This window comes from Gorilla gorilla, chromosome 23 (assembly GCF_029281585.2).
Source record: "Gorilla gorilla gorilla isolate KB3781 chromosome 23, NHGRI_mGorGor1-v2.1_pri, whole genome shotgun sequence".
Taxonomy (NCBI): Eukaryota; Metazoa; Chordata; class Mammalia; order Primates; family Hominidae; genus Gorilla; species Gorilla gorilla.
In genome coordinates this window covers 40,769,001-41,029,290 of record NC_086018.1, presented here as the reverse complement: position 1 = coordinate 41,029,290, position 260,290 = coordinate 40,769,001, and the positions used below count along the sequence as shown (strand labels likewise).

The 260,290-nt window shown below is 48.7% G+C and overlaps 2 protein-coding genes, 3 long non-coding RNA genes and 1 pseudogene across 12 annotated transcripts; 3 read left to right on the top strand and 3 right to left on the bottom strand.

Moving 5' to 3' along the window:
• Positions 1–20,705: 20,705 nt before the first annotated feature.
• PACSIN2 (protein kinase C and casein kinase substrate in neurons 2) lies at positions 20,706–163,381 on the top strand. Of its 8 annotated transcripts, none has more exons than XM_004063594.5 (11): positions 20,719–20,873; positions 121,152–121,288; positions 139,568–139,724; positions 141,981–142,216; positions 144,364–144,519; positions 148,610–148,785; positions 150,880–151,000; positions 154,013–154,134; positions 156,115–156,237; positions 156,798–156,994; positions 161,685–163,381. In XM_004063594.5, the coding sequence occupies exons 2-11, from the start codon at positions 121,229–121,231 to the stop codon at positions 161,795–161,797; spliced, it is 1,461 nt and encodes a 486-aa protein (XP_004063642.1). In that variant the 5' UTR covers positions 20,719–20,873; positions 121,152–121,228; the 3' UTR covers positions 161,798–163,381. The 8 variants fall into 8 exon arrangements, with proteins under 8 accessions (XP_018874049.1, XP_004063642.1, XP_063560918.1 ...); XM_055374798.2 differs by lacking the exon at positions 20,719–20,873 and adding an exon at positions 72,959–73,132; XM_055374796.1 differs by lacking the exon at positions 20,719–20,873 and adding an exon at positions 73,388–73,495.
• Positions 129,195–133,584, bottom strand: LOC129529538 (uncharacterized). Its single transcript, XR_008675084.2, has 3 exons — positions 133,539–133,584; positions 132,684–132,792; positions 129,195–129,451 (listed from the first exon to the last, which is right to left on the bottom strand). It is a non-coding gene; the product is annotated as an uncharacterized lncRNA (long non-coding RNA).
• On the bottom strand, positions 159,809–178,576 carry LOC129529535 (uncharacterized). The gene is made up of 4 exons (XR_008675082.2): positions 178,357–178,576; positions 168,035–168,127; positions 161,650–166,444; positions 159,809–160,658 (listed from the first exon to the last, which is right to left on the bottom strand). It is a non-coding gene; the product is annotated as an uncharacterized lncRNA (long non-coding RNA).
• On the top strand, positions 178,265–238,999 carry ARFGAP3 (ARF GTPase activating protein 3). The gene is made up of 16 exons (XM_004063591.5): positions 178,265–178,465; positions 187,969–188,087; positions 194,597–194,669; positions 200,093–200,224; positions 201,262–201,345; positions 203,951–204,038; positions 208,461–208,520; positions 211,764–211,810; positions 213,032–213,171; positions 217,595–217,723; positions 218,183–218,305; positions 224,488–224,619; positions 226,554–226,677; positions 228,305–228,395; positions 236,304–236,425; positions 237,929–238,999. The coding sequence occupies exons 1-16, from the start codon at positions 178,397–178,399 to the stop codon at positions 237,944–237,946; spliced, it is 1,551 nt and encodes a 516-aa protein (XP_004063639.1). The 5' UTR covers positions 178,265–178,396; the 3' UTR covers positions 237,947–238,999.
• LOC129529534 (cytochrome c oxidase assembly factor 1 homolog) lies at positions 181,256–184,991 on the top strand (annotated as a pseudogene).
• A 6,804-nt stretch (positions 239,000–245,803) lies between the features above and the next one.
• LOC129529533 (uncharacterized) lies at positions 245,804–250,044 on the bottom strand. Its single transcript, XR_010133188.1, has 3 exons — positions 249,951–250,044; positions 249,089–249,699; positions 245,804–248,441 (listed from the first exon to the last, which is right to left on the bottom strand). It is a non-coding gene; the product is annotated as an uncharacterized lncRNA (long non-coding RNA).
• Between the last annotated feature and the right edge of the window lie 10,246 nt (positions 250,045–260,290).

Below are 260,290 nucleotides of genomic sequence, written 5' to 3'. Positions count from 1 at the left end.
CAGAGTGCTGGGAATACAGGTGTGAGCCACTGCGCCCAGCCGTGGGGTTTAGTTTTAATGTGTTTGCTGTTGATGGCGGGTGTGGGATGGAGATCCCCGAGTCAGACTTGGCCTTGTGGCCTGGCTCTGCTGTTTATTAGCTGTTTCCCCAGCCTGTCCCTGGGGTCGTTGCACCTTTGTTTCCCACTGTATAAAATGGGGAGTTCTGTGGCCGGGCGCGGTGGCTCATGCCTGTAATCCCAGCACTTTGGGAGGCCGAGGAGGGTGGATCATCTGAGGTCAGGAGTTCGAGACCAGCTTGGCCAACATGGTGAACCCTCATCTCTACTAAAAATACAAAAATTAGCCTGGAGGCTGAGGCAGGAGAATCGCTTGAACCCAGGAGGCAGAGGTTGCGGAGAGCCGAGATGGCGCCATTACACTCAAGCCTGGGCAATAAGAGCGAAACTCCGTCTCAAAAAAAAAAAGTGGGGGAGTTCTGTTTGCCTCAGAAACAGCCAGTACCACCGCACAGGGACCCTGCCCGCCCGCCTCGCTGGCTCTGGCGAGCCCTCTTACCTCCCAGGAGGGGGCGTCCTCTGCACAGCTGGCGGCTGCACCTCGGCTCCTACACACAGAAGTGAAAGACACCCCGTTAACTGTTCCCAGCTCTTCCACCGGTTTTTACAACCCGGTTCTCAGTTACATTGTGTTGTTTTTGCCTCCCTCTGGGAGAAGGGTGGAGTCCCTGGTTGGGAACGTTGGCCTCTGAGGCTCCGGGGCCACGTAGTCCTAATGGAGGAGTCACACCAAGTGGTTAGTTTGCTGGTGACCCAGTTGCTAGGTGAGGGTGAGGCTCTGCTAAGTGGATTTATGTCATATAGTGACTGTCTCATTAATGATTTAGTGATGTCATGTTCTGGGCAGATGTTTCCTCTGAGCACTTCCAGGACACGGGTGGGAAGGGTGCGGTGTTGGCAGCTGGCCTCGGGAGGCTGTCGGGCCAGGAACAGCCCCATTCAGCGCTAGGCTGGGCCTAAGCAGTGAGCCCTGCTGGGAGCTGTCCGGGAGCCATTGCTGTTTTCTTGTCAGCTCCCAAACACTTGATGGGGTGGGTCCCAGGCCAGAGGGTTGCATCCTGTGGTCGTTTTCACCAAGTTTGATAGGCTTGGTTTTTCCCAATATAAACCCATCCTCGACTGGGCACAGTAGCTCACGCCTGTAGTCCCAGCACTTTGGGAGGCTGAGGTGGGTGGATCACCTGAGGTCAGGAGTTTGAGACCAGCCTGGCCAACATGGTGAAACCCCGTCTCTACTAAAAATACAAACATTAGCTGGGCTTGGTGGTTCATGCCTGTAATCCCACCTACTTGGGAGGCTGAGGCAGAAGAATCACTTAAACCCAGGAGGCGGAGGTTGCAGTGAGCCGAGATCGCACCATTGCACTCCAGCCTGGACAATGGAGCAAGACTCCATCTCAAACAAAACAAAAGAAAACCACCATCCTTCACCTCCTTTGCACAGGGGCTGCTCCCCGGGTATTAGTGAGGGCCTGGTGACAACCTTCTCACTGTCTCCCTTCTCCTCCTCCACCTCCCACCTGGGCTGCCATGGAGACCCCATCAGTCTGGACCCGCATCTGGTTGCGCTCCACCAGCTGCTAGGACTTTCCTCACAGGGGGCCATTTCCCCTCCACACAGTGGTTCTTCAGGGCACTCCATAAAGCCTCCTATGCTTGCCGCCCATTGGCCTGTTGGCTCACACTGCCACACACCATGTCCACCAGTGCCAAACACACGCAGCTCCTCTCAGTGCCCCCAGGGGCCAGCGCACTCTCCACCCTCCCCTCTGGAGCCATTCCCAGCTGTGCTGCGGCTGCCTGGCCCTCTCCCTGCAGCAGCCCTGCAGCCCCTGTGGTCTGGGGAGGCCAAGGTCTCCTGCAGGGCCCTGCCTGCTGGTAACGGCACAGCGACTGGCGCTGCTCAGCGACTGCGCACCCTCAGGCTGTTTGTGTGTCCCCTAATGTGAACTGTGCCCCAGTGGAGGGCCCTGGGGCACGTGAGGACCCTTTGTGAGCAGGTGGGAGCACATCCACCTTTGATTCCAGTCTCTCATTGTGGAAAACGAGGGATTTTGATCTTCACTGATTTGCCCCAGCCTGAACCATATTAGATCTCACATCCTGTGAACAATGGCGGCCTCCTGCTTTTGTCCTGAGAAGCATTCGGAGCGCTCCTCCAGTGACAGATGCAAACCCACCTTGCTCATGCTCCTGCCCGGCCGCTGGCGCTCTGTCAGCAGGAACAAGTCTAGGGGCCCATGGCGTTCCCTCAGGCCCAGGCCCACCCTGCCTGCCACTTGGCCAACATTCCCCCACAATTCCAGTTTAACTCACCTAATCTCCCCTCCCCTTCCCACCCCTCCCCTCCCCCCTCCTTTCTTTCTTTCTTTTTTTTTTTTTTTTTTTTTTTTTTTGAGACAGAGTCTCACTCTGTTGCCCAGGCTAGTGGCACAATCTCGGCTCACAGCAACCTTTGCCTCCTGGGTTCAAGTCATTCTCGTGCCTCAACCTCCCAAGTAGCTGGGATTACAGGCATGCGCCACTATGCCCGGCTAGTTTTGTTTTGTTTTGTTTTGAGACGGAATCTCGCTCTGACACCCAGGCTGGAGTGCAGTGGCATGAGCTCAGCTCACTGCAAGCTCCGCCTCCCAGGTTCACACCATTCTCCTGCCTCAGCCTCCCGAGTAGCTGGGACTACAGGCGCCCGCCACCACGCCCGGCTAATTTTTTGTATTTTTAGTAGAGACGGGGTTTCTCTACTAAACACATCTACATCCTGACATGTTAGCCAGGATGGTCTTGATCTCCTGACCTCGTGATCCGCCCGCCTCAGCCTCCCAAAGTGCTGGGATTACAGGCATCAGCCACCGCGCCCGGCCTAGTTTTGTATTTTTAGTAGAGATGGGGTTTCACCATGTTGGCCAGGCTGGTCTTGAACTCCAGACCTCAGGTGATCCGCCGGCCTCCATCTCCCAAAGTGCTGGGATTACAGGCATGAGCCACCGTGCCCGGCTGCTAATTTTTAGTTTTTTTGTAGCGACAGGGTCTCACCATGTTACCCAGGCTGGTCTTGAACTCTTGGCCTCAAGCAATTGGCCTGCCTTGGCCTCCCAAAGTGCTGGGATTACAAATGTGAACCACTGCTCCCCTGAAGTAGTATCTCATTATGGTTTTGATTTGCATTTTTTCTGACAGCTAATGATGTTGAGTATCTTTTCATGTGCTTATTGGCCATTCGTATGCCTTCCTGGGAGAAACCGTTTTGATTGATTGATTTATTTTTTTCTTGAGACAGGGTCTTACTCCATCACCTAGGCTGGAGTGCAGTGGCACAATCACAGCTCCCTACAGCCTCAACCTCCCAGGCTCAGGTGATCCTCCCACTTCAGCCTCCTGAGAACTACAGGCATGTGCCACCATGCCCAGCTAATTTTTTTGTATTTTTTGTAGAGATGGGGTTTTGCCATGTTGCCCAGGCTGGTTTCAAACTCCTGGGCTCGGCTGGGCGCAGTGGCTCACGCCTGTAATCCCAGCACTTTGGGAGGCCGAGGCGGATGGATCATGACCATCCTGGCTAACACGGTGAAACCCCGTCTCTACTAAAAATACAAAAAATTAGCCGAGCATGGTGGCAGGCGCCTGTAGTCCCAGCTACTTGGGAGGCTGAGGCAGGAGAATGGTGTGAACCCGGGAGGCAGAGCTTGCAGTGAGCCGAGATCACGCCACTGCACTCCAGCCTGGGTGACAGAGCGAGACTCCATCTCAAAAAAAAAAAGAAAAACTCCTGGGCTCACATGATCCACCCACCTTGGCCCCCCCAAAGGATTACAGGCAGGGGCCACTATGCCCAGCCGCATTTTTAAAGGGGTGATTTTTGTACTGCTCATAGGAAATCATGACTCCTCTCTAATTCTGTGGTAGAAGGCATCATTGCCTCTTCTATAAAGCCTTTCCTGGTGACTCTAGTCTCCAGTGGTCTCTCCTTTCTCTTACATTTTATTATTATTTTAAAAAATATTAGAGATGGGGGTCTTGTTATGTTGCATAGGGTGGTCTGGAACTCCTGGGCTCCAGGGATCCTCCCATCTCAGCCTCCTGAAGTGCTGGGATTACAGGCATGAGTCACCACGCCCAGCCTCTCTTGCATTTTAAAGCATAAATCAGATTCTATCAGAGCCCTAATGCCCTCCAAAAGCCTCCCCTGGAACATAAATAAACTCAAGTTCCTCGCCTCTCTAGCCTCCCCCTCCACCCCCTCCCTTCTGCCCTTGCTGGTTTTGCTGGAGACACAGCAATCTTCAAGCGTCATGCCCCTCCCTGCCTCAGGGCCTTTGCACGGCAGGCCCCTCTACTAGAATTCTCTTCCCCCATCTCTGCAGGCCTGGCTCCTTTCATCACTTGGAGCAGCCTATCCTGTCTGCCACCTTCCCAGAGAGGCTCTCCTTTTTTTTTTTTTTTTTGAGACTGAGTCTCATTCTGTCACCCAGGCTGGAGTTCAGTGACATGATCTTGGCTCACTGCAACCTCTGCCTGCTGGGTTCAAGCAATTCTCCTGTTTCAGCCTCCTGAGTAGCTGGGATTACAGGCACTCACCACCACGCCCGACTAATTTTAGTATTTCTAGTAGAAACGGGGTTTTACCATGTTGGTCAGGCTGGTCTCGAACTCCTGACCTCAGGTGATCCACCTGCCCTCAGCCTCCCAAAGTGCTGGGATTACAGGTGTGAGCCACCATGCCCGGTCCCAGAGAGGCTCTCCTGGTGGTCCCTCTAGCCCCACTTTATTACCACCTTCTTCCGTTTTCTCCAAAGCACTCATATCCCTGAGATGATCTGGGTTAGGCATGTGCCTCTGTGCTTTCTCCCTGGCACAGCCTCCAGCTCCGCGTGCCTCTGCCTGGCCCCAGCCTGACACACGCGTGCAGCACTGATACGTGATGGCTGAACGACTGTGGGAACCAGGCCGTCTACTCATTTGGGATGGTCCTTGTCCTCCTGCTGTGTCGCTCTTATTGCCTGGGTCTTTGCTATCCACCCCCAGGCTGAGATAAGGAGGAACTGGAGGGCAAGGGCTGAGTTCTGTCCTCCACGCCCAGGCAACGCTGGTCATTTGTTGAAGCATTTATGGACAATGTCAGAGCAGCAGAAACGGAGGGAGAGCAGCAGGCGGGCGAGGGATGATTGGGAAATCAAAGACTAAAATTTAGTCTTAAGAAGGGATGATTTAGGTGTAACACAAAGGATTTCAGGGACTGTTGGGTGATGAGGGGCAATTCGTGATGTGCATGTGTTTCTGGGGGCCGAGGTGAGGAGGAGAGCACAGAAGGAATGGGCGAGGGGCGCTGTTTCCACAGAGGGAGGGAGTGCTGGAGACAGGGAAGCCCCTTTGGCCTTTTGGGGTCTTTCCAGCACAGCCGCAGAAATCACACTCAGACAGGTGTAGGTGAAGGGCTCAGTTACACTCACGGGCCCCAGAGAGGAAGGCCAGCCCCCATGTAGGGGGCTGGATGGGAGGAGCCCACAGGGAGCAGGCCCACCTAGCAGGTGCGGGGCCAAGAGAGCTTGAGGACCTGAGGACCCACAGGCAAGTGCCTTTCCTGGGGGTCAGGGTGGAAGGCACTAGCCAGAGACGTGAGCACATCTCACTGGTGTGTTTCAAAGTGACTGGGTGACCCTCAGGGGAAGGCTGGAAGGGAACCTGGAGCAGGGACCAGGCTTATTCCACGGGGCTGCCTGGCTGCCAGGGTGGGATGCTCTCAGCCTGTGTGTGGGCATGTTGAGGTGTCAGGGCAATAGGAAGGATTAAAAATGGGCTAATCTCTTGCCGGGCACGGTGGCTGACTCCTGTAATCCTAGCACTTTGGGAGGCCGAGGTGGGCGGATCACGAGGTCAGAAGATCGAGACCATCCTGCCTAACGTGATGAAACCCCGTATCTACTAAAAATACGAAAAAATTAGCCGGGCGTGGAGGTGTGTGCCTGTAGTTCCAGCTGCTGGGGGTGCTGAGGCAGGAGAATGGCGTGAACCCGGGAGGCGGAGCTTGCAGTAAGCCAAGATCGCGCCACTGCACTCCAGCCTGGGCGACAGAGCAAGACTCCGTCTCAAAAAAAAAAAAAAAAGGCTAATCTCGGCCGGGCGCGGTGGCTCATGCCTATAATCCCAACATTTTGGGGGACCGAGGCAGGTGGATCACCTGAGGTTAGGAGTACAAGAAGAGCCTGACCAAGATGGAGAAACCCCATCTCTACTAAAAATACAAAATTAGTCAGGCGTGGTGCTGCATGCCTGTATCCCAGCTACTCGGGAGGCTGAGGCAGGAGACTCGCTTGAACCCAGGAGGCAGAGGTTGTGGTGAGCCAGGATCACACCATTGAATTCCAGCCTGGGCAACAAGAGCGAAACTCCGTCTCAAAAAAAAAAAAAAAAAAGGGCTAATCTCGAACTCCTGGACTCAAGCGAATCCTCCCACCTCAACCTCCCAACGTGCTGAGATTACAGGCATAAGCCACCATGCTTAGCCGAGTGTTAGGGGCCAGGGGATGTCTCCATTAGCGTTGCCTGGGTATAGAGTGGTTCATCTTGTGAGGTAATGAGTCTCCTGTCAAGGGCAAGTTCAAGCAGAGGGCAGATTCCCCCAGGGGTGCATAGAAGGGACACATGGAAAAGATGTCCTTTCTGCCTCTGAGTGCCCTCAGCTGAAGGCATGTGCTGCACTGACCCAGCTTTCAGGGGAGACCCAGATTTTGCCCTGGGACTTCTGGGATGGGGAAAGAGCCACTTCAGGGGCAGGGAGTAAAGACAGCACCAGCCTGGGAACTGAATGGCACGGAGAAGCCAGGGCGAGGACAGGCCGAGCTCCGTGGCCCTGAGAAGGAATTTCTGCTCACTTGTTGCTTTGTTGAATGTTTCTCCTCCCAGAGCAGGGCTGCCCCATGAGGGCAGGAGCTTGTCATCACAGTCCCCTCAGTAGCCCCAGTGTGCAGGATGGTGCTGGACACCTCCAGCTAAAAAGCCTGGGCTCTGTAATGAGGAGTCCGTGGAGGCGCTCCCTGCCCACCTACTGGCTGTGTGAGCTCAGGTTGGCTCCTTCACCTATCTGAGTCTATTTCCTTACAGATGGTGACATGAGGGTAATGGCTATTCCTACCTCCCAGGTGGCTGAGCTTGTGCACCTGTGCCTGGGTCTGGTTGCTTTCCTGCTATTGTTAGCAGCCATGAAGGCATACCTGCTGTTGGGTGCTGCCCCTCCCCTCCCATGGTTCCCCGGGCAGGCAGTTTTCAGACCCTGCCCACCACCTGCCGGCTTGTGGAGAACAGCCCAGCTGGTAGAGCTGGAACATGGGCCAGTGCCAAGGGAGGGTGAGCTTGGGACTAGCAGAACACTGGGCTGGAAGAAGGCTGAGTCACAGCCATAAGGTCAGGGGTGTGTCGTGGTGACAGGACATCCACTTCCAGCCTGGAGGGTGCCATGTCTCACATTTGGCACATTTGGGCAAGTGAGCCCAAGCAGAAAGGCTTTGGCAAAGAAAGGAGACAGGAGAGCAGCTGGAAAATTTTGACTAACGGCTGTCAAGGAATCCCTTCATCGTGAGAGTCTTTGGAGTATCAGCCCCCAATCTGTACCTGGCCCGGCCCCATCACTCAGCCTGGAGTGGCCTTCCCAGCTACAGGCACTGAACCTTCAGGCATCCCCGTGCTCCTCACCATCTTGCCCCAGGGCCACAGCTCATGCCATACCTGCTCCCGGTATGTGGGTCCCCTCCCCATTCCCTCACCTGCTGAACTCCTGCTCATTCCTGAGACCCAGTTAAAACACATTTCTGACCAGGCGCAGTGGCTCACGCCTGTAATCCCAGCACTTTGGGAGGCCAAGGCGGGTGGATCGCGAGGTCAGGAGATCGAGATCATCCTGGCTAACACGGTGAAACCCCGTGTCTACTAAAAATACAAAAAAATTAGCTGGGCGTGGTGGTGGGCGCCCGTAATCCCAGCTACTTGGGAGGCTGAGGCAGGAGAATGACGTGAACCCGGGAGGCGGAGCCTGCAATGAGCCGAGATTGTGCCACTAGCCTGGGCAACAGAGCGAGACTCCATCTCAAAAAAAAAAAAAAAAAAAAAAACATTTCCCTGAGGCTTTCAGCCATCTTCTGATGTAGCCCCTGCCACTGTCCTCTGCCTGCCCTTGACATTTCAGGCTTTGGATAGCACCCAGGCTGGATAGGCCAGCCTGGCCAACATGGTGAAACTCTGTCTCTACAAAAAATACAAAAATTAGCCCGATGTGGCGGTGCATGCCTGTAGTCCCAGCTACTTGAGGAGCTGGGGAGGGAGGATTGCTTTAGTCCAGGGCTTCCAGGCTGCAGTGAGCCAAGATCGCACCCCTGCACTCCAGCCTGGGTGATAGAGCAAGACCCTGTCTCAAAAAAAGAAAAGAACTATCAAGCTGTGAAAAGACATGGAGGAGGCAGGGTGCTGTGGCTCAAGCCTGTAATCCTGGCACTTTGGGAGGGCAAGGCAAGCCGATCATTTGAGGCCAGGGGTTCGAGACCAGCCTGGCCAACATGGTAAAACACCATCTCTACTAAAAATACAAAAACTAGGCCAGGTGTGGTGGCTCACGCCTGTAATCCCAGCACTTTGGAAGGCTGAGGTGGGCCAATCATTTGAGGTCAGGGGTTTGAGACCAGCCTGGCCAACATGGTAAAACCCCATAGTAAAAATACAAAAATTAGGCCGGGCGCCGTGGTCCACAACTGTAATCCCAGCACTTTGGGAGGCTGAGGTGGGTGAATCACCTGAGGTCAGGAGTTTGAGACCAGCCTGGCCAACATGGCGAAAACCTGTCTCTACAAAAAGTATAAAAATGGGCCGGGCATAGTGGTGGGTGCCTGTAATCCCAGCTACTCAGGAGGCTGAGGCAGGAGAATCGCTTGAACCCAGGAGGCGGAGGTTGCAGTGAGCTGAGATGGTGCCACTGCACTCCAGCCTGGGCGATAGAGCGAGACTCAGTCTCAAAAAGAAAAGAAAAGATATGGAGGAAACTTAAATGCATATCACCAAATGAAAGAAGCAAGCTGAAAAGCTACGAATACTATGATTCCAACTCTGTGACATTTTGGAAAAGGCAAAACTACGGAGACAGTAAAAAGATCGGTGTTTGCCAGGGACTTGGGAGTGAAGAGGGAGAGATGAAATCATGAGGCACAGGGAACTTTTAGGGTAGTTAAACTATGTATGATGTAGTTATGCATGGGTCAAAACTCACAAACTATACAACACAAACAATGAACCCTAATGTAAACTGTGGACTTGAATTCATAATAATGTATCAGTATTGGCGCGTCAATTGTAAAGGTACCACCCTAATACAGTATATAAAGAATAAGAGGTGGCTGGGTGTGGTCACTCACGCCTGTAATCCCGGCACTTCCAGAGGCCGAGGTGGGCGGATCATTTGAGGTCAGGAGTTCGAGACTAGCCTGGCCAACATGGTGAAACATCCCCTCTCCACTAAAAATACAAAAAGTAGCCGGGTGCCATGGTGCATGCCTGTAATCACAGCTACTCGGGAGCTGAGGCAGGGGAATCACTTGAACTTGGAAGGTGGAGGTTGCAGTGAGCCAAGATCGTGCCACTGCACTCCAGCCTGGGCAACAGAGTGAGACTCCATCTCAAAAAAAAAAAAGGTGCTGGGCATGGTGGCTCGCCTTTGTAATCCCAGCACTTTGGGAGGCTGAGGCAGGTGGATCACAAGGTCAGGAGATCGAGACCACGGTGAAACCCCGTCTCTACTAAAAATACAAAAAAAAATTAGCCGGGCCTGGTGGCAGGCACCTGTAGTCCCAGCTACTCAGAGAGGCTGAGGCAGGAGAATGGCGTGAACCCGGGAGGCGGAGGTTGCAGTGAGCTGAGATCGCGCCACTGAACTCCAGCCTGGGCGACAGAGGGAGACTCCGTCTCAAAAAAAAGAAAAGCAAAGCTACCTAACTGCAGTTTGACAAAGAGAGCAGGTCATGGGGTGCCCGTGCTCCTCAGAAAGGGGTGCCGCGTTTAGGGATCTCCAGGAAGGAGCACCGTCTGCCAGAGTGGGCATGCTGGCAGGTGGTGGGAGCTGCAGGAACCGAAACACAGAGACGGAGAGGGCATGGGGGCTCAATGGGCAAGGGCATCACAGAGCAAGCCCTGGAAACACGCTGCTGACATGCAGCCTGGCTCCAAGGCCAGTGCTCAGGGGAGTGAGGAGGGCGTGGCTTTGCAGCCACACAAGACCTACATAACCTTTACCTCTTTGAGTCTCAGTTTCCCTAACTGCAAAGTGGGGAGATTGTGAGGAAACCTGAGGTGCCGTGTATAAAACACTGAGCATGTGGCCGGCCACCGTGGAGGGAATTATTTGGGTGGCAGTCAGTGGGACCCTCCCTGCATGCCCAGCACAGGGTCTGCCCCCATAGGCAATTAACTAACCCACCAGCTGTGCAAATGAGTGGAGGGTGGCTGTGTCATAGGCCTGGTCCTAGCCTGGCTGCCCACTGTCTGGGCACACAGCAGGAATGCCGTGACCTGTAATTAACCTAGGCCAGGCTTGGCAGGCAGGCAGGCTCTCCCCAGTGCCCACATGATACTGCCATCAGCCTTAATGAGTGCACGTGCTGCAATCTGAAACCTGAGCCAGGGGCTGGAACCAGTTGCACAGAGAATAGAATTGTCACAACAGGAAGGGTGTGTTCAGAGCCTGCTGGAGGAGCGGCAGGAGGGGGCCTGGGCCTGCTCTTCCGCACCTCATGCCACCCAGAGGCTGCCAGGACCCCGATGCCTAGAGAATGGCTGCTGGCTGCTGGGAGAGTGCCCAGGGCTGGGTACTTGATTCAGGCCCAAAGTACTGATTTCAGGTACTTTGGGAGGCCGAGGCAGGCAGATCATGAGGTCAGGAGATTGAGACCATCCTGGCTAATATGGTGAAACCTCATCTCTACTAAAAATACAACAACAACAAAAAAGCCGGGCGTGGTGGCGGGTGCCTGTAGTCCCAGCTACTCGGGAGGCTGAGGCAGGAGAATGGCGTGAACCCGGGAGGCGGAGCTTGCAGTGAGCCGAGACTGCGCCACTGCACTCCAGCCTGGGCGACAGAGTAGGACTCTGTCTCAAAAAAAAAAAAAAAAGAGGTTGTTTTCCCACAGCCTTCAGGAGCCTGTGCTCCAGCCCTTTGCTCCCAGTGTCCCCAGCACCTTTCCTTCCACTGTGCCCTGCTTATCTTCAGGACCTGCTCAAACTCCTCCCAGAAGCCTCCCAGGGCCCGCCCTGTGCGGCTCCAGTCCCTCTAGAACACTGCTTATGACCTCTCCTCTGGCCGCCCATCTAGCACGAGTTGCTTCAAGGTGGGCAGTATTTTTCATTCATGCCCAGCATGGTAGCTCACATCATGTGCCCACTGAATTAAATAGAGGGAGAGATGGGGTTGGTAAAGAATACAGGAGCAGAACCGGGCATGGTGGCTCAGCCTGTAATTCCAGCACTTTGGGAGGCTGAAGTGGGCAGATCACTTGAGGTCAGGAGATTGAGACCAGCCTGGCCAACATGGTGAAACCCCATCTCTACCAAAAATATAAAAAATGAGCCGGGCATGGTGGCAGGCACCTGTAATCCCAGCTACCCAGGAGGCTGAAGCAGGAGGGAGGTTGCAGTGAGCTGAGATTGTGCCACTGCACTCCAGCCTGGGTGACAGAGACTCTGTCTCAAAAAAAAAAAAAAAAAGAATACTGGAGCAGGAGCCAGAAGGCCTGAGTTTGATTTGAGAGGGGTCTCTGACTCCTAATGGCTGGCAGACCTCGGGCCACTCGCCTGACTTCCCTGGGCCTCAGCTTCCTTCGCCTTAGAAGAGGCTAGGACTCACCTTTGGGGGTCTTCTGGCTTAGATGTTCTGTGGTCCCAAATGCTCCACAGGCTGCCCCCTGCCCTGTCTCCCACCTGCCCACTCCCTGCCCCATACTGAGCTGTGAGGTGAAGCCACCCCCCAGGCCTGTTCACCTTCTGACTGCCCATGTGGTCGGCTCTCCATCCTTCATGCACCTGCGGGTGAAAGGGAAGATTCCTTCCTCACACAGTTCCAGCATCTGCCTCGTGCTGTGCACAGTTCTGGGCCAGATGACTTACAACCATCAGTCAGTCACCCATGCCAGCTTGGACCTGCCATCTGTGGCCCAGACTCAGAGAGAAGAGAACTTGATGCAGAGTTGGCCTCACCCACCCCCTGCCTCCAGAGGGGCTGCCTGGATTGGAGTATGGGTTCCCATGGGCCTCAGACTTGGTTGGAGGCTCAGCAGAAGAAGCAGGGACAGGGAGACAGGTGGGGGTGGGAATGGAGGCTGGGAGGTGCAGAACGCTGTGGGAGTGGAATGCAGGCAGCAGGTGCCACCCCGCAGGATGGGGAGATGGGGCCTCATTCTTCTGTGAGTGATAACGCCGGTGGACTGGGTGCTAGCTGAAGTGAAAGTCAGCTCCCCAGAGACACGTCCATTCCTGGGAGGCAGCATCCCTTGGCTCCAACTCCCCTTGGGGCAGGGAGTGTGGGTGAGAGGGAGCTGGGGCCTGTCACACACCTCAGCGGCTTGCTCTCCTCTTTCACAGACTAGGAGGCAGCTCTGGGTTAGGGCCATGACAGCCCAGGCCGGGAACCAGCATCGGTGGAGCTGGTAACTTACTGTGTGCTGTGACGGGCGTGCGCACTGAGCGCTTTCCCCATGTGACTGCAGTGAGTTCCAGCAGCACCCCATGAAGCAGGGGTGAGCTATCGCTCCCTGTCCAGATGAGGACATTGAGTCTGAGAAATGAGTGGCTTGCCCAAAGCCGTGTGGCTTATAAAGGGTGTGTGTGTGTGTGTGTGTGTGTGTGTGTGTGTGTGTGTGTGTGTGTGTGGCAGGGGCGTGGGGGTGGTGGGATTCCAATTCCTCTCTGTCTTTGTCCCAGGATGACGGGAGGGGATGTCCTTTAAGCTCTTGGGCACAGGTTTATGGAACAACTTGCTGTTTGTGTGTGGTTTTCTTTCTTTCTTTCTTTTTTTTTTTTTTTTGAGATGCAGTTTTGCTGTTGTCACCCAGGCTGGAGTGCAGTGGCGCGATCTCGGCTCACTGCAACCTCTGCCTCCCGAGTAGCTGGGATTATAGGCATGCACCACCATGCCCAGCTAATTTTTTTGTATTTTTAGTAGAGGTGTGGCTTCACCATGTTGGCAAGGCTGGTCTCGAACTCCTGACCTCGTGATCCACCTGCCTTGGCCTCCAAAAGTGATGGGATTACAGGCATGAGCCACCGCACCCGGCCTTTTTTTGTTTGTTTATTTTTGAGATGGAGTCTCGCTCTGCCCCAAAGCTGAAGTGGAATGGTGCAATCTCGGCTCACTGCATCACTGCAACCTCCGCCTCCCGGGTTCAAGTGATTCTCGTGCCTCAGCCAGGATTACAGGCGTGCGTCACCATGCCCAGCTAATTTTTGTATTTTTAGTAGAGACATGGTTTCACCATGTTGGCCAGGCTGGTCTTTTTTTTTTTTTTTTTTTTTTTTTTGAGACTGAGTCTCATTCTGTCGCCCAGGCTGGAGTGCAGTGGCACGATCTCGACTCACTGCAAGCTCTGCCTCCCGGGTTCACGCCATTCTTCTGCCTCAGCATCCCGAGTAGCTGGGACTACAGGCGCCTGTCACCACGCCCGGCTAATTTTTTGTATTTGTAGTGGAGACAGGGTTTCACCGTGTTAGCCAGGATGGTCTCAATCTCCTGACCTCGTGATCCGCCAGCCTTGGCCTCCTAAAGTGCTGGGATTACAGGCATGAGTCACTGTGCCCGGCCTCAAGGCTGGTCTTGAACTTCTGACCTCAAGTGATCCGCCCTCCTAGGCCTCCCAAAGTGCTGGGATTATAGGCATGAGCCACTGTGCCTGGCAGGTATTTTATTTTTATTGGTATACAATTTATAATGTATGTATTGGTGTACAGGTTATTTTACAAGTTCAAGTTAATAACATTTATTTGTTATAGGGCTGGGCGCCGTGGCTTATGTCTGTAATCTCAGTACCTAGCACTTTTTTTTTTTTTGGCAGAGTCTTGCTCTGTCGCCCAGGCTAGAGTGCAGTGGCATGATCTCAGCTCACTGCAACCTCCACCTCCTGGGTTTAAGTGATTCTCATTCCTCAGCCTCCCAAGTGGCTGGGACTACAGGCGCCCACCACCATACCGGGCTAAAATTTGTATTTTTAGTACAGATGCAGTTTTGCCATATTGTCCAGGCTTGTCTCGAACTACTGGCCTCAAGTGATCTGCCTGCCTCGGCCTCCCAGAGTGCTGAGGTTACAGGCATGAGCCACTGCGTTTGGCCAATCTTAGTACTTTCAAAAGCTGATGTGGGAGGATCACTTAAGACCAGGAGTTCAAGATCAGTCTGGGCAACGTAGTGAGACCCCATCTCTGCAAAAAATATTTAAACCATTAGCCAGGTGTGGTGGGACATGCCTGTAGTCCCAGCTATTTGGGAGGCTGAGGCTGCAGTGAGGTATGATCACACCACTGCACTGCAGTCTGGGTGACAAAGCAAGACCCTGTCTCAAAAGAAAAAGAAAAAAAAAATAAATAGAATGTAAGGCACATATGTAATCTTGTACCCACATTTAAAAAGTATAAAAATTCTCGGCATAGTGGTGCCTGCCTATAGCACCAGCTACTCGGGAGGGCTGAAGTGGGAGGATCACTTGAGCCTAGGAGTTTGAATCCAGCCTGGGCTAACATAGCAAGACCCTGTCTCTCTCCAAAAAGTATAAAGAAACGGTAAAATTATTTTAAAAATTAGGAATGCAAAAGGTTTATGGAAAAAAAATTTAAAAAGAGAAAATATTTGTTATAATCAGGAAGGGCAATGTTACTTTTTTGATGCATTTACATTTTGAGACTGCTGCAATGTTTTAAAAAGTAGCCTCATTCACGCCTGTAATCCCAGCACTTTGGGAGGCTGAGGCAGGTGGATCACGAGGTCAGGAGATCGAGACAATCCTGGCTAACACACGGTGAAACCCCGTCTCTACTAAAAAATATAAAAAATTAGCCAGGCGTGGTGGCAGGTGCCTGTAGTCCCAGCTACTCAGGAGGCTGAGGCAGGAGAATCGCTGGAACCTGAGAGGTGGAGCTTGCAGTGAGCCGAGATCGCGCCACTGCATTCCAGCCTGGGCAACAAAGCGAGACTCTGTCTCAAAAAAAAAAAAAAAAAAGTAGCCTCAGTATCTCATTTTACCTTACACTAAGGCAATCTGGATTCACAGCAGTTGCATCCAATAACTTTAAAAAAATTCAGTTTTACAATTGCAGGATGCCTTTTAATTTATCTAATTAGGAGCTGGCAAAAGGTAAGATGATTGGCTGGATTCAGAATGGAATCTGTTGGCTTCTGGGACCTCCTCATCCTCCTGCATAGCAAGGACTCAAGGAGGGACTATTGCCAGAGTTTATATCTTCATCCCAGAGTAGAAAATACTTTAAAATGTATCACATAAAGCCTGGGCATTGTTAGGTTTTCATTCCAAATTTTAAAACAGTTACTTTGAAATTGTTGACACTGGCCCACTTTGGTACAAATGGTAACACTGTAAACCCGAATCCTCCAAATGAGCTTTTCCACTTAGTAAAATAAGATAGAAGTAGAACTAACTGAAGAACTTGCAAAAAAATTGAGTGATCCCATGGCCGGGCGTGGTGGCTCACGCCTGGAATCCCAGCACTTTGGGAGGCCGAGGCGGGCGGATCACGAGGTCAGGAGATCGAGACCATCCTGGCTAACATGGTGAAACCCCGTGTTTACTAAAAAAATACAAAAAATTAGCTGGGCGCAGTGGCACACGCTTGTAGTCCCAGCTACTCGGGAGGCTGAGGCAGGAGAATGGCGTGAACCCGGGAGGCAGAGCTTGCAGTGAGCCGAGATAGCGCCACTGCACTCCAGCCTCGGCGACTGAGTGAGACTCTGTCTCAAAAAAAAAAAAAGAATGGAGTGATCCCAATTCAGGGCACCTGGGCAGTGCCCAGTGCCCACTTGGGAAGCCCTGTTTGTATGCTGCTCCATTCCTACCTTTGTCTGGGAGCAGGCTCCAGCCGGGCATGGCAGGAGTGGAACATTGTACTTGCTGGTACAATTTGACGTGAGCAGACATGTGCAGCCAGAATGGAACAAAACAAAACAAAGCCAGGGAGATTGGGGTAATTGCCTCCTAATCAATGACACATTTACAAAGAATTCAGATCTTTACACGTACCTGGCAGGTGAGCATGTCATTCAGAGGTATGTCCAGAAATGTGTTCCTCCAGCCGCCATAGTTAGCGCTTTGATATGGCCAAAATATTAACAATTGGTGCACAGCACGTGTTCTTAGGTTTGTTGTCCATTTATTTATTTATTTATTTATTTATTTATTTATTTATTTATTTATTTTTTGAGACAGGGTCCTGCTCTGTTGCCCAGGCTGGAGTGCAGTGGTGCAATCTCGGTTCACTGCAGCCTCAACCTCCTGGGCTCAAGTGATCCTCCCACCTCAGCCTCCTGAGTACCTGGGACTACCGACCTGCACCACCACGTCTGTCTAATTTTTTTTTTTTTTTTTTGAGACCAGGATCTCATGATGTTGCCCAGGCTGGTCTCCAACTCTTGGACTCAAGTGATGCTCCCGCCTTGGCCTCCCAAAGTCCTGGGATTTTAGGCATGAGCCACCACGCCCAGGCTTTTCTTTTAGACACAATTAAAAATAAAAAAAGTGAATATACCCTGAAGCACTTTTACAAAATCAGGGGCCCTTGAACACACTGAACAACGACTTGTGCCAGGCCCCATGCTGAATATTGCAGAGCGAACTCACAAATCCTCACAGATTCTCTAAGCTAACAATCACTAGGTTTTGTGATTATCCCCGTTTTACAGTAGGGAAAACCAAGGGCTGGAGTAGTGAAGTCACTTGCCAGGGCCGCAGAGCTCCTTGCCGCTCGGCTGCCTTACTGCCTTGTTTTGGCTTCTCTTTGTGCCTGCAGTGCAGCCAAGTGGAACCCTCCTCTCTTCCTGGACAGGAGGAGTTCTTGCCTCCTGATCTTTGCTCTCTGTAATCTTCCACTCATCTTGGCTCAGGTAAACGGCACTGTTTTCAATACCACTGCACCCTCTTCTGTTCTAAACTCTATGTCCTTGCCGGATCTTTCCAGGAACATCAGCAGGACCCAGGTCCACCCCGAGCCACCTTCCCTGCCTGGCACGTTCTAAATATTGGAATTATTGAGTGAGTGTCTGTAACTGATTTTGATTTTTTTTTCTTGAAAGACATGTATCACTGTACAATCCATAAATCACTGTACTTATCACACTGAAAATACACGTATCACTGTATTTTCAGCAATACAACTATATCTGGATGTTTTAAATTTTTTGAGAATATGATATTCTCTGTGCAAGTATGTTTTAGCCCAGACTGTCTGTTTATCCAGGCTGCTTAGTGGGAAATGGTTAATAAAGGACTAAACTAAAGCCGGTCAGTCTCAGTCCCAGGCACTCTGTGGCAATGGTCACATTTTGGGGGAAGGAAGGAGCAGCTGACAAGGCATGACCACATGTCCACCGTTCAGACACAGCATTCACAGCCGTGTGCCTGGAACAGCTCTCCATGCTTTGACTCCTTACCACAGCCCTGTTGCTCTTCCTAATCCCCATATCACAGAGGGGACACAGAGGTGCAGAGAGCTGCAGTGACTGGCCCAAGGCCCCTTGGCTGAAAAGGGGTGGAGGCAGGATTGGGCTCCAGGCCTGTTCAAATATGACTGAAGGAGGAGGCTGGATGGAATGTTGTGAAATGTTTGTGGGGAACAAAGTTGGGGTGCTCACATGTGGCAACGGGGAGCTATCTTTGGAAGAATACCCTGATAAGCTGCCAGGACAGAAGGTGTAAGGCCCAAAGAGTTCAGGCAATGATGTCAAGCTGCTAGGTGCAAGACAAGGAAAGGAATTTTGTGTTTGTCTTGAGAAGGAGGAGGAGAGAAAAGAAGAGGGGGAGAGTGCAGAAAACCAAAGGCATGTGAAGTGGCCAGAGTGTGGCATGGGTCACGTGACCAGGTGGTGACTCCTGGGGCCAGGCAGCCAAAAAGGCTCACGAGGCATCCTGTCTTGTTGCTGGGCAGTGCCAGGCTTGATGCCTCTCTCCAGCTTCCAGTCTTCAGGAACCCCTGCTAGACTCAGCAGTGCTTGGAGTGCAGGGGGATTCGTGCAACTGGATAAGGGGATGATGGTGAGACCAGTGAGCATGCGGTGTGTGGAAGAGCAGGAGGCCTGATGACAGACACTTGTTCAGAAACCTTGGGAGAGGCTGCGTACAGTGGCTCGTGCCTGTAATCCCAGCACTTTGGGAGGATGAGGCAGGAGGATTGCTTGAGCCCAGGAGTTCAAGACCAGCCTGGGCAACATGGCGAGATTCTATCTCTACAAAGATTTTTAAAAATAATTAACTGGGCATGGTGGTGTGCACCAGTGGTCGCAGCTACTTGGGAGGCTGAGGCAGGAGGATGGCTTGAGCCTAGGAGGTCAAGGCTGCAGTGAGCCATGATTGTGCCACTGCATTCCAGCCTGGGCATCAGAGTGAGACCCTGTCTCAAACAAACCAAAACAAAAACCCCAAAAAACTTGGGAGAGGCTCTGTATTTTTTTTTTTTGAGGCAGAGTCTCACTCTGTTGCCCGGGCTGGAGTGCAGTGGCGCGATATCAGCTCACTGCAAGCTCCGCCTCCCGGGTTCACGCCATTGTCCTGCCTCAGCCTCCCGAGTAGCTGGGACTACAGGCGCCCGCCACCACGCCTGGCTAATTTTTTGTATTTTTAGTAGAGACAGGGTTTCACCGTGTTAGCCAGGATGGTCTTGATCTCCTGACCTCGTGATCCGCCCGTCTCGGCCTCCCAAAGTGCTAGGATTACAGGCGTGAGCCACAGCGCCCGACAAGGCTCTGTATTTTTATAGGGCATGGAATTGCGATTTAAGCGGAACTTACCCAGATATGAAGGTGCCGAGAGCTGATGGCTGAGTTCTATCTATACAAATGGTCCAGAGGTATTGTGGGTGGCAAAGAGGTCCCTGTTGGCTCAGTCCTGGAGAACGAGGAGAGACTTCTTGGCAGTGGCTTGTCCTGGCACTGTGTGTTGGTTCTTTTTTTTTGAGATGGAGTCTCGCACTGTCGCCAGGGCTGGAGTACAGTGGTGTGATCTTGGCTCACTGCAACCTCCGCCTCCCAGGTTCAAGTGATTGTCCTGCCTCAGACTCCCAAGTAGCTGGGATTACAGGCGCATGCCACCACACCCAGCTAATTTTTTATATTTTTAGCAGAGACAGGCTTTCACTATGTTGGCCAGGCTGGTCTCAAACTCCTGACCTTGTGATCTGCCCGCCTCGGCCTCCCAGAGTGCTGGGATTCCAGGCGTGAGCCACCGTGCCTGGCTGATTCTTTTGTTTCTTTCTCAATTATTGTCATAAGGACAATGCCACAGAGCAGTCTAGAAAGTAAACAACCACTAGATTTCTTTGTGGACTCTTTTCTCATCCCTATCTATATGTAGCAGCAATTCTACAGTTTCTACCATTTTGTATCTAGCTTTTTCTTTTATTATTATTTTCTTTTATTTTACTTTTTAGAGAACTGGGTCTTGCTATGTGGCCCAGGTTGGCCTCAAACTCCTGGGCTGAAGCGATTCTCCTGCCTCAGCGTCCCAAGAAGCTGGGATTCCAGGTGCATGTCACCATGCCTGGCTCTATCTGGCTTTTTCTTTTAACGTTTTAGTTTAAGCATTTTCCCATAGTGCTGCACAGTCATCATTATTATTCTCAAGGGTTGGGCTGACCTGGGTTTCTAATCCTGGTCTGCCATTTACTCTCTTTACTCCACATCACCCCCAGCAAGTTACCTGGCTCACCCCTCACCTAGGGGTCCTCTCGCCATCCTCTCCACCTGGATGACATGAAGCAGCGCTTGGACAGTGCCTAGGACAGTGCTCAGGAAGTGCTCTCCATTTTCCTTCAAGAGTATTTCCCTCTGCAGAACGGGGCTAATACCCTATCATGCAAGGTGATTGTGAGAATTGGAAAGAATGCGTGTGCATTGCCTGGTGCCTTGCCATCCAAATATATTTTATTAGAGAGAGCAGCAACATACGCCCCCCCAACCCCCCGTTTAAACTAAGCGGGTCCACGTGGAATGACGCTTTTGGCGCAAGTCGGAGGAGCTCCTAACGACATTAGCTTCTTTGAGTCCCTTGGGAGAGGAAACTTTCTGAAAGACTGTAGGATTACCTTCCCTGAACTTCCGGTCAGGTGCGGTGCTGCCCTGCCGCGCCCTCTTACCCCTGGATGCCGACGAAACCGCAAAACTCCAGCCCCGGGAAGCGCGTCTCAACGACCACCACCCACGAGCGGCTTTGGGAGAGTAATCTGCGCCACCTTCGCAGCCCATTAAATAGGCACTCCCCCTTTGATTGACAGGAGAAGTCACCAGTGCGCGTCCTGGGGCATTCCCTCGTCCTCACGCGGGGTGAGCCGCCGCTCTACTCATCTGGCCCAATCGGGGGCGCCGGGGAGGCTGTGGGGCGGGGCTCGGTGTCCGGTAGCCAATGGACAGAGCCCAGCGGGAGCGGCGAGGGCGGTGCGGTCGCGGCTGGCGGCAGAAGCAGCCGCAGGGGTCTGGGCAGGGCTGGGCATTGCTGCCGGAGCAAAAGCGGGAGCGGGAGCCTGGCCGGAGCTGGGTCTGGAGACGCCGTGGCAGCCTGAACGGAGTGTGCGACGGATTGGGAGGTGAGTGGCCGCCGAGGTCAGGGGTCGCGGCGACGGTTGGGGCGCCGCGGGCGGGACGCGGGGGCGCTGGTCCGCGGCCGGGCCCGCGCCCCGTCAGGGCCGCCGCGCCGAGCTCCGCGCCCTGAGGGAAGCGGGTCGGGCCGCGCGGAACTTCCTGTCTCTGTGGGAGGGGGCGAGTGCTCGGGGCCCGGGGGGCGCCTGGAGAAGACATCCTGGGGAGGACGAGGGCGAGTGAGGTCGGCTCGGGGAAGGGGCGGGGGCCCATGGGGGCGGCGCTGTGGGAGCGGGGCAGTTTTCCGGGGTCCGGGGCCTGCCGGAGAGGGAAGTGCAGGAGCAGGGCCGTCGGGGGTTAAGAGCTGCTAATGGAATGGGGGAGGTGTAGACAGCTGCAGAAGGGGGAGCTGGGGCGACTTTTGGAGGGACGCGATTTGGGAGAAAGCTGGGAATCCGAGACGTGCAGAAGTTAGGCGAGGGTGCCGGAGCAACGCTGGAGGGGAGGCGTGGCTGGGACGCGCCGGTGAGAGGGCAGGGCTTAGTCCTGGGGTGGCCTGGGGGGCGACGCAGGATACACGCGGGTGCGCTGATTTGGGGCGCTTTGATGAACGGCCTCCATTTCCTTCCTTCCCACCCTCCGTGTCCCAGCTCTGTGTGTGTGTGTGTGTGTGTCTGTGTCTGAGGAGGGCGGGGGGAGCAAAGCCCTTACCGCAGCACGTCCTAGGGCTGGGGCCAAGCAGGAGAGGCCGGGGGGGTTTGCCCTTGTGACCCTCCTCGGAGTTTCCCCAGACTCACTGAATCAGAAATCCGAACTCCCTTACTCCTCTAGGGCTTTCAAGCCTGGCCAGGCATCCTGAGAGGTCCGCGATTGGAGAGGTAGTGATTACTGCTGCTGTTGAATTTCATTGATTCATTGGGTTTCGGCTCCATCAGAGAAGGTCGATTTTCTTTTCAGAAGGAGTTGGTTGGTCAGGGGAGCAAGTTGTGCTATTGCTTTGGGGCCCACACGGCTGCAGCCTTTGACGTATAACAGGACCTGGGGATGCCACTCTTGGCTTGGGTGCCTGAGGGAAGGTGGCCTTTGGCTGGGTGTGTTCACCGTTCCTGGATCCTGTCTTCTCTTTTTCCCTCCGCCTGTCCGGTGTTTTTGTGGTTAAGGGGTAGGCTGCTCAGAGTCTCCAGGGCTACTTGGTACACTGTTTACCAAATACTGCCTGGCTGTCTTGATGAAAATCAGGAAACCAGCTCAAAGAGTTTGAACCTCAGCTGCAGATGGTGAGCTCACACCTTCTTCCTTCCCTCCTTTTCGGTGCCTTCCTCTGCAGTTATTCCCGTGTGCTGAAGTTCTGTTTTAACCCTCCTGGGATTGCCAGGTTGGAGCCCAGGGCAAGGGAACCGACCAGGCGGGCAGTGTTGAATGCCAGCCCTCCTGTTCTTGCCCAAGATGTTGTCGTTCCACTTGATTCATGAGCCTGCCTGCATGCAGCCTCCTCATGGAGACATTGAAGCTGTGCCAGTGCAACTTGGATCTCTCTTGATTCACCTGGAGAACTTTCACTTGTGTGGACTTAAACTTAATTCTAGAGTTTGGTAGCCTCCTTGGTGAGGTTATGCTGGTTGAGATATGAGGCCACTACATCAAAAACATTGGTGTGTTTTTCTTTTGACAATAGTCTTAAAGCTTTAAAGAAAGTGGCCATTAGGCTGGTGATATTTATTACTTGGGAAAGTAACATAACACAGAGAAGTAGATGGGTGATTAAGTCTGCACTCTTTATCCACTTTTTGGGAGAAGAATAACAACTCATTTGAATGGAAATGGTATCCTTAGCTCGTGCTGCTTTGGGACTTGGAACTTTATCACTTTTAATCTCAAATGTGTATGAAGTTGTGATGTGATATTTAAATAATCTAGGCTGGGCGGGGTGGCTCACGCCTGGGATCCCAGCACTTTGGAAGGCTGAGGCGGGCAGATCACCTGAGGTCAGAACTTAGAGACCAGCCTAGCCAACATGGTGAAACCCCGTCTCTGCTAAAGATACAAAAATCAAGGCCGGGCGTGGTGGCTCACACCTGTAATCCCAGCACTTTGGGAGGCCGAGGCGGGCGGATCACCAGAGGTCGGGAGTTCGAGACCAGCTTGACCAACATGGAGAAACCCCATGTCTACTAAAAATACAAAATTAGCTGGGTGTGGTGGTGCTCATACCTGTAATCCCAGCTACTTGGGAGGCTGAAGAAGGAGAATTGCTTGAACCCAGGAGGCGGAGGTTGCGGTGAGCCAAGATCCGGCCGTTGCACTCCAGCCTAGGCAACAAGAGCAAAACTCCTGTTTCAAAAAAAAAAAAAAAATTAGTCTGGCATAGTGGTGCACACGTGTAATCTCAGTCTCAGCTACTTGGGAGGCTGTGGCATGATAATTGCTTGAACCCGGGAGATGGAAGTTGCAGTGCACTGAGATCACGCCACTGCACTCTAGCCTGGGTGACAGAGTGAGACTCTGTTTAAAAATAAATAAATCTAAAAGTATGCATATATTTAAAAAAAATTCTGGATTTCCACCAACATAGCATTCTGCAGGGAGATAACATCAACTTTTCCCTAATCCTGGATACCCATCCACATCTCTGATGGCCAGGCATTTCTGGAATGGGAGCAGAGGGGCATTTGTCCTTGCTTTTTTTTTTTTTTTTTTGAGAGAGAGAGTCTCTGCCCAGGTTCAAATGATTCCTCTGCCTCAGCCTCCTCAGTAGCTGGGATTACAGGCGCCTGCCACCTTGCCTGGCTAGTTTTTGTATGTATGTATGTATGTATGTATGTATGTATGTATTTATTTTGAGACAGAGTCTCGCTCTGTCACCCGGGCTGGAGGCAGTGGTGCGATCTCAGCTCACTGTAACCCCTGCCTCCCAGGTTCAAGTGATTCCCCTGCCTTAGCCTCCTGAGTAACTGGGACTACAGGCATCCACCACCACGCCTGGCTAGTTTTTGTATTTTTAATAGAGATGGGGTTTTACCATGTTGGCCAGGCTGATCTGGAACTCCTGACCTCAGGTGATCTGCCCACCTCAGCCTCCCAAAGTGCTGGGATTACAGGCGCCTGCCACCTTGCCTGGTTAGTTTTTGTATTTTTAATAGAGATGGGGTTTCACAGTGTTGGCCAGGCTGATCTGGAACTCCTGACCTCCAGTGATCTGCCCGCCTCGGCCTCGCAGATGTCCTTGCCTTTTGTTTCTTCTCTATACCTTGAAAGTCTGTGCTGTGTTAAGGGCGTCATGCTCAGGCTTACTGATTCTGAAGGGGTTATCAGTGGATGATTCCGGATGTTGTGGAATATCAAACAGATCGAAAAGTTTCTTTAATAATAGTGATGGCACCTTGTGTTTAGAGTTCGCAGTGGCATTTACCAGATGCTCTCTGGCCACCTTCATGTGAACCTCCCAGCTGACTCGGGCCTGCTTTATCTGCCATCAGATTGTAATGGCAGCTTTGTGGAGGCCGCCCTGTAGATTATGCGATTAATGACCACATTCATGTGAGCAATAGTGCTGGCTTAGTTTTTTTCCAGTTAGGTTGTTTGGAATGGTAGCTGCATACCTGAGGGCAGTGCAGCAATGCCTTAGTTACGAAGTCAGTTTGCATTCCACAGGTAGAGTCTTTCCTTATGGCCAGGGCACTGATCCCTCACATACCAGAAAGTATCATTCGTCCCTGCCCCAGACAGACTCCAGATGCGTCCCAGTGGTGGTTCTTGGGATAGTTTTGTAGGAATTTCTGCAGAATTTTAGTGTTCAGATGAGTATGCTCTGTCTGTGGACTGGAGACAGGCTTCAAAGAATTCTCAAATTATTCTGCACAATACATCATTTTTTGGTATCTCTGCAGTTCCAAAGGTAACTACTTGAGGGACAGTGGCCACCAAAGAGCACAAGTTTTGACATTTTGATGAAAAGCACACATAAAACAAATAAAAACCACCTTTCCTTAAGTTACCTATTGAATTGTGCTTATTCCCATAAATGCATGTTCATCTGTTTGCTTAATAAAACTTAAAGCACCATAGAGTCTTTCTTGTTTCCTAGAATAAGGTCTTTTTTCTTTTCCTTTCTTGTCTTTTTTTTTTTTCTTTTTTTGTTGAGACGGAGTCTCGCTTTGTTGCCCAGGCTGGAAGTGCACTGTGGCGTGATCTTGGCTCACTGCAGGCTCCGCCTCCCGGGTTCATGCCATTCTTCTCCCTCAGCCTCCCAAGTAGCTGGGACTACAGGCGCCCGCCGCCACACTTGGCTAATGTTTTGTATTTTTAGTAGAGACGGGGTTTCACCATGTTAGCCAGGATGGTCTTGATCTCCTGACCTTCGTGATCTGCCCGCCTCTGCCTCCCAAAGTGCTGGGATTACAGGTGTGAGCCACCGTGCCCGGCCGGTCTTTTTTATTTTCAATTAAAAAAAAAATATATATATATATGTATATATATGTATTTTTAAACAGAGTTGGGATTCCGCCATGTTTGCCAGGCTGGTCTCAAACCCCTGGCCTCAAGTGATCCTCCCATCTCGGGTTCCCAAAGTGCTAGGATTACAGGTGTGAGCTACCGCACCCAGCCTATTTTCAATCCTAAAAAAATCATTTGCATGTTTCTTGATTTTAGGCACTGAACTAGACGGAGATGAGAATATAGAAATAATAAAATGGGGCTGGGCGCTGTGGCTCACGCCTGTAATCCCAGCACTATGGGAAGTAAAGGAGCAGATCACTTCAGGTCAGGAGTTCGAGACCAGCCTGGCCAACATGGTGAAACCCCGTCTCTGCTAAAAATACAAAAATTAGTCGGGTATGGTGGCGTGCGCCTATAATCCCAGCTACTCGGGAGGCTGAGGCAGGAGAATCACTAGAACCCGGGAGGCAGAGGCTGCAGTGAGCCGAGATTGTGCCACTGCACTCCAGCCTTGGGTGACAGAGCAAGACTCTGTCTCAAAAAAAAAAAAAAAATTAGAAAAAATAAAATGATGTCTCAACTATCAAAGACCTCGCAAGAAGCCTTAAAAATGATAAATAAGGCTAGAGATTTTGCTGTACCTTTGGAAAGTGCATGTGTGGTGGTTTATAGTACATATTCTGTGGCCAGATAAAATTTATATGATTATTTTTCCTCCCAAGAATATGAGATGACAGAGGGGGAGGAGCGTGGATGGAGACTAGGAGCCTTGGGCTCTTGTCCAGCCTTTCCCTGACCAACCCTGAGGTCTGGGACAATCAGCACAGAACTCCAGGTCTCAGTTTTCATATTTGTAAAATGAAGGACTTAGAGGACCTTCACCTTTTGCAAATCTGATAGCAACTGTGACCCCTTCCCACGAAGAGGGACAGCTTCATAGGCCTGGACCCAGATTAAGAACTGGATTATTCCATCTCTAAGCTCCCTCTCACCTATGATATTCTGTAATCCTATTTTCCTGGTCATCTTTGAGCTAATAATAATGATTACTTGTATTTATAGAAGATGCACATTCCAAAGCACTTTCATCTCTCATTCTTTTGTCCTCAAAACATTTCTGAGTGGTACAGGTGACAATAGATATTCCTTCCTGTGATGAAGAAAGTGGGCCAGGCTTGGTCAGCATGTTGATGGAGCAAACAGCCGGAGGCCGTCCTGGGACCAGAACTGGGGCTCCTGGTTGCCATCCTGGGGCTTTTCCATTAGGCTTTGCTTCCTTGGTGGTTGTCATTATGAGTTATGTTTGGCAGTTCAAATATCCCAGAATGTGTCACTCATAGAGGAAACTATTTGTTCATCTGCCGGAAAGGACTGTTTTTCTCTCTGAATTTGGATCACTAAACACCTTTCTGTATGTGAAAAGGCTACTTATTTGTTTTCGTTATTTTTTCTTGCCACATTTTTCATAGGGACAGTTTGTAGGGCTTGAGTGTTTTGAGCAGACTTATTTAATGCTTATTGATGAAAGAGTACATTAAAATGACTACTTCTCAGTTGCTTAGCACTTGAGAAAGTTGTGAAATAAATGTTAAGTAAAAATTCCAAATGTCTGACTTGTCCTATCCAAGTATGTCCTCACAGATGAGATGCTTTCTGCAGTCTAGGAGGCCCCTCCCTGGGCCCAGAGCCGCTGGGTGGGTTTGAAAGTTGGGTGTGGATTGTGCCAGTGGCCAGGACTGTCCAACAGTGGCTTCTTGTGGCCTTCTGGCTAGATTCCTAACATTTTATGGACTAATTTTTTTGGTTTATTGAAAGAGTACACATTCTCAGCTATATAAAGAGCTCATATATGTAAAAGAACACTGAACTTAGGCCGGGCGTGGTGGCTCACGCCTGTAATTCCAGCACTTTGGGAAGCCGAGGTGGGCAGATCACAAGGTCAGGAGTTTGAGACCAGCCTGGCCAATATGGTGAAACCCCATCTCTACTAAAAATACAAAAACTAGCTGGTCGTGGTGGTGCGTGCCTGTAATGCCAGCTACTGGGGAGGCTGAGGCAGGCGAATGGCTTGAACCCAGGAGGCGGAGGTTGCAGTGAGCCGAGATTGTGCCACTGCACTCCAGCCTGGGCGACAGTGAGACTCTGTCTCAAAAAAAAAAAGAAGACCACTGAATTTTAGAGCCTCACAGATGTTAGGTGGCTTATTTCTGATGAAAATAATCATAATAAAGATGTTTTTTATTTTTATTTTTTAAAAGAATACTTCTGATGTATTTCTGAAAGCTGTTTTGAATACTCAGACATGGAAGCTGATAGTACTGCACACAGCAGGCATCACTCAATGTGGAGTGTGTGTGGAGAATCCACCTGTCTTCCTGTTATATCATGTGTGATGTGACTATTGATAGAGTTGCAGCCAGCTGGGGCACTTCATTAAGCTGCCCGTGGAAGTACCTGCTTTTTATTTTCATTTCACTCCCTGGACTGAGAGTGTTTGGAGGATATCTCAGTGGCTCTTGTGGAGGGAACATCTGTGGGTGGAAGGCAACAGTCAGGGTAGGTCAGAGGGAGTGGTCCTGGCCACTGCGTGTCTGGTGCCCCTGGCTCTGCCTGCAGCTCTGGAATCCTGAGATAAAGATGATGGCTGCTCTGTAAAGGCAGCTCAGTATAGGCAGCAGGCCTGGAAACTTCTCGTTTCATTGTGGCCGTACCAGATAGTAGTGTGTACAAAGTACTGCACGACAGAGGAGGGTGGGTCTGACTGTCTCAGGACACTGCAGAGAGCTGACCTTCAGGGAAGTGACTTGGGAGGGATTGTGCCAGAGCCACAGGTGCTCTCCAGGTGGGGCTGACGTGAAGGACCATTCTGGGCAGAGCTACAGAGCTCTGAAGAACAAGGAGTGGCTGGGAGAGAGGGCTCACGCCTGTAATCCCAACACTTTGGGAAGCTGAGGTGGGCGGATCACTTGAGGCCAGGAGTTTGAGACCAGCCTGGCCAACATAGCAAAACCCTGTCTCTACTAAAAGTACAAAAATTAGCTGAGCGTGGTGGTTTGTGACTGTGAACCCAGGTACTCGGGAGGCTGAGGCAGGAGAATCGCTTGAACCTGGGGGCAGAGATTGCAGTGAGCCAAGATAGTGCCACTTCATTCCAGCCTGGGTGACAGAGCGAGACTGTCTCAAAAAAAAAAAAAAAAAAAAAAGAAAAGAAAAGAACAAGGGGTGTGTGTGAGGGGGCTGTTGGGGGCAGGGAAGGCTCCAGGTTATGACCTGCCTTATATTCTCCTGGAGGACAGTTCACTGGGGAGCAGTTTCTGGGTATTTAAAATACTGGGATGAAGATCTTCAGAGAAGCAAGATGTCAGTTGAGAAGTCAGGGATGCAGATGGGGGAGGGGTGATTCAGGTGACTCAGTTTCACAAAGGTCACCTCTGTCTCTGGGAGTCTCAAGGATTGCCATCTGTGTTCCTAGGAAGCAGTGGCTCCACTCTAATGAGAAGGGCTTTTCCAGTGGGAATGGCGTCAGCCTTGACTCATTCTCTTAACCTGCATTTACTTGTTTGGTTGAGAATGCAGTAGCTGTGTGGGTTCTGCTTCTCTTTCTTTTTTCTTTTTTGAGACGGAATTTTGCTCTTGTCGGCCAGGCTGGAGTACAATGGTGCGATTTCGGCTCACTGCAACCTCCACCTCCCGGGTTCCAGTGAGTCTCCTGCCTCAGCCTCCCAAGTAGCTGGGATTATAGGCATGCACCATCATGCCGGGCTAATTTTTGTATTTTTGGTAGAGATGGGGTTTTACCATGTTGGCCAGGCTGGTCTCAAACTCCTGACCTCAAATCGCCCGCCTGCCTCTGCCTCCCAAAGTGCTGGGATTTCAGGCATGAGCCACCGTGCCTGGCTGTTTCTCTTTCCATATGGTTTATGCTTACAGATCCTTGAGGTTAATATGTCACTTTCACTGTTAGTTCCTGCAGAAGAAAGGTAATTTTGCAATAAGGTTTTGGAGGTTAGGAACATGGTTTTGGAGTCATACAGCCCTTGGGTGTGGGTTCGAGCTCCATCACTAGGTGACTGTGTGGCTTTTGGTCAAATGCTTCAATGTCTCCAAAACTTGAGTGTCTTAGTCAGTTGGGCCTGCTATAACAAAGATGCAGTGGCTTGTAAACAACAGAAATTTCCTTCTTACAGTTCTGTAGGCTGCAAGTCTGAGATCAGGGTACCAGCATGGTTGGGTTCTGAGGAGGGTCCTTTTTCATGTTGCGGATTGCTGACTTCTTATAGCTTCACATGGCAGAAAGAAGGCGAGAGAGCTCTCAGGTACTTTTTATAAAGGCACGAGTGGCTGAGTGCAGTGGCTTATGCCTGTAATCTCAACACTTTTGGAGGCTGAGGCAGGAGGATCACTTGATGCCAGGAGTTCATGGCCAGCCTGGGTAACATAGTGAGACCCTATCTCAACAAAAACTAAAAAAAAAAAATTGTAAGGACACTAGTCCCATTCATGAGGGCCCTGCCTAATTAGCTTCCAAAGGCCCTACTTCCTAATGCCATCAAACTGAGGGGTAGAATTTCAGCATATGAATTTTGAGGGGATCCATACATGCAGTCCTTTGCACCAGGATACTGAGAGCCCTTCCTCATAGGATTTTGGCGGGGCAGCATGAGGTGATGGACCCCAGGATCCCAGCATGTGTGCCTGGTCACAGTGCTCAGTCACTCTCCTATCACTCTACGTAAGTGAATTTGCCAGCAAACTATACCTTTAAAGTGCCCAAAGTGATTTTATCCAGTTCTATTTAAAAATCCTTCCAGAACTTTTTGGACCTTTCCTTGGTGACTCGGGGTCACGGGTGTAGTCGCGGGTCATTGGTGTGGGTGAGGCCTCCTGCCCTGGCCCTGCATGGACTCCCCTCATATCCTGGCACTTACAGGGCCTGTCTTTCTCCCCACCACCTTTTGTAAGCTGCTGTTGGCACCTGGCCCTTTTGTTGGGTTAGGGGCCTGATGATGGTCATATCCTCCCTGGGTTTTGAGGGCAGCCTTGCCATGCAGAGAGGCCTTGCTCTCTTCTGGGTTGGTAATTCTCTGCCTGAGTTTAATGTGATGGATTCTAGAAAGCCTGACCCTGGGGTGAAGGGATGTTGCTTGACTACACGTAGTGACTCAGGATTGGAAGGGAGTACTGGTAATGATAGCTTATCCCTAGGTGATGGGAAATAGGACTTAGAAAGCAAATGATAAACGTGTGAGCACTGCTCACCTGTGTGAAATTGTATTAAGATAACATGCAGCAGTGATAGTTAAGGCTTTAGAATTATAGGAAGTTTCTCCTTGTTTTCCACACAGTACCATTGCCCTTTTACTTTTAGATTAATGTTTAAGTAATAACTTTGTAATTAAAATAAGTATAAATAAAAAGAGCTTGGTTGTCTAGGCATTTGCATTTTACCAAGAAGCTTTCCATAGCCCTCATTTTGTTTTCAGGACAGCCTTGTTGATTTGTTTCCCTTTTCATCGTTTAGAGGAGAAAGAGAGTCAGAGCTAAAGGGGTCAGTGGTTTTGCCTGAGGCCACCTGCCAGGACCCCATATGGGCCTCTGAGCCCAAGCCCAGAGCTCCCAGGGAGGCCTGTGACGGGGCCTCTGCCTGGACCTGCAGGGTGGTCTTTAGATAGGATCAACTGTGTATTTTGAAGTTTCCTATTGAATGAAATGAAATCTTCTTAATGTAAACTGATACCCAAACCGTAGTTTGTGAACATTTTCATATTTTAAACTGCATTTGTCTTTCATTATATTAAATTATGTTGTCGCCAACCGAGCGTGCCAAGATCATGAATTGTGGTCTTCAGAGGAACCACAGAGCAGGCAGTGCTCCCTGTACAGACCTCCAAGCCCGCTATTAGTGGGTTCTGTAGCTGTCTGATTGGCTGGAGCTGGCTGCCTGCTCGCCACTTAGCTCGCACGTGGTGATGCTTTAATTAAGCAATTGCGACCTTTGCTCCTGCAAATGTGTCATCAGATAAGGAGACTGGGCATGTGCCACCAAGGAGGCTGTGCGTGGAGTGTGCAGAGTCAGTGGTGAGGGGCTGTCTGCACAGGCCCCCGTGTTCTGAAGTTTCTGAGGGACCATTCAAGAAGCTTTACATTCCTGCCCATTTAATTCTTGCAGCCAGATAGTGTTCTCTCCACTTGATGTATCAGTAAACCTAAGCTCAGAGAGATTAAGTGGCCTTCAGAGGGTCACCATCAGAGCTGGTGCTCTGCCTGCCGAAGCCCACACTCATTTCACCTCCTCTGGCTGGCTGGAATAAGTAAGTTGTGAATCACTCTCAGATGTGAACATCTTTAAAAGATAATTAATCTTTCTCCCCCACCTCTGAGAAACATAGATATGAGGGAGATTATGTGTGTCCTTTGCTTAAGACGGGGTCTATGTCTGTAACTAACTTGGTTTCAATAATCTGAAAGTTTACAACCATTTACACAGCAGGGAGATAAGGGCACAAAAGGGAGAGCTGCTGGGGTGCAGTCAAGGCCGTGGGTGACTCGCTGGTACACCCACCCCATGATGCATCCCACGTGGGACAGGAGGAAGATTCCAGAGGCCCTGGCTTAGGAGTGCGTCATCTTTGGCAGATGCATTTTAAAAGGCATCTTATGCTGTTAAAGAGCAGGTAGACAAGGGAGAAGAAATTGTGTTTCTGTAGAGCACTGCACTTTGTAAAATTGCGAAAGGTCTTCACATTTCGTCAACGTTGTGATATCACATAAGAGCATTTGCTCAGGTATATTAGAGCAGATATTTGTGTTGTTTTTTTATTTTGAGACGGAGTCTTGCTCTGTCGCCCAGGCTGGAGTGCAGTGGCGCGATCTCGGCTCACTGCAAGCTCCGCCTCCTGGGTTCACACCATTCTCCTGCCTCAGCCTCCCAAGTAGCTGGGACTACAGGTGCCCGCCACCATGCCCGGCTAATTTTTTGTATTTTTAGTAGAGACGGGGTTTCACCGTGTTAGCCAGGATGGTCTCTATCTCCTGACATGATCCGCCTGCCTTGGCCTCCCGAAGTGCTGGGATTACAGGCGTGAGCCACCGCGCCCAGCCGATATTTGTTTTTATGCTTGGGATAATCATCACTTTTGTGTCAAATGACTTCTTTTTTGCTTTCTTTAAATCTTTTAAAAATTGAAGGTTCAACATAGAAAACAATGTTCTGAGTAAAAAACTCTCTTTGTAGTTTACCTTCCACGCACAAAGCAGTTTTTGTGTATCTTGATCAAGTAACCTATTCCCTGCCAACTTTGTACCAAGCTTCAGAAGAGGCAAGAGAGGTCCGTTGTCTCTGTCCTGCCTCAAGGCAACACTTCGAGGTTGTTAGTTTGAATGTGAGGAAGCTGTAGGTAGTGAGATCAGGTGCCTAGTTCAAGGCCATCCAGTTTGTAGATGGGAGAGATCTGAAGCTTGAACTGACCTCACTGTTTCCTTTTCAATAACCGACATTGTTATAATTGTATTATTCAGATTCACTTAAATATTTTCTCAAGTATTTTCCATGTTTTACCTTCATCTTCAAAAAGATTATTAATGGTTATATTATCCTGTTGACGTAATGAGATTAAAACATTCCCTAGTGCTGGACATTTTAGGTTATTTCCACTTTTTTGCTAATGTAGATGAATTTGCAGTTTATAATTTCATCCTTTTTCATCTGTGTAATTAGTTCCTGGGGATAAATTCCAGAGAATAGAAGTATTGTATTAAAGGGTATGAACACCTTAAGAGTGTTTTGAAAGCCTGTCTTGCTGCTTGTAAGTGTATTTTTCTGATTTTTTGGGTGAAAAAATGGGGATTCTTTCTCTTTAAAGTGCCTGCCTTGGCCTTTAGAACTTCCAAGTATCTGTGAGATAAGAAAGTTCTGTGAGGGTTTCTTAAATGAGTCACATTTCCTTCCTAAGTTTCTGGATATCATTTTACTTGAAGTGGTTGCCTTACTTTGATGAGCAAGGAACGCTGTTTTAGAAAATCCTTACTGCTCGATGATTAATCCTTGGAGCTAACGCTCCACATTCCCAAGGTTGTGAGTGCTTCTGGTCACACTCCTGCATCAGCTCAGCCATCGTGGTAGGCATCTCACAGAGCTTCTCCAGCTTTCTTTTCCTCACTTAGGGGATGCATATTGGAAAGACTCTGCAGGGTTCTTTCTGCCAGGCAGCCTGGGGGTCGTGTGGTCCTTTAGAGTTCATCTCTAGCTTCTAGATGCTGCTCTCATGGGGGTTCCTGGCTCTGTTCATCTCCAGAGACAAGCATCTCAAAGGGAACATGGGAAGTTTATAGCACTGGTGCTTGCTCGCCTTGTTTGCTTGTTTGTTTTTCTGTTCTGGTCTGCTGTGGAACTTGTCACCATGTCCCCTCCCCATGGACTGACTTTCCTACCCTCCACTGTCCCTTAGGTATTCACTCTCAGACTGAGCGGTGTCCTGTTTTCCTGGTGGCTCATTTGCCAGGGTCTGCAAAGGACAAGGTGCTTAGCAGGGACAGAGAGGGGCTCCAGGTGGGGAGCAGTGGTCGGGCCAGCCGACCTTAGTGCTTACCCCTGGGTCCCCTCCCTAGAATTCCTGCGATGCCTCCACCGTGTCTACCCTCTCCCCACAGGGGCTGTTTCCCTTTTAGTTCTCTTGCCTTACTGTGGGCAAAGGCTTACTTTTCTTGGTTCCTCTTATCCCAGCTAAGAAAAGCTGATGTTCACAACAAAATGAAGAGACTTGGCTACACAGGAAGGTAGACATAAGAGGAAACAGTCACAAACAGCACAGGCATACAAGTATCTTGCTTCCCAAGTACAGGCAGGTTTTTGTGCCCACACTTCAGGGCTCGTCTGACTGCACTGGCTCTGCCAGGCGCTGCCCAGCTTCCTGCTTCCCCTCCCAGTCCTGCTTCTTCTGTCAGTAAAACAAAATTTTAGAGTGATGCTTCAGGGGCTGCATTTTTATCACAAGTGTGGAAATTGTATTTTGCCCTGGTTTCTACAGATGCCTAAACATGTCTAGGTTGCTGTTGCCTTGGCAACTGGCTGAGCTGTTGGTTGTGTGTGTGGTGAAGGTTCTGGCAGGGGCTGGATGGAAGCCCCAGGTCATCCTTAGAGCTTTTCAGCTAAGCTGGCGGTTACTTCCAACCCAGAGCCATATGCTCTTAGCTCCCCTTTGTCGTTTGGAGCTTCCCATTTTATTTCCCTGAGAAATCCCTGCTCAGCTGCCCTAGACTTGGGTGGGTGGTATGGCATGGCATGGCATGCACTGATAGGGCTGATTTATTTCGAGACTGGATTTTTGGTAACACAAGACGTGATTCCTTAGCAGCCCTTGGCCTAAGTTTTATTTGAGGTCGGACAGGGCCCAAGGGCTGCTTGTGCTCTCCTTTCAAGTGCCTTCTGCTTTTTAGGCCTGGGGTGCTTGTTGGGGCCCAGAGCTGGGCCTTGCCTGAGAGTCCCGCAAAAGCAGGGCCTTCCAGTACTCCAGAGGGGTACTCCTGACCACCTGTAAGCCATGGGAAGAAAGTCAATGTGATTGGATCACGGCAGTGCCACACAGTATGTCTCCTTTTATGAAGACTGAGTGAAAGGATATAATCAATTCCAGTTTTATCCTTTGTTATTTTCTTTAATGCTTCTTGTATTTCCTTTTGGATTTATTTCTTTTCTTCTTAGTCTTGCAAATGTGAGTCTGAAGTTGCTGATGTGGGGGTTGGGGCTGACTCATCACCTCCCCTTATAGCTCAGACAAGTCACCTTCCTTAAAGTTTTTTGGGTGTACGCTCATTTCCAGAATTGCTATTTTGGACCCATGCTTTTCTCTCTGCTGCCTCTACTAGGAACTTGCAGGTTCACAAAATTTAGAAATAGTTTAACATAACATGAGCTCTTACTAGTAAGTAAAGAGGTGAGTAGAGAGAGAAACCTCCTCCAATCCTCCAAACCCTCCAAAAGCCTCATGTTAGCAGTGTGATTGGTGGAGGTGGAGACAAACTCAGTCCATTGGGAACTCATGGGGTTACCAGGTGGGAGAGGGGAGTTCTCTCCTTGGGGTAGAGTTGGCAAATTACCAGTCCCCACAAAGGCTGCAAAGCCCTGCTCCTCACTCCCTGTGCATCCTGCTGTCCAGGATGGCTGGCTTTTGGGGTCCTGACCTGGAACCTGGGTTGCTTTTCTCCATAGGAGGGCCTCTGTCTGGAGCAGAGGTTCAGGGAGAAGCCTCTGGCATGTTTTGGTCTTGGGCTGGCCCCGTCCATTGGGGCTACAAGTGCCTGCAGTGAGCTGTTATTAGTAAGGAGCTCCGCAACCAGATTGCCTGGGCTTGAATCCCAGCTCTGAGATTGGTTGTGATACCTACCTCACCTTTGAAATGGGTATCATGATAGGATTGTTGTGCAGATGGGATGCGTGAATGTGTGCCCTGCACTTGTGATGGCATTGCCCTTAGAGAACTCCATTGTAGCACAGCCATCGGTGCCTCTGAGCCTGCCAACCATCTTGCCTTGGGACTCTTTGATTCCCACTTTACAGTTGAGGAAATAGGCTCAGAGAAGCTTAATATATCTTCACATCTGGGTCTGTCTCAGGGTTCTCTCTTCAAAGCACTGGTGGTCCCCCACAGTGGCCCTGTCTCCCCAGCAAGTTAGGGAGTGACTGCCAGGGGACTGCTCCATCAGTCCTGTGCCCACCAGGCATAGTCTGTAGACAGCATTTTTTTTTTTTTTTGAGACGTAGTTTCATTCTTGTTGCCCAGGCTGGAGTGCAATGGCATGATCTTGTCTCACGGCAACCTCCGCGTCCCGGGTTCAAGCGATTCTCTTCTACAGCCTCCCGAGTAGCTGGGATTACAGGCATGTACCACCACGCTGGGCTAATTTTGTGTTTTTAGTAGAGACAGGGTTTCTCCATCTTGGTCAGGCTGGTCTTGAATTCCCAACCTCAGGTGATCCACTGGCCTTGGCCTCCCAAAGTGCTGGGATTAGAGGCATGAGCCACCACGCCTGGCCTGTAGACAGATTTTTTAATGCCTCCATACACACACATACACACACACATTAGACATTTATATGTTACTGAAATGGCAGAGTTCCCTGGACCCCTTCGAGGTACTTGGGACAGGGGTGTGGCTGGTTTGCTTAAACCACTTACAGGACGGGGAGCATGCAGGTGAGCAAGTACAGGGGCCGAGGCGAGCACTTTTGGGCTCCGGCCCCACAGCAGTGTCTAGGGTTGTTACAATGCTCTTTTAGCCCTCCTGTCCGAGGACGGCTGAAGTGTTAAATGGCTTAAGAGTCAGTGTGACAGCCTTTTTGGGTTCAGCATCCCGAATTGTCTGGCATCCAGGAAGAATCAGGTCACATGGACTTGAAGGATGGTGAATGCGGGATTTTATTGAGTGATGGAGGTGGCTCTCAGCAGGATGGGGAGCTGGAGATGGGATGGAGTGGGAAGGTGATCTTTTCCTGGAGTTTGGCCATTCTGCAGCCGATCTCCTCTTCAACTGCCCCCAGCTCAACTCCTCTCGACTTCCTCTCTTCTCTCCTCTGCCACTCTTCTGCTCCTGGAGTCTGGGGTTTGGGGTTTTGTATGGGCACAGGATGATAGGGGGACATGGTGGGCTGAAAGGCAACATTTGGGTGCGAAAACAGGAATGCTTGTTCTCATTTAGGGCCTTGGGTCCAGGCTTGAGGGTGGGGCTCTCACCAGGGACCCTGCCCTTCTGCCTCCTGTTTGTATCATTACTATATATAAATGATGCTGTGATTATGATTAACAAAATACCAGTTTACTTTAAAACTTGAATTTACAGTAGCCTTTTGTCATCTGGAGTTTCTGAATCATTGAATGTGAAAAATACTATTATTTAGGGATCTAGCAACCTTATTGATATTTAAAAGGCTTAAGTTCAGAAAAAGTTTATTGTTGCCCTTTTCTTGCTTTGTGTTTTGGTGTCTGCCCTTCTGTCTGTCTGGCATCTGTGCGAGTCATGCGTCAGGGCATGTTGGGGAGATGGAGGCCAGTGTGGCTGGGTTGAGTTATAAACTGGAAGCAAGGTTGGGAGCCCAGAATCCAAACCAGGTTCAGACTGGGAGAATATCTGAAATCCCTGCAGCAGCAAAGAAGGTTCCTATATCCACGGTCCCTGAAGGAATTTTGCTGGGTCCCCAGGTTCTCTGGGAGCATTGATGTGTCTCACTGTCATGGTACCAAAGACTTTCTGTTTTTATTCATCAACTTCCTGTATTTCCTTCTGCTCCCTCCTTAACCTGGGGTTGGCTCTAGCTTCAAAGTTAATTCTCAAATCCAAACCTCAGACTTAAAGTCTGGTAACTGCCCTTGGATATGTTTGGGGCTGGCTCCTGAGAAACCTCTTTTCCAGGAAAGCTCTGGCCTGTTAGATTTTGCTCTGTAATTTTACTGCCTTGCTCACCTAACGGTGGTCATTGGTGTTCTGAGACACATAGGTGGAACTCAGCAATGTTTCTTCACTTGTATTTTTGTTTGTTTGTTTTTTGAGACAGAGTCTTGCCCTGTCGCCCAGGCTGGGGTGCAGTGGTGTGATCTCAGCTCACTGCATCCTCCACCTCACGGGTTCAGATGATTCTCCTGCCTCACTCTGCCTCCCGAGTGAAGTAATAGCTGGGACCACAGGCATGCGCCACCATGCCTGGCTAATTTTTGTTGACCTGTATTTGGATCTTACATTTACATGAGAATTTCATGCAAATAGATTCTTTCCCCCTAGAAATGGACTCAGACATTTTTGCATGCAATTCAATGTATTCATAAATCCCCGTTCATTTTTATTTATTTATTTATTATTTATTGTTTTTTTTTTTGAGACGGAGTCTCGCTGTCGCCCAGGCTGGAGTGCAGTGGTGCCATCTCAGCTCACTGCAACCTCTGCCTCCCGGGTTCAAGCGATTCTCCTGCCTCAGCCTCCCAGGTAGCTGGGACTACAGGCGCCTGCCACCACGCCTGGCTAATTTTTTCTATTTTTAGTAGAGACGGGGTTTTACCATGTTAGCCAGGATGGTCTCAATCTCCTGACCTTGTGATCCGCCCCCCTCTGCCTCCCAAAGTCCTGGGATTACAGGTGTGAGCCACTGTGCCTGGCTAAATCCCCATTTATGTATTCAGCAAATTTTTGAACGCCTGCCATGTGCTAGGCATGGTTTTAGGCACTGGAGTTACAACAGGAACAACGTAGTCCATGATCTTACATTCTGGTCAGAGGAGGCAGAGCGTGATTAAACACCCCCAGCCTGGTGTGGAGGGAAGGCCAGCCTCAGTGGGCGGGAGGGTCCAGGCCTCATCCCCTCCTGCCAGGGCTCTGCTTGTTGCCAACCTCCCAACCCCCTTCTAGCCTTCACTTCCCTGAACTGGTTTCTGACTTCACAATCGTTATCAGAATTATTTAAAAAAAATTTAATGTTTATTGAGGCTCATTTTGTGCCAGGTGTCCTATTTTTCCTTGCGTGATTACACTTATTCTCATGACAACTTTGTTTTGCAAGTGAGAAAGCTGGGCCTAGGCCTCATACCTAGGAAATGTGATGTGTGGTTTTGATCAGCATGCAGCTTGAGGCTGTAGAACTCAGTAAGCCAGGCCTGAGGACACCATCAGAAATACCAACAAAACATTCAGTGTATCCATTTTGGCCTGGACCGTCTCTATTCTCTGCTTTTTTTCCCCCTGATTGAGACAGGGCCTCACTCTGTCACCCAGGCTGGAGTGTAGTGGTGTGATTGTGGCCCACTGCAGCCTCCCAACTCCAGGGCTTAATGATCGTCTCACCTCAGCCTCCCAAACTACAAGTGTGTGCCATCATACCTGGCCAATTTTTTTTTTTTTTTTTTTTTTGAGGCAGAGTCTTGCTCTGTCACCCAGGCTGGAGTGCAGTGGCTCGATCTTGGCTCACTGCAACCTTTGCTGCCTGGGTTCAGGCGATTCTCCTGCCTCAGCCTTCCGAGTAGCTGGGATTACGGGCATGTGCCACCATGCCCAGCTAATTTTTGTATTTTTGGTAGTGATGGGGTTTCAGCATCTTGGCCAGGCTGGTCTTGAATTCCTGACCTTGTGATCCACCCATCTCGGCCTCCCAAAGTGCTAGGATTACAGGCGTGAGCCACCGCGCCCGGTGTCATACCTGGCTAATTTTATTTTATTTTTTTTTGAGATGGAGTCTCGCTCTGTCGCCCAGCCTGGAGTGCAGTGGTGCGATCTCAGCTCATTGCAAGCTCCGCCTCCCAGGTTCAAGCCGTTCTCCTACCTCAGCCTCCCAAGTAGCTGGGACTACAGGCGCCCACCACCACGCCAAGCTAATTTTTTGTATTTTCAGTAAAGACGGGGTTTCACGATGTTAGCCAGGATGGTCTTGATCTCCTGACCTTGTGATCCGCCCACTTCGGCCTCCCAAAGTGCTGGGATTACAGGCGTGAGCCACCGCGCCCAGCCAATACCTGGCTAATTTTTAACTTTTTCTGGAGACTGGGGAAGGGGGCAGGTCTCACTGTGTTGCCCAGGCTGGTCTTGAACTCCTGGCTTCAAGTGATCCTCCTGTCCTGGCTTCCCAGAGCGCTGGGATTACAGGTGTGGGTCACTGTGCCTGGCCACTGTTTCTTTTAACAATCAAATTGCCTTTCTCAAGGAGGAAAACGTGGGTGGAATGTGCTTTAAGGCCTCTGTCTGGTGGACATTATAGGCACTTGAGGTTACCAAATCTGTATATTTACTGTTGGCAAAATTGCATGATCCCATCCTTATTTCCAAATAATTGCCGCGTGAATGACATTGGAAATGCACATTTAGTTCTTGACTGAGTAGTTGTATATGCACTCTGGTTTTTCCACACCAGACACTTGCTCTCTTGCTGTGACTTTTAAGGTCCTGCCCAATGGACAGAGTAACTTCCTGAAAAGTTGCTTTAAAAAACCTTGTCTCCTCAGTGGACGGAGGGTGCAGTGAAACAACATTTGTCATCCTGACTCAGTCCCAACCAAGCAGAACCTTTATTCTGACTGGAGGTTTGCCAGCTGCCGTCCTCCTGGCACCAAAAGCAGCCTGTTCTTTAAATATTTGCATTGAATAACTTTGTAGCTCTGCTTCCTTCTAAGGCTTGCCACACTTCATGTCAGAAGCAGAGCTCCTCCTCTGGAGTTATTGTGAAACATGACTGAATGCCAGGGTGCAGTTTCTCTGCAGTCAGCTCACTTTATAGAGGAAGAACTCGGCTGCTTCAGCTCAATGGGAGTTAAACGTTGCAGTGTCCAGTCTTGCTTCCTGGCAGTTGGGGCCCGGAGCAGCCCCGAGGCTGGGAGGGGGGACATTGTGCCCTTTGACTATGTGATTGTTGGAAGCAGGGTCCTGAGAGGGAGTCCAGGAGGCAGCCTAAATGGAATTTCCAGTCTAAACGGGCAAGGCACAGTTGCGGGAGTCCTGGTGTAAAGTCCAGTGAGACAGAGACTGGGGCTTGGGGTGGGATGGGGATTGCTGACAACAGAGAAGGATCTCTGGGCCAGGGAAGAGGCAGCTGCATTCGCTGGCTGCGAGGCTGTGGCTCTAGGTGTGGATATGCTAGGGTGCTCCCCGCAGCCCCCAGACTTTTCATATGTCAGCATTCCCGTAGGTGGGGCATGTGGGACCCCTGCCCCGGGCCCTTTTTCCAGTGTGACTGTCCCTATAGGGTGAGGAATCTGAGGTATCAAGAAGTGGTATCTCCCTAAAACTTGTGCCTCTCCCTTTAGGCCATGCACAGGGACAGAGACCCTGGAATTCCCTGCCCCAGTAACCCCCAGACCCCTTACATGGCCTGCATGGGCCGCCTCCCTGGCGTGTCCTGCTGAGGGTAGGCTGTGCACTGTGTGCACGTGCCTCCAGCCAAAGGTGGCTGAATGGTGGCCATGGGCAGGGTGTGTGTGGACAGAGCTTGGGTGTGCAGGCTGGGGTGTCCCCATAAGCACGCCTGAGGGTCTTTGTGGCGCAGGACGCGGCTCTGGATTCATGTGTGTGCCTGGTTTCTTGCATAGTAAAGTTCATGCTTATTTTCTGGGTGTGTTTGGGGCTGTCCCTCCCTATCTGACACATGGGGCTTGGGACCATGCCTGGAGCCCCAGTTGTGTGGGGAGGTGGGGTTAAGAGCAGGCCTGTCCCCCTGCTCAGCCCTTCTTACCACCAAACCAGCCGCACTTGAGCAGGAGCGCACTGCACTGTCATTTTACCCAAAGTTTCCCTCTAGGGCTTTGCCGATGACATCTCTTGGCTTTTGTTAGCATTCTGGCGCAATATCAGAAGGATTCCAGTCTACATCGTGGTCTTCTTGAGAGCTCATATTTGATTTCCGCTTTAGCTCACTGGACTTTAGCCTGGAGGAATCCCACTGAAGAGTTTTTAATGTTGACTTATGGAACTTGTCCCAGCAGCAAACCACAGATACTGTGGCTTGGGGGTGAGCAGCTCTTGTGGAAACAAGGCACTTCCCTTCTTCAGCTGCATAGGAGTGCTTCAGGAACCTTTTGGGCCACATTCTTCTTGTGATTTCTTGACTTGTGGGAGGGCAGGGAAGTGATGTCTGGGTCCCACAGCGCACATGGCTGTCCCTGGTGCCGCCCTTCCAGGAGGAACTGCCAGGTCGGATGTGGAGATGAACCCGGAGAGTGTCCTTCGGCTCTAATCGGCCTTCAGGGGCATTCCTGCCAGTCTCAGAAGATGACAGTCTGCAATCGTGTTATCATCAACGTGGAAAAAATAAGGGCAATGCAGTTTTCATGTGTGTAAGGTTAGCAGCTGCCCTTTCTTGGGAAGGGCTCTTTCTGTATAAAATTTTGACCATTGTATCTTTTACATTTTAAAATGTCCTATCTTTCCATGTTGATGAAAAGAGCTGGTAGTTTCTAAAGGATATTCTTACTTGGCAAAATAAGAAGTAAGCAGTCTTATGTTATTCTACCTTCAAATTTGAAACAGTTTTATTGAGTTATAATGAACAGGCGATAAGTTTTGGCATATGAATACACTGTTAAGCCATCATTGCAAAGAAGATAGTGAGAAGTCCACCCTCTGAGGGTTCTTCTTGCTACTTGGGGTCCCTCTGCCCCCACTTCTTCCAGGCCACCACTGCTCTGCTCTTTGCCACTGTAGAATCATTTGCATTTTCTAAAATTTTATGTAAATGGAATCATACGGTATGTATTCTATGTATTCTTCTTCTTCTTCCTTTTTTTTTTTTGAGATGGAGTCTTGTTCTGTTGATAGGCTGGAGTGCAGTGGTGCGATCTCGGCTCACTGCAACCTCCGCCTCCCGGGTTGAAGTGATTCTCCTGCTTCAGCCTCCTGAGTAGCTGGGACTATAAGTGCATGCTGCCATGCCCGGCCAATTTTTTTGTATTTTTAGTAGAGACGGGGCTTCACTGTGTTGCCCAGGCTGGTCTCGAACTCCTGAGCTCGGGCAGTCCGCCCGCCTCAGCCTCCCAGAGTGCTAGGATTACAGGTGTGAGCCACCACTTCCGGCCAGTATATATTCTTTTTACAGTATGTGTTATTTTTAGTCTGGCTTCTTTCACTTAGTAAAATTACTTTGAGATTGTTGTAGCATTTATCAGTTTCATTTTTTAAAAAATCCAATGCATGGGCATGTTACAATTTGTTCATTCACCTATTGACAGACGTTTGGGCTGTTTCCACTTGGTGTAATCACAAATGAAGATGCTATGTTGTGAAAAGATGTTACAGAAAAATAAGGTGCTATCAACATTTGTGTGCCAGTCTCTGTGGGGACATCTGCTTTCTTTTTATCAAAAATTTAATGGAGACAGAGTCTCCCTATGTTGCCAAGACTGATCTTGAACTCCTGGGCTCAAATGATCCTCCTGCCTCAGTCTTCTAAAGTGCTGGGATTACAGGCGTGAACCACTGCACTTGGCCAACATCTGCTTCCACTTCCCTGGGGTAAATACCTAGAGTGGAATGGCTAGGTGCTTTGGTGGGTGTACGTTTAACATGTCCAGACACTGCCAAACTTTTCCAAAGTGCTTTGCATGCATCACCAGCACTGGGTTCTAGTTCCCCCACATCCTTACCAACACTTGGTAAGTGTAGTCTTTTTAATTTTTGCCATTCTGGTAGGTTTAATTTGCATTTCCCTAGTGATTAAGGGTGGTGACTCTCTTTTCCTGAACCTATTTGCTGTCTGTGTATCTCCCTCAGTGAAGTATCTCTTTAAATCACTTGCCTGTTGAAAAAGCTGGGTTGTTTTATTAACTTAGTTTTGAAATTTTTAAAATATATTTTGGATACAATTCCTTGATCAATTATATAATTTGCAAATATTGACTCCCTGTCTGAGGCTGTCTTTTCATTCTTTTAACAGTATCTTTTGAAGAACAGAAGTTTTAAACATTTGCTGAAGTCAATTTGTTCTTTTACAGCTTGTGCTTTTTTGGTTGGTGTCACAGCTAAAATCTTTGCCTAATCCCAGGTCACAAATGTTTTCTCATGTCTCATCTAGAAATTTTATAGTTTTATGTTTTACATTTAGGCCTGTGATCCATTTTGAACTTTTAAAATGTGTTGCGGTATGTGAATTGAAGGTTTTTTTTTTTTTTGTCTGTGGATAGCCAGTTGTTTCAGTACCATTTGTTGAAAAGTCCCCAAAATTTTGGGGGAAAATTTCTAATTGGTGAAACCCAGAGGTCTGGGAATTGTGGTTCTGGGCCCTTGGATCTCTTCATGACTGTTTACTGTTCTCAGCTTAGTATGGCATGGCTTTCTCTTTATCGCACCTGGGAGTTCCCAGCTCCTGACAGCAGGAGCTCTATCATTGGATAGGGCTGGGAAGGGGACTGGGCGATGCCCGCTGCATTCCCGCACAGTCTCTCTCCTTCTTCTCTGGGCCATACAGAGGCTTCTGGTTGGTGGGTTCTGGGCAGTGTCTCATTTCCAGAGGTGACTAGAGGCTTGCCAGGACAGAGAGGTGGAGAGAGAAGAAGCCTTCTGTGCCTGGATGGGTGGGGTGGGGCTCAGGCTGAGAAAGGTGGGAGGGGCTGTTCCCCATTCTGCGAGGGCTGACAGCCTTGAGACCTGCAGCCAGCTGAGACCCAGGGAACTGGGCTATGCTCTGAGCCACTGCTTGTCCTTGACCAGCTTTATGACTGGAGGGGATGGGGGCGGGAGGGGTTAACACAAGTTCATTCTTTTCCCTTCAGTCACAAAGTGGCTCTGAGCAGTCTCCAAGTCTATACCATTGTACAGCAGCTTCCTAGGAGGTGGTAAAGTCTCCATCTGGTTTTTGATCTGGGGGCAGTGGGTTCTGACTCATAAACTGCTGGTACTACTAGTCCTAGCACTAGCAGTTCCACCAGCACCTAACAGTGATAGAGCTTTCTTCTGCTGTAAGCACTTTGTGTATAGAACCCATTGAGTCCCCACAACAGCGTTGTGAGGTGGCTGCTGTCCATTTTACAGATGAGGAAACTGAGGCACAGAGAAGGTGACCATCTGGAAGAAGTCTTTGGGCTGTGCTTTTTGTTATTGAACATTGAAGGACAGATATGGTTTAGCATTTTTCATTAGCTCTTGAGCCAAATAGAGTGGTTTCCATGGCCCTCTTCCACATCTTCATGTTCTTATTGGCAACGGGGAGGGGTCGGACTGTCTGAGATTAAAATTCTTGAGTGGTTCTCTGTTGTTATCACAATAAAATCCAGACTTGTGGTCTGACCCCTGCTTACCGCTTGAGTCTCATCTCTTGCCACACTCCTGAACTTCTTGCATTTCTCCCGTGCAAATCTTGTCTACTGCAAATGCCATTCTTCCTGTCTTTGCCTGCTGAACTCATCCTTCAAAACTTGGCTCTAATTTCACCTTCCCCTCCCTCCAGGTGTTTTGCCCCTGGGCCTGCAGAGTGGATGGTCCACCCCCGTCCCCATACTCCTCATGTATGGTATGACCGACCTGTTTGTCTTCTGTGGGGCTAGGAGCTGGGTAGGCGGAGGGCAGGGGACTGCATTTTGTATTGTAGTGTGCAGTTCTTAGCTCTGAAATGGCACATCATAGGCAAGCAGGCTCTGTGGGATGAACAATGCAGGCATGAGTGACATGAGGATCTGCAGTCCTAAGACTGATTCATTCTTTGGGAGGAGTATCCCTTCTTACCCAAAGCCAGTTGGTTTGTGGCCGTCTGTGATTGCAAGTGCCCAGGGCTGCCCTCATGTGGAAAGTCACGTTGACTGACTGCAGAAATTAGCTGTGTTTAAAAATCATTCATTTTTAAAAATCATTCATTTTTTAAACCTGTTTAAATGCTTGAACTGGCTTACATCTTACATATATACACACATATATACACACATATATATGTGTGTGTGTATATATATATGTGTGTGTGTATATATGTATATATAAATATACCTTCTTTTTTTAAACCTGTTTAAATGCTTGAACTGGCTTACATCTTACCTATATATACACACATATATATACATATATGTGTGTGTGTGTGTATATATATATATATATATTTTTCCCCCTCCAAGAGAATGAGTTTTTTCTTTTTTTTTTTTTCTTTCTTGTTTTGTTTTTTTGAGACAGAGTCTCACTGTATCGCCCAGTTTGGAATGTGGTGGCGCGATCTCAGCTCACTGCTGCAATCTCTGCCTCCCAGGTTCAAATGATTCTCCTACCTCAGCCTCCCAAGTAGTTGGGACTACAGGCACCCACCACCATGCCCAGCTAATTTTTTTTGTATTTTTAGTAGAGACGGGATTTCACTATGTTGGCCAGGCTGGTCTTGAACTCATGACCTCATGATCCACCCGCCTCGGCCTCCCAAGGTGCTGGGATTACAGGTGTGAACCACCGCACCTGGCCTTTTTTTTTTGGGGGGGGGATGGAGTTTCACAGTTGTTGCCCAGGCTGGAGTGCAATCGTGTGATCTCGGCTCACTGCAACCTCCACCTCCCGGGTTCAAGCGATTCTCCTGCCTCAGCCTCCTTAGTAGCTGGGACTACAGGCATCCAGCACCACACACAGCTAATTTTTTGTATTTTTAGTAGAGATGGGGTTTCATCATGTTGGCCAGGCTGGTCTTGACCTCCTGACCTCAGGTGATCCACCCGCCTCGCCTCCCAAAGTGCTGGGTTAATAGGCGCGAGCCACTGTGCCCGGCCGAGAATTGAGTTTTCTATTGTATTAAGAAACGAACTAGACCAGGTGCAGTGGCTCATACGTGTAATTCCAGCACTTTGGGAGGTCAAGGCAGGAGGATTTCGTGAGCCTAGGAGTTTGAGACCAGCCTGGGCAACATAGTGAGACCCTGTGTCTACAGAAAATTTAAAACTAGCCAGGTGTCATGGTATGTGCCTGTGGTCCCAGCTATTCAGGAGGCTGAGGTGGGAGAGTTGCTTGAGCTTAGGAAGTCAAGGCTGCAGTGAGCCATGATTGCGCCACTGCACTCCAGTCTGGATGACAGACTCACTCCCAAAAACAAAAAAAAAATTTCTTTGACCACCTTTCAGATCATGGATTTAAGTTTCTATATTTTTTCCCAAATGCATGTGATGTCATTGTAAATTTTATGGCAAGCTAAAAAAATAATTTGAGTTTTTGAAAATGTTTCTTTGGAATGTGTGGGCTGGGGCCAACATGAATTAGATTGGATCAAGTTTGGTATCCCTTCTTGAAAGAGAAGGAAGTTTGGAGAGCAATGTTAACTGAACTGCATTTGGTACAGAGAGCTATTTAGAAATGTTTTGCTACATTTCACTGAAATCTTCATACCTGTGGCTACATTATTTTCTTCCCGAGCTGCTGTAGTTAGGAGCAGTTATACTTTTGGCCAGTGGACCCTAAGCCTGGACTTTTACAGGTTGCTGAATTTGAACCAGATTTTCAGTTCATTGCATAATGTATTTTTTTCTTTAATTACTAGGACGCAGGATTAACTAATCTTGGGAAGTAGAAGGTTGAGTTGTACCTTGATGAAGATGAGTTCAAGCTCTATTTGGTTGTGGTCCTCTCCTGCTCCGGCCATGACGTGCCCCCCACCCCTCACTCACACACCCCACAGCTGTCCGTGTCCTTGTGGGCTGTGTAACTGTGAGGGTCCTAGCAGTGGCTGTGAATGAAAAGTGTTCAGAGACTATCTTCTCCTTGTCTTTGGTGCCTGGGACAAACCTACATTTTCTAAATGGTTTTGCTTTTGTGTTCTCTGGAACAGGCATTTATGTATTTATTTATTTTGTTTTTGAGCCACAGTCTCGTTATGTTGCCCAGGCTGGAGTGCAGTGGTGCGATCTCGGCTCACAGCAACCTCCACCTCCCGAGTTCAAGTGATTCACCTCAGCCTCCCAAGTAGCTGGGACTACAGGGATGTGCCACCACACCTGGCTAATTTTTGTATCTTTAGTAGAGACGGGGTTTCACCATGTTGGCCAGGCTGGTCTTGAACTCCTGACCTCAAGTGATCTGCCCGCCTCAGCCTCCCAAAGTGCTGGGATTACAGACATAAACCACTACGTCCAGCCTGGAACAGGCATTTTAAAATGTGTTCTGGAGGTTTTATGGCTCATGCCTGTAATCCGAGCACTTTGGGAGGCGGAGGTGGGTAGATCATGAGGTCAGGAGATTGAGACCATCCTGGCTAACACAGTGATTAAACCCTGTCTCTACTAAAAATACAAAAAATTAGCCAGGTGTGGTGGTGCGCACCTGTAGTCCCAGCTACTTGGGACGCTGAGGCAGGAGAATCGCTTGAACCCGGGAGGCGGAGGTTGCAGTGAGCCGAGATTGCACCACTGCACTCCAGCCTGGGCGACAGAGTGAGACTCCCGTCTCAAAAAAAAAAAAAAAGAAAGAATGAATGTACCAGTCTTCTGAACATGGTGCCATGGGTGTGTGTGTGTGTGTGTGTGTGTATGTGTATGTGTGTGTTGCTCCTGGACTCAGGGTGGGGTGTCTCAAACCACATGCTGGGTGGCCAGTGAGGTCCCTCGGGCAGAGCCACCTGCGTGTAGGGATGTCATCTTATCTAGGGGCTGGAGATGAAGTTTTTATCTGTGGGAAGCTAAGCAGCCCATATAATAACAGTGATGATCAGTGTTGGGGCACCCAAGGTTAGTGCTGTTATCACTTTTTTACACATAAATGAAATGGAGGCTCAGAGAGATAGTTAAAATATTTGTTCAGGGACACATGGGTGGTAAGTGACAGAGTCAGGGTTTGAACCCAGGTCAGTCTTGGTGTTTTGTGTATAGATTCAGACACACCCCCCAGCAAGTCATCAAAAATGTCTTCTCATTGACTACACATCAAGGGTGGGTGGAGTGGACTCTACAAGCTGTCTGAGGGGTGTTAGTTAGGGAAGGTGTCAGTGGGAATGGAGTATCTATGTATGTGTGCGTGTAGGTATGTGTGATTTACATCCAATAAACTTTACTCAAGAAGGGGATCTTAGGGGCTTTATTATATAGGCAGTGGCTATCAAAGGCTTTTAAGCAGAAGAGAAAGGTGAGACCACATCTAGGTTTCGGGAAGGTTTTTTTAGAATGGGTGGAAAAGGATAGAGATTAGATGTAGAAAGACAAGTGTTGATGCAGTAGCTGCTGCCCCTTCTTAGGGTCTTTGCACATGGGGTTCCCACTTCCTGGAATGTTCTTTGTCTTCAGGTCATAGCACAAAAGCCCCCCCTCAGTGGTCACTGATGTTGCTCTCTGCCCTGAAGTAGCCCTCTGCTGTGTCTGAAGTCATTGTGTTCCCATGTGGATTTTAGTGTGTATCTTCACCCCCCATTAGAGTGTCACTGTCATGCACATGCACTCAGCAGAGTGCAGGGCCCCAAAAGGCCTCCGTGAACTGTGGAGGAATGAGCCCCTGAAGTGGCAGGTGGTAAGATCGAGCCTGTCTGCTGGTAGCCATGCTGGGAAGGGGTTGTGGAGGGAGAGGGGAACCAAGGTCATTTCTTTTAGGTGTTTGATTTCGTTTGGCCAGATGAATGCTGCCCTTGATTGATACTCACGAGTGTTTTCTTTGGGGGCCGCTGCGCTTTTCCAAACAGCCAGGGTGCTTACCAGACTCGCTGACCACGCTGCAGCCCAGCGTCGTGGCTGACGCAGTGGCACGGTTTTGCTTAGCTTGAATTGCTTTTCCTTTTCTGTTGGTCAAGTTCTCTTTTGTTAGTGATCATTTACCTCTTTTAAATCTCCTAGCATAGTTCCTGGTCTTCCTTTTCTTGTTTTTCCCTTGCCTAATGCTTACTTTTTCTGTGTTAATTCTGGGGAAAGGGAAATCACCTTGAGGGTGCTTGGCTAAAACTACAGAGCAAGGGGATCATTGTTTGGAAAGTCAAGCGTGAGCCTCCTGACCTGGGGCATTGGCCCAATCAAGAAGACCTCGATGTTTCTTTGTGTTGGGGGTGTGGGGTGAAGCCAAGTGGCCGGTGGCTCTATAGTGGCCCTGTAATGGACATCAGACCTGCAGTCAGCAAGGGGTGGACAGGGTGGGCATGGGAGGGTGGAGAATCACTTCAGTTGGAGATGAGACTGTGGAGAACCTGGGTTTTGCTCAGTGATTCCTGGATGGGGAGGGGTTAGGCGTCTGGGAGACTTATCAGATTTCCAGGACATTTTCAGACCTTAGCCCTCCCTCTGAATATAATGTGGTGAAGAGGCAGACAGAAGGTTAAAAACCAGCTGGAGCTGGATGACATGTGAATGTGTGTGTGTGTGTCTGTTGGAGGGGCTGTTCTTTGTCCTGTTATCTTTATGTTTTGCAAATGTTTCAAAACCAGGTGGGTCCTTCTCAGGGGTTGGCCAAGCGAGGGCTGGAGGCAGTGTCTTCAGTTGCACCTAGGTGCTGTAAAGGTGACACTCCTGGACCTGGACCTGGGCCTGCATGTGGAGAGAAGTGAGGCCAGTGGGGGGCCACAACGGAGCCTTGGAGTGTGCCCATCTGCTGCCCTTGTGGGCAGAACGTGGAGCCCATCAGGAATGGCTTGTGGGAGACAGCCAGTGTCTGGGGTGAGCACCCCATCCAGAGAGGTCCACAGCTGATGGAGTCTCGCTCTGTCGCCAAAGCTGGAGTGCTGGAGTGCGGTGATGCGATCTCGGCTCACTGCAACCTCTGCCTCCCGGGTTTAAGCAGTTCTTCTGCCTCAGCCTCCAAGTAGCTGGGATTACAGGCATGTGCCACCACTCCTGGATGAGTTTTGTATTTTTAGCAGAGATGGGGTTTCGCATGTTGGCCAGGCTGGTCTTGAACCCCTGACCTCAAGTGATCCTCTCACCTTGGCCTCCCAAAGTGCTGGGATTACAGGCATGAGCCACCACACCCAGCCCATACACACTTACTGATTTCGTTTTTTATAGAAAGCATCCAGCTTTCCTGACCTTTGGTTGCCAAACAGGACAAGCAAATCCACATATATCCATCTCTAGGGTTTAGTTTAGAATAAGAAAAACTAGGGGTGGGGCCTACTTTTGTTTTCCAGCCTCTCCCCAGCTGCTTTTTTCAGGTAAGTAGTTGCCTCTTTTGGGGTCTCATTGTTACTAAGCTGGGTGTTGATGTGCTGAGAAGGAAGACCTGTGCTCTTAGTCTTGGGGATGTTTTCTGCCCTCCTTGTGTTAAGATAATCTTGTAAGTGTCAAAGGCCACAGCTCTGCAGCCTTTTGGCACAGGTGAGGTAAGAGAAATTTCATTTTCCGTTCCTTCTGGTTTACCCTGCTCCTTATTCCCAGATGCCCTGAAGGACTGATTAAAGGGAGTAGTTTTTGCACCAGGAACCTTTGCAGCAGGTGTTGTCAGCCCGCTGGCCTGGGTCAGGGCAGTGCAGATCACAGTCGTGCTTTTCTCCTGGCCATGTGGGTTTTCACCTCATCTCCAGATCCAGTCTGGGGAGATGCAAGATGGGACCAGTGTTTCACTAGGTTCACATATCAACATTAGGGAAGCTTCAGGGAGGCCGAGGGCCTAGAGCATTTCTTCCTGGTGGGAAATTGAGAATTCTGAATTCTGTACTCATTATTAACTTTTCCTGGTCTTTAAACAAATTATATAGTTGTTTCTTTTCATTGAGGGCAGGAAGAATTTTATTTAAAAAGTGCTAAGTGCTAGGCAGTGCATGGTAGCTCACACCTGTAATCCCAGCACTGTGGGAGGCTGGGACAGGCAGATTACTTGAGTTTGGGAGTTTGAGACCAGCCTGAGCAACATGGCGAAACTCCGTCTCTACAAAAAAACATAAAAATTAGCCAGGTGTGGTGGTGCACACCTATGGTCCCAGCTGCTCAGGAGGCTGAAGTGGGAGGATTGCTTGAGCCCGGGAGGTTGAGGCTGCAGTGAGCCAAGATTTCATCATTGCACTCCAGCCTTGGTGACAGAGCCAGACCCTGTCTCAAAAGAAAAAAAAAAAAAAAGTGCTAAGCGCTGTGCCCATAGCCTGTGCGTAGCTTCTTCAGCCCAGGTTTACACTAGTTTATTTCCTGACTTGACATGACATCTGATCAGTGGTCATTAAGTATCTGTCTCATGAGATGGAGACTGACCACCAGTCAGTTAACTGAAGAACAAAGACAAAGATTCTTAAAAAACAATACATAGTTTAGGGATGTAAAAAAAATGATAGGCATGATGGTGTGCTCCTATAGTCCCAGCTACTCAGGAGGCTGAGGTGGGAGGATGGCTTAAGTCCAGGAGTTCAAGACCAGCCTGGGCAACATAGCAAGACCCTATCTCTTAAAAACAAAAAATTGATATATTCTCATATGTCAATCTTTTATTGTCCTTTTCTTTTACTTTCAGTTTACTAATTAGAACTGCTGGGTTTTTTTTGCATATGCCACACCAATAATTTATTGCCTTCAATATCTGTTTTTTCGAGATGGAGTCTTGCTCTGTTACCCAGGCTGGAGTGAAGTGGCACAATCTCGGCTCACTGCAACCTCCGCCTTCTGGGTTCAAGTGATCCTCCTGCCTCAGCCTCCCAAGTAGCTGGGATTACAAGTGTGTGCCACCACACCCAGCCAGTTTCTTTTTTTTTTTTTGAGATGGAGTCTCGCTCTGTTGCCTGGGCTGGAGTGCAGTGGCACAATCTCGACTCACTGCAGCCTCCACCTCCTGGATTTGAGCAGTTCTCTTGCCTCAGCCTCCTGAGTAGCTGAGACTACAGGTGTGCGCCACCATAGCCAGCTAATTTTTGTATTTTCAGTAGAGACGGGGTTTTACCATGTTGGCCAGGCTGGTCTCGAACTCGTGACTTCAGGTAATCCACCCGCCTCAGCTTCCCAAAGTTCTGGAATTACAATTGTAAGCCACTGTGCCCGGCCTAATTTTTGTATTTTTAGTAGAGATGGGATTTCACCATGTTGGCCAGGCTGGTCTTGAACTCGTGACCTCAAGTGATCTGCCTGCCTAAGTCTCCCAAGTGCTGGGATTACAGGTGTGAGCCACTGTTCCTCGCCTTGTTGTTTGTTTTTTTAAGGCATGGTCTCTCTCTGTTGCCCAGGCTGGAGTGTCGTGGTGTGATCATGCAGCCTTGACCTCCTAATGACCATGACAAGCTAGTGTTTTTGATTTTTAGTAGAGACAAGGTCCTGCCATGTTGTCCAGGCTGTTCTTGAACTCTTGGACTCAAGCAGTCCTCCTGCCTTGGCCTCTCAAAGTGCTGGGATTATAGGCATGAGCTACTGTGTGTGGCCATTAATTAATTTAATTAATTTTCTTAATGACAATTGAGAACTTAGAAGCAACATGAATGTGGAATTATAGATTTTACAAATTTTCACCCAATACTCTATACTTGTTTTGCCATACCTGTAATTTAGTTAGCAGGTTGTTTCTTTCTTTTTTTTTTTTTTAATTAACAACTTGTTTTAATAGAAACTTGTTTTAATAGTTTTAATGGATACAATGATGTGCTTATTTCATAGGTTTATATAGTTAAGTGCATGTATGTGTATTTATACTATATGTGTGTTATATGTATGTACGTATGTGTAATAAATGTGTGTATGTAAATTTACAATGACAAGTACAGTTGGCATAAGCAGGGGTTTGCAGACAAATGTGTTTCAGCACACTGGGCAACGCATGAGTCTGTCGCATGTGGTCAGGATGCCAGGGGGATCCTTTAATCCATTAATAACTTAGGGATTTTGTCCTCAGGAATCTCCCAGCCTAGAGGAGGCAATGTCTGTGTTTAAATAACTATAACCCAAGTTAGAAAGCGGCAGGTGCCTTAAGAGAGAGCATATACTCCCAGGAGGAAGGAGCCAGAGAATTCATAGAGAAGGAGGTCTCTGACCTGGGCCAATTACTTCTTTCTTTGTTTTTTGACTGTTTTTATATTTAGTTAAATATCTGTATATTTCTTTTTTCTTTTCTTTCCTTTTTTTTTTTTTTTTTGAGAGGGAGTCTTGCTTTGTTGCCTAGGCTGGAGTGCAGTGGCATGATCTCGGCTCACTGCAACCTCCACCTCCCGTGTTCAAGTGATTCCCATGCCTCAGCCTTTGGAGTAGCTGGGATTACAGACGCCTGCTACCACGCTTGGCTAATTTTTGTATTTTTAGTAGAGATGGGGTTTCACCATGTTGACTAGGCTGGTCTCAAACTCCCGATCTTAGGTGATCCACCTGCCTCTGCCTCCCAAAGTGCTGAGATTGCAGGCATGAGCCACCGCACCTGGCCAAATATCTCTATATTTCTATAAATCTATAAATAAAAACACAAACAGATGAACCATCATTGGGCCTTGGGCAGTGGTATGGACATTTGAATTGTTTTTGAAGTTTCTATGTCTCAGCCAGTACAGGTGCTGGCTGTTTCTCCTAGGCAGTGGAACTTTGTAGTACCCCTGTTGTCTGTGCTATACTGCAGGGGGATTGGTCAACAGGATGCATTCTTTTCTGTCACAGTTCATTATACTGGTCAGAGTTCTGAGGTCACCAGCTAACCTGAGCATAATCAGTTCCTTGGAAGACATTGGGTGGAGTGACCTCATAGACTCATAGGAAACCTGAAAAGAAGCCAGGGGAGAAACCATTGTTTTGAAGGAGTAGGGAGATTTCCCAAAGCCCAGCTGGAATGCTGTTGCCAGGAGGAGGAACCAGTTAAGGGGCAGGGACCAGCCTTTTTGGAAATGCTTTGTAGAATGCCCTAGGGAAGAGGAAATGCATAAACCAAGGGCCAGGATGCAAACATACTTTTGAATATGTCTCAGATCTGAGTCCACCTGAACGTCTGCAGGCCAAAAAGCATAGCACATCATTCATAGGAACTCCAGAAATGTTGCCCGACTGCCTCCCACAACTTATCGTCAGTGCGGGCATGGAAACCTTCCTGCTTTCTGCTCTGTGTGGGTGGGTGAATGTGAGTGAGGAGAAACACTGTCATCTGGGAGTGAAGAGCCCAGCTTTGCAGTCATTCAGCAGGATGAGGGTGGACTTTTGGCTCTGCCACCAACGCAGTGTGGGCCCTGTGCTCTTCTTGTGTTGCGTGTAAACGAAGACTGATATTTTCTGTTAGATTTCTCAGCGTTATAGGTTATTGGATTTGTTACTGTGTGCTCATGCCAAGAGAAACAGAAGATGTATAAACAGCTAGGTGGTAATCAACTGTTGACTGCTTGTTGTAGCAGAGCCTTCCACAACTTTCTCCTGACCCTCACAAATGCATGTTTTAAAAAAAGGGAGGAACCTATTGTAGGCATTATTCAGCAGCTTGTTATTTTCACTTCTCTTGAGCTTACACACCCCTGAATTTAAGCTCTTTTGATAACAAATAATTGAAAAAAGTGCATGGCAGGTTGTAGGTGCTCATTGTGGAATGAATGAATGAATGAGCCAGTGAGTGAATGTTGTATTCTGGATCTCTCTCCAGGTCAGTAGTTTTTAGTAGTTATGCCACACTGAATTGCTCTAGTCTTTTTGCAGACTTGTACTAGTAATGTATGAGTACCCCTGTATTAGTTCGTTCTCACATTGCTATAAAGAACCACCTGAGACTGGGTGATTTATGAAGAAAAGAGGTTTAACTGACTCAGTTTCACAGGCTTAGCAGGAAGCATGACTAGGAGGCCTCAGGAAACTACAATCATGGTGGAAGGGGAAGCAAGCATGTCTTACCATGGCAGAGCAGGAGAGAGACAGAGAGCGTGAGGGGGGACGTGCCACATGCTTCAGATCTCCGAGAACACACTTACTGTCATGAGAATAGCAAGGGGGAAATTCGCGCCCATGATCTAATCACCTCCCATCAGGTCCCTCCCCTGCCACACAGGGATTACAATTTGCCATGAGATTTGGGTGAGGACACAGAGCCTAACCATATCAACCCCTTTTACTGGGCATTTCCACCAGTGCTAGATGTTGTATTGTTTTTGCTAATCTCATGGCTGAAAATGGTATTATAGTCTTAATTATTTTTAACTAAAAATTGTTTTTCACCATTCTGTTTCTATGGAGCACTTTTATTTTAATTTGTGTTTTCCTGAGTACTGGTGAGGTTGAGCACCATTTCACGTGTTGATTGGTCATTTGTATTTTTTCTTCTGTGAATTCCATACCTATATCCTTTCTCCGTTTTTCCATCTACTGGATTGTTTTGAATTTTTAGGAACTCTTTGTATATTAGGGCTATAAATTATTTGTTGTGTGCATTGCAAATGTGTCCCCAGCTATTGTTTCTATAGTTTGTTTTTACATTGTTTAGGTGTGTTTTGCCATAAAATTTTAAGATTTTTTGCAAATTTCTATTTCTGTTTCTTTGTAAAAATGTTGTTTCTTCTTCCATCCACGGTCTAGATAAAATTACACATCAGTCTCATATGAATGTAATATGTGTCTATTAATGCATATATATGTTTATATATATTTGCAACATTTTAAAGTAGGTTTCTAAATCAAATAATAATTTGAATACAGTAGTGTATTAAAAGATTAATTTTTCATGACCAAACAAGGTTTACTCTAGCAATGCAAGGATAGCATAACATGAGGTATTGTGTCGGTTAGAGAAACTTCTAGCTCAGGGATTAAAGCATGGTTTGCCCCAGTCCTGCCATTTACTAATTCTCTGACGTTAGCCAAATTAGTTAATCTCCCTGAGCTTCAGTCTCCTCCTCTATAAAATTGGCAGGACAATTACAGTACTGCTGTATAGGGTTGATGGAAGGACGAAATGGGGTATCTGTGAAATGATTAGACCTGGGTTTGGTGCATAATAAGTGCTCAGTTAATGTTATACATCACAATTCACTGTATCACATTAAAAAGAAAACCCATGTGGTTATGTTAGCATATTTAAAAGGCATGTAATACAATTCTGCCGCTAATCTTAATGAAAATCTAAAACAGTCATAGAATCTACATAAATACAGAAATAGGTGCCAACACCCAGCAGCAAGCCTATTAAGTGGGCATTCTGTGACGCTCCAGGCATGACAGGGAGGCCTGCATTTAGCACTGTTGCCTCAAATCTGTGAACCCCCAGATGATCCTGTGGACTTGTCAGGCTTTTGGGGAGAGGAGCCAGTCTGTCGCCTGGGCTGGCCAGTGTTGCCTCTGCTCTGTCTGGAGCAAGTGTGCATTAAGGCCTGCGCTTGCCAGTGGCCTTTCACCAGGGTGTAGCTTCTGGCCTTGCTCTGTAGGAACCAGGAATTCCTGGGGTTGGGCTGGGAAGAGGATCGTTTAAGTGATAAGCCTGGAGGCATTTTGAGAACTACCTGTGACATTTAGAGTGAGGAGGGTCAGCAGTGTGTGGGTTAGCCTGGCAGGTGCCAAGGTTCTGTACTCCCTCTAGGTGAAGAATTAGCACAGGCATAGTTTCTAGCCCCCTTTTCCTCTCCTACATGCAAAATAAGATGATGAATGTTCTCCAAATGAGAGGGGAGGGGAAGGCCTCAATGCTGTGAACTCTGTAGGGTTTCAGCTCAGATTGGACCTTCCAGACTGGCCTGGAAAGCCATGGGTGCCAGGGTGTCTCAGCATTGGCCCGCTTTTGGCCTGGTATTTGTTGAACATCTATCAGTGGGTCTTTTTCTTGTGTCTGTCTTACAGCATTTCTCTCATCTACCCCTAGTTTAGAAATGTTTTCTTAGATAACTTAAAATTCATGTAAAATAAGAGGTGATGGATATATAAGTTTTGGAACATACTAATAAATGCCTGGGAGCCAACCTTCTAGCTGGAGAACTAAACCACTGTGCACCACAGGGAAGCTCCTAGTGGGTGCTCCCTGCCAGGGGGTAAAGGCATTCTAGAATAGTTCATCATTCCTGCACCCTTTTTTTTTTTTTTTTAAAAGAATATTGACAAGGCTCTGGTTAGAAAAAGGAAAAAAAAAGAATACTTATACACATGTATCTGTAAATAATATATTTTTGTTTATGCATTTTATAAAAAGAGACTCATAAGTAATCTGCAAATTTCATTTTTACTGCTGGATAATTTTTCATTGTGTCCATGCTATATATATATTATATATATATATATATGTATATATTTTTTATTTTTGTAGAGACAGGGTCTCGCCCGAACTCCTGAGCTCGAGCAATTCTCCTGCCTTAGCCTCCCAAAGTGCTGGGATTATAGGCGTGAGCCACCATGCCCAGCCCCCTTTCTACCTTTTAATAGATATATTTTAGTTTTATTTGTCTTATGAGTAAACCACAAGAATGGGGACTTTCTCTAATGGATTTCTGTATCCTGTAAAAGTACTAAAACTTGTGGTGAATATGGTGGGAGCTTCCTCCATGCTAATAACTGAGTATTGGCATTGGGTTTAAGGGAGTCAGTAGGTTAAACTGATACAGATTGGACCTTAGAGAGGGTGATGTGAGTGTCAGAACAAGACCAAAATGCCACCCTTGTTACAATGAAGTAGAAGTGGTGGACTAGAGCTCATCTGCAGTGCAGGCAGGTGGGCTTGCTGACTCTCCCTGACCCACATTCTAGGCCCTGGCACAGTCTACTCAAAGGTCAGCTGGGTCTGCAGAGGAGATATCCTTGCTCCAGCTGGCTGCCTTGCATCAATCTGGGGTGGAGAGGAAAGGAAAAGAGGACTAATTCCCAAAGCTTATGTTGTTGTTGTTGTTCCTCCTCCTCGTCCTCCTCCTCCTCCTCTTCTTCTTTCTCTTTTCTTCCTCTCCTCCTCCTCCTCCTTCTTCTCTTTTCTTTTCTTTTCTTTTTTTTTTGAGACAAGATCTCACTGTGTTGCCCAGGCTGGAGTGCAGTGGCACAATCTCAACTCACTGCAACCTCCACCTCCCAGGTTTAAGCAGTTATGGTGCCTCAGCCACCCGAGTAGCTGGGATTACAGGCACACACCACCATGCCCAGCTAATTTTTGTATTTTTAATAGAGGCACGGTTTCACCATGTTGGCCATGGCTGGTGCTTATGATCTTTTAATGGATGGTCTCTACCCAGACAAGAAGCCTGTACGTGGTACCTGCCTTCTGCCCCTACTCACCAGGAGGAGCACTCTCCTCTACTGTTCTCCAGTGGGGAGGAGTTAGGCGTGGCTTAGACCAGGAGCATTGAGGGAATGGAAATCATTGGCAAAGGGGAGCTGGCATCCTTCCCTACTGTTTAGAAGTAGATCATATCTAATTAACAGGTGAATGCTCTGGGTATGGCACCTGCTATTTGGTACTCATGGGAAAGGGCCTTGGGTAGACGGTTCAGGCGCCAGCCCCTTGGTGGAACTGGCTTTTGTTTTTCATTGTACCTAATCATGGTACACTGGATGGCGGATAACTGGAAGCAGAGTCGACATAGGGGTACGGAGGGAAGGAGACTTACATAGATTTCAGGACAACAGTGAGCTGCCAGGCACCAGGCCAGGTGCTTTATCTCATGTAATCCACTTGGTAACATGTGAGGTGGGAGATGCTGGTCCTTTTTATACAGTTGAGGAAACAGAGGCTCTGAGGTAAATTGAATTGTGATTCCACAGCTCGTGGGCTGTGAGCTGGCATTTGTATCAGGCTACAAGTTAAGGCTACGCTTCTGTTCTTGGTACTTGGCATCCACACCTGAGCTATGTGTCCCCAAGGATGAGGCTGCCATTTCTCTCATGGGCTTTTCTCTTTTCCTCTTTTAGCATATGCTGTGCCCCTAGACCCTAAGCCATGTGCTAGGTGCCAAGGAAACAAGGGCAATGAGGGATGATGGAGACGGGAGTGGGGGATGGGCCCAGGCCTAAGACTGGAGTGTAGCAGGCCTGTTTCTGTGTCAGTTACAGGGGAGAGCAGCCAACCCAGTCTGGGTTTATGGGGCAGGGGGCCATGCCTGGCACAAGTGTGGGGCTTGCCACACCTGGGCGGAGATAGGCAGGCATGTTGGCTGGAGAGCTTGCTTGCGAGCTTTGCAGCTATCAAATGTGTAAATTCAAAAGTGTATATGTAGAGTTTCTGATTGAATGGAACATTTGAAAAATGAATGGGGAAAGCATCTGGAGTCTTTTTCTCAATGAGAAGTTAAAGGAGGAAGCTTCAGTGGAGCCTTGTTGACAAAAACAGTGTGGTACAGATTCCCAGTTGCATAATTCAGAGCACTGGGGAAGTTTTGACCTGTGTTTTGCAAGATGCTTGTCAATTCCTGAGCAAGTGGAAATAATGAAGTTGCTCAGGAGGGATTGCCTTGTGGGCGAGACCTGTGACAGAGTCTGTCATTTTGAACCTTCTGTTCTGGAAATACTTTTTACAGTGTCTTCTGCCTTTTTTCTTTTTAAAGATTGTTTTAAAAACACCACTTCTCGCTTTCTCTCCTTATCTTTCAGTAATTTGTTGCAGGGCATTTTGGATAGGAATATTTCACAGATATTCTTGTATGAGCTGACGGTCATGTCCCAGATGTGTTTGCTGCAGTATGTGGGCAGATATATGACTGCCCTGTCAAAGGTCTTACTTCCGTATTGACCCCAGCCATAAAAGACATGATAAATCTGGTTCACAATGAACAATCCTCGCATGCTGTTCGTAATTAGAAAATCCAGGTGTGTGCTTTTATTTCTAGAATTTTGTCCTGTCTGAAATATAGGAAGATGCTGTTATAAAAGAAGCACATTCAAAGCCATTTAAAAGCACGGTTGAGCTGGGTGCAGTGGCATGCATCTGTAATCCAGGTACGCAGGAGGCTGAGGCGGGAACATGGCTTCAGCCCAGGAGTTGAAGTCCAGCCTGGGCAACATAAGAAAAAAAAAGTAAAAGCATGGCTGACTTTTCTTAGAGTGAGGCAGTAGACTGTGTGCTTCCTGGCGTGGTGTCCAGGTCGGAAAGCCCAGAGGTGGAATTCTCCTTTGGCCACTTTGGGCCCATCCTGGTGCAGAGCTACAACTTCAGGTTTCCTAGTGCACAGTTCTGATCATATCTTTTTTTTGTAGATGTATAAGGAACTATTTTTCTAAAATGGTGGTGGTTTAAAATATATATATATTTTTAGTATTTATTGATCATTCTTGGGTGTTTCTCGGAGAGGGGGATTTGGCAGGGTCATAGGACAATAGTGGAGAAAGGTCAGCAGATAAACATGTGAGCAAGGGTGTCTGGTTTTCCTAGGCAGAGGACTCTGCGGCCTTCCACAGTGTTTGTGTCCCTGGGTACTTGAGATTAGGGAGTGGTGATGACTCTTAAAGAGCATGCTGCCTTCAAGCATCTGTGTAACAAAGCACATCGTGCACCGCCCTTAATCCATTTAACCCTAAGTGGACACAGCACATGTTTCAGAGAGCACGGGGTTGGGGGCAAGGCCATAGATCAACAGCATCCCAAGGCAGAAGAATCTTTCCTAGCACAGAACAAAATGGAGTCTCCTATGTCTACTTCTTTCCACACAGACACAGTAACAATCCGACTTCTCTTTCTTTTCCCCACATTTCCCCCGCTCCATTGGACAAAACCACCATCGTCATCATGGCCCGTTCTCAATGAGCTGCTGGGTACACCTCCCAGACAGGGTGGCGGCCGGGCAGAGGGGCTCCTCACCTCCCAGACGGGGCGGCCGGGTAGAGGCACCTCCCACCTCCCAGACGGGGCGGCAGCACCCCCCCACCTCCCGGAGGGGGCAGCTGCTGGGCGGGGGCTGCCCCCCACCCCCCCCGACGGGGCGGCTGGCCGGGCGGGGGCTGCCCCCACCTCCCTCCCGGACGGGGCTGCTGGCCGGGCGGGAGCTGCCCCCCACCTCCCTCCCGGACAGGGCTGCTGGCCGGGCGGGGGCTGCCCCCCACCTCCCAGACGGGGCAGCTGTCGGGCAGAGACGCTCCTCACTTGCCAGACGGGGCGGCTGCCGGGCGGAGGGGCTCCTCACTTCTCAGACGGGGCGGCCGGGCAGAGACGCTCCTCACCTCCCAGACGTGGTGGCGGTTGGGCAGAGACACTCCTCAGTTCCCAGACGGGGTCGCGGCTGGGCAGAGGCGCTCCTCACATCCCAGACAGGGCGGCGGGGGAGAGGCGCTCCCCACATCTCAGACGATGGGCGGCCGGGCAGAGACGCTCCTCACTTCCCAGACGGGATGGCGGCCGGAAAGAGGCGCTCCTTACTTCCCAGACTGGGTGGCCGGGCAGAGGGGCTCCTCACATCCCAGACGATGGGCCGCCAGGCAGAGACGCTCCTCACTTCCCAGACGGGGTGGCGGCTGGGCAGAGGCTGCACTCTTGGCACTTTGGGAGGCCAAGGCAGGCGGCTGGGAGGTGGGGGTTGTAGCGAGCCGAGATCACGCCACTGCACTCCAGCCTGGGCAACATTGAGCACTGGGTCAGCGAGACTCTGTCTGCAATCCTGGCACCTCGGGAGGCCGAGGCGGGCAGATCACTCGCGGTCAGGAGCTGGAGACCAGCCCGGCCAACACGGTGAAACCCCGTCTCCACCAAAAAATACAAAAACCAGTCAGGCGTGGCGGCGCGCGCCTGCAATCGCAGGCAGTCGGCAGGCTGAGGCAGGAGAATCAGGCAGGGAGGTTGCAGTGAGCCGAGATGGCGGCAGTACAGTCCAGCCTCGGCTCGGCATCAGAGGGAGACCGTGGAGGGAGAGGGAGAGGGAGAGGGAGAATATTTTTATCATGGTGGTTTGTAATGCCACCTCCTTTCATTGTTTTTAGCTTAGCGTTAGCCTGCAGACCCTCAGAAACTGCTGAGTGGTGAGAGGTGGTGCAGGGGTAGGCTGGAGCAGAGAGGGCTATGGAGAGGCTGGGGGCAGGGCAGGGTGGTGCAGGGAGCCTGGGTCGCTGTCTGACCGCACAGCTGTGGGTGGCGTGGGGAGGCGCTGCAGGCCAGCCTCCCATCTCATGGTCAGCACTGCTTGTTACCACAAGCACTCCATATCTGGTGGTGCACTGCCATGGAGCACCTCGGGTGACGTCAGCTTACACAGGGCCCTGCCTTCCTTTCCAGGTGCTTGCTTACTTCAAGATTTTAACAAATCATTTGATTTCTTTAGGCTTCATCTTCCTTGGCTAAATTTTAAAAAGAAGACCACATTGTCCCTGACTCCTTTTTGCAAAGGACGTAATGAATGTTCGTTAAACTTTTGTATTATTATTTCTATAATAAACTTTTTATTTTACAAGAATTCTATATGTGCAGAAAAGTTGCAAAACTAATAGAGTTCCTGTCTACCTTTTGCCTGACTTTCTCTAATGTTAACATTTTATGTAACCATAGCTTATTTTTTGAAATTAAGAAATTAACATTGATGCAGTATTACTGAATAAACTATGGACTTTCTTTGGATTTCACCAGTTTTCCCACTGATGTTTTCTTGCAGTTCTAGGATCCCATCCAGGTCCTTGATGATTTTTCCTAGTATTAGATTGGCGGATGAATTTGGGGAGAGTCCCACAGAGGTGACGTGCCCTTTTCATTACATCATCTCAGGAGGCACCTGATACTGCCATGACTCACCAACGTGATGTTAACCTTGCGGGTTTACTTTAGTCGTTCTCCTTTTTAAATGTGATTCAGGTGGCACTGGTTCCTCAAAAGATTGCTGATCCCTGCAGGCCAGGGCCCTGCTCTGCTTGCTTTGTGCCTCTTCCCAGCGTGAGGACTTGGGCTGTGGTGCCAGTGTCGAAGGGGGCATGCCAGGTCAGGTGGAGATGCATCTGGGTTCTGTGATTTTGTGAGCATTCTACAGTTTTCACATCACAGGTGAAACAGGATTGGCCATGTGTTGATACTTGTTGAAACGGGGGGGTCATTCTAGTTTCTTTTCTTTTTTTTTCTTTTTCTTTTTTTTTAAGGGCCAGCATCTCACCCTGTCACTCAGGCTAGAGTGCAGTGGTGGGATCATGATTCATTGCAGCCTCACCCTCCTGAGTAGCTGGGACCACAGCTGTGCACTATCAAGCCCAGCTAATTTTTAAAAATTTTTCGTAGAGATGGGTTCTCTCCATATTGCCCAGGCTGGTCTCGAACACGTGGACTCAAGCGATCCTCATGCCTTGGCCTCTCAGAGTGCTGGAATTACAGGCATGAACCACTGTGCCTGACCTAGTTTCTACTTTCTACGTAGAAACTACGTAGGAGAAGGGAAAACTATTTCCAATCTACAGCGATAATCAATCCCATATTGCTTGGATAATGCCGGTGTTACAATGGTCATTGTTGCCAGAGTTATTGAGGTGGGAGGATTACTCATCTTAAATGTATTTGGTTCTTCCCCAAGGCCTCCATAAGAAGAAAAACTTGCATCTAAACCAGTGTTAAGTGGTACTGCTAATAACAGGGTAATAATAATATTCCTTAACATCTTTCAGGGAGAAAAATCACTGGTGTGCCATCAGAAAAGAATTCCAATTGAAATGAGGTTACAGATTAGTTGGAATACATTTATAGAATACAAAGAAAGTTTACCATGTAATGTCACGATCATTTGTTGAAAAGAAATTTGTAAAATGAGATACACTTTTAAGTTTATAGTTGGTATTCTATTTATAATTATCTCCATATTTCAAACTGAGAATGGAAGCTTTTAGAAGTTAGTGACCATGTCTTTTAAGTTGTATTTATGTAACACTTGCCTAGAGGCTTTAGATGTATACTTACTACGTGGCTGTATTAGAGCCAATAGGGTGGATGGATGGATGGATGGATGGATGGATGGATGGAGATAGATAGATAAGAAGCAGTTTATTAGGGGAATTGGCTCACATGGTTGTAGAGTCTGAGAAATTCTATGACAGGCTGCCTGCAAGCTGGAGACTCTGGGATGCCGGTAGTGGGGCTCAGTCCACATTTGAGGGTCCCAGAACCAGAGAAGCCAGTCATGTACCTCTCAGTCCAGTGCTGAAGGCCTAAGAACCCAGGGGCCACTGGTGTAAGTCCAGGAGTCCAAAGGCTGGCAAGCTTGGGGTTCCGTGGCCCAAGGCAGGAGGTGAGTGCATCCCAGCTCCAGGACATTGATAGACACATTTGCCCTTTTCCTGTTTTTGTTCTTTTCAGGCCCCCGGCAGATTGGATGGTGCCTGCCCTTATTGATGGTGGCTCTTCCCCACCTCATCCACTCACACTAATGTGCTAGTCTCTTCTGGAAACAGCCCCATGGACACACCCCAAAATCAGGCTTTACTAGGTTTCTAGGTTTTCCTAGGTATTCCAGTCAAGTTGACACCTAAAACTCTAAAACTAACCATGACACATGCCAAGTATTGAAAATCTCGAATAAGGGTTCAAATGCTACCTATTTCTTTTCCCATCTTACCCATTTTCTTTTTCCCCAGCACTGATCCAAAATATAGAAGGAGAAGGGAGAAGATAATGGTAGCGTCCTGGAATGCTTGGCACCACGATTTCATTTTCTTACATATTTATACCCTTCCTGGTTTCACTAAGGGTTTGAGTTGGTTATTAGGGACTATGAAAAAAAAGGTGGCAGACTTGAACTCTTCCTTTGCCTTCCCCAAAACAACAACAGTGAAACAGATGTTTAGTTCTGGGAGGAGCCGTTGCAATCACCCACAGCTGTCTTGCAGTGTCACGCTGTTTGTGGAGGTCCAGGACACACTCGGCCGTCAGAGGGAGCCAGGGTTGCAGCTTCCCGCGCTACCATTGCTGTGCAACTGTGGGCAAGCCACTTCCCCAAACCTGTAGTTTTCTCATCTGAAAACTGGCGCAGTACTCCCACCTTGCAAGGTTATCATGAGTGTATATCCTGAGTATATCATTGTATATAAAGATCTGAGGAGCGTGTATAAAATGTCATAAAATATGCACTCAGTAAAGTACCTAATTTGATCATCCATTTGCAGGGTTTCTTTTTTATTTTTGAGACGGAGTCGTGCTCTGCGGCCCAGGCTGGAGTGCAGTGGCGTGATCTCGGCTGACTGCAAACTCTGCCTCCCAGGTTCGTGCCATTCTCCTGCCTCAGCCTCCCAAGTAGTTGGGACTACAGGCGCCCACCCCCACGCCCGGCTAATTTTTTGTATTTTTAGTAGAGATGGGGTTTCACCATGTTAGCCAGGATGGTCTTGATCTCCTGACCTCGTGATCCGCCCGCCTCGGCCTCCCAAAGTGCTGGGATTACAGGCGTGAGCCACCGCGCCCGGCCCATTTGCAGGGTTTCTAAACACCAACTCACAATGCCAGTTTCACTATCATGCTAGACAATGAAACACCAACAGTATAATTATTCTGTTACAAAGTTAAAGATCTTTAGTTTAAGGCTTTTCATTGATTCTGGGGTTGTATTACCTGTCTTTTGGTGTTAAAATGTCTGAAATGAAATAATGGGAGTGATAGGTCTTTTTCTTTTTTAAATGTCCTTAGGGGGCAAAATAAAGTTGGCGGCCTTGTGTTGGCTGCCTTTCCTGCCCTCAGGAAAAAGCCCTGATCAGTAACATTGGGATCTTCTATCTGGTCCCTGCTCTCCTTTGAGGGAGGAGGAAGCCCCAGCCAAAGAGGGGAGGCCACAGCCAGAGGTGCAGCAGGACACGGCCCTTGTTTACGTGATTCAGCTCAGAGTCCAGCCTTCCTGGGCATCTTCCCACATCTCTTCCTGGCCTCCTGTCCCAGCCCCACCTTCCACATTCCCTGCCTAGGTCTGTTACGGAGCACCTGTCACCCTGCATGGTCCTCTGGGTACTCATCCGTCTACCCTACCAGACTTGAAGCTGCTTACGGACAAGTTCGTTTAAGTTAGTTATTTAGTTTGTAACTTCCAGAGCCTGGACAGTGCTGAAAAATGTTTGTCAGATGGCTGAATTAAACTATAAATAGATGAGGGGAAAAAAATCACACCGATAAAACATTAACATAACATGCCCCTGACTTTATTCCTGAAAATACCCACAGACTCACCAGGAACCTTGCTCACATTCCTTTTGAATTTCAGATCTTTCTTGGATCATCTTCCATTTTTAATGTGTTGCCCAGAGAAGGCTCGAGCTGTTCCCAGGACCATGAGGCTGTGTGACATCTTAACTGAGATGTGCTAGAAATCTAGATGTTGCTTCTTCTGTGGCATTTGGGGATGCTATAAAATGCATAAGAAAAAAAATTAACATGTTCCCTCTATCACGTTGGTGCTTTCAAGTTTTTCCTCAATTGGGCTGTCTCCATTAATTAGTCTCACTTCACTGTTAAAAAAATCTTTGGACAAGTGCCAGAGAAGCAAAGACGCTTATGTAAAGGGTTTTAACATTTTTTCCTTTGCCAAAGATAGAACTGATACTTAGCTTTGCTTTGTCCTGGGACCTTCTTCTTTGATAGAGAATGTTAGACATTTGGCTTGGTTTATTCCTTTTTATGTACACGTGTTGGATGAGTAAAGACAAGTGGCTTTTTTTTTTTTTTTAGATGCAGTCTCACTCTGTCACCAGGCCGGAGTGCAGGGGCATGATCTCATTGCAACCTCCGCCTCCCAGGTTCAAGCAGTTCTCCTGCCTTAGCCTCCCAAGTAGCTGGGACTACAGGTGCACACCACCACACCCTGCTAATTTTTGTATTTTTCATAGAGATGGGGTTTCACCATTTTGGCCAAGATGGTCTCGATCTCTTGACCTCGTGATCCGCCTGCCTCGGCCTCCCAAAGTGCTGGGATTACAGGCGTGAGCCACCGCGCCCAGCCCAAGATGGCTCTATTTACATCTTGGTTCATGAAACATACGAAAGGCTAACAAGTAGGATTTGCAAATAGCCACTACCCTGTTCTCAGCCAAAAGAAAAATATGAAAAAGATTGACCTATCACATTTTCACATAATTTATTTATGATTATTTATTTATTTATGATTATATATTTATTTATTATAGTAGGTTTCTAGAATTTAAGATTTACTTATTTGAAGAGAGAAACTAATGCCTTAAATTATCATATTAAATTTTACTGGTTTACTGTCTAGCAGCCATTGAAACCTGTTGCTGACACCTGCCACTTCCAGGTCACTGAACTGTCATTGTCATGCCTTTCATCGCGGTGCTAGTGGGAAGAACCCAAGCTAGCCTGGTTAGAAAGTGGACCATTTGGATCCTCTACCAGAGTCATTGGTAGAGGATCAGTTATCCCAAGAATTGAGGCCCAAGAAATACACTTGGGCTAAAATGACACAGAACTTACTTTAATCTTTTGAATCTGAGGCACTTTGTGGTTCGTGGTTAATGTCAGTCACCACTGTATTGCAGATGCAGACGCTGGGTAGGAAGGAAGCTCTGTTACTAGACTTCTGCTGGGGGCTTTTCTTCCTTTTCTCCTGTTTTCTCACCTTCTTTTCCCCTCCTTCTCCCGCCTTCTTCCTCTTTATTGAGGTATTAGTTTACATACAATTGAATGCATCCTTTTAGGAGCTTTGACAAGTGGAAACACCTGTATGACTCAGTCAAGACAGAATATTTCCATTCCTCCAAAATTTCCTTGTGTCCCTTTGAAGTCAGTCCCTCACCCTGCCCCCTGGCCCTGGCAAACATTAATCTGTCACTGTAGATTGGTTTTGCTTGGTTTCGAATTTCATCCACATAGACACACACAGTGGGTGCTATTTTGCGTCTGGCTGCTTTGCTCAGCATGATGTTTTTGTGATTCATCCATGTTACATCTGTCAGTAGCTCATTCCTTTTTATTGCTGAGTGGATTTCAGCTGTGCGCCGATGCCACACACAGTTGGGTTTTGATGTCCTCTATAGAGATGTGTGACAAACCTAGGTGCTACAGGAGTGTGTGCATGCCCTCCCCATCTTTCAGCAGCATGTGAGGAAGGCAGAGGGAACTAGCAAATAAATGAACCAGATTTGGGGGAATCTTCTTTTTATCCAAGCCATGGGTCTTGCTAGTCCTTGACTAGTTTGGCTTCTCAGAACAACACTATTCTAGTTACCCCTGGCTTGGGCCAGCCTGTAGGATCTCGGTGTTTGCCTTTCTGGAGATGGGGAGTTACAAATTCCTAATGGAAAAGGCTTGTGGTCAGAGCAGCTCCTTTTGGTCTTTTGTCTAACTTTGTCGTCCCTGCTGCCGATGGATCACCTGGCTCTGTGTTTGGGGCATGCAAAGTTCAGGGACCCAGGTACATAGGAACTGTAGAGCCTGCCCTACAGTGCCAGGCTGCCAGGTACCCCACCTCCTATGCCAGCCACCTGCCACTCAGGTCTCCTGCCTTGCCCTTGCCCTGTCCTGGCTCAGCTGTTAGTTTTAGCCTGCTAGGGAAAGACTGAGGCGAGCGCAGAACTGCAATCTGTGGTATTCTATTAACAACCCAATTACTGTGTGCCCATGATCACTTTAAGAATCATCTTTTTTTTTTTTTTTTTTTTCAGACGGAGTCTCACTCTGTCGCCCAGGCTGGAGTGTAATGGCACGATCTTGGCTCACTGCAGCCTCCACCTCCTGGGTTCAAGCAATTCTCCTGCCTCAGCCTCTCGAGTAGCTGAGATTACAGGCATGTGCCACCATGCCCAGCTAATTTTTGTACTTTTAGTGGAGACAGGGTTTCACTATGTTGGCCAGGCTGGTCTCCAACTCCTGACCTCAAGTGATCTGCGCACCTTGGCCCCACAAAGTACTGGGATTACAGGCATGGGCCACCGTGCCCAGCCAAGAATCACCTTGTAAAACACAATGACTGCCGTGGGCTGGGGAAAGGGTTGGGAATAGAGGGATGATAGCTAAAGGGTACAGGGTTTCTCTTTGAGGTAATGAAAACGTCCTACCCTTGACAGTGGTGATGGTTGCACACACCTGTGAATATACTAAATAACATTGAATTGTGCCCTTTAAATGGGTGAACTGTGTGACATGTGAATTATATCTCAATAAAGCTGTTTTTTTTTTTAAGGCAGTATAGTATTAGAGCAATGACAGACCAGTAGAGAAGTGGTGAAAAAAAAAATTGTAGAAATTTTATTGTTTCCAAATGACACGACCTTTTGCCAAATATCTTGATTTTCATAGCAGGTCCCGTTCCATGGGAGGCACGGGTGTGGTAGAGAGAGGAGGGACTTTGTATCAAGTGGACCTGACTGACTCCCATTCTGCCCTTATTAGCTGGGTGACCTTGGGCAGATTGCTTATGTTCTGTGGTGGTTTCCTTCCCTGTAAAACAGGGCTAGGAGTACCTATCTTATAGTGTTTCAAATGAGCGTGGTAAACGTGGTACAAGCAGTCATTTTTACCATGCGACAATTATATAACAAAAGGCCTCAGATAGAAGCAGCAGCCTTGCTGGATCCTGTCCCGTCTTTGAGTCCTGCTAGGCTGATGAACTGGCCTGCTGGAGCTGCACTGACCGCTGGGAGAAAGAATCCCCCTGGGAGGTGCTGCCCTGCGTGTTGTTTGCCGCCTCTGCAGGGGGCCTGAGCTGATGGATGGCGCTGCTGGTCTTTAGTTAACTTGGTGGACTCTCTGTTTCTGAATTTTCTTCCGCCTTAATCCACATGGTTTGAGTAGGCTGGTTGCACACTCTTGGAGAACCAGCACGAGACGTCCCTCATTTTATTTATTTGCACTTCTGCTCAGCCTGTACATTGTGGGCCAGGGCAGGGACCTTGGCTGCTTTTACTGTGGGACCCTAAGCACTGTGCCTGGCATTAATGTTTGTTGAATGAATGTCCAGTGGTTTCCAGTCTTTGACGACAGAAGCCAGATCAGAACTGGAATTCCAGCTTAGGCTCTGCATGCCAGAGGCCAGCAGGTGAGCTTCCCTGAGCGGCGTTTCTGTCCCAGCATCACCTAAAGGGTGGTCGGGCAGCTGTATCACTGCCAGGGACAGGAGAGCTGCCTGAGTCAGTCTTGTCTTCTGCCATAGTCCACGTTTCCTGCCTGGAGTCCACTAGTGAGATGTGGCTGACATGGGCAGGGAGAGGGTGTCTTTAGCCACACTGGAGATCTGGTCTGATGACTTCCTAGTCCCATTAGTATTCAGAAGTCAGTTTTCTTTTTCTGCGCGCCCCCCCCCCCCCACCTTGCTCTTGTGACTGGGTACTTGGGGCGGGACTCACAATGCCTCCACCCACCCCAGGCATCCAGGCTGCACTTTGCCTGAGGGATGTGAGGGTGGCCCTGTGACCTGGACTGTGAATGGCTGCTGGGCTGGCCTTCCCTTGCCCTGTGCTGGATGTGGCCCTCACCCCCTACCCCAGACCTCACCTTCCACCCCCAACCCCAGTTCTGCCTTGGGCCTCTTCTCCTTTTCCAAGTTCAGCTTTTTATTAAGCAGAAACTATCCAAGACCCAGTTCTGATCGTTGAGGGAAGTCAAGTTGTAGGGGCAGTGTTGTGTAGCCTGGCTCACAGGCTGGCTCTCCTTGCACCAGCTGTGGGACACTTAGCAAGTTGCATAACCTCTCATCTGGGAAATGAAGATAACAATGCTTACCCCCAAAGAGCTATTTTCATGATTAGCCAGAAATAAAGTAAGTGCTGTGTAAATGTTTATTGAGCAGCCTGTGTTTGTTGGATTTAAAAAAAGAGAGTGAGTCTCTTAAACAAAAAGCCCTCCCATAACCAGCAGCCCTAAGTGGGGCTCTGGGACAAAAAAAAAAAAAAAAAAAGTTTTCTGGTATCCTGGCTTGGGGGAGGGAACAGGTAGACAATTTTTGTATTTTTTAGTACAGACGGGGTTTCACCATGTTGGCCAGGCTGGTCTCAAACTCACTTCCCCAGAACTCAGGTGCTGTTTCTGTCTTAGTGGAGTGAGTGCTTGCTAGCTGTGGCGGGCGTGGCACTCTGGTGTTCATCTTCTGTGATGGTGCCGTGGATTTAACTAAGCCAACCACAGGATATAGTGAAATATGTGTTGACTTCTCTGCTTTTTTGGTGAAGGGCTGTGTGGGGAGGGGTGGTAAATAATTTCTCAAATAGTGTAAATTATTATCATATGTCAAGTAATAGAGTCTCATGTTATGTGGTCTTTGCTTTTATTGGTATTTTTCCATTAAGGAATTTCTTTTTCTCTTTTTTTTGAGACAGGATCTCGCTCTGTCACCCAGGCTAGAGTGCAGTGACGTGATCTCAGCTCACTGCAACCTCTGCTCTCTGGGGTCAAGCGATTCTCGTGCCTCAGCCTCCTGAGTAGCTGGGATTACAGGCATGTGCCACTACACTTGGCCAATTTTTGTATTTTTTAGTAGAGATGAGGTTTCACCATATTGGCTAGGCTGGTCTCAAACTCCTGGCTTCAAGCAATCCATTTGCCTCAACCTACCAAAGTGCTGGGACTACAAGTGTGAGCCACCGGCCCAGCCTAAGGAGTTTCTAAACACAAGATTTTCAAAAGAGATTTTTAACCTACTTCGTTTTGTGTTATAAGGTAAGACTAGATGGCTGTTTTTAACTGAACGTTTTTGAATGAATATGAGTAGCAAGAACACTGGTAAATAGTGTATATCCACTTAGCACAGTTTCCCCTTGCAGTATGTTCTTTTGCCAGTTACGTATTTTCCCATCCCTACATACACCCGCTTGGGCCATGTTGAAAGGAGGAACCGCCCTGAACTGGCCCTGCCCTGGCCATTACCACTTAGATCCTGGCTTGCCAAGGGGAATGGGGGAGTGTGCATGTGTATCTTCTAGGAGGGCACCTAGCGGAAATTGATCCCTTGAAATATTTGTTTCCTGTCTGTTTTTGTAGGTTAGTTTCCATATCTACTCTTTCCTGTAGTGTCTGTATTTTTTGTTACTGTATGAGATTTTAAAAAGTGTTATTGAATAATATGCATACCTAAAGTGCACAGATCTCAAGTGTACATATCAGTGAATTTTCACAAGCGCAGCACACCCATAGCCAGTTTAAGAGCCACAGCACAGCTCCAAAACCCTCCTGGCACCCCTTCCTGCCTGCCTGCCTCCTCTTTCTCTTCCCTGTCCTGGCTTCAAAGGGTGTAGATTAGTTACGCCTTTTCTTGTGCTGGATCCAAAGGGAATCGTACAGCATGTATTCTTGTAGGCACAAGCATTTTAAAATCTTTCTCTCCTCACCTAAAGCTTTATTGTTTTTTTCTTCACTTTAAATTCTTTGTAAAAATTGAAGAAGCGAGGTGTTTTTATTTCCATGTAATCACACTTGCGTATTTGAGTGTCCTAGTTCTTAGGAGACAGTCGTGCTGCTGAGAGACCATGGGGTCCCCTGCCTGTCTCCAGGGGACTCCGTGTCCCCAGTCCTGTCTCCTGCATGAGGCTTCCTGTTCATCTGCTGACAGGCATTGCCTTGTTGTGTGTAGTCACAGAAGGAAGTTGACTTCCACATGTAGGGACAATGTAAGATTATCCTGTGCAAGCAAGTCCCTGTCCCACTGACTGCTGTGACGCCCCTCAGATGCAGAGAGAGCATGCTGTCTTTTTTCTCGTGTAAGCAGGAGGATCCCAAATACAAGAAGATATTAGAAGACTCTCATGTATGGTGTAAGTTAGTCTGTCTATAATTTGATTTTTTGTGTGTGGGGGAGGGGGTAGTATGAATTTTGTTCTCAGACCTCTTCTCCCTGATTTTCCGTGGAAATACTGAAATTTCTCTTTGGCCACTTTCTGAAAAGAGAGCTCTTCTGTGATGGCCACAGCAGGCAGGAGCATGCAGTCTGGGAACCTGGGACTGTACAGCGAATGCAGCATTGTAGGGGAATGACCTTATCTCGGCAGCCAACAGGAAATGATGAAATGTGCTGGGAGAATTCAGCTGAGAGACAGAGGTCAGACATGCCAGCAGGGTTGGAAAGAGGCAGGTACGGAAGCTGAGCTGCAGAGTTAGCCGGCATCTGACAGAAAAATGTGAGTGTGCTGTGGAAGGCTTGCATGTCCTTTAAGGTAGACCTCTTTGTAAGCAGAATTTTCACGGAATTGTTTTCTTTCTCACTGAGTGACTGATTTAACAGAACTCTCACCTTCTATGCAAGCGCACCTAGTTTTAGAGCTCCTTGACGGAAATGTTCAATTAGTTCATTATTAACTGAGCAATGCAGAATGCTTTATCCAGGGTGCTTGGAGAAAATGTCAGAGTAAGTGTTTGATTTTCTTGGAGAATAGATTTCGGCTTAAACAAATGAAGGATTGTGTTTTATAATTTTTGACTCTGGTTTTAGAACATACGTGCGTGTTTCCTTTCAAAATAGATGCAATAACTTTGCACCTTTGCTTTGGCATGTTTTAGAGTAGCTGACATACTTTCGCTGTATTTTTTTTCTTACCGAGTAGCTAGATGAGTTACTTGAGTTAGCTGTTAAAATAGAGGGCTTTTCCCCCTACTTTAAGGCGTTAATGTTTATTACATGCTGCCATTTTCTTTCTTTACAGCCAAATCTAATCTACAAACACATAAGTGGGACTTGAGAGAGAAAACAAATTATCTTTTCTAGGAGACTGTAATTGCTGTTTCATGACTGTTTACTGCAGACTCTCTGATCACCTGCCACCGCTCCAGGACCCCTCCCGACCACCTTCCCATCCTCCCCCTCAGTTCTTCTCATTTCTCATCCCAGCTGGACCCTGTGCCCTCGTCCCCCTCTGAGGGCTGTCACTAGGCACTGTTTATATTTTTGTCGGGTAACAAAATGTAAAAGTCTTATTGTTTTAATAACTGAGCAGCCTTATATACATATTTAATTGTTTCTTAGAAGTCATATTCTGGAATTTTTGAAAAACAGTGGCTCCCCTTTATTGCTGTGGTGCTGTAATTCTAATTAGATTTTAAAAATCCTGATACTTAAGTGATCCATCGCTCAGTGAATTATACTTACTGGATTACTAATTGCCATTAAAAAGGCAGCATCCTCTCTCCGTTCTCCAGAAAATACTGTGCTGGTGCAGCCTGTGCCTCACAGAAAAGCATGCTTTCTTGTTAGGATGTTACCTACTGTGAAGTGTGTGTTTCAGATACTTTTAAGATTGCATAGGAAAGGTTTCTGGAAACCCCCAAGGTATATAGTATGTCTGTTCGACCTTAATCGGGCCCATCAGTTTTGTCTTTGCTCTTGTAGCTCTGGATATCTCTTTCTTCAGATCCCTTCCTTCTTGTCAGTAAAACATCCTACTGAATTCTGGATGAATTTTAAATGCTGTATTTATGAAAACAGCAAAGAGGTTTCATAACTTCAAACCAAAGCATTTTTACAGGTATGAGATTTATGCCAATAAGTAAAAATACGCCTTCCTTTTTTCTTTTTAAACAGTGTTAGTCCTTTGAGACCCGTTTGCCCACCCACACAATTCTGTTATTCATTTGGTGGCATAATGCAGAAGGTGGGAATGCAATATTTAGAGCTGTAATGGCTCTTGGACTTAATATTCCAGTATCCTCACTTTACCAAAGGAATTGAGATCCAGAGGTGACAACTTGTCCAAGGTCACTCGTCTCGTTGGTAGCCGAGTGAGTCTGAAACCCTGGTCTCATGACCAGGGTCATTACTCTTTCCATTACAGTAATCTGCTTTCTTCACATTATTATCTTAAGATGAATATCACTTAGCTAAGAGTGTTTTTTTTTTTCTGCTGATGAGTCCATTTATATTTGTTTCACTTTCAAACACTCAGCTTTTATTCAATAACTTTTTTGCTGTAAGTACCATTTGCATAGATGTATAGTGAATTACCTCAAGTACAAAGAGCATTGACATTTCTTAAAAATCAACAGTTCTCTATATTATAAAGTTTTGCTTGCCTCTCCCCTAGCTCAGGGGAGAGACAGTCAATCGTTACTGATAGAAGCGGGACTCACGATGGGATTACTTGCCAGATGAGAATGCCGAACTTAATACAATCACAACTAATACAAGAAACAGACAAGCACTCAATTCTTCTTTGAAACAGGATTCTTCAGGGTGTGAAAGGGAAACCCCAAACCTTTAGCATTTCTGCCTTTCAGCCCCTATAAGGGAATACTGACAGCTCTGTCTTGAGCTGAACTGAAGAGATATTGGAATATGAAAGACTTTAAAATAATACAACATAATATAAATAAAGGAGAAAATGATTTAATTTATAAAAATGGAATTTACTCACAGTTTTCCAGAATCATTAAAAATGGTCTCAGTTTGAATCCTCTGAAATTCAGGTGTGGGAGTTAGTTATAAACAGGTATGCTGAGAACAGTGGGTGACTGTTCCTAGACCTCGGTGTGGCCATCACTGTCTGTCCAAAGTCACCTTAAAATACCTTGGGGAGGTTCACAGGATAGCGCTTATTTGTATTTTCTAAAGTATTTAGAATATATGCCTTGAAGAATTTCTGAAACAAAAGTACTTCAGGAAAACAGGCACTTTCATAAATATGTTCATTGTATTTGAAGTTGAATTTAATAACTTTACAACTATTTTAATTTATGAAACTGAAGAATGAAGTGGAATACATAAGCAATATTTTTATGCAGTGTGTCAGAACTGTCTTCCCTCCTGGTGTTCTAGTGGGCACTTTCTGTCAGTCTCCTTAAAGAGGTGCTGCTTTCATTTGGTGAGCCGGCGACATTATCCTGGGGCCTGGAGAAGAAGTGGGGCTGCAGGCTCAGGAGCCGCAGTGGCTTAGTTCGCTTCTCCCATAATTTAGTTACCTTTGTTCCCCAATTAGCATTTTATACTTACTATTATATTTTCAGTATATATTAAGTATAGAATATTCCAATCGGCTTCCTTTTCTTAGTGTATAATTGACCTTCTTATCTTCTGCAGTCTATAAGTAACATTTGATATGCTTCCCTCCCTGGCCTCTAGCTTCTGCCCACATTAGTATAAATGTTGCTGTACTTGTGAGATTTAAAGATGAGAAAGGGATACCAGACTGTTGCAGTGCTGGCATTGCTCCAAACTGAGAAGGGGTTAAACGGCAGCCCCCTGGGGCTGCTGTTGGCTTAGAAATCTCAGAGTTTGTGTTGTTGGTGTTTGGGCCTTTTTCATGTCCACCTCTGCCCAGGGCAGCTCTCCAGACCAGATTCTAGAGGTGGCCTCAGAACCTTATCTAAGACTATGAAGAAACGTCCCCCAGTATCCTAGGCCCTTAGAGTTTGGTAAAGAGGAGCATGTATGTGTGTGTCAGTATGGTGAGATAGTAATTAGACAAGGGTTATTGATTTGAATGAATGAATGAATGAATGAATGACATTGTTTGCTCTTCCATAGTGATTACTTTTGAAGGCACTATAGTCACATTTCACTAGGCGGTCTAAATGCATTTGCATGTCACAGTTCTGCCTTGACAGAACCAAGTAACAGGTTGTGTCTACCTGACGTCTCCTCCAGCCCTGGGGCTCTGGCCTAAGTTTTTTCTTATTAGACTCTGTCATATATGAATCATAAGACATAAATCTTTATGTGGGCTCATGGTACATATTTTATTTTGAGAAACTTAAAGAATCTAATAGGAAGTTAGAATTAATTTGAAATGTGTGCCAATGGTCATCACAATAGTATGGGATTTAGATTATCTTTTTGTTAATGTGAAGGATGCTATGAATTTCATACTCAGTCATGTTTCCCATCAGGATTTGTTCTACAGTGGAGTCCTTGAAGGAGAACAAGGAAGAATGATTTTGCTGGAAAATGCTTACTTGACAAAATGTTGATGTAATTAACAGGACAAAATGTTGAACTTCCCAATTTGGAACTCTGTCTTTGACTCTTAAATTCCTAACATAGATTGGTAGTGCTAGTTTAACAAAATAAATGAAGCACATGACAGTTTTGGGGATAATGAAATGACTTCTCTATCTTCTCTGCTATGAACTGACACATGAAGAAAAAATAGCACAGGGCGTAGTAGACTGATCACCAGTATCTATTGATTTGGAAGACAGAAACATTTGTTACTACTTTCCCATCTATAGGGACGGTCACCTCAGGTTCACTTAGTCAGATCCTACCATTACTGTGCAGGAAGAATGTTAGAAAGCAAGACCGTAAAGCCATGAAGGAAAGCGGCAAGACCACTTTTGGTGGATAAATCTTTCATATTTCACATTGAACTCGAAGACATTAAATTGAATCTAAGGTGTACCCAGTGAACTTCTGAGGTTGAAGAGTTTGCATTTGGGATGGTGGAAGTTGTCATGATGATGAAAAGTCATGATGTGAGGCTGTGTAAACTGTACTTGTCCCAGCACCTGACAGCCTTTTTTTTTCCCCCCTGATGCTGTCTCCAGGTATGACAGCTTTTATTGGTAGACATGCAGGCACCTGAGTGAGCTCTGGGCTTATTTCCAGCCATCTGTTAGATCACTGCCTGGAGGGACAGTTCACCTGGATGCTGGCTGGCTGGATCAGTTGATTTGTTTGTTCGTTTGTTCGTTCGTTTGTTTGTTCATTCATTCATTCATTCAGTTTACCTTCTTGGTCTCTTGTCCACGCAGTTCACATCAGGCACTGTGCTAGACTCTAGGGATCCATAGACGGTTAGGATTGAGTTCTGGTCTCTGAGGACCTCATGGTCCAGCAAGGTAAAGAGACTTCTAAGCAGCAGGGTGATGAGTCTTAAAGAGCTATTGGCACCTTATTCTGCCATGAAGAATGGAGGAGATTGGGGGAAACTCCAGTTTGATGATGAGTTTTAGAGGGAGTGGTTTGTCAGGTACCCAAGAGAAGCAGCGGGAGCAATATATGCAAAGGCAAGGAGGTCAGAATCTGCCAGACTTGGGAGCTTGATGTGGCTGGAGTGCCGTTTATATGTGGACATGCTTCAGGAACATCATATTTATCAGATCCAAACCAGTTATTTTTCATCCCAAACCAGTTTGTTCTTAATTCTATTTTTCTCTTTGTGGCATTATCACCTACCATGCCTCCGAAATTTGAAACTTTGAATCCCTGCCCCCATCCCCCATTCCCTGGCATCATCCATCACTATGTCCTGTCTGTTTTTCCTCTTGGATATATTCCTCTTTCCTGGTCTTCTAACCATTTCCCTTTCTCCAGACTTGAACCTCCAGAACTGCGATGTCCAGTGTGGTAGCCACTAACCACATGTGACTGTTTACATTAAAATTGACTAAAATTAAAAAGTCATTGAGACCAGTCTGAGCAACATAGTGAGTCCTCTGTCTCTATAAAAAATAAAAAATTAGCCAGGTGCAGTGGCACATACTTGTAGTCCAAGCTTCAGAAGGCTCAAGTGGGAGGATTGCTTACACCCAGGAGGTTGAGGCTGCAATGAGCTGTGATAGTGCCACTGCACTCAGCCTGAATGACAGAGGGACACCCTGTCTCAAAAAAAAAAGTCAGTTTCTCACTTGGACTAACTACATTTTAGGTGTTAATAGCTGGTGGCTGCCATACTGGACAGCCCAAGACTAGAGGCTCGATGGGCTGTTCTCCACTCTCTGTCCAAGGGAACCTTCCTTTACGCGCTTTTTGCTTTCAAGGTAGGGTCTTGCCCAGTCGCCTAGGCTGGAGGGCAGTGGCATGATCTCGGCTCACTGCAACCTCCACCTCCCAGGTTCAAGTGATTCTCATGCCTCAGCCTCACAAGTAGCTGGGACTATAGGCACATGTCACCATGCCTGGCTAATGTTTTGAGTTTTTTGGTAGAGACAGGGTTTCACTATGTTGGCTAGGCTGGTTTCGAACTCCTGACCTCAAGTGATCTGCCTGCCTCAGCCTCCCAAAGTGCTAGGATTACAGGCATGAGCCACCGCACCCAGCCTCATGCCTTTTAACCTTTGTACGTGCTGTTCTTATTCTCTCCAGAATACCATTCTTGCTCTAAGCATTCCCCTCTTCCCTGGCTTTCCTTAGGTGAATTTCGTCTCTTTTTTCCTCCAGTGTCCTTGTAATCACACAACCACGCTTGCCTCTGAGAGGGCACATATATGTTTATCATGTGTCGAGACATCATAGTATAGTGGTTAAGCCTTGGGGACAGATTGTCTTAATTTCAAAACTAGCCGGTTACTTGCCAGGTGGCTTTGAACAAATTACTTAACCTCTCTGAGTTTTAGTTTCTTCAGCTATAAAATGAAGACAATGGTTTTTTCCTCATGTTGAATGAAACCCTTAGCACTGCATTTAAATATGTAGCTCTCAAATTGTAGCTGAGAGCTCTCATTCTAGATAAATTCCCTTCCTCTGTTCATCAGCCATGCCAAAACCATATAATGGTTTGTTGATGCTAATAATGCTGTTACGTTTCTTCTTTTCTGATTGTTGCACCTTTTAGTTATTTTTCTTATTGCAGTGGCTAGGCCCTTCAATGCAATTTGCATAGACATGTAATTTTTTCTTATTCTTGTAATTTCTATTGGCTATAGTTCTTCTGGTGAGATTTTTATTCTCTCTTTTGTTTTGACTGCATTTCATCATGCCCACTTTCCATTGCATTTTTTTTTCACTCTTAGTTTAGAAATTAAATTCTCAGCCTGCTGCTTTAGTGGTTATCGTAGATATTTTTGTGTACTTAACAAAATCTTAAGTAATATCTTTACCCTTCTCTTCAACAATGGAAGGATAGAAAACATTTTAACTCCATATGCCCTCTCAACTTGTCCAGTTTTTTTTTCTGATTTTTTTAAATCCTGCAAGTTTGCCATTGTCTTTTATACAGTTAATGCTATTTAGATTTATCCAATATATTTATCTGCATATTTGCTTACCATTCCTTCTTGTGCTTCAGGGCTTTCCATCTGAAATAATTTCCTTATTTTAAAAGTATATCCTTTAAAGGCTGGGCATGGTGGTTCACGCCTGTAATCCCAACACTGTGGGAGGCTGAGGCCAGTAGATCACTTGAGGTCAGGAGTTCAAGACCAGCCTGTCCAATATGGAGAAACCCCGTCTCTACTAAAAACACACAAAAATTAGCTGGGCCTGGTGGCACACACCTGTAATCCCAGCTACTCGGGAGGCTGAGGCAGGAGAACTGCTTGAACCTGGGAGGCAGAAATTGTAGTGAGCCGAGATCGCTCCACTGCACTCCAGCTGGGGCGACAGAGCGAGACTCCATCTCAAAAAAAAAAAAAAAAATAGGCCGGGTGTGGTGGCTCAACGTCTGTAATCCCAGCACTTTGGGAGGCCAAGGTGGGCAGATCACGAGGTCTGGAGATTGAGACCATCCTGGCCAATGTGGTGAAAACCCGTCTCTACTAAAAATACAAAACAAATTAGCCAGGCGTGGTGGTGCGCGCCTGAAGTCCCAGCTAATCAGGAGGCTGAGGCAGGAGAATCGCTTGAACCAAGGAGGCAGAGGCTGCTGCAGTGAGCCAAGATCGTGCCACTGCACTCCAGCCTGGGTGACAGAATGAGACTCTGTCTCAGAAAAAAGATAAACATTAAAATAAAAAATAAATAAATAAAATAAAATAATAAATATATAAATAAATTTCTTCAACAGGAGAGTCATTAAGATACCTGGTTTGCTGTGCTGCTGAAAACAGAATTATGCTCTGTCATTCCTTGACTCATTCATTCCAGTTGTGTTTATTATGTGCCTGTTACGTATCAGTGGTAGGAACACGGGCAAACAAGGCAAAATCCTGGTGCATAAGGAACTTACATTCTCGTGAATGGAGAGAGAAAATAGATAATTTGGCAGGTGAGGTTGAGTGTTAAGAAAATAAAACAGAGTTAGGGCTGGAGTATCAGGGCTGGGGAAGGTTTTCCTAAGAAGAGGGTAATGTTTGAGCAAATATTTGGTGCTGGGAGGCAGCAGATCCTACAGATGTGGGAGGCAGGTATTCCCGGCAGAGGGGAGGCAGGTGCAAAGGTGAGCCGAGTCTGGTGCATCTGGAGAACCACATGGAGGTCACTGTAGCCAGAGTCCAGGGTGGGGATTGGAAGGAGCAAGACTGGCGCTGGAAGCAGGGGCTAGAATCACATGGGACCTTGTAATCAGGGTGGGGAGTATCAATAACTGTGACAGTTGACAATAGCTGTTGGCAAGATTTGAGTTTAGTAGATTGAACCGGGGTAACTGAGACAGAGGTGGTGTGAAGCGGCCACATTCTGGCTCTGTTTTGAGGTAGAGGTGATGTTATGTGGACATGAGAGGAGGAGAGGAGTCAGGGATGACACTGGGGCATTTGTCCTGAGCAGCTGTGTCCTGGAGGAGCCCAACCGGGGGATGCAGGAGCAAGAGGTGGGTTTCGGCCAGTGTGTGGGAGAGGCCTGTGAGCCTCCCAGGGGGAGATGCTGAGCCAGCAGCTCGGGCCATGCCGGATCTGGAGCTCAGGGAGAGGCTGAGTGAGGAGGCATCAGCACGTGGATGGAATTTTAGGTCACAGGAGGGAGAGGGTCACCCAGGAAACTAGTGTGCACAGAGAAGAGGAGGCTGAGCCCTGGGCACCACGGGTGTGCACAGGGTGATAAGGGCACCAATTGGGTGCTTTGCAGGACTGTCCAGAATTACTTGTCTTGAGAGAATGCAGTTAATACTGTAGGCCGGTTATCGTGACTAGAAGATAAGGCTCGTGGATTCCTTTACCGGAAAAGCTTGGATTTCATGCTTACCTAAAGGGAAGGTGCCCACGTGCTGCCTTATTTTCCTTTTGAATTTTCAAAAGCAACTCAATCAGTATATTCTTATGGCAGAACAGTTAAGTGATACAGATATGCAAAAGCCCAGACTTTCGTGTTCCACCACCTAGAGATGTTCATTCAAGACTCAGGACAACCTTCCCTGACCACCATCTGTCCAGGTAGACCCTGTCACTCTCTGTCCCCCACTTGGCTTCATGCTTTCCCCCAGCCCTTAATGCTGTCTGCCGCTACATTACCTACTGGTGTGGCTTTGAAATCCCCTGACCCCTACTGGAATATATACGGGGGCCTTGTCACTTCTACCCATCCCGGGACCCCACAGGCCCAGCGAGGTGCCTGGTATACGGTAAGTAAGGCTGCATTACATTTCATTGAATGGAAGAATTCACATTTTTGGCACATAGCCATCTGGACTTTTTTTCTAGGTAATTACCCACTCTTAAACATATATTTTTAGATAAAGCCCAAGTGTTCAGCTTTTTAGACGTAAGAATGCTACTTATGGCTTTGAATGTTACTATAAGCTAACTTTGCACTAGTTGGCTGGGGCTGCTGTTTTCAGTCAGTTTCAGCAATGGTGGCTGCACAGGCCTTCAGAGCCCTTCCTGAGCCTGTGCCTGGACAGCAGCGTCAATCATCAGTCCACCTCATGCTGGCTCCTAGGAGGCTGTGCAGCTGCAGGCCTTCTTTCCTCATCCAAAATGCTGTGCCTGCCCACCTGCCCACTCCTTTCCCTCCCCCACTCCCCTCCCCTCCAGGTCCCCTCTCTCCCTCTCTCCTTCCCTCCCTCCCTCTCAGCCTAATCTGGTATGACTTTGTCTTATCTTTCCTAGTATTTAGACAATTTTTTCCTCTGTATCTTGGAGGATTGTTCCAGGACCCTCCAAAGGATACCAAAATCCATGGATGCTCATCTCTGATATAAAATAGTGTTGTATTTGCATATAACCTATGTATACTCTTCAGTATTCTTTAAATCATCTCTAGATTACTTATAATACCTAATAGAATATGAATACAATGTAAATAGTTATACCATATTATTTAGGGAATAATGACAAGCAAAAAAAGTCTGTACATGTTTAGTACAGATGCAGCTACCCACTTCTTTCCCCCGTATATTTTCGATTCCTGACTGGTTGAATTCACAGATGTGGAACCCTTGGGTATGAAGGGCTGAGTGTGCTGTGAGCTCCTGGACCGCAGGGCCTGCATGGTGTTATTCACTTATTTTCACTTCCATCCCCTAGCTCTTAGCAAGGTTTCTGGTACTCAGAAAGTAAATGTTTTTAGAATATTGGGAGAGATATATGTAAAATAATTTGTAAAATCAATTTCCTTGGCTTGATATTTACTCAGTTTATTAGAATAAATTAAACATTTTATTGAAAATATTTAAGAATTTGGGACACAGGCTATGTCTTGAGACAGCCAAACTGACAAATTTTTATGAAGGACAGGCTCTTTCTGCCTGTGTGTGTGAGAGTGTGTGTGTGTGAGAGTGTGTGTGAGTGTGTGTGAGTGTGTGTGTGTAGTGGGGGTATTGGGTATTGTAATGAAGTCAAGAGAGTAACCAAGACATTTTCTTCAGGGCTTCTCAGATAATATTATTGTATATTGTCATTCGGCATTTTATCATAAATAAGAGTTGTCATTAATTTTTCCCCTTTATAAGTGGTCACTGGAAATGTTTATTAGGCAGGTAGCATCACAAAATGTGTGTGTGTGTGCGCGCGCACGCGTGTGTGTATGAGGCTTAACGTTGAAGATCTTTGTTTTGTGTTTCTAGAGTTCTCAGTGGCACAGCCGAGAATGGGTGTGTAAGTCCTGCTTGCCAAAGCCATATCCTCCCTGTGGGGGGTGGGAGTTGCCAGAGAGGCCAGGAGGAGTCATACTAGGAGCAAGAAGGCTGGGAAGGCTGGAGACTGACATTTTCAGGCACTCACATACAATGTTTCATTTAAATTCCTACTCTGTGTAGGTCAGCCACCTTTATTCCCATTTTGCTGGTAAGAAGATAGCTTAGAAGTTAAAATGTGCACCTATTATTTAAGAAATGTTTTGTCCTTATAGAGACAGGATCCCACCATGTTGCTCAGGCTGGTTTGTAACTCCCGGGCTCAAGCAATCCTTCCACCTCCGCCTCCCAAAGTGCTGGGATTACAGGCGTGAGCCACTATGCCTGGCCCGCTCTCCTTGTTTAAGGGAAACTTTTGCTATTAATTTTATGCTTGATTTAAGCCTATTAGTTTCAGATTGTTGCCTGACAGTTGAGTTCCGTTTGTTTTTCCAAATTACTGGCTAGTTCATTTTATGTGAACTTTTTTTAGAAATAAAAGCACTGTCAAGTTAGAATTCATTTATCAGTTTGTCACACGAAACTGGCTCCATATTCTTCTCTACAGTAGAGTGCTTTGGCTCTAGCTGATACTTTTGAATGAAATAGAATATTTTCTTGAGAAAGCGGCACCATAGTTGAGTGCATAGATACCCAGAAAATATTTGAAAACCAAATCCTCTCGTGGTTTGTACTTAAAATTTTTTTTTTAGAGATGGGATCTCACTGTGTTACCCAGGCTGGAGTACAGTGGCTACTCACAGGCACTATCATAGCTCACTGCAGCCTCAAACTCTTGGGCTCAAGTGATCTTCCTGCCTCAGCTTCCCAAGTATCTGGGACTATAGATAGTCATGTGCCACCACACCCAGCTCGTGTGGCTTTTTAAACTTCAAAGGCACATATTTATAGTACTGGTTGAGAAGGTATTTAGGTAGTACATTTCTAGATAGCGCTTCTGATGGGTGTGACCTCTTCTTGTCCATGCTTACCTAGCATTCTCATGGTGGGCTTTTATCAGGACATTCTACTTTTTATTGCTGGTAGGTAAATGGAGCAGAAGTCACTCTTGTGGTGGAGTAACTAGTGACTTGGGCTGGTGTCTGATCTTCAGCACCCTGCCATTTGTCAGTCCCCTCTCCCCTCCTTCACAGCCACAGCAGCTTCCCAGGGTTTGCCCTCCAGGACCAGCGGGACCCTGCACTGGGCTGGTTTCTAACTCCCCGTTGTCACACAGGTTCCTCTACCTGGGATGCCTTTCCTTGCTGCTCCAGCTGAAGAATTCCCACTGAAACATCAGCCCTGGGCACCCTTTCTGGACCCTCTATGTGTCCCCGTAGCATGTTGTGCAGAACTGTTTCCTAGCTCTTGGCCGCTGTGTTGGAGGACGTTGTTCAAGTGTCCATCGACCCTGTGAGAATGGAGTGCCCCAATGTGGGGGCACCTGGCTTACTGGCTCAGGAGCTGGGCTGCCGTGGAGCCTGGCCCCAGTCACCTTCTCCCTGGCTGATGCTTGTGGAAGGTCCCCATACTCCAGGCACTGTGCCAGGTCCCAGCCGGATGCCATTTGATCCATGCAACCTGTCAGGCAGATTGGATTCTATTTTACCGATGAGCAGCGTCAGGCGCAGAGCTCTTAGGTATTTTGCCTGAGGCAGGCGGATCATTAAGAGGTCCCCCCCCACCCCCAGGGTCTTGTGAAGACTCATAGATGCAGATTTCAGAGACCTTCTAGATTTGTGCATCCAGGCTAGCGTGTTCTTTGGTGTTGTCCCCTCTTGCTGTCTCTCATATTCAGCTTGTTCAGACCAGGGCTTCAGCTCCTCTTGAGGATTCCACTCATCAGACTGTTGGGTAGGGAAGAGCCTCCGAAACTGCCGCCTCCAAGCATGGGAAGAGGCTGCTCCTCTTTTGTGGACAAAGGGCCACAGAGGCCCTTTGTGTGGCAGGAAGTCCTGCTTCTAGAAGGGGCTGCCTGAAAGTGGAGGGGTTGAAAGAAGCTGAAGTGTTGACCTGGGGCCACTCTGACTCATGCATGTTGTGAATAATGCCCTTTGTCTGTCTTGGGAACCTGGCACAGCAGACCTCGAAGGGTGGCCTGGAGCATTCCTCTTCTCCCTCCTTCCTGCTCACTCTGCCCCCTGTGAATGCCCCTATTTTCTGACCTGAACAGAGGGCAGCCTCCTGACCCATTCTATATTTTTTCCCTCTACTTACGCCAGGAGAAAGAATCTTTCTGTCTCATCTGGGCCTGTGTGAGTTTTCTTTTTTAGGGTTTAAGTGCGTCTCTTGAGTTGGAAAACTTACAGCTTAAGGGAGAGCTGTCCCACTGGGCAGGTACCTCTGACTGAGAGGAGGCGTCGTCAGGAAGTATGTGGCCATGGCTGCTCTGGCATGATCCTGAAGACTGGCACGAAGGGGAATGGAGCCGCACAGAGAATTTCAGGCATCAGAGGGGAAGCACAGGCACCCGGACCCACGGCCCAGCTCCCTGCAACATGGTCCACATGTCTCCTGTATTTGTGGCCATCTGTCAGTTGTTAAATACTGTGGTTAGGATGTGAGGACACCAGAAGCGAGGGCAGTGGTGGCAGAGATGAGCTGACGCGTCCTCATGTGCTCTCAAGTCCTGATCCCCAGCTGTATGAGAGAGGATCATGTGTGCACGCATGCCTGTGTGAAGGGATCCTAAGATGATGTTGGAATAACACTGCATCAGTCCTGGGCAGGCAGCTTTGTGTGTTGTGTAACTGGGGCTTCTTGCTGTGGGGACATGGTGGCAAATCAGTGAGCACTTGTTCTTTTTGTTTTTTGAGACAGAGTTTTGCTCTGTCTCCCGGGCTGGAGTGCAGTGGTGCGATCTCACTGCAACCTCCATCACCTGGGTTCAAGTGATTCTCGTGCCTCAGCCTCCCAAGTAGTGGGTGAGCCCGTGGTGCATTGCTGCTCTCGCCAGGCTCAGAGGCCAATGTGTGCCTCCTTCCTGGATGCAATGGCACTCAGTGAGTGCTTCCACTCCTGCCCCCAGGGACAAATCCTTTGGCTTTATTAGCTTTGTCCTTACTTCCCCCTTAGACTGTGGCGGGTTTTGGGTACCCATACTTCTGGAGACCCTACCCTGGATTATATTAGGTATGTTATGCTCACATGCAGTTTAAACACTTCTTTATGTTATAAAAGTAATTGGAAGGATTCTTATTATTTTGCTTTTGAAACTATTTGGCTATGAGAAGTTGATTTCTCCTCCACCTCCTCTAATTCATTTGTGCATTTGTTCAGAGGGAACAGTGTGCGTGAAGGGGTGGAGCTGATAGGAGTGTGGTGCTTGTGTTGGTAGACACAGGTGATTAACGGTGGCCAGAGCGTGTATAGTGTGGCCAGGAGTGTGGTGTGAGTGGTGAGGCTGGAGGAGCAGTAGTTACAGCCTGGAGGCCCTGCTGGCTTCGGGAGGAAGTAGGGGGAGGAGTTTGAGTAGAGGCAAAACCTGATCTTTCCAGAAGACATTCCAACCACCATGGTAGAGTCACAGTAATGTCATGGAGAGTGAAGGGAGTCGGGGACTAAACAAGTGGCTGCAGGTCAGTTAGGACGTTGTTAAGGATTAGGCAGGAGGCAATGGTGGCCTTAGCAAAGGTAGCTGTCATCATGGGGACAGAGCCAAGTGGGAGGATTCAAGAGATATGGAAGAGCTGATGTAGTCTGGTCTTGGAAGCTGATTGAATGTGGTAGTGGTGAGGGGGCTTGGGTGTGGGAAGAAGAGGAGTTTCTGGCTTGAGAAGCTGGGTGAATGAATGGTGGGACCATTTCTGACGTAGAAAACCCAGGAACAGGAGTGGGCTCATAGGGAAGGGGATAGTTTGCAAGTACTGTGTGATGGCCAAGTGGAGGCATCCGGTAGGCAGAGATGCGGGTCTGGGCCAGACAGCAGATCAGGGGCTTGAGGTTAAAGGTGGTTTGGTGTGTGGGAACAGAAGAGGTAAGAGAGAGGGCCTGGGACAGAACCTGGGGAGCGCCAGCAGCCAAGGAACAGGCAGAGGAGGTTGGGAGAAGGCACACTGCAGCCACTACAGAAATGAGCTGGTGAGTGTCAGCTCCCTCCCCAAAGACTCCTCTTGCCCTCGTCCCCCACTGATTTGCTTCTGTCAGCTTGGTAATTGCCGGTGTGTACATCTAGTCACTGTGCAGACATTTGAGCATCTACCTCATGCTAAGCACTGGGGATAAGGAGATGACACAGCCCTTGCCTCTTTTTTTTTTTTTTTTTTTTTTTTTTTTGAGACGAGTCTTGCCCTGTCGTCCAGGCTAGAGTACAGTGGTATGATCTTGGCTCACCGCAACCTCTGCCTCCCAGGTTCAAGTGATTCTCCTGCCTCAGCCTCCTGAGTAGCTGAAACTACAGGGGCGTACCACCACACCTGGCTAATTTTTGTATTTTTAGTAGAGATAGGGTTTCACTGTGTTGGCCCGGCTGGTCTTGAACTCCTGACCTCAGGTGATCCACCCATCTTGGCCTCCCAAAGTGCTGAGATTATAGGCGTGAGCCACCGCGCCCAGCTACAGTCCTCACCTTATAAGTTGATGTGTAGTGGATGCACTGTGCCACTCTGCCTTTTTTGCTTATACCCAATTTCGGATGGAAAATAGCTCACCTGCTAGTTCTCTGTAACGGATGTGTGGTGTCCTTTCTGTCAACTCGTCATTGTTTTCTTAGCTTTGAGCAGCTGACTTGTTTCCAATTTTTGCTGTTATAAATATTGCAGTGATGAACATTTTGTCCAAGCTATTTTTTCTTTGAGTTTATTTGCTTGGGGCATGTTCCCCAGAGTGGGACTTAAGGGTCAGAGGTTGGTAACTGTTACCTGCCTTGTTCTGTATTTTCAGATTTTTCCATGAAGCCTATTAGCAATGTTAGAGTACATTTCTGTTTTCCTGTAGCCCCACCAAAACTGGCATTGTCATATTAATTTTCCTTATTTTACAAGTTATTTCCATATTTTAAAGGAAGTTGTGCTTTTTTTTCCTGCATGGGAATTTGTTGTATTATATTTAGCTAGGTTACATTGCAGTAACAAGCAAACCCCAAGTCTCAGAGACTTAACCTAACACAAATGTCTTTCTCGCTTGATCTGTGTGTCCCTTGTAGGATGGCTGGGGGTGCGGTTCCACAGAGTCCCTCAGGCCAGGCTGATTCAGGAGACAGCACTCTCTGAGAGCTGCCACTCAAGGCCTGCTCAGTGGACAACACAGTAGACAGGAGAGGCTGGGGGCTTTGTGTGGACTTTTCACTACTGATGTGGCCAGGACTACCAACACAGTCTGGCTTAGCAGGTAGAACTTAGTGAGCATTCCTGTCTCTGCCCAGCCATCTGCTCTTCTGTTTGTTCCTCTCCAGCAACTTCTTTGTCCAGTGGAATTGGATCCTCTGTCTTCATATCGGCTCTTAATTTATTTTAGGTAATAAGATTTTTATCAATTGTGTCTTTTTCTTTCTTTGCTTTCCATATTGTATTGTGCAAAAGTTTAACGTAAGTTTTGGACACATTCATGTTTTCCTCTGATACCTTGTTTATTATCACAAATTTATCTTTTCTCAAAGCCAGAGAATAAGCTGTTTTTCTTTGCGTTGCTTAAAATGGATTTTATTTGGCTCCTTATGACACTTGAAATTCATCAAAATATATAATGTCAGGTGGTTTTAATCTAAGTTAATTAGGTCCTTGGTGATGCCTGTTCTGCAACATTAAAACAAAACAAAAGAAACAAAAAACACCCAACCCCAAGCAACACCTCTTCATGACAGAAACACTCAACAAACCAGGAACAGAAGGGAACTTGACTGGATAAAGGGTATTAATCAAAACTTCCGGGGCTGGCAGTGAAAGACTGAAAGCTTTCTTCCTACAATCCAGAAGAATAGGACCTTGATGTCTGTTCTCACTCCTTCTGCTCAATATTGTACTGGAGAGTCTAACCAGGAACTTCGAAGTTAGACAAGAAAACAAAAGGCATACAGATTGGAAAGGAAAAGGTAAAACACTCTCTGTTCAAAGATGACATGATCTTATATAAAGAAAATCACAAGGAATCACCAAAAAAACTCTTAGAATTAATATACAGGTGCAGCAAGGTTGTAGGATACAAGATCAATATACAAAAATAACGATATTTCTATAATCTAGCAAGGAATAATTCAAAAAATGGAATTAGGAAAACAGTTTCATTTATTATAGTATATAAAGAATAAAATAGGAGTAAATTTATCAAGAGAAGTGTAAGACTTATATTCTGAAAATTACAAAACATTGTTGAACTAAATTTAAAAGGACCTGAATAAATGGAAAGAGATCCTACATCCATGGACTGGAAGACTTCACATAGTTCAGATGGCAGTACTCCTCAAATTGAGCTACAGAGTCACAGCAGTCCCTTTCAAAATCCCAAAGCAACAAGCCAATTCTAAAATCCCTGTGGAAATGCAAGGGACCAAGAATAGTCAGAACAGTTTTGAAAAGTCAGAACAAAGTTGGAGGGCTCACACTTCCCAATTTACAAAAATGTATAAATCTACAGTATTCAAGAAACAGTGTGGTGCAGGCATAAGGATAGACATGGAAAAATGAGATAGAGTCAAGAAAACAAAACTAAACCCCTACATTTATGGTCAGTTGACTTTGGACAAGGATGCTAAGCCAGTTCAATGGGGGAAAGAAAAATCTTTTCAACAAGTGACGCTGGGACAACTGGATATCTGCTTGCAGAAGCATGAATTTGGATCTCTGCCTCATGCCACATAGAAAACTTAACTCCGGATGGATCAGAGACCTAAATGTAAGAGCTAAATCTGTAAAGCTTTTTTAATTAAAAAAACTTTTAAAAAAATTAGTCATAATAAGTGATGTAAAACTCTTAAAACATAGCATAAGTCTTTGTCACCTTGGATTAGGCAGTGTTTTCCTAGATATGACACCAAAACAATCAACAAAAGAAAAAAGTGGGTAAATTGAACTTCATAAAAATTAAGAACTTTTGTGCTTCAGAGGATGTTATCAAGAAAGTAAAAAGACAACTCAGAATGGAAGAAAATAGTTTCAAATCATATATCTGATAAAGATACCTTGAATACATAAAGAACTCTTGGCTGGGTGCATTGGCTCACATCTGTAATCCCATTACTTTGGAGGATCACTTGAGGCCAAGAGTTTGAGACCAGCCTGAGCAACATGAGACCCTGTCTCTACCAAAAAAATTGAAAGAATTAAAAAAAAAAAAAAAACTCTTAAAATTCAATAATAAAGGCCGGACACAGTGGCTCACACCTGTAATCCCAGCACTTTGGGAGGCAGAGGTGGGCAGATCCCCTGAGGTCAAGAGTTCGAGACCAGCCTGGCCAACATGGTGAAACCCTGTCTCTACTAAAAATACAAAAATTAGCTGGGCGTGGTGGCCCATGCCTGTAATCCCAGCTACTCAGGAGGCTGAGGCAGGAGAATCGCTTGAACCCAGGAGGCGGAGGTTGCAGTGAGCCGAGACTGCGCCACTGCACTCCAGCCTGGGTGACAGAGTGACAGAGTGAGACTCTGTCTCAAACAAAACAAAACAAAACAAAAACCCCAAACTCAGCAATAAAAAGACACACCAGTTTAAAAAATAAGCAAAGGATGTAAACCGACGTTTCTTCAAAGATAGTATACAAATGGCCAATAAGCACATGAAAAGATACCCAACATCACTAGTCATTAGGGAAACACGAATCAAAATCACAATGAGATATCACTTCTCACCCACTAAGATGGTTACAATAAAAAAGACAACGTGTTGGTGAGGATATGGGAAATTGGAACTGTCACACACTGCTGGTGGGAATGTCAAATGATGCACCTGCTTTGGAAAGCAGTCTGGCTGAATGTTGGAAACTCCTGACTTTGAAAGTTTCTCATTATGACCCAGCAGTTCTACTCCTAGGTATCTACTCAAAAGAAATGAAAACATCTGTCCATACAAAGGCTTGTACACAAATGGTAATAGCAGCACTATTAATAGCGGAAAAGTGGCAAACAACCCAAATGTCCAGTCACTTGGTAATGGGCAAACAAATTGTGGTATATTCATACAGTGGAATATTACTTAGCAACAAAAAGGAGTGAAATACTGACACATGCTGCAACGTGGACGAACCTTGAACCTTGAAGACATTCTGGAAAAAGTGAAGCCACATGTTAACGATCCCATTTATCTGAGATGTCCAGCATAGGCAAATCCATAGAGACAGAAAGTAGATTAGTGATTGCCAGGATTGGGAGTAGAGGAGGTGGGGGATGACTGGGGAAGGGTGTGGGGTTTCTTTTTGGGGTGATGAAAATGTTCTAAAATAATTGTCATGATGTGGCACAACTCTGTGAACACACTAAAAATCATTGTGTACGTTTTAGATGGGTGAACTGTGTGAATTATTATCTTAATAAAACTGTTAGAAAAATAGCAAGAATCTCAAGTACTTCACCCATCATCCCTCCCACAGCCTCTCCTGGCTAAATAATCCCATCCCTTTGGGTATTCTTGACAGACACGTTTGGGTCTTTTCCATTTGTATACCCAGAATTTTATTCTTTTTGAGCCTCCTAAATCGTGACTTCCAGGATTAAACACAAAGTCCCAAGGTAGGGGAGGAGGTGGTGGCGGTGGCAGGGGCTTCACCAGCTTGAAGAGAAGCAGCTGGGTATAGGGAAACCCAGGACCCGGGGTGGCCCCTCTCCAGCATGCTAGTGAGGGCTCTGTGCCCTGTCCCAGGGCAGGGCTCATATTCTGGTGGCACTGCTTCTGGTGTAACTGGCTGACCTTGGAGACTGGGCTTCTTTCCCCCTCCCTTTCCATGAATGTAAAAGGAGGAGTGGATTGAGGAGGAAGTTTGAGAGCTACCTGGTGTAATCCGTATTCCTGTTGACAGGAACAGTGTTACTCATTCAGCAAACACATGCTGACCCCCTGCTTTGCACAGCGTCTGAGATTCAGAGATGAAGACAGTATAAGGTCACGATCTAATGACTCACTCTGCACTACATTTCTTTCCTTCTATTGTATAAAATAGAAAAATCTATTTTTGGTGTAAAATGACATCCTAATTACTGAGTAGTTAAGGAGTTTGAGTTTTTAAGCCCATGCATGCTTTCCACTTGGTTTTACTGTTTGTTCTGTAAGGCGCTGTGTAGGAATAGTACTAGGTAACATCTGTGGAGCTGATAGCAAGCATTGTCTCGCTCCTGCCTACAGCCTTCGGAGGAGCTTCCCTGCAGCAGGCTGCTGGATGCAGGGGGCCGGGGGAATAATTCCATTTTAGAAACCCAGTAATTGTGTCTGGTGCTAGGTAGAGTTTTCCTTCATTCAGTAGTTTATTGAAGGCCGGGTAGACGCCGATTGCCACTAACATGCAGTCTCTAGAAGCCAGGGACTTTATCTTGCACACTGCCATCTCCTGTTCCTGGAACATCGCAGGTGCTCAAGATGTGTTAATTAGCGAAGAAGCAAATGACTAGAGGATGCAGTGATAATGACCTTTCGTTCACCCTGAGAACTAGGCTGGCCAGGGAGTGTCTCTCCCTCTTGTAGGTAAGGAAACAGGCTGGCAGGAAGTGACTGCATAGAGTTAGGCAGACTCTAAAAGCCAGAGCGGGCACAAGAATCCAGGTCTCCTGACTCCATCCTTCCATTGTGTGTTCTAGTCCCACCCAACTTTGAAAGCAAAAGTTGTTATATATTTCTCTTAAAAACGTTGCCCTGTGGGAGTGCTTCCCATTCCCTCTGTGGGGTTGGCTCCACTGGAACGGGGAGGGGAGGAGCTGTGGAGTTGCATCGTTCTGGTTCAGTTAGGCCTGCTCTAACTGCGTCACTTCCAATCATTCTTCTTTCAAATCTTTAGACTCTTGTACATCTTCTTACACTACTGTTTGAATTCTCATGTTAATATCAAATTTGAAAAAGTGTCATTTTTGTCCTTTTTAAAGTAAGTTTTTCTGTTTTAAACCTCTGGAACATCAACTGAGTATTTAGGTTGGGGAAGTGTTCAGCCTCCATCTCCACATTCCCAGGGTGCTTGCCAACCAGAGGCTAAAAAAATATTGCTGTAAAAATCAGTCCAAGGCAAGTCTGGATCTGTCAGCTGATGTGTTCCCATTGCATAAGATAAACGAGTTTTGGGGACACATCTAATTACACGCTGTTAGCTCCAGCTCTTCATTAAGTTGCATAGGTGAGCTAAGAGCTGATGGGCTGGACTGGGACGGGTAACCTTGGGGCCTGTCCTACCTTTGCTGCTGATTCTGATAGCCCAGGTGGTTGTCAGCTGGAGCAAGCGGTCTGAATGCTACCAGGATGGCTGGTCATCAGCTTGTTTCCTTTGACCTATAAAGATGTTGGGGAAAACATGGTTATTTTAAGGGTTACTATATGAATCTGCATATAGGATTTTTAAAAAATACGAATTTGTCACAGAGAGCATTTTTACCTTCTCCACCTCGGGATCCAGCACAAACAGCACCTCCTCTCTTCCCTTCCCTTGTCGTCTTCTCTTGTTTCCTGAGCGCTTGCTTTGGGTTAGATAAAAAGGGTCAAGCCCTTCCCTCGTGGAGCTCCAGGTGGAGTGGGAGAAAGGCTCTTCACCAGCCAGGCACGGGTAGCACACACTGGGATGCCACTGTGCCAGGCTGTCGAGAGGGAGATGGTGCAACCTAAATGGTCCTGCGGAACATGCAGTTGGCTTGTGCAGAGGCATTCTTCATGTTTGGACAGCCTCTGCTTGCTGTGGTCCTTGGCACACAGCACACACCTGGTGAGCTCTTCCCATAGAAAAAGATTCCCTACCTGCTTCTGAGCCACTGCTGCTGTGACTGACCTTCCTTTCCTCTAAGGTCATGGGAAAGGGAGAAGGTCAGGCTTCCTTCTGACGCCTCCTGTGTGTTCCAGAGGGGAGGCTTCCTTATGCAGTTTCTGCATCAGGGGCTTCCCTTTCTTCTTCAGGCCAATTTTAAGAATAAGATTAACTGGCATATCTTTCTGTGGGATCTTCAGAACCGTCTGTGTTTTCATCCTCGGGTTTTAGGAATTCACTGCCTAGCATTCTCTATTCATACCTTCTGCTGCTTTGCGAGCCCAGGAAACAACTTGGAAACTGGATCTCCAGTGGAGAGAGTGATTGATTTCAAAAGACCTTCCCCAAACTTACCTCAAGTGATTGCTTGGTTTGTTTCAAAAAGATTTTGAATGTTGCTCGACTTAAATGGCAGTCGTTGTTAGGGCTGTCATCTAGAATCTAGTATTTAACATGATTATTTTGTTTTACTCTGTACAACTGTGGATAGAGGGCAGGGAGTGAGTTAGCTGGGAAAAATCAACCAGGCAGGCGCAGGTGAGACTTCTACCGCTGTCATTCCAGAGTTCTCCAGTGGGAGATTGAAGCCTTCTGGAGATGGCGGTCCAGACTGCTCGAGCCAGGAGAAGGGTCCCCCTGTGGGGCTCCACGTCTGTGCGGCTGGTCTTCAGATCGTGTGACCCCCCTAGGGATGCTGGACTTTGCTGTTCTCGGAGCTGCATGGGTGCCATGGAAAGGGCTGGGAGCCAGTGTCCCTGCTCCTCACCCACAGTGGGGCCTTGGTCGAGTCTGAGGGAGAGCCGAGTTAGGGGAAGTGCAGGATTTGTGGCCAGGCAAGGGGTGTGGTAAGTGAAAGCACCTCGTATGCTGACTCACATGCCTGACTGCTTGCACAGGGCTCCTTGAGAATGAGGCCGTGTGGAGATTCAGTGTGTGGTAGTCACTGCATACAACCTTGGTGATCGAGCCGGGACATCTAGGCAGGGGCTCAGAGGTGGACTTTGGTGGTGGGGCTAGAAGTTGAACAAAGAGGTTATTTTGTTTTGTCTTCGGTGCCCATTTAAGCTCATGCATCATCATTTCTACTGCCGCCTGCCTGGGCTCACCCACAGCCATCTCACCAGGAACTGCTGCCACACCTGTCTTTCTGTGCCTCAGACATGCCAGGCGGGCCTCTCTTGCCTTTTGCTGGGGCTGCCTGTGCTCTGGGGGCCCATATGGCTTACTTCTTCCCATGTTGTCTCAGGTGTCACCTTCTTTGGGGATCTTCTCTGGTCACTCTGTTTGGAAGCAGTCTCCTTTCTGTCTCCTCCCTATCTCATCCTCGCTTATTTCTCTGCATAGCACCTGCTGGGTCAGTCACCTGTGCCAGAACACAGACCCATGAGGGCAGGAGTTTTGGTCTGTTCTGTCCGCTGTTAGATTCCCAGCATTCAGAACACCGTGTGGCTGCACAGGCACCCAATATACAGGTGTTGAAAGAATGGAAAGTAGGCATTGGTGGGTAGATTACTAATGCATTTGCAATGGGTGTAAATAGGTATATGCTAATTTAATTTACTGCCCCTGCCCCCCCCCCCTTTTTTTGAGGCAGAGTCTTGCTGTGTTGCCCAGGCTGGAGTGCTATGGCACGATCTCGGCTCACTGCAACCTCCGTCTCGTGGGTTCAGGTGATTCTCTTGCCTCAGCATCCTGAGTAGCTGGAATTGCAGATGTGTGCTGCCACACCTGGCTAATTTTTGTATTTTTAGTGGAGATGGGGTTTCACCATGTTGGCCAGGCTGGTCTTGAACCCCTCATCTTAGGTGATCCACCCACTTGGACCTTCCAAAGTGCTGGGATTACAGGCATGAGCCACCATGCCCAGCCATAACCCCATCTTTATTTCTGCTTTGATATATGTAAAAGTCTTTTTTCTTTTTTTGCTTTGATACAAAATGCATACTACATATTTTCACTTAAACCAGTCCATCCTTTGCCTTTGCCTATGCTTCATGTCCCCTTAGAATGTTTGAGTCTTCATAGGACTTAAAGATCACCTGCTCCATGAACAAGGGAACTGAAGGTCAGAGGGGAGGAGTCTTGTGCTAAGTCCGGGGTCATTCTGCTCCATCTCCTTCCACTGATACTGGAGCCAGGGAAGGGAACCAACATGGATTGTTTGCCAGATGAGAGACAGGTATTTCCCCGCATGATCTAAGTGAATCCTCAGAAGTCACAGGGTGTGCATTGTCATCCCTGTTTCATGAGTGGAATTCTGTAGGTTTTTTTTTTTTTTTTTTTTTTTGAGACGGAGTCTCGCTCTGCCACCCAGGCTGGAGTGCAGTGGCGCAATCTTGGCTCACTGCAAGCTCCGCCTCCCAGGTTCACGCCATTCTCCTGCCTCTGCCTCCCGAGTAGCTGGGACTACAGGCACCCGCCACCATGTTCGGCTAATTTTTTGTATTTTTTTTAGTAGAGACGGGGTTTCACTGTGTTAGCCAGTATGGTCTCGATCTCCTGACCTTGTGATTCACCCACCTCGGCCTCCCAGAGTGCTGGGATTACAGGCGTGAGCCACCGTGCCCGGCTGGAATTCTTTAGTTTTCAGCAGGAAGAATGAAGTGATAGAATGTACCTGGGTAACGTGGCCAGTAAGACTTGATGGCTAGGTCATCTCTCAGGGGTGCCATGGAGCCCCTGGGATGCCTGGGACTCTCTGAGCTCTCCAGGTCTCATGCTGTCTGAGGGTGCTGCTTGTGGGGCCACCTGTGTTCCCTCGGGACCAGTGTGTTTCAGTGTCTGGCCTGTGAACCTGTTCTCAAGTTGACCTTGTCTCTGTGGAAACACTTTTTCCTCGAAGCCAGTATTTGGGATTTTGGTAACAAGCCAAATTGAAATCTCAGTGATTATAGGACTTGATGAATAATTTGTGTTGCAAAAGATTGAAAAATCATCCCTCACGAAGTCCATTTTAAGTGTTGCCTAAGTACAGTTCCTTCATTGAAACTGCTCACCAGCTGGTGGCAAAGCTTATGTGGAAACAAGTTTTTCTGGTGCTCTGACTCTAGACAAGACCATGAGTCTGGAGCATGTCCACAGTAGGTCTCCGCACATGTGGAAGAGGGGCAGTCTGTGCAGGAGAGTCTTCTTCCCCCGCCCCCAATGGGAAAAGGAGAGAAATGGTGAGTTAGGGCAGGGGAAAGGGGAACAGGGAGGAGGCAGGTCCTCGATAATCAGGAATATGGCACAGACACTGCTGGACTCTGAGGTTTCCTAAAAAATTCATGCCCTGGGCTGGGCACGGTGGCTCACGCCTATAATCCCAGCACTTTGGGAGGCCGAGACGGGCAGATCATGAGGTCAGGAGATCGAGACCATCCTGGCTAAAACAGTGAAACCCCGACTCTACTGAAAATACAAAAAAAAAAAAAAAAATTAGCCGGGCGCGGTGGCGGGCACCTGTAGTCCCAGCTACTCAGGAGGCTGAGGCAGGAGAATGGCGTGAACCTGGGAGGTGGAGCTTGCAGTGAGCCGAGATTGCGCCACTGCACTCCAGCCTGGGCGATAAAGCGAAACTCTGTCTCAAAAAAAAAAAAGAAAAAGAAAAAGGAAGAAAGAAAGAAAAGAAAAGAAAGAAAAGAAATCCATGCCCTGGCTCCATTTTTTCTTTCAGTGACCCTCACTGAGGAGCTGTGGGTACCGTGATAGGCACTAGGGAAGGCAGGTGACTCGAGTATGGTCTGATCTACCAGGGTTAACAACTTGGTTGGGGAAAGAGGAATGGGGGCCAAATAATGGCACCATAGAGAAACTATAACGGGACAGTGGTGGACAAAGGGTCACTAGAACGGTGGGGGGCTCCTTGGAGGAGATGACACTCAAACTGGGCCTTGCAGGGTAGGTGGGAGTTGACCAGGAAGGCGGCAGTCTCAGGTGGCAGTGTGCTGCACGTGTGGCTATCAGGGCCAGCCCATGAGGGGCAAGGCTGCTGGGTAGGCTGGGAAGCCAGAGTGGGGAGGCCCCAGGAGGTGTTCTGTGTGCAGCTGCCACATTGAAAGGTGTGTAAGTGTAGTTGGAGGATGTGCAGCTGAGGCAGGGCCCAAAGGAGGGGGTGTACACAGAAGCCAAGAAGGGAAAAGAAGGGAAAAGGCGATCTGCACACACACAGTGCCTTGAAGGTCTTGCGTTTCCCGTAGAAATTGTGCTGTAGCTCTTTACCAGATTGACTGGTATTTGGGCACACAGTTGAGCATACTCTGGGCCTCGGTTATATGTTTTGAATTTAGTGTGGTTTTTATTCAAAGCCTCAGTGCTCTCTGCACGTTTCCATACTCCCATCTCAACTCTAAAACATATAAGTTGTTATTCAGATCAACTTGCTGGTAAAATTAGAGAAAATTTCAAAGCTTCTTTTTACTCTCTTTGTCTCACATTTCTCCAATGGGGAAAAAGCCTGGAAGACAAGTGTGTTAAAGAACTGGCTGTTCTTGTAAGTATTTGAGGAGAACAGTGTGAGTCATTGTAGCTTTTCACTGGTATTTGAGTATCCGGTTTATTTTTAAACAGTTCTGTGAACTGGAGTTTCTTCCATGGTTTCTGTTACCATGGCGCCATAATATTTCCTCGTCTGCTTGTTCATACTTTCACACACTTCAGCATCACATTTACAATTCCTTACAATCAGAATATCTTATTCATAATTTCCAAGAATGTTTCTCCAGCTGCAATAGCATTTTTCTCCAAATGGGAAAAGTCCGTTGTTCTGCCACTTGCAGATGCTGGGAAGAAAGAGGGTCTGTTTCTGTGAAGGATGGTGCAGGGTGCGGGGGCTGTGAGGGCGCCTGTCGGGGTTTGAGTGGGTGGACCTATGTCATCTGTGTGGAGCCACTTCCCCTTTAGGCGCCACGGTTGAGAGTATAGGATGGACAGGCTGCTGCTTTTGCTTGGGAGGAGTTGGTGTTATACATTTTGGTCTAGACATCTAACAGACCACCCTTGGTTCTTTGGTCCCCTCAAACATGAACATGGGTGTGTTCTGTTGCTCTTATTTATTTTGTCATTTATTTTTGGACTTGAATTGAGGCTTCCACTTTGGGCAGGTCTCTTGTTTTGAGAATCTGCAGTCCAGAGAAAAACAATGCTGGGCTTGGCAGTCACTGGTGAAGTCGGCTTTGCCCGCCCTCCTGGCGTGCAGGATTATTCAGAGAGGTACCTTTCTACATCTCATTGCTTTGAGAAATATATATTTCTTAAAGAGTTGTTCAGGATTTAAGGAAAGTTGGGGAGGTATATGGAACCATAGAGATAGTTTGTTTCCAATCTCTTAAAGTGGTAGACCTCAACTTTTCAGGGATAACAAGGTTTTCCTCTGACACAGAAAGATAATAATAGACTAGGTTCTGAATATGTGCTTTGGACTTAATTATGGGAACTTGGCTTTGCCAGGTGTTTTCAAATTCTACTGTAAATATAAATGCTGATTCAATGATACAGCAACTCTTGATACTTGAGAATTTAAAGTGCTGCGTAACTGATTGGACATTTCGTCTCCTAACACAGTTGGTTCCTCTGATTCAGAGAGGACCCCTTTTTGAAGATCAAAAGCAAAATAAAAGTGTGGAAAGTGTGGACTTCTAGTGGCATGTGGACAGGGGGGTGTCCTGGGGGCTGCCCAGGAGGCTCCAGGTGGGAAGTGCTTCTGACTTAGTGGCTCTACAAGCTGGCCATTGTGGAAGAATTGGCTTTTTCCTTTTTTTTTTTTTAGAATTGACTTTGTAAGAATCATCAAAAAATTGTTTTGCTCTCAGCTCAATAAACATTTGTAGTTAATAATCCGAGTAACTAATCTTTTTTCTCTCCTGTGTAATCCAAGATATGTCAGTATATGGTCTTCGTGAGTAAAATTGATACCAATAGTACATTATCCTAAAGGTCTTATTTGATATCCTTTTATCAAGTCAACACTTTACTGTCCCACCATTTCACTTGTAAAGATCCCCAAGTGTGTCACTGTCAATTTCAACAAATGTTAGAAAGGACCTGTTGTCATATGTGAGATACGCTTCTGGAATTTATTGTCTGGAGGGGAAAGCAGACTGTACACAGGTAAAAACTGAGGTAGTGGTATGTGCTTTGAGGAAATATAAAAAGAGTTAGAATAGAAGGTAACAGGCTAGAGTTGGTGGTGGTGGGAGGTGTGGCTAGATTCTCTAAGGGATGCCCCAAATGGTGTGAGGGAGCCGGCCATACGCTTGTCTCAGGGAAGAACATTCCTGGCAGAGGGAACAGCATGTGCAAAGGCTCTGAGGCAGGGATGAGCTTATTATGTTGAAGAAACAGAGAGAAGATCCTGTGCTGGGATAGAGAAGGGCCAGCAGGTGAGGGAGAGTAGTGGGGGAATGGGTGGAAGGGCAGGCAGAGGCCGGGTCATGACGGGATTTGCAGTACAGCGGAGGAGTTAGGGTTGAAGTGATGTGATGGTTTAGAGAAGGGAAGTGACATGATTTGAGTATTTACAAATATTGCCCTGAAGAGGCTAGAAACTGGAAGTGAGGATAGATTTTCTGTTCTCTTTAAAGTTGAGTTTCCATGGGAAAACATTAAACGTTTTCATTTTAGCTTTGAAAATTTAGGGTTATTAATACCACCTGTGTTCCTTACAATTGGGAGTTTTGTGACATTTTCTGGGCTGTTTTGGAAGAGAGGGATTGTGTAAGTGAATATACCCTGGTTGTTAACCATAATAATAACAACGTGATCTCTGCATGGCTCTGTTAAATTAAAAAATGTAACTATTAATAGTGTGTGAAATAGTTCTCAGCCTAGCCAGCAGCTGGAAGATTACACATTATGAGAAACTCATCAAGTTTAAACCACATGGGGATTTCTGTGTAGAAATATACCAGTTCCTCCTTCCTTCCTCGCTGTTCCTGTTTCAGGGCAGGCATCGGCTTTGTGGAGCCCTGTGAACCCTGGCTGGTTCCATTGACGCTGACTATGTTCCTCCACTACCTTCCCATCACCTAAGGTCTCTTCTGTCTCGGACACCTCCTGCCTCTCCCACTCTGCACCTGCCCCATTCCCATCCAAGTTTCACCTTGGTGTCGCTGGCTTGGAAGCCATTTCCTCACTTCCCTGGGTGGAAAGCAGCTACTTCAGTCCTCCAACAATCCCAAGGAGTGGTAGGCAGTGTTAGTTTTGTTTTCTAGATGAGGAAACTAAGGTTCAGGAAGGTTAAGTAACGTGCCCCTGGTTACCCAGCTGGTTTGCAGCAAGGCTGGGATTCATTCATTGCTGCTTCTCACATATCATTGCCTCATGTAAGCCAGGTGCTGTGCCCAGCCGTGGGATACAACTGTGAACAAGGCAGGTGTGAGTTAGGTGTCTGCCTCCCTCAACACCTTGAGCTGTTTGAGCAGGCAGGTTTCTGGAATAGGCATGCAGTGAACACTGAGCGAATGAATGAGTGAATGAAAGAATTCCTGTCAACATTCTACTCTTGTTGGACCCGGGTTGGCATGCTGCCTCCCTTAGCATCCAGCCTGTCACTCTTCAGAGTCACGCACACGTGACTCACCTCTGCCTTTCCTTGGTGTCTTTTGCTGCCTGTGTCTCATGCAGGAGGCAGCACAGCCTGGTGGCTCAGGGAGGTTCTGGAGCACCTGGTCTAGGTTTGAATCCAGGCTCTGCCACTTACTAGTTGTGTGACTTGGGCAAGTTATTTAAACACTCTTATGCCTCTGTTTCTTCGTCTATAAATTTACTTTTGAACTTGAACTGTCAAAAACTTTCATTTTTTAATTCTTAAACTTTCCCACTGACCCAAACCAGATTGAGAAATTGGATAACCAAAACCATGGAGGTATTTTTGCTTTTTATGAGCGTGCCTTTTGTTATTTCAAAATGACCTACTTTCATACTTCCAAATGCATTTTAGAAACATTTTGATTTAGAAGACAATCGTTTTCAAAATTAGTTTATTGAATAACGTTTTCCCTTGTTTATGTGGTGTGAACGTGGGTATCCATGTACTTCTTGGGTCAGGATTGAGTGGGTGCCTCATCTGTGCTAGGCTCTGCGTGAGACACGAGGACAGGAGGGTCCAGAGAAGGTCTGAGAGCTGAGACAAAGGTGCTGAGTGTGTCCAGGGCCCAAACCCAGAGGTCCTGGTGCTGCTGCATGTTGTGGCTGTGGAATTGGGGCAGAGAGCACAGGTAGCAGGAAAGTGTATGAGTTAGGCTGCAAGTCACAGAGACCCTCAAAATAATAGTGGCTTAAAGAGAAGTTTATTCCTCTCATCTGCAGAGTCCAGAGATGGCATGGCTGGTGGGCACACCACACTGTCAGAGACCCAGACTTCCTCTGTCTCGTTTTGTGCATGGCTCTGTTCCAAGTCACCTCATGGTTCACGATGAGAAAAGCATGGCATTCATATTTAACACAGCGAACTTTGTGCTAGGATTGGGACACAAAAATAAACTCCATGTGGTTCCTGCCCTCAAGGATCTTAGTTCTCTTGGGAGAGACAGATGCCTGGATGACCGCCCTCCATCTGAGGTTGATTGGAAGGAGCCCTGTGTGAGAGGAACACAGGCAGGCAGGCCAGGCAGCAGAGCTGACATTTGGGAATAAAGGAAGGCTTTATGAAAGAGGTGGCATCTGATCTTGATCTTAAAGAATAATTAGTATCTCGACAGTCATCGGGGAGGCTGTTTGAGGGAGAAGGATACTGTGAAGGAAGGTATGAAGACCTGAAAGGGCAGTGCTCTGTTTGGAGCCCCGGGTGGCGGGTCACTCTCCTGCCTTGTCCGAGTTGAAGTAGACCATCATTCTAGAGCAGACGTCACACAATTGGAAAGATGTCCCCAGCTGTGTGATTAGTATGACATCCATTCTAAAAGGTGAACAAAAGAACCTGGAAAGAAACCAGACAGGATCATTTTGGAGTTCTGAGATACTCATTCTTTTGCCTGTACTTTGGAAGCAGGATTAAGCCATTCGTAGGCACGCCACTCCCACTGAACATTTCACAATCCACTGAGCCCAGTGCTGTCACTGTGTTTCAATTCTCAGAAGCCATTGACAGCATCTTCAATGAGAAGTCCTGGGACCCAGAGTCAGAGCACTTTTTACTGGTTTTGCAAGATACAAATATTAATTGCTGTTGACTTTCCCTTTAAATTTTAGCCTCTGTGTGTGGGCAGGACTTGTAGCATAGATGAGACCTTGTGTTACCAACATTGTAAGTAATTTATGTGATGTGGACGTGCTTGGGAAGCATGGACTTTCTTTATGCTGACTGTGGCTTGTTTCACAGTGAGACCCTGATAATGAGCTCAAGCCCGGACATTGGGGTCCTGGTGAGTATAGTTGCACAGGGCGGCCATGAGGCCTGGATCTGATGAAGTAGGGAGGATCTTTGCAGCCATGCTCACTGCACATACACACTCTTATAATTACTCGGCTTTAATTCATGTTTATTCTTCCATAATCTCCTGCTTATAGGAGGCTGTCTTAAAACATTTTAAACTCAGAGAACTCTAAGAGCTTGTTCAATCCCACTCTCTTCTTTTCATGTGAAAGTAGTTGGATGCTGAGAAGATAAGGGACTTGCCCAATGTCCCATTGCTGTTTAATGGCAAATTTGGGATGAGGCTTCTAAATTTTGGCACTGAGAGCCCTTTGTAAGTGTAAAAAATGACTTCAGAATTATCAAAAATGAAATTATGTTCAGTGTAGCTTTATTGATTTTGTTTGTTTAGAGGTATATGTATTTGTGTGTATTTTTCCTTAAATTTGGTGTTCCAGGTAGGGTATACCCAGTGATTCCCTTCACCAGCCTGATTACCTACAAGTGCCTCCACCACTATTTTGGGGTGTACTTCATTGTCTTCAGACATTAACACCATCTACTGAGTTTAATGAGCATCAGTCCATCAGGCCCAGTGAAACACTCTGACAACTTATATATTAAAGGAGTTTCACATCTAAAATTTCACAAATGAGGCTTATGTATTTGAAGTTTCTTAAAAATAAAAACAAAACCAACCTGATTTCTATACTCTGATGCATGAAATTAGAAGCTATGTGAGGCTCACCTGCCTCCACAACAACTGAAGTCTTGTTTTATGTGAACACCTTCTTTTCTTTCCTTCTTCTGTCCATTTCTGATGCATGTGTAAGATGACAGGTGATATTTCATCGCCTACAGCACTCTCAGATTCAGCACGTGAAGAGACAGTGAATCACTTTAAGGACTTCAGAGGCAGCAACATTTTTTAGCCAAGGTGTTTCTTTGGGCCATTTTCCTCCTATGCCTCTCCGGGTGTGTTCCCGTCGTTTCTCAAGGGTTTATGGTTTGCCCCTTAAGTGTAGATTGAGGACATCAGATTGAAATCTTGCTCTTTAAACTGTATCCAGAGGTTCATCAACTCTCTTTGGAATGTGTGAGCCAGAGAGCCTCAGGGAAACAGTGGGACAGAAGTGGAAGCTGCATGTGCCATGACATCCCCAACCTGAGCTCCGCCTGAGGACTACCTGAAAACCCAAACATCTGGACATGAGGGCTCGGCTCAGTGGAGTGTGGGACCATGACATGATGTTTTACAGCCATTAAAAATGACTGGGGGCGGGCATGGTGGCTCACGCCTGTAATTGTAGCACTTTGGGAGGCTGAGGCAGGCGGATCACCTGAGGTCTGGAATTCTAGACCAGCCTGACCAACATGGCGAAACCCCGTCTCTACTAAAAGTACAAAATTAGCCAGACGTGGTGGTGCATGCTTCTAATCGCAGCTACTCGGGAGGCTGAGGCAGGAGAATCGCTTGAACCTGGGAGGCGGAGGTTGCAGTGAGCCAAGATCACGCCATTGCACTCCAACCTGGGCAAGAAGAGCAAAACTCAGTCTCAAAAATAACTAACTAAATAACTAAATAAATAAAAGACTGGGGCCAGGCGTGGTGGCTCACGCCTGTAATCCCAGCACTTTGGGAGGCCAAGATGGGTGGATCACTTGAGGCCAGAAGTTTGAGACCAGCCTGGCCAACATGGCGAAACCCTGTCTCTACTAAAAATATTTTTAAAACTTAGCTGGGCATGGTGGCGGGCACCTGTAGTCCCAGCTACTCGGGAAGCTGAGACATGAAAGTTGCTTGAACTCGGGGGCAGAGGTTGCAGTTAGCTAAGATCGTGCCACTGTGCTCCAGTCTGGGCAACAGAGCAAGACTCTGTCTCAAAGAAAAAAAAAAAGTAACTGGAAGATACCCAGACAACAGGGAGAAATGCTGCTTATGCAGCTGAGGAAAGCAGACCACAGGATGGCTTGTTGGCTGCAAGGACAGTGAAGTCAGGCCATAGATGACGGGAGAAGCAAGGGCTAAATGAGGAGAGCGGAGGCTGGTGGGACAGAACTGGCCATGAGGAGCCCCTGTTGGCCTTGACAGCTCTGTGCTAGCCAACATTTGGACTTAAAATCATCATGGGCTTGGCAGTGTGGGGAGGGTGGAAAGAGGAGAGCCAGAGGTTCTCCTGAACAGGAATCGTGAGCTTCAGAGCTGCCTAGGAGCCCAGCCAGGTGTGGTAAGCAGAAGAACTGCACTGAGGTTGCCCTGTTGTTTGTTTTTCCTTAACCTCCTCCGAGCATTTTTTTTTTTTAAGAGATAGGGTCTCTCTGTGTTGCCCAGGCAGGAGTGCAGTGGCTATTCACAGGCATTATCATAGCTCACTGCAGCCTCGAACTCCTAGGCTCAAGCAGTCCTCCCACCTCAGCCTCCTGAGGAGCTGGGACCACAGGTGCACTCAGCTCCAGAAGGATTTTTTTTTTCCTGTGGGAAGAAGAGGGCTGGTCTGTCATGTTGAGTAAAACAAGATGTGTTTTCCCCCCTCTCTTTTTCTCTTTTCTTCTTAACAGAGATATTGGAGAGTCTGTGCTGTGTTTCTTCGAAGTGATTCTGTGTCCTTGTGGAGTTCCTAAGATTCCCCTTCCTCCCACTGTTTTTCTTCAGTTTGCAGTGGATAGTTCTGTGCCATGAGGTGGTTTGAAATCCTCTGGTTTTCGGTGATGGTTTCTATAGCAGCAATGAGTTGTGTCTGCCTGGAGATGCTGGCTGTTTTTTTAATATCTGGAAGCACCTTTGAGTGTGTTCTGCCCCACCCTGCCCAGGCCGATGGGTGCTTCTGGAGGGCCTAGGACCTGCTGAGCTCTAGGCCTCAGTGTGATTCCCTTAAGGGAGGGGCCAGCCTTTAAGCCCAAGCATCTTGCAATGCGGGAGCTGTTTTCCATTGTTGAATCAAATGTACTACACCGTGTTCCAGAGAGATATAAGTCACTTTATTTGCTGATCTCTTATCTCTTCCTTTGAGGAATGTTCACTTTTCCAGATGAAATCATTGGAAACAAAATGAGTTGTGCCAGATTGGAGCTCTTAAAAAACATCCCAGCTTTGCTAATGGTGCAAAGCACTACCTTAATGTGGGCCTTACTGCCTGAGCGCCCACTGGCTTATAGGGGGTGACCTGGGTGGTAGAGACAAGCAGGAGACCCCATTCTTCCAGGAGACTGACTGGACATACATGAATAGCCCGAGCTGAGCCAAGGCTGGTGACATAGAGGGCCCAGGGACCCATGGGCCCCAGCTGGGTTGTCAGGCAGCAGGAGGGCCTCTTGTGAGGCCGGTGGTAGACAGGCAGGGTTGAACCACACAGCCCCCAACCGTGGTTGCTAAACCCATGTGTGGTTTAGATTAACATGTGCAGTAGTGTTTACGAAAGAATTCTAACCATTAGAGTTACAGCACCTTCATATATATGCTCTCATTATTTTCCATCTTTGAATCCTCAGTCTCCATAAATCAAAATTACCCAGGCTCTTCAACTCTTCTTGTCCTGAATTCATCCAGCAATTTACAAAGCAACTGCTTTGTGTTTGACACTGGATGCTGGAGCTGTAGCAGTGATCACAACTGACATTTGTCCCTGCCCTCCTAGAGCTGATACTTTTTTTTTTTTTTTTTTTTTAAAGACGGAGTCTTGCTCTGTCGCCCAGGCTGGAGTGCTATGGCGCGATCTCAGCTCACTGCAACCTCTGCCTGCCAGGTTCAAGTGATTCTCCTGCCTCAGCTTCCCAAGTAGCTGGAACTACAGGCATGCGCCACCACACACAGCTAATTTTTGTATTTTTAGTAGAAATGGGGTTTCACCATGTTGGCCAGGCTGGTCTTAAACTCCTGACCTCAAGTGATCCGCCCGCCTCGGCCGCCAAAAGTGCTGGGATTACAGACGTGAGCCACCGCCCCGGCCCTAGAGCTGACTTTCTAGAGGGTCAGACAGACAAGAAATAAAACAGTTAAGTAAATTATGTAGCTCGTTAGGAGGTGGTAAGTGCTTGGGAGAGAAAAATAAAGCAGGGAGAGGGTCTGAGGGGGCTGGGGCAGGGTTAGAAAAGACCTCACTGGGGCCGGGCGCAGTGGCTCACGCCTGTAATCCCAGCACTTTGGGAGGCCAAGGCGGGCCGATCACGAGGTCAGGAGATTGAGATCATCCTGGCTAACACAGGTGAAACCCCGTCTCTACCAAAAATATAAAAAATTAGCTGGGCGTAGTGGCAGGCACCTGTAGTCCCAGCTACTTGGGAGGCTGAGGCAGGAGAATGGCGTGTACCCGGGAGGCAGAGCTTGCAGTGAGCTGAGATCGCGCCACTGCACTCCAGCCTGGGCGACAGAGCTAGACACTGTGTCAAAAAGAAAAAAAAAACTCACTGGGGTGGGGGCTGATACAGGCCTGTGGGGCAGGAGGGAGACCATTTCAGGGAGGAGACGAGCACATTCACTGTGCCTGGCAGTGCCCGGACCAGCAGAGGAGCCAAGTGGAGCTTGGTGTAGGGTGGACAGCAGTGGTGGCGGGTTGGAGAGCAGGGTCTGAGGACGAAGTAGCTCGGTGGAGGTGAGCAGATGCGGGCTGGGAGGACCTGGGCTTTTACTCTGCATGGGGGGCTTAAGAGCAGCAATGTGGTCTGCCTTGCATTTTGAGAGGGTCACACTGTGTTCAGAGTGGACTGAAGTCAGATTGTTAAATATATCATGCATTGAGAAAGCATGCAACAGTGCATACAGCTACAGTTGTATGTACAAGTATGAAATTAATATGTTCTAATTTTTAAAAACAGTAGCACAGATACAAAACACTGAGTTACTGTGGGAAGCTGGGAGCCCTCTTAGGGGGAAGACAACTGCAGCCACACAAAGGAGAGGTGATAGTGGCACTGACAGTGGAGAGATGCAGGGGGTCTGGTCATCTCCTTGGCTTTTTGGAGGCAAGGCTGGTCCAGGAGGTGCTCATGGACCTCCCCCGCTCCCTAAAGCTGGGGCCTGGGGGTCTTGTGGGAACCTCCCTTCCTTCTAGTATGGGGCCATTCATGAAACAAAGTCGGGTATTCTCCAGGGTTTTTTTTTTTTTTTTTTTTTTTAAGAGACCAGGTCTTGCTTTGTCACCCAGATTGAAGTGCAGTGGCACAATCGTAACTCACTGCTACCTCAAATTCCTGGGCTCAAGCAGTCCTCCTGCCTCAGCCCCCTGAGTAGCTGGGAGTACAGGCGTGCACTACCACACCTGGCTAATTTTATTTTTTAATTTATTTTAGAGATGGGATCTCACCATCTTGCCTAGGCTGGTCTTGAATTCCTGGCTTCAAGCGGACCTCCCACCTCAGCTTCTCAAAGTGCTAGGATTACAGGCATGAACCACCATGCCCAGTCAGGATAAATTTTTAGAAGGAATAGTTGAGGCCGGGCGCAGTGGCTCACGCCTGTAATCCCAGCACTTTGGGAGGCCGAGGCGGGCGGATCACGAGGTCAGGAGATCGAGACCATCCTGGCTGACACAGTGAAACTCCGTCTCTACTAAAAATACAAAAAATTAGCCAGGCATGGTGGCGGGCGCCTGTAGTCCCAGCTACTCAGGAGGCTGAGGCAGGAGAATGGCATGAACGCGGGAGGCGGAGCTTGCAGTGAGCCGAGATCACGCCACTGCACTCCAGCCTGGGCGACAGAGTGAAACTCTGTCTCAAAAAAATAAAAAAAAGAAGAAGAAGGAGAAATAGTTGAAGATGAAGTAGCTTAGTGGAGGTGAGCAGATGCGGGCCTGCGGGCCAGGAGGACCTGGGCTTTTACTCTGCACAAGGGGCTTAAGACCAGCAATGTGGTCTGCCTTGCATTTTGAGAGGGTCACCGTGTTGAGAACAGACTGAAGTCGGATTGTTAAATATATCATGCATTGAGAAGACATGCAACAGTGCATACAGCTACAGTTCTGCGGCCAATTATGAAATGAATATGTTCTCATTTTTAAAACCAGTAGCATGGGTACAAAACTCTGAGTTACCATGCAGCTTATCTATGATGCCAGATTAGTCCTTTCTAAAGTGCACCCTGCCCCACAGAAGCATGTGAGCTTCCGCTTTGTTGGGTGCTGGGACAGCCACAACACTCACTCCCTCTGCCTCTGCCGGAAAGACCCCTCCCCTGTCCTTCTCATGCCCACTGCCCATCTTCCTGCAGTCCTCAGAGGTTGCATTCTATCTCAGTAAGCCCGCCCCCACCCCCAGGTCTTTTAGAGTGCCCTACTTCTCTGTGTCCTGGTGCTTTTCACACCATATAGCTGTTTTTACTTTGCTGTGTGCCAATCTGCCATAGTAGGATGTCAGCCCCAGGAGGGCAGGGACCCAGTCTGCCTTGTTCACTGCCCCTCCCCAAGCTTAGAAGAGTGCCTGGCATGTGGTAGATGTTCAAATGGTAAATATGTCCCTTATCAAAGGATCCTCTCACCTTGGGCCCAAACATTGGCTTAGAATAAATCGTTATTTCCCAACCTGAAGAATCTCCCCCCCAGATAATGAAGAGGAAACGAGCTGCAGGTCAGCCTGTGCTCAGTGCAAGGCCTGTGGAGCAGCCAGAACCCAGCCAGCCAGGTGTGCTCGGGCCGTGGCAGCGAGGATGTCCACCTCTGCCTACCTCTGCAGTTAGAGGATTAGAGCGGGGTAGCGGGGGCTTTCTCCCGAGGCCAGATTTCAGGAGAGATGAGCAACATGGTCTTTTTACTCAGAATGTTCTTGCTTTATGAAAATAGCCTTTTGGCCTAAAAAATGACCTGTTCTTTTGTCTGGTTGTGGAATAAATTAAAGGTATTAAGGGGGAGCTGGATGTCCTTGTGTAATACATCATTTGTTTACCTGATATCTGTTATCAAGCCCAGAGGGGAGGAAGGAGGTTATGCCAGCTTCCAGCCTGTGCCACGGTCACCTTAGCAACCTCTGTTAACCTCTGAGACTCTGCACACCATCTAAGGAATGGCTCTGACTCACTGTACTTACATACATTGTTGGCAGAAGTCACTGGAATCTGAGATCTGGAACTGTTTTCAATACCTCAGTCATTCCCGGATTCCCAGATTCCTGAGAAGTGCCCCTTAGAACAAAAGGGTTGGGTGGCTCACACCTGTAATCCCAGCACTTTGGGAGGCTGAGGCAGGTGGATCACCTGAGTTCAGGAGTTCGAGACCAGCCTGGCCAACATGGCGAAACCCCGTCTCTACTAAAAATACAAAAATTAGCCTGGCATGATGGTGAGCGCCTGTAATCCCAGCTACTCGGGAGGCTGAGGCAGGAGAATCGCCTGAACCCGGGAGACGGAGGTTGCAGTGAGCTGAGATCGCGCCACTGCACTCCAGCCTGGGCAATGACAAGCAAGATTCTGTCTTAAAAAAAAAAGCTTCTAAATGAAGTTTCCAAAAGTTAGAAAAGCTATTTTCTGGTTCCTGATTGCTCCCTTTTCATAGCAGCCTGTTTGTGTTTTATGGGTACATAACCCTTGAGTCTCTCCAAGAATTCTCATCAGATTTCGTTAGAATTTCTCTCTTGTTCCCTCAAGTATTTGTTTTCCCCTGATGTCAGTTTGAACTTTATGAAAGGATAGGGCTGATGGCATAGGAAGCTGAGCTGGTTCCTTCTTGGCCCTTCCCCTAAATGGGAGAGTGGTCACATCTCTGTAAGAGTCTGGGCAATGCCCCAGGTGGGTTTCCCTGAAAGTCATCTGTACTTGATGGCTTGGCTCCAAATGCAGCTTTTTTTTTCTCTTTTGAGACGGAGTCTCACACTGTCGCCCAGGGTGGGCGACAGTGACACAATCTCGGCTCACTGCAACCTCCACCTCCTGGGTTCAAATGATTCTCCTGGCTCAGCCGCCTGAGCAGCTAGAACTACAGGCGTGTGCCACCACGCCTGGCTAACTTTTTGTATTTTTAGTAGAGACAGGGTTTGAAGTGTTAGCCAAGATGGTCTCTATCTCCTGACCTCGTGATCTGCCCTTCTCGGCCTCCCAAAGTGCTGGGATTACAGGCGTGAGCCACCGCACCTGGCCCAAATACATTTTTAAAAATGACCCTGGACCAGGCACAGTGGATCACTTGAGCCCAGGAGTTCAAGACCAGCTTGGGCAGTACGACGAAACCCCGTCTCTACTGGAAAATACAAAAATTAGCTGGGCGCATGCCTGTGATTCTAGCTACTGGGGAGGCCGAGGTGGGAGGATCACTTGAGCTGAGGAGGTTGAGGCTGCAGTGAGCTGTGATCACACCACTGCACTTCAGCCTGGGCGGCAGACCAAGACCCTGTCTCAAAAAAAAAAAAAAAAAAAAAAAAGTGTGATAATTCATGATAATTGACCCTCACCCCTGCCACTCACAACTTTGCATTTCTCAACCCTGAGCTTGGCGTTCCTACCCTGCCAAGGCCTGTCTCCAGCACCGGCGTTTTTAGGTGGTTTTCTTCTCCCGGTGCACACCTGGCTGCTCTCTTCCAGCACGTCCTCCACCATGGGCGGTGCGGCCTTGTTTCTGCGTTGTTACAGCTTCCACCTCTTAATTCAGCAGGCCTTTGGGAGGAAGGAGAAGGAGGTATGTTTGCCTCCCTTGAATTTGTTTCTTTCCAAAAAGTGACACTAAAATAGCCATGCTGTAATGTCATTATTTTGGGAAAGAAATAAATTCAGAGGAACTACATGGGAAACATATTTTCTTACATGTTTTTGCCATTGTGATGGGAAAGAATCCAGAATAACTCAGCACACACCACCCCATCCTAAAAGTTTATTTCAAAATCACTTGTTGGAATTCGGATGGCATGCTTCTGATTCATCTTGCATGGCACCCAGGGTAGCCCGTGAGAGTGAGTTCAGGTCTGGAGTGTGTGCAGGAACAGTCTCCCTCATGTGTAGCCTTTGTTCAGAGTTCACAGAACTCATTCAGCATTGAATTCCGGTATTGGAGCTCAGTTTCTTTTTTTCTTTTTTAGATTTTTTCTTATTTTTAATTTTTAAAGTTCTTTTAGAGACCAGGTCTCACTCTGTCACCCAGCCTGGAGTGCAGCAGTATGATCGTAGCTCACTGCAGCCTCCAGCTCCTGGGCTCAAGTGATCCTCCCACCTCAGCTTCTTGAGTAGCTGGGACTACAGGTGTGTACCACCATCCCTGGCTAATTTTTCTTTTTTTTTTTTTTTAGAGATGGTGGTCTCACTGTGTTGCCCAGGCTGGCCTCAAGTGATCCACCTGCTTTGGCCTTTCAAAGTGTTGAGATTTCCAGGCGTAAACCACCGTGCCTGGCTGAGCTCAGTTTCTTTTTCTTTTTCTTTCTTTCTTTCTTTTTTTTTTGAGACAGATTCTTGCTCTGTCGCCCAGGCTGGAGTACAGTGGTGCAATCTCGGCTCACTGCAACCTCCACTTCCCGGGTTCAAGTGATTCTCCTGCCTCAGCCTCCTGAGTAGCTGAGATTACAGGCGCATGCTACCACACCCAGCTAATTTTTGTATTTTTAGTAGAGACACAGTTTCACCATGTTGGCCAGGCTGGTCTTAAACTCCTGACCTCATCATCTGCCTGCCTCAGCCTCCCGAAGTGCTGGAATTACAGGCGTGAGCCACCACGCCCAGCCTGAGTTCAGTTTCTTTAGGAAGAAATAATCAGTCAACCACTGGGTGCCAGACAGTCTGAAATGTACAAAAGAAGTGCCAGATGAGTCCCTGTCCTTGGAAAGACCAGGGATGACTCATTTGTCTGTCACTTTGCACTTTCTCAAAATTCTTTCACAGCTGTCGCCCCGAGCCTCTTAATACCCTGGGAGGTAATGAGAGCCCATGTTGTACAAGGACAGTGGCTTTCAGAGGGGACAAATAGCTGAATTACAGAGGTGGAGCTGAGACTCATTTTCAACTCAATATCACACTCTCTTCCCAGGAACTTTACCTTCCAGATGAGAAGCCCCCAATTAATTATTAAATACACATTTTACATATTTTTTGCATTAATAAATTGATTTCCAAAGGCTCCAGCACTGTTTGGCATTAAAGAGCAGCTTGTCCCATACGTGCGCACAGGTATGGTAAAGGTCGTTGTAGTCGGCTCAACCTGGAAGAATGAATGAAGCAGAGCCAGGAAACATGCCCTACCTGACCTCCTTTTGAAGAAACAATCGCTCTCAGAAGCCTCTCAGTCTCCTCAGCTTATGTGTTTCTTCAGCTGAGAGGGTGCTGCAAGCAGATTCATTTTTATGGTTAAGGACATGTGTGTGTCAAAAAAAAATTATAGTAGTACTTCATGACAGGCCCAGCGCCTTGGGGGATGTGGTAGAGATCAGGGTCAATGTGGAAGCCCTAGGCTCCAGCCTCCCTGGCAGGTGGTGGGACTCTGGAGAATCCTCCTGCCCTTTCTTCTTTTCGCTGCAAGGGATTGCCGGATTCTGGAAATGCCTGGTAGCTGGGCATGTGGTGTCTTGTTGGAGTTGGGCAGCGTGGAGTCTGATGGTCTGGGTTGAGTCCCAGCCTAGCACTTAAGAGCTGTGGGTCTGTGACCAGTGATTTGAATTATCTGTATCTTGGTTGCCTTTTCATCAAATGGAAACAATAATACATCTTTTATAGGATTTTTGAGGTACAAAAATAATATATCTGAAGTTCACCTCACCCATCTGTTGGTGCTGAGAGGTACTGAGTAGCTGGTAGCTGCTTGGATGGTGGTTTATCCCACTTCTAGAAAATTTGTAGCTTGTGCTCCCAGGTGGAGCAGTCTTGCTTGGTTTGATGCAAACATGGCAGACTCCAGGCAATATAGCTGTCTTTGGGGGATGTAATTCAGTCATCAAATAGCTTTTGAACACTGCATGGTGCCATGAGGCAGCTCTTCTAGCTCCTTGGACTCCCTATGAGGTTGAGCATGGCTATTCTAGGGTGTGGCCTGTCTGCAGTGGCGCTGGTGTGCAGCTGGTTCCTACTCAGGAAGGGGTCATGCCCACCATAGCAACTGTTACCTGCAAAGGACATTTTTACTTTACAAAGCATTTTCACATCCTTCTCAGTTGAACCTCACCACGATTCTGCCAGGCAAGTGGGGATAATATTGGTGCAGTAAACATTATATTTAAATATAGTTGCCCTGGGACTGAGTGTTCCCGTGCAACAAATGGCACCATTAAGGCATAAAAAGATAGAGCATAGCCAGGCAGTGGCATGCACCCTGTAGTCCTAGCTACTTGGGAGGCTGAGGCAGGAGGATCCCTTGAGCCCAGGAGTTAAAGGCCAGCCTGGGCAACATAGTGAGATCCCATCTCTAAAAAGAAAAAGAAAAAGAAAAGAGTACCAATCAGTGAGGGAAATGCAGATTAAACCACCATGGCTTACTAACACCTTCTGAAAGGCCAAGACCGACAGACTGTGCCTGGAAATAGGACTATAGCAGTAGTTCATCACGGCACACCGCAGAGCAGTACGTGTTCACTTTTTTTTGTTTGGTTGGTTTTTTTGATATAGGGTCTTGCTCTGTTGCCCAGGCAGGAGTGCAGTGGCACAATAATAGCTCACTGCAGCCTTGACCTACTGGGCTCAAGCAATCCTCTCGCCTCAGCCTCCTGAGTAGCTGGGACCACAGGTGCGTGCCACCATGCTTGGCTAATTTTTTTTATTTTCTACTTTTTGTAGAGATGGGATCTCACTATGTTGCCCAGGCTGGTCTTGAGCTCCTGGGCTTAGGCATTCCTTCTGCCTTGTCCTCTCAAAGTACTGGGATTACAGGTGTGAGCCACCGTGTCTGACCGATATTTAGTTTTTCATGTTATATGTTCTAGAAGATTTGAACTCAGCACTGAGGTGGTTAAGATCAGTGGTTAAGAGCATGACTGCTGTCAGCCTGCCTTTATTAAGGTCTCAACTCCGCTGCTTGGGCAAGCTCCTAACCCTTTGTATGCCCCAGGTTCCTTGCTTTGACAATGCCCATGGCGAAACCGCTACCCCATAGAGTTGTTAGGACTAAATGGAGTGCACGCGTGTGGTGCATGGGGCGCAGTGTCTGGCACATGAGGAGTTGCCATAGGGGTGGGTATGACTGGCTTCTTTGCTGTTGAAGAAGGGAGGGCTGGTGGCAAGGTCACAGTGGCAGGTGGCAGCCTCACCAAAAGTGCTTATCCCAGTAGCAACAATGACAGGAAAACAAAAATCAAACCCAGCCCCAGTCACCAACATTTCCGAGTACCTTTGGGTGGCTTGCTGTGGTGATTCTAAGAACAATGGGTATCACTTTTAGGGTGTCAGATGTATGCCAGGTGACTTCGTCACTGCTGGGCCTTCTCCATGCCTGCGAGGAAATCGCCTTATTGGGTTGAGAGGCTGCCTCTTGAGAGCTGCTGGTGTGTCCCTGCACATGGATGCCGTTTGAAGTCATGAGAGTTCCAGAGATCAGTGCTGGGAGGGATGGGAGGAGCCATAGAGCAGACTGCAAGGTGTGCAAGCAGTTGGGGGAGGAAAGGGAGGCTTATCAGGGTGAGAGCGGGGAGCCAGGAGAGTCCCATACGCTGAGGCTGGTGCGGGGTGCCGTGGGAGGGGTGAGGCGGTTGGACAGGGCCCCTGCTGCTCATGTCCCGGAGCAGGGGCAGGAGAGAGGGGACTTGGGAGTTGTCATTGAGAACTCAGCTCGGTGCCTGCCCTCAAGGCCCCCCTTCCCCACCCCCCACCCCTACCCCCACCCCAGGTTGTTGCTCTGTGAACATCAGAAATGAGTTCCCAGATTGGCCACAGTTGTACAATCAGTTGGGTTTTCTTTGTGGTGCAGATTCTTGTCCCCCAGGTCCTCCCTTTTACCTGCATTCCTTGTGACTGTGGAGCTGAAGGAAGTAGCAAGGACACTTTGAAGCCCAGGGTGCCGGCCAAGAACAATGCTCCCATTGAGGTAGGCCGTGCCACGGCCTGTGACCTGGGGGTACTGAGACCTTCATCTCATTTAACCTTCACTGAAACCTGGTAAAGCACAGCTCAGGAACTGGGGTTCAGAGAAATGACATGGCTTTCTGCGGTCACCCAGCTGGCCAGTGGTAGAGCTCGGATTTCCTGCCTTCCACCGTCCCAGGCCTTCCCCATAGGCACCTCGTCTGCATTACCTCACTGACTCTTTGGGCAGGAAACTTTCATTTCTTCCCCTCACAGTCTCTGTCTCTTTGGGTTTTCTATATCTTGCCTCAGTGTTGCCTTAGGGCTTCGGATATCTTTGCTAGATTCTGACTGCACAGTTCAGTGAGACCTTGTATAAGATGTGCTTAGAGGGTTCAGATGAAAGTATAGTTGATTGTGAATTATTCCAGCTCAAGAACTGAAGTGGTGGTGCAGAGCTTCCTAAAGTAATTTCTGTTGGGTCTGAAATGCCTTCTGCATTTTATAAAAAGAGATTTGTCTTCCTAATTCTGTTTTACTTAAATTAATAAAGATGTATATAATCTTGGAGAATGTCTAAGTTGGAAGGTGACAGATTTGTGGCAGGGAGGAGCTGGCTGAGCATTAAGATGAACTCTTAAGTAATGCACATGGGGATAGTTGAGCTGATGTTATTACAGATTGAGCTGTGGCCACAGGGGATGCCCATGGGGTACGCTTGTCCCTCATTGCACCTGAAGGCATTCTACAGGATGTCACTGTTGCTGAGTGCAGTGCTATGATGAGATCCTGGTCCCAGACAGAAGGAAAGTGAATAAGTATGGGCCTTTCCCAGCTCTACCACCATGTAACCGGAGAATGTCCCTTCCCCTTGCTGGTTGCTCCTTGTTCCTTTTGGTCAGCTAAGAGCATATGTCCTGTCTGATGCCCTTGGCAGACCCAGAATCTTGGTTATATTACCTCTCTCCTCAGTGATTCAAGCTCTTACTCCTAAAGGCTGCCCACAGTGCTGAGCCTCTCCTTGGCTCCTGGCACTTAGTGGGCTCTTAAATCTTAGGCCCGGTGTGGTGGCTCATCCATGTAATCTCAGCAATTTGGGAGGCCAAGGCAGGAGGAACGCTTGAGCCCAGGAGTTTGAGACCAGTCTGGGCAACAGTGAGACCCCAGTTTCCACACATAAAATTTTTTTTTAATTAGCTGGGCCTGGCAGCACGTGCCTGTAGTCCCAGCTACTCAGGAGGCTGAGGCGAGAGGATTGCTTGAGCCCATGAGTTCGAGGCTGCAGTGAGCTGTGTGATCATGCCACTGCACTCCAGCTTGGATGACAGACAAGACGCTTTGTCAATCAGTCAACCACCAGTCAGTCAATCAGTCAGTCTTGTGCAGAACTGTGTCAAGACCACAGCTGCATCCAGACAGAATCTGAATTCCTCTGCCCAAGTGGCTCAGGTGTCAAGCTGCCTCTCAGTCCGGAGCAGGGGCCTGCTCTTCCCTGCAGCTGCTCCCATGGCTGGCCAGGCAGCCCAGCTGGTGGCTTGATTGGGCCACTTTGAGACTCACCTGAGCCCAAAGCCCTGATATTCCCTGAGAAGCCTAGAGCAGAGACCAGCTGCTCTGGGTAGAAAACTTTCTCCTGCTGAAACATGGGGTGAGGCGACTCCAGGAGGGCCCTGGCTAGTAGCATAGGATTCCATAGAAAAAAGGCTCACACCTGTAATCCCAGCACTTCGGGAGGGCAAGGTGGGTGGATCAGTTGAGGTCAGGAGTTTGAGACCAGCCTGGCCAACATGGTGGAAACCCCATCTCTACTAAAAAATACAAAAATTAGCCGAGCGTGGTGGCACATGCCTGTAATCCCAGCTACTGGGGAGGCTGAGGCACTAGAGTTGCTTGAACCTGGGAAGCAGAGGTTTTAGTGAGCTGAGATTGCACTACTGCACTCCAGCCCGGGCAACAGAGCCAGATTCCACCTAAAAAAAAAAAAAAAATTGCTGTGAGAGGTGGCATCAGGGCCCAGGCCAGGTGGCCTGTCCAGCCTCTGTGAATCCTAGTGGTTCAGATGACACGCTGCCCCTGTGATTATGGAGCAGAGCCCTAACCAGTGTGGGAGAACCCCTCACTGGAGTTCTCTCCATGAGAGCCTGGTTAGGAGCGTGCATGCATCTTAGTCCTGCAACTGTCTCTTCACAGCGGCAATGTCTTTGGAGGACTTGGCTTTGAAGTACCGTTATCTGTTGTGGACTTTGTCTCTGTTGCTGCACAGCAGTGTGTTTACCTTTAGGAGCTCTGCAATCCACCAGATTAAGCCCTTTTAATTAGCAATCCAATTTTAGGTTGTAGGAAGCCTGATTTACTTAACTTTGAGATTGTTTTTGGAAAGCATCTTGGTGTAATGGAGAGAATATTACCTTAGCAAGCAGGCAGAGCTGGTGTCAAATACTAGTCTCCACCAGCCATTACTTGGACAACCGTGGGCAAATTACTGAACATCAATTTTCTTGACTTTCAAATAGAGACAGAAGTAATGATAGTAATCATAATTACTATGTAATAATAATAGTGGCAACAATAATTCATTATTTACTATGTTCGTAGCACTTACTAAGGGTGTATAACAGTACTTAGTAAGTTTGTAGCACTTACTAAGGGCCAAGTATTGTTCTAAGCTCTTGTATATATTTGACTTGCAGCAATTCTGTGTTGTAGGTTCCATTAGTGTCTCTCTTTTTTTTTTTTTTTTGGAGACGGAGTTTCACTCTTGTTGCCCAGGCTGGAGTGCAATGCCACGATCTTGGCTCACCGCAACCTCCACCTCCCAGGTTCAAGCGATTCTCCTGCCTCAGCCTCCTGAGTAGCTGGGATTATAGGCACATGCCACCACGCTTGGCTAATTTTGTATTTTTAGTAGAGACGGGGTTTCTCCATCTTGGTCAGGCTGGTCTTGAACTCCTGACCTCAGGTGATCTGCCTGCCTTGGCCTCCCAAAGTGCTGGGATTACAGGCATGAGCCACTGTGCCCGGCCTATTGTCTCTTTTTTCCAGATAAGGCAAGCGAGGCACAGAGAGGGTAGGTAACTTGCCCGCTGTTGCCCAGCTCATAAGTAATGGGTCTGGGATTTAAGCCTAGGTAGTCTGACTCTGGAGTCTGTGTTTCTTGCTCCAATTCCAGGCTGTGTCACAGAGAATCATGAAGATTCATGTGATAACATATGAAACAGGACCTAGAACAAAGTCTTGTGCCTTGTTGGTGCTCAAAACAAGTTGGCCATCCTGTCTCACCCCTTCCTGTTGCTAAGCTAAGGCTTTAGACTGTTGACTGTGGCAGTGAGGAAGGTCTTGGATCTCTGGCTGTGTGATCTGAACACAGGGTAAGGTAAAGAAAGGTGGGGTCACCTTTTTACCAAAAAGTCAGACAGTTTCATCTCGGCTGCGGACAGGTCATCACACTAGCAAGGTGTGGTTTGTGCTTATGGGAGTCCTTCAGTTTCTTCCCTCCAACAGGGGAAATAATTGCCGCCTTTACCCTTGCCTGGATTGTAGATTGCTGAGTCTGTTATTCAGAAGTGATCCATTTAGCTTTCCAGCTCAGCCACACATAGACAGTGTCAGAACAAACTGGTCTGAATTTGGGGCTTCAGTGGCGGAGTCAGTAAAGGTGGAGTTGAGTGGGGACAGTGCTCACACAAGTGGAATGTGGTAGACACTCTGGAGAGGGGAGTAGGGTGTCAAAGGTGGGATTACCTCCACTCATGTTTTATCCCGGGTCCTAGCCCTACCAGTTAGGTAGAGTAGGTCGGGATGGGCAAGCCCAGAGATCCAAGGACTCTGCCTTTTACGCACATGCACCCCTCCCCCCCATCACCCACCATGCACACACACAGACATACACATATGTGCCCAGAGTTGATTAGAGTCTACTGGCTTTCTGCCACCTAAAGGAAATATTATAGACCGCCCTGTACTGAAGGCAGTGATTAGAAACGGGAAGTTGTGAAATAGAGATGACTTGTTTCTTTACCTTGGGAATTTAAAAACCACTATGTTATATGTTTTTCATTTATAGGTTTGTCTACAGATTTTGAGCGTTCGAAGTTGACCCCTGACTAAGTATACTTTGCTGCTCCCTCAGCCTTTGAAGAAATGTCTGTCACATATGATGATTCTGTTGGAGTAGAAGTGTCCAGCGACAGCTTCTGGGAGGTAATGCACCTGCTTTCTTCCAGTGAATGAAGTGGCCAGGCCAATAGTGTCTGGCAGGCCCTTTGGTTTTTTTGGTGGAGGTTGGGAAATGAGGTGAACATACCCCCAAACCAGCCACGCATTTGTAGTCAGACCTAAATAGCAGCAGAAAAGGTGTGGACACTTGTTTTTAGGCAGTTCAGGTATGCCTTAGCCATCATCGAAGGCAGTGAACTTACCTTGCTAGGAAAGGCTGATACTTAAAGAGGTTAGGGGTGTTTATGAAAGGTCTTGGGGATCACCTTCCTTTTTATGTTTGCCATGGTGTGAGTGGGAGAGACAGACACTAATTGCTCAGCTTATCCTACGAGGCACTTTACTGTTGAGTTTTATGTAGAAACAAGGAGGGCTGTGATTTGACATCATGCTGGACAGCACAGGCAAGTGGCCAGAGGGCCAAATGCCTTCAAACTTGCTGGAGCATCTGCCGCCAGTCTGTACCCATGAGTGGCCCTCTTCCTGATTGGATTATTTTTGTTTTTTTTTGTGGGGGCGGAGGGTGTTGTTCCTGAGTCCCACTTACTTTTCCTTCCTGCTAGTTAATGGAAAGTCCATCTTTTTTTTTTTTTTTTTTTTTTAACAGTTGAGGTCTCGAGAGCGCAGGCTGGAGTGCAGTGGCACCATCATGGCTCACTGAAGCCTTGATCTCCTGGGCTCAAGCCATCCTCCCACCTCAGCCTACTGAGTAGCTGAGACTATAGGAAGTCAATTTTTGGTCTAATTTTGTCCCCGTGGCAAAACCCCTGGAGCTTTCCTGGCCTTCATGGAAAGAGGCTTTGCATGGCCGGGCGCAGTGGCTCATGTCTGTAACCCCAGCACTTTGGGAGGCCGAGGCGGGTGGATCATGAGGTCAGGAGTTCAAGACCAGCCTGGCCAACATGGTGAAACCCCATCTCTACTAAAAATACAAAAAATTAGCCGGGCGTGGTGGTGGGCACCTGTAACCCCAGCTATTTGGGAGGCTGAGGCAGGAGAATTGCTTGAACCCGGGAGGCGGAGCTTGCAGTGAGCCGAGACAGCGCCACTGCACTCCAGCCTGGGCGACAGAGCAAGACTCCGTCTCAAAAAAAAAAAAATTATGTGTTAACTGAGTACGTGTAGTGTGCTAGGCAAGGGATGTGACAGACTGAGTTCCTACCCTCCAGGAGCTGGCTTCTGCCACAGCAGAAGTAAATGTGGAAAGGCACAGAGCATGCAGGTCCTCTCTGCTGCCACCCCTCGGCTGGTGGCATCCTTCTGGAGGGGTGAGGGGGGCACCCAGCTCAAATTTCAGCAGCCGGAGAGGCACATCTGCCTAGGAAATATTTCACTTAAGACAACAAGAGTGACAGGAGCAGTGACAGCCAAACAGGTCGCCAGCCACATCTCACAGCATGGCAGGAGGTTGGCCGTGAAACTAGATGAAGCAGGACCAGCAGTTACACGAGGTGGTTTGGAGGTGCCCCTGAAACAGTGCTAGAATTCAGGACTGCCTTTGCCCCCGCTTGCAGGTACAGGTTCACAGTAATCAGGTCCCGCTGGCTGGCCCGCCCAGAGAGGCTGTGGCCTCATTAGTGCAGGAGCGCTCATGGAGCTGGCAGCAGCTGTGAGAGCCTTCCTGTGAGCTCTCCAGCCTTTAGAAGTGCAGACCCTTGTTCTCAACACTGAACCAAAACTATAGATAGAAACCTTTCCAGTTATGGGGAGCCTCTTTTTTGTAACTGTAGTGACATTGCTGGCTGGCACCAATCATTCCCTGCCTTGAGCTTGGTGGTGGTGCAGACAGGACAAGCACACTCAAAAGGCCCTTCCTTGTGAGGGATAGGCCAGGAGAGGCAATGGGGACAGGTGAAGACATTGCTTTGGAGCCAGGAGGTCTGGGTTTGACTGCTGGCCTGATCACTTACTCCTGTGTATGGCTTTGGGCAAGTTACTGATTTTTCTTTGCCTTCATTTCCCAATCTATAAGATGGGGGTAATAACGGTACCCATATCCTAGTATTGTGAGGGTTAAAAGAATGAATAAACGTTAAGTGTTTTAGGGCATCAGGGCAAGGCTGGTGGGGGCCCTTCCCTCTGACACGGGAGCTGAGGGAGTCGGTGTGCACAGTCAATGTCTGTTACTGCGGTGCCCTTGGTGGCATTGTCTTCATTACCCACTTGGTGGCAGAAACTGCTGGGAAAATTATGTAGCTAAATATAGTGCTATTACAGAAGTCTTCAGCTGCTTGTTAAAAAACATTCAGGTGAACGTTGCCAGTGTATATTGTCAGCATATATTAAATCAACTAGCTTTAACAAGTCCGGTAATTAAGCTCTTATGCTCCCCGTTAAATTCTCAACTGCAATAATGTCAGTAGACAAGAACATCTCCTTTTGCCTGAAAATGCTCAGGCGGGCTCTGCTCAGCTTGTGATGCTGTCCCTGAAATTACTCTCCAGCTGGTATCAACTCCGCAGTGCTGTGGTCGTCCGCCTTCTCCATGATGGATGTTCGTTGAGTGGCGGAGTGACTGCTCAGTGATGGCCTGCTGGGATCTGAGAGACTCAGGTGCACACTGCCAACTGCACATCTCCCCAGGCAGGTGGCAAGTTCCTCTTTCCCATGGAAGGACACTTTTCCAAAGAAAGCCTTGTGGTCTTGAGGTGGAAAAGTTTTTTGTGTTTAATTTTACTCCTTCCCACCAAAAGATACTAACTGGAATATGTCATTCCAGAGCCATCTGCTGTGTGGCCCTGTCCTCCAGGAGCCTTTGGCTGTGACATTTGGAGGAATAAGGTAGACACTAGGCAGGTCATCATGCCAGGTGCCGTAGGATTTGCTGGGTTTGCCCAGGGGGAAGGGCAGGAAAGGCAGCATGGGGTAGTGGACGTTGCTGCACTTGGATGCTTGCTGGACGAATGAAGGAACCCATACTGACCTGTGGGAGGAGAGGTTACCCACAGGGACATGATACTGAATAGAGCTATTTAATGCATATTCGGAAGGAGTACCTCCTGCATTCCCCCAACCCTGTAGATATAGGGGAAAAATAAAAAGAGGAAGAGGGGAGAGGGGATCCAGTTCCCACAAAGAAGATGCTTATGGAGTATGAGAGCAGGAGGGACCACCCCCAGCTCTGCCTCTCAGTAACATGGTCTGCTGGGCAGAGTCAGCAGAGGAGGCCTGTGGCTGAGTAGGGTTGGGCCAAGAATTGGGAACAAATAGAAGGGATGGCATTCTAGGTTGGAACCAAGTCTGGAGCCTGAATGAGTGTGGTCTTACAGAGTGCTGAGGACCTTGACCTTTTTGGAGCTAAGGGCCAGTTTTGGAGCAAAATGGGAAGTCGTGTGGGATTACAGTGGCGGGGGCCAGGTGGAGGCAGTTCCCCAGGTGGGTCGCTACCTCAGCAAGTCAGAGCCTGGTCTGGCCCGCCCACAGGCTTCACGGCAGGGCATGGGGCAGCTTGGCTGCTTCTGGCAAGTTTTCCTGATTTGTTGCAGGAGCCCAGAGGCCCTCCTCCTGCCTCTCCACTTCCGGGCACTGCTTCCAGGCCTTCTCTTTGGTTCTGGGAGCTGGTGTACAAAGGGCCTGGGCTGTGAGCCTTGGGGCTTTTCACATGTCACCAGTGCTTCCTGGCCTCCCTTACCTTCAGTAGGCTCTGGGAACAGGATGGCAGGTCTGTCCCTAGCAGGGCCGAGAGCCGCTGCCTGCATCTCTGAGGGCTCCTTGGGGGCCAGGCTAGGAGGGCAGACGCCACTTATTTTAGGAACTGGAGCCTGAGTCTGCCTCAACAAAAGCTCCCCGGAGGCGGGATTTCTGCACAGCTGTCAGCTGTCTGTGCATTTAGAGCTCAGATCTTCTGGATAAGCCCAGGCTGAGTCTGACCTCTGTGCACTATCTTGTGTGTACAAAGAGCCCCTGAGAAGAGTATTTGGGGAGATGAAGAGAACATAAGTATCTTGTGTCAAATATTCTGGGAATGTTAGCCCTGAAGAGTTGGCACGTGACTCTCAACATTTACCGTTCCCTGCCAGGAAGGCGCTCCCTGTAGGTTGTTGCAACTTGCTCTGAGTCGGGCTGGTTTCTCTCAGACTCTAGCACTGCAGGACAGCTCATCACGTGAGAACGCCTTCATATTCGTCATCCATGTGGAGTGATACTTTCCCCATCCTTCCATACCAATTCTATAGGACACATATTTAGAAGCTGCCATGACCCAGGCCCTGGGCTAAGTCCAGGGCACCCCATATGAGAGCCCAGCCTCGGGCCTCCTAGAGCCAGCGTTGTATGGAGAGCAGTTAGGAGGCGGCAGAGCAGTGCCCTGAGCGCAAGCACGAAGCGAGCGAATGTCAATACCACCTCATGCTCAGCAGCAGTGACCGGCTCTGTCTGCTGCCCAGCTGCCTCCACGCACGCTGACCCCAACGGACTTTTCCGTGTGATGGCCTGCCTGTGTCAGCCTTGCAGGAGCAGTGTGCCCACATCCACGGGCTCCTCGGGACAGGGTGTGCATCAGCTTAATTATCACCCCACCATGCTCACACATGGCTCCTAGAAGGTTAGTGGCCCACATTAGTTTCACTAAAGTTTCTAAAAATTACCATTAATTCTTTCTTTTCACCGAACTAGTATCTGCTGAACCATGAGCAAGGATTAAGGCATCAACTCCTCAGTCTCCACCCCACTGCCAGATAGCCCATCTAGAAAAGCAGATTGGATGGCTCCCTGCCCTGCTGAGAAGCTTCAGTTTTCTGCATCACCTTCAAAATAGAAGCATACTCTTTAGCATGGCCAAGACACGAGCATGTGTTGACAGCCAGCTGGACTCCCTGGCTCTTCCTGAGAAGCTCTGCCCTGGGCTCCAGCCAAGCTGAGCCACCCCAGGCTCCCATCCACAAAGATCTGTGACCCTGCCTGGTGTGGCTTGGAGGATTCTTTCCTCCATCCAGACTTCATCTCCTTCCTAGGGAGCTGCTCTGGGAAAGGAAGAGCCTTCCCTGACTGCTCTGGGCAGGCTTGGGCAGTCTTCCTCTGTGCTCTCCAGCATTTCCTAGGCTGTAACATGGCATTGCTCATTTCCTACTTCCAGGATGGTTGTAAGAATTACAGAGAACACCCACAAAGAGGCTAAAATTGTGTGTGGTACTTTTTTTCTCTTTTGGCAAAAACTCTTTTTCCTACCCCGATGTTACACACAAAATGTAGACATGGTGTATATTGCATAATCTTCGTTTAAGGTTCTTATGCTTATTTTGGGGAGAGTTGTGTTTCTGATGGTATTTGGCTGTTCTGGGATTTCTGAACAGGCTGCTGCAGCCCGCTCTTCAGAGCACTGTATACCTACCTTTTTCAGGAATGAGTTATATTCATGTGAATTTCTTCTAAGCCAGTGAGAAAATAGTTTTCCTAAGATCCTGCCCTTCTTTGGTGGGTGACCCTACCCCTGAGCTGTAGTGGACATTTCCATTATGGTTCAGATAGACTTCGTCGTCCTATGGGGCAGATCAGGGCCCTCGACGTGTGGGCTGCCTTTGTCTTGGCCAAGTTTGGCTGACCCTGAATCTCATGACTCTTCAGAATTATGTGTTTTTAAATGGGTGGTTTTCACAGTTTAGAATACACAACCTAAGCAATGCTTGGACGCTTATGAAAACAGACGTCAACATTGGACAGACTTTGACGTTGAGATTAGAGCAGAAAGCAGCCTTTGCTGCCCAATCTCTACCCAGTAATGGAGGTTTTTCTCATGATGTGATGGGTTTTAACCAAGCTGTCCTTTGTCTCCCTTGGTCAGTCAGTCAGGCTCATGCCTGGCCTGAGCTTGGGGCTGGGACACAGAGGTGAGTGTGACAGGGACAGTCCCTTGTCCTCTTGGAGCTCACAGGCCAGCAGCAGCACAAGACAGTTCCACAAGTGACTGCCATTTCCCTTGGACAGTTTTCAGCACTGCTGCCATCCGTGTCCATGGCCACTGTCCCCTAGCTCGGCAGGTGCTGCTTGGCTGGTGTTGCCAGGGCCTGGTGCCATGCACAGCACATGGGAGGGACTTACATACTTGAAGGAGTGGGTGACGGTGGGTGGTCAGGTAGATATGACTGAAGGTCTCACAGGAGCCTCTCCTGCTGGGTTCCAGCAGCTGCAGAATTGGCCTGGTTCCCACAGGCGGCTTCCTGCTTTTAGGGCAAACAGGGCAGGGACCAGCCCTGGCCAGCACCAATCCCTTTTACCCATCCACCCACCAGGAGCACGGTAGGGAGCCAGCCGGGCAGTTTATTTTGGCTGGCTGCTGCAGGCCGTCGAATCTGTCATTTTTGTTTTCAGCTCTTTCATGCCCTTTGGTGTACGACATCTACAACATTGTCTTCGGCCTGCGTGCTCAGCCATTCCCGATACTGGGAAAAATCAAATTCCACTTTTAGTGGAGGAAGAGAAAGCAGAATTTGGGGTGCACCGTCGCAGGTCAGGCTCAGCCAGCAGTGATGGCCTGCTGCTGTTCTGTGATGGGCTGCCCAGGCCAGGGACAGCACTTGCTGGTAGTTGGGCACTGGGCCAGCAGCACCAATGAGCCTGTTGACACCCAGAGTTTATCTTGTCTGAGGTCACAGGACACCTGCATGGCAAGGCCAAGTCTAAATGACTCCCGAGCCCGAGTGGTCTCTGAGCGTCCTCTCTACACTTACCGTTTCTGCAGCCACACGCGGGAGCATCGCACACGCGGAGACAGGAAAAGGTGGATGAATGAGGTCACCTTTCCTTCTGTTGTGCAGACAGACCTGTCTTCCCCCCGTGTGAATGCCATCATTCTGAATGCAGAAAAAGAGTTCTTTGGTTTTTGCGTTGAGGGAATTTAGCACTTCGGGGTTTTGTGCTGTCAAGAAGCTTGTCTTCTGAAGATAAAATTTTTAAAATTTTTTTTGTGCATTTCTGTAGATGAAGATAAAATTTTATTTTCTTATTTGATCTCAGTGATGTCAGAATAACTTTTTAAAACTGTTTAAGAGACACATTTTTCCTTTCTACTCAGTAACAAATCTCCTTTCATTTTAGAGCAGGTGGGGTCCGTAGTGCTCATTAGACTGTGGTGGGCTTAGCTCCATGGAGACATTTGTGGATAAACGATTGTTTGAGCTGGGCACAGTGCAGGGGAGCGGAGCTGGGGTGCCCAGGCACAGAGATGGGGAGAGGAGCCCACGTTGCAGTAGCGGGGACTGGTAGGGTAACAGGAGTCATAAACCAGGATTCGGGTGCAGGGGGCTAGGGCCAGGGTGGAGGTAGACTGGAGTGCAGTATGGGGGGCTGTGGAAGCACCAAACTGGGAAGAGGAGGGAACGGAAGGAGGCGGGGAGGCTTCCGGGAAGAATTGATCCTCCAGCTTTTCCCAGCTGGCGTTTCCCCACTAGCTGGCTTTGGACCTTAGGGGTCGAGCCAGTTTTGGATGTCTCTCACACTCCCTGTCAGTCAGGGGGTGCCTCGGGAATTCTGCCAAAAGCCTCAGGTCTTCAGCGAGCTTAGGGACCGGGCAGGTGATCTCGCCATGGCAGCTCTTCCAGCAAGGTGATGCCTGCATCAGTGGGGGCGCCTCCCTGAGGAGTGAGGGAGAGCAAAAACGGCAGCCACATACCAAATTCCTCTCACTTGCTGGGTGCTCGGCTGAAGGCAAGTGAGCAGTGCATGTCTTCCCAGAGACCCAGGGCTCCAGGATGGGAGATGGCACACAGGGCGGCATATGCTGTGCATATGAACGCCACGTAGGGTGTCGCGGGGCCTTCTCGACATCTGTGTAACACGCACCAAGGGAGCAGAGCATGGGGAGCCTGGCCGACGGCCTTGAGGAAGAGTTAGTTCAACACAGCTTTGCGTAAACACATCCTTTCTCTCTATGTTGTCTATCTTATGTGTTCTGCCTTTGGAGTTAGGATCTGAAAATTGCAATTTCTGGGTTTCTGTGTCATCTGTTTTTTATTTTGTCATTTTGAACATTTCTGTTAAAGATTCGTAACTCAGTGTGTCTTTAAGATTGTTGAAATCTGGGATTCATGCTTTTAAATGATCAAACAGCAAGGGGTGCTTTCAGGGTAGTGAGCTCCATTTTCTTCACCTTCGTACTTGAGGATACAGGTTTCAGGAACAGAGGATACGGCCAGTCAGTGTTGGGAGCAAGAACTGAAAACCCCAAGTGGAGACAGAATTGAGGCCCCGAGGAAAGGACAGGACTAGTGCTGGGTCAGAATCGAGTCTGGATTGTAGATCAGACTCAAGGCGATTCTGAATCTCTAACCCTCTTGGGCCCTGCAAGGTAAATAGCGTCACCTCATTTGCAGATGGGGAGCCCCAGTGAGGTTAGGTGTTAGTCTGAGCTTGTGGTTCAAGGTAGCACCAAAGTGTGGAACTCCCAGGGCCTACATTCCAGGGCTGAGACAAGTTGGGAGCCCAGTGGTGGATGAGCTGGTGGGAAGTTTGGGGACCAGGACAAGTGGAATCCCATAGAAATGAGGATGTGGAAATTGCAGTTTGGCACCTGAAAGCAAGGCACGGACTAGATGGTTTTTCAAGGACCCCTGTTACTCTCTGGTGTTTTCAAACACACATCACAGATTTCACAACCCTAATATCAACAGTCATCCCCGTTTGGAAAGGAAGATTCAGCGTAGGGGTTAGGATAGGTTGGAAGAAAGTTGCCTGAAGCTGTCACCATGGGGACGTCTGGCAGGTGTATACAGGATACAACATCTGCCAGGTACACGCACACCCTCCCCAGAGAAGGTGGGTGAGAGGTAGTGACTCTGCAGGAGGGCACAGTCCTGAGAAGGGACTCAGTCCTGGAGCCCCCTCTAGCTGCCTGGGACATGGGTTGGCTTAGGGATAAACTAACTCAGGCCCTGGATTTCCCTGAAAGCTTTGTAGCTGCAGTGAAGGCCTGGTGAGGCCCTGCAGCTGGCTGTGCTTATGTGACTCTCTCAGGAATGCGGCAGAAGCGCCGGGAGTTGCTCTTCTGCCGGCCATGAAGTTACTGGCTGATGACGTGCTAAGAGTTGATTCCTTTTAGCTACCATGGAGAGAGCTCGTGTGACTCGCAGGATTGAGAACTGATAAATAGGCTGGGCGCGGTGGCTCACACCTGTATTCCCAACACTTTGGGAGGCTGAGGTGGGTGGATCACTTGAGGTCAGGAGTTCAAGACCAGCCTGGCCAACATGGCGAAGCCCTATCTCTACTAAAAATACAAAAATTAGCCAGGCGTGGTGGTGCATGTCTGTAATCCCAGCTACTTGGGAGGCTGAGGCAGGAGAATCGCTTGAACCCAGGAGGCAGAGGTTGCGGTGAGCCGAGATCATGCCACTGCTGACATGCACCACTGTCCAGCCTGGACGACAGAGCGAGACTCCATCTCAAAAAAAAAAGAACTGATAGATAAAGGATCATGAGTTGTTTGGTTGACCATGCCTCTGAGATCTCAGCGACTTCTCAGTCCCTTCCTTTCCAGGGGGAATGGAAATCCCAGCTCCCAGCACTGTTTGGGCTCTGAGAAGATAGGGTGTCCTCTCTCTGCCTGGCATGGATGATGGAGACATATAGAGGCATAGTAGTTGCCCTCAGAACCCACTATTTTGACGCATTTTGGCATGTGACGGCACATGTCCACCAGGGGGAGGGGTGATCTGTGGGGGAAGAATCCCGGGGCAGCAGAGCCCCCAGCTCACTCTCCGTGGGCCTCATGGCATTTTCCTCAGCTGTGAGAAAGCGGCCTTGCCTCAGAGCTGTCTTCAGCTACCGCCTCAAACATCGCTTCTTCCAGGCAGCCCTGACCACCCAGAGTGTTCCTTCTCACAATGTGTCACTGTCTCATTGCATTGTTTTTCTGGCCATAAGTTCCATGAGGGACAGTCCCATGGCAGTTTGTTCACCACTATATCCCTAGGGCCTCGTGGCCCTTCACACACAGTGGATGTTCCTTAAATACCTCTCAGTGGCAAGAGAGTGTTGCCAGACGCTCAGAAATGGAGTGATGAATGCTTCAGTGGGGAGCCAGCCAGCTGGTGGCATCAGCAGACTGGAAACTGCTCCCTCTGCACCCTGGAGAGGAAGGGCCAGGGGCGAGCCAGCTGGTCCGAGCTGAGCCACGGAAGGAAGACGCCCTGGTGGTGCCCCTGCAGGCAAAGCCCATGGAACCAGAGTCAAATGTCTGACCCAGAGTTGGTCAGGTATGCCAGGAAGCACCAACATCGTCTTCAATCAGAAACCCTGGAATCCTGAAGGCTCACCTCACCCCCCACCCTGACCCCCAGACAGGGTGAAGAAATGGCTTAGCAAGAAGTTAGGTCTTGTCAGGCGATCGCCGTGGCAGGCGGAGAGCACAGCTGGCTGGGAAGAAACCTACCCTGCAGTGTAAACCCCTCCTATCCTGGGCCATTTGGTCCTCACAGGAATAGCTCTGACTCTACCTGACAACTGAAAGGGCAGAAATATACGGAGAGGGACTTGTACAAAGTTACACATTTTGGGGCAGGGCCAGATCTGTGCTGCTCCCCTCATGAGAGCAGGTGAAGGGAAGGAGGTCTTGTTAGGGCTGGGAAATCCGATGGATTTGAACAAGATATCGAAAGCATTTTGCCCGTCTCGTTGCCAACTGCAGACTTGGAATTAAGGAATCCCTAAAGAGTTGCCTCATCCTTGTCTGCCAGGCTGACAGAGGAGATGCTAGAGCTTCTTGGCATATTTGGTCAGCTTTGGATAAAACATTTGACTCTGGTTCCATGGGCTTGCCTGGCGAGGGGTACGCCAGGAGCTCTTCTGTAGGTCAGCTTGGGATAGCTGGCTCACCCTTGACCCTTCCTCTCCAGGGTGCAGAGGGGAGCGGTTGTGGTGCTTGGGCCTTCAGGGCCACAGATTAAAGGGGAAGATCATCCTGAGGTTAAAATCAGGGTCATCCTTGGCAACCGGTCCTAGAAGTTTACAGGCTTGGGGTTCCTGGGAACTTCGTTGGCATATGGTGGGGACAGGAGCAGGGCCTGTGTGCTGCTTGGAGTCTGGAATTCTGTTTGTGACTTGCTGGCACCCACAGGGCTGGCTGGAAGCGCACGCACCATCTCATGTTGACTTGGTAAGTATCAGTTTACACCAGCTCTGATCCCGGCCTGAGGGACGTTTGGGCAGGTGGCCTCTCTTTCTGTTGCATGACCGTGAGTGACTGCATCTCTTCAAACTTCAGTTTCCTTTTCTCTAAAATAGGGACACTAGGTCGGGTGCGGTGGCTCATGCCTGTGATCCCAGCACTTTGGGAGGCCAAGTTGGGAGGATTGCTTGAGCCTAGGAGTTTGAAATCAGCCCTGGCAACATAGTAAGAACCTGTCTCTACAAAAAATATAAAAAATTAGCCAGTTGTAGTGGTACATACCTGTGGTCCCAGCTACTCGGAGGCTGAGGCAGGAGGATCGCTTCGGACGGGAAGGTTGTGCCTCTGTGATTGTGCCATTGCACTCCAGCCTGGGCAATACAGTGAGACCCTTCTCGCAAATAAAATAATAAAATTTAATTTAATTTTTAAAAATAGACATTAATAGTATCCCCTGGCTAGCACTGTCACAAGATTAAGTGGGGTGGCATGTAAAACTGTCAGTACCCTGCCTGGCCAAGTATGGCATGCTCTATTATGACGCCGTCGCTAGTGAAAATCACTCAGTGTGTGGCACCTGTTGCCGGGAGGCTTACAGTCTACCTAGGGAAGTGAGGCTAATGTGCTCGAGGCAATTTTGAGACGAGCTGTGACCCGAGGGGCATGGGGATGGTGTTCACAAGGGCCATGATGGCCCCCAGCTGGACCAGATGGCAGGAGTCCTCAGATGAGTCTCCCCTGTCTGTGGGGGCAGGTGGTGTAGACTGGGTCGGTGCTCCACGCTGGTGCTCCAGCAAGGACGGGCTGCATCAGGGAAGCCTGCGTGGGGAAAAGGAGCCAAGACTTCACAGAGAGCTGAGATGGGGGCAGGTAGGAGAGGGACTCGCTCATCAATAACCGTTCCTGTCTCTATTTCTCCACCTGCAGTTGATACCTAGGCCCCCTCCCCATTTCTAATGTTACAGCTTTTGTTAGCATCTGCTCTCATAAACTTCGCACCCCTACTTCATGTGCACGCATTCTTAATTGATGTAAATGGCATCATGCCCCACATCATTCTGTTTCTGTTCTGGGTCAGTGTGTCAGCGTAGTCGCGCACATCCTTCCTCCCGCTGCACTGCTGAGCCCCGTGCTTACCTGTGCATTCCCCAGGGAGAGGCCCCCTACCTGTCCTGGGACCAAAGGGAACACTTCTATGGGAATCTAAGCCCAGAATGAAGCTGCTGGGTCATTGTAGGGCACTTGCATGCTTTATGACTTAATGACTGCCTAGTTGTGCACAGAGGCCTGCCCAGTCTGTTTCCACCAGTATATCCAGTAAAGGGTGCTGTACACCCACCTCTGCCCACACTTGGCCTTTCCCACTCTCTGGTGGTTGCCAGTCCACAGGCATAGAGCTGCCTTGCTGTTCTCAGGCGCATCCCTCTGGGCACCCACATACAGAGGCGTCTCTGTGTGCTCTGCGTGCTGTCATCCCAGCTACTTGGGAGGCCGAGGCAGGAAAATCGCTTAAACCCGGGAGGCAGAGGTTGCAGTGAGCCGAGATGACACCACTGCACTTCAGCTTGGGCAACAGAGCTAGACTCCGTCTCAAAAAAAAGAAAAAGAAAAATTTTGTTTAAGGAGCCATACCGTAAGTCACAAAGGTATTCGCGTACATTTTCTTCTGGTCATGTTACGGTTTTACCTCACATTTTTATGGGGTGCCTGCTGTGCGGTAGACCCTGTGGAAAGCAATGGAGAAAGAGTGGTGGATTAGAAAGACACAGGTCTACACCCTCTTAGGGCCCAGAGTCTGAAGGTATTAGGGGTTGGGAGCACCACAGAGCTTGGCATGGTCCTGTGTCTGCACAGCAGACCTTCTCCAGCGTCCTTGTGAAAGGCACCTCTGGACTGTTTACAACAGATGCATGCAGGATGGAGGAGGAGCTGACGTGGCCTCTTCGGATAGTCCCCCCAGCACGCCTGTGACAATAAGCTGCTGGGTTTCAGGTAGAGCCCCTTTCTCTTCTCCTGATTGCACGGATGTTTCTCTACAGGGATGGTTGAGATTCCAGCTGCCACCTCATCCTAGCTGACTTTAAAACTGAGGCTTGGCTGACATTGGGTTCTTAGAGGAACGATTAGAAGCCTGGCTCACTGAGAGGGAGTGAGTACGGCCTGGAGGAGGGCAGGCGGCAGGGCGAGTCCTGGGCTCGGGGAAGGGCATGGGGAAGGGAGTGGATTCCCTGGAGGCAGAGCTTGATTGTGAGGGATGTGGCCCCCAAGGTCCATCCCTGGGAGGCAGGAGAGCGGCCTCCGGAGGACCCTAGAAAGGAGGTTCTCAGCCGGGCACAGTGGCTCACGCCTGTAATCCCAGCACTTTGGGAGGCTGAGGTGGGCAGATCACCTGAGTTCAGGAGTTCGAGACCAGCCTGACCAACATGCAGAAAACCCGTCTCTACTAAAAATACAAAATTAGCTGGGCATGGTGGCACATGTCTGTAATCCCAGCTACTCGGGAGGCTGAGGCAAGAGAATCGCTTGAACCAAGGAGGCAGAGGTTGTGGTGAGCCGAGATCACACCATTGCACTCCAGCCTGGACAACAAGAGCGAAACTGTCTCAAAAAAAAAAAAAGAAAAGGAAGGAGGTTATCTTTCCCAAGGTGGGCACAGCCTGGAGAAGGCAGGGGTGCTGTATGCAGAGAAACCTGTCTGGGAGCCAGGGATTCCCACGACCTTTGTCCCCGCATCCTCCACCTGGAGGATGGGCAGCTCCCTTTTTTGGCTCGCGTGCCCTGGGTTCCACTGAGCAGCCCCATTCTCTGGAGGCTGCTCTCAATTCTTCCTTCCAGGATGTCCCCACCCCCGCCAGCCTTCTGAGCCCCACCAGTCCCCAAGCCGGACACCCTTCAGGATGCAGGCCTAGCCTTCCCAGTTTCTCAGCATCTGCCCTCCCTCATTGCCAGTTGCTCCCTGTGTTCTGTGTTCCATTCCCAGCTGACTTCTCTCAGGGCTCCAGGGTCGCCATGTGGACACACCGTCCTTTTGCCAGTGCTGTTCCTTGTGCCTGGAATTATTTTCCTGGCCTCACCTTTAATCTGGCCAGCCTCCTACCTGTCCTTGAAGATGCCCTTTGGATATTGCCTTCAGGATACCTCTCACCCCCTCCTCCTAGTGCCCCAGTTCCAGTGCCCTGTGCCCAAGCGCTGAGTCCCTCAGTAGGTACATGCTTGGTCCTCCGTCTGCCAGGCAGTCCCTCAGGGGAGTGAAGGGATGTCCAGGCACATGTATGCTGAGCATTTGTCTTTGGTAGCTTAGTTTCTGAGTGGAGTGAGCCTGAATTTAGAGGAAGTTAGGAACATAGCTTCATACCTGGTTCAAAAATGAGGATTTTGTGAATGAAGCAATTAATATGTTTGGAAGAAAGCATGCTTATATTCAGTTTCTACCTAAAGTTTTCTGCCATTTGGCTATCCCAAAAAAGTAGAAGAGAGGCTTTTAATTACAAAACTGATAGAGCAGAAATAGTTAACTATATATGTGCTGATTTTAATGTATGATCGATTTGTCAAATATTTGAAAATTAATTTTCTTGCATTTTAAAAACTAGTCATTATTATACCTTTGATTTTTAAAAAAATATATTAAAAAGGGAACAGGCCAGGTGCTGTGGCTTATACATGTAATCCCAACACTTTGGGATGCCAAGGTGGGAGGATCGCTTGAGCCCAGGAATTCAAGACCAGCGTAGGCAACATGGCAAAACCCTGTCTCTGCAAAAAATACAAAAATTAGCCAGGTGTGGTGGTGCGTACCTGTAGTTCCAGCTACTCTGGAGGCTGAGGTGGGAGGATCACTTGAGCCTGGGAGGTTAAGGCCACAGTGAGCCATGATTGTGGCACTGCACTCTAGCCTGGGCAGCAAAGCAAGACCCTGTCTCAAAAAGAAAAAAAAAGGAACAAACTTTACTCAAGAAGGCATACAGATGGCAAATAGTCATAAGAAAAGATTTTCAGTATTATTAGACTTTAGAAAGATGCAAATTAAAATCACAATGCAATATTGCTACACTAAGTAGAATGGCTAAAAATAACAAAACAGAACAAACACCCTGGCAATACTAAGTGCTGGGAGCGTGCAGGACAGGGAAGTCTCATACGTTGCTGATGGCAATGTGCAGCAGTACAGTCACTTTGGGTAGCAGTTCGGCAGTTTTGTTAAACGTACAGTTAACATTTCCACTCCTAGGTATTCACCGAAGAGTCATGAAAGCTTATGTCCCCACAAAAGACCAATAGATGAACGTTATAGCTTCTTTATTCATAGTTCCCCCAAACTGAAAATGATCCAAGCAACCTTCAGCAGGAAGAATATGGATAAACAAAAGAGTGGTATAACTACACAATCGAATACTACTTAGCAGTAAGAAAGAGTGACCTTCTGACGTAGATAGCAACATGGATCAGTCTCAGAAGCATTATGGTGGGTGACAGAAGCCAGTCTCAAAAGCCAGGCTGCATACTGTGTATTCCATGTATCCTTGCCATCCTGGAAAAGGGACAGAAATCATGTCTGTGGTTGCTGGGGGCTGTGTGGGGAGGGGATGGGCTGCAAGGGGGCACAAAGGCACTTCATGAGAGATGGAAGTGTCCTGTTCCTTGCTGTGGAGGCGGTAGACAGTGGTATATGTTTGTCCACACTCAGATCTAAGTGTACCCTGTAGTGGGCAGTTTTGCCTGTGTGTAGATTCCACCTCAACCTAGAGAAGCAGCCAGCAGTAGCTCTGCTCCTGGGACGACTGCAGTGCCTTGCCCAGGGAAGTGGGAAGGCCACATTGCTCTGTCCCTGGTGGTTTATGGCGATAGAGACTTCCATTGGCCTGTCACCGGCCACCACACAACCGTTTCATTAAAGGGACAGCAGGGCCGATGTTGCTGGGGTGCCTCGGTCCCAACTGTTTGGCATACTGCCCTTCTCCCGTTGGCTCTGTGCTCAGCCAACTTGCCTCTTGTCCCCAGCAGTGGTCACAGGACCAGCACAGGCTCCTCTGCAGCCTCTAGGACCAACTGGGAGCTTATTTGGAAACCTGAAATGTGTACTTATGGAAACACTCTTCCTGTATTCATTGCGGCTTTTCACATTTCAAGAGTTGTCATGTAAATGTGTATTTGCAGCTCCTGTGTGTGCCGATGGGTGGTACCAATATGTGACTTGTTAAGAAATATCCTTTTCTTTTCCCTAAACCTTTAACCAGTGGTTCTGAAAATCACAGAGGTAAGCAGGTTTCAAGAGAGCCAAAATACATGATTTGATGGTGATTACCAATTTGAATACCGTTGGTAATAGGCAGATGAAAACCAGCTCTGGGTTGTGGCTTCATGTCGACTGTCAAGGCTAAATTAGGGCCGTGTTACCTCAGCTCCTCCTACCACCAGCTCAGCGATACTGAGTTGCTTGTTGGGTATTTTTTTCATCCTGCTGTAAATTTCAAAATGACAGTAAGGCCTCATTTTAAGGGAAGCAACCACATAATGTCACTTCCAGTGAGCTGTGAAAATGCTCACTTTCGACTTCCTCACAGGAGCTGCTCGAGTTTGGAGTGGATGCTCAGGTTCAGCTCATGTTTTGACAAGCTGCCGAGCTGCCAGCCTTGCTGGGGGAGGTCTTTGGAGGGAATGAGCAGAGCCGGAAGTCTCATCTGCCTCTGGAGAAGGCTGCCCAGGCTAACCACCTTCCAGGGGTCTTTGTTTTTCACCAGGATTCTGGTTCTCATAGGAGTGGAGTCATCTCAGCCCATGTAGCTCAGCCTCAGGGACAGCCCTTCCTCCAGGTGCTGCAGCCCCCTTCCCTCCCCTTGCCCATCTCTGTGCAGGGCCAGGCAAAGAGATTTTAGAAAAGGTAAAACTGACAAGGGGTTGACTAAGATTTTTGAAGGCATTGGGAGAAAAAGGCTGAAAAGAGATTGTTTTTCTGTCATATTTCCTCTGGGTGCTCAAGTTATCAGCGACTGTATCCTTTCAAGCCAGCAGCTCAAAGAATGAAACATATCGAACATTTTCGTTTTCACCCCAAATTAGCCATTAACATTTCCTCAGTTACTCTTTTATTACTTATAACTTTGATGAACTAGTTTTTCTTTTCATATACGAAAAAAGGCAGTCAAAACTCAGCTTAGCCCTGACAAAGCTTTGCCATCAAGACAGTCCTACCTGGAACCCTTTGAAAAACTGCCTTTGGGCTGGGCACGGTGCCTCACACCTGTAATCCCAGCACTTTGGGAGGCTGATGCGGGCGGATCACAAGGTCAGGAGATTGAGACCATCCTGGCCAACATGGTGAAACCCTGTCTCCACAAAAAATACAAAAACTAGCTGGGTGTGATGGCATGCGTGCCTGTAGTCTCAGCTACTCAGGAGGCTGAGGCAGAAGAATCACTTGAACCTGGGAGGCGGAGGTTGCAGTGAGCCGAGATCGTGCCACTGCACTCCAGCCTGACGACAGTGAGACTGTGTCTCAAAAAAAAAAAAAACAATTGCCTTCAGCTCCAGCCTAGCCACTGTGGCTGCAGGATCTTGACAAACCACGTAATTTCTCTAAGCCTTTGTTTCCTCATCTGTAAAATGGGGACACTTATTCCTACTAGGTAGGGGAGACAGTATTTGGAGGTGTAAAACACCTAGCAGGTCGCCTGGCACATGGTAGGTGCTCAGGAAGTGGAAAAGTTTTTATGGCTATGATTGGGAAGTAATAACCCAGCACATGATGGATGACATCAAAGCAGAAGGCTTTGGTTAGATGTCACCTACTCCAGGAAGCCAGCCCCAGCCCCTCAGTCTGCGTGAGGTGCCCTTTTAGGCATCCTCAGCCCCACCCCTTCCTCTGTGGTAGCCCTTCCTGAGCCAGTCAGCCTCCCTTCCTGACCCACAGCCCAGTTTCTACTTGGTACCCAACCTAAAGAACATTGAGAAGCCCCCGTTCACTGATGTGTATGATCTTATTAATAATAAAAATAGAGAGGCTCATTATCTAACTACACGGAGTGCCTTTCAAACTCTTGGAGAGGGGTGTGGTAAACATGACCCCAGGGGCGCGTCAGGGCCTGGTTGGCATGGAGGCCATTTGTGCCGCAGCCAAGGACGGGCTGCCCCAAGCCCCCTGCCTCCCAGCTGGTTCTCTCTCCTAGGTCGGGAACTACAAGCGGACTGTGAAGCGGATCGACGATGGCCACCGCCTGTGCAGCGACCTCATGAACTGCCTGCATGAGCGGGCACGCATCGAGAAGGCGTATGCGCAGCAGCTCACTGAGTGGGCCCGGCGCTGGAGGCAGCTCGTGGAGAAGGGTACGGGGCCCCGGCACAGGTCCTGTGGCCTGGAGGCAGCTACACCCCAGCTGGGGGCTCTGGGCACGTTGTGACCCTCTCTATGCCAGTTTTCTGTCTTTTAAGATTGGGGCAAGAGTGCATTTCCCAGTTCCAGAGCGGGGTGTGATTTTTATGGGGAGCATTAGTGCCCATCACCAGAAGGCACAGGCTCCGTGAGCTTTTGTCCACTTTCCTTGGGGACACAGGACTATAGCCCTTGTCATCCATAGGACACACTTGCACTTGCCGAGTTAACTCAGAACTCGGGTAAGTTCCTATCACGTGGAAGGCCTTGCCGCTTGGCACCTTAGTTTCTAACACTGAGAGCTGTTTATTTTTAAACTTGGCCATGTAGCAGGTCACATAAGACTAGCTGGCAACACCTGGCAGTCTTTCTGAGTTTACATTTTAAGGGAATAATCACAGGTGTTGTATGGCAGAGGTTTCACCCCCTTCTGTCCCCACCGAAAAGCTCAGAAGATTCTGCAGCTTTATTAGTGCCACTGTTATGTGGACAGGGGCCATGCTTAGAACACACTTCCCAGCAGGGAAGGGGAACTTGACTGATTACAGCCTTTCCGGCACAGAAGCAGAGCAGTGTGGGTTTCTCAAGGTGTGTTTTGGGGCAGGCTTTCCTGTGCTGACCAGCTGTCCTCAGCCAATCAGGGGAGCCAGGTCCCACGCAAGCCAGGTCTAGTCCAGCTGCCTGTCCTTTCCCGTGATGCTGACATGGGTTGTATGTGTGGGCTTAGCACAGTCCTTAGGGCAGGGTATGTGCCCAGGCTGTGGAGCAGGCAAGTGGCAGAGGAGGGGCCTAGGATAGGTCAGCTCCCTTGGTCGGTGGCAGTGTCGTCATTTCATTTCCACCTGCTGCAGCCCCTCTCCCAGGATCAAGCTGTCAGTCAGAGCTTGAGGTTTACAGAGCACCCTTACCACCCTCACCTTGTGGGTCTGGCTGTAACGTTGTGGACAGGACAGGAATGTGCTCATTTTGTAGACACGAAGGCACAGAGGGGTCCAACTTCCGGGGCTGTTCTCTGTTGTCTCCAAGCCCCAGAGTCACGTGTCCCCCTCTGGGTTCTCACAGCCTGTCCTCCCCTCAGCCCACCTCTGTCATGACTCAGCGCACTTGGTCACTGTCCCTGTGACTACCTTGAAGACCAGCCATGGATCTTCTCGATTTCTGCCCCAGCTCCATTGCGGCTCTCCCTCCCTCCAGCCTCACGCCACCCCACCCTACCCCCTGAATAGAAATGCCAGCCTGGATTAGGGCTTCCTTCCTGAGCCTCGGGGACTGAGAGGTGAGTAGGGAGAGGCGACTCAGCCCCTCCTGCCATACTGGTCCAGAGCAGGCTCCTGCTTCCTCCTCTCCTTCCTCCTGCAGGATGGGCTTCCATTCTGCTGAGGGGACAGTCCTCATTCCACAGTGTTCTCGAGCTTGTGCTCAGAGCCAGGTTCTTTCTGGGAGTGAATGAACACGGTCCTGCAGAGGAAGGCAGTGCAGGGCTAGCCAGGGGCCAAGCAGGGCTGATAGGAGCCATGCCAGGAGAAGCGTTGGCATGGTGTGGGTGGGTGCCCAACACCTGGGAGAAGCGTCTGCTCACTTCAGAAGGTCCTCCGTTCTCTGGCCACCTTTAAGTAAATTAAGACTTCTAAGATGTGGAAATTTGAGTTTTTATAGAGTTCAGTGGCTTTAAATAAAGGAAAGGCATGGCCGGGCGCGGTAGCTCACGCCTGTAATCCCTGCACTTTGGGAGGCCGAGGCAAATGGATCACCTGAGGTCAGGAGTTCGAGATCAGCCAGCCTGGCCAACATGGTGAAACCCTGTTTCTACTAAAAATACAAAAATTTAGCCAGGCGTGGTGGCGGGCGCCTGTAATCCCAGCTACTCGGGAGGCTGAGGCAGGAGAATCGCTTGAACCCGGGAGACAGAGTTTGCAGTGAGCCAAGATCGCGTCTCTGCACTCCAGCCGGGACAATAAGAGCGAAACTCCATCCCAAAAATAAAAATAAAGGAAAGGCATGTAATCCCCCAATTTTCCTAAGACGAGGGGCAGAGCAAATTCAGCTTCGGGAACTGAAAAAGGCACAGAGTCCCTGAGAGAAAAATATCTGAAACCCTGAAAGGAAACCCTCTGTGGTCTAAATGGCCACATTGAACAGCCGAGGTGTGAGCAGAGCAGACCCCGCCATGGCCGGCGCTGAGTGACCCGCAGCTTCTCTCCCCTGCACAGGGCCCCAGTACGGGACCGTGGAGAAGGCCTGGATGGCCTTCATGTCTGAGGCAGAGAGGGTGAGCGAGCTGCACCTCGAGGTGAAGGCCTCACTGATGAACGATGACTTCGAGAAGATCAAGAACTGGCAGAAGGAAGCCTTTCACAAGCAGATGATGGGCGGCTTCAAGGAGACCAAGGAAGCTGAGGACGGCTTTCGGAAGGCACAGAAGCCCTGGGCCAAGAAGCTGAAAGAGGTACATCTGTCCTGCAGGCTTCCCTGCCCGGCCTCGCTCTGCCTGGCAGCCCACTAGCAGCACCACCTCCTGCACCCAGGACTTCCTGCCACTGGCTGTTGGCACAGGAGGCCAGACCTGGTAGAGATAAAGCCACTCCTCAGGCTAGAAGCCCATGGTAGCTGACATTTACCCAGGTTGAAGATGCTGAATGCTCTATGTGCATTCTTTAAATTTTTTATTTTTATTTTTTGAGACAAAGTCTCACTCTCTCTCCCAGGCTGGAGTGCAGTGGTGCAATCTCAGCTCACTGCAACCTCTGCCTCCTGGGTTCAAGCAATTCTCCTGCCTCAGCCTTCCGAGTAGCTGGGACTACTGGCACATGCCACCACACCCTGCTAATTTTTGTGTTTTTAGTAGAGACGGGGTTTCACCATGTTGGCCAGGCTGGTCTCGAACTCTTGACCTCAGGTGATCCACACACCTTGGCCTCCCAAAGTGCTGGAATTACAGGGCATTCTTTAAATTTGATCCTACCAACCCATTTTACAGATTTGGTAACTGAGGATCAGAACCATACATTGGTGGTAGAGCTCAAAGCCCAAGCTCTTAACCACTAATAGTACTTCTCCCAACCCTGGAGAAGTGTCTGCTGGAGACTTAAAAGTCCTTGCCGGGCGCGGTGGCTCACGCCTGTAATCCCAGCACTTTGGGAGGCTGAGGCAGGCAGATCACGAGGTCAGGAGATTGAGACCATCCTGGCCAACATGATGAAACCCCATCTCTACTAAAAGTACAAAAATTAGCAGGGCGTGGTGGCAGGCGCCTATAGTCCCAGCTACTCAGGAGGCTGAGGGAGGAGAATCACTTGAACCCAGGAGGTGGAAGTTGCAGTGAGCTGAGATCACGCCACTGCACTCCAGCCTGGTGACAGACGGAGACTCTGTCTCAAAAAAAAAAAAGTCCCTTTGGCTGCTCTGCATGTGGAGTAGCCTTTCTTTATTCCTTTACTTTCTTAATAAACTTGCTTTCACTTTATTTTTTTTTCAAGTCCCTTTGACGATAGAAAGAACTAGTTTACATTTTTCTTTCTCTTGCATGGATTTTTCTCCCAAAATTTCAAACATTGATACCTGTTTTTCTGAAAGTAGCAACCAAAGCCATTGAGTTTTGTCAAGCCTTGGCTAGTTGGAGGCTGTCATCTGTCCACCCCAGCCCTCAGCTTGTGTGCCCCGCCCCTGCCTGCAGCCTCGCCCCCCATTCCTTGCTGGAATGGACTAGATGGTAGATGTGCCACCCCCAACACCCAGATGTTCTCTGGCCCTGCGCTGCCTTCCTCTGCCTCAGAATCATCCAGAACATGCCTCTGTCCTCCCGGGTGGTTTTCTCTGTGTCTCCTTTTCTCTGTGTCTTAGCTTTTGTCGTATCTCCTTTCTCTTCTGTTTTGTCCCTGGCCCCATTCATAATGAAACTGTCTTGTGTCTCATGAGGCCTTTGCTAATAAACTCCTCCTTCCCTCTAGAATGAAATTTGTGGCTTTGGCTCAAATAAGGAAGGATCTGTTAAGAGTGTGTGTGTGTGTGTGTGTGTGTGTGTAAAAACCATTAAAACCAGAGGCAGTGTGGCCGATGGCCCTGCCCCCTAGTATGATCCTCTCTCTCATGCTAGGTTCCTCCTTGGAACTTTCTTTGTATTTGCCGATCCTGCGGCCTGGCATGGTCTTCCTGGGATGCCCATAACCCTTCCATGTGCGTGTTCCATGTGCGTGCTCCATGTGCGTGTTCCATGTCATCTCTGGCTTTCTCCACCCACCCCATGCTCCGTCTCAGTTGTCCTCCCCCACACTTAATGCCCTCTAATTGACTCTGGCATGTAAGTTTTCCTATATTGTATCTGCCTCCTGCAACTCAAATGAAAGCTTCACAAAGACCTTGTGTTTCTTGCTGTGTTCCTGGTGCCTCGAACCATGCACAGGACAAGCAAGTACTCCATGAATATGTGTCGAGTGCATTCCTGTTGTGACTAGTTCCTATGATAGTATACATACAATTTTGTACCTGCCTTTTCCTCCCTCTTGGTAGCACAAGCATTCCCATGGTCTGTGTGACTTCTAGTGAGGATCCTGAACTCCTAGTGACATGGCATTCAGGAACTCATTCTCCCTGTAGGTAGAAGCAGCAAAGAAAGCCCACCATGCAGCGTGCAAAGAGGAGAAGCTGGCTATCTCACGAGAATCCAACAGCAAGGCAGACCCATCCCTCAACCCTGAACAGCTCAAGAAATTGCAAGACAAAATAGAAAAGTGCAAGCAAGATGTTCTTAAGGTAAACTGTGCACTTGTTTTTACACGTCGAGTGTCACCGTGTCAGTTGTTGACGTGTCTGGCACATAGCCTTCTGTAACTACTTGGGTGAATGGGTGGATAGAGGGATAAATAACCAATAAAACACACCCCTGTCCTCAAGAAGGCCACAGGTGAGTGCCCTAGCACCTCGCCTCACCATAGCCACTGTACCTGCTCAGTCAAGGGGCAGAGCCAGGCTCTGGGCAAGCCAGGGGTAAGAGACAGCTCTTGGTGCTCAGAGACACAAGGACAGCTGGGATTGCTGCAGGGAGCTGCTTGTGCCAACATGGGCATGGCCAGTAGTGGGTGTGAATGGGTGTGGCTGGTGGCAGGTGTGAATGGTTGTGGCCAGTGGTGGGTGTGAATGGGTGTGGTGTGAGCTGGTATGGAGGGTTATGAGGACCAAATCACCAGTGGCCTGGACAGCCAGGCTGAGTAAGGAGCTTAGGATGCTGCTGACCAGGAGCCACTCAGGAAGGCCTGAGCCTGGGTGGGGTCAGGGAGGAGGTGAGGAGGGTGAGATGGTTTAGAAGGATTGCTCTGCTTGTGTAGGGAGAGGGGCTGGGGGCAGAGACCTGGGGGAGGGACTGCAGGCTGGGAGCGCTTGTCTGGGGGAGCCAGGTGGGAGGGGGGATGGAGGGGCCCTGCAGTCTCCACAGTGACAGGCCCCGAAAGTGAGGCAGAGGCTGTGGAGCCAGGGGTGGCAGAAGGGTGGTCTTTGGCCAAGAAGAGACCGTGACCAGGCACTGGCATCATGGGTGCACTTCCATTTCTGTTGTGAAGCGGAGATTTTCTGCCCCACGGGTTAATGAGAAATCATTGTGTAAACTATTATATGCTCCGCGGGTGTAGATAAGTGATTCTGCCTGGAAGGTCCTGGAGTCACAGGCCTTAAAACCAGACAGCGTCATCGTCTTGTGATTTAAAAGTTCACAGGAAGGGAGGGGCTCAGCCCTCGGCCCCACCTCCCCTCCTTTGCTCAGCCATGAGGGGTGAGGGCTTGGGGGTGTGATTGCCGAGGGCCTGCCCTGCCTCGGTGTTTGGAGAGGAGATTCCCAACCAGGATTTGCAGAGAGAAACGGAATGAGGTAGAGAGAGGCTGCACTCCAGGAAGAGGACATGGGCAGAGGGGAGGCAGGAGGCCTAAGCTGGTTTCACTACCCACCAACCTTTCCTGGCCCCTGTCAGTTAGGTGGTGGCATCCCTGTTTTGTGAATGAGGAAACCAAGATCAGAGAGGTTAAGTCACGTGCCATCCAGCAGGTGAGAGCAGGAACTTCTGACCTCAAGCCCATACATATGCCCTTTCTCCACTGTTCCTCACTGCTATGCCGTCGGTGTAGCAAGGGGAACACGTCATCTACACGAGAGTTCGTCACTCAGACCAAGTGTCAGAATCCTCTGGGAAACCCCTCTCACTCCCATTGCTGGAGCCAGGAATCTGGGCTTTTGAAGCAGCCCAGGTGCCTCCACGGTGGGATCAGGTGAGGAGCCTGGAACCAACTACTGAGTGGGAGGCACCTGGGCTCAAGAAGCACAAGGTCCCGGAGAACTCTCGGGCCTTTGCCAGAATCCCAGGGAATCAGGTGCCCAAAAAGGTGCCTAGAGGAAAGATGGGGCTTCTCCATGTTGGGCGGGGGCGTGCCTGTGTGAGAGAAAGGGAGACGGAGATGGAGAGGAAGAGAGGCCTTTCATGTTTGACAGCCACCCAGAACATCAACTCAGGCTTTTGCAGAACAGGCCCAGGGCTCGAGGTTGGACATAAGCGTCTGGCAGGATGACTGGGACACTTTGTAGTGGGTTCCCTCCTGGGACCCTCCCTGCCTCTGTGGTCTGGCCAGTGACTGCAGGATGTGAGAGGTCCTTGTGTGCCTAGAGCTCTGGAGAGGAGGCCAGTCCCTCCCCACCACCCTTCTTGACGCAGTTTCCAAAATCCAGCACACAGCCTGGGAAACATAGTGAGACCTCATCTCTACAAAAAATTTAAAAATTTAGTTGGGTGTGGTAGCACGTGCCTGTAGTCCCAGCTACTTCGGAGGCTGAGGCGGGAGGATTGCTTGAGTCCAGGAGTTCAAGGCTGCTGCAAGCTGTGGTCACACCACTGCACTCCAGCCTGGGTGACAGAGTGAGACCTCATCTCTAAAGTAGGTAAGTAGGTAGGTACATACATACATACCTACCTACCTACCTACCTACCTACCTACCTACCTACATACATACATACCATTGCTGACTGGTTGCACATGTACTTTCATGTTTCTTATCAGCCATCAACTACATCTTGTAGCATCCATCAGAAAAGAACTTTTTGCATTTAGTGCTAAAATATTACAATCCACCTAAGGGTGAAGGCTGCCTCTTGTTTTACTCCATGGGTGTTCGCTGAGAACTTTCTATGCCCTGCAAGGGGATTTCCAGAACAGTGATGACCCTGCTGAGTACCTGGCCTGTGCTGGGGGCAGGACTTGGGGCTAGCAGGGTCGGCACAGGCTGAGGGCAGGGGCAGCCCAGAGGTGGAGCATCTTGTTGCCACTGAGTACCCTGAGAGCTCCCGGGAGGCTATTGTGTCTTGAAGGCTCCTGAGATGGGGCTGCTCTGTGTCACTTCAGCAGTATCCTCCAGATGCTGGGCGCTGAACCCACAGCTATGTGTCTTGGGCTTCTGAGCTAGGCTCCCATGCAGGGCTGCCAGGTAGTGGGCATGGGCAGTGTGGATGGCTGTGGGGAATAGGGGAATAGCCACAGCGCTGTGGAGCTCTCCCTCTGCTGGGCATGCCCCAGCCCTGGCAGGGGTGGCCTTTTCCTGGCACAGAGGACCCAAGCCCAGCCATCTTAGGAGGCTGAGAAGCAGAGCAAGGACCCGGATACCAGGAGAGGAGAAAGGGTCACGAGTCAGGGCCCTAGAGGGCGGGGTGGAACCTGGTCTCATGAGGCTGGGGAAGGCTTCAAGAAGAGGAGTTGCTTTGGAGCCTGAAGCAGAGTCTCGCAGGGCTCTGAGCCACATGAGTCAGAGGAGAGCATCTGGGAGGGGAGCCGCATGGGCAGGGTAGACTCAGTCCCAGCTGGGGGCAGAGAGGGTGCCCGATAGGCCAGCAGTGTTTCGGGAAGCACTCCATCCTTCCTCAGAAGGCCCTGCACATGTTGTTAGGGACAGCAAAGCTTAGACCTGAGTGGAGCCCGTGACTACCCCCATAGTAGAAAGAATTGCAATAAATAGGTGGCCCCAGCCCCGCTATCTCTCACCCACCCCAGGGGGACAACACGACCATGTGATCCCACCAACTAACAAAACCACCTGGCCACCAAACTGGTGGCCCTGCATGCTGAGATGAGGGGGTGCGGGGAAGTGTGTACCAGTGTGAGGTCATTGACCTCGAGGCACATCCCCACCAGATGAATGTGCCCACTTTAGCCATGTCTTAGGAATTTCACACATTTTCTAGCTGCCCCTGGATATTCTTGAGATAGGCCACACCTGCTTTTAACATTTCCTGCCTTGTAAAACCCCTTCTTGGGACAATCTGGGAGGGAGCAGCTGTGTGAGGGGGACGGAGTGGGCTGAAAGACAAGAGAAGGAGGACTTTTTTTGAATGCCTTCTTCCTGCAGCCCATCGTGTACATATCAGAACACTGTGAAGGAGAGATGTCCTCATCTAATAAAGGACAGTGAGGCTCCAAGAGAGCTGCAGGATTCAGCCCCAGCCCCACCTTTGCTGTGGGCCAGATCTGAGGCTTGAGGGTAGCCAGGCACAGCCCTTCCCCACAGGGAGAAGAGGACATGGGCGTGTGGCACGCTCAAGACCATACACACTGAGTTCTGGGGAGACTGCCCTTTGCCGGCATCTACCTGTCTGGGCCTTGCTCCAGCTGAGAGACAGGGCAGATGGCAGGAGTGTGATTCACCTTGCAGGAGTGGAGGGACTGGGACTTGAACTTGAAGTCTGTCAGAATCCAGAGCTCCTGTTTTTTCTTTGCATTTGGAATCTGGGGAGGCCTGAGACACTCCAGGGGCAGGGTGAGCCAAGGGCTGAATGGAAATGAACCTCTGTCTTGTGCCTGGATTTTCCTTTAGACCAAAGAGAAGTATGAGAAGTCCCTGAAGGAACTCGATCAGGGCACACCCCAGTACATGGAGAACATGGAGCAGGTGTTTGAGCAGTGCCAGCAGTTCGAGGAGAAACGCCTTCGCTTCTTCCGGGAGGTTCTGCTGGAGGTTCAGAAGCACCTAGACCTGTCCAATGTGGCTGGGTAAGTTTCCTTTGAGCTAAAACACACACGTCATTGAAGTCAACGGAAAGTGCTTTTGAAGCAAACTCAGATGCTGCTCCCAGGTTTGGGATGGCGCGTTCATCAGGAGGTCTCCTCACCGCCCTCAGGGCCTCCTGCTTCTTTGTAATCTGGATGGCAGGGAGGGCCCCTTTGCTGAGTGTTTCTGCAGCTGCAGGCATGGCCGGCTGGACCTCTGGAAGGCCTGGCTGACCCAGCCATTTGCTGGCCCAAGCAGATAAGGCCGGGCCCACTCTGCCAGCTCCACGTACAGGTCTGGGCAGGAATGGAGATTGCCCATTCTGGGGCCACAGCTAGGACCAAGGCAGCTGGCATATCTTTTCTTTTCTTTTCTTTTCTTTTTTTTTTTTTCTTTTTTTGAGATGGAGTCTGGCTCTGTCGCCAGGCTGGAGTGTAGTGGCGTGATCTCAGTTCACTGCAACCTCCTCCACCTTCTGGGTTCAAGCAGTTCTCCTGCCTCAGCCTCCCGAGTAGCTGGGATTACAGGCATGTGCCACCACACCCAGCTAATTTCTGTATTTTTAGTAGGGATGGGGTTTCACCATGTTGTCCAGGATGGTCTCGATCTCTTGACCTTGTGATCCGCCCACCTCGGCCTCCCAAAGTGCTGGGATTACAGGCATGAGCCACCGCACCTGGCCGCAGCTGGCATATTTAAGATCCACTGGAGGTGAATCTGGCATTTCTGGGCTGGTTGTGCCTGGGACAGTCTTTCTTTGAGGCCCTTTGTGATCAGGTGACTGCTTAGTGGCTCTCAGCCCCCAGGACAGCACATACCCTCTGAGACTTGGTTCTGAATTGTGATATGGAAGCTGTGCTGTTTCTTCTGTGCTTTCCTCATCTTTGGTTCTGTGATGCCTTCACCAGGGCAGAGGTCCCAGCTAAGTCAAGGACGTGGATTACTGTCATCCATCTCGCAGAACCATGTAGGGATGCGTCACAGGTCAAGGCTTGCTGTTAATAGGAGAGACATTCCGTTTGTCTCCCTCTGTATAAAAATCATCAAAAGCAACAGTTACTGCACCGCTGCTACTCTGCCACCATTCCATTTTTATGACAGTCTTGTAAAGTGGGTGGCACTGACCCCATCTTATTGATGAGGAAGCTGAGGCTGGGTGAGATTAAATGACTTGCCCGAGGCTGCTCTTCTGGCAGGAGCAGGGTGAGGCTGGCCTGTGTCAGGCTCTTCTGCATATGGAGTGACTTCCATTGTGTGGATGCTTGTCTGTCTCTGTGTCTGGATTTCCCCCTTTTAGTACAGGCACCAGTCATATGGATTAGGGCCCCTGCTAGTGACCTCATTTTAGCTTGATTACCTCTATAAAGACCTTATTTCCAAATAAGGCCACATTCCGAGGCACTGGGGTTTGGACTCCAGCATGTCTCCTATGAAGGACACAACTCAACCCTTGATAGAGGGGATCATGCCCACTCAACAGAGGAGGAAACCGAGGCCCAGAGAAAGTACATGACTCACCAGCCATAAAGATTATAAGTGAAAATATCAGGTCCAGCGGTGATCCATACTCTTCCCTGGCAGGGCAGCTTCCTAGGAAGGTGAGCCGATGATGGCTGCCAGGCGGAAGGCAGCCCCCACCCCGTCTTGGTGGTGGGTGTGTTCAGCACCGGGTCATCTTCACACTCTGCATTTGCGAGTCTGGGTATAAAGCTTTTCTGACAGAGATGAGGAAGGAGGGGTACTTTCTAACACCCTCCAGTTTTCTCTTCCTCAGCTCTGGGCCTGGTTAAATGGGACCACACAGAGTGGTGGCCCACACAGCCCACCTGCTGGTGCCTTTTGCATATGTGACACAGAGCAGGGCTTATTCATTGCCACCTGCTTTGCTGGTTTGATTTAAAGCTCATTTGTCAGGAGCCATCTGTGCACGTGGCGGCCCGTGACCTTCCACCTGAGCCAAGGGAGGAGTGTTCTGGCTCTGTGAAACCAACTCACAGAGGGCAGAGACCACGGGACCTGCTGTGGCTGGCACTGGGCTGGGACAAAGGGTAGCTGGCCCCTGCCTTCTCAAAGAGCCACGTTTCTCTCCGATTTAGCTACAAAGCCATTTACCATGACCTGGAGCAGAGCATCAGAGCGGCTGATGCAGTGGAGGACCTGAGGTGGTTCCGAGCCAATCACGGGCCGGGCATGGCCATGAACTGGCCGCAGTTTGAGGTAAGAGGAGGGTGTGCCCATGAGCTCGTCAGCCTGGAAGAGGACCTGGGCCCACAGAGTTGCTAGATGATGTCTTTCTCATTCCAGACTCTATGTTAGTGTTTGCCCTGTTTATCAGGCAGCCTTTAGGCACAGCTATAGTACAGACCAAGTTCTGGCATAGAGTCCTGGGGGGCTGCAGGCATTACCGAAGGCCTTCTGAACCTCTCGTGAAGTCGCAGTTATGTCCTCTCTAGTTGGGAATGTTTGACTGTCACTTTTTGGCCACTGGCATTCCCTTCCTTCCTAGTCAGTCTCAGGAGCCGTAGGCACACAGGACCTCAGCTCCCTGACCCACCCTGTGGGATGGCCAGGAAGGGAGCAGCCACAGTGCTCCCCACTCACGGTGGGCCAGGGGAGGGGAGGTGGTCTCAGTGGGCAGCCCTCCTTACCCTTCCAACAAAGGACTTTTCCCTACTCCAGGCAGTAAATTCAGTGAATCCTGATTCAAAATGAATGTTCTTTTCCCATCATGTGGGTCTAAGCTTTCATTATCTTTACATTCGAAATGCAAGGGCCTGGGATCTCAGGACTCACCTAGCCCTTGGATTGGTCACTAGGCCCCACCTGGCACCCTGAAGGCAGTGGGCAAAGGTCCTGGTGCCCCTGAGGCTGAAGCACGTGGCGTCAGCTGCCCCAGCAGGGATGCTGAGGGCGACTACCTCTGCTGTGGGCATGGGCCTCGTGGCTTCCCCGACTCAGCAGCGGCCAGAGCCCGGGCTGCATTCAGATTCTGCTCACCTCTCACCACCTGTGGGAAGCTGAGCAAACTATTCGCCCTTTTTGTGACTCAGTTTTCCCACGTGTGGAATGGGAATGACAAGAGCACCCATCTCCTGTCGGGGGCTGTTAGGGAACATGGTGACTTTGTCCATGCAGGGCTATTGACCCAGGCCCACCACTCAGAAACCTCCTGGGTGCCTCGTAGCCTGCAGTTTTGTCAGTCCTTACTCCTGCACTTCTTTTATGGCCCTTAACAGGAAGGTTTTTCCAAATGACAGCGTGGGCCCTGCTGCCGAGCACTCCCCTGTGCCAGCACCAGGACTTGCTCCCAGTAGGAGGCAGTAGAGCAGCTGTGCCCCTTCCACAGAGGCACTGAGAGAGCGTGGAGGGCCAGAGCCGTCCCGAGTGGAAGCGGCCCTAGAGGGGACAGCACAAAGCCCAGCCTCTCCTCTGGAGCCACACACCAGGAAGTCTTGGCTGACGTGTTTTGTGCACAGCTGGGGTTTCAGACACAGCGAGGATTTGCTGCTCCCGGAGTGGCACAGGAAACCACCTGTGAAATTTGCCTGGGTCCCTTAGAGGTGCCCATTATACCCAGAGAGGGGCACAGTGGGGAGTACTATTTGACAGTCTGTCTCCTGGAGGGTGTCCCAGCCAGAGCCTAGGGGGTCCTTCTCTCTGTGGGTCCATGGGCTGGGAACCAGCCCCTGTGCATTCATTCTGTGCACGTTTGCAGCTGTTACGGGACCATGCCTTTCTCTAATGCAATTCTTTGTTTTTATTTTTCATGCCACAAGGATGAAGTAAGTGTCTGCGTTCGGCTAACTCATAGAGTGCCACACGCCATGCAGGGTGTCTGTGGCCCGCATGGGTGGGTGTGCTGCCCCCGCTAGGCTCCTAGCAGTTCAGCTGAGGCTGCGCTGCTGTCAGGGGTATTGAGAGCCGGCCCTTCCCATCAGTGCCGGCTTGGTGTTGATCCCATTGGCCTTTGGAAGCCACCCGATCAGGATGAATTTGTATTCAGAGGTCACTGTGGAGAACTCTGAGGTTCCAATTGAGTTCTCAGTCAATCTATTTTGGTCAGAAAATAATTAATAGATTAAAATGTGACCCAGATTTGGGGTCGGGCCCAGGTCTGCCACCCAAGCTGCGTGGGCAAGTCACGTTGCCTTTCTGGGCCTCAGTTTCCTCATCTGACAAATGGACAGGTTAGACAGGATGCTTCTGAGTTGGCTTCCAACCCAAAAGTTCTGTAAGTACGTGTGAGCAGAGCCGTGGACTCAGCCACACCAAGTTTTAATCAAGAGTTGTCTGGTAACTGGTGGAGATGGGGGGAAGGAGAGCTCATTAAACACCTGCGGGCATGCACTCAGACACACGCGGGCATGCACAGACTCTTCTAGAAAATCAAGACACGGTCTCCATTCATGGTTTTGCCCTAGTCCATTTTCAGTGCGGTTGGTGAAGCCAGTTCGCCACCCGAGAACTCGTGAGGCTTCCAGGAGGAGCGTACTCCGCTTTGCTTCGTTAGCCCCAGCATGTGCTCAGATCACAGAGGAAAAGTCCCAGGGCAGCAGAACACTGGGGAGGGCCCTGCGCTTTGGAGACTGAGAGTCTGCTTGCCTGCCCCTTCTGTCAGCTGGTAGCCACTTAGCCCTGGTTTTATTTGCAGTCCAGGGCCCATTTTTCCGCATGGCAGGCTTGCTCAGGTCTCCGAAGCCAACTGTCTTGACCCTGTGGCCCAGGGACAATTTAGGGCATCGACGCAAAGGATCTTCAGCACTTCAGGACAGGTGCCTCAGAGGCTGGCTCCTGTCTACTTTGGGAGGCTCAGCAGACATCTGGGGAGGCCACAGGGGCCCATACTGGCCTGAGGGGGCTGGGACTGAGAACCTTGGTGGGTGGGGTCAGGAACAGGAGGCCCCGGACCTTGCCCTGGTCCTCGCCACCCCCGCTGGTCCTCTGGGAGGCGGGCAGCATGGCCTGGGGGTGGTTGTAGAGGTGCAAGCCTCCAGATCCCCTGATGAGCCCCTGCTTTGAACAGTGAGGAGGGACTCAGGTCGTTTGGGTTCATAAATGGGGCATGGGGAGCCTGAGGTCTTCTGGGAAACCAGGGAGAGCTGGGGCCCTGAGTCTACACATCAGATGCACAGAGCCAACTGCAGGCTCGCTGGGTAGGAACTGAGGACAGACGTGGCTTCCAGCAAGTAGTGAACCTTTGGTTTCTCTCCCTCGGCACCTGTTGCCTAGGAGTGGTCCGCAGACCTGAATCGAACCCTCAGCCGGAGAGAGAAGAAGAAGGCCACTGACGGCGTCACCCTGACGGGCATCAACCAGACAGGCGACCAGTCTCTGCCGAGTAAGCCCAGCAGGTGAGTGGGCGCCACCTCCATCCAAAAGAGGCCGTCCCATGGCGGGGGCCCTGGGCAATCTGCATGGTCCAGGGCAGCCCCGGCCTGGACACCTGGGAGGTTCCTGGGGTCCTGAGCTCTGTGGGCCGTGGCCCAGGGGCATCTCCGGGGAAGGTCGTCTTCCTGCCTGGTGCCAGAGCTGCTGACAGATCCAGAGAGGGAGGCTTGGCCCTGAGCTTCAGACCCGAGCGGGGAGGAGCTGATGACAGGGCTGGCATTCATGTCCCCGGGGATAGCACCGCCCTGCCCGGACACTGGTGGAGGTGCCACCCTGGTTCCCTCGGGCAGCTGAGGTCCTGCCGAGGTTCATGCTCACTCTGTATTGTGTGCAGGCACCAGTCGAGGGAGGGACAGGAGAGGACTGCCAGGCATCTCCTTTCCAAATTACCTCTTCACTAGGAGCATTGGTTATTTCTGACTTAGTCATTGGCTGAAAATGAGAGATGTAAGGGTGGCACTGTGGTCATTAGAACCTTCTGGAAAGTGTGTGCTAGAGGAGGTCTTCCTACAGGACCTGCCCACAGGCCTCCACGTGACACTCAGTAATAGTCATTTCATACGGGGGCTTCCTAAGAAGGCTTAGCCCAGGTTCCCATGGCCTTCCTGCAGCCCCAGGCACTGAAGCCCCCACCCAGGCTCCCCAGCAGGTGTGGCTGTCGTCATTCAGCTACTGTGCACACTGTCTGGGCAGGTGGGCTCGGCAGTAAGTGCCTGTCCCAGGGATCAGGCCAGCACCTGTATGCTTCGGGGTGGGAATGGGAAAGAAGAAACACTGCCTCAGAGGAGACCCCGGGGGCCCTGGGCTGGCCAGGGTTGCTGCACAATCCAGCCGCCCCCACCAGTGCCGTCTCACAACAGGCTGCTAGAGAAAGGTGCCAAGGAGGGAGGAGGGCCGGTGAGCTCAGACATGTGGCCTGGATATTGGCCTCCAGCAGGCCTAGGTCAAGTAACACTTGCCAGGCTGAAGTGGATGAGGCAGTTACTGGCCACTCAGGATCACCCTGGTGGCATTGGAGGCATGTCCTCGCCTCCCTTCCTTGGTTCTGGGGTGGTGGGTGCTCAGGCTGAGCCGTCCATCCAGTGCTTTGGGGGCCTGTGCCCTGAGGCCCTGGTCTTGGAAGTAGAAGGTGCTGCTGGCCAGGGTAGCCCGGTCCTAGGATCAGTTACTTGGTGGGGTGCCAGGGCCCTTGGTGCCTGTCTGATTGCTTGATGGTCTCCCTGTGGTCTTCGTAGTGCGTAACTCAGCTCCCGGCTCCCAGCCCTCAGGCAGAGCTTGGCCCAGATCTCTCTGGTTCCCACACTGGGCCTGGCAAACAGTAGGCAGTTGCACGACTGGATTTTCCCTCTGGAGCACCAAAGGAATCCTTCTTTCTATCTAGAAAAGACTGTGCAGCAGGCCCTGGCCCTGATTTTGGAAGCTTCAGCTCCACAGAGCAGAAGAGTGAGCCCTGAACCCCTTAGTAGTCAGGAGGAGGCCGTGTGGTCTGAAGAGCCCAGAGCCCTCTCCCACTCATCCATGGGAGCCGGCCCCTCCCAGACTGTCACTCTCAGAGGAGACCCTGAGGGGCTTTTTGACCCCCCCAGCTCACAGTGGTGGGAGTCAGGACAGAGGAGAAGCCCTGAACCTGGAAACGACTTTTGCTCCAGCTGTGGCTTGTCACCCGCCCCTGGGCCACCCCAGGGCCCCTGTTCTGGACGGACTGTCTCCAGGTGCAAGGAAGGAAAAGGGAAACCAAGTCCTCTTCTAGGCTCCTGGACCGTGTTTCACAGCTGAAGTATTGCCCACATTCTGCCATAGTAACCTTTCTGTTGAAACACCACGGTCCCCTCCGGTCACAGGAGGAGCTGATTTGTCTCTTGAGATCCTGCAGCTAGGAGTTGCCAGGACCCTCACGGGCCCCTGCAGAGCTGGGATCCCCTGAAAGCTCTCTCTCTCCATAGCACCCTTAATGTCCCGAGCAACCCCGCCCAGTCTGCGCAGTCACAGTCCAGCTACAACCCCTTCGAGGATGAGGACGACACGGGCAGCACCGTCAGTGAGAAGGAGGACACTAAGGCCAAAAAGTTGGTGAACAAATGCTTCCTCTGGTCCCACCTCGCTCACTCTGTCTCTCTTCCTCTCTCTCTCTGTCCAGGGGTCTCACCCCTCGGCACTCAGCAATGCACGAAGCTCTGCAGGAAGTGGGCACCTGGCGTGCTGCACCCTGGCCCACTACCTGCTCTCTGGCACAGGCTCTCTGGCACCCCCAATTCCTCGGGGAGGGCACAGCTAACAATCTTCAGTTGCTTTTTCTCTGTCCTCTGTTAACCCTTCAAGGCCCTAGCAGCACCATGACAGGAAAACAGACAACACGCAGTCTGTGCTGGGGACTAGAGAGTGAGGCCCCAGGTTGGCCTCTGCTGTGGGCATCTCCAGCCGCCTGCCCCTGGAAAGCCTGTTGGTGGCTCAGGATGAGTGTGGATGGCATGAAACTCACACTAGCGCTGGCTCCACCTGTGCTCCTTCGGAAGGAGCCCTCAGCCCTGAGCCCCAAGGCTCCAGTGCCCTCCCCTTGCGGGGGCGGGGGCCTCACACCCTCTGCCAGCCCTGTGCTGAGGGCCCTGTGGCCTCCCCTTTCTTGCAGTGTGAGCAGCTACGAGAAGACCCAGAGCTATCCCACCGACTGGTCAGACGATGAGTCTAACAACCCATTCTCCTCCACGGATGCCAATGGGGACTCGAATCCATTCGACGACGACACCACCTCAGGGACGGAAGTGCGAGTCCGGGCCCTGTATGACTATGAGGGGCAGGAGCATGATGAGCTGAGCTTCAAGGCTGGTAGGTGGGCTCCCCCAGCATCCAGGGGAGGAGGGCTTCCAACCTGCAGGTTGGGGGGGTCTTTTTTGTTTTTTAAGTCTGGAAAAGTTCTTGCTAGTTTCACTTGTGAGTCACTGCAGGCCCTTCCCCAGTGCCTGCATCCAGTGCCCTGGCTTCATTGTCAAAAGCAGCCAACTGGCTGGATGTGGTGGCTCATGCCTATAGTCCCAGAGCTTTGGGAGGCCGAGGTGGAAGGATCGCTTGAGCCCAGGAGTATGAGACCAACCTGGGCAAAATGGCAAAACCTGTCTCTACAAAAAATACAAAAAATTAGGCCAGGCATGGTGGCTCACGCCTGTAATCCCAGCACTTTGGGAGGCCAAGGCAGGCAGATCACTTGAGGTCAGGAGTTCGAGACCAGCCTAACCAACATGGTGAAACCCTGTCTCTACTAAAAATACAAAAATGAGCCAGGTGTGTGACGGAGCATCTATAATCACAGTTAACTCAGGAGGCTGCGGCAGGAGAATCACTTGAACCTGGGAGGTGGAGGTTGCAGTGAGCCGAGGTCACACCACTGTACCCCAGGCTGGGTGACAGAGCAAGACTTTGTGTCAAAAAAAAAAAAAAATTAGCTGGGCTAATTTTAGTGGCACGTGCCTGTAGTCCCAGCTATCTGGGAGGCTGAGGTGGGAGGATCACCTGAGCCCAGTAGATTGAGGTTGCAGTGAATCATGATTGTACCACTATACTCCAACCTGGACAACAGAGCGAGACCCTGTCGCAAACAAACAAACAAACAAATAAATAACCTGGGCAACAGAGCGAGATCCTGTCTCAAATAAATAAACAAACAAAAGTAGCAGATTAGCTGGGCGTGGTGTTGCATACCTATAGTCCCAGCTGCTTGGGAAGCTGAGGCAGAGGATCACTTAAACCCAAGAGGATACAGTGAGCCATGTTCATACCACGTACTCTAGCCTAGAAGAGAGAGCAAGACCCCATCTCTTAAAAAAAAAAAAAAGTAGGCTGGGCATGGTGGCTCATGCCTGTAATCCCAGCACTTTTGGGAGGCCGAGGCACACAGATCACGAGGTCAGGAGATCGAGACCATCCTGGCTAAGAGTGTGAAACCCCGTCTCTACTAAAAATACAAAAAATTAGCCGGGCATGGTGGCGGCCGCCTGTAGTCCCAGCTACTCGGGAGGCTGACGCAGGAAAATCGCTTGAACCCGGGAGGCGGAGCTTGCAGTGAGCCGAGATTGCGCCACTGCACTCCAGCCTGGGCAACAGAGCAAAACTCTGTCTCAAAAAAAAAAAAAAAAAAAGCAGATGCCCAATGCCAAGACTCAGAAATAGTGAGGTGCCGCCAAGCCAGTGCCCAGACTCCTCCCCTTGCTGGGCCAAGGCTGTGAATTGCAGGGCACTGGCTAGTCACACAGAAGGGCATCTGGAGAAGCTGTTGGCCAGGACCACCAGGTTCCCCCATATGTAGTCTGGGAGCTGCTAGCCCCGCAGGTCCGTGAGAGAAGCCTTTCTCTAGGGGTCCCCAACTGCCAGAGAAGCCCTCAGGAGAGCCACAGCTTTGCCCAGACCCCAGAGTAGCACTTGGCATGCCCCTGGGCCAGGTGGGGCCTTGTCTCAGGCAGCAACTTGTGTGTGTGCACACCTACCTGCCCACACCTACCATGCACACACCAACCCACACACATATCTGTGTTGCCAGGAGCAGAAACCATAGTTTTATAAAACAGCCTGGATCCTGATTACATGTGCTCTGCCTGTGAAGACTTTCTGTCCAATGTCTTTTTCTTCTTTGAATGGTCTTCAATAATAATCTTTTTTTTTTTTTTAATAGAGACACGGTCTCACTCTGTTAGCCAAGCTGGGGTACAGTGGTGCGATCATAGCTCACAGCAGCTGCAGCCTTGATCTCCTGGGCTCAAGCAGTCCTCCCACCTCAGCCTCCTACGTAGCTGGGACCACAGATGTGTGCTACCACCCCACCCACTGTAGGAATCTTTTTTAATGCATTTGCAGTTTACCAAAATGGCTTTTCACATCTTCAATTTGAAAAGTGTTATCTTGTCCGGGCATGATGGCTCACACCTGTAATCCCAGCACTTTGAGAGGCCAAGGCCGAAGGATCACTTGAGGTCAGGAGTTTGAGGCCAGCCTGGCCAACATGGTGAAACCCTGCCTCTACTAAAAAATAAAAAAATTATTCAGGCGTGGTGGCACACACCTGTAATCCCAGCTACTGGGGAGGCCAAGAGAATTACTTGAACCTGGGAGGTGGAGGTTGCAGTGAGCTGAGATCATACCACTGCACTCCAGCCTGGGTGATGGAGTGACACTCTGTCTCAAAAAAAAAAAAAAAGAAAATTGCTACCTTAGCACCTAAGGAAGCTGGAGTGGCCTAGGGCCAAAGTGGACCCACAGCAACCCAGATTCTTCCCTCTCTTGCCCTCTTTGTGAAGCTCCCCCAGAAGCAGCATCTACCAGTCCAAGAGGGAAGCTGGGCCAGAACTCAACCCACACAGGCTGAAGTGTGCCCTTGCCCCTAGGCTACACTTGTGGGAAAGGCTGCCTTACCACCACCACCCCAACCCCTGACTCAGCAGGGAAGCCAGGGCCTGGGGGCTGTGCCCAATGGCCTAGCTTCTAACCAGTCTTCAGCCTCCTCCCCTCAGCACCCAGAGTGCCAGCCTGCTGTCCCCAGACACTCTTCCCCTGGGCTGGTTATCAGCTGCCTCTGCCCAGTTTGAGAAGTTGGGTTTTTTTGGTTTTTTTTGGATTTTTTTTTTAATGTGCCTTTAAGCCATCTTCATGCAATTTCTGATATCTTTGGTTGGGGTTGTTACCCCCGACTTTGTTGGTTTATTTGTTTATAATTTCTAACTCCTTTTCAATCCTGCCTATTGGGTTTGACAGTAATTTTGTAGATTTAAAATGTTTCTTCCAGATCCAAGTAAATTGTCAAAAGCAAACTGATTGAAATGAACCTTCTAATCACCAGTTCACATTTGCACAATGTGAAAGCTTTCCTGTCCGTTCTATTTTCTGTGTTATCCTGCTTTTTAACAATGCAAAATTAGCTCCCAGCCAGTGTGGCTTGACTTACGTCTCTTGCGGTGTTCTGGCTGTTTGCCACATGGTAGTGTGGGGTTACAGGCCTCATCCTAGCCTCGGTAGCCTGGATCCAGGCCTGTGAGAGCACAGCAACCAGTGAAGGCAGGACAAAAGAAACGCCAGGGGTCCGAGGCACGAAGCGGTGGAAAGAGATGGTGGTTCATCGTGGCTGCTGCCCTGTGGCCCCTGCATCTGCTCCTGATGCCTCTGGGTTAGATCTGCAGGCGCACTGGTCTGGCAGAAGCGGCACGACAGTGGGAGGCTGAGCCAGTGCTTATGCATGTCCCGCCCTCTCAGGGTTCTTTAGTGTCTTAACACTTAATCTTCACAGCACCCCCAGTCCACAGATGAGGGCCACAGGCCCAGGGAGTGGACGCAGTTGGTCCAGGTCTCCCAGCCAGTGAGTGGTGGCTCTGGGATTTGAGCCCAGGCAGTCCGGGGAGCACTGGAAGCCCCAGGTATTATCTCCGCAGGCATCTTGACCAGCATTGCTGCCATACAAAATCCAAAGCATCAGGGAAATGCTAAACCGGGGGGAAAACTGCTTCTAATTCTGAAAAATGGACCAAAAAAATGCCAAAGAGAGTTACAAAACTTCAAACTTGCAATAAAGGCAAAACAGCACTGGGACTATTTCTTTCCCACCAATTGCTTGCTCCTGACGAGGTCCGAGCCAGCAGGCCCAACTGGCCTTCCCTGCAGTGAGTTACCAACCAGAAGCACACAGGCCCCTGCCCACCCCTGGGCTCTGAGCTGCTCTGCTTCCCTAACCTGGCAAATGCCAGACCTGGGGCCCTACCCTAGTGCCACCTCCCCCTCACCACCCTAGTCTGCCTCCTTGAGACCAGGATCCATCAGTTCCTCTCATCTCTGTATCTCCTCCTCTACCCAAGGCCTGGCCAGAAGTAGGAGGTCCTTCAGGTTGGAACAACCAAAGATAAATGGAACCACGTTAATACATTAGAGCCAGAGGGAGATTCCAGAACAGCGCCAGGGGCTCCTTCTCAGGGTATCAGGAAGGGTTGACACATGGCACCATGCACAAGTCATCAGCCAAGTGCTGGGGATAGAATGACAGGTATGACTGTCAGACATGGTCCCTTCCCTTCTCGCAGCCTGAAAGTTGCAGAGGAGGGGGATTAGCAAAGGCAGAGAGACTCCAGAGACAGCTGCTGGGAGAAAGGCGGCCGGGGCCCTGGTGGGGAGGACAGAAGAGGCCCAACGTGAGGGAGGGGCACAACTGAGGGAGGATTCCTGCCACCTGGCCAGGGTGGTGAGGAAGGCACAGCCCTATGGAGCTGGATGCCACAGTCTCAGTGGGAGCCACTGTGGCAGCTGAGAGCAGCTTGTTCCAAATTACTGTGTGAGACTGTCATCTCTAGATCTGTCAGAGGCCCATGACCAAAGAGGCAACTTAAAATGAATGCATTTAGTAGAGAAATGACCAGGCCCTCGGCCTGCCCGCCACAGAATGCCTGGCCCTCCACCCTCTGTGGGCCCAAAGCTCGTGAATGCGGCTCTGTAGCCCACCGTCGGTGTCATACCCTCTCATGGAGACGGCTCCCTCTTTGTCTTGCAGGGGATGAGCTGACCAAGATGGAGGACGAGGATGAGCAGGGCTGGTGCAAGGGACGCTTGGACAACGGGCAAGTTGGCCTATACCCGGCAAATTATGTGGAGGCGATCCAGTGATGAGCCGGGGACAGGCCAGCGGGGGGACGGAGGCGGCAGGCCCAGGAGCCTCAGCCAGCCACATGGGCATCCACTCCTTTTCCTGCAAGAGATGATGGTTCCATTGCTCTTGGCTTCATGGTGTTCCTGGAAGGCAGATGAGCTGGTCATTTCGCCTGGGACTCGGCACCTTTCCGAGTGCAGCTGGAGGGATCTGAGTGCAGGAAGACGCAGAACAACAGAAATAGCCGCCCCTCCCCGCCCACTGTGCCTGTTGGCCTATCATAGATCTCTATGTTCTTGACTTTGTCTCTCCTTTCCGAGTCAATGGTGGGTTACACTGATCTCGTTCCACTGATTACTCTCTCTGACGAGTCCATCACCTGCAACTTAAATGAACAAGCTTACATCCCATTTTGAGTGAAGATTTTGAGGTTTTTAATTTAAAGGCTGTGTACAGTTATACTTTTTTATACACCTGTTCATTTCTACTTAAATTATGGCACAGATTGATGCGCACCAGTCTTGAGGAAACGATCTCCCTATTCCCATGCCCTGTTACTCAGCCACGCCGTGTGTAGGCTTAGCCTCAGGTGGCAGATGTTTGAGGAAAGGAATTATGCCAGGAAGGTGGGACCGGGTTATGGTCGGGTTTCTATTGGGAATGCTCTTTGTGCTTTTGGGCATCTGAATGGAAGCTTTACATAGAACCTTAGGTAGAACTCCCCCAAATCGCCATATTTAAAAATTATTTTCACTCTATTCTTGCTTAAAACTGTACTCTTTTGCAAATTAACAATTTTATCACTGATTCAGAGTTAAAAAGAAGACTAACTTTTCAAGCAAATGCATCTGTAAAGATGCTTTAGATTAGACTGTCATGTCTCAGTGTCTATCTGTATATATTATTTGATATTCAGAGAATCTAAAGCACTCGTCTACTGTTTTAATGAGATTTAACAGCTTTTAACAGTGAGTTTCGTTTGTAAACTGCTTGAAGTCTGTGGCATTCAGGCACACGTCTGGTTGGCCGGCTGGGTCTCTTCCCGGGCTCAGTGGGCCTGGGGCCTCTCTGACGTGGTGCCTGCTGGAGGGAGGCTCGTCGTCACCAGCTGACTGCTGGTCCAGCTTCTGACCGGCCTTTGTCCTGGCTCCGTAGCAGAACGCTGTAAAAGTGCCCGCGTCTTTGCAGTAGTTGCAGATTTCAGTCGTCGTGTTACTTGTGCACAAACAGAAGCTGGGTCTTACCCGCAGCACGAGTGTCTCGGGCTGCCCAGAGTCGCCCGGGAGCAGGTGCTGCAGCCAGAGTTACGCGGGGGCCACGCGGGCCGGCGGGGGTGGGGGGACCGTGGGGGAACCTGTGTTTCATGTGACTCAGCAGTGCCCGCCGCCGTCACCAGCTATGCATTCACTCCGTTCCCAGTGAGCAGATGTCTTGCTTGGAAAGTGGACCTGTGTCTGTGTCTGTCCTGAGAACTTACCAGCAGAAATCCTCATTTCTGTGCTACGGATTTACCAAAAATTGTCAAGTCTTTTTCAGTTTAACAGTTCCTTTAAATGTGTAGTATTTGAGGAAAAAAATCAATAAACAGTTGATCTCATGCATATGGAAGTCCCTTCGCCATCATCTGTCTTCACGCCCACTTCACTTGGCGGGGGTGGCCTCCCTGGGGCTTACTAGCTTTGGAGCTGGGCAAGATCCAGGGCACAGGACCCCTGCCCAAAAGGCCACGGCCCACTGCCCCTGCCAAACTGGAGGTTGGGGATTTGAGGCATCTGAGCCCCTTGGGGTTCCCTTCTCCCCGAGACCTGCTGCTGTTTGACCTGGGCTTCCACATGGTGCGGGCATCGGCTGGCGCCTCTCTATTGCCCCAGCCCAAACAACAGGACAAGACTGGCATCACCCATAACTCTCCTATGAGCACATTTTCCTGAGCACCTACTGTGTGCTGTCCACTTTTTACTTACATTATCTGCGTCTCCAAACATCTCCACAGGGTATGGGCCAGTCTCCCCATTTCCATTCTACCAAGGAGGAAACAGAGGCTCCAAGAGCCAGCCAGGGTTTCTTGAGGAGTCTCAGCCAGCCCAAAGCACTGAGCGAAATCCCTGAGGAACCACCCCCTCCCTCGCTAGAGAAACTGAGGAGGGAGGAGGCTTGGACTGGCTTGAAGACAGGAGAGAAGCAAGACGTGAGGGCGGCTGTGGCCACGCTCACCGAGCCCTGGGAAGGCTGCCCAGAAAAGCACGCCAGCTGGGCATGGGGCCTCACAGAGCACCTGGGAGGAGCAAGGCAGGCAGCTGCCCCTGCAGTGTGGCTTTGTCCCAGCTCAGCAAGGGTATGGGACAGATCCTTGTCCCCCAGCCTCCTTGTCTGAGGGGTGGCGGGTCCCCTGCTCCCAACTTCTGAGGAGTTGGAGCCCTACAGTGCAGGGCGGACACCCGGCTCGGCCCACAGCCCCAGGCTGCAGAGAGACAGGCAGAATGGGGTTGGGAGGGAAGGTGAGGGGTCAGAAGCAGGCTCCTGGTGCCGGTGGCCTCAGTCACTGCCCAAACACCGTGGCAAGACCACGGTCCCCGCTGAGCTGGATGAAGCAACCTCCACTCTGAGGCCGGATCACACGGCCCCCCAGTGAGGGATCTGGCAGGGCCTCTAACTGCCCATCTCCCCTCTCCTGCCCTGCCCTCAGGGGCCAGCTTGAAAACTTCAGCTTGTCTCTAGGCCTCAGTTTCCCCAAGTAGAAGTGATACTTTTCCAGTTGGAGAGTTAGAGCAAGAAGAAAAGGTGGCCTGGGCAACATAGTGAGACCCTGTCTCTACAAAAAGTTTAAAAATTGGTCGAGTGTGGTGGTGCATGCATCCAGTCCCAACTACTTGGGAGACTGAGGCAGGAGGATTGCTTGAGCCCAGGAATTTGAGGCTGCAGTGAGCCATGATTGCACCACTGCACTCCAGCCTGGACGACAGAGCTCTCGAGACAGTCTCAAAAAAAGAAAAAGGCCGGGCACGGTCGCTCACACCTGTAATCCCAGCACTTTCGGAGGCCGAGGCGGGTGGATCACGAGGTCAGGAGATCGAGACAATCCTGGCTAACACGATGAAACCCCGTCTCTACTAAAAATACAAAAAATTAGCTGGGCATGGTGCCTGGCACCTGTAGTCCCAGCTGCTCAGGAGGCTGAGGCAGGAGAATGGCATGAACCCGGGAGGTGGAGCTTGCAGTGAACTGAGATCGCGCCACTGCACTCCAGCCTGGGTGACAGAGCAAGACTCCATCTCAAAACAAAAAAAAAGAAAAATGTCACAGGCCCTCAGGAGCTGGTCATTGTCACGATTATGAGTGACACCATAGGCAGGGGCCCAGGGTTCTCTGCTGTCCATGGCTGTCCTTCGCTCCTCCCACAGCCACCACCCTGGATCAGTGCTGCCACCAACTGTCCACACCTCTTCGGGTCCCCAAGGCCCCTGAGTTGACACTAGGGGGAGTGTTAGCCCCAGAGCCCTCTCCTGGGCCAAAGCTCCCTGGAGCTCAGGACAGGGTATTTCATCATCTCCATCCTTCCCACACCCCAGAAATGTCGGGAGGGTGAGCAAGTGCTGCCAAGTGACCGGAGTAGGGATCTGGCTTTGCTGCAGCCTGAGCTAAAACTGGGCCTTCGGAGGTCCCTGCAGATGGAGAACAGGGCTGGCCTCTGCTCTGGGCTCTGATGCCAGATCTTGGTCCACTCAGAAGCATGTAGTGAAGGCCCGACTGGGCAGCCTGGGCTGTGCCAAGGCCTCAGGCACTGGATAGGCCTGGAGGGAACCCGCTCACAAGCCATTGGGATAGGGATGGGGGAGGTTGGGAAGGACTTGTGTGGACCACCTGACCAACCCCCTCGTAGTTCACGGGGAAACAGGACAAGTGAGAGGAAGCAGTGACTTCCCCGTGGGCACAGACCACGTCGTTTGGGAAGCTGAGCAAGGCCTGACCCCTGAGTGGCCCAACCTGGTGGGGGATCAGCTGGCTCTCCTTATGTATGCATTGGGCAGTCATTCATTCACCATGCATCTATTGAGCACATACTGTGTGTGAGACTCAGCAGTGCCAGGACAAACATGAAGAGAAGCCAATCTTGCCCTTGGGAAACTCTGGTAGGCTCAGAGAAGGACCTGTGTTATTCTGACACCATGATGGGACAGCCAGAGACAAAGGGCCGGAGTTGTCTTCTGAGAATGTGTGTGCTGGGTTTTAGAAGTCTCAGGCCTCCCAACCCAGGCTCTAAGGCCTCAGAGATCAGAGCACTGCTCAATCCTTGAGCCGTTCCCCAACTTCCTGTAGGAAGTGTCCCTGAGTCCCCACCTGGGCAGGAGGCTGGACCACAGACAAACGGAAAATGCCTGAGCTTCATTTGCTGAAAAGTAGGGATGACTGGCGGGCACAGTGGCTCATGCCTGTAATCCCAGCAGTTTGGGAGGCTGAGGTGGGTGGATCACCTGAGATCAGGAGTTCGAGACCAGCCTGGCCAACATGGTAAAACCCCGTTTCTACTAAAAATACAAAAAATTAGCCGGGCATGGTGGTGGGCACCTGTAATCACAGCTAGTTGGGAGGCTGAGGCAGGAGAATCGCGTGAACCCGGGAGGCGGAGGTTGCAGTAAGTCAGGATTGCGCCGTTGCACTCCAGCCTGGGAAATAAGAGTGAAACTCTGTCTCAAAACAATGACAACAAAAAAACAGGGGTGATGAAGTGAGGATAACTTAAGGGGTGCTCAGAAGCCAAAGACCCTGCCAGATGGGCACCCCAGCCTGTGGGTGCCCTGTAAGCTTTCCTTCCCTCACCCCTTTTCACAGTCCAAGGTCTCCCCAGAGTGGTGGCTGCCCGCTCTGCTCCCTTCCCTTGTCCACCCTTCCCGAAGCCTCCTCTGAGGCAGGGAAGGTCTGCGCCCCTCCCCAGCCCTTCCACAGACACCTGTGGAAGACAAACGCCACTCTCTGGGCCTCGGTTTTCCGAATAAATGGGCTGCATCTCTGTGGCCCCTGTGGTGGCAGCAAGCAGAGGGGCCCTCAGGCCAGGACGGAGTCAGCTCCAGGTGCCAGCCAGTGAAAAGAACCAGGGTCAGGATGGAGGTGGCTCCACCACACCTGGGAGGATGTGCCCAAACTGAGCTAAATCTGGCCTGGCCTGCAGTTGAGGTATGAGGCTCATTTCTGGCCAGGCATGACCACCACCAGGCACAGGGTCAGAGGAACCACAGTGCTCATCTTCCCTCTAGCCCGGGTGTGTGGCGCTAAACCAAAAAGAAAAAAAAGAAAACGCAACAAATCTAGGACCATCCTATGAAACCCAGATCATACTGTTTTAGGCATCTACAAATCCTTTGTGGAAAGGGCTAGGAAAGGAAGGAAGGAAGAAAGAAATGAACTAAATAAGTGATGTCACTCTTTTAGGGGAAAGGATACCAGCACCAACGGCCGGTGGACCAAAACTCAGACGCCAGAGGAATACTAGGTGCTAGACCTGCCGAAGGTTGCAGAAACCCAGAGCGCCTTAGGGTTAGGGTTAGGATTAGGGTTAGGGTTAGGCTTAGGGTATGAGGACCTAAAAGACCCGGAGCTCAAGAGCATTCGGATCACCAAGGCAGCCGCCTCAGGGCACGTGAACTACATACAGTCACTGGCTGCTTCTGGGCAAAGACAGCCAGGTGGCCCTGCCCCTTTATGGTATTTTCCAATAGTAATCTTAATTATTTTTTCCTGATTGTAAAAGGAACAAAGGCACAGATGAAAATTTGGAAATTTAGTAAAGGTATTCAGAAAAACATTAGTTATCTGTGATCCTGACTTCCATAGGTTACATTGCTAACATTGGGGTATATTTTTTTCTAGTCTTTTTCCTAACATATATATGCACATGTGCTGTTTTCTTTTTCTTTTCTTTTCTTGAGGTGCAATTTCACTCTTGTTGCCCAAGGCTGGAGTGCAATGGCACGATCTCGGCTCCCTGTGCCCTCCACCTCTCAGGTTCAACAATTCTCCTGCCTCAGCCTCCCGAGTAGCTGGGATTACAGGTGTGAGCCACCACGCCCAGCCACATGTGCTGTTTTCTTGTCGTCATCATCATCATCAATGTGTGTATGTGTCTTACAAAATTGGGATCATACTGTAAATATAGTTTCGTAGCCTACTTCGTTCTCCTACCATTTGATCATGAGCATTTTCTCATGTCCCTAAATATACTTCAATTAAAAATAAACACCAGACATAGTGGCTCATACCTGTAATGCCAGCACTTTGGGAGGCCGAGGTGGGAGGATCACTTGAGCCCAGGAGTTCTAATCCAGCTTGGGTAACACAGGGACACTCTGTCTCTACCAAAAATAAAAAAAAAAAAAATTAGCCAGGCATGGTAGCGCACACCTGTAGTTCCAGCTACTCAGGAGGCTGAGGTGGGAGGATCACTATAGCCTGAGAGGTCGAGGCTGCCGTGAGCCATGATTGCACCACTGCACTCCCGCCTGGGAAACAGAGCAAGACCCTGTCTCAAAAAAAGAAGTGAAAGAAGTAGAGGAGGTGGAAGGAGCAACAGGAAAGGCTGGCACACTCAAGTGTAACTTTTATTGAAAAAAATCTGGCTGGGCATGGTGGGTCATACCTGTAATCCCAGCACTTTGGGAGGCCGAGGTGGGAGGATGAGGTCAGGAGTTCGAGACCAGCCTAGCCAACGTGGTGAGACCCCGTCTCTACTAAAAATACAAAAATTAGCCAGGCATGGTGGCACACACCTGTAATCCCAGCTACTCGGGAGGCTGAGGCAGGAGAATTGCTTGAACCTGGGAGGTAGAGGTTGCAGTGAGCTGAGATCGTGCCACCACACTCTAGCCTGGGTGACAGAGCAAGACTCCATCTCAGAAAAAAAAAAAAAGAAAAAAATCCACATATAAGTGGACCCATGTAGTTCAAGCTCAAGTTGTTCATGCATGAAGTGTACTGTTTAGTGGCTGAATGATACTCACGCTGTAAGTCCCATGTTGCTGAGCATTTGCTTTGTTTCCCATTTTTCTCAGTTCTTAAGGTATAATTTATGTATATACTCTTTTTTTTTTTTTTTTTTGAGATGGAGTCTCCTTCTGTTGCCCAGGCTGGAGTACAGTGGTGCCATCTTGGCTCACTGCAACCTCTGCCTCCTGGGTTCAAGCGATTCTCCTGCCTCAGCCTCTTGAGTAGCTGGGACTACAGGCACCCACCACCATGCCCAGCTAATTTTTGTATTTTTAGTAGAGGGGGGTTTCACCATGTTGGTCAGGCTGGTCTCGAACTCATGACCTCGTGATCCACCCACCTCAGCCTCCCAAAATGCTGGGATTACAGGCGTGAGCCACTGCGCCAGGCCAAATACACTCCTTTTAGTGTACAGTTCTTGAAGTTTTGATGAATGTATACAGTTATGTAATGTACTAGTCCATTCTCATGCTGCCACAAAGAACTTGCTCAAGACTGGGTAATTTATAAAGGAAAAAGGTTTAATTGACTCACACATCTGCATGGCTGGGGAAGCCTCAGGAAACTTATAATCATGGCAGAAGGGGCAGCAAACACATCCTTCTTCACATGGCAGCAGGAAAGAGACATGCTGAGCAAAGGGGGGAAAACCCCTTATAAAACCATAAGCACTCATGAGAATTTACTCACTATCATGAGAACAGCATGGGGGTAACTGCCCCCATGATTCGGTTACCTCCCACCAGGTTCCTTTCCTGACACATGAGGATTATGGGAACTACAATTCAAGATGAGATTTGAGTGGGACACAGCCAAACCGTATCACCAACCATCACCACAGTCAAGATATAGAACTCTTCCATCACCTCCCCAACAGGTGGATCTTTGTAGTCAACCCCTCCTTACACCCCCAGTCCCTAGAAACCACTTAGATGTTTTCTGTTTCTACCTTTTCCAGAATGCCATAAGAATGGAACCGTGCAATATGTAGCCTTGTCTTTTTTCACTTCACATGACTCATCTGACATTCATCTGTGTGGTTTCATATGTCAGTATTTTGTTTCTTCTTCTTCCTTCTTCTTTCTTCTTCTTCTTCTTTTTTTTTTTTTTTTTGAAACGGAGTCTCGCTCTGTTGCCCAGGCTGGAGTGCAGTGGCACGATCTTGGCTCACTGCAAGCTCCGCCTCCCGGGTTCATGCCATTCTCCTGCCTCAGCCTCCCGAGTAGCTGGGACTACAGGCGCCCGCCACCACACCCGGCTAACTTTTTGAATTTTTAGTACAGACGGGGTTTCACCGTGTTAGCCAGGATGGTCTCCATCTCCTGACCTCGTGATCTGCCCGCCTCGGCCTCCCAAAGTGCTGGGATTACAGGCGTGAGCCACCACGCCCGGCTTTTTTTTTTTTGAGACAGGGTCTCCATCTGTCACCCAGGGTGGAGTGCAGTGGTGCAATCTCTCCTCACTGCAACCTCTGCCTCTCGGGTTCATGCGATTCTCATGCCTCAGCTACGTGAGTAGCTGGAATTAACAGCCACACACCACCACCCCCGGCTAATTTTTGTATTTTTAGTAGAGATGGGGTTCTCCCATGATGGCCAGGCTGGTCTCAAACTCCTGGCTTCAAGTGATCTGCCCACTTTGGTCTCCCAAAGTGCTGGGATTCCAGGTGTAAGCCACTATGCCTGGCCTTCTTTTTTTTTTATTTTTTTTATTTTTTTACTGACAGTGTCTCGTTCTGTCACCCAGGCTGGAGTGCAGTGATGCAATCATAGCTCACTGCAGCCTTGAACTCCTGAGCTCAAGTGATCCTCCTGCCTCAGCCTCCTGATTAGCTGGGACTACAGGCATGTGCCGTCATGCCCCGCTAATTTTTTAATTTTTTGTAGAGGTGGGATCTTGCTATGTTGCCCAGGGTGGTCTCAAACTCCTGGCCAAAAGCCATCCTTCTGCCTCAGCCTCCCAAAGTGCCAAGATTACACGCATGAGCCACCACACCTGGCCCCAGTAAGTTCATTTCAAATGTATCTGGCCTATACAGAAAGAATATGTCAAAGAGATAGCATTCACTTGTTTTCGCTTGGCACTAAGCAAAGTCCACAGGTGGTGTCTTCCAGGGGCAAGGGACAGGATCTGTGCGTATTCTCACTTGTGATTCATCATATGACTATGTAGCCATGTCTGGTTTCTCTTTAGGGTGGGATTTGGCTTTCAGCAAGCTCCTATTAAACAGTAAGTGAACTAAATAAACACAATGCTGCTTCATTTGGCCATAGCTATGCCAGGATCTCTTCATGAAAGACGAACAGCAAAGAGAGTTAGAATGCAAATACTCTACAAGAGGGACAATACTGGGCTGGGTGGTGGCTCACCCCTGTAATCCCAGCACAGTGGGAGGCCGAGGCAGGCGGATCACTTGAGGTCAGGAGTTCGAGACCAGCCTGGGCAACACAGTGAAACCCCATCTCTACTAAAAATACAAAAATCAGCTGGGTGTGGTGGCGGGTGCCTGTTAATCCCAGCTACTTGGGAGGCTGAGGCAGGAGCATTGCTTGAACCCGGGAAGCAGAGGTTGCAGTGAGTCAAGATCATACCACTGCACTGGGTGACAAAGCCAGACTCCGTCTCAAGAAAAAAAAAAAATGTGTAGCCCAGGATGCTCAAGGGTGGGGCCTTCTCAACATTCCCACCATCCTCATGGCAAAGCCCTGGATTGTAGAGGGATTCTGCTTCTCTTTCCCCTCCTTTTTTGCATTTGAATTTGGATTACTGGGTTTTGTTTCTACCCCTCCCCTGGCAGCAACAGATCTTTGCCCATTCCCTGAGACAGAGAAAATTTACTGCTTTTGCTTTTTTTCTTTCTCTTTTCTTTCTTTCTTTTCTTTCTTTTTTTTTTTTTTTTGTGACGAGTCTCCCTCTGTCGCTCAGGCTGGAGTGCACTGGCTTGATCCTGGCTCACTGCAGCCTTCGCCTCCCGGGTTCAAGCAATTCTCCTGCCTCAGCCCCCAAGTAGCTGGGACTACGGGTGTGCGCCACCACGCCGAGCTAATTTTGTATTTTTAGTAGAGACAGAGTTTCACCATGTTGGCCAGGCTGGTCTCGAATTCCTGACCTCAGATGATCTGCCCGCCTTGGCCTCCCAAAGTGCTGGGATTACAGCCATGAGCCACTGCGCCCAGCCTGCTTTTTTAGAAGAGAAGAGTCCAGAGGAAGCAGGTGGGGTCTGTGCCTGTTCCTGAGCAGCTGGATGCCCACCCCACAGAGAGGTCTCCCTCCGGGCTCTTTGCCAGTCCCCATCTTCCTTGTGAAGTACGGTTTCTGATGGAGGTTTATTAAAAAGGGCTTATGAATGAATGTGAACTCCCTTTGTATCTGAGGCCCCCAGCTAGTCCAAACTCACATGCCAACCTACACCTGGCCTTTAAGACTTCATTAAAATTATAGCTGATTTCCTGTTGCCAACTAGTTTGGCAGTAACCTCTTTCTCCTGTGCTCTGCCAAAGGTGAAGGGGTTCTTGTGTTCTGTCTTTGGAGAGGCTTCTGTTGTCTCTCTTTGGCGCTGAGGTCCTTGGTTGCCTTGCAACCTCAGCTTTCTGATGGGCTCAACAGAAGTTACAATTTGGTAGATTATCCAGCTTTTCTCATTATGATATTGGGAGGGAGAGCCTTTGTAGCTTTCTACATTCGAAGCCCATTCCACAAATCTTTATTGAATGCATACTATGTGCCAGGCATTATTCTAGGTGCTGGGGATAAAGTAGTAGAAAAAACAGGCTGAGCGCAGTGGCTCACACCTATAATCCCAGCACACTGGGAGGCCAAGGCGGGCGGATCACTTGAAGGAGTTTGACACCAGCCTGGCCAGCATGGTAAAACCCCATCTCTACTAAAAATACAAAAATTAGCCAGGCGTGGCGGCAGCTGCCTACAGACAGCTACTCGGGAGGCTGAGGCAGGATAATTGCTTGAATCCATGAGGCAGAGGTTGCAGTAAGCTGAGGTTGCGCCACTGCACTCCAGCCTGGGTGACAAAGCGAGACTCTGTCTCCAAAAAAAAAAAGTAGAAAAATAGATAGATCTGATTTCAAGAAATTTATATTCAATTGAGAGGCAGATACAGATAGATAGAATATTATATATCATAATATTAGATGCCAGTAAGTTCTATGAAAAACACTTAAGCAACTGACAGATAAGACAACCATAGTGTATTGGCCGGGTGCTGTGGCTCACGCCTGTAATCCCAGCTCTTTGGGAGGCCGAGGTGGGCAGACCACCTGAGGTCAGGAGTTCGAGACCAGCCTGGACAACATGGTGAAACTCCGTCTCTACTAAAAATATAAAAATTAGCCACGTGTGGTGGCATGCGCCTGTAATCCCAGCTACTCGGGAGGATGAGGCAGGAGAATCACTTGAACCCAGGAGGCAGAGGTTGCAGTGAGCCAAGATCACGCCATGGCACTCCACCTGGATGACAAGAGCGAAACTCCATCTAAAAAAAAAAAAAAAATTAGCCAGGTATGGTTGCGGGCGCCTATAATCCCAGCTACTCAGGAGGCTGAGGCAGGAGACTCGGCTGAACCTGGGAGGCAGAGGTTGCAGTGCGTCAGGATCGCACCACTGCACTCCAGCGAGACTCCTCAAAAGAAAAAGGAGAAAAAACATTTGATTTCAAGAAATATATACATATATATATATATATATATATATATTTTTTTTTTTTTTTTTTTTTTTTTTTTTTTGAGACAGAGTCCCGCTCTGTCGCCTAGGCTGGAGTGCAGTGGTGTGATCTCGGCTCACTGCAACCTCTGCTTCCCGGATTCAAGCAATTCTCCTGCCTCAGCCTCCTGAGTAGTTGGGATTACAGGTGCCCACCACCACGCCTGGCTAATTTTTGTATTTTTAGTAGAGATGGGGTTTCACCATGTTGGTCAGGCTGGTCTCGAACTCCTGACCTCGTGATCCACCCACCTCAGCTTCCCAAAGTGCTGGGATTACAGGTGTGAGGCACCGCCCCCGGCCAGAAATATATATTTTTGTATTCAATTAAAGCCAGATACATATAGAAAGAATATTATATATTATAGTATTAGATGCTAAGTTCTATGAAGAACACTTAAGCAACCATAGTGTATAAATGGTACCTCCTACCCCTTCCTCCCCTATTCATGTAGATACTGTCTGTAATTTACTGTTTTTGTTTCCCTCTCCTCAATCTCTATGGTGGAGAATGGGCTAGACTGCCCTACTCTGATAATATAACTTAGTAAGATTTCAGCTCCAAGTAGTAAATGGGACCATCATTCCCATTCCCATCAGGAAGGATAAAACTGCTCATAAACATGCCCAGTATTCTGCATAAGGCCAAACTAGTACCCGGTGGACACAAAGCACAGGTGTTATACTTCGACTCAATACAGGAAGACTTTTAAACCATCAGAGCTACCTGCAAAAGTAATGTACTTTTCTGGAAGATAATCAATTTCCCTTTCTTGGAAAAGTTGCAGCTTTGTGTTTATAAGTTACATTGTCTGCAAGCTCCCAACTGCCACCGAGGGTCTCTAAGCAGATAGGTGGAGTGTACATTTCCTGACTTCTAACAGTAGAAAGCCTCCACCAAAGGCTCTTCAGGATATCCCTAGGAAGCTGCTCGCCTGTGCTACTCAGCACTGATTCTTTAATTTCTTTGTGCAGATGAATAAACCATGGTTTATTTTATTTTACTTTTTGAGACAGGGTCTTGCTCTGTCGCCCATGCTGGAGTGCAGTGGTGCGATCTTGGCTCACTGCAGCCTCGACCTCCTGGGCTAAAGCGATCCTCCCACCTCAGCCTCCCAAGTAGCTAGGACTACAGGCCCATGCCAGCATGCCCAGCTAATTTTTGCATTTTTTGTAGAGATGGGGTTTCACCATATTATCCAGTCTGGTCTTGAACTCCTGAGCTCAAGTGATCCTCCCGCCTCAGCCTCCCAAAGTGCTGGGATCACAGGCATGAGCCCCTGAGACTGCAAATAAACCATACTTTAGAGAAGGTAAGTGTCTTGACCAAGGCCACAGAGCTAGGAAGCAGCTGGCTGAACTGGGATTGAGGCCGAGGTAGTGCCTCTGATGCCAAAACCTGCTGTCCTTCCTCACTATCACCCAACCTCTTTCCAGTGGCTCCACACCCATTGTGGTGACAGAGGCACCTTCTGCTGAGTGTAAACTCTTCTGGCTGGAATTGTTTCCCAGAGGGTAGGGTGCAGCCCTGAGGGCTGGGGTTAAAAGTCAAGCTTCTCGCTCTCGCCCTCGCCCTCTCCCTCTCCCTCTCCCCACGGTCTCCCTCTCCCGCTCTTTCCACGGTCTCCCTCTGATGCCCAACCGAAGCTGGACGGTACTGCTGCCATCTCAGCTCACTACAACCTCCCTGCCTGATTCTCCTGCCTCAGCCTGCCGAGTGCCTGCGATTGCAGGCGCGCGCCGCCACGCCTGACTGGTTTTCGTATTTTTTTGGTGGAGACGGGGTTTCGCTGTGTTGGCCGGGCTGGTCTCCAGCTCCTAACCACGAGTGATCGGCCAGCCTCGGCCTCCCGAGGTGCCGGGATTGCAGACGGAGTCTCGTTCACTCGGTGCTCAATGGTGCCCAGGCTGGAGTGCAGTGGCGTGATCTCGGCCCGCTACAACCACCTCCCAGCCGCCTGCCTTGGCCTCCCAAAGTGCCGAGATTGCAGCCTCTGCCCGGCTGCCGCCCCGTCTGGGAAGTGAGGAGCGTCTCCGCCTGGCCGCCCATCGTCGGGGATGTGAGGAGCCCCTCTGCCTGGCTGCCCAGTCTGGAAAGTGAGGAGCGTCTCTGCCCGGCCGCCATCCCATCTAGGAAACGAGGAGCGCCTCTTCCCGGCCGCCATCACATCTGGGAAGTGAGGAGCGTCTCTGCCCGGCCGCCCATCGTCTGAGATGTGGGGAGCACCTCTGCCCTGCCGCCCCGTCCGGGATGTGAGGAGCGTCTCTGCCCGGCCGCCCCGTCTGAGAAGTGAGGAGACCCTCTGCCTGGCAACCGCCCCATCTGAGAAGTGAGGAGCCCCTCCGCCCGGCAGCCGCCCCGCCCGAGAAGTGAGGAGCCCCTCCGCCCAGCAGCCACCCCGTCTGGGAAGTGATGAGCGTCTCCGCCCGGCAGCCACCTCGTCCGGGAGGGAGGTGGGGGGGTCAGCCCCCCACCCGGCCAGCCGCCCCGTCCGGGAGGGAGGTGGGGGGGTCAGCCCCCCGCCCGGCCAGCTGCCCCGTCCGGGAGGGAGGTGGGGGGGTCAGCCCCCCGCCCGGCCAGTCGCCCCGCCCGGGAGGGAGGTGGGGGGGCCAGCCCCCCGCCCAGCCAGCCGCCCCGTCCGGAAGGGAGGTGGGGGGGGGTCAGCCCCCCGCCCGGCCAGCCGCCCCGTCCGGAAGGGAGGTGGGGGGGGGTCAGCCCCCCGCCCGGCCAGCCGCCCTGTCGGGGAGGGAGGTGGGGGGGTTAGCCCCCCGCCTGGCCGGCCACCCGGTCCGAGAGGTGAGGGGAACCTCTGCCCGGCCGCCCCTACTGGGAAGTGAGGAGCCCCTCTGCCCGGCCAGCCGCTCTGTCCGGGAGGGAGGTGGGGGGGTCAACCCCCCGCCCGGCCAGCCGCCCCGTCTGGGAGGGAGGTGGGGGGGTTAGCCCCCCGCCTGGCCAGCCGCCCCGTCCGGGAGGTGAGGGGCACCTCTGCCCAGCCGCCCCTACTGGGAAGTGAGGAGCCCCCCCGCCCGGCCAGCCGCCCCGTCCGGGAGGGAGGTGGGGGGGTCAGCCCCCCGCCCGGCCAGCCGCCCCGTCCGGGAGGTGAGGGGCGCCTCTGCCCGGCCGCCCCTACTGGGAAGTGAGGAGCCCCTCAGCCCGGCCAGCCGCCCCGTCCGGGAGGGAGGTGGGGGGGGGGTCAGCCCACCGCCCAGCCTGCCGCCCTGTCCGGGAGGGAGGTGGGGGGTCAGCCCCCCGCCTGGCCAGCCGCCCCGTCCGGGAGGGAGGTGGGGAGGTCAGCCCCCCACCTGGCCAGCCGCCCCATCCCGCAGGTGAGGGGCACCTCTGCCCGGCCACCCCTACTGGGAAGTGAGGAGCCCCTCTGCCCGGCCACCACCCCGTCTGGGAGGTGTACCCAACAGCTCATTGAGAACGGGCCATGATGACAATGGCGGTTTTGTGGAATGGAAAGGGGGGAAAGGTGGGGAAAAGATTGAGAAATCGGATGGTTGCCGTGTCTGTGTAGAAAGAGGTAGACATGGGAGACTTTTCATTTTGTTCTGTACTAAGAAAAAATTCTTCTGCCTTGGGATCCTGTTGATCTGTGACCCTACCCCCAACCCTGTGCTCTCTGAAACATGTGCTGTACCCACTCAGGGTTGAATGGATTAGGGGCGGTGCAAGATGTGCTTTGTTAAACAGATGCTTGAAGGCAGCATGCTCGTTAAGAGCCATCACCACTCCCTAATCTCAAGTACCCAGGGACACAAACACTGCGGAAGGCCGTAGGGTCCTCTGCCTATGAAAACCAGAGAACTTTGTTCACTTGTTTATCTGCTGACCTTCCCTCCACTATTGTCCTGTAACCCTGCCAAATCCCCCTCTGCGAGAAACACCCAAGAATGATCAATAAAAAATAAAAAATAAAAAAATAAATAAATTAAAAAAAAAAAAAAGTCAAGCTTCTCATCTGGACTCATCAGTTCTGACTGAGCACTTCTGCCTCAACCCGCACTGCCATCTCTCCATGAACGTGACACAGAAGCCCTTGGTTTCAGAAAGCCAGTTTCCGGGCAAAGAAAGCTTTCCACCCAGAGCCTGGCGTGAGCTGAGGGCAGGAATAAAAAAAAGAGTCGGGAGCGGCGGCTCACGTCTGTAATCCCAGCAATTTGGAAGGCCGACGTGGGTGGATCACCTGAAGTCAGGAGTTCGAGACCAGCCTGGGCAACATGCTGAAACCCTCGTCTCTACTAAAAATACAAAAATTAGCCAGGCGTGGTGGTGTGCGCCTGTAATCCCAGCTACTCGGGAGGCTGAGGCAGGAGAATCGCTTGAACCAGGGAGGTTGCAGGGAGACGCAATCGCGCCATTACACTCCAGCCTGGGGGACAGAGCGAGGCTCCGACTCAAAAAAAAAAAAAAAAAAGGGAAGGCAACCAGCTAAGGTCCGGCGTCAAGGCACGGGCTCTCCGTCCGTCTCGTGCCGAAGGAGGGCGCGTGGGCTCCTTCCCCTGCCTCTGACCTTTCCATGGAAGCACCCCGTTAGGCGAAATGGCGATCGACCAGGCGAAAGGTTGGTGGATCCTATGGCAGTGCGCGTGGCACCCAGCCACACCCGAGTCCGGCTTCGCCCAGCGCTAAGGGCATGGAGCCGCGCCGCAAATGGCCCGCGAGCCTCCTGCGCACGCGCGTGCAGCGTCTGGGGTCGGGCCAGCGGCGCGGCTGAAGCGAGGGCGGGGAGGGAAAGCGAGCGGCGCCTGCGCCCAGGCGGTGGGCGGGCCCGGTCGTGGGCGGGGATTGGGGCGGAGCCTGACCGTCACGCGCAGCCCCGCCCCCACGGCCTCGTCGCTCCTGCTGAGGCGGTAGCCGCTCCTCGTCGGTTCTTACCGGTTGGCTGGGCCAGCTGCGCCGCGGCTCACAGCTGACGATGGGGGACCCCAGCAAGCAGGACATCTTGACCATCTTCAAGCGCCTCCGCTCGGTGCCCACTAACAAGGTAGCGGCCGCGGGCGAGTGCGGGCCTGCCTGGCATCCCTGCGGGAACCGGCGGGAGGCCCCTGCGGGCGCCAGTGGCCGTGGCGTGGGAGGCGGGGCCGGCGCGGCCTGTGACACGTCGCACTGTGGGGCCGCCGCAGCCTGGCCGGGACGGGGCGGGCGGGGCCGGGCAGCTGAGAGGCCCGGGCGGGAGGCCGGAGCGCGGGGGTCCTCACGCGGGCCGGGGAGCGTTCCCGGGGGCGGCGGCGCGGGCACACCCCCCAGCGAGCTCCTGGGGTGGGGGGGGGGGCGGGGGTCGAGCACCGGCGGCTCTGAGCGGGGGCGGGGGCATCCTCGGGGGCGCTGCGAGGAGGGAGCTCCCGGCTCGGAAACCCCGGCTGCTGGCGCCGGATGCGGGGAAAGCGCGGCTCCCCCAGCGCCACCCTGGAGCTCGACCCCGCCTGTTGGAGCCGGCTTGGCTCCTCGGGCCTTGCGGTGCCTGCCTCAGTTTCTCTTCTGATAAAGTTGCCGAGTAGTCTATGCTTTGGCTTCCAGCTTTTGTCGCTTTGGCCAGGGAGGCTCACCACAGCCTCCTCCCTCTCCTCGGTTCTCTTTGGAGATGGAGGTTTCCTTTTTTTTTTTTTTTTTTTTTTTGTCTGCAGAGGCTGTTCTCTCCCTGGAACTTTTACAGCTTTGCGCAGCTGGCTGGAGGCGTTGGGGTGACGCAGGGGGCTAAGGTGACACGTCGGGTCGGAGAGGGACTTGGAGAGTGCAAAGGGCTGTCGCGTCAGCGTGGACTCTCCCCGCCCCTCCTGTGACACGAGTTTTGTCTGGTCCCCACTGTCACTTCCCGAAGGGAACAGCTGTTATTGAGCATGGTCATGAACCTCGACATGCTGGCATAGAAAGTTCCCGAGTGTTACAAAATAGGTGTTTCTGTTGGTTTTAAGTCTTGATGGTACAGGGGAGCCCATATTTTTTCCAGCCTAGGTGAGGACGAAACAGTTTATTGGAGGTGATGTCTGATGGATGTGGGAAGGTTAAGAGAAAGGCTCCAGGAATTCTCCAGTGCCCGTTTCTTTACTGTTCTCTTGATTTTCACATTTTTATTTATTTATTTTTTTAGAGACAGGGTCTCACCCCGTCACCCAGGCTGAAGTGTAGTGCCTTGATCCTAGCTCACTGCAGCCTTGACCTACCCAGCCCAAGCCATCCTTCCTTCCCAGCCTCCTGATGAGGCTGACACCACAGGGCTGTACCACCACGCCCAGCTAATTGTTATTATTAATTAATTGATTTATTTATTTTTGTAGAGACAGGGTCTTGCTATGTTGACCATGCTGGTGTCAAATTCCTGGGCTCAAGCAGTCCTCCTGCCTCCTCCTGCCTCCTCCTGCCTTGGCCTCCCAGAGTGCTAGGATTACAGGCATGAGCCACCATGCTGGCCTTAATGTTCTTTCTTTTTTTTTTTTTTTTAAACGTTTTAATTTTAATTTTTTTGAGACAGAGCCTTGCTGTGTCGCCCAGGCTGGAGTGCGGTGGTGCGATCTCAGCTCACTGCAACCTCTGCCTCCTGGGTTCGAGCAATTCTGCCTCAGCCTCCTGAGTCGCCAGGATTACAGGCATCCACCACTACACTCAGGTAATTTTTATATTTTTAGTAGAGACGAGGTTTCACCATGTCAGTCACTCTGGTCTCAAACTCCTGGCCTCAAGTGATCCACCCGCCTCGGCCTCCTAAAGTGCTGGGATTACAGGCGTGAGCCACCACGCCCAGCCTTGATTTTTAAATTTAGATTGATGTGTTTATAAAGAGTGGGTCCTGTATAACTTAGTCAAGATTAGGATCTGCGGTTAGCAATGTGTAAACTGTATTTTTTTGTCACCTTTATCTCAGAAACATCAACATGTATTCTCTTTGATTTAATTCAAAGATAATTTTAAATTAGAAATCAATGTCTTTATATCAAGAGGCTTTTGAGAGACAGGCTTGTATTGTCCAAACTGCTACTTTCTCGGTGTGTCACCCTTGGACAGGTTACTTGGCCACTTTGTCCCTTTTTTCCTCCTCTGAAAATGGGGCATGAACTAGACCTGACTCAGAGGGTTATTGTGAAGATTAAATGGAATAATCCAAGAAAAACACTTAGAGTAGGAACTGCATATAATAGTCTTCAATAAATGGCAGCTGTTTTTATGATGAAGAACACACCTGTGAAAAATTTTATATTCTGTAATAAGATTAATAAAAGCAATGAGCAAAAATGTTTTCTGGTAATGTTTAACAGTAATGTGCTATATTTCTTGGTTGAGACCTTTTATTTGATCATTGGTTTGAAACCCTTACCTAAACAAAGATAACAATAGCATTTTAAAATTGGGGTCATAAAAGACAGCTCTAAGATACATGAGCCAGGAAAGGTAATCAAAGAAAAACAAGTCGGCTTACTTTTAGAACATGGTATCCAATTTCTTCCTCTCATGTATGATGATTTACTCTAGATCAAAGGTCATGAGGGTCAATTCTCTTTTTTCTTTTTCTTTCTTTCTTTTTTTTTTGAGACAGTCTAGCTCTGTTGTCCAGTCTGGAGTGCAGGTGGTGCGATCTTGGCACACTGCAACCTCCTCCTCCCAGGTTCACGCGATTCTCTTGCATCAGCCTCCTAAGTAGCTGGGACTACAGGCGTGTGCCATCACGCATGGCTAATTTTTGTATTTTTAGTAGTAATGGAGTTTCACCATATTGGCCAGGCTGGTCTCAAACTCCTGACCTGAAGTGATCCGCCTGTCTCAGCCTCCCAAAGTGCTGTGATTACAGGCGTGAGCCACCGCACCTGGCCAAGAATGAATTTTCTTGTTTGTGAAATCCTTCTTTGTTGCTGTACCATTCCTTACTTTTATATAGATTGGGTTATTCATTCAACAAGTATTCATTAAGCACCTATGCTATGCTGGGCACTGTGTAGAGCATGAAAGGTATGTACACTGATGGTATGTTCCTGTCCTCAGGGAACTTATAGTCTAGTGGACAGATGAAGGGCAGATGCAGGACAGCAGGTGGTGTGTTTTCTGCTCTGAAGCACAGTGTGGTGGAGCGGGAAGAGTGGCTCTGGGAACAGACTGCATGGGATCCAGTCCCCATTGTGGGCATTTCCACTAAGGAATTACTAAGAAGTGGCCAATTCTTATCTGTCATACTTAATTCAGTAATTCCTTAGTTTTCTTTAAAATGGAGATCAAGATTTACCGCCGCCATCCCACGCCCAGAAGGACTCCTCATTCTCTCTGCAGCATGGTGCTTCTGTCGCTTACAGAACAACTTGCCTTTGATGATTTTCAAGAGAGTTGTGCTGTGAGGTGGCAAAAGTATCCAGGCAGCAGGATGCCAGTGCCTTAAGGAAAAAATGGTCCTTTTCGGCAATGTGTTCGGTACTGGGGGCTTGGCTCTTGTGTATTACCGCATACAAAAGACTTTTTCCAGGGCTTTGTATTACCAGTTGGCATTGGAGCAGGTGCATAGCCATCCCAAGGCACAGGGAGCTCTGGGCCCTCCTCTCAACATTCACTGTCTCAAACTCACCAAGCACAACTTTGTGGACATTGCTGATGCCAAGTTGAAGATTCCTAGCTCTGGATCCAAGTCAGAGGGCCATCTCCACGTCAGCTCATCCAGAAGTGCCCCTTTCAGAGGTGGCACCTTGATGAGGTCTTCCTAGAGCCGAAGGATGGCCAGCAGATTCCCGTGTTCAAGCTCAGTGGGGAGAATGGTGAAGAAGTGAAAAAGGAGTAGAAACGATCCAAAAGACCCAGCTTTCTTCTAGTCTGGCCTTCCCTTATCTCCACCATGTGCCCACCATGGGTGATGGCCCATCTGAGTGACAGACACTCCCGTAAGCCAATTTTCCAGCCACCAGTGGAATGATTGTATGTGCTGGCATATGGTAATTTTGGTATAATTCTAACTTGGGCACAACGAATGCTATTGTCATTTTTAAACTGAATCAGAAAGAAACTCTTATTATAAGATAATTTATGTGAAAGTTCTTTGTATAAGACAGCACATGATAAAAGGAATCAGAATTAAGAAAACATTCGTTGATTTAAAAAACAAATAAATAGGCCGGGCGTGGTGGCTCACGCCTGTAATCCCAGCACCTTGGGAGGCTGAGGTGGGTGGATCACCTGAGGTCAGGAGTTCAAGACCAGCCTGGCCAACATGATGAAACCCCGTCTCTACAAAAATACAAAAATTAGCTGGGCATGATGGCGAGTGCCTGTAATCTCAGCTGTTTGGGAGGCTGAGGCAGGAGAATCGCCTGAATCCAGGAAGCAGAGGTTGCAGTGAACCGAGATCACGCCACTGCACTCCAGCCTGGGCGACAGAGAGCGACTCCATCTCACACACACACACACAAATAAAATAAAATTAAATAAATAAAATGGAGATCAAGACTAGCTACATAATTTGTGAAATGTACAAAATGAAAATGCAGGGCCCTTGTTTGAACAGTATTAAGAATTTCGGCCAGACACAGTTGCTCACACCTGTAATCCTAGCACTTTGGGAGGCCGAGGTGGGTGGATCATCTGAGCTCAGGAGTTCGAGACCAGCCTGGGCAACATGGTGAAACCCCATCTCTACTAAAAATACAAAAAATTAGCCAGGCGTGGTGACATGTGCCTGTAATCCCAACTACTCGGGAGGCTGAGACAGGAGAGTTGCTTGAACCCAGGAGGCGGAGGTTGCAGTGAACCAAGATCACGCCACTGCACTCAAGCCTGAGCGACAGAGCGAGACCCTATCTCAAAAAAAAAGAATTTCAAGATGAGGCTAGGCGCGGTGGCACCTGTAATCCCAGCACTTTGGGAGGCCGAGGCAGATGAATAGTTTGAGCTCAGGAGTTTGACACCAGCCTGGGCAACATGGTGAAACCCCATCTCTACCAAAAAAAAATTAAATTAGCCATGCATGGTGGCTCATGCCTGTGGTCCCAGCTGCTCGGGAGGCTGAGGTGGGAGGATTGCTTGAGCTCGGGAGGCAGAGGTTGAAGTGAGTCGAGATCATATCATATACTCCAGCGTGAGACCCTGTCTCAAAAAAAAAAAAAAAAAAGAATTTCGAGATGAGACAGCAGAGCATTAAGCCAATCACACACTCTTTTATTCTAAGTGTGGGGCCCTCTGCGACTGCATAGATCACACACACGCCCAGGAAGCTGGCCCTGATGGGGATGATCATAGTACCTTCTACTAGTACCCTACTAATGAAAGCGTTGTTAGGAGGATGGAATTGGCTAAAGTGCCAACAGTAGTGCCTGACTTAAACACTCAATATTAGCTGTTATTATTATTTGTATACTAATTATTCTCATCATTAAACAAAACAAATTGTCAGTCAAAAGCTATTTCTTACTCATCACCATAAGAACTGATGTTCTGCTTCAAAAGCCACATCTTGACTTTGGTTTGGGATCGCATATCAAATCAAAGCGCAGTCCCTGCTTCCAAAGCATAGCCTCCTGGTATAGCAGGAGGATCAAGGCAGCATTTATGGGAGCCAGACCTGTATTTCTCACAACTTCTGACCTCCACATGTCCCAGTCTCCACTTGTTAGCTCCTCTACCCCTATAAACTGCTCCACCATGTGCATTCGCATTTAATGAGCACCTGTGTTGTGCCAGGCATGGTGCCAAGCTCAGGTGAATAAGGTAGACATGGCCCCCCCCTCATGGGGCTACATTTTAGCAATCCCTTAGCTTAGGTGATGGGTCCAGAGGATGCCAAAGCTGCCTCCCTCATTAGGAACCTCACTGCTCTCTTCTTGTAGCCAGTCTGGTGACCACCTCAGAAGTGATTCTCAAACTTGGCCTGCTCTGGGCTGTGTACCCAAAATCTCTGCCATCACCTCTACCAAAAACCCTTTGCATCCTGTCCTTGCTTACTAGGAAACAATCTTGTAACTAATTGTCTTGCCCACTGGACTGCTAGACTGTGGGCTCCATGTGGGCAGACTTCCTGAACCACGCTGGTATGTCCACTTGGTATGTGCCAGGTACACTTGATAGTAAGTGCACAGCAACTGGTAGTTGAGTGACTAGGTGAGAAATTACACACAGCCTGACGGGGAAGAACAGCACCTTTTGGCAGAGTCTGTCGTTTTGTTTGATGCCCCACAGAAGAGGGTTCCCCTAATGGCCATCACCACAGGGCGTTTGAATTTGCGCATCTGTCTTCCCCACTTCTCAGTGAGCTCTTTAAAGACTAGCACCAATAAGGGTTCAGCTAGTGTTTGTGCTGCTACTTTTTCATACCTCATCACCTGTCACATGTCTGACATACAGCAGGTGATCAGTAAACACCGAAGTAAATCCCCTGGCCTCTTTTTGTGTCAGTTGTCACTCCACCCCGATTATTCAGTGTGAGCATATCGTGGTGAGGGGCTTTAGAAAACCCACTCGTGTTTCCTCTCTTGTATTGCCCTGAAAAGACCAGAAGCCAGATCTTGCTTGATAATGATAGGTTGGACAACCTTCACATAAGTGATTCTGCCTATAAAGTATATCTTTTTTTTTTTTTTTTTTTGATAGCAGGGTCTCACTGTTGCTGAGGCTGGAGTGCAGTGGAGTGGTCTCCGCTCGTTGCATCCTCCGCCTCCCAGGCTCAAGCGATCCTCTCACCTCAAACTCCTGAGTAGCTGGGACTAAAGGCACGTTCCACCACGCCGGCTAATTTTTTTTATTTCTTGGTAGAGATAGGGTTTCGCCATGTTGCCCAGGCTGGTCTCAAACTCTTGAGCTCAAGCGATCTACCTGCCTTGGCCTCCCAAAGTGCTAGGATTACAGGTGTGAGCCACTGCACCCAGCCTATATATCTAATATGTATTTTTTTTTCCTGCAAAAAGATTAAAAACAATTCTATTAGAGGAATTTTTTCCCTGTTTGGAGTTTGATGAGTTATAAATACTACTTTCCACAACAAGCACTGTGTATTTTATGGGCCCAGCACACTTCCGATGCGTGACTCTGCTAGTTAGCACTGTGTATTTTAAAGTACTTTTATGCTCCTGTTGGGCTTCAGTGTCAGTGTTGAAGGGGCTAGTAATAATTTTTGAGCTGGCAATACGTTTTTAAAGTTATTCTTTTGAGTAACAAATATTTACTGAATGCTTACCATGGGTAAGCCTATTTTTCAGGCTGTGTGTGAGATTTAAAAGTACACAACTATTCAGCAAACACTTATTGTGCATTTACCATGTGCAGGTTCTGTGCTAGTGGACAGGAAAGCAAGGTGACAGGAGCCGGACGTGGTGGCTCACACCTGTAATCCTAGCATTTTGGGAGGCCGAGAGGGCCCAAACTGCTTGAGCCCAGGCGTTCAAGACCAGCTTAGGCAACATAGCAAGACCCCCCATCTCTACAAAAGAAAAAAAAAATATCTGGGCACGGTGGCATACACTTGTCCTAACTGCTTAGGAGGCTGAGGGGGGTGGATGGCTCGAGCTCAAGAGTTCGAGACTGCAGTGAGCTAGGACCGTGCCACTGCACTCCAACCTAGGTGACAGAGCCAGACCTTGTCTCTTTAAAAAAAAAAAAAAAAGCCATAAAGCAGCGAGCTAGGACCGTACCACTGCACTCCAGCCTAGGTGAAAGCCACACCTTGTCTCCTTAAAAAAAAGAAAAAAAGCCATAAAGATGAGCAAAAGGGAAAGATTCTACCCCTGTAAGAGCTCTCAGTGCCCTCAGTGGGCAGGGAACGTAGTCCTCGGTTATGCACCTGCATCTAAGAGTTATCAACGTGACCTGGACGGAGTGAGGCGGTGGAGGTAGAGAAGGGCACAGCATTTCATAAAGGAGTATCTCTCTGTATTAGTCATCTATTGCTGTGTATCAGATCACCCCCAACTTGGCATCGTAAAACAACAGATAGTTCTGAGGGTCAGGAATTTGGGGGTGACTTAGCTGGCTGCTTCTGACCCAGGGTCTTTCATGAGGCTGCAGTCAAGCTGTTGGCCAGGGCTGAGGTCATCTGGGAGCTTACTCACATGGTGGTTGGCAGGCCTCCTCTCCTCGCTGGCAGTTGGACTGAGGGCCTCAACTCCTCAGCACTTCACCCTCTCCACAGGGCAACCTGAGTGTCCTCAAGACATGGCACCTGGCTTCCCCTAGAGCTAGTGATCCAAGGTGGGGAGGGAGAGAGGGGGAGAGAGAAAAAGAGAGTGGGGGAGACAGGAAAAGGCCATAGTGTCATTTGTAACCCAATCTCAAAAATGACATGGTCATTTCTGCCATACACACACAGACACACAGATCACCTTGGTAAAGTGAGGGTGGAGATTACGCGGGATGCAAATACCAGGAGGTGGGTTTCATTGGGGCCATCTTGGAGTCTGGCTGCCACAACCTCTTCCTCTGGCTGGGGAGAGAAGCAATATGCGCAACAGCCTGCCATCTGGTATAGCCACTGCCAGGAAGGATGGTAGGGCTGGAGTGTTTCCAGGCAGGGCTGCTTCCCTCACTAGCATTCCTTTACATGACTGGTAGGATCCCTGCTGATGCTTCAAGGATAAGGCATGTTTGAGATGGTACACAAACCTAAATTCTCTTCACTACGTATAGTGTGCATTGTTAAAATATATACATGATAGCCCGGGCGCGGTGGCTCACGCCTGTAATCCCAGCACTTTGGGAGTCCAAGGCGGGTGGATCACGAGGTCAGGAGATCGAGACTATCCTGGCTAACACGGTGAAACCCCATCTCTACTAAATATACAAAAAATTAGCCAGGCGTGGTGGCGGGCGCCTGTAGTCCCAGCTACTCAGGAGGCTGAGGCAGGAGAATGGCATGAACCTGGAGACGGAGCTTGCGGTGAGACGAAATCGTGCCGCTGCACTCCAGCCTGGGTGACAGAGCGAGACTCTGTCTCAAAAATAAATAAATATATATATATATAACATAATCTGTAATATACTATATAAATCATATAGTAAACTGGGCACAGTGGCTCGTGCCTGTAATCCCAACACTATGGGAGGCCGAGGCTGCCGGATCACCTGAGGTCAGGAGTTCGAGACCAGCCTGTCCAACATGGTAAAACCCCATCTCTACTAAAAGTACTAAATTAGTTGGGTATAGTGGTGTGAGCCTGTAGTCCCAGCTACTCCGGAGGCAGAGGCAGGAGAATCAATTGAACCCAGAAAGCGGAGGTTACAGTGAGCCGAGATCGCACCATTGCAACTCCAGCCTGGGTGACAGAGCAAGACTCTGTCTCAGAATAAAAAAATACATAATATAGTAATTAACTATACTAATTTATAATTAATGTAATTATATATAATATAATAATAAAAGAGCATGAAATTTGAGGCTTTTAAAAAAACCTAGGTGAGATATTTTCTAATAATACAATCCCAAAGTTTACATTTTAAAGGTTAAACAGTTTTCAAGCTAAGTCATTTACTGTATCTTACAGGATAATTTATTTGGCTAACATAAATTAGTAACTGAATTTAACATTTTTTTTTCAGGTGTGTTTTGATTGTGGTGCCAAAAATCCCAGCTGGGCAAGCGTAACCTATGGAGTGTTCCTTTGCATTGATTGCTCAGGGTCCCACCGGTCACTTGGTGTTCACTTGAGTTTTATTCGGTAAGTGAATCTTCTCTCATTGGGGTGAGATTGATTACATTGTTACATGGGTGTTTTTTTCCCTTTTTTCTTTTCTTTTTTTGAGACAGGGTCTTGCCTTGTCGCCTGTCACCTTGGCTGCAATAGTGCCGTCATAGCTCACTGGGCTCAAGCGAACTCAGCCTCTACAAAAAATAAAAAATGTTGTGGTGTGATGATGTATAACTGTAGTCCTAGTTACTCAGGAGGCTGAAGTGGGAGGATCACTTAAGCCCCGGAGTCAAGGCTGCAGTGAACTATGATCTTGCCGCTGCATTCCAGCCTGGGCGACAGAGTAAGACCCTGTCTCTTAAAAAAAAAAAAAAGAAAGAAAGAAAGAAATGTGATTTTCAGTGTTGCCATACAATATTAAAAGGTGAGGCCTTTAAGAATTGATTGAACCCTCATTGGTATGGATTAATGGGTTATCATGTAAGCGGCTTTATAGGAAGAGGAGGAGAGACCTGAGCTAGCACGCTCAGCGTTCTCACTAGGCGATGCTGCCTCTGGACTCTACAGAGTCCAACCAGTAAGAAGGTTCTTACCAGATGTAGCCCCTTGACCTTGGTCTTCTCAGCCTCCTTAACTGTAAGAAATCAACTTCTTTTCTTTATAAATTACCCAGTTTCAGGAATTCTGTTACAAGCAATGAAAAACCGATTTATGACAATCATCTTCTAATAATTCAGCAGTACAAAGTACAGACTCATGGGAGAAGGGGAATCAGGTGTTGTGGGTCTGTCCTATGTCCTCCAAAGTGGAGAGTTTATGTCAATGATGAGACACTCTCCTTGTATCAGGGCTTCACTTCCAGCGTAATCTTATAGCTCTGGCTTCCAAGGACACTAGTATCACAAAGCCTGAGTGAATGATTTTTAGTGGCAGTTTAAAATGTTTATAACATGAAGATCTTTTTTCTCCTTTTATCTGAAGACTTGGGCTGCATTGGCCCCTCTGGTGAGTAAACCGTCTTCTACTTCTGATACTCTATGGCAATAGCCCATATGGGGCCTTTTGCATCAGAAGAAGACACCACCTTTGGGCTGACAGTCTGATGGGATAACCCCACAGTCCAGTGGGAGGCAGGACTATTTGTGAAGTGAAATAAATTGAAATAATAAAAGAAATAATGGAAAGATCCCCAGGGCTTGGAAGCTAAGCAAGGCCTGCCTGTCAGCTGCCACAGGCCCTTGCCAGGAGAACTTGTGCAGGGCACCCTCAAACAGCCATGGCTTAGTCATTGCCGCCTCCCCCAGACAATTTCCAGAGATTTCCCTACTCCATCTTTTCTAGGGAAGGAACCAGCTAGGCTGCCCATTTGGAACTGTGGCAAGCAATCTTATATTATGACTTAAGGAATATTGAAATATTGATAGAACGTGATTATTAAAAAGGAGCATTTGTTTCTATAGGATAAAATCTATTATAATTCTTTGTCTTTTTTTTTTTTTTTTTTTTTGAGATGGAGTTTTGCTCTTGTCGCCCAAGCTGGAGTGCAATGGCGCGATGTCAGCTCACTGCAACCTCCACCTCCTGGGTTCAAGCGATTCTCCTGCCTCAGCCTCCCAAGTAGTTGGGATTACAAGTGCGCACCACCACACCCAGCTAATTTTTGTATTTTTAGTAGAGATGGGCTTTCACCTTGTTGGCCAGGATGGTCTTGATCTCCTGACCTTGTGATTCACCCCCCTCGTCCTCCCAAAGTATTGGGATTACAGGCGTGAGCCACTGTGCCTGGCCTTGCCTTCTGTTTTCTTCTAAGAGTTTTATAGTTTTAGGTCTTACCTTTAAGTCTTTGATTCATTTTGAATTAATTTTTGTTCACAATGTCAGGTAAGAGTTCAACTTCATTCTTTTGTATGCGGATACCTAGTTTTTCCATCACCATTTGTTGAAAAGACTGTCTTTTCCCCATTGAATCAAACTTGGGTTTTTTTTGTTGTTGTTTTAGGGTTTTTTTTTTTTGAGATGGAGTCTTGCTTTGTCACCCAGGCTGGGGTGCAGTGGCACGATCTTGGCTCACTTCAACTTCTGCCTCCCAGGTTCAAATGATTCTCCTGCCCTCAGTCTCCTAAGTAGCTGGGATTACAGGCATGTGCCACCACGTCCAGCTAATTTTTGTACTTTTAGTAGAGACAGAGTTTCGCCGTGTTGGCCAGGTTGGTCTTGAACTCCTGACCTCAGGTGATCCGCCCGCCTCGGCCTCCCAAAGTGCTGGGATTACCCCGGCTAAAGCTTGTTTTTAATGTACTTTGTTTTCCAGATTGATCATTACCAGTTAACTTATGGTAACCTACTCTGCCCAGAGCAGATGAAGACTAGACTCAAGGCAATACCTAGTTACTTCTCTTCTTTCTGTCTTTACTGTGTTCTTTCCCTCTTTCTTTCTGCTAAGTCTCGCCCATTATAACCTGGCTCTCCTTCTTCCTCATCGCTAAAGAATACTTCCAGTTTAAGCCATTCCAGGAAATCGGGTGGTTTTATGATGTGTTCCTCCCTGAGGGAAGGAGTGACCTAGAGCCTGAGGGGCAGTACAGCAGGATCTGTTTGGGCCATTGCAGGTTTAGTCACTGACCTTTTAAAAGTCAGATAAATAGAACTGTATGAATCACAATGCTTGTAAATGATTCAAAAACAACAATTAAAATTCATGATACAACCTTAGGGCAGGAGTCTAGGATTTGGGCAAGAAAAAGTCAGGGATGAGAAGGTACTCAGTATTGTTTTTATTGTTATTTTTAAGGCAGAGAAGAGCTATTCTTTAAACATTTTTGTTCTTTAAAAAAAACTGGGGGGCCGGACATAGTGGTTCACACCTGTAATCCCAGCACTTTGGGAGGCCAAGGTGGAAAGATCACTTGAGCTTGGGAGTTTTTTGGGTTTTTTATTTGCTTTTTTTTTTTCTTTGAGACAGAGTCTCACTCTATCCCCTCAGCTGGAGTGCAATGGCATGATCTCAGCTCACTGCAACCTCCGCCTCCCGGGTTCAAGCAATTCTCCTGCTTCAGCCTCCGAAGTAGCTGGGATTACAGATGTGTGCCACCACACCCAGCTAATTTTTGTATTTTTAGTAGAGACGTGGTTTCACCATGTTGGCCAGGCTGGTCTTGAACTCCTGACCTCATGTGATCCACCCACCCAGCTTCCCAAAGTGCTGGGTTTACAGGCATGAGCCACAGCACCTAGCCGAGCATGGGAGTTTGAGGCTGCCGTGAGCTATGATCTCACCACTTCACTTCAGTCTGGGTGACAGAACAAAGAACCTGACTCAAAAAACAACAACAACAACAACCAAAAAAAACCCAAAAAAACCCACTAGCTAATTGGGAAAAAATCCAGGCAGCCCCAAAATATATAAAGTCTCTCCTCTAGAATACTTTTCCCCTCTTCTTCCCCTCCCACTGCCAGACACACACACATGCACTGCTTCCTGTGTGGCATGGGTGGTGTGCATATTTAAGTGGAGTTTTTTTTCTTTAACTAGGATTTCAAGTCAACAAATTTACAGAGGAAAAATAATTTATAAGTTATGGTTTTTGCCAAGCAAAAGGGGGAAGGCAGATTAAGAGTATATGGAGAGGACAAACTGCATTGGTTGCTGACTGCTCCCAGAGTGGACCTGATTGAACTGACCTCTGCCCCTTTTCACCTCCATTGCTGGGATCTCCATGTTTCAGGCTGCTCCTCCCCTCTAGCTCTGTTTCTTCTCAAGTTTGCAGTTACGTATTTCATGAGCTTATTAAAGGTGAATGGGATCCCTGCATCGATCTTGTTGGCCTGGGGTTAGGGACAGGCTTAAATACAATGTAAATAAGAAGATAGACTGCAAAGTTATGCATGAGAGATGCAAACTAAGTCCTGTGCCCACTTCTGGTTGGAAAATAAGGCAAAGTTTAAAAGAGGTAACATTTGCAATGAACTTGGAAGGTTTGGTGAAGTTTTGATAATGGAGACAAGGCCGGGCATGGTGGCTTGCGCCTGTAATCCCAGCACTTGGGAGACCGGGGTGGGAGGATAGCTTGAGCCCAGGAGTTTAAGACCAACCTGGGCAACATAGTGAGACCTCATCTCTACAACAACAAAAAAAGATAATGGAGACAAGGGAGGGAAAATTGAGGTCAGCACTCGGACCTTCAGATATAAAAGCAGGAAAAAGCGAAATGCTTCATAGTGACTTTTTGTATGCATAGGAAAATAAAGAGAAGTAAGGGTGAAAGGAGAGGATCTGTGTCATATTGTGGAGCGCTTTAGCTGCCACGCTGGGAGCTAAAAGTTCACTCCTGAGGCCCTGGAGGGGTAAGGCATGTGGGGAGGCTGACTCAGCCTGGGCAGAGCAGGAGACAGCATCAGGAAGAGGTGAGGACCGAGGCTGAGGATGCAGGAGCGGGGATGTGGTTGGGGGGTCGGGGGGAGGCAAATCTGAGCTGTCGTTTCCTGGCCTTGGGTGTGTTCCTTACCTCTGAATGTCTTACTTTCCTTCTCTTGAAAGTGAGGGTGAGAATACTAGGACCTGCCGTACAGGGTGTTGGCAGGAGCGAGCAAGAGAGCCCCATACAGCCTGGCACATAGTGAGCCCTAGAACATGTTGATGATGACCAGGGCAGAATCTGGGCTCCTGCTCGGTGGACACTGGGGAGAACCTTTTTATGATGTTGGTGTAGAAAGGCAACGCTTTTTATGACCTTATAGAGGTAATCAAACAAGTTATAAACAAAGGGCGGCTGGGAAGTTACTGAGATTGTCTATAAGTAAAACTCTAAGATTAATAATGGTATGCACTTTGGGAGGCTGAGATGAGGGTTTGCTTGAGGCCAGGAGTTCAAGACTAGCCTGGCCAAAATGGCAAAACCCCGTCTCTACTAAAATTACAAAAATTAGCCAGGTGTGGTTCCGCACGCCTCTAATCCCAGCTACCTCTGGAGGCTGGGGCACAAGAATTGCTTGAATCCAGAAGGCAGAGGTTACCATGAGCTGAGATCGCATCACTGCACTCTAGCCTGGGCAACAGAACGAGGCTGTGTCTCAAAAAAAAAAAAGGTATGGTTCACTGGGCATGGTGGCTCACACCTGTAATCCCAACACTGAGAGGCTGAGGTGGGAGGATTGCATGAGCCCAGGAGTTCTAGACCAGCTTGGGCAACATAACAAGACCCTATCTCTATTTAAAAAAAAAAAAAAGGCTGGGCACGGTGGCTCATGCCTGTAATCACAGTACTTTGGGAGGTCAAGGCGGGTGGATCACCTAAGGTCGGGAGTTTGAGACCAACCTGACCAACATGAAGAAACCCCGTCTCTGCTAAAAATACAAAAATTAGCCGGGCGTAGTGACTCTTGCCTGTTATCCCAGCTGCCCAGGAGGCTGAGGCAGGAGAATCACTTGAACCCAGGAGGCAGAGGTTGCAGTGAGTCAAAATCGCACCATTGCACTCCAGCCTGGGCAACAGGCTGGGCAACAGCCTGGGCAACTCCGTCTCAAAAAAAAAAAAAAAAAAAAAAAAAAGCCCTGCATGGTAGCTACCATCTACTTGGGAGGTTGAGACAGGAGGATTGCTTGAGCAATCCTGGTTGAGGCTGCAATGAGCTGTGATCACACCACTCCATTCCTGGGTGATGGAGTGAGACCCTGTCTCAAAAAAAAAAAAAAAAGAAATTAGTAAATATAAGGGCAGCACAAAGGAAAGTTTTGGTGGACCTAAAGCTTCTTTTCTTTTCTTTCTTCCTTGCCCATTTTGTAAAAGGTATTCTGCCTATACTCATTCTAAAATATCCACATTCCTTTACAGTTAGCGTAGGGCAAGCTATTACTGAATAACAACCTCTGCTTTTTGCTCATTTCTGTGGATTCAGTATAAAGATTCTAACATTGTTGCTTTACCATCGACCCCTTGGTGAATGTGCATTGTTGAGGCTATACTCACTGCCTTTACTTGTTTCAGATTTGATCTTACAGTGGAGAGAAGTTAGGCATAAGGTGTGGAAGGGGCAGGGAGTGCTTGTAGCTTTCACTTCAGGAGCATGAAATCTTGTGTTTTTTCCTCTCCCTGCTGGTCGTGATGTTGGGTAGGTCTCTTCTACCTTGTGATAAGAGAATGAGCATCCTCCAAGCTTCTGGTAGCGATCAAACTGGACAAGTAGATCACTGACCTGAAAACATCCAAACAGTGCATCTGTTTCAAGTAGAGACACATTACCAAATTTCAAATCATATCCAACCAAGGATGGGAGGCAAAGAGTTGGTGTCGTTCCAGCAGCCCGCTGACACTTGTCATGTCCCTGTGCCCTGCATTCCAGGAAGGACGAGAGGAGCCAGGGGTTGCTCATGCCAACCATCATCCACTCTGGAGTCCTAGCATCCCAAAAGTGTGGGTCCTTGTTGACACAAACTTAGAATTCTTTAGGATCCTAAAGCCTAAGGAAACCTTGTTCTCAAAAGCTCACTGATTTTGCTCCTGGGGATAAAAAATATTAACAGTAATATTCTTTCCATTTAGATCTACAGAGTTGGATTCTAACTGGTCATGGTTTCAGTTGCGATGCATGCAAGTCGGAGGAAACGCTAGTGCAGTAAGTTCATCTCAAACTCGTCATTTTCCTTCTTGTTTAAATATTTGTTATGCTATAATAGTAAAGAAGCTCAGGCTAGGTGCAGTGGCTCATGCCTATAATCTCAGCCATTTGGGAGGCTGAAATTACAGGCGTTTGGGAGGATCACTGGAGCCCAGGAGTTCAAGACCACCCTGGGCAACATGGCAGGACCCTCTATTTATAAAAAACAAACAGGTCAGGTGTGGTGGCTCACGACTGTAATCCCAACACTTTGGGAGGCTGAGGCGGGCGGATCACTTGAGGTCAAGAGTTCGAGACCAGCCTGGCTAACATGGTGGAACCCCATCTCTACTAAAAAAATAATAGTAATAACAAAAATTAGCTGGGCATGGTGGCGCACACCTGTAATCCCAGCTGCTCGGGAGGCTGAGGCAGGAGAGTTGCATGAACCTGGGAGGCAGAGGTTGCAGTGAGCCGAGATCACACCACTGCACTCCAGCCTGGGTGACAGAGCGAGACTCCATCCCAAAAAACAAACAAACAAACAAAAAGAGTTCAATACTTGAAAGTTTGGGAAGCCCTATGAGAAGAAGCAGAGAGCCTGATGGGTTTTGGAGTTGGACAGACCCAGTTGACTTGTTTATTCAAAAATCTGTTAAACACCTAATAAACAGGAAGCGTTGGCTAGCTGCTGGTGATATAGTGACAGACAAGACAAACAAGATCCCCAGCTGGGCACGGTGGCTCATGCTTGTAATCCTAGAACTTTGGGAGGCTGAGGCAGGCAGATCGACTTGAGCCCATGAATATAAGACCAACCTGGACAACGTGGCAAAACCCCGTTTCTGCAAAAAATGCAAAAATTAGCAAATCATGGTGGTGCATACCTGTAGTCCCAGCTACTCGGGAGGCTGAGGTGGGAGGATCTCTTGAGCCTGGGAGGTAGAGGTTGCAGTGAGCTGAGATCGCACCATTGTGCTCCAGCCTGGTTGATAGAGTGAGATCAGTGATAGATAGAGTGAGTTGATAGATTATCAAAATAATAAATAAAATAACCAATATCCCCTCTTATAGGGGATATTTTATTATAAATAAAAATAACCAAGATCCCCTCTTATAGACAGGGGCAGTCAGAGAGTAATCAAAGAAATATGTTCACAGGAAAAAGGCAGTGATAAGTGCTTTAAGAAAATTAAAACAGGAAGTGAGGGTACAGAGAAACTGGAGGCTTCTTTATGATAATAGTTTTTTAATAACTGGGGTGACTTTTGTGGTAAGGATGGAATGCTTGTATTTAAATTAATATTTAACTTCTTAAATCTACAAATTAAAAAACCCATTCTTTTTTTTTTTTTTTTTGAGACAGAGTCTGGCTCTGTTGCCCAGGCTGGAGTGCAGTGGCGCCATCTCAGCTCACTGCAACCTCCACCTCCCGGGTTCAAGAGATTCTCCTGCCTCAGCCTCCTGAGTAGCTGGGACTACAGGTGCACGTCACCATGCCTGGATATTTTGGTATTTTTAGTAGAGACGAGGTTTCACCATGTTGGCCGAGCTGGTCTCAAACTTCTGACCTCAAGTGATCCGCCCTGCCTTGGCCTCTCAAAGTGCTGGAATTACAGGCGTGAGCCACCGCGCCCGACCAAAAAACCCATTCTTCATGTCTTTAAATATAGCAAATATTGTGTGTTAATTTCTAAACACAAACATAAATATTGTGTGTTAAGTTCTGTGAAAAAATAACCTTAAAATATTCAATTAATTTATAATTTTAAAGAACTGATTTCCTTAACCCCATTTACAAACCTAATTAAGGATTTTCTTTTTTCTTTTTTTTTTTTGAGATGGAGTCTTGCTCTGTCACCCAGGCTGGAGTGCAGCGGTCCAATCTCAGCTCTGTGCAACCTCTGCCTCCCAGGTTCACGCCATTCTCCTGCCTCAGCCTCCCGAGTAGCTGGGACTACAGGCGCCCGCCACCACGCCCAGCTAATTTTTTGTATTTTTAGTAGAGACGGGGTTTCACCATGTTAGCTAGGATGGTCTCGATCGCCTGACCTCGTGATCCGCCCGCCTCAGCCTCCCAGAGTGCTGGGATTACAGGCATGAGCCACCGCGCCCGGCCTAATTAAGGATTTTCAAACATTTTAAACTTTATTTACAAATTCAGTATATTTGATTATCTCAAACACTGAACTGGCAGCCTTACAAATCTAGCCAGCCAAATCTTGCACGGCACTGGTAACCTATTTATCAGGCCAAAATGGTGTAGATGGAGTAAATGGAATTCCTTTAGGCGTTTCTTATATGCTAAAGTATAAGAAATCAAATTTGTATGCATTTCAAATAAAAATTATGGCCAGGCATGGTGGCTCGTGCCTGGAATCCCAACACTTCGGGAGGCTGAGGCGAGAGGATCACTTGAGTCCAGGAGTCTAAGACCAGCCTGGGCAATATAGTGAGACCTCATCATACAAAAGACTTAAAAATTAGCAAGGCATAGTGGAACCTGCCTATAGCCTCAGCTACTCAGGAGGCTGAGGTGGGAGGATCACTTGAGCCCAGGAGTTCAAGGCTGCAGTGAGCTGTGATCATGCCATTACACTCCAGCCTGGGTGACAGAGCAAGACCCTGTCTCAAAAAAAAAAAAAAAAAAAAAAATATATATATATATATATATATAAATTAAATAGTTAAAGTCAGAGGTCTAAAATAGCAGTTTCCAAAATGCTAGTTTCTCAGTCTTTTTTCTTCGTTGTCCCTAAGCATAAAAATCAATTAATTAGATAATTTTCCATTTAAATTGGATCCAATGTTTCCCTAATGAGATAAATTTAAATACTAAGGAATACAATTTTGTCAGGTAGAGGTGACCCTTGGAAGGCCATAAACCATTGTAATAACTAAGATTTTTTTTTCACTTTTCAAGAAACAATTTTTGCCCCTCTTAATTAAAAATATATGCCTGGCCAGGCATGGTTGCTCCTACCTGTAATCCCAGAACTTTGGGAGTCCGAGGCAGGAGGACCACTTGAGCCCATGAGTTCAAGACCGGCCTGGACAACAAAGTCTACAAAAAAAAAATTTTAAATTAGCCAGGCATAGTGGTGCATGCCTGTAGTCCTAGCCACTTGGGAGTCTGAGGCAGAAGAATCACTTGAGTCCAGGGGGTTGACGCTACAGTGAGCAGTGTTCACTGTGCCACTGCACTCCGGCCTGGGTAATCAAGCAAGACTGTCTCAAAAAAAAAAAAAAAAAAAAAAGAAGTATGCCTTAGATGTTTCAAGGCTTTTTTTTTGTTTTTGTTTTTCTTTTTTAGATAGAGTCTCACTCCTTTTGCCTAGGCTGGAGTGCAGTGGCAAAATCATAGCTCACTGCAGCCTCAACTTCCTGGGCTCAGGTGATTCTCTCACTCAGCCTCCCAAGTAGCTGGGACTACAGGCAAGTACCACCACGCACAACAAGTTTTTTACATTTTTAGTAGAGACAGGGTTTTGCCATGTTGCCAGGCTGGTCTCGAACTCCTAGGCTCAAGTGATCTGCCCACCTCTGCCACCCAAAATGCTGGGATTGCAGGCATGAGCTGCCGGGCCCAGCCAGTGTTTCTTATTAATTTTTTATTGATTTTCTGTTTTTTTGTAGAGGCGTGGTCTCACTTTGGTTCCCAGGTTGGTCTCAAATTCCTGGCCTCAAGCAATCCTCCTGCTTTGGCTTCCCAAAGTGCTAGGATTACAGGCATGAGCCACTGTGCCCAGCCTCAAGCATCTTTTTAGAAACCTTTGCCCATTATCATGATGTTCACAAACTTCTTCCTAAACTTAGCACTGTTGGTTTGACTTACCTGTTCTTATTTCTAAGCCTTCCCAAGGTTGCAGAGTCACCCTCCAAACTCCAGAAAGGAGCTTTCTCATCTCAAGCCATCAGGGGTCGGGGGACATGGGGAGGGAAGGCTCAGATGAGTGGTCATTCAGTTTAGCCAGTGGAGCTGTGAGTTATGTGCTTGGAAGCATCCTTTTTGTATTTGAATCCTAACTCTGTCCCTTGCTACCCATGTGACTTGGGGCATGCTGTTGAACCTCTCTGTGCTTCATTTTCCCCATCTGTAAAGTGTAGACAGCAGTAGTGACTGTCTGATAGTGTTGCTATGAGGGTTGAATGAGATGATGCCCATGAAGCACTCACAACAGGATCCGGAACATGTGGGTGACCAATATCGTTATCAGTTAAATTAGGTTCATCAAAGGATCACTCGTATAGGTTCTTAGAAGACCTGTTTTAATTAAGATATGAATTCTATAATTCGTGTCTATACATGGATCCTCATGAAGTGGGTAAAAGCAGTTTCTTTTAATTGTTTAAATACTTGTTTTATCATCTTACCTATATTGTAGTATCTGTTAATGATAAAATAGTGCTGAACAAGGTAAACATTAATGTAGCTCCTCACTAATTTGTCAAAAATTCTGATTTACTGGAATCCATTTTGAGATTGATTGTGGACGAAGTGTAGTGGTTCACACTTCTAATCCCAGCACTTTGGGAAGCCACGGTGAGAGGATTGCTTGAATCCAGGAGTTGGAGGCTGCAGTGAGCCATGATCATGCCACACTACCCTCCAGCCTAGGTGACAGAGTCAGACCATCTCAAAAAACAAAGAAAAGGGCCAGGAGCAGTGGCTCACGCCTGTAATCCAGCACTTTGTGAGGCCAAGGCAAGTGGATTCCTTGAGCTCAGGAGTTCAAGACTAGCAACATAACAAGACCCCATCTCTACAAAAAATACAAAAATTAGCCAGGCGTAGTGGCACACACCTCTAGTCCCAGCTATTTGGGAGGCTGAGGTGGTGGGATCACTTGAGCCCAGGAGGTGGAGTTTGCAGTGAACCGAGATGGAGCCACTGCATTGCAGCCTGGGTAACAGAGCAAGACTCTCTCTCAAAAAAAAAAAAAAAAAAAAAAAGAAAAGAAATGGATTGCTCATGAATTAAAAGTAGTCCTGAGTAGAAAGCTTCTCCCCAAATAAAGTTCACAATGACAGAGATGGTTTAATGGACAAATGAGGACTAGTTATTTCATTTTGTAATGCAAGTCTCATAGCTAGTTTTTGTTGTTGTTGTTGTTTTGAGATGGAGTCTTGCTCTGTTGCCCAGGCTGGAGTGCAGTGACACGATCTCAGCTCACTGCAAGCTCCGCCTCCCGGGTTCGCCATTCTCCTGCCTCAGCCTCCCAAGTAGCTGGGATTACAGGCGCCCGCCACCACGCCTGGCTAATTTTTTGTATTTTTAGTAAAGGCAACGTTTCACCGTGTTAGCCAGGATGGTATCGATCTCCCGACCTCGTGATCTGCATGCCTCGGCCTCCCAGAGTGCTGGGATTACAGGCATGAGCCACTGCGCCTGGCCATACGTAGTTTTACGAAAATATTAATGTGCCTGCTTTTCTCTGTAGTCTTCCTTTTTTCATCAACATGGGTGTTCCACCAATGACACCAATGCCAAGTACAACAGTCGTGCTGCTCAGCTGTATAGGGAGAAAATCAAATCGCTCGCCTCTCAAGCAACACGGAAGCATGGCACTGATGTAAGTCACTGGAGGCTGGATTGTTTCCTTTAGATACATGTTCACTTCATAGAAAAAGTGATTTTTATCCTGAATAGTAAAACTTTTCTACCTGAGTTGTCTTACAAGGAATTAGTGTACAGTAGATTCTTACTATTGAAGTAGTTATGTTCTGTAAATTCATCATGAGTACTGGATTAGTGAATACTAAAACATTGCTCCCAGGAGAAATACAGGATTAGGTTACTATAAGCTCTGGTCTCATTTTCATCAACTGATCAATACATAACCTTATTTAACATGTGTTTCTATTTAAAGACACCTTTTTAAATATATAGTGATGGCTCATGAATATTGAACTCACAGCCAAGGACTATAACTCAGCCCTGAATGAAGCTTATTTAATGCCTGAATTTTCTCCATGAGGCACATCACAGCCTTCATGTGCTTCAGAACATTAGATAGCCCTTCAGTACTGCATTGAGAGGCATCTTAAAAAATGACATCCTCAATAAAAAGCATGGGAATATGAAGAACATAGCACAAAATAAACTGCAGAAAGGACCTTTGTTATGAGAACTGAAACAAGAAGGCAGAGTAGTGTGTCTTGTTCTACCTCAGCTGAGAACGTGCTTCTCGGGCAACTCATTTTTTGCTGCACTGTTCTCCAAATGACTGAAAACACCACGAGGACTGATTTTGGGTTAAAAGTAAATTTTAGCAAGTAGGTAAATTCATAAATATGGAATCCGTGAATAATGAGGATTGATTATCATTTGGAACCTGCATTTAGATATGAAGTCTTTGATCTTTCCTTTTCAGAAATGGTTTATGTGTTTGAGGTACTTGACTTCCTCAAGGTTTGGAAGCAAAATTTACTGGATGATAGATTACTAAAGTGCACGCAGAGGTCCTCTGTAGGGATGTTACTGATTTTATAAGAATGGAAAGCACCAATCTTTAGGAAACAGGTCTCTATAAGGGAAGCGAAAGGTATCAAATAAAACCCTTTACAGGCCGGATGAAATGCTCAGCCCTGCGTTGTTTTTTTGTTCTAGCTGTGGCTTGATAGTTGTGTGGTTCCACCTTTGTCCCCTCCACCAAAGGAGGAAGATTTTTTTGCCTCTCACGTTTCTCCTGAGGTATGTATTATGCTTCACATCATTTTAAAGTGTGCTTACTCTGACAGTTAACAAAAGGTGCATATTTAAAATGTTAGGATGTAGGCTAAGCTCTTGTAACAAGAAGTCCTGAAACATAACTACTGAAGAGAGAAATGACATTATCAACAATTCCAAGGTTAGGATATCTGCCGTTGACTGATGGACTGACTTCGCTGTTCTCAACATATGGCTTCCATCTCAGGGTCTAAAGCAGCTGCTCCAGTTTAAGACTCTCCCAGCTTAAGAGAAGAGGACAAGCATCCTTGAGAGCTAATGCCCTATTCTTTTATTTATTTATTTTTGGGGGGACTGAATCTGGCTCTGTTTCCCAGGCTGGAGTGCAGCGGCACGATCTCAGCTCATTACAACCTCTGCCCCCTGGGTTCAAGTGATTCTCCAGCCTCAGCCTCCCGAGTAGCTGGGACTACAGGTGCGCACCAACACACCCAGCTAATTTTTTTTTTGAGATGGAGTTTCGCTCTTGTCACCTAGGGTGGAGTGCAATGGCGTGATTTTGGCTCACTGCAATCTCCACCTCCTGGGTTCAAGCGATTCTTTTGCCTCAGCCTCCCGAGTAGCTGGGACTACAGGTGCACGCCACCACACCTGGCTAATTTTTGTATTTGTAGTAGAGACGAGGTTTCACCATATTGGCCAGGCTGGTCTCAAACTCCTGACCTCAGGTGATCCCCCCGCCTTGGCCACCCAAAGTTCTGGGATTATAGGTGTGAGCCACTGTACCCCACCACAAATGCCCTATTCTTTTACAGAAAAAGTCTAGAGGGAGCTCCCATCCCTTCTACTTATGTCCTATGAGCTGAAATTTAGTTGCATGTCTTACCTAGCTGCCAGGGAGAACTGAGAATTTATTACTAGTAGTGTGCCACAGTTCAGTTCAGAGCTCTGAAACTGACTAAAAATGAAGACATTTTTAATAGGGGTTTCATTCTCAGTGCCCCAGTTTTGCTGTTTATGTAGTATTATCTCAAAGCTATTGGATGAGTTAATGCAGGTAAAAGTACTTAGTACCTGGCACAAAGTAAGCCTTCAGTAAGTGCTCTTAATATCACTATCTTCATCTTTGTGACCTGATAGCAACAGTGACAGCAATCCATAGTACTTCTGTGGCCTCTCCTCAGATCACTTAGATCTAGGGAAAATAAAGCCTAAAAGGCCACAGTATTTACTGTTTGGCCCTTTCTTTTCTTTCTTCCTTTCTTTTTTTTTTTTTTAAAGATGGAGTTTTCCCTCTTGTTGCCCAGGCTGTAGCGCAATGGCGCAATCTCGGCTCACTGCAACGTCCACCTCCCGGGTTCAAGCGATTCTCCTGCCTCAGCCTCCCAAGTAGCTGGGATTATAAGCATGCGCCACCACACCTGGCTAATTTTGTATTTTTAGTAGAGACAGGGTTTCGCCATGTTGGTCAGGCTTGTCTCGAACTCCTGACCTCAGGTGATCCACCTGCTTCGGCCTCCTAAAGTGCTGGGATTATAGGCATGAGCCACCACACCAGGCCTACTATTTAGCCCTTTAAGGTAACGTGTGCCTACCTCTGTCTTGGAGCGTCATATGTTCTGCCAGCTACTCTAGCTCCTCCCAGTCCCACTGGGTAAGGAGCACGATTTGTTGAACTCTTGCTCAATCTATTCTTTAATTTTCTTTTTTTCTTTCTTTCTTTTTTTTTTTGAGATGGAGTCTTACTCTTCTGTCACCCACATTGGAGTGCACTGGCACAATCTTGGCTCACTGCAGCCTCTGCCTCCCAGGTTCAGGTGATTCTCCTGCCTCAGCCTCCCAAGTAGTTGGGATTACAGGCCCACGCCACCACGCCTGACTAATTTTTTTTGTAATTTTAGTAGAGACAGGGTTTCACCATATTGACCAGTCTGGTCTCGAACTCCTGACCTCAGGTGATCTGCCTGCCGCAGCCTCCCAAAATGCTGGGATTACAGATGTGAGCCACTGTGCCCAGCTTATTCCTTAATTTTCAATTTAAAACTATGTAAAGTTGTACACAGGTTGTTAAAGCTTGTTTTTTGGTTTTTTTTTTTTTTTTTTGCTATTATAATTTACACATACTTATTAGCATTGTCACAGTCAGTAGTTACCAAAAATGGTTATCAAGAAAGAGGAGAACAGGCCAGGCATGGTGGCTCATGCCTGTAATCTCAGCAGTTTGGGAGGCCGAGGTGGGAGGATAGCTTGAGCCCAGTCGTTTGAGACGAGCCTGGGCAGCATAGTGAGACTCCTTCTCTACAAAAAATTTAAACTGTAGCTGGGCGTGGTGGCACATGCCTGCAATCTCAGCTACTCAGGAGGCTGAGGTGGAAGCACTGCTTGAGCCTGGGAGGTCAAGGCTGCAGTGAGCTATGATTGTGCTTCTGCACTCTAGCCTGGGGAACAGAGCAAGACCCCGTTTCTAAAAAAAAAAGAAAGCAAGAAAAAAATAGATATGCCTTCCTTTCCATTAACAGGGACTCAGAATGTGGCTGTTTAAATTGTTAGGTTTTTCCTGTGCTTTGATTTGTTTTTTATGGCTGTTTTCTTGCTTTGTCTGCTAATGACTTTTCTCGCCTTGTTTCAGGTGAGTGACACAGCGTGGGCATCAGCAATAGCGGAACCATCTTCTTTAACATCAAGGCCTGTGGAAACCACTTTGGGAAATAATGAAGGTGGAGTCCTTAGAACTGTCATGTAATACTATTCTATGGTTCAGTGGCATGCTATGAAACTATTAAAAATTAAGATGGGCCAGGCACAGTGGCTCATGCCTGTAATCCCAGCACTTTGCGAGGCTGAGGCGGGAGGATCGCCTGAGCCCAGCAGTCAGAGACCAGCGTGGGCAACATAGTCCCCATCTCTATCCAAAAAAAAAAAACTGAAACCTAAAAATATTAAAATGTAGACCCTTCTGTCTTTTTTTTTTTGTTTGAGACAAAGTCTTGCTCTGTCGCCGAGGCTGGAGTGCGATGGCGCGATCTCGGCTCACTGCAACCTCCGCCTCCTGGGTTCAAGCAATTCTCCTGCCTCAGCCTCCCTAGAAGCTGGGATTACAGACATGCACCGCACATCTGGCTAATTTTTGCAACATGGTTTCACCATGTTGGCCATGCTGGTCTCGAACTCCTGACCTCAGGTGATCCACCCGCCTTGGCCTCCCAAAGTGCTGGGATTACAGACGTGAGCCACCACACCTGGCCAACCCTTCTGTCTTAACAGGAAGAAATATTCATAATAGACTATAAAGTGGGGGAACAATATTACTGAACATGGAATATAATAATCATTTTTGTAAAAAAAGAAAAACATAACAAAAACGTTCTGGAAAGCACATAGCAAATTGTTAAATAGAGAGTGAAATTACTGAGGATTTTTAGTTCTCACTTGATACAGTGTTGAAGTGTCTGAACTTTTATAATGAGTATGGGTTACTTTTATCATCAAACACAAAATTTCAATTTAAAAACTGTTGTAAAAATAGTTGATACATAATGATTCACATTTGGTGACTTTCTTACAGGATTACATTTATTGTAAATATATCAGTTGCTTACATATTAAAAATCACTTGTGACATGAGTAGTCAGCTCTTTCTGTTTTAAAATTGTGCATCCTTTGTTAGGCCAGAATCTTAGTGTAAATTAACAACAAAAATGTAACTTTGGACAACTAAGCAGTGAGTTCATGGGTTATGATACCTTAAGAAGTGCTGGCTTATATAAACTGAGCCTTGAACTACTCTAAGGAACATAGCGTAACAGGAAAGACGAAGCAGTCACCAACCGCGGGTTGGGTGATGGTATTGAGAAAATTTCTGGCAAGGATTTTGCTGGAGGGTAGGAGAGTAAGTGGTATTTATCAAGAAAGTAGTCCTAGGAGAGAGAGGCACTCAGCTGTGTCCCAGAGTGGAGTCATGTTGTAAAGAAAAGGAGTCGCATAGCCAGGCATGGTTGTGCACGCCTGTGATCCCAGCTACTAGGGAGACTGAGGCAGGCAGATCTCTTAAGCCTATGAGTTTGAGACTGCAGTGAGCTATGATTGCACCACTGTACTCTCCAGCGTGGGTGACAGAGAGATACCCTGACTCTAAAAAAAAAAAATAAGAAAAAGAAAGAAAAGGAGTCGCTTCCTTTGTATTGAGTTATAGGTATAAGGGTGGGAATGTCTGAGATTTCCATCAAACAGTAGAATGCTGATTTTTCATTGTGCTGGTATACGAGTAGACATATCAGTGAATCAGGATAAGAACATTGCATATCCTAGGTAACAATGGGTTATTTGATGAATGGAATTTGGACAAGTGTCTGGCATTTTAGAAACAAATAATAAAACAAAGTAGAATTTCTTCTTTACTCTTTACACCAGGCTAAATTCAGGTAGTTCAAAGATTTACATGAAAATATGATTATCCTAGAAGAAAACATAGGTAAAGCTTTTTTATTATCCTGAATTGAGGAAGCCCTTCTATGCATATTCAAATCTCATAAAAGGAAAACGTTAATAAATCTGATGACATAAAAATACAACATTTCTGTTTTGAAAAAGTACTTTAAAGTGAAGACAAATGATAAACTTATATTTGCAATTCGTATGTAGACAAAAACGGCTTATTTCCTTACTATGCAAAGAACTCTGATGTGGTTGTTTTGTGGATGATTTGCACCCTGTGATTTTTTTTTCACATTCTTTTTTTAGGCATATGACTGTAGATGCCTGCAAAGAAGACATTTATACACCTCTAACTGGAGTTTAGTTTTTTGATTTCTTAGCCTTACACTATAGTGCAGCCACATTTGCCCTTGGGTGTTTTTCTGCCTGTGTTTGCTTTTTGTTTTGCTTGGAGTGTGGCTCTGCCTTGATTGGCATGGGTTGCCTCTTTGTTGGGGTTCAGCTTTAAGACCAGCCAGCGAGCACTCCCAGTCACAACTGCATTTGTGCATTTTTTCTTCCTCATAGCATAGCAAACACCAGTTCTGGAAATTACTGTGTTTCTTAGTTTGCATGTCCACTGTGTGTCCCCTCTGCTGAGCTGTGAGCTCCTCCAGAGAGAGATTGTTTTTTAAGATGAGAAATCTACCTGAGCCATTGATTGATTTACCGTTATCAATCAGAGAGAAGAGAAGAAAGAATTCCCACAATCTCCTAACTAACAAACAGGAACAGTGCGTTATATATCTTTTGTGAAAGTACAGATGATAATTTAACTATTTTCACTATTATAATTTATTAGCAGAAAAGGGCTTTGAGGCCAGGTGCAGTGGCTCACGCCTATAATCCCAACACTTTGGATGGCTGAGGTGGGTGGATCACTAGAGGCCAGGGGTTCAAGGCCAGCCTGGCCAACATTGCAGGACCCTATCTCTACTAAAAATACAAAAATTAGCCAGGCATGGTGGTGCATGCCTGTAATCCCAGCTACTCGGGAGGCTGAGGCAGGAGAATCCCTTGAACCTGGGAGGCGGAGGTTGCAGTGAGCCGAGTTCGCACCACTACACTCCAGCCTGGGCAACAGAACAGGACTCTGTCTCGAAAAAAAAAAAAAAAAAGGCCAGGGGCTTTGAGATTGAGGGTTAGCCATGGAGATATGTGTAACCTCTGAAGTCCAGATGTCACAGTTTGTTTTAACAGAAACCCCAGTAACTAACACAGCACAAGAATTTTTTTTTTTTTTGAGACAGAGTTTCACTCTTGTTGCCCAGGCTGGAGTGCAATGGTGTGATCTCAGGTCACCACAACCTCTGCATCCCGGGTTCAAGCGATTCTCCTGTCTCAGCCTCCCAAGTAGCTGGGATTACAGGCATGTGCCACCACGCCTGGCTAATTTTTGTATTTTTAGTAGAGACGGGTTTCACCATGTTGGCCAGGCTGGTCTTGAACTCTTGACCTTATGATGCGTCCCCCTTGGCCTCCCGAAGTGCTGGGATTACAGGTGCGAGCCACCACGCCTGGCCCTCATCTTTGTATTTTTTAGTAGATATGGGGTTTCGCCATGTTGGTCAGGCTGGTCTCAAACTCCTGACCTCAAGTGATCTGCCCGCCTCGACCTCCCAAAGTGCTGGGATTACAGGCATAAGCCACCACAAGCCCAGCCTACACTTTATCTATTTTTAAAGTAATAAATAAAATAAAATTAAAATAACAAAGTATGGTTGGGCGCGGTAGCTCACGCCTGTAATACCAACACTTTGGGAGGCCAAGGTGGGAGGTCTCGAACTCCTGAGCTCACGCAGTCCGCCCAACTTGACCTCTGAAAGTTCTGGGATTACAGGTGTGAGCCACTGTGCCTGGCTTTTAATGAAGGCTTCGTAGAGTTGCTAACCAGGATCACTTTTTAGGTAAAATAGAATAAACAAGGCAGATTTCTTGGCAACTGAAAATTTAGATTTCTATCACTGATGTAATTGGTATTAGAATTTCCATGTATTAGGCCGGGTGCAGGGGCTCACGCCTGTAATCCCAGCACTTCAGGAGGCCAAGGCGGGTGGATCACCTGAGGTCAGGAGTTTGAGAACAGCCTGACCCACATGGAGAAACCCCATCTCTACTAAAAATACAAAATTAGCCGGGCATGGTGGCGCATGCCTGTAATCCCAGCTACTTGGGTGGCTGAGGCAGGATAACGGCTTGAACCCGGGAGGCGAAGGTTGCAGTGAGCCGAGATCGTGCCATTGCACTCCAGCTTGGGTAAGAAGAGTGAAATTCTGTCTCCAAAAGAAAAAAAAACAAAACAAAACAAGGATTTCCACATATTAACATACATTGGGTGTGTATAGTCCACAGAGGTACTAAGTATCTTTTGACAGGTCACATTAAATCACCAGATCATAAGGTAGAATTTTGAATCGTATTAGTTGAAGAGACCACTAACATTTTTATTTGATAAAGCCATTGGATTAAAAATAAACTTCTACTTTAATGGACTTTTAAGTCAAAATTCTTATAACGTTAAAATAGAATATACAGCTAAAAAGGTAGGTGATCATTGACAAAATTGGATAAGATATGTAGCACTGAGCAAGTTGAATTATTATACATTCAAAAGCAAGTTAGCTGAGTATATTTTCTGCACTAATATCAATGTTTTGAATTTTCAGGTGGACAAGAGCAAGGACCAAGTGTGGAAGGTCTTAATGTACCAACAAAGGCTACTTTAGGTAATATGCTTAAAATCCTACATTCTGATTTAAAGTGTATGACTCATTAAGAAAAAAATAAATCCTCTTGCATTTGGCCTAGGCATCTCACCTGATGGAGTAATATAATCATGACCGAATCTGTTAATAAGATTTTATTAAACAAAAGATGCTATATATATATATATGTTTTTTATTCATCTCTCAAGCTTCCAACAAAGATGCTACATTTTAACCAGCTTGATAATATAAAATGCAGCATTGTGGCTGGGGCCAGTGACTCACACCTGTAATCCTAACGCTTTATGAAGCCGAGGTGGTCGGATCGCTTGAGCCCAGGAGTTCGAGACCAGCTTGGGCAACACAGCGAAACCTTAGCTCTACAAAACAACAACAACAACAACAACAAAAATTACCTGAGTGTGGTGGCACACATCTGTAGTCCCAGCTACTTGGGAGACTGAGGCAGGAGGATCACTTGAGCCTGGGAGGTTGAGGCTGCAGTGAGCCATGATCACACCACTGTACTCTGCCCTGGGTAGACAGAGTGATACCTTGTCTCAAAAAAAAAAAAAAAAAGCAGCAATGTGCACATTTAGCCAATATGGCTGCTGATGGTTTTGATTCGTGGGTTTATGTTGGGCTGGCTCACCTTACAGAAATAAGCAGTGGTCAGAACATCTACACCATTCCTTTTTACTCAAGAACTCATTTTCTTCTCTTTCTAATTTTATTATAGGTGAACTTAATCTTAAATTTTTCATTATCAAGGAATTATAATTTGTAATTGTTACATATTCCATTACATTAGTTGGAAAGCAGCTGCTTTGGTGAAAAATAACTAAACTGTTAGAAATGCTCCTGACATTTTCATCATGTATTAGACTTGTCAGAGTTTGGGAGCAGGTTATGTGACTACTACAATACAAATCTGAAAGAAAGTAATGAAAAGGAAAACTCCCACAAGCATCTTTTTCACACTTGAAATGTAATGACGTTGTTCTCTACTCACGGCTAAAGATTGTAATCTTTTGCTGTTTGTGGCTTTATGCTATCTTTTCCTATCAAAGCACATTCTTATCTTTATATGAAAAAATTAAGACTTTAATTTTGCTGGGTTTCTTAGACGTAATTCTAAAGACAATATATAACCTATAAGTAAAATGTACTCAGAAAATGATTTTTAAGAAACTTTCTCTAAAAGTATTTTTGTGCAATTTAGAAAGTACTGTTATTAAAATAAGAGAATGCTTTATGTTTCTTTTTTTTTTTTTTGGAGACAGAGTCTCACTCTGTCACCCAGGCTGGAGTACACTGGCACGATCTCAGCTCACTGCAACCTCTGCCTCCCGGTGCCTCCTGGGTTCAAGCGATTCTCGTGCCTCAGCCTCCCAAGTAGCTGGGATTACAGGTGTGTGCCACCATGCCCAGCAAACTTTTTGTATTTTTAGTGGAGACGGGGTTTCACCATATTGTCCAGGCTGTTCTCAAACTCCTGACCTCAGGTGATCTGCCCGCCTTGGCTTCCCAAAGTGCTGGGATTACAGGCATGAGCCACCATGCCTGGCCGAGGATGCTTTATATTTATTTTGGCTACTATGATAAAATCTATATATAAGCCAAGGTGAAAAAGCATGTCACTGGCTGCTTTAGTTGTATACATAATGCCTAGCTAACTTTATTTTTATTATTGTTATTACTTTTTTGAGCTAGAGTCTCGCTTTATTGCCCATGCTGGAGTGCAGTGGGTGCAATCACAGTTCACTGCAGCCTGGCCCAAGGGATTCTCCCACCTCAGCCTCCCAAGTAGCTGGGACCACAGGCGCACGCCATCACACTGGGCTAATGTTTTTTGTTTGTTTGTTTGTGGAGATGGAGTCTCCCTATGTTGTCCAGGCTGCGAACTTTATATTTTCAAATAAGTTTTATGCAGCCATAAAAAAGAACAGTCATGTCCTTTGCAGCAACATGGCTGGAGGCCATTATCCTAAACAAACTAATGCAGAAACAAAACCAAATATCACATGTTTTCACTTATAAGTGAGGGCTAAATCTTGGGTTCATACGAACATAAAGATGGGAAGAGTAGACACTGAGGACTCCAAAAGGAGGGAGGGAGAGAGGGGAGCAAGAGCTGAAACACTTCCTGTTGGATACTGTGCTCACTGTCTGGGTGATGGGATCAAGAGAAGCCCAAACCTCAGCACCACACAATATACCCTTGTAACAAAACTGCACATGTACTCCCTGAATCTAAAATAAAAATGGAAAATTATAATGATTTTTAAAGTTTTTGGGCTGGGCATGATAGTTCATACCTGTAATCCCAGCACTTTAGAAAGCCAAGGCAGGAGGATCACTTGAGGCCAGGAGTTCGAGACCAGACTGGGCAACATAGTGAGCTCCCCTGATCTCTACAAAAAAAAAAAAAAGAAAGAAAACCAGGCATGGTGGCATATGCCTGTAGTCCCAGCTACTAGGGAGGCTGAGATGAGAGGATCACTTGAGTACAGGAGTTCAATGCTGCAGTGAGCTCTGATCACACTACTACACTCCAGCCTAGGTAATGGAGTGAGACCATCTCTAAAAAATTGTTAGATTTTTAAAAGTGTTTTAAAGTTTTTGAAGAGTGGCGCTTAATAAAAGAGTTGTGGCATGGTGGCTCATACTCATAATTTCAGCACTTTTAAGAGGCTGAGGCAGGAGCATCACTTGAGCCCAGGAGTCCAAGACCAGTCTGGGCAACATAGCGAGACACCCATCTCTTAAAAAAAAAAAAAAAAAAAAAATAGCCAGATGTGGTGGTGCACACCTGTGATCCCAACTACTCAGAAGGCTGAAGTGGAAGGCTCCCTTGATCTGGGAGGTAATGCCACTGCACTCAGCTAAGGTGACAGAGCGAGACCCTGTCTCAAAAAAAAAAAAAAAAGAAGTTGTTGTAATATATTTTTTTAAATGCTCCTGAAGAAAGTACTGAGAGGGGCAAGCTCAGGCTCTATTTCTCTTCAGTGTGCTGTTAAAAAAAAAAAAATGCATTTTCTCTGAGTTTGGAGACTGCATGGAAATACTGAGGACACCATTTTGACAAAGTTCTGTTAATCCAAAATATGCTTATCAACTTGAGTCTTCTGGATGACAAACTAATGTGGAAAATGTTATCATCTCTTAAATAATAAAGTGCAGTATCTTAGAATTTTAAAAGACACACTAAAAAAGAAAAATTATTTCTATTGGTCTTACTTTTTAATTTTTATTTTTTGGCAGAGGTATCCTCTATCATAAAAAAGAAACCAAATCAAGCTAAAAAAGGCGTGAGTATTATGTACTTTATATATAAAAATCTGGTAGTTAAGCTTTAAAACTAAAAAGCCGCTTCGTCATTTTAGTTTTATTCTTTTGAACCATCTTGTAATAAATGTAGCTTTGATATAAGGAGTCTATGTTTTGTTCAAAGAGATTAATGTTATACTTATTGAATTTTTTCTAGAATGATTATTTAACATTTTTTCTGTCTATGACAAAATTCTGAAAAAAATTAACAAAGGTTCCCTGGGAATTTGTCTCCTGCTTGTGTAGATCAATAAGCAATGACATCTTGTGAGGCTTAGAGGGTAGTCGTCTGGTGAGTTTTCAGATACAGCGATGCATTGCGGAGCACCAGCTCTGGAGGCAGGTGCAGGGTTTGAATCCTGGCCTTGCCATGTATTGGCTGTGTGATCTTGGCCACATTCCTAACTTGTATGAGCTTTACTTTCCTCAGCCCTCTGTATCCAGGGGTTCTGCATCCATGGATTCAACCAATTGCAGATCAAAAATATTTGTGGGGAAAAAAAAACAATAGGCCAGGCGTAGTGACTCACGCCTGTAATCCCAGCACTTTGGGAGGCCGAGGCAGGTGGATCACTTGAGCCCCGGAGTTCAAGACCAGCCTGGGCAAAATGGTGAAATCCCGTCTCTTCAAAAAATACAAAAAGTAGCTGGATTTGGTGGCCCATGCCTGTAGTCCCAGCTACTCGGGATACTAAGGTGGGAGGATCGCTTTACCCCAGGAGGCAGAGGTTGCAATGAGCTGAGATTGTGCCACTGTACTCCAGCCTGGTCAACAGCATGAGAGCCTGTCTCAAAAAAAGTAAAAAAAAATAAAAAGTAGAATACAACAGTAAAAACAATACAAATAAAAACACAGAATTAATAACTATTTTCATAGCATTTACATTATTTAGGCATAATAAGTAATCTAGAGATGATTGAAAGTATACCGGAGGCTACGCGTGGGTTAAATGCAGATACTATGCCATTTTACGTAAGGGACTTGATCATCGCAGATTTTGTTATCCACAGGGTCATGAAACCAATTCCCCCATGCTGAGGGACTCCTGGAATAATACTAACTTCACAGAGTTCTGAGGACTAAGCCACAGAACAAATGTAGAGTGCTTGTCACAGTGCCTTGTCACAGTTAGGAAATGTTAGCTGTAGTCACAAAAGCTTTCAAACAGCTCGTGTAGACTATAGTCTTATATATGTTCTAGCTTGGGGCCAAAAAAGGAAGTTTGGGAGCTCAGAAAGTGGCAAACACATGCTTTAATGAAATTGAAAAACAAGCTCAAGCTGCGGATAAAATGAAGGAGCAGGAAGACCTGGCCAAGGCGGTACCTAAAGAAGAATCAATGTAAGTTTAATTTCATTATATTAATACATTTTCAGGAAATAAAACTATTAACTCCAAGATTTTGCTTTCCAAATGCCATGTATTTTTGTGTGTGGGGGGGAAGGGAGGGTACTGCAAAATTCAGTTTTATGAAAACTGCTATTGCATTGGCATGTGGATTGGAAGGGAAAGAGACGATGGGGGCAGCAACACTTTCTGCTGAGGCTGTAAAGGCAAGACTGGAGTGACGTCAGTGAGAAGGGAAAGACAGAGATGGATGGAGGTGTTTACACATGAAACATGCTTCACATTATTAGAGTTGGGGAAATGCAAATCAAAGTCACAATAAGATACCACTGTGTACTCTCTAGGGAAGCTATAATAAAAAAATCAGTAACAGGTGTTGGCTAGGATGTAGAGAAATTTGAACCCTTGTACATTGCTGATGGCAATGTGAAATGGTGCCACTATTGTGAAAAACAGTTCGGCAGTCCTTCAGAAAGTTAAATGTAAAGTTTCCATGTGACCCAGCAAATCTACTCCTAAGTATATACTCAAGAGAAATTAAAACTTACATCTGTGCAACCACACACAAACTCGTGCATGAATGTTCATAGTGGCGTTAATCCTAATAGCCAAAAAGTAGAAATTACCTAAATATCTACCAACTGATAAATGAGAAAGAAAATGTGGTATGTCCATACAATGGACTATTACTCAGCCACAAAAAGGAATATAGTCCTGATATGTGCCACAACATGGATAAACCTTGAAAAGTTTATGCTAAGAAAGAAGCCAGTCATAAAAGATCACATGATATGATTCTGTCTATATGCAATGTCCAGAATAGGCAAATCCATAGAGACATAAAGCAACTTACTGGTTGCCAGGGCCTGGGGGGAGGAGAGAATGGAGAGTGGCTGCTAATGGTCCCGGCCTGCTTTTTGGACTGCTGAAAGTGTTCTGGAGTTAGTGATGATGACGGTACAGCTTTGTGAATGTGCTGAAACCACTGAATCGTGTACTTTAACAGGGTGAGTTTTACGGTATGTGAATTATATCTCCATAATGAAAAAAGTATTTATAATCTGAAGCCCTGTTGGACTCTGTGACTAAATTCTAAATACATGATGGAAGACTATGGCTCTGGTGGTGTCTCCAGAGGTTCTGAGCCTGGATCTTGGAGAGGGAGAAGGAAGAGTTTCAGAGAATGAAGAAGGTGGGATGATCGTGTGTGTCGGGGGCTTGCCTGAAGTGGAGGAGTTGGAACAATAATGTGGAGCACCTTTAAGTCAGGCTGTGGTTGTCCACTTACCCGAGAGAAACAGCTCCTTCAGCAGTGCTGTGATGAAGGGGCGTCTCGGGAAAATGAGTTCGGTAGTGATACCCAGGCCAGGAAGAGGGGAGGAGACTGGAAGCCAGGAGGCCAGTGAAGAGACCGGTTTTCCATAGACATTTGTAAGGCTCTTGAGAGGTTTTCATTTGTGTTGAAATCAGAAGAGAAAGATGGCCTTCTGGAAACCGTGACTGTACCAAAGATCAGGAGAGAAGAAGGGCGGAGGGTGCATGCCACACAGAAAGGAAAAGTAACCTGGATCCCTATTTTTTATGTGTATGTTTTTTAATGGTGTTTTCTCTTACTTTCATGCGTATTTTATCTGTTTTAGCTTGAGTTACTATAGACTGTATGATGAAGAAAATAACACCTATTTTATGAGGTGGTTTTAAGGATTAGTTTAATAGCTTAAATGCTCATTGAAGTGCATTAAACAGTACCTGGCACATAGTAGGTGCTCAGTAAATGCAACTACTTTTCGTACTGTCTTACTGTTCATACTGACGGTTCGCTAAGATGGAGTTTATAAGGTAAACCCAAATAATTTGAAGTTGATAGTTGTTTCTCCTTGTCATTTAATTCACAGTACATAGGGGGCAGCACTGAACTGTATTTAGGTCGAATATGGTTTGAAATGCTTTGTGTACAAAAATTTACGTTGACTTGTCACAGACTTTAATTTCTCTTACTAAGCTAAGTTTTTGTCCCTGGCAAAGGGAAAGGTTAGATTTGAGTGTTTCGATGGCTTCTCTTGGTATTTGGGAGTAGGCTCTGTCCAGATTACTCATGCTTGAGGTTTTCCCAGAGCGTGTGTAAAATCGGGCCCTGATCAGCTTCCTTCCTGCAAGTAAGCTGGATGGAGAAGCTGCAGGTAAGCTGGATGGAGTGAAGTCTGGTTGTTACTTCTAATATTAACATGCTAATCTTCCTGAAAACAGGAAGCAACAACCAGACTTCACTTGTATCTTTCATTAGGAGTGTTTAATACATCACAAAAACAAAGATGCAGATCGGAAGATTTGTGAATTTGATTTGAGAAGCCAGTTTGGCAACTTTCATGGCCTTGTTCAGAACAACCACACCACTGTGCCTTAATGACCACCACTGCCACTCAAACTCGTAGAAAGTACAGGTGTTTTATCCTTAATACATGAGTGTTATGTTGCAAGTTAGTTTGTTTAATGGCTGTAAATAAAGTTATTTCAGCTCAGTAAACTGTCAGAACAGTGTTGTTCTTGTACTGTCAGAGTGTGAAACTAAACAGCCCATGCAGCATCCTGGTCTCCTTCTAGCAGTTTCCCGGCCCGTCCTCAGAGGCTCTCTGTGTGCCCACTTGGTAGGAAGGAAGGAAGAGGCAGAGCTGCCTTGAGCTGCTCCGCTTGTTTGATCTGTGTCCTGCAGTCCTCCCTTGAGCCAGTACCCGTAAGCGCTCCTGAAGTTCTGAGAAACGCGGTGTTCTGACTTCTTAACTCTGTTGGTGCTTCCAGAGAGATGTTCTCGTAAGCATCAAAGTGCACGCTTTTAGTGAGTGACCCAGTCCATGTCAGATTACCTAGGAAGGAAAACTTTTCCATCTCTTATCTTTCTAGTAGAACCTTTTCATCCCCATGCATCTTCTCCAGAAGAATCTGTTGCTGTAATTATATGTATTCATGATTTTAAACAGAGCTATTGTTTTCCTCCAAAAGAAAAAGTAGTATTTATTTGTTAAGGAATAAAATAGCCATAACCTGTTCTGTAGGAAGAGTAAGGAAAACAAACTGCCATGTGAAAACCAAAGAAATCTTGCTCGACTCATTAAAGAAAAGAAACAGCAAAAGCAAGATTACTTTTTCCTAATAAGAAATTCTGCGCCGGGCGCGGTGGCTCACGCTTGTAATCCCAGGACTCTTTGAGGCAGAGGCAGGCAGATCGCCTGAGGTCAGGAGTTCGAGACCAGCCTGGCCAACATGGTGAAACCTCGTCTCTACTAAAAATAGAAAAATTAGCTGGATATGGTGGCAGGTGCCTGTAATCCCAGCTACTTGGGAGGCTGAGGCAGGAGAATTGCTTGAACCTGATGGGTGGAGGTTGCAGTGAGCCAAGATTGCACCACTGCACTCCAGCCTGGGCGACAGAGCAAGACTCCATTTCAAAAAACAAAGAAATTCTGTTGTCTTTCCCTATTACTATGCAGAAATTTATTTATATTACTAGGAATTTATACAATGCCTCTTTTGCCAGGAATTCATGGTATTTTACATGTTTTTATAAAGTGGATGATAACTTAGAAATCCTTGTAAGTTAGATAGATCATTTTTCAGGGCCCTGAAATGTTGTGCTGTCCCACTAAAATATGATGCAAACTGCTATTCTTGCTATATAGGCATAGTTTTCTTTATGAAAAATTAAGTCATTATTGCATTTTTAGAAATCTGAGAGCAAGGACAATGTTTTGTACACCTTTTTACCCCTTTGGTGTCCTGCTTGTAACAGATATTTGATTTTAAATAGAAGAGTGGTATTTGACTGACTAGTAGTGCTAAAGAGTCTTATTAGCTGATGAGTGACTATCCCATTTTAAATGCTCTCAGAAGCCTGATTGCATAGAGATGTATCTACAAGAAATTATTTTGTAAATGGAAGGATCCTTTTACAATTAAGTAAATAAAGCCCCTTAGTTGATCTATTTATAAAGTCAAATTTATATATTTATTTATTTATCTTAAATCAAGATAGACTAGTGAGACTAACCTCATGCTTTGTTATGTAATGTGGAAGTGTAATAAAAAATTAATCCAAGTAAGAAATCTTGCTTTTCACTGTCCCATATGGAAGTGATTTGGGTATACATTATGTTATTATACAATAATAGGTAACGTGAACTAAACTTGAACAGTGGTATAGGTTGAGCAGCAATGAGAAAGTGGCTGTAAGCTCATTCAAATTTTCTTAAACGTCTGTTCAAAAAAGGCACGTAGAAAAAACACCAACTTGCCTTCATAATTGTTAATTATGGAAAGAATCATGAAGCTAAAAGTATAAATTACATGTTTAATTTTGCTTGCTATTTTAATATAAGAACAAAGGATTAAAGCTAAATTAAGGAGTATTTGGTTTTTCTGGCAGTGTTTCATCATTACGATTAGCCTATAAGGATCTTGAAATTCAAATGAAGAAAGACGAAAAGATGAACATTAGTGGCAAAAAAAATGTTGACTCAGACAGACTTGGCATGGGATTTGGAAATTGCAGAAGGTATGTGAGACTGCTTTCTTGGAGTTAGAATTTAAAACAGTGTGCCAATCATCAGTGGATTTTTCTTGGACTGTGTTAGTTTCAACTTTAGAGATTTTTTTTGTTATTCATTAACTTCTCTAATTATTTTTGCTTTGCTCTGGTATTCAGTATAACATGAAAAATTTCAAATTTGGCTCTTTAAAAGAAGGAAAAAGGTCTGGCTCTTTACATGAAGCACCTACCAGAGAGGAAACCATGGACATAACCAATATTTGTGACTGCATTTGGTGTAGACACAGTCCTCACAAAATTTTAACATTTTTGAAAGCTTGCACCAGAAAAAAAAATTGTTTTATTGCTTATGTTTTTAACCCCTCGAATACATTTGTCTTTGTTCAAAATATAAATTAAAGCTTTATTTTGGTGAAACAAAAGTTTGTGAACTTACTGATATATATATTTTTCTGTTTTCTCAAGTGGTATTTCACATTCAGTGACTTCAGATATGCAGACCATAGAGCAGGAATCACCCATCATGGCAAAACCAAGAAAAAAGTATAATGATGACAGTGACGATTCATATTTTACTTCGAGCTCAAGGTACTGTATTACAAATCATCGTTGAAGTGTCATTTTGAAAAGCAGTGACTAGTATGGATTTATTAGTTTATTTGCATTAGGAGAAATTACAAATCAATTTACTTCACTGTTTTTAAAAGCTTTGGCTGGAGCCAGAGCTGTTCTTTGGAGTAAAAATTAGAGAAACGTTTGTAAAGGAACAACGTTGGCTAATATTAAAATGTTTGGCAATAAAATCAGCAACTGTGAGTTAAAATTAGAGGTAGGAGAGATGTGCTTATTTAAATTATGAAATTGGAGAAAACTGCAAAATCCTGAAGGTATGTGTTGTTTAATCCAGCAGTGGGAATATTTCACAGCTCTTTCTCAGGGCTTCAGCAGGTTTCTGTGCTTCAGAATGCCAGCTTCAGAAAACTCCAGTTGGTACAATAGTGCATTAAATAAACTATATGGGTATGTGTATTTATTAATGAGGAAGATGATTGCACTTTGAGGGGATCCCAGAGTAAAGCCTAGGTTTCTCTCCTTCGGCACTCACTATCTGATTGAGACAAAATGCATAACTCTAGTGTGAAGCTGACTGTGGAGAGCAGTGCACGGTCAAGTGGCCTGCCAGAGCAAAGAGAACAAGTTTAAACTTGAGTCAGTTCACTTTGTAAGGACCTGCTCGGCCCAGGGAGAGGTCTGCTAAAAAGGCACAAAATGAACCTGTGATTTCACTGGAGAGGGCACAGCTCAGGAACAGAGGGGTAAGAATATGGGCCCAGGGGCCAGATGGCATGGATTTGAATCCTGGCTTTCACTTACTTGTCACCTAGGCCAAGTTATTTAACTTCTTTGTGCTATAGCTTCCTCATCTGTAAATTAGGGACCCTAGTAGTACCTACCCGATAGGGTTGTGTGAGGATCAAATGAGATACTGCGAATGCTATAGCACGTTTAGAATGGTGCTTGGCTCTTACTATGTTTAGCTGCTATATGATAATATAGAAACTCAGTTTAAGAGATGTGATTCAGTCTAAATGTTTTTTGTTTGTTTGTTTATGAGATAGAGTCTCACTCTGTCACCCAGGCTGGAGTACAGTAGCATGATCTCGGCTCACTGCAACCTCCACCTCCCAGGTTCAAGCAATTCTTGTGCCTCAGCCTCCTGAGTAGCTGGGACTACAGGCGTGTGCCACCATACCCGGCTAATTTTTTGTATTTTTAGTAGAGATGGAGTTTCGCCATGTTGGCCAGGCTGGTCTCAAACCCCTCAAGTGATCTGCTGGCCTCAGCCTCCCAAAGTGCTGAGATTACAGGCATGAGCCTCCACGCCCAGCCTAAATGTTTGATTACTATTGTTAGGTAGTTAAACTAACCACATTGAGGACCACCTTTGGGTTAGCAGTTCATGAAAACTGAAGGTGTTCCTGTCAGAAATGGGCGGTGCTTACTGGAAGGCTCCATCACTTATGTCTCTGAGGGCATTAGAGTTGTCTGGCAATTTATAGGTTTGAAGCATTTTCATATGTATAAAAGATATATATGTGTGTGTGTATATATACACACCCACACACATGCACTTCATATATAGAACAGATATAAATATATTACCTAGGATCTAATTGTGAAATTGTATATTTTCCTATCAATGTTTATAGACAAGAAATTGTATAAAGAATACTATCCTTAAAAATGTCTCTAAGTATAGCTCTAAATTATTTCAAGTCCAGGGATTTTACCAAAAAAAAAAAAATAGTAGTTTAGTGGTGTTCCATGGTGGTATTTTCAGAGACGGGTAGTTTTATATTTTTGCCTATCCTTTGCAGCCTCTATAATGCACCAAGTTTGACTTTACTCAGAAGTGATACCAAAATCATGCCTTTTAAAGGTATGTAAGTAGATTTTACACAGAATAAAATTAAATGTGTAATTTGATTTGGAAACTGCATACGTGTCAGATCATTTCAGATATGAATATTAAATGGTGGACTAAGTCTGGGTCAGAGGAAACTCTTGGCAGTACGGGTCTGTATTTGCCTGTGTGGCTTCTCACAACATCTTTGATTATTTCACTGCTTATTAGCAACTTCTGCAGATGATAGTGTAGGAAGGTAAAGAAAGTTTAGGCTGGGCACGGTGGCTCACACCTATAATCCCAGCACATTGGGAAGCCAAGGCAGGAGGATCACTCGAGCCCAGGAATTCAGGACCAGACTGGGAAATATAGTGAGACCTCATCTTTACAAAAAATTTCAAAAATATTAGCCTAGCATGGTGGACATGCCTGTAGTCCCAGCTGCTTGGGAGGCTGAGGTGGAGGATCACTTGAGCCTGGGAGGCAGAGGTTACAGTGAGATTAGATTGCACCACTGCACTCCAGCCTGGGCAACAGAGCAAGACCCTCTCTCAAAAAAAAGAGAAAGTCTCAGTTAAATCAGTACTGTTGCTTGGTAGCCGGGTTGGTAAGAGAGCTCTAAGTGAGGTTGCCAAATGGGAACTTCAGAGACCCTCACTGGCTCCAGGTCACTGACAGGCCCCTGTGGGGCCTTTCTGCCTTGTAAGGGCTTCAGGGATCTTTCAGACTTCCCCTTCTTCAAAGGCTTAATCAAAAGAGTTAGCCCCAGAAGCCACTGTTGCTATGAAACTGTTACTTATGGTTTGAAACCTGGGAGCAGATGGCATATTTATATAGACCACGCCTCCTGGACTCTTTCCAGAGAGACCTTGGTGTATTGTTTATCACGACCTGCAGATTGTCTAATAGGAACATAAATGCCTTCTCTAGTCCTCCTTGGCATGGTGACCACCACTAGTAGAACGAGGATACTATTAGGTACTTTGGCAACTGAGGTAAAATAAACATGGACTCTGAAAGCAAATATATTAGTTCGATGAAGAGCTCTTACTGCTTTCAAATTATTCATTAGCCCATTAGAACTTGAACATTATGAATTATGAAAGAGTTCTGTTTCTGTTAAAAGTAAGATAAAACCTGTCCTTGGTTTTTTTTTTATTATTGAGTTCCATTATTTCTAGGATATAAACAGTATAATTATATATTGAGTACAAGATAATGAAACTAGAACAATTTGCTCAGCCTTATAAAGCCAGCATGGCCTTAATTAGAACAGACAACTGTCTATAGCTCTAAATCAGAGCAAATGTGATATTAGGGTGCTCTTAACAAGGGATTTTAAGGAATGTTTTCAAGATTGGGTAAAGACAGAGTGGGAGGGTAAAAATAAAAGTAAGAAAGCATTGAGAGCTATACAATCAAAACATTAGAAAGCCAATAAAGGTTTGGAGATGAGGAAGGAAAGTCTGTGTGTTTCTGAGCAGGGACTAGTGGCCGTTAGTTGTCCCACTCACCCCATCCTTCCAAAGGTCAGCTGGAGTCCTGGCTGGTGGTCTGTCGGTCCTCTTAGTGAGTTGCCGGTCCTCCTACTGAGTTGCTCCTGCTTAGCATGAGCACAGAGAGCCTCTCGTGGATGACTGGAAGACAGAGAAGCCGCCAGCCAGCCCACGCATGGACTGCTGCCTCACAGGCTCATGCTGGTCAGGGGGACCCAAGCCGATGGCTGTCTCTCTTCTTTGACTTCTGAATAGTTCAGTCACTTAAAAGTAATCTGATTCCTCTACATTTCAGGATAAGTACATTGGCTTATAAGAATGAAGAATATTATTTCCTTAGAGTGTTGCTAAATCTACAAAATTTAGTATCACAGAGTCATGAAGAACCTGGAAGTTCCACCCCACCCTCACCCTGCACCAGTCCAGTGCTGACCCCCCTCTTCCCACTCCAGGGCCGTCCAGCCTCTACTGCACCCTTCCTTCTCCTCAAGGCAGCCATTTGGTCCCAGGTCAGCTCCGTGAGAAACTCTGCCTTTCATTAATGCAGCTTCTGAGGCTTCTGCATTCAAGTCAGCCTCCCTTCCATAAGCCAGTTCCCAAGCCTCATGAGGGCAGGAGCTGAATGTGTCTTCTTGCCGTTTGTCTTCCCCTAGCAGAGTGCCTGACTCCTCATAGGTGCTTATTAAGTAGTTTTAAAATTCCTCACTGAATTGATCTTAGTTCTTTCAAGGTGCCTTAAAATAAGTCCCTCAAACATGTGAATATCACCTTCCAGGCCAGCACACATCCCACATCTTTTGAACCTTCCTCTGATGTAACTTCCGGTTCCTTCAGTGTCCTGATTTCTCTTCTCTGAAAGGGGATCGGTCATCTCTCTTCCTCCAGGCAGAGCCTGGGTGCAGTACAGATCCACTCATCCGCCATAGGGAGAGCCTGGTCAGTTTCTAGCTGAAATCCAGATACACTTTGAACACCACATTTTCCTTCCTAAGGAGAAGATGCTAGTGTCATGAGATTTGTTCTTAATGACCTTCTTTCCAGAGAAGGCAGAAGCCACATTTAGAAATTCTACTTTCTGTCTATTAAGGATGTAATATCATACCATCTGCTCCAACAGCAGTTTATCCTCTGTCCCTTTTTTGTTTTGTTTTGTTTTCTGCCAAGAAAGAGTAAATGTGTTCTTAGCATTTCCCCCACCCAGATCTTAGCTCACCGAGGTCCCTGGCCTCTTTGCTCTTATGGGTTCTTGCTTCTCTCTTATATTGGCGTTTCGTTACTGGCCCCTCTGACCTCCTATGATCTGCATCTTCTGTGCAACTCCTTATACCACAGAGCTTGGTGCTCATCTTATTTCCAGTGTGCTTCCTGTCCTTACTCTCTGGAGAAAACCTGGATGATGTCTGTTAAGGCCTCTGCATTCTCTTCTGTCACCCTTCCTTTCCTAAGACCTCCCTGGGATCTGCCTCTCTCCTCTGAACTTCTTGGACTGCCTTAATGAGGTGTGTATATCTGGCCAGACTGCTTTTCCATCCTAAGCTATCGTGAATTCTGGCATGGCACAGTCCCTTTTTTTTTTTTTTTTTTTTTGAGACAGTATCCCACTCTGTCACCCAGGCTGGAGTGTAGTGGCATGATCATGGCTCACTGCAGTCTCGGCCTCCCGGGCTTAGGTGAGCCTCCCAAGTAGCTGGGACTATAGGCGTGCCACCATGCCCCATTAATTTTTTCTTTTAATCCCCAGAGATGGTCAGGAAACGGTTATTTTATTTGTTTATTTATTTTTTATTTTGCATTTTTTGTAGAGATGGGGCTTTGCCATGTTGCCCAGGCTGGTCTGGAACTCCCAGGCTCAAGCAATCCACCTGCCTTGGCCTCCCAAAGTGCTGGGATTACAGGTGTGAGCCACCGTGCCTGGCTGGTCGATGGTCACTCTTTCTCAAGGCTTTGGCACATCCACCTCGCCTGTCAGTCTCTCCTGTTCCAGGCAGACCTTGCTGCTCTTGGTCAAAGATTTTTCTCTAATCACACAGGACCAAAAGCCAACACTGAGTGCTGCTCTCTGAGCAATGCCCTGCTCAGTGACAATTGGCTAATTAAAGTGTAAACTGATCTGAAGGCCAGGCTCTCCTGGGATGCTTGCAAATCAGATCAAGTTTACTGCAGGCTCCAGGCTGAAAGACTATCCCCAGAATGGTCCAGTGATCATGATCCATAGCTTTGTATCCAACTCCAGGAGGAGGTTAATGAGCATCATTTACATCATTTTCATTGAATGTGCTTAACACGGAAGGGATTGCCAACAAGAAGCTCCTTGTATGGAGTCAGTTCTCTAGGCCCAGCAGTGTTATTTGTGACTGCCTAACCAGGCGGAATGAGACCTAAAGACAGTGAAATGTGTAACCTGTGGTAGATAACATTTAAAGATGCCCTGTGTTGTCTGGATAGGCCAGGTTATACTAAGGTTATAAACATCCCCCAGATCTCAAGGGCTGAACACAATGGCAATTGATTTCTTTTTCACATAAAGTCAGCTAAGGGTTCAGGTGGTTCTCTAGAGTACCTGTCCTCCATGTGTCATCTTGATTGTCCAGACTGATGGAGGTTTCACCTACCTGAGACTGTAGCACCTGGAACACAATCTCTTCCATGTAGCTTGGGAAGAGAGGACTGGGCAAGGTTGAACACAGGTACTTGAAAGGCCTTGGAAATGACACACCTCGTGTCTGCTCCTGTCTCATTGGCTAGACCTAGTTATGTGACTGCCATTAACTTCAAGGAGGCATCCCCCACATCTGTGGAAGTGAGAGAGCCCAGGACAAGTGTCAGCAAGGACCTCCAAAGTCACTGTTGTACTCTTGCTCCTACAGGTACTTTGACGAGCCAGTGGAGTTAAGGAGCAGTTCGTTCTCTAGCTGGGATGACAGTTCAGATTCCTATTGGAAAAAAGAGACCAGCAAAGATACTGAAACAGTTCTGAAAACCACAGGCTATTCAGACAGGTATGAATGCAAAACTGTGGGGTTGTAGTAGTGAATCCATGCATTTCTGGGAAAAAATTGCTGATAACATGATGACATGAAAACCCTTGTAAGGGGCTGGGCACGGCGGCTCATTCCCATAATCCCAGCACTTTAAGAGGCTGAGGTCAAAGGATCACTTGAGCCCAGGAGTACAAGGCTGCAGTGAGCTATGATCACGCCAGTGTACTCTAGCCTGGTCAACAGAGTAAGACCTTGTCCCCCTCAAAAAGGAAAACCTTTTGAAACCTTTTGTAAGACTAGTAAATGATTTTGTTCTACTATTTCAGGAATATTGTTTTGATTTTGTTTTTTGTTTTGTTTTGTTTTGTTTTTTTGAGACAGAGTCTCACTCTGTTGCCCAGGCTGGAGTGCAGTGGTACAATCTCAGCTTACTGCAGCCTCCGTCTCCCAGGTTCAAGCGATTCTCCTGCCTCAGCCTCCCGAGTAGCTGAGACTACAGGTGCACACCATCATGCCAGGCTAATTTTTATACTTTTAGTAGAGACGGTTGCCTCACCAGCCAGGCTGGTCTCAAACTCCTGACCTCAGATGATCCGCCTGCCTTGGCCTCCCAAAGTGCTGGGATTACAGGTGTGAGCCACCGTGCCCAGCCTGTTTTGATTTTAAATTACTGATTCTAAATAGGAAGTGCACATCAGAATCCTCTGTGGACCTTGAAAGAAATGTGTGTGTGGAGTCCTCTTCCCTGAAGATTCTGATCCATGGGTCAGGGGTGGCCTAGGTCAGGAAGGTTTCACCTTTTTCCCCAATTTTTTTTTTTTTTTTTTAGATGGAGTCTTGCTCTGTCACCCAGGCTGGAGTGCAGCGGTGCGATCTCGGCTCACTGCAAGCCGAGTTCACACCATTCTCCTGGGTTCACACCATTCTCCTGCCTCAGCCTCCCAAGTAGCTGGGACTACAGGCGCCCGCCACCACGCCCGGCTAATTTTTTTGTATTTTTAATAGAGACGGGGTTTCACCGTGTTAGCAAGGATGGTCTCGATCTCCTGACCTCATGATCCACCCGTCTTGGCCTGCCACAGTGCTGGGATTATAGGCGTGAGCCACCGCACCCGGCCTTTTTTCCCCCAGTTTTAAGGTATTATTTACATATAGTAAAATTCATCTTTTTAAACTTACAGTTCTGACAAGCACATACATTCATGTAATTACCACCAAAACCAAGAAACAGAACAGTTCCCATCACCCCCAAATTTTCCCCATGCCCTTTGTAGTCCCCCCTCCCCTGCCCCTGGCCCCTGGTCACCCCAGGTCTGTTTTCTGGCCTTACAATTTTGCCTTTCCCAGATATCATATAAATGGGAGTCATGTAGCAATTGGCCTTCCTACCCTGGTTTAACTTTTCTTAGTACACTTGGTGAAGACTCATTCATTCTTGTGTTCATTCCTCTTACTTGCCAAGTTTATCCATTCACCTACTGAAGGACTGTCTCCAGTTTTTGGTGATTATGAATGAATTTATTTTCCAACCAGAGAACTTCTGAGAGTGCAAGGGGGTACTACTAATATGTTGGGACAACAGGTGTGACTTGAAATTGTCCCAGGTAACTGGGACATTTTATAACCTATACAGTGTAGAGAGATCAGTGTCCTATGGACATTCCAAACAATGTATTCAGTGTTTACCCAGTTGATCTGAAATGTGATATAACATATTTGAACTGAAATGTGAAATAACAGACCCCATTTTAAACAGAAATTCCTTCAAATGTTGTATCGTTTGGATATTTATTCTTTTTTTTTTTAATTAGAATTTTCAGGCTTTTAAAAACAGCCTAAAATCCTTTTACAAAATTTACTGCTGTTGGCATTTTAAAAAATAAAATGAGTATGAAACATATTTGCTTCACCTCAAATTAGTTTAACCTAATTTGGTTGTTTTTTTATTGCAGACCTACTGCTCGCCGCAAGCCAGATTATGAGCCAGTTGAAAATACAGATGAGGCCCAGAAGAAGTTTGGCAATGTCAAGGCCATTTCATCAGATATGTATTTTGGAAGACAAGCCCAGGCTGATGTAAGGGTCCAGAGAGTTTCTTTGGGTGTCCCATAATGCAGGAAGGAAGTGTGGGTGTGGGCATTGTCGGGGAGGAGATCCTGAGTGAGCTGGGCTCAGGCTGCCAGATGCCCTCCGGCCTGAAAGTGCTGGAGTCAGGACTTGAACCCAGGTCTGTATAACTGATCATGTGCTTGCTACCTCAGCAAGAGGAGTGTTTACAAGACAAGGACTTATCTCACAGTTCTCTTATTCCTCTCTTGGTGTTCTGAATAGCAATTATCCAGTATCTTTTGAATATATTTCAATTGTTGGTGCAGCTGTAATTTACTTAATAACTTTTAAACATAGTGAAATGAAGCACATAGATATGTTTCTTTTTTTTTTTTTTTTTTTTGAGACGGAGCCTCCTTCTATCACCCAGGCTGGAGTGCAGTGGCATGATTTCAGCTTACTGCAACCTCCGCCTCCCAAGTTTAAGCGATTCTCCTGCCTCAGCCTCCCAAGTAGCTGGGACTACGGCCGTGCACCACTACACCTGGCTAATTTTTGTATTTTTAGTAGAGATGAGGTTTCACCATATTGGCTAGGCTGGTCTTGAACTCCTGACCTCAGGTGATCTGGCTGCCTCGGCCTCCCAAAGTGCTGGTATTACAGGCGTGAGCCACCACGCCCAGCCAGATATGTTTCTGAGGAGTGCATATATTTATTTTCAGGTTGTTGGCTTTTCTCAGAAATGTTAATGAACTTGGCCAGGCACTGTGGCTCACACCTATAATCCTAGCACTTTGGGAGGCTGAGGCAGGTGGATCACCTGAGGCCAGGAGTTCGAGACCAGCCTGGCCAACATGATGAAACTCCGTCTCTTCAAAAAATACAAAAATTAGCTCGGTATGGTGGTACGCGCTTCTAGTCCAGCTACTTGGGAGGCTGAGGCAGAGAATCGCTTGAACCCAGAAGCAGAGTGAGACTCTGTCTCAAAAAAAAAAAAAAAGAAAGAAAGAAATGTTAATGAACTCATCATAGTGAAGTCTTGCTAAGCTGTAAGACTCAAGTGGAAGTGGGGAGGTTTACGTCTTTCCTCTCATCCTGAATTGCTAGTGTGCCTCTGACTATTTGGATGATGGTTTCCTAAAATGTGCTGAATGTATTTTGCAGAAATTTAAACTTCTGCAAGTGTAATATTTCGCCATCATTTCGAAAGTAGAATTGCCCCTTGCTGTTCCCACAGTCCATAAAATCTGCCTTGCTTCAAAGTTGACATTCAAGTTCAGTTTTAAAATAGTGTCATGGGGCTTGGAAAAGAGACTCTTAGAGTGGCCTTGGCTGACAGCTGGCTAGAAGCAGCACCAGGAGAGAGATGCCGCTCTCCCTCCCGCTCTCCCTCCCACACTCCGACGGCCTCCGCACTGGCCATCTTGGCTGAGGTGTTGTATGTTGATCAGTCTGCCTGTGACCTGCCTCCCATGCAGAACATGAGCTTTGTGCTGTCCCGCAGGACCTGGCCTTGGCAGTGGCATTCAGTAACTGTTGGAAAGAAAGAGCCTGGGGGTCAAACACTTTCAAATGACAGCTCTTCAGTGATTCTTTTTGCAAAACTGCCCACAATCTTTGGAGCCTAACATTTCCTTTTCCTTGTCTTCTCTAGTATGAGACCAGGGCCCGCCTAGAGAGGCTGTCGGCAAGTTCCTCCATAAGCTCGGCTGATCTGTTCGAGGAGCAGAGGAAGCAGCCAGCAGGTAGGGGGCACTGAACAAGAGCTGGTCTCTGTCATGTCTACGGTATGAACACATTTCATCTGGATAGGACTGTTTCCTTTTCCAAGATATTTTAGCAACCATTATTCGATGCTCTGATCTCTGCTATAAGTCAGGTAGAGCAGAAGTTACTATTCCAGGCTTCACACGTAAGGAGACCAAGTCATGAAATTAAAGCAACATCCCCATCATTGCCTGGCAAGTCATCCTTCTGAACACTGTCATAGAGGAGTGTTTCTAGCTGAGTGCGGCTGTGCTGTGAAATACCATGTGCTGTCTTAGCCTTAGAGGTGGACAGCGCCGGGCTCCCGTGTGATCCTCACCACCCTCTAGCTGTGAGCCCTTGAGTATGTCATGGCGTCTTTAGCCTCAGTCTCCTCCTCTGTAACGGGGGTGGATAAAACCACCTCACAAGGTTGTCATGCGGCTTAAATGAGCAATGTGAAGTGCCACCAAGTGTCTGGCACACAGCAGGCCCCAGGGGTGGGCAGAGGCAGATAGAAACATGTGGCTGTAACAGCATCTGTCTTCCAGGGAAGACAGAACACAGCTTTGGGAGTTAGCAGGTGGAGAGGAATTGCCTGTCTCCCATATCCCTCTTCAGGGTTCAGACCCCAGCGAGGAGGTGTCTGGTCCTCCCAGGGCTAGGATGGCCTAGGATGGGGCGGCCTGTGAGCCCAGTGGTGGGCCTCAGAGCGCCGGCCCCTCTGCTTCGACTTCTGCATCCCTCTGACTGAGGGATGCCTTGTGAGAGTACCCTACAAAGGCCTCTGCCAGGCCACAGTGGGGAGGAGGGGCCCTGTGGTTAACATGAAAGGGGCAGCGTCCTCTGAGGTCATTTCAGGAAGCCATTTATCAGCAGGAGAGCCAAGGGGAGGGACGACTCTCAGGAACCAGGCATTCGAAGCCTGGCACCCTCAGCACCCCTCATTTCTAGGCCTAGAGGAGCTGGGTGTGGCTCTAAGTGACCAACCTGGGCGACCACTTGGCCTTACAGCCACAGAGAACAGCTGTTTTCAGAGTCCAAAGAGAAACAGCTCGAGAGAGGTCTGAGTGTCGGACATTCTGGGTTGTGGTTTGGGGATGTTATAGAGACACACTGTGGCCCTCGGGGTGCAGTGGGCACTGCCAAGTTGCTGTGCTGCAGTGGAGGGAGTGTCCTAGCCAGGTGGCAGCAAGTGAGACAAGGGTTGTGTTGGCAGAGCAGCTGGCAGAGAGTCAGGCAGCCCAAGGAGCCAGAGGCCAGGGCCAGAGTGGACAAGCCCCGGCACATCCACTGCCAGTGAGAGTGTGAGGGTGCCTGGGGGTGCGCAGCCAGGGCCACGGCTCCCCTGAGCCGCTCTTTGGGCAGGAGCACACCCTGTGCCTCACCCCAGACTTGAGCAGAGGGGCCTCGTTTCCCTTGGGCAGTCAGTTACTTGCTGACTGGGCATTTCCTGGCAGTGAGTCTTGGTGGGGGCAGGTGAGGCTCATTGGCTTGTTCCATCTCCAAACTTTCAGTGTCCTGGCCTTTTGTCAGGGCAACTTCCTTTTGTGACCACCCCTGGCAGAGAGGCACTCCGGCCACCTTTGGAGACCTCCAGCAGCCCCACAGGTCAGTGCTGGGTCGCCTTGTAGGGGCCCTGGCACAGCCAGCAGCCAGTCCAGAGACCTGCATTGATTGTTCAGTCCCCCGACTCCCTGCAATGGATGCCTTTGTAATTTAAATCAGTAGAAGTTTTACTCTGAAGCACTGTTTGTTTTTTTAAAAAAATATTTGGAGATCAAATGAGAGCAGCCTTTCCAGTTACTGAACAAAAATAGTGGCAGCCTGTGTTTACCTTCCTGTTCCCTTTCAGAGAACAAAGATCCATTAAATTTTTTTGACCCTGTGTGGATGCCAAACCAACCCTGGTTCCTGGCACCTCGTGGTCATTGTAAGGTGCACCCTGGGGTGAGAGGCCACCCAGAAACTCACTCCCCTGCCCCCGCCGGGGTCTAACTGTGTTGCCCAGGCTGGTCTCAAACTCCGGGCCTTGAGCAAACCTCCCTCCTCAGCCTCCCAAGAAGCCGGAATTACAGGCACCAGCAACTTTTATTAAATATTTACTTTTTATTATTCAGAGCATATTTCAACAAAGAGCTTTATGTGTTCTGCCTCCATAAAGCTTGTTTTATTTTATAAATTTTTCTTTTATTTTGTCTTTAATACTTTCCTATTGAAGTAAAAGCTTGTTTTAAGAAAACAAGTTCTTAAAACTTGTTCTGGGCAAGGCACGGTGACTCACACCTGTAATCCCAACACTTTGGGAGGCCGAGGTAGGCGGATCACCTGAGGTCGAGAGTTCAAGAGCAGCCTGGCTAACATGGTGAAACCCCATCCCTTCTAAAAATACAAAAATTAGGCCAGTCACAGTGGCTCACGCCTGTAATCCCAGCACTTTGGGAGGCCGAGGCGGGCGGATCACGAGGTCAAGAGATCGAGACCAGCCTGGCCAACATGGTGAAGCCCCATCTCTACTAAAAATACAAAAACTAGCTGGGCGTGGTGGCATGTGCCTGTAGTCCCAGCTACTCCGGAGGCTGAGGCAGGAGTATCACTTGAACCTGGGAGGCGGGAGTTGCAGTGTGCCGAGATCACGCCACTGCACTCCAGCCTGGAGACAGAGCGAGACTCCGTCTCAAAAAACAAAACAAAAAAAAAATTAGCCGGGTGTGGTGGTGGGTGCCTGTAATCCCAACCACTCAGGCGGCTGAGGCACAAGAATTGCTTGAACCTGGGAGGGGGAGGTTGCAGTGGCCGAGATCGCACCACTACACTCCAGCCTGGGCAATAGAATGAGATTCTGTTTCAAAAAAAAGAAAAGAAAAAAAGAAACTATTCAGCTTGGTGGCTCACCCCTATAATCCAGCACTTTGGGAGGCTGAGGAAGACGTATCGCTTGAGCTCAGGAGTTCCAGACCAGCCTGGGCAACATGGCAAAACCGTGTGTCTACAAAAAATACAAAAATTAGCCAGGCATGGTGGTGCACACCTGTAGTCCCAGCTACTCTGGAGGCTAAGGTGGGAGGATGACCTGAGCCCAGGAGGCAGAGGTTACAGTGATCTGAGATCGTGCCACTGCACTCCAGCCTGGGCGATAGAGCCAGGCCTTGTATCAAAAAAAAAAAAAAAAGAGGAGGGAGGGAGGGAAGGAAGGAAGGAAGGAAACAAACAATCAGTTCTGTGTTCCTTATCTTAATTTCCAAATGTGAAATGCTTCTGGTGAGGTAAGCTGCTTTCTGGGGGTGTTTCTAGCCCAGGAGCCCTGCGGCCGTTCTTACGGGCACTCTCTTTCACTGTAGCTGAAGGATTGAGTGGGAAGTGCATGTAAGTGCCTGCAGCCAACCTGATCTGGCACAGCAACAGTCCCTGTGGTCACACCCATGGGACAGGGTCATTGGAGCTGGGGGACTGCCATCAGCTGGGCACTGCCTCAGGCAGGCGTGAGGCACTCAGACACCAGATGACAGAGTGGAGGCAGCTGTGTGAGAGCCAGGATACAACAAAAAGCTTAAAACCCAGCTGCCCCCTCAGCATGTTTCCTTCCAGAAAGCCAATTCTGATTGTTTGAATGAGAGCACGTCTGCATGGGAGTGCAGACACCTGCACCCCTTCCTTGTGTGCATCGTGGGGTCAAGTGGTAGGTTGTTTGTGAGGTCCCTTGACCACTGTCTCCTTTTCTCTTTGCTCCGGCCCAGGGTCTAGGAGTGTGACCTCGAAAGCACTGCCCTCAGTCTGCATCAGGCAGTCTGGTTTGGTTATTTCCATGTGTGCTTGTCAGACAGTATAGCTGTGCAGTGGCCCCAGGAGTTCCAGACCAGCCTGGACAACATAGTGGGACCCCCATCTCTACAAAAAATTTAAAAAATAAAAAAATTAGCTAGGTGCGATGGCTAATGCCTATAGTTCCAATTACTCAGAGGCTAAGGCAGGAGGATCACTTGAACCCAAAAGATTGAGGCTGCAGTCAGCTGTGATCACACCACTGTACTCCAGCCTGGGCAACAGAGGGAGTCCCTGTCTCAAACAAACAAACAATGCCCAAACTTGTTCTTATAATCTTGGAAATACTTTTTCTCTTCATTTGTCTGCATGAAGCAGAGAAATTAATACATGGTATTCTGTTAAAAATTCTTATTTTGGGCCAGGTGTGGTGGCTCACGCCTCTAATCCCAGCACTTTGGGAGGCTGAGGCGGGCAGCTCACGAGGTCAGGAGATCGAGACCATCCTGGCTAACATGGTGAAACCCCATCTCTACTAAAAATACAAACAATTAGCCAGGCGTGGTGGTGGGCGCCTGTAGTCCCAGCAACTCGGGAGGCTGAGGCAGGAGAATGGTGTGAACCTGGGAGGCAGAGCTTGCAGTGAGCCGAGATCGCACCACTGCACTCCAGCCTGGGCAACAGAGCAAGACTCCATCTCAAAAAAAAAAAAAAAAAATCCTTATTTTGGGCCAGGCACGGTGGCTCTCGCCTGTAATCCCAGCACTTTGGGAGGCTGAGGCGGGTGGATCACAAGGTCAGGAGATTGAGACCATCCTGGCTAACACGGTGAAACCCCGTCTCTACTAAAAAATACAAAAAAAAAAAAATTATCTGGGCGTGGTGGCGGGCACCTGTAGTCCCAGCTACTCCAGAGGCTGAGGCAGGAGAATGGCGTGAACCTGGGAGGCGGAGCTTGCAGTGAGCTAAGATCGCGCCACTACACTCCAGTCTGGGTGACACAGCGAGACTCTGTCTCAAAAAAAAGTTATTTTGAGGAGCCTGGGAGTTGTCCTGGAACCTTCCACCTCCCTCGTCACACCATAGACCCATATGATCAGAATCTCTCCTGGGTGATTCCAGACCTGAAACGTGGCCACAACCCGCTGCTTGGTCCTCCTGCCTCCAGTCTTGGCTGCTGCTCACCCCTCTCCTCACTCTTCCCACAGGGATCTTTCAGAACACAATCATCTGTGCTGAAAATCCTGCCCTCAGCTTGAAGCACAACTCCCCACCCAATGCCCACCTCCAGGACCATGGTTCCCACTGGCCTTTCCAGCCTCATTTCTCATGATTCACTGTTGTGGCTCACTCCAGCTGTGTTGAGCCTGTGGAGCCCCCAGCCCAGAATGCTCTTCTTCCCCATTCCCCCAGACAGCCCCCCAACCCGTATTTACCCTGGGGGCCTGGTTAGGCCCCCCTGCACCACTCTCGTGCCTTACACTGAGGGCAAGACCATGCGAAGACCGTCTCCCCCAGTGGACCGACCGTCAGTTCTCATTTCTGTGCCCTTGGCGCCTGACAGCCTGGCAGAGGAAGCCCTCTGCAGGTGTTTGAGGATGAATGGGTGGAGGGGTGATGAATGACCCCAGGAGCTTGCTGAGCCTGAGCACCTGCCCACCGGCCAACATAGGCTGGAACACGCCTCCCCCTACCTCCCATGTCCCATGGCCAGTGCCAGGCTGCAGGGGCGATGTGTTCCGCCTCCAGCACAAGCCTTAAGAGCTGTGTGCATGTTGCCATGTTTCTTTCCCTGTCATAGTAGGCAAGGAAGCTGGAAATAAGAGGTGGCCCCATGGGCTTGGACCGCAAGTGACTGCGATGCACAGAACCCCCTGCCCACCTGCACTGGGCACAGCAAACATCAGTTGTGGGTGGTTGTTAGCTCAGAGTCACCTGGCCTGTCCTGACCCATCCAGGGCATTTGTCCCAACCACAGACCACTGTGTAGCCCAGTGTCCCCTCTGTCTCAGAGAGGGGAGCGGCTGTCTTCTTCCTGGCTGCTCAAGTAGAAACCTGGGAAACATCCTTAATCTGCCTGCCTCCCAGCCTGCCTAGGCCAGTCAGTCAGTGTGCCTCTTGACACCTGCCTCCTGAGGACGCTCAGCCCGTTCCCTCCTGATCCCCACTGCCGCTTCCTCATGCTCAGGCACTGCCCCATGCACCTGGACCCCTGCAGCCACCTCCCAGCTGTCTACCTGAGTTTGCTCTGTGTCCCCTCCAGATGACACAGGTCACACTTAGTGATGTTATCAGTTAATTGTCTGCTTTCCCCAGTAGGTGGTGAGCTGTGGAAAAGCATGTCTGTGGCGGTGTCCTCAGTATACACTGTGGGTGTTCTGGGAACAGATAGGGAGGAGAGATTCCCTGGGTCAAGGACGCTCTTCCTGAGCAGGTGGCTGGAACTGTCATTTCCTGGAGCTCATTGTGTAACCTGAGCACACTAGGGCTGTCTTTGACCATGGCCACCTGGCCCCTCCAGCCTGCCCAGGCAGCCCTCAGAGGAGACACAGCACCCCAGTCCCATCACTGTGTTGGAATTACACTCTGTCATTGGTGAAGGCCTACAAGATTTTAGACAGTCAGCTGGAGGTGGAGATGGGAGGACCTGCATCTGTGGTGGGCATGGGAACAGTGCTGGGGGCAAATGCAGTGTCCCTTCCAAGGGACACGTTGCAGGGTAACTTGTCAGTTCTGTTTTGTTCTCAGAGAGGGACTTGACCAAGGCTTTCTGTTTTGTTTTTGTTTTTGAGATGGGGTCTCGCTCTGTCACCCAGGCTGGAGTGGGGTGGCACAATCTTGGCTCACTGCAACCTCCACCTCCCAGGTTCAAGTGATTCTCCTGCCTCAGCCTCCCAAGTAGCTAGGGTTACAGGTGTGTGCCACCATGCCCAGCTAATTTTTTGTATTTTTAGTAGAGATGGGGTTTCACCATGTTGGCCAGGCTGGTCTTGAACTCCTGACCTCAAGTGATCCTCCCACCTCAGCCTCCCAGAGTGCTGGGATTACAGGCGTGAGCCACTGCGTCTGGTGGGTTTCTGTTTTGTAAGGAGCGGGTGGTGTCATGTGGGGCTTAGGGAGTAGCTGGGCGTGGCTACTCCTGAGGACCTGCGGGGTTTGCGTTGAGCTCACTGAGCCCCTCCAGCGTCTTATTACAATTGTGACACAGAAGTTTATGAACCCCTGATTGTCAGCTCTAGGAGTGTGGTCAGACCTCCTTGATGTGTGATAACCCTGATGAACTTCACCCAGATTGGTAGCAATTATGGTGATGTTTACGTCAGGGCAACCAAAACTTAAGCAACTAACACTTAACAAAACTAACAACTAACAAAACTTAGGGCCACTAACACTGGCCCTAGCAAAGAGGGTGGAAGTGTGAACTTCTGTACCTGGGAAGACTGGCAGTGGAGCTTGGCTTCTAAGCATCAGTGATGCATCCATTTGGCTCACCTCCTTGGGGGAGGTAACAAGCTTCCTCCATACCCCAAGCGAGTGGGAGGGGCAGTCGTAGTCACAGATGGCTGCTGCTTTGCTTTGTCCCTGCCAATAACCCCAGAGCAAGCAAATGGCTCCTCTCATTTGAGGATACATGAATCCCAGGGAAGGCTCTGATTGGTCAGGCCTGGGTCATGTGCCCATGCCTGTGGACAGGGTAGAAGGGAGAGGTGGTTCCTGGAGGAAGGGAGGAGTACTGTTACCAAAAGAGGGAGGAGGTGATGAGAAACAGGCCATCCGTGTTGGCCCATCTGCCTTTTGCTGGGTACTTACCTGCCAGGGCTATGTTAAGCACCTTGAGGAAATGGGCCCAGAGAGAGCAAGGAACTTCTCTAGAGGCACACAGCCTAGAAGTGACAGTGCCAGGATTTGAACTCATAGTGGTGTTAAGTCCCCCATACTACATTTTCTGTCGTGTGGATTCTCTCATGTGGATCATGGCAGGGCTGCCACTTCAGCCCGAGTCTCCATCCCACTGCTGGGCCCCTTGTGAGGCAGCAGGAGGGGAGAGATCCGGGTTCTCTGGAGCCGTTGAGCACTCTGGGCACTGGGTTTGCCGCAGCTGTGGCCAGGGCAGTGATGAGACAGTGTCTGCTGTGTGTGTGCAGGGAACTACAGCCTGTCCAGCGTGCTGCCCAACGCCCCCGACATGGCGCAGTTCAAGCAGGGAGTGAGGTCCGTTGCTGGAAAACTCTCCGTCTTTGCTAATGGAGTCGTGACTTCAATTCAGGTCAGTGGAATGGGGCAGTGCTCACTGGCTATGACGGTAGGTTCAGCAGTTTGAAAATGAGACCTGCTTCAATCTTCAACTGCTGGAAAATTCAATTATATATTATTGGATCGATATGTTTGCTACACTATAACACAGAACATTATGAAAACCAGAAATTATAATTTTATATTTAATATTTTCTGATGGATGACTCTAGGGGAATTGTTAGAGGAATTGTCATGACCATTGTCCAGTTTTTTTCCTAGATTGGAACAGAGAAGTATTAAGAAGAAAACTGAAATTATCTGTAATGCCACATCACAGGCATAACCTCTGTTAATATTTTGGTATATTTTTAGCTCTAGATTTCTAAGGAAATTTTTCTATACGTAGATAAAAAATATATATATCTATCTTTTTAAGATTAAAAAAGGATTATATTGTATAGAGGGTTTTATATCTTGCTTTTTCTCTGTGATGCTAGGAGCATTTCCTTGTAATGAAAAGTTTTCCTAAAACCACATTCTATTGAGTGAAAACATAAGCCAAGGATGGCGCATACTTGCACATGAGAGTCGAGGCCATCTCTGACGATATGAGTGGCTCGTTTCTTTGCACCTTCTTGTTTACGTCAGGCTATTGAAGAAGGATTGTATTAATATAAAACGCTGCTAAAGGAAGTAGGACTGAAACCGTGTGGACTCTGGTGCCTCCAAAGGAGATTCCTGGTCTCCGGCAGACGCTGCTCTAGCTGCAGTTCAAGGAGGGCGTGGAGGTGCCTCCCATTCCGGAGAGTTCCCTCAGCCCCAGGACTCTGGATGTAGCCGTTTTCATGCTGTGAATAGCACAGTCTCCCGTTCCGGAGAGTTCCCTCAGCCCCAGGACTCTGGACGTAGCCGTTTTCATGCTGTGAATAGCATAGTCTTCCCTTTCATGTGGCACTGAAGTTAAAATGCATAGAGCTCTTTCATGTCCCTTAGGTCAGCTAAGCCCACATCAGTGTCCAAATAGGTAACATCCCTATTTTATAGATGGTCATCCCCATTTTAGAGATGGCTCCCTTTTATATCCCCATTTTACAGGTGAAGGAATTGAGGCACAGAAGGTTAGGTCACTTCTGCAAGATGACCAGCTGAACCAAAATTTCAGGGCTTCAAACACCAAATGTGTTCCTCTGTCTTCCCTATCCCACTTGCTTCCCAGAGGGCTCAGCAAGTAGCCTCTGGCCCACTGAGTATCTTCCCGCCCACTTTGCTCCCTGCCTCCTGATCCCAGGACTGTGGCCGCGGATGCCAGAGGCAGGATGTGAATCCTGTTGGGTTCTGAAGCCCACACCTACCCTCAGCCTTGAAGCTGCAGCAATGGCTGCTTCCAGATGAGCACACCCTCGGGGTGCAGTGTCCGTGTCACATGCCTGACACGGGCTGCAGTGTCAGTTTTGGTGATGCTGAATATTCAGGGCGCGGGAGTCAGGGATTGCTGCTGAATGGTCGTGAACTTCCATTTTGGTTCTCTCTTCAGGATCGCTACGGTTCTTAATACTGAAGTCATGATGTGTATTTCCTGGAGAAATTCCTCTTTAAATGAACAAGTAACCACATCTCAGGCGGCAGTGAAGACCAGATAGTTTTGCAGATTGTTTTGCTACTTTTTCATATGGTATATGTTTCTGATTTTTAATATTTCTTTTGAGAAATTCTGAGTTCTGATGTAGAAGCTTTCCTGTGATTGCTTTTTCTCGTTCCTTCCTGTCACACCCTCCTTTTGGCGTCTCTGTGTATATCCTTGCTTTATTTTCTTGGAACTTTTGGTTTCAACACTGAGGGCCTGGAGACCTCGGCTCCTCCTGCTCCTGAACCAGGAGGCTTCATGTGGGGGAGGAGGAGAGGTCTCCATGTGACACATGGGCTCAGGGCTGCCAGAATCAGCGGATGCTGGATGGGCCTGCAGAAACAATACTCATCACACACTTCCTTCAAAAGACCAAAAGTGACTGGTGTCTCATGTGACAGATTGCTTCATTATGTTTCTACATAGTAAGGGGACTGCCAAATAATATTTGAAGTCATCTGTCTCTTTGTAAATTATTTTATATGACCTATAAATTTAAAAATATTTTTCAGTGAGTGCTTTTAACAAACTTAAGCTTCTGCCCTTCCAAGGGAATTAATGTTATTTTGTGAAAGGTGTTGCTGTTTGAATTGATGAGAAATGGAAAATGAGAACTCCTTAAGAGTTCTCATAATAAATCATCTCATCACAAATCAATACGGTATACAGAGTTAAAGTGGAATGAGGTAAGAAGATACAGCTACAGAAAATAGTTCCGTGTATGGGAGAACAGTCATTGTAATTGGGTAGTTTTGTTAATATTTTTAAATCTTGCTTTTCAGAAATTACCGAATGTGTATAAACAAATAAAGAAAAATAATTTAGCTGTGTTTTAGACAGCATTAGAATATATTGTTCAGCACAGTAAAATATATTTGAAATTTGATAAGCCAAAAATGTGGTTTTGAATGAATATTTTGTGAATCTTTCTTAAAAGCTCAAATTTGTAGACTTCTAAACAGAATAAACACTTGGAGCAGATGGCATTGCCTACATTTTTCCCTGAAAGCTTTCGGAATAAGTCATCGTAAGTCGGGGTTTTTGGTGTGACATTGATGAACATTTGAATTGTGGTGACTGTAGGTGGACGTGGATTTAGCGTGCCTGCGGGGCCTGCTGTGCAGTTCTGATGAATTTGTGATGTTGTTCGTAGCACAGGAGCAAGGCGGGGTGTCCCGGTTGAAAATGGGGATGTTGGGCCAGGTGAGGCGGCTCACACCTGTAATCCTAGCACCTTAGGAGGCTGGGGCGGGAGGATTGCCTGAGCCCAGGAGTTTGAAACCAGCCCGGACAACACAGCAAGACCCCGCCTCTACCAAAAAAGAAAAAATTCAGCCGGGTGCAGTGGCATGTGCCTATAATTCCAGCTACTCGGGAAGCTGCAGCAGGAGGATCCCTTGAGCCCAGGAGGTCAAGGCTGCAATGAGCTATGACCTGGACACTGCACTGCAGCCTGGATGACAGAGCAAGACCCTGTCTCAAAAGAAAAAAAAAGAGGAAGGGAGGGAATTGACTCCCCACTCCCAGAGCCTTAGCTGAAGGTGCCTGTCATGTGCCTTCCATGCCCCTCCCCACTGCCCCTCGGTTTCCCCCCTGCCCCTCAGGCTCCTCATCCCCCTTCCCCCCGCCCCTCAGTCTCCCCACCTGCCTCTCAGTCTCCCCTACCCCGTCTCTTAGTCCTCCCCTTTTCCCCTCAGTCCTCCCATCTTTGACACTCAGTGTCCTCAGGGTCTCAGAATCAGGAATCTGAGATAGAGACATTTGAGCATTCCTTAAAATGCTATTAAGATGGCAAAATGGAAACTGGAGAACTCAGCAGATACCTTCCAGAGAGCTAGGAAACCCATTTCATCTACTACCGGTGTCTTTAAATAGACGTGAAGACTGACAGATACGTTGGAAGCACCAGACATTTTGGGAGTCGTCTTTCAGCAAATTGGCTTCACAGGCGGACCACTGAAGAGTGTATGCAGAGGCTGGTCCCTGTGGGGGCCGGAGCAGACAGGGGTTATTGTCGCAGGTAGGAAGTCCCAGGTGTACCATGCAAGCTGGCGGGACTGGAGCTGACTCGCCCTCAACTGCACTGTCCTTGCCACACCAGCCCTCCCCTCCTGCTTGTCACAGATGGCATCCTCCCTTCCAGGCCTCTGGGCAAGAACAAGGAGAGGAGAAAGGGCTGACTCCCAGCGAGGGACTTGTGCCTTTTTCTCCCCAGCCAGAACTGTGTCCCAGGCCCCGCTAGTTGCAAGGGAGTGGCAACAGGGTGTGTTTTCAGCAGGTCCCATTGCTGCCTTGAACAAAATCAGAATCTGTTGGTGAGGGAAGAGGGGGACGGGAGTGGGACTGGCAGCTTGGGGGAGGGACAACTTACTTCAGGACTACTAGGGGAACAGAGAACCGGAGGGGAGCAGAGAAGGCAGAGCCACCAGCAGAGGGGGTCCTGCGGCTGGGCCTGGACAGGCAGTATGGAAGTGAGTGTCCGAGGTGAGGAGCGTGGCCGTGCAGAGGCCCCGGGGTGGGCGGTGGCAGAGGGAGCGAAGGACAGGAGCAGTGGCGAGACTGGTGCCAGGGGCAGGGAGCGGGGGCTGCCCCTTGATGCATTTTCTCGTCCAGGCTTTTCCTGAGCCTGCTGGGAAGGGTGTGGACGGTAGGACAGCCTTGACGCCATGGTTGGGTTTGCAGGCCAGCAGCAGCTGGCACTTGCTGAGCTCTGAGGATGTGTGGGGCACAGGCTGAGCCTGCACATGTGAGAGCACACGCAGTCCTCACACCAGCGCTTAGAGGCAGGCAGGATTGTCGCTCGCACTTCACAGAGGAGGACACTGAGGTTCAGAGAGGCCAAATGAGCCACCCAAGGCCCCTCAGTCAGGAAGCAGAGGGTCTGGGCACCCAACTCACTAAACTGCCACACTCTGCCACCCTCCAGGGGCAGTCAGAGGGGAGGCTACATTGGAGAGGAAGGGGGCGAGGGCCAGGAGGACCGCGAGGAGGTGGTGGTGGAGGCCTGCCTTTCTCCTGACACAGTCAGTGAGGCGCTGTTCTGGAAGGGTTCTGGCAGAAAGGGTGTCTTTGGGTCTTGGGTGGTGGGCATCTGGGTGCCAGGCCCAAATGGATCCCCATGGCCCCTAGGTGTGCAGAGGCAGAGTGTGTACTGCTCAGAGTGGCAGGCAGAGCTGCTGGACGAGGAGCACTGTGACACCCTGGCCCAGGGATGGCGGCCAGAGGGGGTGGTGAGTCCCGCCCTGCTGGGTGAACCCACCCTGACCACACCCCCACCAACTCCCCACCCCTAGGCGTCCAGGGTCTGCCACAGGCCCCTACATCTGGGTTCCCTGAGGCCCAGGGGAGGAACAGAGGGAGCTGGACTTTCACTCTCTTCCTAAGGCTGAAGCTCCAGCCCCGGGTTGCCGCTCACCCTAGCCTGGGACAGCCCGGACACCTGTGCTCCTCCTCTTTGGGTCCCTGGATGTGGAAATAGGCCTCTGGTCACCCTCAGTTCCTCTGAGGGGAGGGTTGTGGGAGTGGAGGGGCTGAGCCGTGTAACCAGGCTTTGGGGGCGGGACACTGACCTGGGCTAGGAGCTCTGGAGAATCGTCCGCTGGCCTCAGTCCTGGCTCTGCCCAAACCCTGAGGGTCTGGGAGCCCCTCCTGGCCCTCCCTGCTGGTCAGCCTGCCAATGCCACCCATCTGACACCACGCTGATGCCACCTGTGTGCCCTCGCATGGTGGTGGGCAGGGGCCTGGGGGCCTCTCCCACTGGGCAGTGCTCTGCATCCCAGTGTGGGGCTGGATGAGCAGAGGCCCCTGGAGCCGCCCGCCTGTGAACACCATCCCCAGTCCCCTGCTGGAACCCCTTGCAACCAGCATGTGCCCTGTCTGTCCACCTGGGCTGCAGGGAACTGGTCTCGGGATGGGAAGGGGTCTGCTTCCAGCTCCCCCCTTGGTCTTGGGCTGCAGGGAGGTAGACGGCCTTCTGGGAGCCCTTATTGCCTGGTACCATGGGTGGGAGGGAGCCTGGGGGATTCCAGGGTCCAGACCCTGACTCCAGAGCCTCAGGGATCAGGAAGCCCCTGGCAAGCTGTGGTCACAGCCATGGCCTTGAGCTGGGCATGGCCAAAGAGGGCTGGCTGGGGTCTCTGCCACTCTGACATCGGGCAGTGGACAGGTTACCCAGCCTTGCCCCAGCGTCCCCTGGCAGCCTGCCTCCCAGCCTGAGCCCCTCCCCTGGCTTCCCTGCAGTGCTCAGTGACATGCAGGGAGGGCACTCAGCACCGAAGTGTCCTCTGCACCGATGACACCAGTGTCCCTGTGACAAGGCCCAGCAGCCAGCCAGCACAGTCACCTGCTCTCTGCCACCCTGTTGGCGAATCCTGGACACACTGGGCCCTGAAGGCTCAGGCAGCGGCTCCTCAGCCACGAGCTCTTCAGCGAGGCTGACTTCATCTCACGCCTCCTGGTCCCAAGCCCTTCACCTGCGCCAGCCAGCATGGCAATGCCATTGAGGAGGAGGCCCCAGAGCTGGGCCCGGTGGGGCGCGTGTTTGTAGATGACTTCCACTACGACTACAATTTCATTCATCTCCACGAGGATCTGTGCTATGGGCCCTTTAAGGGGCCTGACCTAGACCTGGCAGGGACAGGGGATCGGACGCCCCCACTGTACAGCCGTCCTGCTGCACCCTCCACCAGCAGCCCCATGCCTGCCATAGGGCCTCCTGCAGCCAAGGAGGAGGGGGTACTGAGACCCTGGCCCACTAGCCCTTGGCCCAGCCAGGCCAGCCACTCCCCACCCCCACCTTCAGAGCAGACCCCTGGGAACACTCTGGTCAATTTCCTGCGTGAGGAAGACACCCCCATAGAGGCTCCAGACCTTGAGCTCTCCAGCCCGCCCTGGCCCAGGGTTTCTATTGATGGCACGCAGACGCCTGCCACCCCTGGGAGCCAAAATGACTTCCTAGTCGACTAGGACAGCCAGAACCAGCTGCCCCCTCCATGGTGGGACAGGACCAATGAGGTTTCCAAGGACAATGAGGAACCCATGGGTCACGGAGCACCCTACCTGCCCCAGAGACTCAGCCCCACGCTGCCCCCTTTGTTCCCTGTCGACAGCACCCACTCCTGTCCTGGTCCTGACATGGTGGAGCTGTGGACAGGAAGGACTGTAGCCTGGGAGCCAGCTCAGGATGGCGGCCTGGGGCCTGTGGACAGTTAGCTGTGGCCCACTGTGGGGGCGGCTCCTCCCCCTCCTCCCGTAGGCACTCTGCCGGAGATTAAGGGCCGGGACAGCCTCCTGGAGCCAGAGACTCCCACCTTCCCAACCCCAGGACCAGGCTCATGGGACCTGCAGACTGTGGCGGTGCCAGGGACCTTCCTCCCCACAACCCTGATTGGCTGCAGGCACACACCCTGGGTGACTGCCCTGAGCCCGAGACCCAAGGGCCAGTCTGAGCCCCTCAGCCCTGAGGTGCCCCTGAGCTCTGGGCTTCTGTCCACGCTAGCTTGGGACAGCCCCAACAGCAGCAGCAGAGTTCCTGAGGCCCAGCCCCTGGCCCCCAAGCCTGGCTGAGACGGGGCCCCCGCGGACCTGCTGGCTGCCAGGAACACCAGCTGGCGAGCGGGAAGCTGGAGCAAGGCAAGTGATGTGGGCTGTTGGGTGGGCGGCGAGTTTGCACGGGACCTTGGTGACTGTTTCCTCATCTGAAAATGAGCAGAGTGGGACACGGGCGCTGTCTGTCCTGCTTCCCTTGGGGTGGGGGTTCCTAGGATTAGGGGAAACTGACAGCTGTGGTAGGTGGAGGCTCCATGAGGTGAGAGGAGCGTTGCTCCAGCTCAGCCTGGCCAACATGGCAAAACTCTCTCTCTACAAAAATTAGCCAGGCGTGGTGGTGGGCGCCTGTAGTCCCACTTACCCAAGAGGCTGAGGGAGGAGAATCGCTTGAACCCAGGAGGCGGAGGTTGCAGTGAGCCGAGATGGTGCCACTGCACTCCAGCCTGGGTGACAGAGCAAGACTCTGTCTCGAAAATAAAAATAAAATAAAATATACCTACTAAGCATCTACCCGTGCCAAGCACTATTCTAGGCACAGGATACAGTGAAAAATGAGATAGACAAACTGAGAGAAAAGAAATAGGATCATTCATTCTTCACTCCCCAATATTATAGAACTAGTTCAGGCCTATTAATGAGATAACTGAGGGCTACGAAAATGTAGCGTGCATAGCCTAACGCAGGCACGTGACGAGCATTTACTGAAACACACACTTTGGCGTTCCACCACCAGGCTCTGCCGGCAGCACTTGGTAATGAACACGGCTGCTGCACAGGCTCAAAAGAAGCAAGAGTCAGGGCTGGGTTAGGGCACGTTCAGCCAGCTGTCTTCGCAACAGCTGGAGAGACACTACTTCTGGGCAACTTTCTGGAGAAACCTCAACCTGCTTTCTGAAAGGGCAAGCCAGGCTGAACACCTTCAGTAGAGAGTCATTTGTGGAATAATCCATGACCATCTATTCGCGCTATAGGAAAAGCAGTCTCTTGACAGAGGAGAACCTAGGACAGGGAAATTTTGCCACGGCCAGGGACTCTGAGTTCTGAGGACTTCCCAGTCGTGGGGATGACTTGCAGCTGTGGGTGAATCATGATGGCCGCTGATGTTTACTGAATGTGCGCTGAGCCTCCTGGCCACCACACCACACAGATTAACTCTAGAATTACCGAAACCTACCGGGTAGGTACCTTTTGTTTTTTGATTGGTTGGTTTTTTTTTTTTTTTTTTTTTTTTTTTGAGATGGAGTCTCGCTGTGTTGCCCAGGCTGGAGTGCAGTGGTCCAATCTCAGCTCATTGCAAGCTCCACCTCCCGGGTTCACGCCATTCTCCTGCCTCAGCCTCCCGAGTAGCTGGGACTACAGGCACCCACGACCATGCCCGGCTAATGTTTTGTATTTTTGGTAGAGACAGGGTTTCACCGTGTTAGCCAGGATGGTATCAATCTACTGACCTTGTGATCTGCCTGCCTTGGCCTCCCAAAGTGCTGGGATTACAGGCGTGAGCCACCATGCCCGGTCCGGGTAGGTACCTTTTCTCCCTTCCATTTTTATAGATGGAGAAACAGACACAGTGAAGTCATAGGGCCAACAAGTAGAGGAGCTGGGATTCTTTTTATTTTCTTTGAGACAGAGTCTCGCTCTTATCACCCAGGCTGGAATGCAATGGGGCGATCTCGGCTCACTGCAACCTCCGCCTCCTGGGATCAAGCGATTCTCCTGTCTCAGCCTCCTGAGTAGCTGGGATTACAGGTGCGTGCCACCACACCTGGCACAATTTTTGTATGTTAGTAGAGATGGTTGGCCAGGCTGGTCTTGAACTCCTGAGCTCAGGCAATCCGCCCACCTCAGCCTCCCAAAGTGCTGGGATTACAGGCATGAGCCACTGTGCCTGTAATCAGGCCTCAGATTTTTTTTTGAGACAGAGTCTCGCTGTCACCCAGGCTGGAGTGCAGTGGCACAATCTTACCTCACTGCAACCTCCACCTCCCAGGTTCAAGTGATTCTCCTGCCTCAGCCTCCTGAATATCTGGGATTACAGGTGCCCACTGCCATGCCAGGCTAATTTTTGTATTTTTAGTAGAAACAGGGTTTCACCATCTTGGCCAGAATGGTCTCGATCTCCTGACCTTGTGATCCACCCATCTCGGCTTCCCAAAGTGCTGGGATTACAGGCGTGAGTCACCGCACCTGGCCTGGCCTCAGATTTTTAAGTGCACAAAATAAAACACAGAGAGCAATGTATATAAATCATATACAGTTTATGAAAATATTTGTGATATTACATGATATGCTTTACTGGCATGTTAAATAAGATCCAGAGTTGGGTCTAATTACTATAATTTTGAGGTAATAGTGAGCAAAAGTGATATCTCAAGATGTCTGCAACAGCTGCAGTGTAACATGAAAATATCTGATTTCTATTGGTAACAAGGTAACAGGTGCTTCTAACACTAATGAGGTTTGTTCCCAGCAACATTCACCATGGAAGGAAATGCTGAATTTCAATTAAAGTATAGGGTAAATCAAGATGTAATCTCCCTCCTCCTTGTCTCTTTTTCTTTGTTTGTTTTTGTTTTTGAGGCATGGTCTTGCTCTTGCCCAGGCTGGAGTGCAGTGGAGCAATCATGGCCCACTGCGGCCTCAACCTCCTGGGCTCAAGCGATCCTCCTGCCTCAGCCTCCTAAGTAGTTGGAACCACAGGTGTGCACCACTACACCGGGCTAATTTATCTTCTTTTATTTTTTATTTTTTTTGAGACAGAGTTTTGCTCTTTTTGCCCAGGCTGGAGTGCAATGGCGTGATCTCAACTCATTGCAACCTCCGCCTCCCAGGTTCAAGCAATTCTCCTGCCTCAGCCTCCCAAATAGCTGGGATTACAGGTGCCCGCCACCATGCCCGGCTAATTTTTCTATTTTTAGTAGAGATGGGGTTTCACCATGTTGGCCAGGCTCATCTCAAACTCCTGACACTGTGATCCACCTGCCTCAACCTCCCAAAGTGCTGGGATTACAGGTGTGAGCCACCATGCCAGGTTTTATCTTTTTTATAGAAATGAGGTCTTGCCTCCCTCCTGGTACTGACATACCTGCTAGCGTGTGACTGAAGGCAGTGTCCCTGGCCCCAGCAGAAGGACCATAGCCAGCCGGCGGCTCACGCACCTTGGCCTGTTGCTCCTAGGAGCTGCCTATGCTATTCAGCCAAGGGGACCACGGTGCCTGCTGGCCCGGCTGAGCTCTGCCCAGCGAGCCCGCCAACTTCCCCGGCCACTGACTCTTGCTCTTCTGCTTTTCCCAGCAGGAAGACCCCAGCCTCACCTGCAGCGCCCCCCCACCCCCGACCAGCTAAGGCTCCCCACTTAGACTTACAAGTCTATGGCCACTGGCATCTGGCTGCCTGCCCTCCCTGCTTCCCCCAGGGTCCCTTCAGAGGGTCTTGGGCTTTCTGACCCCTTTTAGCTTCACCCTCCCGGTTCAAGCAGTGTTTTCTCTATCAGGCCTGGTGGCTGTTGCGTGGGGCTCTCCACGGCGAGGGGTAGCCCTGAGCCAGTGGGTTGGAAGACAGGGTGACCAGAGAAGAGGGAAGCCCGAGGGGGCTGAGATCGGTCTGAACTGTGGGTGCACTGCCTGGGTGCCGTGGGAAAGGCCAGCGTGTGTGGGGTTGGGAGGGCCGCCACAGCCCCCAGGTGCTACCTGTGAAGCTCCGAATCCTCCATCATCCTCCCCTTTCTCTTCCAGCCCCTCCTTTCCAGGAACCTTGCCACACCCGCACCTGTACCTGCACCTGCACCTGCACCCTTCCCTCTCCCTCCCCTCCCGGGCCCTCCCACCACTGCTGCGGCATGTGCTGCACTTGCCTTACCAGCTCTCCTCGCTTTTCTCTCTCCTGTTTTCTCTCCGCTTTCTCTGCAACTGCCAGCTGATAGATCGAGTCAGGCAAGAGAGCCCCAAGCCCTTCGACCTCTAAACAGATCCCTCCTCTTCTCGGTGACCTCCCTTTCCCAGCCTGCCTGGACGGTTGTTCTGTGACTTAACAGTGGCTCCCCCAGCCCCAAAGCCAGCCCCCTTCATCTGTGACTTAGTCTGCTGTCGTGGTGAGCTGACACATCCAGGTGTGACCACTGGTGAAAACTTGTGCCTCTGTTGTACGCCCTACCCTGTTCTGTAAATATCTATCAATACTCATATATAGACACACCTACACATGGCCGACCGCCTCTCCTCTAGCGCTGGGAATCAGTCACCATGCTGTCCTTGTGGAGTCTTGTGGTCCAACTACAAGAAAATACTGTCCCTTGACATCCCCCCTCCAAAATGCGCCGCCTCCAGTGAGCCTCCCTGCCGTGCCCGGCCTTTGGACAGCCAGCTCCTGCCACCCCTCCTGCCCCCTGCCAAGTATTGGGGTGCTGTGCAGGCAGCCGTGTGGCCTGACGGTCTCTACCAGTCCTGCTGTCCCTCGGCTGGGAATCAAACTCATTTCTTGATAACAGGGAATGTCTCCTGCTGGTTGTGTTCTCCGTGGAGCTCAGGGGAGGGAAAGGGCCACGCCATTACTAGGGTGCTGTTGGGAACGGTGAAAAGGAACACCTTTCACCTTGAAAAGGTGTTTCCAAGGGACACTTTTCCTGGAAAGCTCCTGGAGCTTAGCTGGCTCTCATCCTGTGAAGCCGGCTCTAGCCATGATGGGGCAGGGCCACAAACTCAGCCTGGAGAGAGCCTGCGGGGCAGCCGGCACTCCGGAGGCACAGACCAGTGAGGGAGGCAGGAGGACTGAACGGAAGACGCCTGGGCTGGATGGAAGTCAGTGCCCTTGGGTACTGCTACAGGTGTCCCAGGTATTGGTCTCCCTGCAGACTCTGAGTCTCTTGGCTCTTCAGTTCCACCTGCAGGAAGACCCTGGGTGTAAAGGCAGGTGGTGGCTGGCTTCCAGATTCTGGGCCCATAAATAAGGTAGCGAGGGCTCTGTGGGACTCTTTCACCTCTCCAGGCCCCTGGCCCCTTGCTCTAGGCCTCAGTGACGGCCTCCCTTGCTAGAGCTCCATGCCTCCTTCCCCAGCCTCAGATCTCACAGCCTTCTTCCCACCATTTGAACTGTAGGCCACAGACTGGTGGAAACGCAGAGGGAGCCAAGCACCATCTGCTAAGTGTGCGACATGCCTAATGTTTCCACGTATTATCCCACTTAATCCTCAGCACCTCTGCGAGGAAGATGCTAACTTCCTTTTTAACTAATGAAACCGAGACTTAGAGATGCAAAGCAGTTGAATGGTGGACCAGTGGAGCCGAGGCCGGGATCCAGTTTGAATCTAAGGAGCCTCTTATACCACTGTCTCTTTCCCTATAACTGGACAGCTCCATGCCTCTATTCAGTATGATGATGTCCAGACCCAGGGCTACCCGCCTCTAAAAGTCAGAAGGCAGGAAGCAAGAAACAGTCACAGGACTGCCCTGGAGGGTGCTGGGGTCACTGTCCCCCACGCTGGAGCTGCCTCTGACCTCATACCTCCCCTCCCCAGGGACTGGTACCCACCTCCTAGCCCTTCTTGGATGGGTCAGGGTTACCGTCTCCTTCAGCCCAGCTTCTCCTGCAGCTCCTTCTTGCCATGCAGCTCCGACTGCAATGGACTGGCTATCTCCATGTTCTCCTTGTTCTGGACAGAGAGAAGCAATCAGTGGCCACCCACTGCAGCTGGAGACCCCAGAACTTGGTGTCTGCCTTCTGCCTCCCATGGCCCCAGGAAGGGTGGAGGCAGGTTAGAGAAAAACCATCCCCCCTCCCCCACAGCCATCCGAGCAGGGCTCTGGCTCACAGGTGCCTTCAGAAGTACCATTTCACGTGAGGGCTACAACGCCCATTTCACAGGTGGGGAAACAAAGACCCAGAGGGCTAGGGAGAAGGGGAGGCTCCCCAGGTGGGGCTGAACACCAGCTCCTTGAAGCCGCTCTGCAGCTCGGCCAGCTGCTCCTCCAGCTCGTGGTTCTAGGAGAGTGCACAGCTGACGGTGGTGAGCTCGGTCTGCATGGCCTCCAGGGTTTGCACGCACGCCTTCGCCTGCTCCCCGCAGAGCTCGGCCTTATGCCCAGCTCCTGCAGCCTCTCCTCTTCCTGCGTCTTCTCCTCCTGCTCCCACAGCCTCTCATCCTGAGGTGCATGCAGAGAGGAGGAGGTGGAGGAGGACTGTGTGGACAGGTAGAGCAATCATTAGGGCTGGGGGTTGTGTGGGCTGTCTCAGCTGGCAGAGGGGCATCCAGCCTGCGCTGTGGGAGGAGGCATTAGGGTTGGGAGCTGTGTGGGCTCCCTCAGCTGGCAGAGGGGCACCCAGCCCCCGCTGTGGGATGGAAGTTGGAGGGCTGGGCTGCAGGGACACTGGGCTATGGCTCCGGAACTCTCACCTCCAGATCCTTCAGGTTAGCAGACGATGCAGGCCCTCCCATTTTGACAGATGTTGTTGACTACGAGAGAGGAGATTGCGCCTGAGATGTTCTGTCCCCCAGTGTCTAAGCCCTCTGACTTCCTTTCTTCCCCATCAACTGGCAACATTTTCTTTTCTGCCTAACTTGGACCCTTTGTCCCGTAACCCCTTTGTGCCAATGTCTCTCATGGTTCTTACCTCTCCACCATCCCTCCCTCCCGAGCAACTCTCATCCGGTTCTTCTGCGGCAGCATAAAATGATGCAGCCAGTCACGGGGTCCACCTCCTCCCTGTGAACAGCTTCCAGGGAGAAGGCTCAGGGAAGAGGCGACTTCCTCAACACTGCCCAGCAAATCGGCTGGTCCCAGGATCTCCCCTCTCTCTCGTGAATCCCTGCCTCAGTTTCTATCATACTTTCCTTCCCCCCGCACCCCCATCAATTCCTGAGGTGCCTCACAGACAAGACTACTGAGTTGTTGGGAGAGTCGTTGTAGCCTCTCCGTCGATGAGAAAGTCCTGGAGGTGGAGACACAGGGGTGAGGGATGCAGGTGGCTCGATGGGAAAGGAGGTCATGAGCAGTGGCTTCCCTGACTCCCTTGGCCTAGAGACTGCTGCCCCGATGGGAGACACTTGGTTTCATCCATGAGACTGAGGCCAGTGTCAGCATCATGATTCTGTGTGGGAAGAAACATATGAGGTGGTCATTCAATTTCTGGTAAGAATCACCCAGGACGGGGTGAGCCAAGCTCCCAAGCTCATTCCAACAATCTTCCGTCTCCCCAGACCACAAGGAAAAGCCCAGTGTGAGCCTTCCACCAGCCCGGTCCCAGGAAGGGCACTTGGCGCTACGGAACAAGCTACCTGTGAAAGGAGAGGAGAATCCATAGTAAGTACAGGAGGGCAGTGGGCAGATGGGGAGGAGGCTCCCACCTGAGGTGCCGCCATGCTACTGAGACTGGCACCAGGGGAATGGACACTGCCAGGTAACATGGTGTCATCAGATGGCTGCAGAGAAGCAGCATGGTCTTTGGGTGTCTGTCATATGACAGAGCAGGGGTTAGGGGGCCATGCAGGAGAGAAGGTGCCTCAGTGCCATGGATGCAAGCGATTCCCCTGCCTCAGCCTCCCGAGTAGCTGAGATTACAGGCGCCCGCCACCATGCCCGGCTAATTTTTGTATTTTTAGTAGACACGGGGTTTCGCCATATTATCCAGGCTGCTCTTGAACTCCTGACCTTAGGTGATCTGCTCGCCTTGGCCTCCCAAAGTGCTGGGATTACAGGAGTGAGCCACTGCACCCGGCCTGAGTATGAGTCTTAGAAAAGGAATCAGAGATGGCAGGCAGGATATTCTAGGCAAGGCAAATACGGCACTAGAAAAGCTATAGAGAAGCAAGTCAGTCATGGCATGAGTCCACACCCATGTTTAACAGGACCAGATCACTGTTATTAAGCTAAGGGTGGGAAAAAGCAACAGAGGAAAAGCTGCAAACACAAGCCAAAGCTGTTCCTAGTTGACATCTGAAGCCCAATGAATGTGATCAAAACAAAGCACTTCGGTTTTGTTTGGGTTTGCTGCCACTAGGACACGGTATAAAGGCAGATATTCACATTCATACCATTTTCTGTATTCTTCAGTATCTGTCAGTGTGTTTAAGTCTTTTTTTTTTTTTTTTTTTTTTTTTTTGAGACAGAGTCTCGCTCTGTTGCCCAGGCTGGAGTGCAGTGGCGCGATGTCGGCTCACTGCAAGCTCTCCCTCACGGGTTCACGCCATTCTCCTGCCTCAGCCTCCCGAGTAGCTGGGACTACAGGCGCCCGCCACCACACCCGGCTAATTTTTTTGTATTTTTAGTAGAGACGAGGTTTCACCGTGTTAGCCAGGATGGTCTCGATCCTCTGACCTCGTGATCCGCCCGCCTCGGCCTCCCAAAGGGCTAGGATTACAGGTGTGAGCCACCGCGCCCAGCCTGTTTTTGTTTTTTGAGACACAGTCTCACTCTGTCACCCAGACTGGAGTGCAGTGGCGTGATCTTGGCTCACTGCAACTTCTGCCTCCTGGGTTCAAGAGATTCTTGTGCCTCAGCCTCCCAAGTAACTGGAACTACAGGTGTGAGCCACCACAACTGGCTAATTTTTGTATTTTTAGTAGAGACAGGGTTTTGCCATGTTGGTCAGGCTGGTCTTGAACTCCTGACCTCAGGTGATCCACCCCCCCCTCAGCCTCCCACCTCGCCCAGCCATGTTTAAGTGCTTTTAATACACAACTTTTTAAAAAGTCAAGACACACTATGAGAAACTTTTTCCGAAGAAAATGATCCAAAAAGCAGAGTGTGAGTCAATGCATGGTGATAGGCAGTATAGAAGTGGTTTTCTATGTGCCTAGGTTTCTAGGCACAGTGGCTCACGCCTGTAATCCCAACACTTTGGGAGGCCGAGGCAAGTGGATCACGAGGTCAGGAGATCAAGACCATCCTGGCTAACAAGTGAAACCCCGTCTCTACTAAAAATACAAAAAATTAGCCAGGCATGGTGGCAGGCGCCTGTAGTTCCAGCTACTCGGGAGGCTGAGGCAGGAGAATGGCGTGAACCCGGGAAGCGGAGCTTGCAGTGAGCCGAGATCGCGCCACTGCACTCCAGCCTGGGTGACAGAGCGAGACTCCGTCTCAAAAAAAAAAAAAAAAAAAAAAGTGGTTTTCTATTCCCTCCTTCTGCACCAGGGAAAAAGAATATTAATGTGTTTTCACAACAATCTATATGGAGGAGAAGAATTTAAATTCCTGTCAAGGATGAATTTGAAATAATCTTTTCATGGACTCTCATTTTTTATTTTCTGGGGGTTTTTTTTTTCTTTTTTTTTTTGAGACAGAGTCTCACTCTGTCACCCAGGCTGGAGTGGATAGGAGTCACGTCACACTTCTCTAGCTGTAAGGACTCTAGGAGAGCAAGTATCTGCTCTTTTTGGCTTCCTTAGTCGGGGGCAGAACCTGTTTTTTTTTTGCCAAAAGTCATGCAATGGGCCGGGTGCGCTGGTTCACACCTGTAATTCCAGCACTTTGGGAGGCCGAGTTAGGTGGATCACCTGAGGTCGGGAGTTCAAGACCAGCCTGACCAACATGGTGAAACCCCATCTCCTCTAAAAATACAAAAAGTAGCCAGGCGTGGTGGTGGGTGCCTGTAATCCCAGCTACTCAGGAGGCTGAGGCAGGAAAATTGCTTGAACCCAGAAGATGGAGGTTGCAGTGAGCCAAGATCGCACCATTGCACTCCAGCCTGGGCAACAGTGAAACTCAGTCTCAAAAAAAAAAAAAGTGGGGGGGCATGCAATGGAGCCTTCCCCAATGTATTCGTCAGTTGTTGAGCTGCTATAAAGAAATACCTGAGACTGGGTAATTTATAAGGAAAAGAGCTTTAATTGGCTCATGGTTCTGCAGGCTGTACACAAAGCATAGTGGCTTCTGCTTCTGGGGAGGCCTCAAGGAGCTTCAAAGCAGAAGGCAGAAGGCAAGTGGGAGCATGAGTCTTCCATGGCAGGCACAGGACTGAGAGAGAGAGACAGGAGGTGTAATCCACTTTTAAACAGCCAGATCTCGTGAGATCTCACTATCCAGTACCAAGAGAGATGGTACTAATCCATTCATGAGAACTCTGCCCCATGATCCAATGGCCTTCCCCTGAGCCCTGCCTCAAACACTGGGGATTACAATGGATCATGAGACTTGGGTGGGGATACAGATCCAATCCATATCACCCAGACAAAACATTTACTTGTATCATTAACTATTAGGCAGCCATGCATGTGCAGAACCTCACAGAGGTCATGACTAGTCTGAAACGATGTTTAAGAAATGGCCAGAGCCGGGCGCGGTGGCTCACGCCTGTAATCCCAGCACTTTGGGAGACCGAGGCGGGCGGATCACGAGGTCGGGAGATCGAGACCATCCTGGCTAACATGGTGAAACCCCATCTCTACTAAAAATACAAAAAAATTAGCCGGGCACGGTGGCGGGTGCCTATAGTCCCAGCTACTCCGGGAGGCTGAGGCAGGAGAGAGAGGCGTGAACCCGGGAAGTGGAGCTTGCAGTGAGCTGAGATCGTACCACTGCACTCCAGCCTGGGTGACAGAGTGAGACTCCGTCTCAAAAAAAATAAAAAATAAGAAATGGCCAGTATATCAGTCAGGATACGATACATTATGCTGCAGTAAAAAATGACTCCAACATCTCAGCAGCTTACAGAGATAAAGGTTTACTTCTCATTCAGGTCCACTGTAGATGGCCAATATTTTCACGTTGGGACCCAAGCTGATGAAACAGCCTGTAGAACATGACTGATCTCATAGCAGGGAAAAAGAAAAACAAACCAAAAACCCCACAGCAAGTCACATTCTGGCTCTTGAAGCTTCTGCTTGGAAGTGACAAACATAACTTCTGCCCATATACTATTGGCTAAAACAAATTATGTCTCCAAACCTGATTTCTGTGGAGCAGGAAGTGTGATATTACCCCAGGGATGGGCAATTAATATTTTTGAAACAGAATAGGAATATTTTGAATAGAATGCTTCAATAGGCCGGGTGTGGTGGCTCACGCATGTAATCCCAGCACTTTGGGAGGCTGAGGCAGGTGGATCACCTGAGGTCGGGAGTTCGAGACCAGCCTCACCAACATGAAGAAACCGTCTCTCCTAAAAATACAAAATTAGCCAGGCTTAGTAGCGCATGCCTGTAATCCCAGCTACTTGGGAGGCTGAGGGAGGAGAATCACTTGAACCCAGGAGGCAGAGGTTGCAGTGAGCCAAGATTGTGCCACTGCACTGCAGCCTGTGCAACAGAGCTAGACTTTGTCTCAAAAAATAAATTAAAAAAATATATAATAATAAAAAAGAGAAAAGTTAAATAGCACAGATATTATGTGAAATAATTAAAAATAAGACTTATTAAAATGTATGTTCTTCAGAAAAAGACCCTTAACACAGTATCAGAGATAGATATTGCTAAGGAACTGAATAATGTAAGTGGCTAGGGAAGACAGCAACGCTCAGAGATGTGTCCCCTGGGGCAACATGGTTCCACAGCAGATATGGCTGTTGGGATCCAGATTACAGCATTCTTGTGAGGCTGTAATCCCTAGTGCCCAGCCCCTTCCTCCAGCGATCCATGAGAAGTAAAAACAGGAAGGCAGCAATGTAACAGAAGACAATACATACGATAAAGTACTTGAAAGCCAGTAAGCGCCATCTAGTGGCAGGGGGATGATTTTTTTCTCATTTTGTATGTATTGTCAAATTCAAACTGCATAGCACAATTTGCATTCCTATCAGCAGGGTGTGAGAGTTGCCAATGTTTTTGTTTTTTGTGTTTTTTTGTTTTGTTTTGATTTTTGAGATGCAATTTCACTCTTGTCGCCCAGGCTGGAGTGCAGTGGCGTGATCTCGGCTCACTGCAACCTCCGCCTCCCAGGTTCAAGCGATTCTCCTGCCTCAGCCTCCCAAGTAGCTGGGATTACAGGTACCCACCACCATGCCCAGCTAATTTTTGTATTTTTAGTAGAGATGGGGTTTCACCACATTGGCCAGGCTGGTTTCAAACTCCTGACCTCAGGTGATCCTCCTGCCTCGGCCTCCCAAAGTGCTGGGATTACAGGTGTGAGCCACCGTGCCTGGCCTATAACATTAATCTTTATAACAATTCCACGACATTTAAATGATACAGGAAGTTGAATGCATTGCATCAAAATCAAGGTACTGGGCCAGGTGTGGTGGCTCACGCCAGTAATCTCAATACTTTGGGAGGCCAAGGCAGGTGGATCACTTGAGGTCAGGAGTTCGAGACCATCCTGGCCAACATGGCAAAACCCAGTCTCTACTAAAAACACAAAAATTAGCCGGGCATGGTGGCGTGTGCCTGTAGTCCCAGCTACTTGGGAGGCTGAGGCAGGAGAATTGCTTGAACTCAGGAGGCGGAGGTTGCAGTGAGCCAATATCGCACCACTGCACTCCAGCCTGGGGGACAGAGTGAGACTCTGTCTCAAAAAATAATGATAAAATAAAAATAAAAATAAACAAATGGTACAGGAAGTGGAATGCATGGCAGCAAAGTCAAGGTACTGGGCCGGGCACAGGGGCTCACGCCTGTAATCCCAGCCTTTGCCTGAGTTCTTGTCCTGTGTCCAGGAAGAATGAGGTACACAGACAAGTGGAGGGTGAGCAAGACAAAGAAAAGCTCTATTGAATCTTAGGACAGCTCAGAGGAGACCTGCAGTGGGCAGCTCCTCTCTGTAAGCAGGTCATCTCCTCCAGTGTTCAGCTCTCCATAGGGAGGAGGCCCTGGAGGCCCTGGAGTGGGTGGCTCCACTCTGCAGGCAGGTCCCTGTTGACTTCCCAGCTCTCAGCAGAGAAGGTAGCTCCTCTCTGCAGCTGGTCATCCAGTCTCCAGTTGTTTCTCCATCCTCTGCCTTGCTCTGGCTGAGCCTGGGGTGTTTACGGACCTCAGAGAGGAGGAAATGCATGCCAATTGGTGCATGGGCACCCAGAAGAGGTACCACAGGTCCCCACTCTGGTCTGTGGATCTGGCAGCCCGGCCTTCAGCCTTCAGGCCCTCCCTGGTCTGAAAGTGGGGTCTTATCGGGTATGCCCGGCTTCTGCCCAGGAATCTGCCTCCCACTGCCATTCATGGCCCCTGCTCAGCCCAACTTTACTCTGAGATCAGAGTGGGTGTTGACAGCCAACAGTAGGGAGAAGCCAGGCAGTGGGGGCAGGTACTTTTGAGCCTGTGAGGGCCGGGGGGGCCTTCCCAGGCCCCCAAGAGTGGAGGGATGCCTAAAGCTGCAGCCACCAGTTTGGGTGGCTGCAGGTGCGTCCAGAGGAGGCGGGGCTCCTGGCTGTTCTGTGGAGCAGGAGGCCCGGGTCTGCAGCCACAGTTTGGGTGGCTGCAGCGGCACCCAGGAGAACAGGGCTCCTACCTGCTTGCCCCACAAGAGCACAGGAAGGCTCAGATCTGCAGCCACAACTTGGGTGGCTGCAGAAGTTACAGACTTGCAACTCAGAAGGGGCAGGGCTCCTGCCAGCTCCATGGAGCGTGTAGCCCTAGTGGCACCTCCCTGCTGCAGCAGTGGCAGGCTGTCTGGAGCAGCTCCTACCATGAAATAGAGGAATGATATTAAGAAGGCAGTTTTTGAACAGAAGTATGTTTTTTCATTATAATATAAACATTTGAGAACTGTTATTTCTAAAATTTCTAGTCTGAAACTATAATATAAATTTGAAAATATTTAGATAAATTCATGGATAGTTGAACATTGATTCACTTTTTTTTTTTTTTTTTGACATGGAGTTTCGCTCTGTCACCTAGGCTGGAGTGCAATGGCACAACCTCGGTTCACTGCAACCTCCGCCTCCTGGGTTCAAATGATTCTTCTGCCTCAGCTCCTGAGTAGCTGGGATTATAGGTATGTGCCACACGCCCTGCTAATTTTGTATTTTTAGTAGAGACAGGGTTTCTCCGTGTTGGTCAGGCTGCTCTCGAACTCCTGACCTCAGGTGATCCACCGCCTTGGCCTCCCAAAGTGCTGTGATTGCAGGCATGAGCCACCGCACCCAGCCCAATGATTGACTTTTAAAGTTGAGGTTAAGTCAATATAATTATTTCACTAACACTTTTTCACGAACTGGATTCATGGTAAATTTTAGATAGCCTAATAATCTGATCCCAAATTATTATATCCTATTGTCCTTACATTCACTCATTCAACGTATATGAGTGCTTACCTGTGCCAGAAATTTAAAAATTTCTAGTCTTTTAACAAACAATCTTCCATTAGCAATTTCATATTCTAAATAGCAAGTTCAGAATTTTATGATGCCTGAATTAGAAACAAATACAGAGAGTATTAAACCTTGGATATCTGTGGAGACAAATATGTTTGATGAATGACCTTTGAGGCCCAGAAAAGAGAATGGCTAGAACTGGGGATTGCAGCAGGGTCAGCAGCCGCAATAGCCATGCCCGCCTGAGGGCTGCAGAGTGAGGCAGCGGCAGAAGCAGGTGCCTGCTGGGCTTGGGCCGCCCGCCCTCCCCAGAGTCCCCCCCCACCTCCGTGCTTCCTGCCTCCTGGTGTTGTGTCTGGGCTGACTTGTCTTCACCACACCGCATCAGCAGGAGTGTGTAGTGGACACAGACGGTGTCTGCTCGTGTCTGCCTGGTTCCCCGCCGCTGCCAGGCAATGCCAGCAGGAGTAGATAAGGGTGTGACAGAGGCTGGGGCCAGACCTGTGGGGGGTGGGGGGAACAGGGGACAGGCACGGCTGCCCTGGGATTCCCTCCCAGAGGAGGGGCTGCTCTCCAGACCTCGTGCTTCCACAGAGATCCGAGGCCTCTGCCTGGGTCGGGCCATCGGAGACTCTGTTGTATCAACTGTGATGTCATGTTCTCCAGATCCTTGTCGGGCCGGGCTCAGGGTCTAGGCTCAGGGACGGACAGCAGGGCCACATGAGGGCTTGGCGGTCCGGGAGGCCTTCTGAGGGCAGGGCCCTGGGGTTGCATTTTGGGGAGAGGCTGCCACAATAGAGCAGGAGGAGTGGGGATGGGGGTGGCAGCATGTGCAAAGGCCCAGCACTGGGGGTAGGGCTGTTGTTTAGCCAGTTGGAGTACCCAGGAGATGAGATGAGAGGGGCAGGTGGGCCTCTGCTGATGGGCTGGGGGTGGAGGATCGGCTGAGCCAAGCGGGGAGCCTGGAGTTCTCCTACAATTGTAGGGCCCTGTGCCTACTCCCACCTCTGCTCCTCTCTCAGCCCCACCGAGGCCTCTCTAGGGGATCTCACAGGTTGCTCCCACTCACCCCATCCTCCTGTCTCATCTCTAGCCTTGGGTAGCCTGTGCCTGGAGAGGGGAGGAGAGGGGAGGGGAGGGGAAGAGAGATGAGGGGAGGGAAGGGGAGGGGAAGAGAGATGAGGGGAGGGGAGGAGAAGGGAAGGAAGGGGAGAGGAGCGGAGGTGAAGGGAGGGGAGGGGAGGAAAAGAGAGGGGAGGGGAGGAGAAGGGAGGGGAGGGGAGGGGAAGGGAGATGAGGGGAGGGAAGGGAAGGGAAGGGGAGGAGAGGGGAGTGGAGGGGAGGGGACATGAGGGGAGAGAAGGGGAGGAGAGGGGAGTGGAGGCGAGGGGACATGAGAGGAGGGGAGAGAAGGGGAGGGGAAGGGAAGGGAGGGGAGGGGAGGGGAAGATGTGTAGGTCAGTCTCCGGGAGGGGAGGCTGCTGTGACAAGATCCCACAGTCTGGGGCTTCAGCAACAGACTTATTTTCTCACAGTTCCGGAGGCTGAAGTCCAGGATGAAGGTGCCGTCGCGGTTGGTTTCTGGTGAGGCCTCTTTTCCTGGCTTGTAGGTGGCCCCCGTCCCACATGGCCTTCCTCTGTGTGTGGAGAGGGGAAGAGAGAGCTCTCCGGCACCTGTTCCTCTTCCTGTGGAAGGGCCCTCCCCTGTGGCCTTCTAACGCCTTATCGCCAATACAGTCACTCAGGGGATAGGAATATTGAAGATGGGGTTGGTGATGTCACAGTTCCATCTGTAGCAGTGTCCGTAGGAAATTCCCACACTGGGGCCAGGCACGGTGGCTCACACCTGTAATCTCAGCACTTTAGGAGGCTGGGGCAGGCGAATCGCTTGAGCCCAGGAGTTCAAGAACAGCCTGGGCAACATAGCGAGACCTTGTCTCTACAAAAAATGCAAACATTAGCTGGGTGTAGTGGCACATGCCTGTGGTCCCAGTTACGTGGGAGGCCGAGGTGGGAGAATCACTTGAGCCCAGGAAGGCAGAGGTTGCAGTGAGCTGTGATTGTGCCACTGCACTCCAGCCTGGGCAACAGAGCGAGACCCTGTCTCAGAAAAAAACATCAACAAACTTCCCACACTGGGAGAGCCTGCTCCAGGCTGGGGCCTGGACTCGACCGGTTGCTGTGTGGTCGTTCCGTCTTCCAGAAACCCTCCCAGCAGGTCATATTCCCATTTCACACGGAGGGTGAGTGAAAGGCAGCCCTAGGTGGCTCCCTCTAACTCCAAACGTGTGAACGTGGGTTTCCTCAGCACCGTCCAACCCCAGGCTTCACTGGGACTCCCTCCCAAGCTTTCCATCTGATGCTTTTAGGGCCCAGCAGCCACAGGTGTCTCAGGGAGGATGCTGGGCCCAGTGCTGGACCCTGCCAGGCAGGCTCCCTCAGCCGCGGGGCGGGTGGCCGGTCCCATCTGGTGGGCCCATTCCCCCTACCTGAGTGCACAGATGTGTGTGTGTGTGAGTTTAGTGTGTGTTCTTGGCCCATTCATCTTTCAGCTTT

Bases quoted from the DNA above. Each gene is read 5' to 3' on its own strand.
- PACSIN2 (XM_004063594.5), top strand. From the start codon at position 121,229: ATGTCTGTCACATATGATGATTCTGTTGGAGTAGAAGTGTCCAGCGAC. The intron at 139,725-141,980 runs GTACGGGGCCCC...TCCCCTGCACAG, and splicing joins GAGGCAGCTCGTGGAGAAGG to GGCCCCAGTACGGGACCGTG. The intron at 156,995-161,684 runs GTAGGTGGGCTC...TTTGTCTTGCAG, and splicing joins TGAGCTGAGCTTCAAGGCTG to GGGATGAGCTGACCAAGATG.
- ARFGAP3 (XM_004063591.5), top strand. From the start codon at position 178,397: ATGGGGGACCCCAGCAAGCAGGACATCTTGACCATCTTCAAGCGCCTC. The intron at 194,670-200,092 runs GTAAGTTCATCT...TTTTCTCTGTAG, and splicing joins TCGGAGGAAACGCTAGTGCA to TCTTCCTTTTTTCATCAACA. The intron at 200,225-201,261 runs GTAAGTCACTGG...TTTTTGTTCTAG, and splicing joins CACGGAAGCATGGCACTGAT to CTGTGGCTTGATAGTTGTGT.